Source organism: Stegostoma tigrinum, chromosome 13 (genome assembly GCF_030684315.1).
Source record: "Stegostoma tigrinum isolate sSteTig4 chromosome 13, sSteTig4.hap1, whole genome shotgun sequence".
In the NCBI taxonomy this organism is placed as follows: Eukaryota; Metazoa; Chordata; class Chondrichthyes; order Orectolobiformes; family Stegostomatidae; genus Stegostoma; species Stegostoma tigrinum.
Window position 1 is genome coordinate 77318656 of NC_081366.1, and position 288358 is coordinate 77607013.

The window sequence follows — 288358 nt, forward strand, 5'->3', positions numbered from 1 at the left end:
CTGAAAGTGATCAAGTGGAAGCCATCCCATCCTGCCTTTTAGGATCATTGTGCTTCAACCTGCTGTGTCCGGAATCTCCCAGGGAGCCCCATTTCCAAAATTTGCCTTTCAGCTGGTGTCTAGCTGGAGGATGTTTGTTGCGTTATGTGGTCCAGGATGATTATCATTCTGACTAACTGTATCTACCACCCAAACCCAAACCCATCAACTGCACATTTTTGCGATCTCCAACCATTTCAAAAATTATTGTGTAATGATTGGAGCCAGGTGAATTTTACTGACTATGAGATCATTAACCTGGGCCAATCAGGGAGCCCTGGCTGACAGGTATAAGCAGGGGGTTCAGCATCCCCTCACTTTAGGGATAGACTCTGAGCTGGCTGGTTACAGTTGTTGTATTGTGCAACGTGGAAATAAAGTCGGGGTGGACTTGATGACAGGATACCAGCCTCTGGGCAGTTATTTCAGGTTCCCAACCTCCTGCTGTTTCGGTCTGGTTTATGTCCCCACATTCAGATGTTCGTGTTCATGACAGACTGATCAAAAGGAAGGCAAGGTCAAGAACTCTCTTCAGGATGGAGCTTCTGTCCAATGATGCTTATTACATGTTATCATGTGTGTCATTTAGAGGTATACTAGACTCTAACCATATTGTTTACATTAGGGGAGACTATTCCATGAACTCGCCTACCTGAGGCTAGTCAAGTCCCTCCACATCCTTTTCTGCACATTTCTAACATTCACATGCCTGTTTCTGTCTTGGCCCTTAACTCCACCGAGATGTGCTATTATTATACCCAATGAGGAGTGAATCTGCAGCCTCATCAAAAGATTGCATCAAGATCCTAAAGCCCTTACACAATACTTACCTTCACTGTTTTATCTGAATGCCCATTCCATGAAGGAAGAAGAACTTCCCGGCATCAGAACTGAATTTATGTTTTTCTAGTTTGAAACTGCGCTCCTCTGAAATACTATCATAACTTACTTAAAATAAATATCCTGTATTTGCCCTTTATATGAGGTGATAAATATCCTATTCCTTTGTAAGACCACATCTGAAAAGTTTGACTTTTGCCCATGTTTCTTTATCACTCGCTCCCATGACACTGGCTCGGAAAAAATATGATTTTCTTTACACTGCCTTCGATGCTCTAATAACTGTTGTGTTTTTCTCAATGACCAGAACGGAACTCAGCACATAAACGGCAGTCTGTCCACACATTGGCTTTGCCTGACCTAAATGCTACCCATTTGGTTACACAGTTCAGTGGGTGTCAGTCTCCATTCTCGTAACCAGATCATCCCCTGGGGTCTGGTGCAATCTTGTCCAGTGGCCTTCACTGAGCTACTTCCCATCTGATCGGAAGCCAAGTCTGTCAATCATTTCAGTTTTCTGGCCTGAAGTCACTCTGTCTCTGTCCAAATGCTGTGCAACCAAAACGCCACAGCAGTGGGCGAACATGACAAGCAAATTCCCCACACCTTATCGATACCCTGCCTCTTCTTATCCTCCCCACCCCATCAACCCAGTCAAATGCATTCAAATCTAGTTTTCAAGCTAGTTGCTATTCATATATGCCTGTTTCTCCAGTCCAAGTATATTCACGCACAGCTGTACTTGTATCTACCACTGAAAGACACAAACTGGTGGACAAGCACAGCACCTCTGTTCAGAAGGAATTTTTTAAAGCCTTTGGAAAGGTTTTCTTTCCAAACATTTACAATGGCAAAGATTGGACTTTGAAGGGGAATCTTCTAGTCCTGTAGGTGATGAGAAAAACAAAGGGCAGGGGATTTAATTGGACAAGAGTGGGATAAGTTTTGGCAATTACATTCTCCAACCTTGAAAAGCAGCTCAGCCTTCCCAACTTCCTATGTTAAGAAGTCTGTCTGCATGCATTTGCAACTCATTAAAAAGCACATCTCACTAGAGTTACGTACTGGCTTCCAATGAAGCAACACATGCTGCAGATCAACAGGAACCAATGGATGCATTGAATTTAGATTTCCAAAAGGCATTTGATAAGGTGCCACATCAGATTGTAGAAAACAAAAGCTCATGGGTGCTGGTATTAACCTATTGGCATGGATTGAAGATTGGTCGCAAACAGGCAGTGGAAAGTAAGAATTTGTGGCAGGTGGGGGTCTTTTTCAGGTTGACAGGATGTCATGAGTGGTATGCCACAGGGGTCAGTACTGAGGCTTCGACACTTTACAACTAATAGAAATGATTTGGATGAATGGATCAAAGGCATAGGAGCTAAATTTGCTGATGACATGAAGATAGTTTGGAAAGTGAGTTGTGAGGAGGACGTGAGCATATGAAGAGATACTGATAGGTTGTGTGAGTGGGCAAACATCTGGCAAATTAAGTACAATGTGGAAAAGTGTGGAATTGTCCATTTTGGCAGAAAGAATGAGAAAAAGTACATGGTGACAGATTGCAGAGCGATATAGAGAGATGAGGCTGACCTAGTGCATGACTCACTGCAAGCTAGAATGCAGGTACAGCAAGTAATCAGGAAAGCTAAAACAATGTTATGCTTTATTGCGAGGGGAATTGAATGCAAAAGTAGGAGAGGTGATGCTTGAGTTATTCGGGGCATTGGTGATACTGTAGTTGGCGAACTGTGTACAGCACTGGTACTGTACTTAAGCACGTTAATGCGTTGGAAGCAGTTCAGAGAAGTTTGACTGGACTAATTCCTGAAATGAGCAGATTTCCCTATGAGGAATGGCTAGACAGGGTTGGCCTGTGTCAGCTGGAGTTTAGAAGAGTCAAAGGTGACTTAATTGAAACATATAAGATCCTGAGGGGATTAAACTGGGTAGATGCTGGAAAGATGTTTCCTCTTGTGGAGAAATCTCAAACGAGGGGTTGTAGTTTAAAAATAAGAGATTGCCAATTAAAACAGATGTGAGGAAGCCTCTTTTTCCTCTCAGAATTTTGTGAGTCTTTGGAATGCCCTTCTAAAGCCTGGGGATTCAGACAATTCAACATTTTTAAGGCAGAGATTCTAGATTACCAAGAGAATGAAAGATTATCGGGATGTGCGGGAATGTAGAGTTGAGGTTAAAATCAGATCAGCCACTATCTAGAGGAGGCTCAAAGGGATTAATCACTTTGTTTTGTTCCTTGTTTGTGTGCTTGTATGCCTGATGGCAAAAAAAACAGCTTGTACCTGTCAAAATTGGTTTCTTCATGACTTTGAACTAAGTTCTTACTGCTTTGCCCTTCGGGTAAGATACAGTGAGATGTCTTCAAGTGGAGTGAAATTAGCAAAGGGAAGGAGGGTGGCTGTGGCTACAGAAGGCAACTGGGCAAAGTGCTACATCAATGTTTAAGATACAAAACACACTGTCATGATATGGGGTAATACATTAGCATGGGTCAACGATTGTTTGGCTAATAGGGTGCACAGGGTGGTCATAAATTCATTTTTTATTGGGTTGGCAAATGTGACAAGTGGTCCTGAACAGGGATCATATTTGGACCTCAGTTAATTAAAATTTCTATCAAGAACATGGATGAAGGAGCTAAATGCATCACAGATAAATTTGCTGACAACACAGATATAGGTAGGACAGTGAATTGTGAAGAGATCTCAAGGAGTCTGCGTTGGCAATCAGATAGTGAGTGAGCAAACATTTGGCAAATGGAGTACAATTTGGAGAAATGTGAACTCGTGCACTTTGGCAGGGAGAATACAAAAGCAAAATACTAATTCAATAGACAGAGACTACAGAATGCATGTACAGAGGGATCTGGATGTCTTTGTAGATGAATTACAAAATGTTAGTCTGCAGGCAGAGCAAGTGATGAGGGAGGCAAATGGAATATGGCTCTTTATTGTAAGGAGAATGGAATATAAAAGTAGAGTATAAAATGTACCAAAAGATAAAAGTAGAGGTAATATTGGTGATGATACATCTGGAGTACTGTGCACATCGTTGGTCTCCTTATTTGAGAAAGCTTAGGTGCATTTGACACAGCTCAGAGAAAGTTGGTGTGACTGATCATCGGGGACGAGGCAGTGTGCTTTACGATGAAAGGTTAGACAGACTCAATCTGTATCCAATGGAGTTTGAAAGAATAAGAGCTGGTCTTGTCGAAACATCTCGATCCTCTAGGAACCTGACATGGTGAATGCTAAGCGGTTGTTTCCCCTTGTAGGAAAGACTAGAATTGGGATTGCATTTAAAAAGTAAGGGCTCTCACATTGAAGTTGGAGATGAGGAATTTTTTTTTTCAAAAAAATGATTGTGAGCTTTTAGAGCTTGCTTATAGAATCATAGCCTCATATAGAATGGAAACAGACTCTTTGGCCCAACCAGTCCATGTCGAACATGTTCCCGGACTAAACCCGTGCCACCTGCCTGCATTTGGCCCATATTCCTCCAAGCTTTTCCTATTCATAAACGTATCCAAATGTCTTTTACACATTGTAACTGTACCTGCAACCCACCACTTCCCTGTCACTTCATTCCACACAAAAACCACTCCCAGAGTACAAAAAAAATTGTCCCTCATGTCCTTCTTAAACAATCCCCTACTCACCTTAACATAATGCCCCCTTGCTTTGAATTCCCCCACCCGCGGGAAAAGACCCTCATCATTCACCTTATCTGTACCTCTCATGATTTGATAAACTCCATAAGGTCACCCCTCAACCTCCTGTGATCCAATAGAAAAAGTCCCAGCCTTTCTAGTCTATTTTTACATCTCAAACCCTCCATTCCTGGCAGCATCCTGGTGAATTACAGTGGTCAAAGAATATTTTGAAGAGAGTTGAAGGTTGATTTTGATGAACAAGGGAGTTGATGGTTATTGGGGATAGGTGAGAATGTGGAGTTAAGACCTCAATCTAACCATCAACAGCATTAGTGAGTGGTGGGGCAGCCTGTAAGGGCTTGAATAACGTACAGCTGCCCTTTTCTCAGACCTTTGTATGGTCATAACTTTGTGAGCATGAGCAAACTGTCTCCCATTCAGTGCACATGATCTGTGTGGTGCTGAGGTGCACACATGACCATGCTGACATACCGATACAGCGGCACGATGAGACTGAGAGATGCACTTGGCAGTTACAGTTTGCAGTGAGAGTGCGGAGTACTACCTATCTCTCATCCTCATCGTGCATTGGATTGGAGCTCCTTTGTGAGGCCGATAGATGGTGACCCCGCACTGTGACCTTGGTACAGGCTGCTGATGGGTGGTTCCATTCCTGAAGAAGACAAATTTCCCTTTTTTTCTGGGATTGCCTGGAGCTAAACCACCTTCCATGGTGTCTCCTGGTAAGGGGGAGTTACAATGGTGATGCTGCAACTTTGAAGGAACTGAAGGGATGCCTGGGCGCCGTGAAATATGACATTCATCCCCTTGACCCGGCCGAAACAAGAACTTCTCATCCACTGTTGCCCTGTATTCAATTCCTGCAATGGTTTGCTCACCTACATAATGAGCTGAGAAGCAATGTAAGCTCACAGGGAAACCCGAGGAGCCCCTGGTCAGGAGCGAGACCCATTAACACTACTGGTGTCAGACTCAGGAAGCACAATGCATAGTTCTGCTAATTGCTTATTTAATCTCCTTTAGTTGTTGAATCGTCACAGATGAATCTTTAAGGAATTTATCTCTGATTGAAAGGGGGATCAAGTGAAGACAGAAGCTGGTCAAAAATTCCCAATTATAGAATCTGCAATGATACATCATAAAAAACGGGGTACTTAGCTCTCTGCAGCTTTCCACCAATAACCTCATTAATCAGTTCCACAGGAATTAAGGTATTCCTTTCCTTAGATATTTAAATACATGCTGACAGTTTCAGATTTCTTTCTTTTTTAACTAGTATGCAAGTTATGGGTGTGGTTAGCTTGGTGAATGTTTATTGCCCGTCCCTAATCACCTTTGGGAAGGTGATGGTGAGTTGCTATTTTGGACTGTTGTGATCCTTGGGGCATTGACACACACACACAATACTTTTGGCAAGGGAGTTCCAGAGTTTTTATTCAGCAATAGTGAAGAAATGGGAACATAGTTCCAAGATAGGCAGCTTAGTGACCTGGTGTAAAGACATCAATCTCTCCCTCAACGCCGGCAAAACAAAGGAGCTGGTCATTGCCTTCAGGAAGCAGAGTGGAGGACACGCTCCTGTCTGTATCAATGGGCTGAGGTGGAGGTGGTCAAGAGCTTCACGTTCCTGGGAGTAAATATCACCAACGATTGCTCCTGATGTCGATGCTATAGTCAAGAAAGCACCCCAATGCCTTTGCTTCCTCAGGAAGCGAAGGAAATTCAGCACGTCCACAATGACTGAAGAAGGGTCTAGGCCCGAAACATCAGCCTTCCTGCTCCTCTGATGCTGCTTGGCCTGCTGTGTTCATCCAGCTCTAGACCTTGTTATCTCAGATTCTCCAGCATCTGCAGTTCCCACTATCTCTGCACACAATGACTCATCAATTTTTACAGATGCACCAGAGAAACATCCTATCTGGGTGAATCATAGTTTGGTATGGCAACTGCTCTGCCCAGGACGGTAAGAAATTACCGAGAGTTGTGAACACAACCCAGCCCATCACAAAAGACACCCTTCCTTCCTTCCATTGACTCTGTCTAGACTTTCTGCTGCCTCAGGAGAGCAGCCAACATGATCAAAAACCCCTCGGGTTTACAATGAGGTGATCAGTTCAGTATCAAGGATATCTGGAAGAAAATGCAAATATTTCCTTTGGCCATTGATCCTAATAATCTCGCACAGTGACCCGAATTCCCCCATAAAGTGTTTCGAAATGCCTTTGTTGCAGTGACTGGTGACCATATGATCTGGCTACTTCGGGCATCAGAACAAATGAGATAAATGCAGGCCGTCAGCTGATGCTAATGCACAGCTCTCCTGCTGTATAAAAACTCATAGACAATCCTTCCCAGCTTCACCTCTGTTTGGAGATTGGGTGATTTTGCGAAGCTCATTGGTAAACACAACTGAGGTGGCATCCCTGTTTCCTCTTTGTGAGCTAAATAAACGTTGTGGAAGCATTGTGCTTTCAGTCTGAGACAAGTAGATCATTGGTGGCATAACTATTATCAACTTGGTAGGTAGCCATCTCCCTTTTAATAAAATTACAACTCTTTTGGGACACTGAAAGCAACATTCCAACTGCCTGGCATGCTGGAAAATCAGACACAAATGAAAACGACACGTGCACCTTGCTTTCTGAGCATGGTGCGCTGTAGCTGGGTGCTTCGATACGCACAGAGTTCCACTGCCAGCTGCAAATTTTAACAACACATTGTTTAAATTTGCAGGGCTCAGCTTTTCGGTCGAAGGCTGTGTTTTGCTTTCAAAGTGAGGTGAGCATCACTGGGTGTCATTCTGATCACCATGTTAGTCTATAGGCAGTGCGAGTGGACAGCAAGTGTAACAGAGTCGTCACCATCGTCCTAGAGGACCATGGGGCTGCCCTCTCATCACAGGGAGACGATGAGTGGTGAGTTTAGTGTGAAGGCTGCCAGGCCTCAGGTGACTGGCGAGGTTCAGCTTCATGCTAACCTTTGACGGTGCAGACAGCATGTAGAGTAGGTAGGTCAGCTCGTAAAACAGAGCATAGCTCCGACTTGGCAGCTCCACGTTGCAAACACTTCAGCGAATGTTGTTTCTTAAACACTCTCAGCTGGACATATGTTCAATACCAGTAAAGTACCCCTCCCCCCACTGGCTATTCAAAGGCACGACCCACCATTATCAGGTCGGTTCTTGTTTACTTTCTAACAGCTCTTTCAGCACTTTCCAGAGCTGTTTCAAGTTGCTGGGATCTACAGGGAATGATGTGCATAGGCTGAAGGACTCTAGTGATTCTGTAATGTCCAAGAGAAGCAAAATGCATCTCCCGCCTGATCTACCAGGAGCATGGTAAGAGGCAGCTCAGACGAGGGGAAGCTGCTGCTGGAGGCAGGATCGGGGATGGTAAGAGGCTTGTCAGTAAGAGATTGAGATGCAATAGGTGATCATATCACTGGACCAGAAATCCAGAATGGCAGAACTAATGTTCTGTGAACGTGGTTTCAACTGTTGGTGGATGCAAATCAAGTCAGCAAATCTGGGGTGAAAAAAACGAGTCTCAGTAATTGCTGCGAAGGCCCAGCTGTTTTTACTTCTCTTTTGAGAAGGAGACCTGCTGCCAGTATCAGGCCTGGCCCACATGTGACTCCAGACCCGCGGCAATGTGGCTGACTGCTAACCTCACACTGACATAGCCGAGCGAGCCATTAATTTCGAAGGCAACTAAGGATGAACGACAAATGCTGGCCTGGCCAAAGATGCTCTCACCTTGTGAAAGGATGAAGATAAAGTGCATTGAGGGGTTTAAAACCACACTGCCTGGTCCATTATGAGGGAGACCCACGGTTCTCAGCAGAGCAAATGTCAGGGATCGTGCTGATCTGCTGCACATCATAAAGAAACGCGAGCCTTTGCCATAAGCAAGATGATGACAATCTGATGAGCAAGAGGAATGGAAGAGGAATCTAACACAGCTGGGGGAGTTACATTCTCACCCTCACTTGGGTATTTGAAGGGGTTGGGACACGTAAATTAACATGACTAGTCAACCATTTTCCTGGGCACCTACAGTGCAGCGCACCCCTCTCCTCTATTCTGGTGGATGAGTACAGTATCAGGAGGCCCACCCATCCCAAGGTCTAGCCAGACCCTTACGTTGCCATCCAATGGCCAGTTAAGGACCTCATTCTGCCTCCAGCTCAGTAACAGTGGGGAAGGAGGAGGGTCTATCTTTTCATAGCTTGGGCTAAAAGGCAAGAGGTAACTTGTGGGGGGAGGGGCGTCAGTAATTTGGAGGGTTTCTTGAGCCAGTTGAAAGCACCTCCAACAAGAAGACTCCTTTGTACCTCCCCACCCTGTCATTAGAATAATGCCCAGTCCACACCCTTCAATCCTGAACACAATCCCTCCCTAACTAAAATCCCCAGAACTGCAACTCAGCCTACTCTCCATCATCCTCTTGCTGGGACTCACTTGTAATACCAGCAGTGGTCACTCGTGCATGATGGTGCTGCTGGGATTAGTTTAGCTGAGCACCTGAGGGGCCAAACCCCATGTACAGCCGGTCATAACATCAGTAAGTTGCTATCAGGCAGAGGTGGGGCAAGGGAGCAGTAAAATGCACCTTATACCTTTCTGGATGGCCTGTCATTGATCAGTGAACCTGGAGGGCCGAACTTGCCTTGGGTGGCAGCAGTTGGGCATGGCTAATATACGAAGACCTGAGGAAGGCAATACTGGGAAGTCACACGCTGGCACCATGTGAGAGGGGCTCACTGCCACTTCCCTGGGGGAGATGCTGCCCCAACTAACCCCAAAAACTGTCAAAGGGCCAATCTCTGGATTGCTGTGACATCCTGCAAGCCACTTTGAGCCTTTGCATCTATAGCAATGAGGGCATTACTGGTCTGAGCTGATGTGGCAACAACCTGAGCTCGCACAGGCCCCAGAATTTGAGCACTGCCTGGTTTGTCTGTGCTGCAGAGGATGCTGGGATATTGGCCATCAGACCCGATGTTGTAGAAGGGCCCACAATCGTTCTCATGGAGCTGATCCCCTCCTCCTACCTGCTGGGAAGGGGCTGTAAGTTGTGCACCAAGCTGCAGCTGAAAGGTGTCTTAGGCTATTGTGCTTTGCACTGCACTGACAGAAACATTCCTGCTTGAATGCAAAACTATTTAGCAACAACTTATGCATAGTAGAGATCAGCGTGCCCAAACTGTTTAGCATCATTCAAAATTGTTATTCCAAAGGGTAAATTTGTAAATTGAAACCCAGTCTGCAAAAACTGTGGGTTGATAGGTGAACTCTGACCCCCATCCACAACTGGTCATTGAAGATATGATCTATTCTGGAGCGGCTGCTGGATAATTCCCACTTCCTCCAAGAATGGTCCCAGGAGTCTCATGTGTGATCCTGCTCTGTCCTGAAGTCCACAGGACAATCCAGCCCATTAGCTCAGTGGGCAAGTGGGAAAGATTTTTGGAAAAGATTCCCTGGGAAAGCTATTGGGATCTGATAGCATTGATTTATAGAAATGCAAATTGAGGGGCAGAACATAATACTTTGGCAGACAGAGAATCGATACGCACAAAGAGTCCACATGGGAAGTGTTGCAAACTTGGGAGCAACAGATGACTTTGGACATGTGGTTCCAAGGTTTTCTGGCAGAATGATTTTGTGACTGTGTCTGCATTGGCCAACTGCTGTTTCTCATCAGCACCTGATCTTCATAAGACATTCCTTTCTTCATTCGGTGAAAGCCAGTAAAATCTTGAACAGTCAGGGGGATTGAAACACAACTTAAACTGTGTAAACTGCCTAGTGGAGGCAGGGTTTTGAAGATGGAACCATTTGAGTTACCGTCTTCGTCAAGCTGTCATCATGCACAGCACCATTTTAATCACTCACAGTGGCGCAGTGGTTAACACTGAACCCTCGCAGCGCCAGAGACCAGATTCAATCCCATCCTCAGGCAACTGCCCGCGTGGAATTTGCACATTCTCTCCGTGTCTGCGTGGGTTTCCTCCCACAGCGCAAACTTATGCAGTCTTGGCCATGCTAAATTGTCCATAGTTTTTGGGGATGTGTAGATTAGGTGAGCTATGGGGGATGGGTCTGGGTGGGATGTGGACTTGTTGAACAAAGGGCCTGTCTCCACACTGTACGGATTCTAAAGTCTCTTGGAGATTGGTTTTAGGTTCTGGCAGACTGTCCACAATCATTATCTCAGGAGGTATTCAAGTCACAAGTATTGCCTGGCAATGGGCTGAGTGCAACGCGAGTGGAGTTTCGAGTATGGAGATTGGTTGCTTCTATGTTTTGCCTTCCTCATGGGGTCACCCCTTCCAGCTAATTCTAGCTGCTTGTCTCTCTTCATTTGAATGACCGAGCAGTTAGAGCCAGAGCTGAAGCACAGTAAGTAACAACAGCCTCAACAACCAGAAAGGATAACTTATCAAACACAATACCTATTTGTTAGGATCGGTCAATGACTCTGGATGTCACTTGTCAAAATGATAGAGCTCTGGACAAGCAGCAGCAGGTATGCTCCAGTGCAGGGAGCTCGACAATGCACCAGACAATGAGTCAGCAGTTTTCTGCAAGGGAAATGCTAGAATTCAACTAATGGCTGATTGATGTGCTATTAGCACAGATAGCCTCGCTGGTTCGCATTCGTAAGCCATATCATTAATAATAAATAATTATCAGAATTACATAGAATTTGCAGAAGAGTTCATTTCTCTGTTGCAAATATTACAGAATCCACAATCGAAGCCATGCATGTAGCCAGTGAGCTGATGCTGATGTTTACAATCCACTCTTCGGTTAATCCTCTCAATCCATCGTTCTGGTCCTTTCTCCTTCATGTGCTTACTCAGTCGTGTCTTAAGTTTGTCTATGATATTAATCCCAAATGCTGGTGATATTTAGCTCTTAACCACTTGCTGTTTCAGGAAAGTACTCCCTGAAATTGCTTTTGGATTTATCTGTCACTACCTACATTGATGAGCCCTGGTTTCGCCAGAAGTGCAAATGCATTCCACTTGAAAGCAAAGATAACAAAGTGTGAGGCTGGATGAACACAGCAGGCCAAGCAGCATCTCAGGAGCACAAAAGCTGACGTTTCGGGCCTAGATCCTTCATCAGAGAACCGTCTGATGAAGGGTCTAGGCCCAAAACGTCAGCTTTTGTGCTCCTAAGATACTGCTTGGCCTGCTGCGTTCATCCGGCTCCACACTTTGTTATCTCGGATTCTCCAGCATCTGCAGTCCCCATTATCTCTGATCACTACTTGAAAGCAAACTTGTGTTTCACTTCTGCAGGGAAAAGGTTTGATCTGTTGTCTCCTTGTTTGTGTTGAACAGCCCAGCAATGAAATGGTATCAAAAACACAAGTTGCTGGAAAAACTCAGCATCTGTGAAACAAAAAAATCAGTTAACATTCAGTTCTGAGGAAGGGTCACTGGACACGTAACGTTAATGATTTTTTGTCTTTGCAGATGCTGCCAGATCTGCTGAGCCTTTCCAGCAACTTCTATTTTTGTTCCCGATTTGCAGCATCTGCAGTTCTTTCAGTTTTTAATGAAATGGTATCAACAGCTTTAGACAATGTTACTGTGCAGGAACTGGGAATTTTCAAAAAATTCTTTCTCGGGATGGGGGTGTCTCAGTGTTGTTGGCTGGGCCAGTATTTGTCGCCCATTCCAGGTTCTCTATGAGGAAGTGGTGATGGAAACACCTTCCGGAAATACTACACTCCAGTGTATAAATTCACCAACAACGCCACAGGAAAAGGCTTAGAGGTTTTAGCTCAGCAACAGTGAACGAGCAGTTATATACTGTAGTTCCAAGCCAGAGTGGTGTGGAGCTTGGAGGAGAACTTACATGTGATTGAGTTCCCATGTGTCTGCTTTTCTTGTACCTTAGGTGTTAGAAATTGTAGTTTTGGAAGATACCATGGAAGGAAATTGACAAGAGATTGCATTGGAAAGACAGTACACATTTTCCCTTTTTTTTAACTGGGGTGTGATTTGATGGGAATAGGGGCAGATATTCGACCCGTTGTATAATTCAGTCTTGTGTCCATATAGCTACAGAAGAACACTATGAGAGAGCTGGAATTTTATTACTGGATGATTTCTGAACCATGTAAGCTATGTTCAACCATATATAGTCAGCGAAAACATGATATTTGGCTTGGATTCAAGGCAATTGATGATGTTTTTGGCCAAGTTATTCACAAGAGTTCTCCGATGATCAGGCTTGCCTGATGAGATTAAAAGATTACTATCAGCTCTTTGCTTAGCAGCTGGATGGAATTCTATGTGGAATCTTCGTCTCAGGGAAAGAAAACAGTATCTTGAACAGTTGCTCTTGAAATCCAAAGATTGTTGGATTAACTAAAGCAGCAAATGACAGGAGGTATGAAGAGTTGTCTGGCCCATAACCTCCTGATTTATTAAAAAAGATTTACATTCATAGAGCCTTGTTCAAAGCCCCAGGATGTCCCCATGCACTTTATGACTGGTCAGATACATTTTTTCAGTGCACTCCTTGTTATAATGCAGCAGTCAATTTGTACACAGCATGATCCCACTACGGATAATTTATTAAGAACAAGCTACTCTGTTTAAACCTCTTCTGGGGTGGGCATGGTGGCTCAGTGGTTAACATGGCCGCCTCATAGCTCCAGAGACCCAGGTTCGATTCCACCCTCAGGCGACTGTCTGTGTGGAGTTTGCACATTCTCCTTGTGTCTGTGTGGGTTTCCTCTGGGTGCTCCGGTTTCCTCCCACAGTCTAAAGATGTGCAGATTAGGTGGATTTGCCATGCTAAATTGCCTCATAGTGTGCAGATTAGGTGGGCTATCTATGGAAAATGCAGGGATGGGGTAGGAGGGGGCTATGGGTGGAATGCTCACTGAAGGGTCGGTGTAGACTCAATGAGTTGAAGGGCCTGCTGCCACACTGTAGGGATTATACTCTATGAGAGACTGCTACAGTGGCAACATGATGTCAGAAGGAAATGGTTGTGAAAATGCCGGTTTGAAACAGTTGGAACCTTGTTTTGTCAATTTTATCTCACGCTTATTGCGAGCCAGATGGGGGAAGTTGTAAAGGAAGTTTGTGCCAGAAGCAGAAAAGTAGCCCTGTTTGCAAAATCCAAGCCATTATCTTTGGGTCAGGTTCTTGACATTCCCAGCTGCTCCTGATGCAATTTCTAAAGATTGGGGTAGGATGGGGAGGTGTTGAAAATCAGACCATTTTTTGCGTCACAAGATCTGATAGACAGATTTTTTTTGTCATGCTGGACCAGTTGTACATTTTCAGTCTCAGGTGGGATTCCTGTGGATTTATTATGGCAATAGTTTAATCCCACAATTCTAAAAGATAAACACATGAAAAGGAAATTGAAAATGCAGGAAAACTCTGCTCATGGTAGACAGTGCTCCCTTAATGTGGAAAATAGATTTAGAAGCTTCATAAATCTTTATTTCATTTTGAAGCATTTTGCTTTTTGCATTTCCTTCATGGCTACTATCGAATGTTTTGGTCATCTTCTTGTTTTCATTATTAAACCTTGTTCTACACGATAGCTGCAAATATCGCTATAAGGTCTGGTTTTCTGGATTCATTTCAGACATGATAAAGACCAGCTAGACTCCCTTGAGAGATTTGTAATGCAATTTGAAAGCAATAAATATAGTCTTGCAGTCCGCATCTGACTGCAGGTGCAACGATGATTTGTTCGAGAAAGCCTAAATTTGTCTCTTACTTTGTCCTGGTTTTATGTGAGCTTAAAATTACAAATTGATTATTTAAATCACAAAGGGGAAAGCAAAGTAATTGGAAGGAATACTAGTGCAGTTCTGGTTGCTGCATTACAACAAGGATGAAGAGGTGAGGAAAAGATGTAGAGAAGATTAATAAGGATGATAGTAGAAATGCAAAGGTACGCACACCAGGAAAGAAAAGCATGCATTACTGGAGAAGCTCAGTTCATCTGAGTATCTGTGAAGAAAAAAATCAGAGTTAATGTTTTTGGTCTGGTGATCCTTCCTTCGAACTCCTCAGTTCTGAGGAAGGATCGCCAGACCTGAAACATTAACTCTGATTTCTCCTCACAGGTACTGCCAGACCTGCTGAGCTTTTCCAGCAACTTTGTTTTTGTTCCTGATTTACAGCATTCGCAGTTCTTTTTGGTTTTCAAATCAGGAGAAGATTGACTGCCTTGAACTCTTCTCTTTAGAAGAGAGAGGTGACCTAATGTAGGATTTTAAAAATTGTGAAATATTTTGATCGAGTGGTTACAAAGGGAACGTTTACTCTAGTGGGGAAGACAATACCTCCAGGGTGTCAGTTTAGGATTCTCACAAAGAATTCCAAATGGGAATTGAAATGAAACTCCTTCACTCAAAGAGAGGTAAAGATGTAGGACTTGCAACCTCAAGGAGAGTTTGGAGAAATGTAGTCAAGAGGAAGTTATATGAGGGAGAAGAGAATCGAGAACGATTAAATGAAGATGGATGGGAGATTACTGGGGGTGATGGTCAGTTGTTGGAGGAGGTGATGTAGAGGTAATGATACAGGAATAATAACACTGGGAGCCAGAATCATTCGCAACAGGGCCCAGGTTCAAATCCTACCAGGGCAGTTGATGCAATTAAAATTCAATTATCAATCTGGAAGGTAGAGTTCGACAATGTGGGCAGAATGATAACTATCATTGATAGTTATTCACAAAAAACCTATTTGGTTTACAAATGGTTAATTTAAACATAAAGTAAAGAAAGAGTGTAGAGCTGAATCTTACTTTATTTGACTAAGTCTGAATAGTGTTGGGGTTTTTTGGGTGATTTTTTTGCTATATAGTCTAACAAGTACCCATGCTACATCTTAGTTCCAAAGAGCTACTGTGTCCCTCTGGCATCCCTTACATCTGCTCCTAGCGCTATCTGAACACATGGTGTTCCCAGAACCACTGGTCCCTCCACAGATGTCCTTGAATTGACCACCATATCTAGTGTCCATGGCATCTTGAAAAGCTTGTGGTTTGGTTTGAACAGATGCACCATAGGAAACATTCTATCCAGATACATCATGGCTTGGTATGGCAACTGTTCCACCCAAGACCATAAGAAACTACAAAGAGTTGTGAACACAGCCAAGACCATCACCCAAACCAACCTTCCATCCATTGACTTCATCTATACTTCTCGTTGCTGTAGGAAGGCAGCCAATAGCATCAAAGAGCCCTCCCACCCTGGATATAATCGCTTCCAACCTCTTCTGTCAGGCAGAAGATACAAAAGCTTTAACACCTGCACCAACAGATTCAAGAACTGCCGTTGGAAGACTTCTGAATTTCTAAAATTTCAAATCTAATGTTGACTTTGCTTTTGTACACCTCCTGTGCAGCTGTAACTGTGTATTCCACACTCTCTTCAATCGCCCTATAAACTGTATTCCCTTTGATCTGCTTGAAATGCAAGCAAAGCAAAATTTTTCACTGTACTTATGCACATGTGACAACAACCGATCAAATCAGTTATTGTCACGCGTACAGTGAAAAGTATTGTTTTGTGTGCGAAATAGACAAATCATATCTTATGAAAATATATCAGGGTAATACAGCAGAATGTAGGACATGGTGCTTCAGCTACTGAGAACTTGCAGAGAAAGATCAACTCTAATATATGAGAGGGTGGTTCATAAGCCTGATAACAGTGGGGAGGAAGCTGTTCTTGAATCTGTTGGTACATGTTTACAAACTTTTGCATCTTCTGCCCGATGGAAGAGGGTGGAAGAGAGTATAACCGGGGTCGGAGGGGTCTTTGTTGTTGGTTGCTTTTCCAGAGCAGCAGGAAGTATAGATGGAGTCAATGAAAGGAAGACTGATTTGTGTGATGAACTGGGCTGTGTTCACAACTCTCTGTAATTTCATGTGGTCTTGAGCAGATCAGTTGCCATACCAAGCGGTGATGCGTCTGGACAGGATGCTTTTTTTAAATATTGGTAAGTGTTATTGTGGCCATGCTGAATTTCCTTAGCCTTCTGAGGAAGTAGAGGTGTCCCTGTGCCTCCCTTACTATCATATTGATGTTGTTGAACCAGAACACCTTGGTGCTATTTACTTCTCCAACCTTAACGTTCTTCACCACCTCCACCTCAGTTCCATTGATACTGCCCGGGGCATGCCCTTCACCCTGCTTCCTGAATTTGTTGACCAGTTCTTTCATTTTGCTGACATTGAGGGAGAGATTATTGTCTTTATGCTGTGCCGCTAGGGTGCCTATCTCCTTCCTGTACTCTGTCTTGTCATTGCTTGATGCATCAGCAGATTTTGTAAATGGTGTTAGAGGTGAATTTGACCACACCATCATGAATGTGTAAGGAGTATGGTAAAGGGCTCTTGTGGGGTACTGGTGTTGAGGATTATTGCTCTGGACGAGCATGGTCTGTCCACAGCTGCCCTGCACAGTTCCTGAGACTGGCACCAGCCAAAGCAAGCAAAGGGGCAATAGATGACCCAATCTTCAGGCAGGGTCCTGGAGATCCTGTTGGGCAATATGGTGTAGACACAGGGCTTCCTCTACTCTCAGGACCAGCAATGGAGTCAATGACGTCAGGCCGCACCAGCCTGTCCCAAGGTGATCCCCTGGGTCAATGCAGTCTCAGGTTTGTGGAGACTTGTGCAGCACTGCAGAAAGAAAGTCAATGGCCCTCTCATTCTGCCAATGAAATGCCATTATCGTCTCACTAATATGTCACACCAAGGCTATCTACCAAGGCTAATGCCTGCACCATCTTCCCCCACCAATCCCCAGGTACCTGCACTAAAATATAACAGCTGTGCCAGCCACTTAGATTCTTATAATCCCTCTTCCTCCCTTACTCCAGGAAGGAAACAGTATCCAGGAGGGCATTAGAGTCTAAAACAACCTGCTGACCTCTAAGCTGAATGGAAAAGATCCAATGAGATTATTTTGAAGAATTGTTTTGGTATCCTACCAATATTTATCCCTCAATCAAAAAGCACTAAACCAGATTATCGGCAAATTATTGCATTTATGCTTATGGAAGCTTTTTGTCCACAGATTGTCTGTCTGCCACTTTTGTCATATCGCAACAGGAACAGCAAGAACTACTTCAGTGATTGTAATGTGCTTCCAGATGTGTAGTGTTTTGGTTTGGCCTCATTTCATTGACACATTATTCCTCATCACGCGTGAAATTCAATAAAGAAACCATGGAATTGATTAGATCCAAAAGTCGTCTTGAATAAGCTGATTATTATGTACAATTGTTAGATACATGGTATCAGAGTTTGGACTGATACTTGGCTCGTCATTAAAAACAGAAGAGCATGCTGCAATAGTGTGTCATGCTTCAAGTGATATCAGCAGGATGGAGCCCAAGACCTTTAGATTGTCAGGCCACATGTTTTAATGCAATATTGAAATCATGAGCATGTGTCTTAAAGGTTCTCTACTATGCTGTGTCTCAAAGTTATACTGATTGTGAGTGATAACACAATCAGCGTCTTACAAGGAGCTAAATATGTCTTTTTTAATTGTCTCAAAATTAGTTACAACGGTTACAACAGCTTTAATAGCTCATTTTTTTTTGCTATGGGATTCCTGTTTGCTATTGATCTATCTGTTTCATCTTCTGGAGCAGAGGTGGGTATGCCGTTTCTTCAGTGCCATAGAGTCATCCAGCATGAAAACAGACCCTTCAGTCCAACATGTCCATGGCAGCCAAGTTTCCCAAACTAGTTCCACTTGCCTGTGATTGGCCCATGTCCCTCCAAACCTTTCCTATTCATCTACGTGTCCAAATGTCTTTTAAACATTGTAACTGTAGCAGAATCCATCAATTCCTCTGGGAGATCATTCTACGCATGAAACAGCCTAGTGTTAAATGGAGATGCCATCTCCCCTCTCTGATGGATATAAAGGATCTGACTAACACAACTCAACAGGTTTAAGGTTGGGTTATCGCAGAGAGTCCTAGGGACTGTTCAGGGCAATAGTGAGCCTCAATTGTCAGGTCTCACTTGGGAAAAGTGCATTGATGTTTAAGTCCAATTACTCCTGACATCAGCACAAAAAAAATAAGATTTAAAGAAAGCTCATACCATCTCAATTTACCTGATGGACTCGGGTATCACTGGGTGAAAATTTGCAACTCCCTCCCTCACAGCATTGTGGGTCTGTCTACAGCAAATGAACTTCAGTATTTCAAGAGGACAGCTCATCTCTGGGACAGCGGGGGGGTTGGACAATAAATGCTGGCCCGGTCAATGATGCCCAAGTCTTGTGAATGTATTAAAAAAATGCCAGCTGTCTGCATTCCTATGGTTCTGAGGAACGGTTGCTAGATTCAAAATGTTAACTCTGATTTCTCTCCACAGATGCTGCCAGACCTGCTGAGCTTTTCCAGCAACTTCCATCTTGGTATTCTGATGCTCGCTGCTTTGAGAAAATGCGTGCCTCCTGACCTTGTTGATTTCATTAAACTCCCATCCTTATATTAGTTACTTCCTCTCATTTATTTTTAATCTGTGCAGATTGGTGGTTCAGCCAAATCTTCCAGCTGTTACTAGCATTGAGAAAGAAGCAGGAATAAGCAGGAAGCTTTCATTGATTCTTCATCAGAGTGTTTAACCAGTTTACTCCTGACTGAAATGTTGTTAAGTTTATTTTCCTTCGAAATCAAAAGACTTACGCACCACTCCCCATACATTCCCAATTATCGTCTGTGCCAAAATACCTCTCACCCAATTCCAATAATTCCTCATACTGTCCATACTCCCTAATCATATTTCCAAACTCACTCACACAGACTACACTCAGAACAGGATCAATAAACCCGACAGTAACAGTGGCCTGTGTGGAACTGCATTTTTTAAAAAAATGACAAACAAACATTTTTTCATAAAAAGTTCTATTGATACAAATGTCAATTAACTACACCTTTAATCATCCATAACAGAAGCTAAAGGCACTTGACACAATATTCTAAATAAAAACCAAAAGAACCGCGGATGCTGTAAGTCAGAAACAGAAACAGAAGTTGCTGGAAAGGTCGTCAGGTCTGGCAGCATCTGTGAGGAGAAGTCAGAGTTAACATTTCAGGTCCAGTAACCCTTCCTCAGAACTGAGGAGTTCTGAGGAGGTGTCATCGCACCTGAAAAGTTAGCTCTGATTTTTCTGCACAGATGCTGCCAGACCTGATGAGCTTTTCTAACAATTTCCGATTTTGTTTCTGACACACTATTCTCTTGTGCAATCAAATTTTCAACCATTGACAAAAGAAGTTACAGAGAAAAAGATAGTTTATTATAGTATTACAAATGTGCCAATAAAGCTGACTCTTCTTCCCATCTATGTCATAATGTGGAGGTGCCGGTGTTGGACTGGATTGGACAAAGTCAGAAGTCACACGACGCCAAGTTATAGTCCAACAGGTTTATTTGAAATCACAGGCTTTCACAGTCTTCACCTGATGAAAGGGCAGCATTGAGAAAGCTTGTGATTTCAAATAAACTGTTGGACTATAACCTGATGTTGTATGGCTTCTGACTTTACTCCATTTAAGTCAACACAGGTCATCCTATTATGGGAGCCTGGTCTCTCAGCTAAGCCTCATTCATCCACATTGTTTTGCCTCAAGCAGCAGAAATACATTATCACACATATAATACGTTGCTGCGTAAAATCCAAGCCTCTATAAGAAGTGCAGTCTCAGCATCGCTAAGCGCCTAAGAAAGTCTGTAAAGTTTGAACTTCTGGCTTTATTTCTTTATTTTTCTACTTAATGCTAAGAAGGTCAGCAATGTTTAGCTTTTAACGTTTATCTCTTATTTTTTCTTGTAAGAAAATGACCATAATGTTTAACTTTTAACTTTGTCCTTTGTCTCTATGTGGGCTGAAGATTTTGTCTGTGTATCTCGGAGGGTGCTGTGTGTGGCGATAATGTACACTTTTCACTGTGCTCCCGTACCTTTGCACTGACAATGGAGTCCCAGCTTGATTATATTTCTTATCAGCCTCCTTCCTGTAAGAGCTCAGTTTCAGTCTTCTGATTTCAGATACATCAGTTCAGATGATGCAAACTTCCAGACCAATGCTTCCAAAATGTATTCCTTTCTCTTCAGCTGAGGAAAGGAGGTCCTGAAGAAGGATAATACCCAAAATGTTGACCGCTCCTTTCCTCTAGATGCTGCCTGGCCTTCTGTGTTCTTCCAGCCTCTTGTTTGTCTACCTGGGACTCCAGCGTCTGCAGTTTTGTTTTGTCTCTAACACCTTGTGATAGAATTGATAAGTACTTTATATGATCTACATATTGTCAAAAAAAGGTTGACTGCGCCTTTCCTCCAAATGTTGCCAGGCCTGCTGTTTTCTTCCAACCTCCTTTCATCTACTTATCACAAAGTGTGACTTCTGGAATGCAGTGTTTTTCTTCTTTCTTCTTTCTTCATTTGTGGGATGTGGGCGTTGCCGGGTGGGCCATTATTTGTTGCCTGTACCTCGTTGCCCCTTGAGAAGGTGGGGGTGAGCTGCCTTATTGAACTGCTGCAGTCCACCTGCTGTGGGTTGACCCACAATGTCATTTGGGAGAGAATTGCAGGATTTTGACCCAGCATAAGTGAAGGAATGGACGGTGAGGCGTTTGGAGGGAAAAGTGGAGGTGGTGGTGTTCCCATGTATCTTCTGCCCTTGTCCTTCTCGATGGAAGTGGTTGTGGGTTTGGAAGGTGCTGTCTGAGGATCTTTGGTGAATTTCTGCAGTGCATCTTGTAGATAGTACACACTGCTGCTACCGAGTGTCGGTGGTGGAAGGATACTTGTGGATGAAGTGCCAATCAAGCGGCTGCTTTGTCCTGGATGGTGTCAAGCTTCTTGAGTGTTGCTGGGGCTGCACTCATCCAGGCAAGTGGGGAGTATCCCATCACACTCCTGAATTGTGCCTTGTAAATGGTGGGACAGGCTTTGAGGAGTCGGGAGGTGAGTTACTCACCACAGAATTCCCAGTTTCTGGCCTGCTCTTGTAGCCACTGTGTTTATGTGGTGAGTCCAGTTGAGTTTCTCGTCAATGGTAACCCCCAGGATGTTGATAGTGGGGTATTTGGTGATGGTAACACCAGTGAATGCCAAGGGGCGGTGTTTAGATTGTCCCTTACTGGTGATGGTCATAGCCTGGCATTTGTGTGGTATGAATGTTATTTGCCACTTGTTAGCCCAAGGCTGGACACTGACCTTGTTGCATGTGAACACGGACTGCTTCAGTATCTGAGGAATCACGAATCATGCTGAACATTGTGCAATCATCGGTGAACATCCCCACTTCTGACCTTCTGATGGAGGGAAGGTCATTGCTGAAGCAGCTGAAGATGGTTGGGCCCAGGTCACTACCCTGAGGAACTCCTGCAGAGATCTCCTGGAGTTGAGATGACTGACCTCCCACAATCACAACCATCTTCCTATGTGTCAGGTATGACTGCGACCACTGGAGAGTTTGCCCCCAATACCCATTGATTCCAGCTTTGTTTGGGCTCCTTGATGCCACACCCAGTTGTCTGCATTCTTGATATCAAGGGCTGTCACTCTCACCTCACCTCTGGAATTCAGCTCATTTGTCCGTGCTTGAACCAAGGCTGTAATGAGGTCAGGAGCTGAGTGGCCCTGGCGGAACCCAAACTGGGTGTCACTGAGGAGGTTATTGCTGAGCAGGTGCTGTTTGATAGCCCTGTTACTGACACCTTCCATCAGTTTACTGATGGTCGAGAGGAGACTGATGGGGCGGTAACTGGCTGGGTTGGATTTGTCCTGCTTTTTATGTACAGGACATGCTTGGGTGATATTCCACATTGTCAGGCAGATATTAGTGTTGTAACTGTACTGGAACAGCTTGGCTTGGGGAGCAGCAAGCTCTGGAGCACAAGTCTTCAGTACCATTGCTGGAATGTTGTCAGGGCCCATAGCCTTTGCAGTATCCAGTGTTTCTTGATATCACATGAAGTGAATTGAATTGACTGATGACCGGTATCTGTGATGCTAGGGAGCACAGTAGGAGGTCGAGATGGATCATCTATTCGGCACTTCTGGCTGAAGATTGCTGCGAAAGCTTCAGCCTTATCATTTGCACTGATGTGCTGGGCTCTTCCACCATTGAGGATGGGGGTATTTGTGGAGCCTCCCCCTCCAGTGAGCTGTTTAATTGCCCGGCACCATTCACAATGGATGTGGCAGGGCTGCAGAGCTTAGATCTGATCAGAGGTAATGTGAACTGCAGATGCTGGAGAATCCAAGATAACAAAGTGTGGAGCTGGATGAACACAGCAGGCCAAGCGGCATCTCAGGAGCACAAAAACTGACGTTTCGGGCCTAGACCCTTCATCAGAGAGGGGGTGGGGTGAGGGTTCTGGAATAAATAGGGAGAGAGGGGGAGGCGGACTGAAAATGGAGAGAAAAGAAGATAGGTGGAGATTACAAGAGAGTTGCAGTGGGCCCAACCTCAGGGAATCTCTCTTCCACTGCAACTCTCTTGTAATCTCCACCTATCTTCTTTTCTCTCCATCCTCGGTCCACCTCCCCCTCTCTCCCTATTTATTTCAGAACCCTCTCGCCCTCTCCCTATTCTGATGAAGGGTCTAGGCCCGAAACGTCAGCTTTTGTGCTCCTGAGATGCTGCTTGGCCTGCTGTGTTCATTCAGCTTCACACTTTGTTATCTTAGATCTGATCCATTGGTTGTGGGATCGCTTAGCTCTGTCTATCACTTGTTGCTGATGCTGTTTGGCGTGCAAGTCGTCCTGTTTGGTGGCTTCACCAGATTGATGCCTTATCTTCAGGTTTGCCCAGTGCTGCTCCTGCCATACCCTCCTGCACTCCCCATTGAACCAGGGTTGTTGCCCTGGCTTGATGGTAGTGGTTGAGTAGGGGATATGCCAGGCCATGAGGTTACAGATTGTGCTGGAGTATAATTCTGCTGCTGTTGCTGGCCCATAGCACCTTACGGATGTCCAGCCTTGAGCTGCTAGATCTGTGTGAAATCTGTCCCATTTAGCACAGTGATAGTGACACACTACACAATGGGGGTTATTCTCAATGTGAAGGCGGAACTTTGTCTTCACAAGGACTGTGCGATGGTCACTCTTACCGATACTGTCATGGACAGATGCAACTACAGCTGGCAGATTAGTAAGGATGAGGTCAAGTATGTTTTTCCCTCTTGTTGTGCCAAGCATTACGCGAAATGAAACTAATCCTTTTGTTGGTTCCCCCACCACCTGCCGCAGACCCAGTCTAGCAGCGACATCCTTTAGGACCCGACCAGTTTGATCAGTAGTACTGCTGCCAAGCCACTCTTGGTGGTGGACAATGAAATCCCCCACCCGGAGTACACTCTGTGCCCTCGCCATCCTCAGAGTTCCTCAAAGTGTTGCTCATCATTGAGGAGTACTGATTCATCAGCTGAGGGAGGACGGTATGTGGTAATCAGCAAGAGGTTTCCTTGCCCATGTTTAACCTGAAGCCATAAGACTTCATGGGATCTGGAGTCAATGTTGAGGACTCCCAGGGCAACTCCGTCCTGATTGTATCTGCTGAATATCTGAACATCAACAAACCCTGCACTTTTGCAACAAGTTTATTCGGGAAAACATCCTGAAGTGACTTACACAGGAGACAGATTTAAAATAAGTAAGTGAATGAACATTATAAAGACTAAATGCATGCGCACTGTGTACGTCACACCTCTGATATGAAAATTTCTCTGCTGTTTACCTCAGTTCAAACTTTGACTCTGCCTCCCTGACTGACATGCAGATTAGTTACTTCGGGTTTACATCATAATTAGGACACTATATCCTCATGAGATTGTCCAAATAACTTGCAAAATGTTTTCACAAAATGTTGTTTTTCTGTTGGCTTTCTGGCTGTATAATTCAATATAAGGTCTGCAACACAATAAAAATATCAAAAGATTATATGCTACAAAAACGACATAATCACCCCATTGTTTGTGTGACAGCTCAATGCTAGATCAACCTAAAACTAGTCTCTGTCTCACAGTCTCCTCACAGCCTGGTAATTTTCTGGTCAGCTTTTGAATTCTGACTGACTAAACTCCATCTATGTGGACTGACTGACCCTTGACCATGACTATTTCTCTCACTTCATTTGTTCCTGCTGACCATAGAAAAATTTCCCACTTCTTCCCAGTTCCGCGCTGCAGCAATAGAAATGCCAATTAAGTCACAGGAAACCTATTTGAGGACTAAGCTAAAGGGTGATCCAAATAATGATGGTGGATAGCTGTTTCTAAGAAGTGCACAAAAATATAATGAATTATTATCGAGTCATACAGCACAGAAACAGACCCTTTCATCTAAACTTGTCCACACCAACCCCTTCTAAACCTTTCCTCTTCATATACTTATCCAAATGGTGAAACGGTTACCTGCATCTATCACTTCCTCTGGCAGTTCATTCCAGATACAAACCACCCTCTGTGTAGAAAAAGTTGCACCCTCAGGTCCCTTTTAAATCTTTCTCCTCTTACCTTAAAAATATATCCCCTAGTTCTTGTTGTTAGAACATAGAACATAGAACAGTATAGCACAGGAACAGGCCCTTCAGCCCACGATGTTGTGCTGAACATGACGCTAATCCTTTCTGCAGGGCCTTCATCCGTATTCCTCCATTCCTTGCATGTCCATGTGTTTATCTAAATGTCCCTTAAATGCCCTATCGTACCTTGTGTAAACGCACCTTCAATGTCTGGCTCTTTCACATATAAACTCTTCATTGATTTAGGGGCTGCAGCACATCTCCATGAGGAGAATTCTAAAGCCATTCAATTCATTTCAAATGGAAACACCGAACTGAAATACGAACTGTTATTATAGAACAATAAGCATTCCAAAATAAGGTCACTTGTGAAAGGCATGCACTGAGCTCCAGGGTGGTTCAAAATCCTTATCCTATCCAGGAATTGGACCTCAGCACTGTCAATTTTAAAGTGTTTTCGAACTTTTAATTATCTTGAGAACGGATGAGAAAGAAGATCTTGTCTGAGGTTATGTTCAGGTGATTGAGTTAGATTAGGTTGATTAAATTCTCAGATAAGCTTTTTGCAATGAGTGGTTTGTAACTTGGCCTGGGTTATATGCTTCATTTATTATAGCTGCAATGGGAGTGCTCCATCACTTCTCCTTTCGAAACTTTTGGACTTTGTTTTTAAATGAAGAAGACCCTAATGCTGGCGACCACATGGTGAGGTACAGACTCAGTATTAACTGCACTGGCAGTGCGTTAGACGGGGCTCTGGATTTGTTTTGAAAGCGCATGCAACAACGTGCGACGAAGGAGCCCTGCAGGCTATTGTAATCAAATCACCACAACTGATGACCAGGCAACATGACCTTCAGACCAGCTCTTTATAAAAGACAAGCTGTCGTTTTCACTGGTAGTTTCTTCCAGTGACAAGCTGTCTGTTCTCGATGATGAGAGATAGTAGGAACTGCAGATGCTGGAGAATCAGAGATAACAAGGTGTAGAGCTGGATGAACACAGCCGGCCGAGCAGCATCAGAGGATCAGGGAGGCTGACGTTTCGGGCCTAGACCCTTCTGTTCACCTTGAATATTCATAGTACTGATGGAGTCAGTATTGCATCAGAGAATGGCCATTCTAAAGTTTTCAACTTGTATAAGATTAGCAGGTTGGCAACCAGGCAAGTTATTAGCAATAACAAGGTGTAGAGCTGGATGAACAGAGCAGGCCAAGCAGCACCAGCGGAGCAGGAAAGCTGACATTTTAGACCCGAAACGTCAGCCTTCCTGCTCCTCTGATGCTGCTTGGCCTGCTGTGTTCATCCAGCTTCACACCTTGTTATCTCAGATTCTCCAGCATCGGCAGTTCCTACTATCCCTATATTAGTTATGAGTTCAATTATATTATATTGCTATATTAGCTATATTAGTTCAGGTCCGATAACTGAAAATGATCCAAAAATTCAGTCGTCTCAATGGAAGGCCCAAGAACAGATTCTGAAGATTTGCAATCTGCTGCTTTTATTATTAGTCAGATTTTTTTTCAAACGATGGATGTTTAAAACATTTTTTTTTAGAAAAATTGGGATGTCAGAAATTTGGGTGACTACAGATGTTGTGGTTGGTGTTTAGCTGGATGACACAATGTTGATTGTGACGCATTTATCACTGTATCTGAACACTTTTACATCCTGTGTTTTCTCATTTCCTCGAGACAGACATTAACATTCATTCCTCACCCAAATAGTTTCTTCCATGCAATCTTCACGGCCTCTGCTTTTGTCACAAATATGCTCTTTTCAATCTTGACTTTAATTTCCTACTTTTCCACTATCTTTAAACTTTTATGTAAACTGTGTACTATCACTGTGCAAAGAAAAGTATCGAATAAGTCAAGTCGTAGAGTAAACTATCTTAAATTGTAAAATTAGATGTTAGTTCCTAATCATAAATTTACACTTTAATACCTAATACAGTTTCCTGGCTGCCAACCTGCTAATCTTACACAGGGTGTAAACTTCAGAATGGTCCATTCTCTGATGCAATACTGACTCTATCAGTCTGATAAATATTCAAGGTGAACAGTCGTCAAGAACAGCCAATCACCTACAAAATACCTTCTGTTGCTCTTCAGCCTGACCTCAGCACGGACCCAGACCCCAGGCCTCAGCGTGGACCCAGACCCCAGGCCTCAGCGTGGACCCAGACTCCTGGCCTTGAGGTGAAAACTGGTGCACTCTGGTTTGGAAGGACCGTTATTTCAAACTCTTATTTCTCAGTTTTAATAATTTATTGCAGGACGTTTTATTTCTTCACTTTTCTAATTATTTTCCCTGTGAATTTGTGCTGAAGAATCTGTACCTCGGTACATTGGACCTAAGATGACGCTGTAAGTGGCGACTTGTAAAATTTTCACTGTATTCATGTCAGTACATGTGACTATAAAGCTAATTCTAATTCTAAATTAACTATATTAATTAGGGTGTGAATTTGGATTAGTTCTACTTTAGGTTAACTTGCTCTTTCAAGGTAAAGCTTTGTGGACCACATTCAAATGCAATCACCTTAATTACTTTATCCTCTATCTTCCAGATTAATCGCTTGACGTGACATGTTTGTTAAAAGCATTACGATTTAAACTGATAACTCTTCATCTCTTCTGCAAGGGCTGAATAACTAAAGGGCACTTAGGTGCGTTGCTGTATCACAAACAGAAAGACTGGCTGAGGAATGGGATCATTCATGTAAGGGCTTACTTTTTCTTCATCAGCAAGGCATCCAGTTATGTGAGCAGTGATGGTCTGTTAAGCCCCTGGAGAACATTAGCTGTGTGCTGAATTGATTCAATGTGATTTGCCTTCCTCAAGACAATTAACAGCAAGGGTCCACATTGGAGCACTTTGAGGTCTGCAATGAATACAGTGAAAATTTTACAAGTCGCCACTTACAGCGTCATCTTAGGTCCAATGGTTTTGTTCTCGTGTTGACGCTCTGTCATTTCTCTCCATTTGCTACTGTTATACCTCCTCAATGCATCTACAGAAGGTGACTGCTGATGGACAGATGGTATTTTCTGAAGAAAGGTCGCGAAATGTCAGCTTTCCTGGCCCTCTGATGCTGCCTGGCCCGCTGTGTTCCTCCAGCCCCACATTGTGTTATCCCTGACTCTAGTGTTGGCAGTTCTTACTATCTCTGGACAGTAGAGATAAACCAAAGTCAAATTAGAGGGTTAGTCTCCACTGGGAGTGTCACACTGGCATTCCATTCTGAAGAATGCCTGAGGAAGGGTCACTGGACCTGAACCATTAACTTTGATTCCTCTCCATGGATGTTTCCAGACCTGCTGAGCTTTTCCAGCAATTTCTGTTCCCGTTGCTGATGAGCACATTACGTGGCAAATGGACAGATTGTTTATGGTCTTGAAAGAGCTTTGTTTGACCATTAGCATCATGGTGGTTAAAACCATGGTCTATGACTTTGCCATAGTAGATCAGTATTGACAGCGTGAGACAGGTGGCTGGAGATCTGCGTAGATCCAGGCTTCACTACCACCAGCAAATGTGATAGAGCCTCCAACAGGTCATTTTACCTGATGTTGCAGTGCTATCTCCTCTACAGGATGCTGAAGAGTAGAAAATCCTTTATTGTCACGTGTATTCAAGATAAAACACAGTGAAAGCACATAACGGCACCCGGACATCAGTGCCGCTTTCATTAATTTAGCATAAAAAATAATAAAACAAGATAATTAAAGACAGTCCAACTTTTTGTTCTCTGCTGCCACAGCATGCCCGCTCTGGGATTCCCAGCCCCTGCCAAGCCCCTGCCTGGGCCCCAATTTACTCAGAGTGAGTGCCCTGCTCGAGGTTTCACAGGCTGCCCAGCTGATATCGTAGCCACTGAAGCTGGTCTGGAGCCCATCGAAGCCACCTCCTGCCAAAGACCTCACTTTGCCAGGTAAGTTTGAGGAGAAAGAAGGGGTAGGGGGGACAAAGAAAGAAATGAGAGGACACAGGATCCCGTACGCTGCCTCCTCTGCCGCTGCCATCAGGCCCAGCAGACAGAGAAATGGGCCTGGATAACATGGGATTTTAAGAGTGCAATAAACATTTGTTACAGCTAACAATTATACACAAGCAGAACACTCCTCAGACTGAGTGTCTGGTCTGGTATTCAGTGATGAAGTTACACAGAGCAGCAGGCTTCTAGGAGTGTGTCATGCTTCAAGTGATCTCAGTGTAAGATTAAGGATGAGATCTTTAAACCCTCAGGTTATAAACTATCAGACGGTGATATTAACAAGAGCCTGTTTCTTAATGTATAACGACATGTGGCATAACACAACACCAGCAATCTGTTACTCGATGTTGGAATGAACACATGCATTGCAAAGACAGAATGTGTTAGATCCAAGAAGCTGTTACAGATGAGAAATTTTGGAACAACAGCAATGTGACAGAGAACACCAAACCATTGCTCTACTGAGCTTGTGTTTGCTGTACATTCTTCGACAGTAGTGAGACCTGGACAACATAAGCTCAGCGGGAGAAAAAAATACTGAACAGTTTTCCTGTTCGATCTCAGACGCAAACTCAGTGTCTCTTAGCAAGGCAAGGGGACTGACCCAGAGCTCCTGGAGTTGTTAATTCAGCAGTATGTACTCATTACTAAGCCATTGAAATGGCATGGACATGTTCATTTAATTAATTTAGCAATAAACTCAAAGCCCTTTTGTATACTGAATTAGTAATTGAGTCACAACCTCCTGGCTGCCCGTGGCTCTATACCTGGGGGATAAAAGAAATTATGGACTACAACAGAGAGCACTGGGATGGAGCAGCTCATGGCTGGAATCTCTGCATGCCGCTGCTTGGAGGAGAATTGGAAAAAGCAAGGAGGAATGGACACTGTTGTCAAGAGGGCACAAAGAAGGGAGACGTCCATGAAAAAGATTTGGGTGTGAATATGGGAGGTATGGTTAGTAAGTCTGCAGGCAACACCAAAATTGGTGATGTAGCTTACAGCGAAGGAGGTTATCTCAGAGCCTTCCTGCTCCTCTGATGCTGCTTGACCTGCTGTGTTCATCCAGCTCTACACCTTGTTACCTCAGAGCACAATGAGACCTCGATCAGATGGACTGAGGAGTGGGAGGTGGAGTTTAATTCAGATAAATGTGAGGTGCTGCATTTTGGAAAGGCACATCAGGGCAGGACGTAATGCACTTAACAGTAAGGTCCTTGGAGAGTTGCCGAACAAAGAGGCCTTAGAGTGTAAGTTCATAGTTTCTTGAAAGTGGAGTCCCAGTTAGACAGCGTAGTGAAGAAAGCATTTTGCACATCTGCCTTTATTGTTAAGCACATTGAGTGTAGGAGTTGGAAGGTCATGTTGCAGCTGTACAGGACATTGGTTAGGCCCCTATTGGAGTATTTCATTCAATTCTGGTCTCCCTGCTGTAGGAAGGATGTTGTGAAACTTGAAAGGGTTCAGAAAAGATTTACAAGGAAGTGTTGGGTTTGAGCTCGAGGGAGAGACTGAATAGGCTGGGGCTATTTTCCCTGGACCATCAGAGGCTGACGGGGGATCTTAAAGATAATAAAATCATAAAGGGCATGGATAAGGTGAATAGTCAAGATCTTTTCCATAGGGCGGGGGAGTCCAAAACTAGAGGGGCATAGGTCTAAGGTAAGAGGGGAAAGATTTAAAAGGGACCTAAGGGGCAGCTTTTTCACACACAGGGTGGTGCATGTATGGAATGAGCTGCCGGAGGAAGTGGTGGAGGCTGGTACAGTTACAACATTTAAAAGGCATCTGGATGGGTACATGAATAGGAAGGGTTTAGAGGGATGTGGGCCAAATGCTGGCAAATGAGACTAGATTAATTTAGGATACCTAGTTGGCGTGGATAAGTTAGACCAAAGGGTTGGTTTCTGTACTGTGCAACTGTCACTCTATGAAATAGTTGACTTTCTCAGTTTATCGCCTTCACAAGCAACACATTTGTTGCAGGAGTAGTCACATCAATAGGGGGCTCCAGAGCTACTTGAAGTGATGTTTAACACAGAGTTAGCAACTAACGAGCGAACCATTGTCCCTGCCACGGCATTCACTGTAAAAATTCACATTTTATTGACTCACCATTTTAGGAAATTCGTGACTTCCAATTGAACAAAGTAGATCTGTAGGAAAGTTGCAACATTATGCAATTTTGGCCCAAGTGTTTCTGCGTTTATTCTGTATTCTCAGTTTTACCATTGACTGCTTTTAGCAAAGAACGACATCAAAAATAATGAGCTGGGGGCTGTAAACTGATGTTCACGTTGGAGGAATTATGGGGTTTTTACTTGGTGGTCCATTCTAATATGATGGGCTTATGGGACATTAGGTAATCTAGCTTCTGAGGATCAGGCACACATACAGTTTGGGGATGAGACAAAGAGGAGAAGTGAGGCGGAGGGACTTTCTAAGTGAGATTACAGAAGGGAGAAGTGGGGACTGCGCTCGGGCAGAGGAAATAGAGAGTAGAACCAGCACTTGCAGGGCAAAGTATTTCAGAGTGGTGTTTGTGGTGTGTACTGTTCAGCTGTGATATGGATGAGGAAATTGATCAGAAGTAACTGGGAGGAAGAAGCTGAGCCATTAGTGTAGTAAAGGAAGGAAAGTGAATTCTAATATGAAACGAATACAAAGAGAGTGAGAGTGCCAGAGTCAGGAAGGGAGCAAGGGAAACAAGAGGAGGGCAGCAGGGAGTGGAGGATGATTATTGACCTGAATTTTCCTTCCTTGGAGGTGGGGAAAAGGGAAAATGATGGGAATGTTTTCCAGAGTCTCACTTTTATTGTTATTTCAGCGATTAATTATCAGGCTCGAAGGTCCATTGGGAAACTTTCTTGAGACCATTGATGAAGGCCCTGCCTTCCAGGGGAACACGTACAATTTCCTCACTCAGGGGGCACTGAGCCCTGAAACCACATCCCTGGCCTCTCCTCTGATCTTCCTGGGAGCCATGACTTTAGGACCCAGAGGATAGCTATTCTCTGACTGCCAGATTCTGGCGAACCGCGGAATCGTAGAATCCCTACAGTGTGGAAGCAGGTCATTATGGTCCATCGAATCCACACTGATCCTCAAAAAAGCACCTAACACACTCACTCCCACACCCAGACACTTCTGTCAAGTGGCATTGAGAAGAGGGTTCCAGCTGATTGGGGGCAGGAATACTGGATTGAGGCATGAAAGGAAAGGTCAAGAATCAGTCATGGAATCATAGAATCCCTATGCTGAGTCTGTACTGACCCAGACACACCCTCGTATCCTCACACTGCATTTCCCATGGAAAATCCACCTAATTTACACATCCCGGACACAATGGCCAGTTTAGCATGGCCAATCCACCCTAGCCTGCACATCTTTGGACTGTGGGAGGAAACTGGGGCAAACCCACACAGACACAGGGAGAATGTGCAAACTCCGCACAGACAGTTGCTTGAAGATGGCATTGAGCCCAGGTCCCTGGCACTATGAGGCATCTGTGCTAACCACTGAGCCACCGTGCCACCCAATCAACTTGGAGGAGAGGAGAAGCTTTATCAAATTAATGTTTTATCATGGTTTTTAAAAAAAAATACAAGATTGAGAATCAAAGTATAGGGACAGAGGTGAAGCAATATGTAAAATAGACTCTATCGGTGCTGCAGTAAGTGAGGAAATATCAGAAGAATTGGGAACCTTAAAAGAAAAACTTGGGTTTGAAATCAAGATTAGCACAAACAATAAACATTTTCAATAATAAGAGATAACACAGTGTGGACCTGGATGAACACAGCAGGCCAAGCAGCATCAGAGGAGCAGGAAAGCTGACGTTTTGTGTCGGGACCTTTCTTCAGAAATGGGGGAGGGGGAAGGGAGTTCTGAAATAAATAGGGAGAGGAGGGGTGTGACTGGGGAAGGTAGATGGGATGATGACAAGTGAGTGGAGTTAGGGAGTGGTAGGGATTGGTCAGTGAGGTGGGAGGAGCGGATAGGTAGGAGAGAAGATGAACAGGTTGTGTCAGGTCAAGGAGGCGCGGGTGAGAGGGAGGGTTGGGCATGGGATGAGGCCGGGGGTGAGCAGATTTTAAAGTTGGTGAAATTCACGTTTAGGCCATTGGGTTGTAGGCTACCGAGGAAGAATATGATGTGCTGCTCCTCCAGTTTGCGGGTGGTGTCATTTCGATGCTGGAGGAGGCCCAAGATGGACACTTCACCCAGGGAGTGGGAGGGGGATTTTCAATGATTACTTTCTCAAAATCCATGACATAGGATGAATGCACTAGGTTCATTAGGTTCACCAATGTCCTTTAGGGAAGGAAACTGCCATCCTTACCTGGTCTGGCCTACATGTGACCCCAGACGCACAGCAATGTGGTTGATCCTGAGCTGCCCTCTGGGCAATTAGGGATGGGACAATAAATGCTGTCCTGACCAGCGATGTTCTCATCCCATTAACAAATTTAAGGGAAGGATTCAAGTAACTTGTGTCAGCTGAATTCTTTTTAAAATTCGTTAACAAGAGGAGGGTGCCTCTGGTTAGAGCAGCATTTATCGCCCAGAGGGTAGGTATGAGTCAACCGCATCGCTGTGGGTCTGGAGTCACACAGAGGCCAGGCCAGGTAAGGATGGCAGTTTCCTTCCCTGAAGAGCATGAGTGAACCAGATGGATTTTTCTGACAATGGATTTATAGCCATCACTAAATTCTTAATTCTGGATATTTTTTATTGCATTCAAATTCCACTGTCTGCTGTGGCAGGACTCAAACCCAGTCTCCCCAGAACATTATCTCGGTCCCTAGAGTAGCAGTCCCACAATAACACCACTAGGCCATCACCTCTACAGTTTGGAATGCATTAGTCTAAAGGGGCACTTGTAGTCCAGTGGTAGTGTCACTACCTCCGAGCCAAGAGGCCCCCTGGTCAAGTGTTTACTCCAGAGATGTGCAATAGCACCTCTGAGCAGGTCAACGACGGGGGCGGGGGGTTTGGGGAAGTGACCTAAAAGGTGCCTGGTTCAATCCTGGGTTTGGGCAGAATAGCTGGGGGTGATTCTGCACTTGTTTAGGGGCTCTGCTGGTGCAGTGACTGTGTTCCTACTTCTGAACCAGAAGGACCAGGTTCAATTCTCATCTATTTCACAAGTGTATGGGAACATGGTTGAGCAGGTCAATTTAAAAATATCTGTAAGCACCTTACTCACATCAAGATGTAACTTAAATACATTCAGTGACATTGAGATACCAGTTTGAAACAAATAAACTAGCAGGGATACAAGGAGAGAGCCCTGTCCTTCAGGGAGAAAACACTGAGGCATTCATAACCTTTGTCAGTAAATCATTGGGCATTAGATAGGACTAGTAGTCTAGAATGTGAATCAAGGATCCAGCAAGAATGAGCAATCATTATTAATAAAGAAATAGTACTTGAAAAATTGATAGGATGAAAAATTAGCAATTCCTCTGAGGGATTCAAGGGCTTTTAAAAGAGGTGGTTAAAGAGATGGTTTTGACCATTTTGAATTCCATAGGTGTCCTGATGATCTTGAAAATAACATAACCTTTATGTTCAAAAAGTAAAGCAGAAAGCAAGCACTAACTTGACATCAGGTGTAACATCTACTTGTGGGATGTCATACCAGGGCACCTAAACAATTCTCCCATGGTCAGGCAGAGTCAACATGGTTTTGTGAGAGGGAAACTTTACAAATCTGTTGGTGTTTTTAAGGTTTTCACCCGCAGGGCAGTTCAGAGTTGCGGAACAAGTGGATCTGGTGTGTCTGGATTTTCAATAGGCAGTTGATCAGATTCCATGAACAAAATCACAGCTCATGAGGTTGGGAGTACACAGTAAACTCTCTACTCTGAAAGTTTGGAATCTGGAAACATCAGTTAACTTTTCGACAGGCTTCACAATACAGACTTGCTGCTTGTGGGACAGTGGTTACCTTGCTGAATTGTCTAGCTGGATGCCAGTGTCAAATACTGGGGAGTTCATGGCCTGGCGGAGTAGGTGATAGATGATTAATCCAGAGGCTCAAGTGCTGTTCTCTGGACCAGGGTTCAAATTCTGCTATGGTGGAATTTGAATCCAATAAAAATCTGGAAAAAAAAGCTTCTAATAATGCTGATGAAAATATCGTTTGTGGGGGAAACCCATCTGGTTCACTTTAGGGAAGGAAATCTGCTATCGTTACCTAGTCTGGCCTACATGTGACTCTCAAGTGTCTTGTGGACAGTTAGGAATGGGCGATAAGTATTGGCCTGACCAGTGACATCCACTTCCTGGAAATAATAAAAGTAGCTGTGGGGCATTTCTGTAGGACGTATCCTTAAAGTGAGGGAAAGGAGTCTTAGTGCCCAGCAGAGTCTTTAACTGAACATTCAAAGCCCATCTATAGACCACAGGGCTGCTCTCTCATTAGACAGAGATGACGAGAGGTGAGTTTAACCTGAGGGTCACCAGGCCTCAGCTGGTGTTGGTGGGAATTGAGCCCACACCATTGGTGCCACTGTGCACCACAAAGCAACGATTCAGTCTGAGTCTTCAGACTGACTGAGTTTAATTTGTACAAAGTAGCAATTACGAACAAAATAAGAAACTACCAACAATCTGCGACACGGCACATTTTTGCTGAAATAGAACTACCTCCATGAGGTGAGGGGTTTTTTTAATGCATTGAGTAGCTGTAATGTGCGATACACTGCCAGAACGGATAGTGGAATCATATTCTGCCTCGGCAAAAAGTTGACATTTTTCACTGAGTCCAGTGATTCGTTCTTGACTTGTACAATTCATTGGAGCAGCGAAGACTAGTGTCCATTTTTCCTGGCATCACAAACAGTAAACCTGGCTAACCTAGCACAGATCATATTCTGTTGCTTAGAATAACTGAAGTGGCAAGAAATTAATGTAATGGTGACCTTGGGTGTTGGAATCAAACCCATCTCCTGTCATAAGCAGGCAGCAGCTCTTCAGATATCAGTTGGCAAACTTCCTAAACAACATTTGGACAGCTTTTTAAGATGGTGAAGGTTATGCAAATTTCATGATCCTGTAGACGCAGGGATGTGGATATTTGTAGGTAGGGTATCTTCTGTGATAGAACCTCCAATCAATATTCCTTTGTAGCTTTATCCCCTTCCTTTGGTTGAGGCATATACCACTTGGTATTTAGTGAGATGCAAGACTTTGTAAACATGAAAGACACCAGTATGTGGAAAAAGAAATTTTTTCCATGAGTTTTCTCAAGTGTTGCCATTCTTTTATGCCTCTTTTGTATGTTGTAATCTCATGTTACGATAGTCTCAGATTGAAAGAGTTGGCATAACAAATAATGAACTGATCTGAATGATCAGAGATAATGTGAACAGCAAATGCTGGAGAATCCAAGATAACAAAGTGTGAGGCTGGATGAACACAGCAGGCAAAGCAGCATCTCAGGAGCACAAAAGCTGATGTTTCGGGCCTAGACCCTTCATCAGAGAGGGGGATGGGGAGAGGGTTCTGAAATAAATAGGGAGAGAGGGGGAGGCGGACCGAAGATGGAGAGAAAAGAAGATAGGTGGAGAGGAGAGTATAGTTGGGGAGGTAGGGAGGGGATAGGTCAGTCCAAGGAGGACGGACAGGTCAAGGAGACAGGATGAGGTTGGTACGTGGGAAATGGAGGTGCGGCTAGAGGTGGGAGGAGGGGATAGGTGAGAGGAAGAACTGATGTCCACTTCAAGCCCACCAACTCCCACAGGTACCTGGAATACATATCCTCCCACCCACCCCCCTGCAAAAATTCCATCCCCTATTCCCAATTCCTTCACCTCTGCCGCATCTGCTCCCAGGATGAGGCATTCCACTACACTCCCACCCATCCCAGATGTCTGCGTTCTTCAAGGACCGCAACATCCCCCCCTCAGGGGTCGAGAACGTCCTTGGCCGTGTCTCCCGCATTTCCCGCAACACATCCCTCACACCCCGCCCCCGCAATAACCGCCCAAAGAGAATCCCCCTCATCCTCACATACCACCCCACCAACCTTCGGATACAATGCATCATCCTCCGACACTTCCGCCATCTACAATCCGACCCCACCGCCCAAGACATTTTTCCATCCCCACCCTTGTCTGCCTTCCGGAGAGACCACTCTCTCCGTGACTCCCTTGTCCGCTCCACACTCCCCTCCAACCCCACCACACCCGGCACTTTCCCCTGCAACCGCAGGAAATGCTACACTTGCCCCCACACCTCCTCCCTCACCTCCATCCCAGGCCCCCAGATGACTTTCCATATTAAGCAGATGTTCACCTGCACATACTGTATCCACTGTACCCGGTGTGGCTTCCTCTACATTGGGGAAACCAAATAGAGACTTGGGGACCGCTTTGCAGAACACCTCCGCTCGGTTCGCAATAAACAACTGCACCTCCCAGTCGCGAACCATTTTAACTCCCCCTCCCATTCCTCAGATGACATGTCCATCATGGGGCTCCTGCAGTGCCACAATGATGCCAGCTGAAGGGTGCAGGAACAGCAACTCATATTCCGCTTGGGAACCCTGCAGCCCAATGGTATCAATGTGGATTTCACCAGCTTCAAAATCTCCCCTTCCCCCACGGCATCCCAAAACCAGCCCAGCCTGTCCCCGCCTCCCTAACCTGTTCTTCCTCTCACCTATCCCCTCCTCCCACCTCGAGCTGCACCTCCATTTCCCACCTACCAACCTCATCCCGCCTCCTTGACCTGTCCGTCCTCCCCGGACTGACCTATCCCCTCCCTACCTCCCCCACCGATACTCTTCTCTCCACCTATCTTCTCCTCTATCCATCTTCGGTCCGCCTCCCCATCTCTCCCTATTTATTCCAGTTCCCTCTCCCCATCCCCCTCTCTGATGAAGGGTCTAGGCCCGAAACGTCAGCTTTTGTGCTCCTGAGATGCTGCTTGATCTGAACAATCTTCATTTTTACTGGGAAGCGTTGTGGCAACAAAGATTTTCAATCAGTACTGGAAGATGGAGTGTTGCGATGTGAGTATGTATCCAAGTACTGTGTGCATGGAAGAATGGTTTTGCTTTAGTTTGCTGGGAGGATGGAGGAATGGAACGTTAAGTGAGCCTTTTCAGTTCGGAGATGCTCTGGCAATGCAATGGAAAATTGCACACCACGCACTCCTCATGATCGTAGACTTGATATAGACATGTATTTTCAGAAAGGCTGAGAGTATGTGAGGACAGCACTGCAGCAGACACCCTCGCCTCATGGGAACTGAAGAGCTAGAAATGTCAGTTGGAGTTGGGACTTCCCCCATGGCTATAAAATGTTTTCCCAATCAGTCATATGATCTGTAAGATGGCCGAGGCTGCGAAACAAGTAGGAACCTTGCCTGTACTTGTGAATTACACAGCTTGATTTTAATGTGTTCATGTCCTGCAATAATGCAGCGCACTTCTACAGCCTCACCTCACGCTTTGGCTGTTGTTCACGTGAGTCTGTGCCCTTTTGGCCTGAATACATGTCTGCGCCACAATAAAGAGGAACTCTTCGGACCAGAGCTTCTCAGTAGAATTCGGTGGGGACTCCGGTTTGCATTCGGTGGGGACTCCGGTTTGCATTCGACGGGAACTCCGGTTTGCATTCGGTGGGGACTCCGGTTTGCATTCGCCGGGGACTCCGGTTTGCATTCAGTGGGGGCTCCGGTTTGCATTCGACGGGGACTCCGGTTTGCATTTGGTGGGGACTCCGGTTTCATTTGACGGGAACTCCGGTTTGCATTCGGTGGGGACTCCGGTTTGCATTTGGTGGGGACTCCGGTTTCATTTGACGGGAACTCCGGTTTGCATTCGGTGGGGACTCCGGTTTGCATTCAGTGGGGACTGCGGTTTGCATTCAGTGGGGACGCGGGTTTGCATTCGGTGGGGACTCCGGTTTGCATTCGGTGGGGATTCCAGTTTGCATTTGACGGGAACTCCGGTTTGCATTCTACGGGAACTCCGGTTTGCATTCGATGGGGACTCCGGTTTGCATTCAGTGGGGACTGCAGTTTGCATTCAGTGGGGACTCCGGTTTGCATTCGGTGGGGACTCTGGTTTGTGTTTGGTGGGGACTCCGGTTTGCGTTTGGTGGGGACTCGGTTTGCATTCGGTAGGGACTCCGGTTTGCATTCGGTGCGGACTTCGGTTTGCATTCAGTGGGGACTCGGGTTGCGTTCGGTGGGGACTCGGTTTGCGTTTGGTGGGGACTCCGGTTTGCATTCGGTGGGGACTTCGGTTTGCATTCAGTGGGGACTCAGTTTGCGTTCGGTGGGGACTCCGGTTTGCGTTCGGCGGGGACTCCGGTTTGCATTCAGTGGGGACTCCTGTTTGCATTCAGTGGGGACTCGGTTTGCATTCGGTGGGGACTCCGGTTTGCATTCGGTGGGGACTCCAGTTTGCATTCGGTGGGGACTTCGGTTTGCATTCGGTGGGAACTCCAATTTGCATTTTTCCACCACAGTTGTCGGACACCATCCTAACAAAACCAAAATGCCCATGAGTTTTTCCAAGACTCCTTGTCATATACAAGTGGACACAAGGAGTTCCACTCTCCAAGGTTGCACGCATGACTGTAAACACAAAATGACACTCAGGACAGATGTACCACTCTCCTGAAAACTGCGTGGACCTGCTATTGGTCCCCTGCACCATTGCTTCATCTTCTTCGGAAACCAATAGAGACTAACCAAGCAAATTAACTCAAGAAAAAGCTGCACTGAAAAAGGTGTTTACATGTAATTATCCAACAATTGTCCTCCACCTATACACACTTTCAGTTCATTGTACAATTGAAATTCTTCTGGAATGACATATCAGGACATTCTTTTGTGTGTATTCTCATCACATATGAACATTTGTCACAGTTCATTCAGTGTACGCCAAATTCTGAGCGTTTGACTTCAACTAAATATTGGGAAAACCAAAGCTGCCAAATCCATTCCTTAGTAACTGTTTCTATCTCACTTCCTGGCAGATGTCTGAGGCTGAACTAGACTGTTAGTAACTTGGTTGTTTTAATATTTTTGACTAGCTAGACTTCTGACCACCTATCTGGGCCATTGCTACCACCATGCTTTCCACATTGTAACGACATCTGAATCTGTCTCTGCTTCAGCTCATCTGCTCAGTCGCGGCTTTCACACCTTCAGACTTTACATCCAGCACTCATCCATCCAACTTTCCAGGTCCAATTCTCCATAAACTTGAGGTTATCCAAAATAAATCCCTTGCTGAAACTTGGTGGGTCTGGCAATATATGTTGAGGGAGAAATAGAATTAATGTTTCGAGCTTTGTATGATTTCTTTACAGGTTAACAAGGGTAACCCAATCACCATCATACTGTTTTTGCTGGAAATGTTGGGATCTTTCTCTCTAATGGATTTTTCAACAATATTAAAACATTTTTATAAAGCATATCCAAGTTGACTTAAGCTATATACACTTTCCTGAAGGTTTGGAAATTATGAAAGACCTTTGAGAGCACGAGATTATTCTGTTTACCAGGGGACACAGCGCTTCACCTGGAACCTATCTCACACCATATCCTGTTGACCCATTATGCCTGTGCTTGTTGGCCCGGATTGGCAGTGTCTGAATTGTAAGATTCTAGTCCTTGTTCCCAAAATCCCTGCACAGCCTCACACTATCCTACCTAAGTAACCCACCGCACTGCTCTGAGCTCTCCACTCTCCTGCAATTATTGTTGCTTGCACATTGGCTGGTTCTATTAATCCTACTAATTGCTTGGTCTTGGATGCTTTCTAACTGACCTGCTCAGGAATGTTATCGCAAACCCGTGGAACAGGTAGGGCTTGAACACAGATCTCCTGGGTTCCAGGTGTGGACACTACCTCAAGAACCCCCTGGTACTGTAGCTAGTATTCCCAGACGATCTCCCATCCAAGGCTTGGGTCTAGAGGAATGTTGGAAGGCTTTAGCAGGTCAGGTCACATTTCCAGAGAGGAAAAAGTTTCGGGTATTTGATTTTTCTTCTCAGATTTTCAGCATTTGCAATATTCTGTTTCTAGCCCATTCTGTGCCTGGCTGTCAAATTTTGGTCTGTTCAGGCTCCTGCGAAATCCCTTGGGTTATTTTAAGATGTTAAAGGCGCTATACAAATGCAAGCTGTTGATGCACCTGCCAACCGCATCAAGGTGCAGTTCTTCTCTCAACACAACCTTTTCTAAGCTGCACACCCCGACCGACGATGCTGATGCTGCAAACTGGAACGGAACACGCGAAGCGCTCGCTCTGCTTGTGGCGCTGCAGTGCGGTCCTCCGGACAGGCGGCGGCACTGTGACTGCCCGTGGTGACGCAGAGCCGGTTCTCCCCGCTGTGACTGCCAGTGGCGAGGGAGCGGCGGTCCTCCGGACAGGCGGCGGCGCTGTGACTGCCCGTGGAGCTGCAGTGCCGATCCTCCGGACAGGCGGCGGCGCTGCTCCGGCGGGGGGCATCAGTGGGTTCGGCTGCAGTGGCGGTGCAGAAAGTGTAATGGCGGAGTCGTTGTGATCCTCTCTCGAAGACTGACCGTTTGCCTGTGAGAAAAAGGAACGAAGCCCGTCTTCCCTCTCCCTAGCCTCTTTCTTCTCTCTCTCCCCACCCGCTCCCTCCTCCATGGCGGCGGCGGGCACCGAGCTGATCGGGAAGCGGTTGCTGTGCCTGTTCGGGGACTCGGCGAGTGGGGCCGCTCGGCCCGGCCAGGCAGCGTCCGCCTCTCTCCGGGAGCGGGACTGGCACGCTGGCCTGATCCGGGCCGTCATCCTGGGCCCCTCACTGACGGTGAGTACGCGGGGCAGGCTTCACGGCCTTGGGGGTTGTGTGGGGGGGGGGGGGGGGGGCGCGGGCGGGGAAGGGTCGGATTGCAGGCCCCGGGGGGGGGGGGGGGGGGAGGGGGAGGGTCAGCCTCAATGGAAGCAGAAGGAAAGAGTTCAGGGAAGTGAAGGGAGATGGCGAGCCCGCCGCCATTCACGTTTACTTAAAGCTCCCCCCCCGCCACCGACCCCATTGTTGGAGATAACCAGGGGGTTAGTGAGTGTCTGCACTTGGTGCTGCATACTCTACATTCAACACAAACAACCCTGTAGTGACCTGCTGTTACTCCTGTAGCAGCTTTCCTTCAGCCTCGGGCTGTGTTTGAAGCAGTTTTCCATCACCTTGGGGTCTGTTGTTTGTGGAAGGACGCATTAACACACACTGGCGTTGCCCCCCCCCCCCCCCCCCGTGTGCGTGCGTGTGTGTGTGTGTGTGTGTACACACACAATCTCTCTCACACTCCGTTTCAAACAAACAACAAAGAAGCTGCTGCTGCAAACGCGCCCGCAGCCGTCCAGGCTAAGGGGGACATCAGCTCAATGCAGTGTGTTTTTGTCTGTCTATGTGCATGCTTGCTCTCTGAGGTTGCACCATTCGAAGATCAATTTCTAAATTACACCAGTAATTTGGTGGAGTTTACTTAGATGGCTGGAGATAAAGACTAGATTACAAAGTGTCTGGTTACAATGGCTGGTTGAAGGCCAGAGGGCTTTTCTGGACTCCTGCGGTGAGGTTTCTTTTTGCATAACATCAAGTATATGACATCGCATGAAACACACAAAAGTAGGAATTCAGAATAATTTTACTGGGTGTTGCAGTGAAGTTCCTGTAGATTTGCCTAAATTGGGATTGCATTATTCCATTTAATTTGCTGTGCAGTCCTTCAAACTTGTGTTCAGAAGGTGGTGTAGGCAAATCAAAACTTGTTCTATTTTAAATGCTTTGTTGTGATTAGTTAAAAATGAGAATGAGTCAGGAATCTGTGTTTAGAGAGATACTTCCAAACGATTCGTTGCTATCAGTGCATGTCTGTTTTAGGAACTAATGATCATTATGTGTTATCAACACGCCTGTCTAGTCATGCTTGACTGAATGATCAGAAATGTTGATGGACAATATTTCATTAGATAATTCAAGTCTTCAAGCTTGTTTGAATATTTTGTGGAGTCCTGTATTTTATTTGGTGAAGCCCTGTCCAATTCATATCTAAACTGTATCCACTCATCGTCTTCACAATAATTTTCAAGTGCTCAGTACTGCTGGAGATCTGAAACAAGCACTGAAAACACAAGAAGTCCATGAAGACCTGGTTCAAATGAGATTTGAGATCTGTCCCCATCACTGTCTGATCAAACATCTTGTTCCTGACATTTCCATTTGTTGATGTTTTGGTTACCTGAGAGTTGCCCTATTTGTTTATTGGTTTGCTTAAATTGTGAATACTGTAAAGATTATTCAGTAGTTTTATCTCTAGACTGTTGGAATATATCCCTGTTAAAGGAGGAGCTAGACAGTTTTAATTGGTAATAAGTTGAAGGGCTGTTGAAAACTGGCAGGAAAGTGGAGTTGAGGCTGAAATGAGGTCAACCATGATTTTATTAAATGGTGGAGCAGGAGCCCTGGGGCTGAATGGCCTACTCCTGCTCCTAGTTCTTATGTCCTAAGAGCTTGTGATTGGGTTGAAAGGAAGCACTATCTGGATGAATCACCTATTATGGGCAAGATGTCTGTGGAGAGCGCATAGCTGAATTCCCACAGTGATCCACATAATTAGGACAGTATGGCAAAATGGCACTTCGCACCGAAAGTGTAAAGATGTGATCAGAATTTGTCAGTATAGCTGAAATCTCTCTTGCATTTTATCTAAAAAGTTATTTCAGAGAGAGGACCTTGTAACAACCATAAAGTGTACCAAAGAAGTCACTGACACATAATGATCATGTTATTTTTGTATCTTAAGAATCAAGTTGAAGAATGTCATGAAATATAATTGATTCTTTCCCTGCCAAACTTGTTTCTCTGTCTTCTGTTTAGTATGTCGTTAGCATTGTGATTAATGTAACTAGTAACACTAGGACACTCAGAAAAGAAGTACTTATTCAGAATTGCCCAGGGAATTCAATATTGTCTGGCTTTAGAGTTGAAAGGATGTAGTGTCTTGTATATTAGCCAATGAAGAGGCCATAGGTGAACATTTGCTGACATAAGCCTTTCGAATTTTTGCATTTTGAAGCTTATATTGGGCTTGGGAGTGCTAATGGAATGCTATCCTTTATTACAAGGAAATTGAACATAAAAGTTAAGGTATTATGCTTCAGTTATGCAGGGCATTGGTGAGACCACATTCAAATGCTGTGTGCAGTTTAGTCGCCTTATTTTAGGAAGGAGGAAAGTATGCCAGAAGCAATTTAGAGGAGGTTCATTAGATTGAGACCTGGAATTAGTCTCCTGAGGAAAGGTTGGATAGACTGAGCTTGTTTCCTCTGGAATTTAGAGAGTGAGGAGTGACTTCACCAAAGTACAGAAGATTCTGAATGGATGTGGAAATGATATTTTCTGTTGTGGGTGAGTCCAGAACAGGAGTCGGGGAACATTGGTTTAAAATCAGGTGTTGCTTTTTTTTAAGAAACATGAGATTTTTTTTTCTAAGGGTTGTGCACCTTTGTAATTCTTTGCCCTAGGACGCAGAGTCATTGAATTTTTAAGCCAGAGGTGCATAGTTTCTTGTTACAATCAAAATACTGGAGTAGATGGGAATGTGGAATTTGGAGCACAAACCAATCAGCTGTGATCTTATTGAATAGTGTTACAGGGTACAGGGGCTGATTGGCCTACTTCTGGAATTTATATGTTTGGTAGTTATTCTGGCTATTTGACGAAAAGGATTCTGTTTAGTGACTTCAAGTCAGTTCTAGTTTTAAGTGCACACGTGCGGGTATCAAATTTACTTGCTGATTCAGTTGTATATACTATTCGTTTTGACTCCCATAACCATTTATGTCTCCTTTACTGTTTTACTCAGCCGACTTCCAAAGGGCAGAAAGAAAACAGGAAACAAAGATTTCTGAATAAGGAGCGACAATCTCAAATCCGTGCTGCTGTTTTAAGTTTATGCTGGGCTAGAGGATCTGAGGGTATATGTGTGTAACTTGTTTAAGGTGGCTGTTCTGGTTGAGAGACTGGAACAAGAAGCAGATGGGATCCTGAGTTTAACAAAGACAAAGTACATAAGAAAGGAATTTACAACCAACCTTCATAAAACACTGGGCTGGCCACGGTCAGAATATTGCTTCCAGTTCTGGGCACCACACTTCAGTGAGAATAGAAAGGCTTCAGAGAGGATGTAGATTGGATTTTTAAGAATGATTCCAGCAATGAGGACTTCATTTAAGTGGATTAAAAGGGGCTGTTTCTCTCAGAGAAGGGAAAGTTGATGGAGGTAATGGGAACCACAGATGCTGGAGAATCCGAGATAACACAGTGTGGAGCTGGATAAGCACAGCAGGCCAAGCAGCATCTTAGGAGCACAAATGCTGACATGTTCTGTTATCAACCAGAGAGCACAGTATCTAATGAATCATCAGATTTCTCCACACCTTGTTGTCTCTGATAAGGTGTCACATAGAGGTTATTGGGAAAATAAAAATAAAACCTTTGTGTGTAAAGGCTTACTTACGAGCATGGATGTAAGATTGGCTGGCTGACTGGAAGGAGAGAGTAGAAATAAATAAGCCTTTTTAAGCTGCAAGAATGACATGAGTGATATGCCACAACTTTACCATTTATTTCTATGATTTTGATAACGGATCAAAGGCATAGGAGCTAAATTTGCTGATGACGTGAAGATAGATTGGAAAGTGAGTTGTGAGGAGGACATGAGCATATAAAGAGATACTGATAGGTTATGTGAGTGGGCAAAGATCTGGCAAATTAAGTACAATGTGGAAAAGAAGGGTCTAGGCCCGAAACGTCAGCTTTCCTGCTCCTCAGATGCTGCTTGGCCTGCTGTGTTCATCCAGCTCTACACTTTGTTATCTCGGATTCTCCAGCATCTGCAGTTCACATTATCTCTGTCGCACCTTATCAAATACTTTCTGGGAATTTAAATACATCTATTGGTTCCCCTTTATCTTCAACACAAGTTATTTTTTTCAAAGTAGTATTCCAATAAATTAGTTAAATACAATATCCATTTGACAAGACTACGCTGGCTCTAATTATCAAGTTCTTACCCGACTGCCCTATTATAACGTCTTAATAACAGCCTCCAACATTTTCCTTATGACAGATGTTAATCTAAGTAGCCTGTAGTTTCTGGCCTCAAACTCTTTTTGAATAAAGTGGCTACGTTAGCTATTTTTCAGCCTTCCCTGAATCGAACAAATTTTGATCAGTTAAAATCAAAACATAAACTGCTTCACTGGCAACTTCTTCTGAGACCCTTGGCTGAAACCCATTAGGACCTGGAGCCTTGTCAACTCTCAGTTCCAATATTTAGTTCACGATTACTTTCCTGCCATTCATAATTTTCTGGAATTCTTCCTTCCCTTTCAATTCCCAAATTACATCTGTTTCTGAGATGCTACTTGGATCCTCCCTAGTGAAGACTGATGCAAAATATCTGTTCAGTTTGTTTGCTGTCTTCGTCCTCTATTAGCAATTCCTCAGACTCATTTTCTAAAGGGCCAACACTTACACTGTTCATATTTTCTTTTTTAAATATCTGAAGAAAAGTTTTCTATTTTTGGCTAACTTTCTCTCATACCTTAGTCTTTCCTTCTTTCTTAATCTTTTAATTTTTTTATATATTCTGTCCAATCTTCTGACCTGCTACCTATCTTTGCAGTATTATATGCCTTTTTGTTATTGAAATACATCTAGCCTGCACTTTCTGGAATATCCCCTTAAATGGCTGCTACGACATCTCTGATGACCTATTCGTTAACCTAAATTGTCAGTCCGCTTTTGCTAGCTCTACTTTCATACCTTCATAATTATCCTTGTTTAAAATCAAAATAGCATACTTGAACTCATTTCTCTCCCTTAAAGTATAAATAAAATTCAGTAATGTTATGATCACTGCTACCTTGGGACACTTTCATTATGCAGTCAGTAATTAATTTGACCTCACTGATCAAAACCTTGTTATCTCTGATAAGGTGCCACGTAGAGGTTATTTGGAAAATAAGAACAAAACCTTTGTGTGTAAAGGCTTACTTACGAGCATGGATGGAAGATTGGCTGGCTGACTGGAAGGAGAAATAAATAAGCCTTTTTAAGCTGCAAGAATGACGAGTGATATGCCACAACTTTACCATTTATTTCTATGATTTTGACGAATGGATCAAAGGCATAGGAGCTAAATTTGCTGATGACATGAAGATCGATTGGAAAATGAGTTGTGAGGCGGATGTGAGCATATAAAGAGATACTGATAGGTTATGTGAGTGGGCAAAGATCTGGCAAATTAAGTACAATGTGGAATTGTCCATTTTGGCAGAAAGAATAAGAAAAAGTATATGGTGACAGATTGCAGAGCGATATAGAGAGATGAGGCTGGCCTAGTGCATGACTCACTGCAAGCTAGAATGCAGGTACAGCAAGTAATCAGGAAAGCTAAAACAATGTTATGCTTTATTACGAGGGGAATTGAATGCAAAAGTAGGAGAGGTGATGCTTGAGTTATTCGGGGCATTGGTGATCCTGTAGTTGGCGAACTGTACAGCACTGGTACTGTACTTAAGGACGTTAATGTGTTGGAAGCAATTCAGAGAAGTGTGACTGGTCTAATTCCTGAAATGCCCAATGAGGAATGGCTGTACAGGCTTGGCTTGTGTCATCTGGAGTTTAGAAGAGTCAAAGGTGACTTAATGAAACATATAAGATCCTGAGGGGATTTAACTGGGTAGATGTTGCAAAGATGTTTCCCGTTGTGGAAGAATCTCAAACTAGGGGTTGTAGTTTAAAAATAAGAGATGACCCATTTAAAACAGACAACAAAGCTTATTTTCCTCTGAGAGCTGAGTGTCTTTGGAAATGCCTTCCTTCAATGGCAGAATCTTTGAATATTTTTTGCGGTAGAGAGACATTGATTCTTGTTTCCCAAGGAATGAAAGACTATTGGGGAAATGCAGGAATGTAGTGTTGCGGTCAAAATCTGATCTACCATGATTTTATTGACTCTGGAGTAGGCACAAAGTGCCAAGCGGCCAACATTGTTCCTCAGTCATATGTTTGGAGTTTTGAATTGCTGAATTGCTATTGTAAACAGCATTAGCATGTCTGACCATCTGCTGTTCTGTATCCATTCATAGTTGTTTAATTTTACAAATAGCCAACCATGTACTACAAATCTGTGTGCTGCTCCAGTTTTATGGCAGTGAGTCTTGATATAAGCAGCCCAATGGCTGTGTAGGGTATTTGGGGCATCAGTTGCTGAGACCAGAATAATCGTTGAGTTTCTGTTGGGTTCAGAGATTTATATTATTTCTTCTGAGTTCCTGTGGTAATTCCTGCTCCCTTTGAGGTAATTGTCAGGCACCTTCTGCAAAACCTGTCCCACAGAGTCTAATTGTGGTCATGCAAATAACTAACTTGTGGATATCATATTCTGAAATAAAATATAAAGGAAGATTTAAACTTTTAATTCAACAATATTGCCCTTCATGTTATTTGTTTTATATGATGTGGAGTTGCCTGTTTTGGACTAGGGTGGACAAAGTTAGAAGTCACACAGTACCAAGTTATAGTTCAACCGGTTTATCTGAAATGACAAGCTTTCGGATTGCTGCTCCAAGGGCTTGTGATTTCAGATAAAGCTGTTGGACTATAACGTGGTGTTGTGTGACTTCTTTCTTTATTTGCTGTAGTGGGAACGGACTTTCTCAGCACTATCTGTTTTGACTTTTTTTTAAACTAGATGATATTATCACAAATTGGTCAATTAATAATCCTGGCCATTAGTTGCCATCCAAAGATTACAGTGTATTTTTTTCGTTTTGTGGAGTGACATTTTTCAGGAGTTCTGACAAATTGCTGCAGGATAGGTGTGGAAATAAGTTAATTTTTTTATGCACACAAGAATAAACCTGACTCGTACGCTAAGTGGTAAATGAAACCAAGAAACTATACATTTTTTAAAAATCTGTCAGCTGACTAGTTAATTTGAAACAGCTCAGATCCATTATGGAAAATCCTATGGTTTTCACCTGTCTAATAAGGGTATTCAGAAATGGAACCAAGACAGTCTGGATTTTTGAAACAGGAAAGCTGGGAGTTCAGTTAAATTTGTTCAAGGCACAAGAGGGAAAATGATTACGAATCCTGAATAATAGTTGGAAGACAACTTGTTTAATTGGTAAGATTACCCAATTCTGTGGCGGAAATTGTGAATTTACCTTTGTTTGGTATAGAACATTACAGCACAATACAGGCCCTTTGGCCCTCGATGTTGTGCCGACCTGTCATGCCGGTCTCAAGCCCATCTAACCTACACTATTCCATGTACGTCCATATGCTTGTCCAATGACTACTTAAATGTACCTGATTTCTTCAAAACCACATGTATGATTTGCATTGATATTGTGGTCATCACTCTGCCTAATTTTCCAGGAAGATGAGCAGCTTGCTGTTTTGAATCAGGCCTTGCTTGCCTCACCAACTTTTTGCTTAGCAATTCTTTTTGAAGGGATTGAAGAAACAAAAGACACCAATCTATCTCATTACAAAGGGTTGCTATTGTTTGGCCCTGACCGATACTACTATGTGAGTGGAGAATAGTGCATTGTGAAGAAACTACTGTGAAGATAAGAAGCTGTTTTCACTTTGAGGAATACAAATTGATAGTTCATTATGATTTTTGGAATGGAAAAGTACAAGCTCAGGAAGCGCTTACAACATTGGAAGTTATTAACAGCTTGTGCATAGAGTTTTCACTTGGCACTGTATATCGATTTCCTGGATGTTTTTTCATGCAGACTTGTTTTGCATTGCACACTTAACCCTGACCAGTGCACATATTTTTTGAGCCTATTTAGAAGCATACACAAACACTCCTCAAACCTGCTATTTCATTGGCTAGGTGGATTGGCCATGCTAAATTGCCCATAGTGTTTATGGGGATGGGCCTGGGTGGGATGCTCCAAGGACCTGTTGGGCCGAAAGGCCTGGTTCCACACTTTACTTTCTCACCAATCAACAACACCTTTAACTTTCTCAGCCATATTTCGGAGCATGAGCATTCCTGTACAGGAGATGTCAATGTCAAATAGTAAATGAGTTCCATGTCATAATACTCTAGCATGGCCTAACTTTACTGCAGTTGCTAGGCGTGGTCATATGACAAGCTTCGGTGAGTGTGCTTAATTTGGAGTTACCAGTACCAGCCAGAACTTTTGCTTGCCATGGGTATCATTGTTGGATTTGCTATTCTGTTAACAGGAACGCCTGACACCTTTGTCACAACTGGAATTTCAGCTTATCCAAATATGACTTGGTGCAATTTCACTATCTACAGACAGGAAACTGAGATAAGGCTTTTTTAAATTTTCATCATTGCTTTAGCTGATTCACTTTTATTGTGAGTTAAGTTAGGTATCTTAAGCTGCAGGCTCAAAAGACTCTAAACTAAGTATTCTTGCTGCCCATCAGAGTATCAAGCAGCTAATATACTTTATCGCTTCCTCTGAAGTTCCCCACCTGAGCAGCAAGCTGTAATTATGCCTACTTACAACATGAAGTCACAACTGAAACCCCATACTGTGTAGAAGCCAGTATTCATACTGTAAATGCTTGGTGCATTTAAAATATATGGAAATATTTTGATCATTACAAACTGCCAGCATATGACCTTGTTAGTAAATTGAGATTTTTGATTTGTTTTTAAATTAAAATATGTCATATTGATGGCAAGACTTTTGCACATGGCTTTGGCATTAAGATTGCTGAAGTCTGTTTTTAAATAGTGAAATAAGGAGTAAATATTTTCTTGCTTTGAGTTGACAGTGCTTTAATTGCAACTTCAAATTCTTCCTTCCTGGAGCATATTTCTATAGCACACTTAGCATAAAGCAATGTCTAAAGGGGTTTTAGAGACAACCAAATAAAAGCATTTGTCAAGACAAGAAAGAAGGTAGCTGGAGAGCTATCAAATTTTTCAAATGTTCTCATTTTCAAAAGAGAATTGAATGTAAAATTGAAGAAGAAAAGAAGTTGGAGGACAATGACCTAAGAGCAAAAGAGTGGTTCTGATTAGATAGCTCATTCAGAGAGACAACACTAGCAGCATAGGCTGAATGACTCCCTATGTTACATGAATTAAAAAATATTCGTCAAGGGGAGGAAGGTTAAAAAGGTCGTGTTTGGGAACGGCATGCAAGACTGTGGGAACTATTGAGATAAAAGCTTGACTCCCAATGTTGGCGCGTGGGTGAGATAAAGGGAGCAAGTACGTTACTGACCAGAGTAATAGGAATCAAAAAAGCCAAAAAAAAACTCCAGATGCTGGAGATCGGAAATTGCTGGCAGGTTTGGCCGCATCTGTAGATAGAAAGCAATGTGAATGTTTTGGGTCCAGTGACCCTTCCACAGAACTGCCGTGATCCTATCAGTGATAGAAATGTTGGGTTTTCGAGGATAGTGTGGCAGAATGAAATTACAGAATAGAGTATGTGAACCTGAAGGGGGATTTTTTAAAAAATGAAAAACTAGGAGCTAATGTCAATTAATGAGAACAGGTTCCATGTAGAATGGTGGGCTGTTTGTGTGGCTTCTAGCTTGTACCAACTATCCTTTTTCTTTAAATTAACTGTCAGTCTGTGAGAAAACATTTTGACCAGTTTTCAAGCATGGGGGCATGCAGTTATCAGAATCAAGAGATTTTCAGCACTGTTAGTCAGGAATCAACTTGCCTGAGTTTGAATGAATAGTATGCCGAGTCACACTGATGTTTCAACTTTTGTTGACACTTGTTTCTATTTCTAGACCATGAGATTACGATAGAATGTTTTGAACTGTAGGCCTCAACAGTCAGTCATCAATTCACTGTGACTTCTATTAAGAAAGTAGTTTTACATTGAATGAATTGTTGAAAGGAGACTTTAAGATACAAGCACTTGTTTCGGATAGATAGCCATTATTTTGTTCATCTATTTGTGCAGCTGTGCTTCAGAAAATCCGGTTTCACCTAACGTTATGTGAGAACAGAAATGTCCTCTGCTAAGCAGAGGAACCTTGGCAAAGTGGCTGACCTTAATGAAATCTAGTTACTAAATGTCTTTGAACAAGTATAGATGCAGTAATGCTTGTGCAAAATATTCAGTGCAGGCAAGGCTAGTAAAGTTAATGTATTGTGAAATGAAAGACTGACTAGAAATTTGGTTGCTGTTTTTACCTGTAGAATAAAAGCCTTATTTCTAAACAAAGCCTAGGTTTGTTTTGGTGATATAGACGCTGCGTATTACATCTACCTTTAAATACAAATGCACACGATATACAAATGGAGATAAATAATCTCAGCTACAACTAGAACACTTGAGTTATACCTTTGCACAAAAAGAAACAAGGTCATGAAAGTTCATGTTGACTGTGAAGAAATGCAGTTATAGAAAATAGACAAAAGCAATCTCTGCTTTCTTTTACTTGTTTGAATAGAATGTTTCAAACATTTTGAAACAATGTCAAGTGTCAAACTTGCCCAGAAAGGTGAGTGAAGTTTTAAAGCAGATGCTGGCTGAGCGATATGGAGAAGAAATGTGGCAATCTACTAATCCTTTGACAAGGTTGCTCCTCAACATCAGGTGCTTTAACAAAGTGTAGAATGATAACGTAGTTGAGAGGACAGTTTTCACCATTGATTATAACACGAGCTGAGCACACGCCAATCAAATTCTTCAAATTCCTTCTGCATAAGAAAACCAGTGTAAACATGGCAGTGAAAATTGAGCGAGAGGTCAACCAACAGGTACTCTCCACAACAATGGATATAGCTTTAATGATTGGAGCCCAAGACAGATTCAGATACTGATCTTTTTTCTCTATCTGAAAAATGCAAGATTGTATTGATTGAATATTGCCAATGTATTTGTTTATTTGAGCTTAGGAGCAGCTTGTCACTCGATCAAGGTTTTAGTGCTGTCTAGAATTCACTACACGTGGAAATTTAACCGCACAGTTTGCTTCGTCCTGAAACCCAGAACAAAATTGCCTTGGAAAAATTTTATGGCATTATATAAATGTTAAATTTGTAGTTGGATAATATGCAGTGCAATTTTTTTTCTAAGCACACATTACATTTGAAACATTTATGGAATAAAGCCTGCTGTGGGTTCTTAGTGTTTCATAACAGCATCTTCAGATTGATTATAATAGTCCTGGTTATTGATCTGACAAATGCTCTTGGTTTTATCTTGTAAGTCATTTTTTGGCTGTACACTGTATTGCTTATGTTGCAAAAGGTTGAAGTGTCAAAGTTTTGACAAAATACTTCAATCATATACCTTCCAAAGTTAACGTGAGGTACCAGACTATATACTTAGTGTTCCATGTATTTATACTTCTAAATGTATTTAGTTACTTCTTGTGCAAGCTTAGAATTGTGCAGAGATGAACAATTGTAGAGCCTAGTCAAACCTGATGGATATAAAATCATCATCATAGAATCCCTACAGTGTGGAAACAGGCCCTTCGGCCCAACAAGTCCACACTGACCCTTGGAGCATCCCACCCAAACTACATATCCTTGAACGCTGCAGGCAATTTAGCACGGCCAATCCATCTAGCCTGCGCATCTTTGGACCGTGGGAGGAAACTGGAGCACCCGGAGGAAACCCATGCAGACACTGGGAGAATATGCAAACTCCACACAGACGGTCGCCTGTGAGTGGAATCATACCCGGGGCCCTGGCGCTGTGAGGCTGCAGTGCTAACCACTCTGCCGCCGTGCCGCCCAAAAATGAAAATGTACGTCAATGTATGACTTTGTTCATCGGTGCACTGTTTTTTCTCTCTATCCATGAACTAGTTTGAGGTGAATAGGGGCCATTGTTGCCTGAAATGATCAAATAAGTAGAAAAAATTTCTCAACAAATTACAGCATGAGAGGCAGAGTAATTGAAGGAATGTAACAAAAGCATGTGGGAGCACTTCAGTGACAGATTGGGTTGAGGTAGAGGCAGATCTTGAGCTAGGCAATGTTACTGGAGTGCAAGTGAACAATTTTTGTTGTATGGAGAGTATGCACTTGAATATGGCTGTAAAATGACACATTTTGATGAAGTTTTTTTGTCTTGTACTTATTGGGGCAATTTTCAAGAGTTCCAATTCAAAGGGAAACAAGTATATGTGTTGCATGAGAGGTAAATGCCCGTTGGTTTCCAAGTGGACTCTGACTGGTAGAGGCTTTGCCAAAAAAATTGCCAGTAAATGACAGTCGACAGTTTTAAGTTTTCAACCAGACAGTTTGAATGTATTGGTTGAGCCATCGCTTGTAAGAGCTAGAGAATTGCTGTCATCTATTTTGTTACAAAGTCGAGTTGAATTAGGTGCAACGTTTGTATGTATTCTTTCTGCCTACACAACAGGGGTCCTTTGCATTAATATATGTTGCTTCCAGTATATCAATGTGCACCAGTCTGTAATCCCAACTGACTATCCTACATGCATTCACATGGTAATTCTCTCACATTTAGGATTATCCAGCAATCGTAGAAGCATCCAATATTGGACAAAGGTTGAGAGTTTTGTGAGGATGTGCTTGTTGGGTGCACTCATACACTCATCAGCAGAAGATAGGGTGGGGGGAGGAGGTAAGGAGTAAACAATAGGTGGGGATAGAACCCAAAGAGAGAGAAGAACAGTTGGATAGACAAAAGGGGTCGATAGTGATCTGGCTCAAAGGGTGAATGGCTGTTAATGGGGTCTGTTAATGACTAACCATTGGTAGTTTGTAATGACAGACTGTGAGATAACAAGGTCTGGTGTGTGGGGTAGGGAGCTAGGACATGGGACAGTTCAGGCCCTAAAATTATTGGACTCGAGATCGAGTCTGGAGGGCTGCAGGGTAAATGAGATGTTGTTCTTGTAGCTTACATTGAGCTTCGCTGGAGTACCACAGCAACCTGAGACACACATTGGCTAGGGAGCAGGGTGGTATTTTAAAGTGGAAGGCAAATGAAGGTCAGCATCCCATGTCCTAGCTCCTGATCCCACACGCCTGGCCTTGTTATCACCTAGTCTGCCATTACACGGTCCCTAAGTTAGTCACTGACAGTCCCCATTAATGGCCATTCACCTCCTAGCCAGATCGTCACCAACTCCTTTGTCTATTCAACTGATCTCTCTTGGGCTTTCTCTCTAACTGTTATTTACTCCTTACCTCCTCCCCCCACCCTATCTTCTATTTATAAACCAGCATTTTCCAAACTACAGTCAGTGCTGAGGGTCACCGGATCTGAAGCAGTAACTCTAATTTTTCTTCATAGATGTTGCCAGACTTGCTGAGCTTTTCCAGCAACTTCTGTTTTTGTTCCTGATTCACAGCATCTGCAACCCTTTCAGGGTTTACAGTCAGTACCTGTTTTGTTGGGAACCCCTCCAAAGGGATGTGTTGTTCACTAGTTTTCAGGACACGTGGCCAAAATACCTGGCATCAGACTGTCACTGAAATTCACATCACATGACTCACCTTTCTCCTGTCATACAATATCAGTGTTGGCTTTTCCCTTGAATTGGTACTCTTACAAATTGACCTGAGTGCAAGATGAAAAATGTCAACAAAGTGTGTAACTTTTCAGCAATACTCAAAATCTGTGTTACTATCCATGACTATTGGTTCAGAGAGAATGCAGTTGAAAATGCAACTCATCGTTTCATGTTGTGTATCCAGATATATATTGAGTAAAATCTTAGTAGAAATTAGCACTTTTTTTTGCAAAAAATATGAGAGTTTTTAGAAACAACAGATTTTATGCCAAACCCTCCATGGGAGATTAATTTGAATGATTGTATCATACAGTTCTAGTTTGATCATTTGGTAGAAATTTTGGCTAGTACAACACAACTAAATTACTATGACCAACCGTGATTTACCTACCGTTTTTCTGACTTGTCTACGCAGTCTTGTTGAAATTTCAGCTATTGCTTCTAGAAACTGCATAGGCATGTTTAACAAAATACCCATTACATTTATACGATGAGCAAAATTGACCATAATGCATGATTTCTAAGTGATTTTGAAATAGATGGCTGGAATAGGGCAATCAAGTGTCAAATGACGGGTTGCTGCAATGGGAAAGTATAATTTTTTAAACTGTTTGCGAAGTTGCAGAATATCTATTCGTTGTGGTTTCATCAGAATAATTACAGCTGAAATTTATGATAAATTGAGAATCTCTTGTAACGTGTGTTATATGTAAAGACACTGTCTTTTGAGACATTCAGCTGTGGACTGAAATGAGTTTTGGAATCAGGATTGCAAATATTGCCACATGGTTTGAAAGCAAGTAGCTTGAGACTCATTGTGAGCATTGTCTGTACAGTCGTGGATTGTAACATAGGTTGCAGATGAACTGACGCTGAATGGTTGTGTACAAGTGGAGTTTTGGTTGGCAGCAAATAGTGGATTGATTTTTGGACTGGTGACCAATTACCCATAACAAAAGTCTTCTGCCTGCCCACAATTACGTGATTGGTTCTCGTAACTGAAGAGGTGGGGGTGGTGAACAAGATACATAGAAGCATTTGGCCACCAGTATTTTAGGCATGTACTCTTTGTTTTCTGCATTCAGCCACTTTAAGCCTGAAGAAAACAAGTTTATCTGCTGCAAGCTGTGACTTCTAGTTGATATGGCAGACTTTTGCAAGTGAATGAGCCACCTTGTGCCTCTTGCAAACCAATAGAAGGTTTCAGAGAAGGCCAGCTGCAAAGTAGCGCTCTGATCGGTCTACAAATCATGTCAGTAAGCCCTGAGAACAGGAACCACTGAAATGCTTTCCCAGTTTTTCAATCAATCCATAATCCATATTTCTTTCCCTGTCTGTGTCTGAGAGAGTTGATAATGGATTAGATCTATAATTAGTAGGGTTAAATGTCCAAGGTTCACCAGTGTTTACCTGTTGCTAGAGTCGATTTACTTGAACAACAAATACTTTTTGTTAAGGGGGTTTATTTCATACTCCAATGTGCCATGACAGAGAGGGATTCATGCTGGATTTGATCTGAAACATAGTTATACAGCACGGAAACAGACCCTTCAGTCTATCAGTCCATGCCAATCGTAATCCCAAACTAACATAGTTCCCCCTACCTGCGCTTGCCCCATATCTCCCCTAACATTTGTTATTGATGTATTGATCTAAATGTCTTTTAAATGTTGTAACTATACCCGCATCCACCACTTTGCCTGGAAGTTCATTTCACACATGGACCACTCTCTGTGTAAAGAAAATTGCCCCCATCTCTTTTTAAATCTTTTTTTTCTCTCACCTTATAAGTATGCCTCCAGACTTGAAATCCTCCAGCTTAGGGGAAACACACTTACCATTCACCTTATCTATAGCCTTCATGATTTTATAAACATAAGCAATGAGGATCTGGGTATGGTATTAGCAAATAAAACAGGCAAAGGGAAGCACCAATTTCTGCACTGCATTTAAGATTTGGCACTGGAAATAGCAAAAGATTTCTGAGTTGTACCTAGTAGTTTTCAGTTAAATGTCAAAGCCTACATTGAGCGACTTGCAAGGCAAACTGTAGATAACGATACCTAACAGAAGGCAGAGGGCAGAAATAATTACGATACTAGCCTGCATTTGGGTTCAGAGGAAATGTGGAAAAGGCCAGTACTCCAGGAGTGAAATATCACTCATGGATGATATTTAGTTACAGCTGGAGCTGCTTGAGCATAAAGTGTGAATGAAAAACTAGAGTTGGAAATCAGAAAAATAGAATTAGAAGTATATGAGTGAACTAAAGCAAGGGAACATGAATGAATGCAAAAAATGATGCAGTTGAAACAGGAGATTTCAGATCGTGATGCAGACCTGGTGAGGAAAATCAATGTTATAATTTGAGGTCCAGAAAGGAGATATTTAAGTTTGATCATTCACTACTAAAATATGAGTAAATGGATGTTGAGGCATCTTCATGTGAGTTGATAAAATGGCTAAACAAATGAATTAGGTCCAAAAGGACTGGGTATTGCTGATGCAGTGTAAGTTGATTGGTAAAGTGCAGGAAATTTATGCTTTTCTGTCAGATGTGCTTTCTTAGTTTTCTTTACAGTGTTATAATCCTATATTGGCTGCGTACAGGTTAGTGCCTGAGGCATTTAGCAAACGTTCTGGAATTTAAGGAAATAACCTGGGTAAACCTATATTGAAATTGACAGGGTTAAACATAGTAATTTTGATAGATGGAAATAAGCATTATAAGTTGAAACCACATATGAAGCTCTTAGAGGTTATTTTCCTGGAGAAATTTTAAAATTTCTTTTTAAAAATGCTTACATAATGAGGCTCATATTAAAAAGATTGCAGCTGCTAGATAGGCTGCAATAATTGCTGATGATTGAGTTATTCCATAAAACTGAACCAATTTTCTGTCATCCCCGTAAGTTTTAAAGGATAGAAATTTGGAGTGTGAAAGAAAGGCAAATAATGAAGGTGTGGAATGGATAGTTGAGAATGTCTCTGAGATTGTCATCTCAAATTAGCAGGGTACATACTGAGGATAAAGGTGATAATTGGACTGAGAAATAACATTCTGACCATTACAAGAATCATAAGAATCATTGAACAGGAACCACTGCAATCTTTTCTCAGTTTTTCTATTGATAACCCTTTTCTCCCTCCAGTTGTATGTGTATTTTATGCTTGTGGGAGGACGATTTTAAAAGGGGATTTGTGTTTTAATTAATAGAGCTATGTGCTGAGCTTTGATAAGAGTTAACTGTAGCTAGAATATATTTTACATCAAGCAATTTTTGTTAAGCACAGAAACTGGTTTGTGCTTTCTGTCATCCTAGATCCAGAAGACATGTAAATTAGGTACTGTTGTGTACTCCTTAAAAATCTTTTAACTTTTGTGACAACTCTTGAAACACCAGAACATGATTTTCAGCTCACTGTCTCATTGTGTCATGGCGTATGTTAAAATAAGACAAGTACCTGGAATTCTGTATTTCATTGATCCAGAATTATCTCAGCTTTGCTCCGTAGTGGCACTCATCTAACTGATATAAGAAGTACAGGCTGCAATAGGATATAGACACGTATTAGTATATTTGTGTGTGGAATGTGAGGGCAACCTAATGTGTAATTCAAATCACTTAAACTTAGGGCTGGGTGTCCGAGTGAGGAATTTACATGGTTGTTTTCGGTTGCTGTGACAGAGTTGGGTATTTTCTTCAGCATTTTCTGTTCTTAACTCATGAGTTTGTTGTAAGTATTTTGGTTTTGGAATGAAGCATGGCATTGGGGAATGTCCAAGATATGAAAAAAAAACAAACCTTTGCTTATGATACTGGAGAAGCTAACCTATCTATATGGTTGCTTTGAACGTTTGACATTGTAGCCAGTGTCTAAAGCCATGACCTATGTGCATTACAGTCTGCACAGAAGTGCCACTGGCATGAGTGACAGTAATGATAAATAGGTGCTTATGGCCATTTCCACTTGCAGCTTAATCCACTGTTTTGCCTATACTCCCAATCTTTGTGCAGATTTTCTCCTGATAATGCCAAATGTGTAAAATTTTCACTTTGTGTTAGCTTTGCATGAGAAAATTTTTCAAAGTCAAAATCTTGGTATAATCAGGGTAAATTCAATAGTAATTGAGCCCTCTAGATGACACATTTGAGTCAAAAATATCTTCTTACTGCATTCTTAGAATTAAATCCAATAATAATTAAAAAAAGAATTGACACAGTTGAATGGCTGTGATACAGTTTCTTATTTCTGCAGATGAGATTGGAGATAATATCAAATTCCCTCACTCTTTGTACTTGCCAGAAATATATTGTGCAGTGCAGTGCAGTTCTTTTGGATCATATCCAATTAGAGAAGCCTTGAAAGCTTGCTGGTTTCAGTGATGTGCGTGTCATTTGTAAGAATCTGCAGACTGTTGCAAGCGGTGTCAGTAACAAGCTGAAGGTCCCGTGAGAATTTTCAACCTCCATTTTGATCAGTATTTCTGTTTCTTTTTCCTGTAAGTGGACTGCAATTGAGACTGGATCTATTAAGGGCTTGGTCAGCCATGTTGATCTAATTTTATGAAGACAAAGCAGTTCTTTGATTTAATAGTGACAGAGGAGATAAAACTGATCAATTAGTGTGTAGTGTTGTAAAGTTGCTATTTTAATAAAGGAAGCGAAACATTCGAACCACCATTCAAAAACCACATTTTTCAGGTAAATAATGAAAATTGTCCTGCCTTATTGTTTTGCTGTTGTGGTCACTTCTGAAGTGATTATTTATTTACAATCCCAGTGGTATTTTTGCCATTTGTGATGCTGGAGTTGTTTAAATGGTCTATCTGGATTTTAATTATATGTTGGTGTGGTTTGAGACTGGATTTAATAATTATTAAGACAGGTGCAAGCTCTTAAACTAGCCTTTCTGTATAAACTGATGAGAAACATTGAATCAAGGGAGGGGCTGGGTGAATTTAGAAAATATTTTGCTGAACTATTTTCACTGGCCGCACCTGCCTTACTAAGAGGAAACGATTGAAACACTGAAGTGAAGGTGGGGTTGTAGAATGGAGGCTTGGCGTGTGAAATGAGTTAATGGAAATTTCATTTTAAAAATGGAAACTTTTAAAATGGGCACAGCAACTTGAATAATGACACTGATTATTTGCTTTCACTTATAATAGTTAAGTAATAACTAATCTGGATCACAGTTTTGCAATATAAAAATAATCGAACTGGACAGCACGCAAGAATTTAAAATCAAAATTCATTGATCAAAAAAAAATCAGGTTATGCAATTGCTTTGATATAGTAGATTTGTAGTTGGGTTTGTTTGCCTTTAGAAAAGCAGTTCAGTTTTGCTATGATCTCATTTGTTTCCATTCCCAGAGACCAGTATAGATACTTAGTCTTTTGCTCACAAATCCTTTAAAGTTTGTAAAGACAAATGTTGTGTTAGCTTAAGGGATAGGGCTGCCTCAGGAAAAAGACTCTTTAATTTAGCCTTGCTATTCTGTCCACTTTTTATTTTGCACTGTACTTTTCATCCCAATTGAATTTTTTGTACTGAATGACCCCTCCCTGCCATTTCAATGGATTCTTCCTGCTTGGTTTCTCTGTTACTTTGTAAACTGCCCAAATTAAAAACACCTGGAACAACTGCTGTAGCCATATGTGGTCCAGTCTTTTAACCTTCTGTTAACTGTCTGTACCTGTATACTATAGTTTGAAACAGCTGAACAAATTTCCATCAAAATAGGCAGAATAGGAAAACTTGTAAAATCCAGCCTTGACACCAGACACTCAGAAATAGCTTCATAAAAGAGAAAAACGAATGGAAAATGGATATCTGCACTGGGTATTCTCAGTATTGTTGCTAGTAGCATCCTACAATCCATGTATGATGAACATGCAGCAAATCAAACCCATGCTGCTAATAATTCATGTTTGCTGATGGCCAAAAAGGCCAATCTATAACAAGCGTCTTCTTCCATGTCCCTCCTGTGGAATGATTATTAGGTGTCATTGTGGGCTGTTCTTGGTACAGGAACTTGGTGCCAATCATAGCTGCTTGTTGTCGTGCTCTCACAGGTAACAGCCCTTTATTGCTCTTGTCCCCAGGTATGAAAATTGATTTTTGGGGCCACCATATGTAAAGCCTGGAAGTATCCCTTGAAGCTGAGCCTTGGACGTTCTATTGACCATTAGGCTCTAGCACCTCACTGTACAGAGAATTAAGTACATGACCATCTTCCATCCTGCAACCATGCCACTGTTATCAGCGGGACAGGATTCTTCAAGCTTTGGATGGCAATTGACAGCTGTCAGAAGCTCCTCAGTCTCACTAGGAACTTTCATTCTTGTGATGACAAGATTTTTATATCATTAAAATTCTTTTGAAATGCTGTTATTTCACAGTTGCTGACTTGAGATTGGTGAATAATTATGCCAAACTTTCTTTAAAACTGGAACTCACTGAAGAGAATTTCAATGCTGGGAGTCTAGTAATTTATGTTAAGCTTTGGAGACTATGAAGTTGAATTATTTTGGTTTTGAAAATGACATTTGTATTGTCTTTGTACTTCAACATTTAATTTATTGTAGATATTGATTTGGGCCTAAATTAACTTTTTAATTGGAAATTGAGGTATTACATCTAACACTGAACTCAGCTAGTTTTTAATGAAAGCTTTAAAAGTAAGGAAGGAAAGAATTTTGATTTTAACACTGACAAAGGATGGACTGGTGGAATCAATGTCTAATTTTTGTCTTGTCCAGTTTGCCATCTTGAATTCTATAAGACCTCTTTTCAAAAGCCGTAATTACAGTTGCAATCTTAAGATGAGGAGTTAACCATTTTAGATTACTGGGAAATTCTTCTCTTGGATCTTTCGAATTATCTGCCTTGGAGGGCTATGGATTCCAGGTTATTGAGTGTTTTCAAAGGTGTTGTTGATTTGGACCCTTAAGAGACTCAAAGAACATGAGAATCAAGCAAAAAACTGCAAATGAGGTTGTAGATCAGCCAGTATCTTAGTTAATGATGGAGCAGCCCTGAAGGTCCTTACAGTAGCTGTGGCTTGGTTGCCTGTCCCTTGGTGGTGAATAGCTCTAGACTTTGTGTGTAGAAATTGTCCTCTGTTGAATTATATAGGAAAGCACCCCATTCCATCTAATGCAGGTTCTCAGATTCTTTTGCAGAAATTTGTAAATTTCAAAGTTTACAATGCTGCAAAGCTGAGTGGCAATCCAGAAAATTGGAAAAAAATGTTATAAACCAGCAAGGGGCGTCGAAAGAAATTAAAAGTCAGAGAAATTAGAATATGTGAGAAAACTAGCAAGAGATCTAAAACCAGACATAACAACTTCTATAAGTATATTAAAGAGGAAAAGCGAAGCAAAAGTGAGTGCTGGCCCCTTAGAGGGTGAGACTGGGGTATGAGCCCTTTAATCCAGAATGCTTGGAATCAAGGCATTTCTGAATTTTGGGATATTGGAATATCTAATTATAAACGTGAACCAGATTGAGATACTTAACTAAGACATAAAACAATGACAACATTTTAGGATTATGTAACAGTGATAAAAAGTTTTATTTATCCAAAACCATTGTAAATCTACAATAACTTAACAGGCAGTTGATGGGGTTGGGGGTGGCATATAGTGATAGATGTGTGGGAATGCTGCACAAACATAATTACAGAACCAGCAGTCTCTTATCCTATCTCGTTAGCCTCCATCATCCACCTTTCATCGGGTTGTTCTCGACAGCCGTTCCCAAACTGTTGATTATGATATCACACCCCCTCCCTACTGCATTTGCTTTTGGGATTATGGACTTTTGTTCTTGTAATTTCTAGATTTGAGATTTTGGAAACGTTCCAGTAATTTGGATAACCACAAATAAAGCACCTCTATTCAAGAAAGGAGGGGAGAAACTAGAAACAACACAGTGTGGAGTTGCCGAAAGGGTCCCAACCCAAAATGTCAGCTTTCCTGCTCCTCTGATGCTGCCTGGCCCCCTGTGCCCTTCTAGCTCCACACCCTGTTGTCTGTGACTCCAGCATCTGTAGCCCTTGCTCTCTCTAAGAACCGGGAAGCTATAGGTTAATTAGTCTAATGTTATTAAAGAGGCTACAGAAGGATATTTAAGTCATAGCGCACTCGGGTAGAATCAACATGATTTTATGAGAAAAGAGACTTGTCAAGTAACAATTAATGTAACAATCAACAACAAAGCATAGTGTATGCATTTTCAAAAGTCATTCAGTAAAGTGCCACAGTGGGTCTGTGGTTAGCATTGCTGCCTCACAGTGCTAGGGACCTTGACTTGATTCCACCCTCAAGTGACTATCTGTGAGGAGTTTGGACGTTCTCTCCATGTCCCTTAGTCCAAAGATGTACAGGTTAGGCAGATTAGCCATGGGACATCCAGGGTTATAGGGATAGGGTAGATGGTTGGGTCTAGGTAGGATGCTGTTTGGAGGATTAGTATGGACTCAGTGCTGAATGTCTTGCAGCCACATGCTAGGGGTTCTGTGATAAAAAGGTCACCACAAAATGAAGTGTTGGAAGTGATTATTAACATGAATAGACTATTGGCTAACCAACAAGAAGCAGCCAGGATCAATGAATCATTTTCTGGTTGATTAACAATTGGATTGCCCCAGGGATCTCTGCATGATGCTCACTTAAAATTGTAACTGTGTTTATGAAAATTGTGGCATCAAGTAAAATAACTTCAAATGAATCATGGGTTCCCTTAAGAATCAATGTTTAAGTCAGAGTCAGGTTGCTTGGGATCATTTCTCATTTGGGAAAAAGGTAATTTACAGGTTCAAGTGCTGTGACATATGTGTGCAGCAATGCCGTGGATTCTCGGGTAATGTAACTAGTAGCACTGATGAACCTCTACCACAAGGTGGAGCTGAGATTGAGTTATGAGGGGGATAGACGCTTTCAAGGGATATAAATGGGATAAGCGAATGGGGAAAATTTGGCAGCTGTGTGGGGGGAAAAAATGTGAGGTTGTCCACTTTTACAAGAACAATAGAAAATATTATTCAGGAGGAGTGAGGTTGCAGAATGCTGCTGTACAGGTGGGCCTGGGTTTTCCATGTGCACAAATCACTTGTTAGGTTGCAAACTCAATGGTGTACTTTATCGCAAGGGGAAGGGGTTTTATAGTCTTGTTACAACTATACGGGTCATGGTGATCTCTCCCTATTTAAGTGGGGATATAGAATCATAGAGATATATGGGCATGGAAACAGACCCTTTGGTCTAACTTAACAAAATGTGAGGCTGGATGAACACAGCAGGCCAAGCAGCATCTCAGGAGCACAAAAGCTGACGTTTCGGGCCTAGACCCTTCATCAGAGAGGGGGATGGGGTGAGGGTTCTGGAATAAATAGGGAGAGAGGGGGAGGTGGACCGAAGATGGAGAGAAAAGAAGATAGGTGGAGAGAGTATAGGTGGGGAGGTAGGGAGGGGATAGGTCAGTCCAGGGAAGACGGACAGGTCAAGGAGGTGGGATGAGGTTAGTAGGTAGGAGATGGAGGTGCGGCTTGGGGTGGGAGGAAGGGATGGGTGAGAGGAAGAACAGGTTAGGGAGGCAGAGACAGGTTGGACTTGTTTTGGGATGCAGTGGGTGGAGGGGAAGAGCTGGGCTGGTTGTGTGGTGCAGTGCGAGGAGGGGACGAACTGGGCTGGTTTAGGGATGCGGTGGGGGACAGGGAGATTTTGATGCTGGTGAAGTCCACATTGATACCATTGGGCTGCAGGGTTCCCAGGCAGAATATGAGTCGCTGTTCTTGCAACCTTCGGGTGGCATCATTGTGGCACTGCAGGAGGCCCATGATGGACATGTCATCTAAAGAATTCAGTGGGTGGAGGGGAAGAGCTGGGCTGGTTGTGTGGTGCAGTGCGGGGGAGGGGACAAACTGGGCTGGTTTTGGGATGCGGTGGGGAAAGGAGAGATTTTGAAGCTGGTGAAGCTCCTCCTACACCTCCTCCCACCCACCCTCCTGCAAAAATTCCATCCCCTATTCCCAATTCCTCCGCCTCCGCCGCTTCTGCTCCCACGACAAGACATTCCACTCCCGCACATCCCAGATGTCCAAGATCTTCAAGGACCGCAACTTTCCCCCCACAGTGATCGAGAACGCCCTCGACCGCGTCTCCCGTATTTCCCGCAACACATCCCTCACACCCCGCCACAACCGTCCAAAGAGGATTCCCCTCGTTCCCACACACCACCCCACCAACCTCCGGGCTCCCACTTCCTACAGACTAGGGGGGTGGCCATGGGCACCCGCATGGGCCCCAGCCATGCCTGCCTCTTTGTAGGTTACGTGGAACAGTCCCTCTTCCGCACCTACACAGGCCCCAAACCCCACCTCTTCCTCCGGTACATTGATGACTGTATCGGCGCCGCCTCTTGGCCTGCTGTGTTCATCCAGCCTCACGTTTTGTTGTCTTGGATTCTCCAGCATCTGCAGTTCCTATTATCTTTGGTCCAACTTGTCTGCACTGACCAGATATCCTAAATTAATCTAGTCCTATTTGCAAGCATTTGGCTCATGTCCCTCCAATCCTTACCTGTTCATATACTCATCCAGAGGCCTTTTAAGTGTTGTATTTGTACCAGCCTGCTCCGTTTCCTCTGGTGGTTTGTTCCATACACACACCACCCTCTTTGCAAAAAAGTTGCCCGTTAGGTTCCCTTTTAATTCTTGCCCCTCTCACCTTAAACTTATGCCCTCAAGCTTTGGACTCGCCTTTGCTGACTTGCATTGGTACAGTTCAACAAGGGTTTTCTAGACTCAATTCTGGCTTGAAGGGGTTGTAATAGTAAGAAAAGTTTGAGCAAGTTTGGACTTAAGTTATAGCTTAAGTTTGGGCTTATAATCGTTGGAGTATAAAAGGGAGCATGAAGAATGAAACGTAAAAAAATTCTGAGGGGCTTGACAGTGCTGATGTCTGACAGAATTCGCCCTCATGGGGGAATCTCAATCTCTGACCTTTGTTGGTTGGTGATGCACAGTTAAAATTATAAGATTTCCTATTTAAGATGGAGATAAGGATAAATTTTTGGTCTGAAGGTTGTGAACATTTTCATTGCACTTCGCCAGAGAACATTGGAGAGACTTGGTAATTGAAGACGTTCAAATATGAGTGACAGATCTTTGATTGAGGGAATTATGGGGGTAGTCAGAAATCAGAAGGCCACAGTCAGATCAACCATGGCCATACTGAGAAGCTGGCTGAATGGCTGATATCGACAACTGCTGTTCCTCTTTTTTCGATCTTAGGGTGAGCTTCCTGATTGCGTCATAATTAAGATTATATTTTGATTTAGACACTAAGGGCAGGTGATGCAAAGGCACGCAATGCAAAGCTTGACTTCAGTCTGACAGTGATTCCTCTTTTCATTGATCTTAATTTCCAGGAACTAGATTAAATCCAACCAGTACCATTATCCACATAAATGAATACCAACTCTTTGTTGCCTCTTGTTGCATGCTTCAGGCTCTGACAGTTATTGTGTGTCCAGCTGCTAGTTATTTACCCAATTTCTGAATTGGGGTCACCACTGTGGCAGCAAATCTGTGTCTGAATTGACACATGGGCTGGGATGAGCAGTGCATGTTTCTGGTCCAGCTTGATCAGGATGAGAGTTCTCCTGAGAGGTGAATTAGACATGGAGCAGGACAAGCTGCCATGTACATTGCTTTTTAATGGGCCATGGCCTGCCTCTCATTGTTGCAAAGAAAGTGTTAATGGAATGGGACATTGCTCCTGGTCAGCATTTGGGCGATTTTAGGTGGTGGGCCATGACAACTGGAATCTTATTTTTGGTTGACTCCTTGGAACCTTATTGCCATCCTCCCTTTGTGAATGCCAGTTTAACATTCTAGATATGCTATTGTTGCAGTTATTCGTTCATCCATGAAGTAAGGGCAAACATCTCTTGATATCTTTGTATGTCGTCTTGTCATGTTTTTCATATTAAGACAACTGAAAATTAATTTCAATTCAGATTAGTGTGACTAATGAGTTAGAAGATCAAATCATTCAAACCATTGGCAAAATAAAAGGGAAGACTGCGATTGAGGAACTTCAAAAGATTCCACTTTTTTGTCGATCTTACTTAAAATGCTTATCTATGCTTTACAAAAGAAAGATACTGCATATCTGAAATAAAAATAATGTCGAATATTCAGCAGATCAGGCTTCATCTGTGGAGACATAAACTGTAATGTTTTAGGTCCATGACCTAACACCCTAACTTTTATTCTATCCATTCTGATAAAGTATCATATCAAAATGTTAACTTGTCTTTGCTGGCCAATATGTATTTCTTCCATTTTTGTTTTCGACAATCTTCAGTTTTCGATACTTAGTTGACTCCACACCCCCATGTTTTTAAACTGTAATTAACTGTTTGACATGTATCCTTTGAAAGGGAACATATTTTTCCATTCTGTGTTCACTTAATTGCTGTTCTTCTCTTGACAAATCTAAATATAAAGTGGTTGAAATTATATTTGAATTGTGACATCTTTCTGAATTGCTTTGTTTTGCAGGTGTACATTGAATTTGATGATTCACGGTGGAAGAAGCAAGCTTGGGTGAAGGTTTACGCTGAAGATGTCCTTGTTTTCCTGGTGGAACATACTCTGGTGTGGGCCCCCAGGAAAGATTCAATTCTGTTACAGGGAGGAAGGGTTAATGCTAGCCAATGGCCCGCATTGGTAAGAAAAATCTCGTCTCTTCTGCAATTCAGAGTAATGTGACCATATTAGGTATTCGCTGTACTTTTTAAACAACTTGATCTGTTGCAGTGAGTGCTGAGTTATCCAAATCATTGGAACATAAGTGGGATTATGTCTTCCATTGGGCAGGGTTGAATTGAATCAGTTCACTTAAAGCAAGACCTGATTTGTTTGCATTAAGTAACCTTTCATTCAGCCTATTTGTATGTGATGTGATATACCTCCTCGGCAATCACATCATGAGATGGAACTTCGTGTCAGCAATTTGCAAATTTTTGCCTTGAAATTATAATTCAGTTTCAGTCGGCTTCAGAAATTTGCAAGTGTGTTTCACAATTTTAATATGTATGAAACAAATGGATAATGTAAAACCCCGTTTCCTGCTGTAGTTTGCATGGATTATAAATAATATTCTATAAAACCACAAGATGTAGGAGCAAAAGTAGGTCATTTAAAATGCTCTACCATTTAATTACATTGTGGCTGATCTGATAACCCTCAAATGTACCTTCATACCTTTTCCCTATAACCCTTGTTTCTCTTACTGATTAAAAACTGTCTATCTCAGTCTTGCATGTACTTAGTGACCCAACCTCGACAGCCATCTGTGGTAAAGACTTCGACAGAATCACTACTCTTTGTAGATATGCCTCTTCATGTTTGTCTTAAGTGTGCGATTCCTTTTTCTGAGATTGTGCCTTCTGATCCTAGAATCACCCTCAAGGGAAAGCAACCTCTCTACATCTAATCTGTCAAGCTTCTTAAGAATCCTGTATATTTCAATCGATCACCCCTCATTGTTCTAAATTCCAATAAGTATAGATCCAACATACTCAACCTCTCCTTATACGATACTGACTCCATAACCATAATTAGCCTCGTGAAACTTCTGATTGTCTCCAATGTCAGTATATCTTGACTCATAATGAGCCCAAAACTCTTTATAGTGTTCCAGCTCTAGGCTGACTAATGCATTGTGTAGTTTTAGCTAAACGTCCCAGCTTTTATATTTCATTCCTTTTGAGATATAGGCCAACATCCCATTTGGCATTCCTGCTAACTGCTGAACTGTAGTTCATGCACAGGGGCTCCCTGATGCTTCTGTTCAAAAGCTTTGTGCTGCCTTTCTCCATTTAAATAATATTCATCTCCTCTATTCTTGTCAAAGTGCATAACCTCACATTTCCCCATATTATGTACCATCTGCCACGTTTTTGCCCTGTCACTTAACCTGACTACATCCTTCTGCAGACCCTTTGTGTCATCTTCACCACTTGCTTTCTCACCCGTTTTTGTCATCTGTAATCTTGGCTGTTTCATATCCAAGTCATTAATCTATTTTGTAAATAATTGTGCACCCAGCAGCTGGTCCGTGTGGCCCACCACGAGTTATAGGTTCCCAACTTGTAAATGGCCCTTTATCAACAACTGCCTTTGATTAGACAGCTCTTTATCCATGATACTACACTACCTTTAACACCATGGGCTCGTGTTTTAGTAAGGAGCCTAATGTGTTTGACTTTATCAAATGCCTTTTTAAAATCCAAATATATCACACCTACTGCTTCCCCTTTACCTGTCTTGCTTGATGACTACTAAAAGAATTCTAGTAAATTTGTCAAGCGTGAATTCCCCTTCATGAAGCCGTGTTAACCTCTGCTTGATGACATTAATTATGCATTTCTAAATGCTCTGCCATTACATCCTTTAATATACACTTTAACATTTTCCCAATAACAGGCAGTGAGCTAACTTACCCATTGTTATTTTTTGTCTCCGCCCACTTTTAAATAAAGGTGTTACATTGGCCATTTTCCAAGCCTCTGGAACTTTTTCAGAATCTAAGAATTGTTGGAAAATTACTATTGATGTATCCACTCTCTCTGTAGCTATTTCCATTTACATCTGAGGATGAATCCTATTAAGTCCAGGGGACTTGACAGTCTTTAGCCTCATTACTTTCTCTAGCGTTTTTTCTCTTGTTACATTGGATTTAAACCTCCTTTATCCTCTTGAATGAGTCGTAATTTTGGAATGCTATTAGTGCCTCCTCATGTGAAGACTAATTTAAAGCATTTGTTCAACCCCTTTGCCATTTTCTGGTTTACCATTATGATTTCCCCAGCCTCTGTTCAAGGGGCCCATGTTCAAATTAGTTTTGCTCCTCCTTTTTACATACTTAAAGAAGCTCTTGCTACTCATCTTAATATTACTTGAAAGGTTACCCTTTTGTCATTTTTTTTGGCTTTTAAAACTTCCCCAATCCTTTGGCATACGACTAATCTTTGCCAAATTGTAAGCTTTTTCTTTCAATTTTATGCTATTCTCGACTTCCCTGGTTATTCGTTATTTGCTTATCCCCTTCATCATGGAATAAATCTTTCTTGTAAGTCATGAACTATTTTGTTAAGCATTGCTATTGTTCCTCAACCCTCTTTGCCCCTGAACTCCTTTCCCAGTCCACTGCAGCCAGCTCTGCTCCCTTTCCTTTGCAATTGCCACTGCCATATTTAACCTGAGTATAGTTGTTTCTGAGATAATGGGAACTGCAGATGCTGGAGAATTCCAAGATAATAAAATGTGAGGCTGGATGAACACAGCTGGCCAAGCAGCATCTCAGGAGCACAAAAGCTGTGCTCCTGAGATGCTGCTTGGCCTGCTGTGTTCATCCAGCCTCACATTTTATTATCTATAGTTGTTTCTGACCCAGGTTCCTCCCTCTCAAACAGAGCTAAATTTTACCATGTCATGTTCACTGTTTCCTTGGGGTTCTTTTACCCTGAATCATATATTAAACCTGCCTCACTACGCATCGCAAGATTCAGTATAGCCTGATTCCTGCTTGGATCCATGTCATCAGAAATTGTTGGAACAACTCAGCAGGTCTGGCAGCATTTGTGGAGAGAAAACAGAGTTACCATTTTCAGGTCCAGTGACCCTTCAAAACTGTCTTCACTGCTGCCAGACCTGCTGAGTTGTTCCAACAATTTGTGTTTTTGTTTCTGATTTCTAGCATCCACAGCCCTTTGGCTTTCTTTTGGATCCACAGCATATTGCTTTTGGAAGCTGTCCCGAATACAGCATATGAATTATTCCTCATGGTTAATTCTGCCAATCTAACTATCCCAATCTATGTGAAGATTAAAGCCCCCTATGATTCATGTGCTTCCTTTCTAACAGGCCCTCCTGTATCTAGCTTCAACAGAACGATAATTGGTAGCATTATTGTGTTTCTCTAAGCAAATTTTACTACCTTCTCTGGTTTTGCTTTTATACATGCATCATTCTGTTCAGCACAATTTTTTCTTTATTGATGGAAAGACAGACATGTGGCCAAAGCTTTTCATCTTGCACTCATTAGGACAAGCTCAAGTTTGCCAAGTTTCAGACAAACAATTTATGATACACAGTTGAGGGTCCTGATTGGTTGGCAAGTCAACTCTGTCCAAAATGTTGCCATTTAGAGAACAAAGGGGAGCTGTTGGGGTAATTCAAAAAAAGAGCACAAGGCTTAAACTATTTTTGTTAAACAGAGAATGAACCCCAGCTGATGTATATTTGTCTGTTTAGCATGATTCTTATTGTCACCTTAGTTCCAAGGATGTGAAACAGATTAATTGTGCCTGCAAATTTTATGTATGTTTCCAGTAGCCAACAAGTCAAGAAGCTTGATAAACAAGTATTATGTGTATTGGGAATACGTGTTTTCATTACTCTGTCTTGATTTTAATTGCAATGGCCAATGGTATTACTGTGATTACCATTTTAAAAAGTGACAAGTCAGTTTGTTCCCTCCTGAGTGACTAATATGTACGTTTATTTCTGCAAGACCACACTCATTACGTGTCTGTTCATCTTTTGGCTCACTCTATACTGTCTTTCATGCCCTTTTTGAGATGTGATATTAATTGATTTTTATTTTCAATTTTCAGACCTACAAAGCACTGGTAGATAAAATTGGTTTGGGCTCCATCGTTCCAGTTGAGTTCTTTGGTGACAGGGTAACGAATTTTACTGCTGATGGTGCTGCACTTCGACTATTTAAAGTAATTTCCTTTTGTTTCTTTTAGTATTTTTGCGTGTAGATATTTTTAACAAGAAGTAGCTGGGTTCACTTTTGATTCAGTCTGGTTCTATAGTGTCATTGTAACATTAAATTAATGCTTAGCCTGTGATTCACAAAAAGTTTAAGAATTTAAGTTTCACTAATTTTGTAAGAAGACCCATAGCTCTGAATAGTTTTCTTGTCAAATTAATTCTCTGTCAACTATCCAGTGCCTGAGATCGGTAGATCATGGTTTTTGAATTTAAGCTTATTCCCTATATTTACCGAAAATGAATTTAGTAGGCATTGGCTTTAACACTGAGCAAAAACCATCAATCAATATCAGTTTTGTTGGTTCCTTTTTAACCTGTGCTCATGACGATCGTGCTATAGATCTGAATGTGTGTCAATTTTGAGCTCCTGTTTGCTTGTGTAAGCAGCATGGGAAATACAAGAGTTGGCATGTTAAAACACTAATCTGAAAATTTAGTTCAACGTGGTTTACCAAAAGGATGTGGATGCTTTGGAGAGGGTGCAGAGGAGGTTCACCAGGATGTTGCCTGGTATGGAGGGTGCTAGCTATGAAGAAAGGTTGGGGAGATTAGGATTATTTTCATTAGAAAGACGGAGATTGAGGGGGGACCTGATTGAGGTCTACAAAATCAGAAGGGGTATAGACAAGGTGGATAGCAAGAAGCTTTTTCCCCAGAGTGGGGGACTCAATTACTAGAGGTCATGAGTTCAAAGTGAGAGGAGGTAAGTTTATGGGAGATATGTGTGGAAAGTTCTATACGCAGAGGGTGGTGGGTGCCTGGAGCACGTTGCCAGCGGAGCTGGTAGATGCAGACACGATAGTGTCTTTTAAGGTGTATCTGGACAGGTACATGGATGAGCAGAGAGCAAAGGGATACAGACCCTTAGTAAAAAGATGACAGGTTTAGACAGGGTATCTGGATCGGCACAGGCTTGGAGGGCCAAAGGGCCTGTTCTTGTGCTGTAATTTTCTTTGTTCTTTGTTCCTTGTGATTGACACAAGTATTTATTCCTTATTTTGAAAGTTTTCAGTCACTAATTAAAATTGCATTATCATAAGACTAACTTTTATCTTTACACGTTCAATACACTGCAGTCCGGAGAATTTTTTTATTTCAGTTTACTAAATAGAGGAAGGGAGAGATGCTTGACTTTCACATTTGCACATTGCACATTATGATCTTGCTAATCAGATAAAAGTGTCTGAATTCTTGGGATTGGAGGAGTACAAGGCTTTCCCTTTGTTTGAACCATCAATGAAGGTTGTGTCGAATGTTTTTTCCTTACGTTTGCTGGAAATCCACAAGGACTGCCAAAATTACTCAATGTAACTATGAAGTCAAACATGGTTCCACTTTGTTTTAGCTGTAAGAGTGCATTTGTGCTCACTTTTCAGCATTACTTGTAAGCACAAATCTTAGCATTGGAAACAATGTCAGGCAGTGAATATGTTTCAAACCATCCTTCTACAAATGCCGTTCAATTACTCATGAAGGATGGAATAACTGAAACACAGCAAGTCAGTCAGTGTTTGTGGAGAGTAAAGTGGCATTCATTGTTTTATGCTTGCCCTTTAGAACAGAATATGAAAACTAAAAACTTTTTCATGATTTTGGAGTGGGGGAGGGAAAGGAGAGAACAGATTTCCTGGGGCCAGTGTGAATTTATTGGTCACGAGCTGGCGTAGCAGGTCATCTGTCAGCGAAAGAAAGGAGTCTCGAAGAAATAAAAATCTTTGAAGATGAAAGTATATCTGAAAAGAATCATAGAATGCCACAGGGCAGAAAGGGGCTGTTCAGCCCACTGAGTCTGCGCTGACTCTCCAAAAAACATATTCCATAGCATGCACTCATCTTATCCCTGTCAACCTGCATTTACCATGACCAGCCCATCTAGCCTGTACGTCCCTGGACATGGTAATTTGCCAAGGGCAATCTATGTAACCAGCACGTCTTTGGACTGTGGGAGGAAACCGGAGCACCTGAAGGAAATCCGTGCAGACATGGGGAGAATGTGCAAAGTCTGCACAGTCACCCAAGTGAACAGTGCTAACCACTGAGCCATTGTGCCTCCAAAAGCTAAAGGCATAAGAGCCAAACTTAAAAGGTAAAAGCAAGTAAGAAGGTACATTGTAAACACAACTTGCAAACTAGGCATAACAGCAGAACAGAAAGTTTTGGAAGCACAGAATTTAGCTGTTGGTTCCAAACCGGCAACAACTGCGCGGATAACTCCACGACAGTCGACACAATGGGTGTTTACCCATGACCTCCCCTCCTTTCCACTGCTGTCAGAAATCACCAACGCCAGCTGCCTTGAAGAGAATAGAAGGTATAGCCCAAATTTGAAATCAGTGTTTAGGCCATAAGATTTCAGAATGCTGAAGAGGAATCACTCTGCAGTTGTGTTGAGCTTGGAATGGAAGAGACTAACAGTCAAGAAGTGGTCAGAGTGGAAAAAGAATCTATTAGTAACAGCTTGATTTTCAATGATTCCAGTCATGAGACTAGGAAGAGCCTTTGGAGATTTGAACTTGGCTTTGACCACATGGAGACCTGCAGATTTTAACTGTGCCTTTCAATAAGCAGATTTAGTGATGTAGAGTTTATAACTAATGTAGAGTTGTGTTTGAATCTCACTTATTTACTCTCCTTTTCCATTCGTGTTGTGGTAATACTTGATAAAGGGCATAATTTTTAAGGAAATGTAGACACAGACTTGGATCCAAAGCCAAAACTTTGAGTACAGCAGGGCAAGTTGAGAAGGATGTTTAGAAGGCACATAGAGCTTTGACTTCTAACATAAGATGTAGAATTCAAAAGGAAGGATGTTCTTCTAATTCTTTACAAAACAATGGTTGGACCCCATCTGGAATATTGTGGCCAATTCTGAACACCACACATTAAAGATTTTGATTCCTTGGAGAGAGCGCAGAGTAATTGTTTTGAATGGAACCAGAGATAGAGAAGCAGGAATTGTTCTTCTGGAGCAAAGAAGATTAATGGGAGATTTGATGCATGTGTCGGAAGTTATGAATGGATCTCATCGCGAGATCAGTTTCTAGTGGCAGAATTCTCAGTAACTGGTGAATACAGATTAAAGGTAATTGCAAAAAGGGCCAGATATGATGTGTGGGGAAATATTTTACAAGTGGATTATTATATGGAGTGTCACTGCCTAGAAGGTTGGTGGAAGTACGTTTGCCAATAACTTTTGAAAGACGATTGAATAAATGGTCGAAAGAAAATAAATTCATAGAACCACAGGAGAAGAGTCCAGTACTAATTAGACAGCTATTTCCAAGAACAAGCACAGACACAATGGGATGAATGATCTCTTGTACTTTTTATGTCATCGTAACTACTTGCATAATGTTTTTGTCAGTTCACATTTTTCAGTTCAGTCCTCAGGAGTTTGCTTTTTATTCCTGCTTGACCTCTTATGTCCGACTTCTAGCCACTTAAGTTGTGCTGCTGGCCTGTCTGTCTGCAGCTCTTTCTGACCTAATCAGAGGTTTGGTAGCTTAGCACCTTTATTGGGCATGGTGACTGCAACGATGCAGTGGTTTGATGATAGGCAGATACTGATGAACTTGCAGCTGGAAAACTAAGTAAGTGGAATTTGTGGTTATGAGGACTGGGCAGGAAAACAAAAGTAAAAAGTTTTTGCTGAGGGCAGGAAGCATTGATGCATCTACATGTCCCTTTCTGGGCCCAAACAGTGCCCAGAGTTCCATCCAGAATGTTATAACTCACTGGGAGACCAATAAGATGTACCTGCCAGTTTTTCAGCTAGACGGAAGTTAGTGGTCAGGGCTGAAAACAGTTGGCGGTAAGATGAGACCCCTAGTTAGCCAATTAAGTGGCTCAACCTGTCATCTGCCATCTTTCCCATAGCTGGCAAAGTAGTAGGGTGACAGGAAAATGTGGAGAAGACACCTTCCTGCAGCATTTTCTCAAACTTTCATTCCGTCCAAAAGCCCCATAAAATTCAGTCCAATCAAACAAATCATGTGTGACCACTGATTGAAGGTATTGTTTTAGTCACGGTCGTATTCTACATGCGTAAATGAACAGAAACACTGCTCTGAAGTGCACCAATAGCAGAAATTGCTGGAAAAACTCAGCAGGTCTTGCATCATCTGTGGAGAGAAAGCAGAATTAATGTTTCAGGCCCTGTGACCGTCCTCCTGAAGTGTATGGTTTTTTTTAAAAACTTCAGTTACAGTCTAATCCTGTCCACGTGCCATTGTGAACCAATAGTGAATTTCTCGCTGGTAATTGTTGATAAGCACTGTTTAGTCTTCTGCCATTCATTTTTCCTCACTTGTCGTCTTTCTATGTCTCTCAAGGAGGATTCTGACAGCCAGAATCCCATTGTCCTGGATAATGAAAAACTTCAAGAATCATTGAAATCTTGGATCAGAGAAAAGAAAATTCAAGAGATACTCAGAGGTATTGTAGACAAAAACAATATTGTTAGATATTAAATTCATGAATCAGGCGATCATTTTAGTATCGGTCATTCTGGCTCTGCGAAGAAGCAGTTTTACTTAGTGTCACTTCCCACCAACACCTATAAACACTGCATATTCTTCCTTTTCAGATAATAATCCAATTCCGTCTTGAATGCCTCAATAGATCCTACCCCCATCACTCTTTGGGGCCATGCTTTCAAGATCCCAATCACTCAAATGAAATTGTTCCTACTTAGGTCAGCATTGCTCCTTTTGCCAGTTGCCCTAATTCTGTGTTCTGTCTACTTTATCCAGGTTCCCCATTTTGATTTTGAATTCCCCTATTAAATCTCATCTTATACTCCCATTCTCACAGGAGCGCAGTCCCACTTTCTCCAATCTGTTTATGGAATTGAAGTTCCTCGTCACATTCTTGTGAACCTTTCCTGCACTCTCTAATACCTTTCACATCTTTTGGAAGATGTGGTGCTTGAAACAGGATGTAATATTTCATTTGGGATTGTTGTATTAGTTATGAAATTAAAATTGAGATCAATAAATTTCTGATTAATTCTTTGCAACTCAGCATGGGCTGCTAAGTTTTATAAACCGTTGCAGATTGTGGAGTAACCTGAATTTTTTTTTTTCCCGATTTCCATAACTTGTCAACTGTGATTCAAATGTAATTTTATTTTGTTTTAAATTGAGGGAGAGAAATTTGGCATCAAACGTCTTATTAAAAAACTATCATCAAATAAAAACAATTTATCCCCAACTCAGATTAATAAAAGACAGTTGTGTTGCCCAAAAGTTATTAGGCTCCATATTCTGCCTCTTCATTCCATATCCCAGGGACTTCTGGATTTGCTTTAAATCAACAAAGCCAACAATCTCTAAGGATTTTGTAACACAAGTAATAATTTAAGATCTGTATGTTTATGAGTTCAGATTTCTCATTGATTTCCAAATGAGAAGTTCACTTTGAATAGAAGAACAGAGAATTGCTCACAGCACATCTGGATTTCCATGTTTAGTTGCAAATTTGCAAACACCAGAAGTTGCTGTCAATTTCTCAGACTGACAATTTCAATATTATTCCAATGAAAAAAGTCTAAATATCTTTAAACATTTAAAAAGGAAGCAAGAAGCCAAAGTGAGCATGTGTCCCTTAGAAAACGCAGCTGGCCAATAATATTGAGGAATGAGGAAATAGCAGAGGAGTTGAATCCTTTACATAAATTTGCAGCAGAAGCCACTGACAGTCTCTGAAATTTCTGGATATTTTTGGGGCAAAAGGACAGGAAATAAACATTGTAACTATCATAGAGAAAAGTCGTAGGGAAATTAATGGGGCTAAAGACTGATAAGTCCTCTGAACCTGATTAGACCCATCCTAGGATATTAAAGGAATGAGTTAGAGATCACAGATGCCCTGGTAGCAATCTTCCATGAATTTCTAGCTTCTGGAAAAGTCCCAGAGGATTGGAAGGCTGCCAGTACAGCACCTTTATTGGAAGGGAAATGAGACCATGTATAGATAACTATAGGCCAGCTATCTTAATGTCTGTGATTGGGAAAATGTTAGGCTGTTGTAAAGGATGAAATTTGGAAATGCTTAATTAATATCATCAAGCAGAGTCAACATCATGAACGAGAAATCATGCCAGACAAATTATAGGAAAGCTTTTAGAAGTTAACAAGCAAAACAGTTGAAGGGGAAGTAGTACATGTCATCATAGAATTCCTACTGTGTGGAAAGAGACCATTTGGCCTATTATGTCTGAACTGACCCTCCAAAGAGCTTCCCATCCAGACCCAGCCCCCACCCTATCCCTGTAACCCCACATTTACCATAGCTAACTCACATAGCTTACATATCCCTTAGGACACAATTTTTTTACAATGTATTTAAATGACTTGAATAAGGAAAGTGAATTTACAACAGCCAAGATTGTGGATGACACAAAAGTAAGTGGGAAGGCAAGTGGTGAGGATGACACAAAGGGTCTGCAGAGAGATATGGACAGATTAGGCGAGTGGGCAGATGGAATATAACGTGGGTAAATGTGAGGTTTTGCACTTTGGCAGGAAGAATAGAGGAGCTGAATGTTATTTAAATAGAGAAAGACTAGAAAGCTGTTATGAGCAGGAGGATTTGGGTTTCCTTGTGTATGAATCACAGAAAGCTAGCATCCAAAATCAGTGGGTGACAAGGAACACAAATGAAATGTTGACTTTGATTTCCAAGGGAATGGAATGTAGAGATAGGGAGTTTTTGCGAACATAGCAATTCAATGTTGTGTGTACCAGCGGAGAAGAAAATTAATCTCATAACTTAAAAAAATCTTTTTCAAATGATTTAACCCCACACAAAGTATTCAAGCCCTAGAATTGTTTTGAGTTTGGTGACCAAAAGCTTCCGAACTAATTCCCTCAACTGAAGATCATTCTAGTTAATGTTTTCATATCCTTAGAAAAGATTGGCAATCCCTTCCCTTGCAGGGTTAATACCTTCTTGCTGGGTTGAGAGGTCTTGCTAAAACTGTACAGAGCATTAGTCAGACCACATTTGGAATACTGTGATTAGTTTTGGGCCCCTTATTGAAGGGAAGATATGCTGGCATTGTAGACATGCATAGAAGGTTCACCTGGCTGATAGCATATGTAGAGGGACTGTCTTATGAGGAGAAGTTGAGTACATTGGGCCTGTGTGTTGGAATTTAGAAGACTGAGACACAACCTTATTGAAAGTTGTAAACGTCTTGACGGCCTTGACAGGATAGATCCAGAAAGGTTGTTTTCCCTTGTGGGAGGGACTAGGACCAGAGGGCATAATCTCAAAATATTTAAAACACCGATGACGAATCTCTTCCCTCAGGGTTAGAAATCTGTGACTTGGTCAATCACTATATTCAAGGCTGAGATAAACAATTTTAATCAATAAGGAAATCCAGGCTTTTGAGGAGTCGGCAGAAAAGTGGAGTTCAAGAAGAGCAGATCAGCCATGATCTCATTGAATGGCAGTGCAGACTCATTAGGCTGACTGCCCTATTTCCACTCCTACATCTTAGGGTCTTCTGCTTCAGTTAGCTGCTGTGAAGTAATGGAACTTTGAAAGCTATTTCTGTACACACGTTAGACCTTTCAGCATTTCCTGCCTCTGTATTGCATTGTCATTTGGTATTTATTCCACTGCATTACAGTGATAAAAGTAAAATCTGGGAAAGTGTGACTTAATGACGACTGGTATTTGCCTACTGAATCTGATCTGACATAGTTGACAAATTTAAATACAGTCACTATTGTTTTGATTTCCGAATTGTGTGTCTGTCTCCATTTTTCCAAACCACAAATGTAGCTTCCTTGCAATTGTTGCTTTGGGCTGCTACCAAATTCGATATCTTGATTTCAAATAATTACAATTGAGGTTGGCAACAGTTTTCCTAAAGCTGGAGTTAATTGGATGTTTTGACCTTAAAAGAAGATTAATTTTGCAATTACTTGTACTGTTTGCATTGATTGCTTGTGTTCGACATGCTTTTTTGTGCATAAGTAAAACAGATCAAGTAACAGCAAAGGGAGTCAGCAGAGCGTGGGGAAACTTTCAAATGCCTGCTAGCACTAGATGACGGCCAGTTGAGGTTAGGAAAACAAATTAACACAGATATTAAGATATAAAAATAAACTTGCAGAGGGAAACTTGACTGTATAAAATACGTTAGTTTGAAACCAGATGGATTATAAAAATAAATCACAGATGGTACTTGCTGGTTACCCCTGAAGCATTGAGCACTGTGTAGGTCATCTGAATTCTTTTTCCTCTCTGGAAACCAGTGGTTTTTAACCTTGCATTCATTATTCATGGTTGAATGTTAAATGCCAAACTTCCATTCCCCTCTCACACCCCAGTATTTTTAATGAATGTCTTGTTAATGAGTGAAGTCTGTTGCATGCAACAACTTGTATTAAACAGCACTTTGAACATAGAAAGCAGTTCAAGTTACTTTGAACAGAAGGATAAAAAACTCAATAAAATGATTTTTATTTTAAAGTCACTTCTGAGACTTGGAGTTTGAGTTATAGCTAGAAGAGTTCATCAGATACTTCTGCACTTCTGCAGTATCTTACAACTTGATTCTGTGGGAAAGGAGAATGGATGTGTGTTTCCCAGTCACCAGAGGCACCCATTCTGCCTTAGCATTCATACAGGAAAATCCTCATCATTTGATGGTAGAGTCCATTTCCTTGAAGAATTGCACTGCCAAAGTGAGATTCGCTACCATGTTTTAAGTGTTCTTAGTAAGCTCCACAGGTGTGGCAATACAAAATGCTAAAAGGAATTTCTTATTGAGAACTCTTACCATGAGCAGCAGTTGAATTTTAAGGGGAGCATTGATTGCTTTTCAGTGGACCATGAATTGAAATGCTGACTAAATGATTGTATTTTGTTAAAATTGATCACTTTTGTTTTGCTGTTGCATTACGTCTTTTAGGCCCATACAGTTTGCAGGGGCACAGAGTGAAGATCTATCAACCAGACTGTCCTGAAGAATGGATTCTTGCCGTTGTTGCACATCATGACCCTGCTTCACGCACCATGGTAGTTACCACAGAACAGGTACAATATGGCACTGTTTTAAATACATGTAATAATGTGCCTTCCTGTTTTCACTTGTTCCACTCAGAAGGTACAAATTTGCATTTCAGGGTTGTCTAGGGCTTGATTAATTTTCCTTTGGCTGGATAAATTCAGCCTTTGTCCTTGGTTGGATCTTGTGGATATTTCATGTTTACACTGTAAGGGTGAGTAATATTCTTCATGTTGACACTAGGAAGTCAGTCCTTCTCCACATTCATCTTACTTAGCATTTCATGTTGAGGTTGGATTTTGATGGCAAAAACATGGTAAGGAGAGGCCTGCTGCAAAATATGAATCACTGGTAAAATTTAACCACGGAGTACACTGCATCCTTAGAAGTAAGAGAACCTTGCTGCAATAATACTGGCATGAGGCTTTTAACAAGGCGAGTTAAATCCTAACCAGCTTCTCAGCTCAATTGTATGACACAGCTGAGGAATGGAAAGAGCTACTGGTACTAAGGAGGATCACATTTTGAGGGAGGGTGTTTTGGCTAATCCATCCAGAAAGGCGATTGATCTTATCATTGCAAGTGTTGCAGAAACTACTGGATAGTGGCCGATGAGAAAATGGTTGGTGTTTGACCTTCCTATATCTTTTGCGTAGATCCTTATTGTATTTGGTATTTACCAAGAAAAGTTGAAATGTATAGAGAAGCACAAAAGAAAATAGACACTTTGTCCCAGATCCAGTACTTGCAACTGCGATTCACGTGTTATGTGGGACACCTGGTTTGGAGGTCTGACTGCAAATTTTTGTTGGTCCTGGTTTAAGAAATAACTTAGCATATTTAAGGGCATATTCTTATGCTTTTGTTGCTGATTTGCCTTTCCCAATAGGACCACCAGACAAAAACTGTTGACCCCGTGCGGATTTATATCACCCTTCTGGATGAGGTGCTGCAGTTACTGAAAGGAGAAGTTGGAATTTTGTCTCAGAGCGTGGAAGCAAATGAGAGTAATGCAGCAATGGTGAGTGTTATAAATTCATACTGCAATTTTTGAAAGATTATCCAATCACTATTATGTACTATTTTCTTCACCATATGTCAGCTGGTGGCCTTTGCAATACTTCTGCTACTTCTTTGATCTGTAATGATGTAATATTAAAACTTCCTTCCACTGATGCTGGGCCTTTATTGGGTCATAGATCACAGAACCTCCTACAGTGTGGAACCAGGTCCTTTGGCCCAACAAGCTCTCACTGACCCTCAGAGCACCGCACCCAGACCCATCCCTCTATAACCCACCTCATCTGTTCATCCCTGAACACTCTGGTAATTTAGCATCACCAGTCCACCTAACCTGCAGATGTTTGGAGTGTGGGAGGAAACCGGAGCACCCAGAGGAACCGACGCAGTCGTGAGGAGAATGTGCAAACCCTCCACTCAGTCACCCAAGGGTGGAATCAAACCCGGGTTCCTGGTGCTGTGAGGCATCAGTGCTAACGACTGAGCCACTGTGTAACCACCGGCACAAATGGCAGCGGTGGGACCTTTGCTCAATGTAATGCTTTAAGATTTGCTCAAGTAGGATGGGAGTTAAACTGTACTGTCTTCTTGCTGTGTGTTGATGCATACTTTTAAGCCATTAAGTGTTTTTCTCTATAGTAATAGCTCTGATTCTCTGATGTTTATTGATGTCATAAACTGGAAATAAGTTTGTCACAATTGATTATTCAAAGTAGAAGGCCAGTTCCAGTAAAAACATTGGGTTTTAGTTTTGTCCTCGTTAAAAACCAAATTCTACATTTAGCTGTGTTAGATGTGTTCTGTGTTGGAGTACAGGATCATTTTGTACTGACAGAATGCTTCATTCGCTTTGAGTTGGGAGGCAATAGGGCGATTTGCAGAAAGGCAACTTATTTTGTGAAACTTAGCTTTTCATAACTGTGGAGTATCATTGTGATTGGGTCAAAGACAGTGACATAATCTTATGGTTAGCCTTTTCGATTCTACAGGTTACTCAAAAACAAGTATCTCAAAACTCCAGAAGTAGACGTAAGAAGGGAATTGAGACCAGTCCACCTTACAGTCCAACTAAAGAAACTGAAGACAAGGGTAAGATCAACTTTTATTGGAAATAATGAGTATGGTGTAGTTGTGGGCCAGTGAAACTATTTATCGTGTTAAAATGGGGAAATTTATTCCAGGCTTGTATTGCCAACTAATGAGTAATCCTTGGGCTATAGTTGTCAAACTTAGCTGTGTGGGGGCCCTCAAAGGAGTATTGGCTGGTTCCCATTTTAAATTTTGGAAGATACTGGCCAACTTCCCAAAGGCAAATTAATTTTATTACTATGTAGCACTTACATGTTCCAAGAAGTCAATAAGAAAAAAACTGACAAACTCGTGGGTACCTCGGGTTTCTCTTTAGGATTCAGGAATCGTGGTTTAAAAGCCTACAGCCTTAACATTTCAATCAGAACCTAAAAGTTTCTCCTTTAAGTCATGATCATTATATGTAGTCACTGTAGTAATCGGGAATAATTGCTTCTGAGCCCCCTCAAAGTTTCCCTGGGACCTCCCTCCAGGGGAAATTCATACAAGACCAGAAGCAGCATTTGAGGAGAAACAGACTGGACAGAAGATGGATATTATGCTTTCTATGACCAGTCAGCATTAATCCAGACCCAGACTTGTTGTGACCTGAGAGGTGTTTTGGAGTTCACTTTGGGGTGATGGAGAGGTTGGAGCCATCGTATGTGCCTGTCTGTGCGTACACTTGCGCACACTTGCGCACAGGATGTGCAGTCATCAAATTCCCCAGTAACTCAGCCTTTAACTCTGGTACCCAGCAACGTCCTGCCTTCCCATCCTTCCGATTGAATTTTCATATATCATTTTAATGTGATACTTTCTTCCGCTGAGAAATACCTAGTGGAGTAGTCCTGCTGAATTCTGTTGTTCCTATTAGTTGGAGGCTGTTCTTTCTGAGAACCAATCAAAAACTTTACATTTTCCACAATGTTTGCAATCTTTGATTTGTCATTTTACGTAATTAGGGAGCTTGTCTGGAGTGGCAGCATAGCCTTGTAGATTCCCATGGATAATGCTCTTTACTTAAAAAGATGTCCAGTTTATCCTAAAATGGCATCTATCTAACTTGCATGAACCGTCCCTGTCCTTTGCTCTTCGTGGGGCTTTGCCTGTATTCCTAGGGCTAGCTCCTGTTTCTCCCAACCTGCACAGAGCCATCACCCTTGAGCGTGACACCACTTTGGGGCATGTCAAGCCACTCCGATATACACGAATTACTGCAGAAAGTCACTAGAGGTCCTCAGACAGCCTCTTCTAAACCCATAACCACTTCCACGTGGAAGGAGAAGGGAAGCAGGTACATGGGACCACCAGTTCCTTCAGGTTCCCCTCTAAGCCACACACCATCCTGACTTGCAAATATAATCACCTTTCCTTCGCTGTTACTGGATCAAAATCCTGGAGTTCCCTCCCGAAGAGAATTGTGGGTCACCTAACGGCACATGGTCTGTAAGGGTTCAAGAAGACAGCTCACCACCACCTTCTCGAGGCATCTAGAGATGGGGCAATAAATACTGGCCAGCCACGAGTGTCCACATCTCACGAGTGAATAAAGATTTTTAAAATCTACCAGTAGATCTTACTTCTTTGTCAGCTTTCTGAGCTAATAGTAACTTAATTCTGGAATGTGCCCTATCCATGATTGTTTATTCTCAAAAGTTCATGGAATCAAAGAAGATCCTTTCACTGCACTGCTCCAATCATAACAGTCTTTATCTGTGAATCAAGCTTTGAAGTCAGTCTGTGATGCATCCCTTAAATCTTGACATCCAATCTAGCTTAGAGCCCCTGACCTAGAGCACTCCGTGGCCTCTGAGAATATCACCTCATCCCATGTGTTTTAAAGAGTAGAGATAAAGTATGAGAGAAGAATAGTTGTATAGTAAAATAGGATCAGAGAGTAGCTGGATAGGGCAGATGGAAAGAAATTCTGGGAATAAACCAACAATCGAGGCTTCAAAAGGTAACAAGGAAAGAAGCAAAGGCTATGACTTAAATGGCATTACGGATACATGGCTGCAGGATGATAGGATTAGATCCTGAATATTGAGGTACACATGACATGAAAAATAGGAAATTAGGTAAGGGACGGCACGGTGGCTCAGTGATTAGCACTGCTGCCTCACAGCGCCAGGGACCCGGGTTGGATTCCACTCTCTAGCGACTGTCTGTGTGGAGTTTGCACGTTCTCCCCGTGTCCGTGTGGGTTTCCTCCCACAGCCCAAAGATGTGCATACTAGGTGGATTGGCCACGCTAAATTGCTCATAGTGTTTAGGGATGCGTAGATTAGGTGGATTTTAGTGGGGTGGTTCTGGATGGGATGCTTTGAGGTTTGGTGTGGACTGGTCGGGCTGAAGGGCCTGTTTCCACACTTAGGGATTCTATGAAAAAGGGTAAGAGGTAGCACTGTTAAACAAATTTGGCATTTGTGCACTAGATGTGAGCAAGATTTAGAATCAGTTTGGGTGGAGATGAGGATTTGTAGAGGAAAGAAGTCACTATTGGGAGTGGGTTGACAGCTGCCCAGAAAATAACCACTGTGGGGCAAAGTACACAAGGACATGTATTGGGTACTTGTGATAAAGGCATGGCAGTAATCATGTGCAACTTTAATCTACATACAGAAAAGCAAAATCAATTTGGCAGAAGTTGCTTGGTTAACAAGTTCATAGAATGCTTTCAGGATAGTTTCTGAGTGCAGCATATTTTGGAACTGACCAGACAGCAGTTTATATTAGTCTTGGTATTCTGTAGTGTGATGGGTATGATCAATGACCTCACCCTAGGCAGCGGCAAACAAAAAATGATTAAATGTTAAAGTCCAAGATAAAATGGTGTGGAGCTGGATGAACACAGCAGGCCAAGCAGCATCAGCGGAGCAGAAAAGCTGATGCTTCAGGTGGAGACCTTTCCTAAGAATTTTTTTTTTCTGAAGGGTCTCAACCCGAAACGTCAGCTTTCCTGCTCCTCTGGTGCTGCTTGGCCTGCTGTGTTCATCCAGCTTCACACTGTTTTATGTCAGATTCTCCAGCATCAGCAGTTCCTACTCTCTTTGTAGAAGTGTTAAAATCCACTTTGACAAGGAGAAGTTTGAGTCTAAGCCTAAATAAGGGCAATCATGTGGGCCTGAAAGCTGAGCTTACTGAAGTGAATTGGCACAGCAGGCTAGGGGTACATCAGGAAAGACACACTGGGAGACTTTTAAGGAGACATTTCAGAATACTCAATAATTATGTGACTACATTAAAGATAAGTTCTAAATAGAGGATCCATCACCTGTGATTAACGAAAAAGGTTTGGGAAAGCATCAAACTTAAGGGAAAAACAATTGTGCAGAGTTGAGTGTCAGGTCGGATAATTAGTCAGAAAAATGGCAGAGATTGATCAAAAGGAAGAAATTAGCATGTGAGAGGAAGTGAGCTGTAAAAGGTGATAGTAAGTGTTTCTGCTGGTCTTTAAAAAGGAAAGGAGGAAGTAAAGTGAATGTCAGTCCTCCAGAGAGTGAGAATGTAGATAGTTGATGATAAGGTGAATGACGTAAACAAATATTTTGCTTTGTCACCAGTACAGAGGATGCATAAAACATTCTAGTATTAGCTATAAACGAGGTGGCAGAAGCAAGAGAGGAACTTAGCAAAATTACAATTACAAAGAAAAGACTACCAAGTCTCTGGGTCCAGGTGGTCTTAATTCTTTGGCCTTTAAAGAAGTTACTGATGAGGTGGTGGATGCATTGGTGTTAATTTCCAAAATTCGTTATTCAGTAGATCAGGCTGGAGGTTGGCTTATATAACCTCTCTTTTCAAGAAGGTAGGGAGGCAGGAAAAGTAGACCGTTCAGCTTATATCTGTCATGAGGAGCGTGTTATCATTGATCAGTGAAGAGATTAAAACTTGTGCACTTAAAAAGGCTTTAGATAATTAGGGAAAGTCAGCATGGATTTGTCAAAAGGAAACTCTGTTTAACCAATTAATTGGTTTTCCTTGAAGGCACAGCTTGCCCTGTGGATAAAAGGCAGCCTGTGCACAACTGTTCTTGGATTTGATAAAGCCCTGCATCAAAGCTTAGTGTAGAAAATAAAAGCTCATATTGTAAAGGATCATATACTAGCATGGATAGAAGTTTAGCTGGCTGGCAGAAAACAGGCAGTTTTATAAATGGGCCTTTGCAGGATGTGATGGGTGAAGTGTTGGCAAGATGTGATGGGTGAAGTGCCTCGGGTCTGTGCCGGGGGCTCAATTTTTACAATGTATATCAATAACTCAGATGAAGAGAGCAAAGGCAAAGGAATAAAAGAATGACGAAAGTAAGATAAGGAATAAAAGAATGACGAAAGTAAGATTAGGCCCAGTCAAGGATAGTAATGGTAAGTTGTGTGTGGAGTCAGATGAGATAGTGGAAGCGCTAAATGAATATTTTTCAACAGTATTCACTCTAGAAAACGACAATGTTGTTGAGGAGAATACTGAGATACAGGCAACTAGACTAGGTGGGATTGAGGTTCACAAGGAAGAGGCATTAGAAATCCATCAGAAGATGAAGATAGATAAGTCCCCTGGGCCGGATGGGATTTACCCTCTGATCCTTTGGGAAGCCAGGGAGGAGATTGCCGAGCCTTTGGCATTGATCTTTAACTCGTCATTGTCTACAGGAATAGTGCCAGACGACTGGAGGATAGCAAATGTGGTTCCCCTGTTCAAGAAGGGGAGTAGAGACAGCCCTGGTAATTATAGACCAGTGAGCCTTACCTCAGTTGTTGGTAAAGTGTTGGAAAAGGTTATAAGGGATAGGATATATAATCATCTAGAAAAGAATAAATTGATTAGGGATAGTCAGCACGGTTTTGTGAAGGGAAGGTCGTGCCTCACAAACCTTATTGAGTTCTTTGAGAAGGTGACCAAACAGGTAGATGAGAGTAAACTGGTTGATGTGGTGTATATGGATTTCAGCAAGGCATTCGATAAGGTTCCCCACAGTAGGCTATTGTACAAAATGCGGAGGAATGGAATTGTGGGAGATATAGCAGTTTGGATCGGAAATTGGCTTGCTGAAAGAAGACAGAGGGTGGCAGTTGATGGGCAGTGTTCATCCTGGAGACCAGTTACTAGTGGTGTACCGCAAGGGTCGGTGTTGGGTCCACTGCAGTTTGTCATTTTTATAAATGACCTGGATGAGGGCGTAGAAGGATGGGTTAGTAAATTTGCAGACGACACTAAGGTCGGTGGAGTTGTGGATAGTGACGAAGGATGCTGTAGGTTGCAGAGAGACATAGATAAGCTGCAGAGCTGGGCTGAGAGGTGGCAAATGGAGTTTAATGCAGACAAGTGTGAGGTGATGCACTTTGGTAGGAGTAACTGTAAGGCAAAGTACTGGGCTAATGGTAAGATTCTTAGTAGTGTAGATGAGCAGAGAGATCTCGGTGTCCATGTACACAGATCTTTGAAAGTTGCCACCCAGGTTGACAGGGCTGTTAAGAAGGCATACAGTGTTTTAGGTTTTATTAATAGAGGGATCGCGTTCCGGAACCAAGAGGTTATGCTGCAGCTGTACAAAACTCTGGTGCGGCTGCACTTTGGAGTATTGTGTACAGTACTGGTCACCGCATTATAAGGAGGATGTGGAAGCTTTGGAAAGGGTGCAGAGGAGATTTACTAGGATGTGCTTGGTATGGAGGGAAGGTCTTACGAGGAAAGGCTGAGGGACTTGAGGCTGTTTTCATTAGAGAGAAGGTGGTTGAGAGGTGACTTAATTGAAACATATAAAATAATCAGAGGGTTAGATAGGGTGGATAGGGAGAGCCTTTTTCCCAGGATGGTGACGGCGAGCACGAGGGGGCATAGCTTTAAATTGAGGTGTGAAAGATATGGGACAGATGTCAGAGGTAGTTTCTTTACTCAGAGTAGTAAGGGAATGGAACGCTTTGCCTGCAACGGTAGTAGATTTGCCAACTTTAGGTACATTTAAGTCGTCATTGGACAAGGATATGGACATACATGGAATAGTGTAGGTTAGATGGGCTTGAGATCGGTATGACAGGTCGGCACAACATCGAGGGCCAAAGGGCCTGTACTGTGCTGTAATGTTCTATGTTCTGTGTTCTATAGTTGCTGAATGCACAATTGACATCCAGATAGGTAGGAAAATGTCTTGAGATGAACATGTGAGTTGTAAATGGATATGAATAAATTAAGTAGGAAAAGCTCTAGCAGGTAGAACATTATATGAAGTTGTTCATTTGGCACAGAGAATGTAAAACTAGATCATTACTTAAACGGAGAACAACTGCAGAATTTCGAGTTAGAGAGATTTATGTTCCTTGTGCATGTATCACAAAATGTTAGCATGCAGGTACAATACATAATCAAGAAAGCGAATAGGATGCCATCCCTTCATATGAGAGGAATTGAATCTAAAAGTGACGTTGTGCTTCAGATATACAAGGAATTGGTGGGATTACATCTTGAATACAGTGGGGAGTTTTGGCCTCCTTATTTAAGAAAGTATGTAAATGTGCGGTGGTGACTTAGAAGAGGTTTACCACACCAGCCAGAATAAGTCAGTTGTTTTGAGGATAGGTTTGACAGGCTGGACTTGTTTCCATTGAGGCTTAAGAGGAGTGAGGGTTGACTTAATTGAAGTATTGAATGTTCCTGATAAGGTTGAAGCGGAAAGAATGTTTTCTCTTGTGGGTGAGTCTTGGACAAGGGACAAGGGGCATTGTTTGAAAATTATTTTTACTGGCTAGAGATAAGAATCCATTTTTGAGGGTTGTAGAAAATAGAACATAGAAAAGTACAGCACAGTACAGGCCCTGCGGCCCACAATGTTGTGCCGTAGAATAATCCTAATCCAAAACTAAAATAACGTAACCTACATTCCCCTCAATTCACTGCTGTCCATGTGCATGTCCAGCAGTCGCTTAAATGTCACTAATGACTCTGCTTCCACGACTACCACTGGTAAAGTATTCCATGCGCTCACAACTCTCTGGGTGAAGAACCTCCCTCTGACGTCCCCTCTATACCTTCCTCGTAACACCTTAAAACTATGACCCCTCGTGGCTGTCAATCCTGCCCTGGGGAAAAGTCTCTGGCTATCGATTCTATCCATGCCTCTCATTACCTTGTACACCTCGATCAGGTCACCTGTCTTCCTCCTTCTCTCCAGAGAGAAAAGTCCAAGCTCAGTCAACCTCTCCTCGTAAGACAAGCCCACCAGTCCAGGCAGCATCTGGTAAACCTCCTTTGCACCCTCTCCGAAGCCTCCACATCTTTCCTATAATAGGGCGACCAGAACTGGACACAATATTCCAAGTGTGGTCTCACCAGGGTTTTGTAGAGCTGCAGCATAACTTCGCGGCTCTTAAACTCGATCCCCCGTTAATGAAAGCCAAAACACCATATGCTTTCTTAAGGTGCCGGGTGTGGTGGGGTTGGAGGGGAGTGTGGAGCGGACAAGGGAGTTGTGGAGAGAGAGGTCTCTCCGGAAGGCAGACAAGGGTGGGGATGGAAAAATGGCTTGGGTGGTGGGGTCGGATTGTAGATGGCGGAAGTGTCGGAGGATGATACGTTGTATCCGGAGGTTAGTGGGGTGGTATGTGAGGACGAGGGGGATCCTCTCGGGGTGGTTGTGGCGGGGGCGGGGTGTGAGCGATGTGTTGCGGGAAATGCGGGAGACACGGTCAAGGCCACTGCGGGGGGAATGTTGCGGTCCTGGAAGAACGTGGACATCTGGGTTGTGCGGGAGTGGAATGCCTCATCCTGGGAGCAGATGCGGTGGAGGAGGAGGAATTGGGAATAGGGGATGGAATTTTTGCAGGAGGCTGGGTGGGAGGAGGTGTATTCTAGGTCGGTGTGGGCGTCAGTGAGCTTGAAATGGACATCAGTTACAAGCTGGTTGCCTGAGATGGAGACTGAGAGGTCCAGGAAGGTGAGGGATGTGTTGGAGATGGCCCAGGTGAACTTGAGGTTGGGGTGGAAGGTGTTGGTGAAGTGGATGAACTGTTCGAGCTCCTCTGGGGAGCAAGAGGCGGCGCCGATACAGTCATCAATGTACCGGAGGAAGAGATGGGGTTTGGGGCCTGTGTAGGTGTGGAAGAGGGACTGTTCCACGTAACCTACGAAGAGGCAGGCATAGCTTGGGCCCATGCAGGTACCCATGGCCATCCCCTTTGTCCATTTTTCCGTCCCCACACTTGTCTGCCTTCCGGAGAGACCACTCTCTCCGCGACTCCCTTGTCCGCTCTACACTCCCCTCCAACCCCACCACACCTGGCACCTTCCCCTGCAACCACAGGAAGTGCTACACTTGCCCCCACACCACCTCCCTCACCCCCATCCCAGGCCCCAGGATGACTTTCCATATCAAACAGATGTTCACCTGCACATCTGCCAATGTGATATATTGTATCCATTGCACCTGGTGTGGCTTCCTATACATTGGGGAAACCAAGCGGAGGCTTGAGGACCGCTTTGCAGAACACCTCTGCTCGGTTTGCAACAAACAACTGCACCTCCCAGTCGCGAACCATTTCAACTCCCCCTGACATTCCTCAGACGACATGTCCATCATGGGCCTCCTGCAGTGCCACAATGATGCCACCTGAAGGTTGCAGGAACAGCAACTCCTATTCTGCTTGGGAACCGTGCAGCCCAATGGTATTAACGTGGACTTCACAAGCTTCAAAATCTCCCGTCCCCCAAAGCATCCCAAAACCAGCCCAGCTCGTCCCCTCCCCCCATTGCATCCCAAAACCAGCCCAGCCTGCCTCTGCTTCCCTAATTTGTTCTTCCTCTCAACCATCCATTCCTCCCACCTCAAGCTGCACCTCCATTTCCTACCTACCATCTCATCCCGCCGCCGTGACCTGTCCATCTTCCCTGGGCTGACCTATCCCCTCCCTACCTCCTCACCTATACTCTCCTCTCTACCTATCTTGTTTTCTCTCCATCTTCGGTCCGCCTCCCCCTCTTTCCCTATTTATTCCAGTTCCCTCTCCCCATCCCCCTCTCTGATGAAGGGTCTAGGCCCGAAATGTCAGCTTTTGTGCTCCTGAGATGCTGCTTGGCCTGCTGTGTTCATCCAGCTCCACACTTTGTTATCTTGGATTCTCCAGCATCTGCAGTTCCCATTATCATGGGTAGGTTCTTGTTGGACAGGGGAATCAAGGATTATTGGAGCTAGTTGGGAATTGGTAATTCAAAATGCAAACTGATCAGCCATGATACTATTGAATGGCAGAGATACAGTTAGAAGCTGAGTGTTCTGCTTCTGCTCCTATTTGTTGTGTTTGCAAATTTCCTTTTTGTGTACTACTGAAAATACATTATGCAAAGCTATGGAGTAGGAGTAGAAGAATTTACTTTTGTAAACCATAACCGTGAGAAACTTGTGACAAAGAAATTTGAGTCAGATATAAGATTTTAGTTGTAGGTTAAATATCCTCCATACTAATAAATCGGACTCATTAGTGAGTGATTGCAAATGACGATTAACTCTGGTTTATTATGAGCATATTAGAAATGTTTGCATTTGTGAGTTGATTGAAGTAGATACATTATTTGGTTGTATGCATATATGCTTTAAATTTATTTATTTTATGTAGAGAAAAGTAAAGATAGTCGGAGAAGAAAGAACACCTCTGATGGAGACAATGAACCTGTGCAAAAAAAGGTGAAGGAGGCAGAGGAAATGGATCCTGACAGCAGCAATGCATGCTTGCTGGCTGCTGGAGGCAATGGTCACAGTCTGCCAAAGAGTGAGAATCTTGATTTGGAGCAAGGAAGCTATGATTCCAAGAGAATTGCTGATTTAGCCTGGGGGAGTGCTGACAGTGCTTCAGATCGATCCCGCTTTGTACCTCAGCCCCAAGCAGGCTTACGCTATGCCACCTATACCAAAGAGAATGGCAGGACCTTAGTTGTCCAGGATGAACCAATACACGGGAAACCTTTTGTACCAATTGGTGCTGCTACTCCCCGGCCAAGTGGAATGTCATTTTCCAGCACAGAATCTCTGAATCCTCAGAACAAGAAGAGTTTACCAACTTCTGATTCGAGCAGAACCTCTGAAATACCTGTTTTGGAGCCTTCAAATCTTATCCAAGATTCTGGAAATGTAAATGTTCAAGCATACTTAGAGACTGCATTGCCAGACCAGGGGATAAAAGAAAACTTTGCAGTTAATTCGGGAACTAAACAGAAAGTTCAGAGTCCGTTATGTGAGCCTCAAGTTGAAAGTATGCAATCTGCTTTGGCGAGCACAACTGCCTTTCAAACCCCACAGGATCACATGCATGCCACTTTGCGAGTTTTCGACTCTCACCAGACTTTCCCAAACCGCGGTGAGGCACATATCTTCGATGTAAGTAGTAATTTTATTCTTTTTTTAAGCGCTAGTTCATTGAATCTTCTACAAAATTAACAGGTTAAGAGCAATCTTTTTCCAAGTTTTCAACGAAACTCTGGGTTACTTACATATATTCTTGCAAACAAGTGCCTTTGTTTTGTCTGTATCAGTCACAGAATGTAAAAATAGCAACTGAAAGAGACCAAACAGACCCCCCGTCCTACCTTTAGTATTTAGGGAATTGTTACAGCAGAATAAAGGCCAATCAGCCCTTTAAATTGTTGGCCGTTTGTGAGTATTTCAGCTTGTCCTGTTTCCCAGTAGTCCTGAAATTTTTTAAAATCTTCAGGCATTTTTCTCATTCCCATTTGAAAACTGCACTTTAATCTCGCTCTTCCACACTCCCAGACAGTATTTTCAAGATTCAGTCACTCGTTGCATAAAAAAAGTTTTTTTTAAATGTCACCTTTGACTTGCTATTAAATTTAAGTCTCTGGTTCTTGGCCCCTTGTCAAAGGAGGAACTTTCTCACTGATCTACTCCATCTGGATAAGTCATGATTTTGAACACTTCTGTCGAATCTCCAGTCTCCTTTCGCCCTTCTCTGAAGAGCACAATACAGTTTCTTCAATCTGTTCAGATAAAAGCATGTTGGGGCCAGTGACCATAATTCTATTAGTTTTGAAATACTGATGGAAAAGGATAGACTGAATCTAAAAGTTAAAAGTTCTAAGCTGGAAGAAGACCAACTTTGAAGGTAGTCGGCAAGAACTTTCAAAAGTTGATGGGGTGGGGGGGCGGTGGAAGTTGGTTGAGGGGGGGTGGGGTGGGTATGTTTGCAGGTAAAGGGACGGCTGGAAAATGGGAAGCTTTCAAAAATGAGGTGAGAGTCTAGAGACAGTGAGTTCCGGTTAGGCTGAAGGGCAAGGCTGATAAATGTAAGGGATGCTGGATGACTAGAGAAATTGAGGTTTTGGTCAAGGACAAGAAGGAAGCAAATGTCAGGTATGGTCAGCAGAAATTGAGTGATTCCCTAGAAGCGTGTAGCGGCAGTAGGAGTATACTTACGAGGGAGATCAGGACGAGCAAAAAGCGGACGTGAGATAGCTTTGGCAAATAGGATGAATGAGAATCCAAAGGGGTTTTCCAAATACATTTAATGATAAAAGGGTAAGTAGGGAGACTAGGTCCCCTTAAAGATCACTAAAGACACCTGTCTGTGGACCCACAGGAGATGGGGCAAGATAGATGATTAGTTTGCATTAGTGTTTGCTTTGGAGAACGAAATGGAAGAGAAAGTGGGAAAAAAACAGCAACATCTTGAAAAATGTCCATATTACAGAGGAGGAGGTGCTGGACGGCTTAAAATGCATAAAGGTGATAAATCCCTGGGACTTGATCAGGTATACGCTGGAACTCTGGGAAGCTGGGGAAGTGATTGCTGGGCCCCTTGCTGAGATATTTGTTTCATGGATAGCCACAAGTGAGGTGTGGGAAGAGTGGAGGTTGGCTAATGTGGTGCCACTATTTAAGAAAGGTGGGAAGGAAGAGCCAGGGAACTCTCGACTGGTGAGCCTGACATCAGTGGCGGGTAAGTTGTTGGAGGGAATTCTGAGCGATAGATTTACATGTATTTGGAAAGGCAAGGGCTGATTTGGGATAGTCAACATAGCTTTGTGCATGGGAAATTTTATCTCAATAACTTGATAGACTTTTTTGAAGAAGTAACAAAGAGGAGTAATGAGAGCAGAAAGGTGCACGTGATCCATGTGGCATTAAGGTGTTTGGCATAGACTGGTTAGCAAGGTTAGATCACATGGAATAAAGGGAGAACTAGCTATTTGGATACAGAACTCGCTCAAAGGTAGAAGACAGAGGATGGTGGGTAGAGGGTTGCTTTTCACATCGGAAGCCTGTGACCAGCGGTGTGCTGCAAGGATCGGTGCTGAGTCCACTGCTTTTTGTCATTTTATGTCAATAATTTGGGTGTGAAAATAGGAGGTATGGTTATTAAGTTTACAGATGACACTAAAATTGGAGGTGTAGTGGAAGAAAGTACCTCAGAGTACAAAGGGACCTTGATCAGATGGGCCAATGGGCTGAGGAATGGCAGATGGCGTTTCGAATATAGAACTTAGAACAGTACAGCACAGTACAGACCCTTCGGCCCACAATGTTGTCCGAACTTTTACCCTAAACCTAAGATCTATCTTACCTTCACCCCTACCTTATACTATCATCCATATGCCTATCTAATAGCCACTTAAATTCCCCTGATGAGGCTGACTCCACTAGCCTCTCTGGCAATGCATTCCACGCCCCATCGCACTCTTGAGTAAAGAACCTACCCCTGACGTCTCCCCGATATCTACCTCCTTTCACTTTAAAACTATGTCTCCTCATAAAAGCTACCTCCATCCTAGGAAAAAGTCTCTGGCTGTCTACTTTATCTATACCTGTGATCATTTTGTACACCTCTTTCAAGAGAAAGTGGGGACATAAACAGCAACATCTCTCATCCTTTGTCGTTCTAAAGAGAAGAGCCCTCGCTGTCTCAACCTTTCCTCGTAAGACCTTCCCTCCATTCCAGTCAACATCCTGGTAAATCTCCTCTGCACCTTTTCTAACGCTTCCACATCCTTCCTGTAACGAGGTGACCAGAACTGGACACAATACTCCAGATGTGGCTAAACCAGGCTTTTGTATAGCTGATACATTAATTTAGGTAAATGTGAGGTGCTCCATTTTGGAAAGGCAAATCAGACTTACCCACTTAATGATAAGGTCCTAGGGAGTGTTGCTGAACAGAGAGACCTTGGAGTGCAGATTCATAGTTCCTTGAAAGTGGATTCGCCGGTAGATAGGATAGTGAAGAACGCATTTGTGTTTTTTGGTCATTACATTGACTGTAGGAGTAGCAAGGTTGTGTTGTGTTTGTACAGGACATTGGTTTGGCCACTATTGGAATACTGCATGCAGTTCTGGTCTCCCTGCTCTACGGGGGATGTTGTGAAAGTTGAAAGAGTTCAGAAAAGATTGACAAGGACGTTGCCAGCGTTGGAGGATTTGAGCAAAAGGGAGAGGCTGAATAGGCTGGGGCTGTTTTCCCTGGAACATCAGATGCTGAAGTGTGACCTTTAGGACTTTCTAAAATCATGAAGGGGATGTACACGGTAAAAAGAACAAGTTTTTTTGGGTGGTCCAAAATTGAAGGGGATAGGTTTAAGGTGAGAGGGGAAGGATTTGAAAGGGACAACTTTTAGGGGCAACTTTTTCACGCTGAGGGTGATGCGTATATGGAATGAGCTGCCAGAGGAAGTGGTGGAGGCTGGTACAGTTACAACATTTAAAAGACATCTGGACGGGAATATGAAGAGGGTAGAGGGATATGAGCCAAATGCTGGCAGATTGGACGAGATTAAGTTTAGCTATCTGGTTGGCATAGACAAGTTGGACAGACAGTCTGTTTCTGTGCTGTATATCTCTATGACATTATAATGGAAGTGCCAAATCCCTGGAATCGATCTCATTTGGATTGCTAAACTTTTAGGGACCGGCAACGGTTGACTCAAATTTGATAGAAAGAGGTAAAGATACAGAATTAAGCTAACTAGGAATATAAAATAGAATATAAAACCTTTTACACCTATGAGCAGAGAAAAATAACTAACCCAAACATTTGTCCCTTGGAGAGAAAGGTAGAGATTCAGCATGTAGAATGAGAAGTGACAGGGATGGTGAACAAGTCTTTTTGTTTTTATTGTAAAAGTCACATTTAAACATTTCTAAAAGGAGCCTGGAAGTAGAAGTTGAATCCTTTTGTCCATTTATATGTTTTATACAACATGAGAGAGGGTGTTAATTGATTGGGCCATCATTGGCCTGGAAATGCACCAAGAACTGTTAACCATCCATCGTAGTTCACGGATCAGGCTGGTGGATTCTGGCCACTCAGGGCATTGTCATGGAGGAATGCAAGCATTTGGATGCCTTCATCACCCTTTTTTTAAAATGCTGCAGTAATGTTCCTTTACTGACAGTGTCCTGTGTGTTGTTACGCCTCACTGGGGTAGCATGATGGAAATCAAGCCGTACTCTTCCTAGAATCATTGCAAACGTTAAAGACATTTAAAAATTACGTTGCAAATCCTAGTTTACCTGAATTCAGACGGGTTGACAAACAGCGTAGATCAGATTTCTGTACTTCACAGGAATTATTATTTATTACATGTAAATTGACTCCAGCTGCAGATAAATAATTATGAAATAATTCCAAGAGTTAAAGCTCCAGTCCAATTGAAAACATGCATACACGCACCTGTGTGAAAGCATACGTGGGTGTTAAGGGCAGAGGTAAAACTGGGAAGGGAGTTCAAAGTTCTCTATTCACACAGTCTGCTGAAATGGTTCATGTGCTGATCAGAATGCTGCTTCTCTGTATTCCTTCTTTTGATGTTTTCACAGTTTTGCCAGAAGTGAAGGTGGCTGGATCACTCTTATAAAAGACTTAATAATTAAAAGCCACAGCTTATAGCAAATGCTGAAGGAAAGATAAGCTTGGTTTTTTCAGGATTTGTGTGGCTTTTACTGCAGAGAACAGAGAAAGCTCCCAAGCTGGTTGAGGCCTGATTACTTCCAACTGCTTTGTACACAGTCCAAAGCTGTTCAGCTATCTGAGAATCAATCACATAGTTGTTGGCAGGCAGCGGACCTTGGTCACCTATAATTGTTTACTGATTTACAGACCAATCAGCTACATTTTGCCAGCTGAATCTTCATTTATATCCCTTGGCTCCAGTTCGTCTGCAAACTGCACTTCAGCTATGCTTGAAAGAGCAGCTGTGTATACAGTGCTTAGTATGTATGTGCTCTTTAAAAATGCAATATATCTGTGGCAATCTTTGGTTTCTAAAACTACCTTTTCCCATTTCATTCCACAATTAAGTCTACAGAAAAATAAAATGCATGATTTTTACTGTATTCCATGTATGTAATTTCGGTCATGTGCAAATGCATCACACTGTGAACAGGAGCAATGATTTTGAATGTGTTTCTGGGGTAAGTCTTAATGCATGATTTCCAATACCAGAGTCATATCTAAAGGTAGATATATTTTTCTGAGGATTGTAAGCTCAGGCTAGTTGAGCATGAGTGGCATGCTGCCATTTGTGAATGACCAAAAGCACAGAAGTGTAACGGCATACAGGAGGCTCATTGTGCCTCTTCCAAACGATCGGATGTGGTGTTGTGTACAGTTCATGGAATGTCGACCTTCACACCTTTCATCTCAACAACACTCATACGTCATATTACTCATTTGTGTGATAGGCAAAATATCTTTTTTGTTAGATGACTGACTGCAGCCTGTTAGTACAGAAAACCATTCATGAATTTACTGTGTGGTAGCAGAATAAGACAGCTGGCTTCACCTAATCAAAATTTTGACACACTTCTTTTCAGCGTAATCTGATGTAGACTGGGCACTGTTGAGGGCCAAGAGTAGTGAACTTATGCCTTTTCATGTGTGTTTGTGGTATGCCGTGAGCATGGTATTTGTTAGCACGCCAGATAATGTTGATATGCCTTATCTCAACATTGTGCTATTTCCAAGGTTGCTAATACTATTGATCTTGTAGCACGTAGGCCTGTAGGTATCCCAATATGCACATTGACTAGTGATTGAGAGTCTTTGGTAGATTGTGCTTATGAACCCATTTTGAAACTTCTTGACTGAGATATTGAGGAAAGGGACCTCTACAAATTTTCAGTTATGGTTTGATGCTCATGAAACTTTTTTCTTTAGTTCAGCAAGTCCTTCAATGACCTCTTATTTGTTAGCTGTCTAAGAAATTTGAAAATTCTGTTGGCTTTCATTGAAAACTGTTGGTAAGGTTTGAAATTATTAACATTTGTTTCTCAAAAGGTCTTTTGTGTGCGTTATTTTTCAAACTATTATTTCCTCCATTTCAGGGAAGTAAGAATCTGCAGACAACTGGTTCATCTGTTCCCGGATCAGAAAAGCCCTTGGGAAATTCTTCTTCACTGGACCCCTCAAAGGACCCATCATTAGCATCAGTACAGCAGACATGTGGTACTGCTAAAGGGTAAGGAGAATTTGGTAGTCTGTCATTAGAATCAGCTTGTTTAAAAGAATTCTAATAAATTTGTCAGGCTTGACGTTTGCCTAATGCTTGTTGGCACCCAGTCTTTCCTCAAAATCTTGAGATTAGTAATAATGCTGTTTTGTTTGTAAGTGAGAAAGCATTGAATTGTATAACCACAAAAAACAAATATTCAGTGTGAAGCTATGATTTGAGAGCACCTTGTTTAGAATCCACAATGTTCTTGCTGGAGATACTTTGAGACAGTACAGCAAATCCAGTAACAGGAAAGTATTTAATAATACATGACTGTTTGTCTTGGTTTCCCTCAGACTCCTTTTTCAGTTGCTGCGTCTGTCGTTTGCAGCATATACAGTGGCTAAGTCTTTAGATTTGAATTTTATCTGATGGTGGAATCACCTAACTAAATAGTGCTTGTGCCTCAACTCCCCAGGAGGAGCGGAGACAAAGATGTTGTTAGCAACAAGTATTCCTGGCTATGGTGGCAAAAGTTTAGAACCTTTTTTAATTAACCTTCCCAAGATGTGACATTTTTTGTGGGTTGATCAAGAGCTCAAAATGTTTTAAAACAATCTTGCTCATGAGCACAGTCTGCTAGTAATTGGGCAGTTATTTTTAAGAAAAGGATGACCTATTTTTATGCTGTTTGTAGTCTCAACATTTGTGTCCTAGATATGTCTAGCTAAATTTAGATGGAGTAACCTAAAAGTGAAGAGTATGGAAGCAAGCAACTGATACAGCAGCACTATCAATTCTTTGGTGCACCTTCGCTATTTAAAAATAATACCAACATATGAGTTAGGAGCAGAAGTAGGTACATTGGCCCGTAAGCCTGCTCCAATGTTCAAGACCATAGCTGATTGTTTTTGTTTCAAATTGAACATTTCTATTTCTGATAGCAGTCGATTCTTGTAATCTGCCTCCGTCTTAAACGTATTAAATTACCTCCCCACGGCCTTCTGAGACAGAGTTCCAAAGTGTCTGAAACCTCAGGCAAGACAAATTCTTTGTCTGTTGTAAAAAAGGATCCCCTAATTGTAGAGCAATACTCCCTTAGTATGGACTAATCAGTAAAAAGAAATGCCCTTTATACACTCAATCAAGTTAACTTTCATTCTTCTTAGCTCCAGTGAAACAAAGCCCCATCATTCCAACTTATAAGACAACCCACAGTTTCTTGGCGACCCCTTTCCTGCTGCTTACCCATAAACTCATGTTTTCTAACCATGTTTCTATCATTCTTAGCTTGCTATTTAAATCAACAAGAAATGGTTGTTTGTGAACTATCACCAGTGATGTGAATCAAAAATTACAGCTTGTAGAGAAACTGGAAAGTTTCCTGGGTGTTCCAGCCTGACATATTGCCATGTAGTTGTTCGCATTGTCGTATGCTTTCGAGGAAGTACTTGTGCTGTAGTATACTTTGAGCACTACTGAGCCATATTATGCTTTTGTTGTATGTTTTTGTAAAGTATAAATGTATTAAGCTGCTGATGTCTGTAGTTTTCAGGTTGAAAATAAACCTACCACTCTAACTGTGCATGAAAATCAGTCTGAACAGTGGAATATAATGACCTTGTAAGAAAACAGTCCAGGTTTAACCATACGTAAGAAATAAGATGCAGTTTTGGATTTTTATTAGTGTTTCAAAACCACATATAAAAACAAAAAGTGCTGGAAATGTTCAGGCGACATCTGTGGAGAGAAACGAGCATTCCTATTTCAGGTCAGGATGACTTTTCAATACTGTCTGACCTTGAGTATTTCTAGCATTTTCTGTTTTTATTTAAAATTTCCAGCATCATCAGTATTTTGCTTTTGTCTAAAATCTACATACCTTATATAAATACATTTTAGTGTAGTAATAGTTTTAAAACTTTGAAAGGTCTTTGACTTCCATAATTTTCTTCAGTGTTTCTGTGTTGCACTGTTGAGGTTAGTCTATAGTTTACTAATTCCATTTCCTAAATTACTGCGTATTTTCTTTGCATCTTCAGGGAACCGTTAAAAAAGTGGTGTGCAGATCCTTGCCAAACACTAAATGAGGGAGCTTTAACCGAAGACAGTGCACTTCAAATATCAATTAAAAATCAAGCCCTTCTGGAAGAGCCAAAGAGAAATGGTAGTGAGGGAACGAATGGATCGTTTGACCAAGAGAACAAGTCCTTCGGATTTGGATTTGGCAGGAATGTGTCTGATGAATCTGACAATAAAGCTGGCACCAAAATCTCCATGGACTCGGGCAGCCTGTCAAATAACTTGTTTTTCCAGTGTATGCCTCAGAATGTTCCACAGAGCAACTACTTCACTGAAATCTCTGAAAGTTTATCCAATGATCCTCTCAGTTTCAATTCTTTTAAAATGGCTTCTGGTACCACAAGCCAGAAAAGTGGTATGGCGCAGGCAGTTGGAATTCCTGTTGGGTTGCATGCAGGAAGTAAACATGGACAAGATACTGAGAAGAAGAACCCTCCTGGGGCTGCTGAGTCCATGCCAACACTAACTCCAGCTTTTCCACGGAGTGCTTCTAGTCTTCAGTTTCTTCAGTCTGTTCAACCACCAGACCTTCTCAAGGAGGAAACGCCTATCGTTCCAGGAGGCAATCCATTCCTTGGGTTTACAGATCTAAAGGGAAATGTGGATAATTTGCCCACAAGCAGATCACAATCAAGTCTGTTCAGAAGTGATTTAATACGGCCTGCAGCTTCCACGCCTGCGTCGGTTATTGTGAAACCCCCAATGTTGATTAACTGGAAGAAGCCTGAGAAAATGACATCGGATGTAGGTGGCAACAAAACTGAGCTTCCAAAGACCTTTTCACCTCCATTTTCCTCTCCACAAAAGACATCAATTTTAGGTACTACCAGACCAGAGTCTCCTGAAACCCCATTTGCTGCAACCAATATTGAGATGCCAACCTTGTCCACAAGTCCAACTGGAGATCATAGTGCAGGAAACCTTGCAATCCCAATTTCTGGTTCTGTAATTGCAGACAATCCACATCTGCAAACTGTCTCAGACACTCCCAATTCTGGCAAGCAGCAGCAGCAGCCTCTGTTTGCCATTAATGTATCTGATAATGGCCTTGATGGTTCACCCAGTCAGCAGTCCCAGTTCGATCAGAGAAGGTTTGCTTTAGATGAAAGAAGCTTGGGAATAAAGCAGGACTCGGATTCAGCTACCGACAGTGATTTATCAGATCTCAGTGATTCTGAGGTGCAAATGCGATTGCAGTCAAAGACTGGTTTAAAAGGATATCTGTCTTACTTGCATGAAACAAGACAGCCAAATGGTGAAGGGAACAAGGAACATATAGGAAAGGGGAGAGGGCGTGGGAGAGGACGGCCTCGTGGAAGACCTCCAAAAAGTGAGTTCACAGCACTATAAATAAATGAGGTTGAATTTGCAATAACTCCAGTGAAGTGGATAAACTTAGATTTCGTTTACATTTTATCTATCCAAGTGGTGGGCTGATGAGTTGCACATTCTGGCACCAGCAGTTGGCATCCCCTTCGGATGTTGTTTTTACCTACTCACATAGCAAATGATTGTTCAGTTCTTTGTTAGGCTGGAGACCAAATTTCCAGAAGCAGTGTTGTTTTTTGTGTATTGGAACCATAGATGTCATTTTAATGGTAAAGCGTACATTTTAGGAAGACAACTTCTTGCTTTTTATTTGTTGGATTTTGAAATCTTTGGATGTCTGATATCTTTCCATCAATATCTTTCTGTAAAACCAATTGCAGGAGTACACAGGGTATTTAAAACTAGCCATTTGTCCTTTGCAAAACATTGATTGCATTAACTGGAGAGGAGAGTATTATTTGCTCTAAATTTTCGATTGAAACATTGTGCGCAAGTACAAATGTGCATTTTCTGGTTGGCTACTCCTGTGACTCTAGAGAAATCCAATGGCATTGAAGTTACGGACTTATCCACCTTTCTAATGTTAGACAGGGAACCCCAGTTTACGAACTTCTGACTTACAAATGCTTGTATTTAGAAATTTGATCCTGTGTGTTGGTATGAGTTTCACGATCTGACAACAAACCCTTCCTCTATTTATGAACGGCCACTTTATATTGATCTTCATTGCGTACTGACTTGCGTACAAATTAACTTGCAAGCAGACTCAAGACCAGAGCACTTTTGCAGTTCAGGCACTGCTTGAAAAGTGTTATGTGCCTGGTGCTGACAGCTTCTAAACAGAACAAAGGCCCCTTAATTGGTATTCAAGTGTTTTTCCCTGATTACTGCTTTTATAACAGAAAAAATACACCAAGCTGTCCATAACAGAATAGATGATGATTCTGTTGATGAATCCTGGAGCTATTATTGCCCTGATGAGTTCTTTCTTAGAGGGAAAAGATATAGATTTGTTTTGGAACTTCTGGTTTACAAAGACTTTATTTAACCACTAAAGGTGCTGGCAGACTCATTGATTTCATGAGCATCACTGCATCGGAGTTGAGTGATGTGGCGTGATGTTTGGAAAGGGTTGCAAATCCGCATTCAGCAATATATGTTAATTCAATATGCTTGGGTGGCCAGACTGTTAATCGTTTGCATCTAGCTGCTTAGGAATCATTCTGCTTTATACAACGAGGCTCTCTATCTCTAAATTTAATCTCTTTCCCTCTGGACGTGACTTTGCTTCTGGGTCATGAGTGTTGACTGTAAATATTATTCAGGATTGTGCAGCACCACAGAATTATGTGACACCTGCAGCAAGCTAAACTAGATTCAGCAGCAAGTCTGTGTACTATTCATGACACCAAGTGTTTGAAATGCTAATTTGAAGTGGAATAATGCTGCTCCTGTTTTGAGAAGGATAGCTGCAGTTTCAATTCTATCCAGGCAAAGAAGTGATTACACAGCTTGTGCCTAGCTGGAACTGTAATTGCTCTATTTCAGAGGGCTCTGTATTTGCATATATTTCTCAATAACTAGGAATTTAAGTTTTATTTTGCAGTTGAGGACCTTCTCTTAAGACATTGCAATTATTTTGGTTTCTAAAACTGGGTTCATGCTGGCAGCTGCAAATAAAAATATAGCAAAACAGGTGTATTGAATCCCACTCTTCTAATTGCATCGTTTAGAAAATGATAGTTATATGCTAATGAGGAATTACCTTTATTTTAAGTTTGTCCAAATTGACCCGTTCACTTACTATCTTCTGGGTAATCCAGGATGGAGGACAGGATAAATTGTGGCTGTGAGACCTGCTCCCTTTTTAAATATTTTTCAGTGTTAAAGTTAATTTCCTTGATTTCTTGGAGTAGTAATTACTGTTGTACAAGCTATTGCATAGCTTTGGAACTTTGGAAAAGAAAGATCAAAACAAGGATACTTGAAAATGGGAGGAAAGAGGAAGAGCAGTTAATCAACTGCCAGAGGAAGTGGAGCCTGGTACAATTACATCATTTAAATGGCACCTGGATAGGTATATTCATTGGGATGGTGTAGACAAATGTGGGCTAAATGCTGACAGATGAGACTAGATTAATTTAGGATATCAGGTTGGCATGGACAAGTTGGACCAAGGGTCTGTTTCCCTGTCTATGATTGTAATTCATATTGAAATCAGTTTCTAAATAACAAGAAGGATATTTCAACTTCCATGGGAGAATTTTTGAAATGTGGCAGAAGTTTGGTTGAGATTTGCATGACACGATGAATCTACAGAGGGATGTAGACAGGATGAGTTAGCAAAGTCTTGACAAGTAGAATACAATGTGAAAATGTGATGTTACGCACATTGTTAGGAGGAATAGAGCAGCTGAATATTACCTACATGAAGAAAGCTGCAGCATTCTGGGATTTGGTGCCCTTGTACACGAGCTGCAAAAGGCTAGCCCCAAGTTCAGTGGGTAATGGGAAAGGAAGGTGGACTGCAGGCCTTTACTTTGGAGTATAAAATTATACAGTTCCTACAAAAACGATCAAAGGCACTAGTCAGATCCTGAAATACTGTTGTACGTTTTAGTTTATTTAATATATACTGGCAAAGGAGGCAGTCCAGAGAAAGTTCACCAGGTTCAAACAAAAGCAGAAATTTCTAGAAAAAATCGGGTCTGCCAGCATCTGTGAAGAAAAAAAGTTAGCATTTTCAGTCCAGTGACCTTTCTACTGAACTGAATCTGGGTATGGAGAGATTTTCTTAGGAGGAAAGATTGAGTAGGTTTGCTTGTAGCCGTTGGAGAATGAGATGAAACAAGACCTTGTTGAGACATATACGATTACACGGGGCTTGACCAGGTTGATGCAGAAAGGCTGTTCCCCCATGTAGGAAAGTCTAAGATGAGAGCACATAGTCTTGGAGTAATCAGTCTCCCAATGAAGACAGATGAGGATTTTTTTCTCACTATTGACAGTGAATCTGGAATTCTTACCGCAGAGGGTTGTGGAGGCAGGTGGAGACAGAATTTTAATCAGTGAAGGAAATCAATTGTTACTTGAAAAAGGCAGGAAAGTGGAGTTGAGAATTATCAGATGAGCTGTAATCTCATTGAATAATGGAACAGACTTGGTGGGACAAGTGGCTTACGTCTTATGGCATTATGGAGATGTAAAGAGGAAGTAGGTTAAATTTGGAAGGTGAGTTTTCAAACAGTGTTTCTTTTAAAATTGTTACAGCAAGCAACAAATGGGGAAGACACTTGAGCTCAAGCAGCTTCTAACTGTACTTGGCAAAAGCCATTTTCGCTATACAGCTAAGTGGAGGTACAGTATTGTAGGCTTTCCATGGTCAACTGCAGTCCATATTAAATAACTGCTGAATCAATGGCATGGGAACTGTTCTATATAGGTGTGAAAGGGTTAAGATTTGATTGAGTTCTGTAAACACCATGCACTGTGATATTACAAGGGCTTGAACAAAGTAAGGAAATAATGTGCATGAGACAGACCAGGGACTTGTGTAGTCTTAACTGTTGTCCTTTTAATTTATGACTTGTAATCTGTAAATAATTGCAGTCAAAATATAATAAACTTTATATTATTTACACAACATCTATTCCAGTTAGATCAGCAAGATTTTTCCAGTTAGATCAAAAAGGTGAATATCCTTAACCACACTAAGCCACTTTGGGCTTTAAGAAATCCACACACAACAGAACTTAACTGCCATTTTTAGAAGAGCGTAAACACGATGAAGTCAATGTCTTAAAATATCATTTAAATGTAATTTGAAACCTGGTAACTCGTATGCTTCTGAGGAACAGGTGATTTATAGTCTAAAGTCACCAATTTCTCCTGACCATGCTACATTTGCCAGATGTCAAGTTGCACACAGATAATATTTCCAGACTTTGAACTGTGATTTTCAAAGCTGTTCACCACTGATGGTTTTCCTTGCCTTGTATCTGGACATGTTGTGGGTTAACTGATTGGGATGATTGCTAGACTTTGTCACCACCAATGCTATTATATCATGTGATTCATACCAGGAAGGAAGAATTTGAACTAGGTAGACTTTAGCTTTTTTTAAGTCTCTTATGGGAAATAGAATTTTTTTTTAAAGTGTGTCCAGTTCACTTTTTAGCCTTGTGATACTTTTATTCCCATTATTGCACCTTTTCATCACTTTGCAGAACTCAGCATGAGAGCTGACTGATCTGAAATATAATGGGGCAGAGAAATATGCTGATGGCATTCTTTACTGAAAGAAGGGATATGGTGTGATTCGACATTGAGAATCATCACTCTGTAGAAACTTTAATTGAACTGTAAAGAGGGAGCACTGGAAAAACTTGGCTTGTCTGACAGCATCTGTAGAGAGAGAAGAGGAGTTGCTGCTTGAGCCTTCAAGTCTTCAGATGAAGTCATTGAATTTGAAGTGTTAACACTCTTTTTCTACCTCTACAGATGCTACCAGACTTGCTGAATTTGTTCCGCACTGTTTTTATTTCAGATCTCCAGGATCCAGTATTTCGCTTCTATTTAGTTTAACTGGATCAGATCCATAAATATTGTGGCTGCAAGAGCAGATCAGCTGTGAATTTTGTGGCAAATGATTCACCAACTAATCCTGCAAAGTCTGTCCGCAGTCTGCAAGCCACAAGTCAGGAGTGTGAAGGGATACTCCCATCTGTCTGGATGAGTGCAGCTGCAACAACGCACAATCAAAATCTTTACCCCCCTCCTGAGAAGACTGTGGCTGTATTTGTATTAATGGACTACATGGCTTCTGGAAAGTGGTTCACGATTGCCACCTCCAGGCTATTGAAGGAAACATGTAATTACTGGCCCCCAATCCATATTTTTTTGTAACAAGCCCTCCAGTATAGTAGGTGACTAAAAGTACAGACTTGATTGGTATTTTTATTGATGAATTTTCTCCCATGTATAAGTAATGAGTTTTTTATTTAGTTTCTTTTCTGTCCATCAGTTTCTGTTGATCAGTCGGTTTTGAAAGATATGTGTAAAGTGAGAAAGCTGAAGCAGTCTGGAGAATCCTTCTTGCAAGATGGTTCATGTATCAATGTTGCGCCGCACCTACACAAGTGCAGAGAATGTCGTTTAGTGCGTTATCGAAAGTTTAAAGATCATGATGAATCAACAGTCTCCTGCCGTTTCTTCCACTTCAGAAAGTAAGTAAACAGATCTATCAGACAGTAGATGTCAAAATGGGCCTGGTAGCCTCCAGGTGAAAGGGGCATTAAGAAGGCTGGAGGGGATGAAAGGGGCAGAAAGGGTGGGGGAAGGAATTTGGCTACACCAAGGGTGTAGAGGGAAAGAAGGAGGCTCCTAGGTGAACAAGGGTAGTAAGAGGGAGCTCTAAAGGATAGTGTGGATGAAAGACTAAGGGGCTGTAAAGGAGGGAACGCACTTTCAATTAACTGCGTCACAAAGGAAGACTTTATGGGCCAAAAAACTTGAATTCTTTAAGGGAATGAATTCCTTGCAAATGAATGTGGAATCTCTCACTTAAGACTACAGACCATCTGGTGTTGCTTAATTGGAGATTGAGATCTGAGATGCTGAAAAAATGATACTAGCTGTCAGGTTAATATCACCCAGTCTCTGCATTGAAATCAAGCAAGCTGTGACCTCGCCATTTCTGAGGACAGTGAAAGTGAAAATGCTTTGCATTGTTTACGTACAAAAAGTTTGTGTTATTTTGAGGAATAGAAAAACTTGTGTTTGTTTGCCATTGTTAGCACTGGTGTCTAAACCATTTATGCTAAAGATGAAAATGGAAATAAGTCCAAATTTAGAACTGCATGGGGAAAGAGAGAAGATAGATCCCCTTGAAAAGTTTAAAACTCAAAATGTAAGGCTGCTTATGTGACGCCTATTGATTCAGCCATTCAGTATGAATGTTATTCACATTGCTGGTAAAGATAATGAAATTGTGGATGGGTTGTCATGGATGCAAAATGCTGAACTAATTTAAGGATATAAAAGATGAGAAACAGTTCCATATGACAAGTATAAAGAGAGTGACTGAAGCTCTTGAATTTTGTTGTCTATGTGCTGCATATCTTGATTTGTGTTTGAAATGGCAATTCATCATTCTTAAAGGTGGAGTCATATAAAGACCACTTTTTTAATTTGAACTCAGGAGACTGTGCAAAGAGATTACTAGTTTTAAAGTCATTTTTAGTGGAGCACTGATTACAACTCAATGTTGTGCTGAATAATGACGGTAAAAGCAAAGACTTCAAAGCCATTTGGTTCTTAACTTAAGCAAAAGTGCCTGACACTTTGGCTTCTTACCAGATGACCATGGCTTGTGTAGGATAGGTGTAGCAACAAACCATCAGCTTGCAATCTGCAAGCACCTTAAAATTTCTGTCTTGTGTAGAGATACCTGAAAGTCTCCAGTAATAGTTAGCTATCTTGCAGTCACCTTTCTCTGCAAGTGCCCTGTTGAAGGAGGAATAAAACTCCTTCACAGACAATGAGAGGATGAAATCTCGAACAGTGAGTGAAGAACATCAATGCACAAACAGTTGTGTCTCAAAAGCAAAGAACCAAAAAGAATTGGAAGGAAGGACAAGAAAAGAATTCATTGAATACTGTGGTCTCGACCAGTGTTCCCTCTTAGGCTGTGCAACTCTTCTGAGGGCCCATAAAGGTAAATCAGTGTGTGGATAAATTAACTTCTGGTTGGAAATGTTACTGCTGTGCATGGACCTTGGAGGTCTGTGTAGCAAGGGATCTCAGGGCCAGGCTGGTGCTGTCGAACTCTGTTTCCCTAATTCCCTTTTCCCATTTCCCACCGTAATTGACTTATTTGCCAGTGTGTGTCTGCCTGTATGTTGAAAGTGGAAAATTAAGAAGGGGTAGAGCTTTTAAGCTATAAACTTGTAACATAGCAATTGCCATGTCCTTTTGGCCATTTATTAGACAGTTTGTTCATAATTTATTTATTTTGCAAAGTATAGAGATCTGGCGAGTGCCTTCTTTTAAAGTGAGTTTGTCATTCAAGTAAACTGGGTCTGTGGATGATTTGTTGCGAGTCTTTTCACATTTACCATAACTGAGAATAACGGGGCTTGTTTTCCAGTGCACTATCATGGTGAGTTGTGACATTGCAAACTTCTGGATTTAAAGTTGAACCAAGCCCTGTCTACATTTACAAATGGCTGTGAAGGATTTGGGTCAACAAGATGCAGAGCTGGATGCACATAGCAGGCCGAGCAGGAAAGCTGATGTTTCGGGTCTAGACCCTTCTTCAGAAATGGGGGAGGAGAAGGGGATTCTGAAATAAATAGAGAGAGAGGGGGAGGCAGATAGAAGATGGATAAAGGAGAAGATAGGTGGACAGGAGACAGACACATCAAGGAGGCAAGGTTGGAGCCAGTAAAGGTGAGTGTAGGTGGGGAGTCAGCGAGGGGATAGGTCGGTCCAGGGAGGACAGACAGGTCACGGAGATGGGCTGAGGCTTGGGGTGGTAGGACAGGTTATGGAGGCAGGTACGAGAGAGACCCAGGAAGGAGAGTTATCGGAGTTGGTCCAGGTGAACCATCTCCGGTGGTGGAAGGTGTTGGTGAGTGGATGAACTGTCCGAGCTCTTCGTGGGAGCACGAGGCGGCGCTGATACAGTTATCTATGTAATGGAGGAAGAGGTTGCGTTATATAGATGACTGTATTGGCGCCGCGTCCTGCTCCTGAGAGGAGCTCGAACAGTTCATCCACTTCACCAACACCTTCCACCCAAACCTTAAGTTCACCTGGACTATCTCTAACACCTCTCTCTCCTTCCTGGACCCCTTTGTCTCCACCTCAGGCAACCACCTAGAAACCAATATCCATTTCAAGCCCACCGATTCCCACAACTACCGTGAGTACACCTCCTCTGATCCACCTTCCTGCAAAAAGGCCTTCCCCTATTCCCAATTCCTTCGTCTCCTCTCCCGAGATGAGGCATTCCACTCCCGTACATCTCCGATGTCCTTGTTTTTCAAGAACCGCAACTTCTCCTCCACAGTGGTCGAAAATACCCTCGACCGTGTGTCTCGCATTTCCCATAACTTATCCCTCACATCCCCTCCCCGCAGTAACAGCCAAAACAGAATCCCCCTTGTCCTCATGTACCACCCCACCAACCTCCGGACCCAACACATCATCCTCGGACACTTCCACCATCTGCAATCCGACCCCACTACCAAAGACATTTTTCCCTCCCCACCCTTATCAGCTTTCTGGAGGGACCACTCTCTCCGTGACTCCCTTGACTGCTCCACACTTCCCACCAGTCCTACACCTGCCCCTTCACAACCCCCCCCACCCCACCCCAATCCCAGGCTGTAAGAAGACCTTCCACATAAAACAGATGTTCACCTGCATTTCAGCTAATTTGGTATACTGTATCAGCTGTTCCTGTTGTGACCTCGTCTACATTGGGGAAATCAAGCGGAGGCTTGGGGACTGCTTTGTGGAACATCTTTGCTCGGTTTGCACCAAACAACTGCACCTCCCAGTCGCGAACCATTTCAACTTCTCCCACTTCTTAGATGACATGTCCATCCTGGGCCTCTTGCAGTGCCACAACGATGTCACCCGAAGGTTGCAGGAACAGCATCTCATATTTCGCTTGGGAACCCTGCAGCCTAATGGTATCAATGTGGACTTCACAGGCTTCAAAATCTCCCCTCCCCCAGCCGCATCCCAAAACCAGCCCAGCTCGTATCAGCCTCCCTAACCTGTCCACCCACCAATCCACTCCTCCCACCTCAAGCCCCATCCCCATATCCTACCTACTAGCCTCATTCCACCTCCTTGACCTATCCGCCCTCCCTGGACCGATCTATCCCCTCCCTAACTCCCCACCTCCACTCAGCTTTATTGGCTCCAACCCCGTCTCCTTGACCTGCCTGTCTCCTGTCCACCTATCTTCTCCTTTATCCATCTTCTATCTGCCACCCCTTCCTACCTATTTATTTCAGAACCCCCTTCCCCTCCCCCATTTCTGAAGATGGGCCTGGCCTCAAAACGTCAGCTTTCCTGCTCCTCTGATGCTGCTTGGTCTGCTGTGTTCATCGAGCTCTACACCTTGTTGCCTCAGATCCTCCAGCATCGGCAGTTCCTACCATCTCTGTAACAATAAAGGACTTGCGTGCCATTTGAATACTACTTCTGGTATCCTGACGACCACCGTATATCCTTCAATCATCACCGAGAAAACAGTTTAACTTACTGATGTTTGTGGAGCTTCATTGTGTAATTTTTTCATTTTCCAAAGGGTGATTGCAGTTGAGAAATATTCATTCGATATGAGGATTTGAGACTTCCAGAGGGATGTGAAACAATAACCGTGGCTTTTCCGACTCCATTTCAATTTTCTGAATAATTTATAGAAAATTTATCAACTTAGAGCAGTGAATATGCAAATCACTTTCTCATTATGGCCTTGATTTGATAATGCATTTGTGGTAGCTCTGTAGCTATCTGGATTGGTTTTAACTTCTGTTTTTTTTTGACATCAAAAATGCAGAGGGCCGTGGCCATTTTGTACCCAGTGCTTAACACTGAGCATAACCAGCTTTCTTGGACCTTGACCAATGAGTGAATACTTCTATTTACAGCACATTAGCAATTGCCAGAATTGATGCTGGTTCACAAACTCAAGAGTATGCAAAATTTTTTGACATTGTTGGTACATATTTTTATAAATGTTATTATTTGAATTAATCCTTTCTGCATGTGTTCAGATTAGTTGTTGGAAATGCAATGCATAATATTGTATACTTTTCTTTCCAGACTAGCATTTACTAGGACTGGTGTCCTACGTGTTGGGGGTTTCCTAAATCCCAGACAATGTGATGCTGAAGCCCTGAGTCTTTGGATCCCATCACGTACACCTGCTGAAGGCCTGGATTTGGAAACATCCAAATATATTTTGGCAAATGTTGGTGACCAATTTTGTCAACTGGTAATGTCTGAGAAGGAGGCTATGCTTCTGGTAGAACCCCACCGTAAGTTAAACTTTCTTGTCAGCAATATGGTAGCTAATATGCTAGGATTATTCATCCACTCAAAACCTAATGGATTTTGCAGTATGTTAGTTCTGACTGATGAACTGATCTCTATAACATGTTCCTATGCAAATTAAATATGGTGAATGAATTACAGTGGACCATAGACAGTCAGCAATGGAATTTTGTCTCCATATTCCTGTTTTCCAATGCTCGATATCAACCAGCTTATTGAGTTCCTGTACAGATTTATGATATTAGGTTAGCATTACGAGTTCAAATCCCACTGTGTCATTTTGTGAAATTCAATTCCTTTAATTTGGCAATATGAAAACAAAAAGTGATTGCAGTGGCATATTCTCTTAGGATTTAACATTCATCAAAGGAATTACATTGCAAAATTTCAGTGTTTTCTTCACTGCACTCCAGGAGACTGAATGGGCTAATGTGCAAGTAATTTGTCTCCATCTTTAACGTTTCCACATTTCCTGTCTACTTCAGGATCTACATTGCTGGTAGCTGAAGCTAATTGTAGAATTGGACTTAAAAGTGGCAATTTTAGGCCCTTTTTTTGTCTTTGAAAAGAAAATTATTTGAATTTTGCCAGTCTCTGGGAAGTGTTGGTGCTAAACTTTGATTCAGGCCTTTGCCCTTTTGGAACTAAATGTGATGTCTGCTATTTGAAGGACATATGTGAAATGTAATGGTTATATGGATAATTAAAACTCTCGTGACATTGCTTTCACAAGAGGAAATATGTTTTATAGATGTGTACCCTCAAATTGAGCTTTAGAAAGTATGATAACAGGAATTACGTTTGATATTTATAGCAAGTCTGTGGCCGATGGAGTAATGAGTGTCACAAGTGGTGGAGATTTGAGAGAGAATAGTCACTTCTGACAATGGAGTAAGTGGTTCCCTCTCAACTCATCCACACCGCATCATGGGCTTTTTTTGGCTCATTGCATCTTCTCTCAACTGGGGATAAGTGATTACACCCATCTCCTTTCCCCAAGCTGTTTGTCTACCCCGAAGCAACTTACTGCCTCCTCTCTCTTCACTTAATTGAGCTGTATTCTCCCAGTGCTCCAGCCTCAGCTTTTTCCCTTTGTCTCTCCATTTGCCTTCCCCTGCCCCCACAACTGATGAAAATATTTATTGTTCAGCTGCTTTCTCCCCCCAGGCCATAATTCCACTGGACATTCTCCAACTGAGCAAATTGTATACCAATTTCCACTGGATCACATCATGCTACGCATCTCTTACAGAGCAGTTGGTTTCATTTCCCATTCTCACTGGCAGTTAGTTTCTTCCCAACGAACCTGCAGAGACAACATTCCCCACTTGGACTGCTCCTACTGTACTGAATTTCCCTGATGCAGCAGCATGCAGCCATCCCTTACCCTCTTGGTTCCATGCACTTCACTGCAATTGTATTGACTCACTGCAGCCTTCACTGTCGTGTATTGTTTTTCCCTGATATCCAGCTGCTAATTCCATGCTTCCCTCCCCACTTTCAACCTTTGACTTCTGAATTGCACTTCCCTTTATTCCTCTATTCTCCAGGCATCGCAGTAAACCCTCGCTTAAAGTTGTGGCTGCATTCCTGAAAATTCCAACTTCAAGCAAGTTACACACTCCGATTAAAACTGATATAAAGCTGTATTTAGGTTCTGATAGATGTTCCTTATCAGAAACAAAAGCCCTGTGTGTTTATAATTTCCTTGTTGCTGAAGTCAAAAACCTTTAAAAATAAAAATAAATTTAAAAGTGTATATGAAATAAATAGTAACTTCCTGCTTGTGTCTTGCTTGCTGCTTGTTAACCTCCTGATCACCCCACACATCCCGCTGTTTTAACATTCAGGTTGCTTTCCTCAGAAACTTCAGTTTGCAGCCTCTGCTGGCCCCATATTCCCCCTCTCAATCATCCTTCACTCTGGACCTCCTGCTGCCTGACTCTGCCATTCACTGCTTCCCCAGAACACATTGATTGAACAATGTTAAGATGAAAATATAAAATGGGGCAGTGTTCAATAGAAATTGACTGCATCTGTGATCTTCCCCTCAGTTTTTTCATTATTTGCCTGCCTTCGATTTAACTTGAATACTTAAATTGACATTGGATGTGTTTTTAAATGAGGCTATAGGTAACAGCCGTATTAAAACATTTCATGTATCAGGTGATAAAGTGGCAGTGCTGTGGTAATGTGTAGAAATACAAATTAGTCATGAAATAGCTTACAACAGTGTAACCACAACAGTGTACTTTTATTAGCTCACCTTATCCAGTACCTGCAAACTCTTCGTAGTGAGTACTGAGATTGTAAGGCAATTTGAGGCTTCCACTTAATCAAGGCAGTAGAGTTGAAGAAAAGTAGCAGCTGTCTTTGGTATGGACAGGCTGACAGATCAATGCAGCAGTGGAGTTCCACCCTTCTGAAAGTAATGTTGTTAGACATTGGAAGAGTTGATTGGGTCTGCATGTGATTTTTAAAAAAGAAATACAGCAACAAAGAGCTTGTGAGTGACAAAATGTATTTGATCATAAAGGTTAAATGCTTAGGCATAGCCTGCACCACTTACTGGGTGCATATATGTCGTCCACTGTATGCAGTGGCTAGTACAACTGCTGAAGTGAACCCAGAATTAAACCTAGATTTATCTCCTGATATCAAAGTTTAATTTAACATGACTAGAAAAAAAATTAATTGAAGAGATGTATTCACGTAATATCTTCCTGCAGTTTGATCATTTTGCAAGCGCTGTTTTTTGTTTTCTGTCTTTTGTTTTGAAACTGAACCAGAAGGTGTTGTGAAATTAAAAACAATGCTGGAGAAACTCTGGCAGCGTCTGTGGAGAGAGAAACAGAGCTAACATTTCGTGTCCCATATGACCCGCCTTCAGAACTGAAAAAGGCTGGAAAAACATTATTTCTTTGTATGAAAAAATGGAGGGAGGAGGATCGAGTGAAATAAATAGGATTGGCACCCAAACTGAAAGGCAAAGGGAGTGTTTATAATGACAGGGGAGAGACAAGCAGAAATAAATCACTGTTGTACCTTGCATGTATGTTTTGGGCCTTGGACAGTGAGGAGGGAGAAGGTCAAAGGACATGTGATACACTTGCGAGTGCATGGATGGTGCTGGGGTCTGGTGTGTAGGAGATGTTAAGAATGACAGGGCAGTGGGCGGGGAATAGCCCCTCTGTAATGCTAATCGCAAAAGGGAGGGAAGGATATGTTTGGTGGTGGCACCCTGATGGAGATGATGGAACTGGCATAGGATTTTCTTTCAGTCTAGCCTGTCATATTTGCTGCTCACAGTATGGTTTTCTCCTCATTGGTAAGACCAAATGTTTACTGGGTGACTGCTTTTACAGAGCACCTCCACAAGAATGACACTAACTTTCCAGTTCCATACTGTTCAAAGCACCAAACTGTCCTCATGCCCACATTTCAGTCTTAGTGTTCTGCTCTAGTGTTCCAGTGAAGCTCAGTGCTAGCTGGTAGATTAGCACAACATTTTCCACCTAGACACTCTGCATCCTTCAGGACTCCAAATTGAATTCAGTAACTTCATACCATGACCTTGTACAGGATGCCGGTGAGGCCCCTTTTGGAGTACTGTGCACACTTTGGTCGGCCTGCTATAGGAAGAGTACTCCACTTTGTTATCCTCCACTTTGTTTCCAAAGTCAGATCGAACACTGCTTTTGTTCCTTATTAGGCTGGAAGCATTTTTATCATAAAAGTTAGCCTGCATGTTTCAGAATTCCATCCCTGCTCTTAGCACTTCTTCGTCCATAGGTGTTAAGAGGAATTCAAGATACCTTTCATTTTACCTACCGTTTGAAATGTGCCAACATATTTTAATCATTCAGCTGTTTATCACATTTCAGAGCTCAATTCGAAGAATTGCAAATGAGAAATCAGCTATTTCTTAACGCAAGCCAAATCGATTCAATCCTAGAACCATCTTGAACTGCCCAGTTATACCCTAAAAATGCACACTGGCATGTCCCAGAAGTCCCGATGCACTGACTATGCAGTAATTGCTTGGGGTGTTTCAACTGCTGGTAGAAGTAAATGGTGGCTGACACATCGACCAAAACAAGAACCCTGCATTTGAATCAGAAGAAGGTAGAAAGCTTCCTCATTATAAAACTGGTGTCACTCCCCGTCCCCCATCCCCAACCACCCAACTCCCCATATGAAAGTTCTATCATCACGATGAATGTCAATCCCATCGAACACAGACATCTGTACAAATCATAGAGGCAATGCAGCACGGAAACACACCCTTCGGACTAGCTCACCATGGCAAACACGTTTCTCAAACTAAAGTAGTCCCACTTGCCTATATTTGGCCCATATCCCTCTAAACCTTTCTTCTTCATGTACCTATCCAAATATCTTTTAAATATTGTAACTGTACCCACATCTAATACTTGTTGCAGTTCACCTTATCTATACCCCTCATGATCTTATAAACCTCTACAAGGTGATCCCTCAATCTCCTCTGCTCCAGTGGAAGAGAGTCCCGGCCTATCGTTATATTTGAAACCGTGTAGTCCCAGCAATATCCTGGTAAATCTTCTCTGAACCCTCTCCAATTTAATAGTATTTTTCCTATAACAGGCTGACCAGAACTGCGCACAGTGCTGCAAAAGGGGCCTCACTGACATCCTGTACAAACTTAACATGATATCCAAATCCTATACTGTGGGTCTGAGCAATGAGGCAAGTGAGGTAAACACCTTCTTAACCACTCTGTCTTAATGTGATGCAACTTTCAAAGGACTGTGTACCTACACTGGAGGTCTCGCTGTTCAACAACACTTCCCAGGGCCTTGCCATTAACGGTATAAGTCCTGCCCGTGTTCACTTACCAATTTTGGTGTCACCTGCAACTTAGTAACCATGCCTCCTAAATTCTCATCCAAATTGTTTACGTAAGGCACAAACAAAAATGGACCCAGCATTTATCCCTTCCGGAACACCACTGGTTGCAAGCCTATAGTCCTCCACCACTACCCTCTATCTCCTACTGTTAAGCCAATTTTCTATCCAATTGGCAAGCTCTCCCTGAATCCCATGTGAGCTAACTTTGCTGACTAGTCTACCATGTGGAACCTTGTCAAAGGCTTTAAAGTCCAGAAAGACGACAACTATCGCTGTGCCTTCATCAGTTTTGTTTTGTTACATCCTCAAAGAACGCGAGTTTGAGAGGTATGATTTCACGCACACTTGGCTATGCTAACTATCCTGAATAAGCCCTTGCCCCTCCAATTCATGTAAATTCTATCTCTCAGAATCCCCTCCAACACCTCAATCAACACTGATATCAAACTCACCAGTCACTTGTTAATAGGCTGCTTCTTGCAGCCTTTCCTAAATAAAGGCACATTAGCCACCCTCCAATCCTCTGGTATCTCACCTGTGGCTGTAGATGATACAAATATCTCTGCAAGGGGGCCCCACAATTTCTTTCCTAACTACCCACAATATTCTGGGATGCACTTGACCAGATCTCGGAGATTTATCCACCTCTTTTTTTTTAAGACCTTGAGCACTTCCTCTTCTCACCCACCTATCTGTCACTCTTCCCCTTACCCACTTTGCCCCACACTCACCTGCCATCCTGCCGCCTCTGCCAGTCTGCTACTTTACCTATTTCTCTCAGTAGCTGCCAAAGAAGCTTTGAGATCTTTTCTGAAGAAGGGTCCAGAACCAGAACGTCTGCTTTCCTGATGGTCTGACGATGCCTGCCTGCTGTGTCCATCCAGCTCTACACCCTGTTATCTCAGACTCCAGCATCAGCAATTCCTACTGTCTCTTTGAGATCTTCAAACTTTTTCTTTCTTGGAATCCACCAGTTATTGCCATAAAAGAGGGTGGAAGGGATGCACTGTTGGCCTCCAGTGCACTTTCTTCGCAGTACATACAAGATGTTTTCGTACTATGGAGGCCTGAAGACCAAAGAAATGACTGACAGGAAAGTAGGCAATAGCTCTCTGATGAAGGGTCTAGGCCCGAAACGTCAGCTTTTGAGCTCCTAAGATGCTGCTTGGCCTGCTGTGTTCATCCAGCTTCACGCTTTGTTATCTCGGATTCTCCAGCATCTGCAGTTCCCATTATCACTGGCCTCAGTGATAGTTGTTTTGCAAATGTAATTGTGAAGTGACAGTTTCTGTTGCTTCGATTATACATGCACTCTGTATTTGTTTAATACTGACATGCGGTATTCCCTCAATAGTCTTAACTCTTGTATGGAGACGTTATTATTCATTCATGGGATGTGAGCATCGCTGGCTAGACCAGCATTATTGCCCATCCCCAGCTACCCTCACAAAGGTGCGGGTAAGCTGCCTTTTTGAATCTCTGCAGTTCACGTTGTGTGAGTAGATAATACCATTAGGGAGGGAATTCCAGGAGTTTAGTCCCATTTGCATTGAATGAATGACAAGATATTGCATGCCAGGACAGTGTGGGGCTTGGTGGGGAACTTGCAGGTTGTGGTGTTCCCATGTACCTGCTGCCCTTGTTCTTCTAGATTGCAGTGGTCATGAATGTTTGTGGATGTGGTGCGAATCTCACAGGCTGCTTTGTCTTGGATGATTTAAAGCTTCTTGAGTGTTGTTGGAGCTGTATTCATCCAGGCAAGCAGAAACTATCCCATCAGACTCCTGACTTGTGCCTTGTAGATGATGGACAGGCTTTGGAGAGTCAGCACGTGAGTTAGTCACTCTGGTATTCCTAGTCACTGACCTGCTCTTTTAGTCACTATGGCAAATCCAGTAGAGTTTCTGGTCCTTAGTAATCCCCAGGGTGTCGATATAGGGGAATTCAGTGATGGTTGTGCCATTGAATGTCAAAGGGTGATGATTAGATTCTGTCTTATCAGTGATGATCATTGTGTGGCACGAGTGTTACTTGCCACTTGTCAGCCCAAAACTGGATGTTGCCCAGGTCTTGCTGTGTTTGGACATGGACTTCTTCAGTGTCAGCAGAGTCGTGATTAGTCCTGAATATTGTGCAATTATCAATGAACATCCCCAGTTCTGATCTTATAGTGGTGGGAAGGCCATAGATGAAGCAGCTGAAGAAGGTTGACTCTAGAACATTGTCCTGAGGATCTCCTATAGTGATGCCCTGGAAGTGAGATGACTGCCCTGCAACATCCACAACCATCTTCCTGTGTGCCAGGTATGAATCCAGATCACAGAGAGCTTTCCCCCGATTCCCAGTGACTCCAATTTTGCTAAGGTTTCTTGATGCCACAGTATTGAAAATAATCTGGTTTTTAGGAAGAAACATACTACATGATATGAACATTCGAGAGACGAACAAAGGTCGGCAAGTCCATTCATCTTCTCTCGTACAGTCATAATGCCTTACTGTCATGATTTTTTTAATCCATTCACGGGATGAGGGCATCGCTGGCTAGGCAGCATTTATTACCCGCCCCTAATTGCCCAGGAGCAGTCAAGAGTCAACCACAATGCTGGGGGTTTGGAGTCATGTGTAGACCAGACCAGGTAAGGAAGGCAGTTTCCTTCCCTAAAGGGCATCAGTGAACCAGATGAGTTTTTCCAACGATCGGCAATGGGTTCACAGTCATCATTAGATTCTTAATTCCAGATATTTATCGAATTCGGATTCCACCGTCGTCCGTGGTGGGATTTGATCCCGGATTCTCAGAAGGTTATCTAAGATTACAAAGGGATCTTGATCAATTGGACTGATGGGCTGAGGAGTGACAGATGGAGTTTAATTTATGACCACTATCACTTGCCAGTAGCCGTGTGACCTCTTGAGAGGCAGTAAAAACAGGCAGAAATTTCCAAGGTTATTCACAAGTGGTAAATATATGTATGTAACCTTTTGGCTGTTTGTTGCTCGTGCAAACCCAAGAAAGTATATTGACCACATTTTGTCTTTTTGGCTATGTTTTATACATTACGACCAGTGCCCCAGCCAGCAACAGATAGGTCTGTCTCTGTCTCACAGATTCACATCAAATTCATACAGGCTGCAGAAATAAGCATCTTGTTCTTTGTGTCTACGTTGCTATGGGAACAGAGAAACATCCCAACATCTAATCTAGTTGTGCCATTATGCAAATTTAGCATACAGCCTTAGACTTTCCTGACTGTTCTATTTCAAATAATCTGTCTTTACAACCATAGTTTGTATGGTTGTGGTATGTTTGTACATAACTATGAAACTCATCCAAAATTGAAGATAATCTGTATCTATTTGATGCAATGCATTGCAGTGAGCTCATCTGTATTTGTGAATGATTGGAATGTTTGAAATACAAATTTTGAAATATTGTTCATGTTAATTGTGCCAGTGTTGAAATTCTCCTTGTTTAAATTGATAAAGAGTTTTGTGAGCCTCGTAAATGCCTTATTTAATATCCTCATATGTGATTGACCTTAGTTTATTCTTACTGTTTCTAGAACAACTGGCATGGAAACGAGCTGTACGGGGTATTCGTGAGATGTGTGATGCATGTGAAACAACTCTCTTTAACATCCATTGGGTCTGTCGTAAATGCGGTTTTGGTGTGTGTCTCGACTGCTACAGGATGAGGAAGGGGCGACCACCACAAGGTACGGAAACAGTGTGAATTCAAGAACTTGTTAAACTGGAGGGATTGCACCCAATAGTGTGATAAAACAGCACCTATTTTGTAGCCTCAGTTATATTTTTTGTAAAAATGTGTGATTAACTTAAGTAGCATGAAGTAGTTCAGCAATATTACTAATAATGAATTGGCACATATCGTAGCCGTTGTGTATCTTGACCTTGGTAAAAAGCTTGTTTTCAGAATTAAGTAAAATGTAAATAGAGTGTACTAAAGTCGTGTCAGCAAGAGGCTTTTGACCTGTAAGAGGACAGTTGAGAATGACACTGAAGTGATGCGTTTTTCTACAAAGTTAATCCAGATTGCCTGAACAGAAGTTTGACATTGACAACGTGATTAAACAGGCAAGTAAGAAATTGTTCCAGTTAAGTTTGTTCAAAACCACCTAGAACTGAGGGTATAGTAACAAGACCTAATGATGTCCATGAACTGGTATCACCACATTCTGAAGAGGAATCTATATCCCTGGTGTGTTTCAGTTGAAGAATTGGGTTTGGTATAATTTTAATTGCATCACCATTGATAACCATGTATCCAGTTGCCTGGGCCCTAAACGCTGGAACTGTGCCCAAAGCTTCTTTATCTCTTGATCTCTCCTTTAAGCTGCTCCTCTGATCTATATTAAGGACTAAACTCTCCTAACATTGCTTTTTGTGGTGCTGTATGAGATTTTGTTTGGCACTCCTTGCCACAGTACTTGTCTTCAAATTCATACAGTACTGCTAAAGAGATGCAAAGAGAAGGGGAAGCTGTAACATCTGGCATCTTTCATCTGAATCAAACTAATGCCAGTATCCTGGTATAACTTGTAAAGCCCAGGGCAGATTTCAACTGGTGACGTAACAGTGACCTTGATGTAATATTCCTAGAAATTGTGGAAATCAGGATAGAAGCCAGGTGGGATGTAGATGGTAGTTTGAGTCCAGGTACTAAAGTATGTTTGCATACTGTATGACAGTGAGTATAACAAAGAACAGCAGACAGTATAAAGGCTGATAATGAAATGTGTTATCTTTGTATGCACGGGTGATGAGGCAATGAAGAACAGTAGTTTGGGTGTGATAATAGATTTGTTTATAGAAATATATTCTTTGAGATTAACCATCCAGCCGTAGTGGGACTGCCAGAGGTGCTGAAAAATGTAAATGCAGAATCTTGATTGTAAATGCAATCTATAGTAATAGATGAACAATTGCATACTTCTATGATCCTTTGTTCTTTTAATACATGATGTCCGGTTTGTTTTATTTTTCTCCTCTCAGTGGATGATGACAGTCTTGAAGATGAGGTTTTCTCCTGGTTGAAATGTGCTAAGGGACAGACCCATGAACCAGAGAATTTAATGCCAACACAAATTATTCCTAGCACTGGTTAGTACATGTTTTGTAAATTATAAAACTACCTTTCGTTCAGGCGTTAAAAAGAAAATTAGTCATTCACAGGGTGTTTGTATTTTTCTGATGCTCCTAACATTTTGCATCACACTATAAATCACTTGCAAGCCCCTTTCTTTGCTATGTGATGCAACCTGTCGTTTCATTTTCATTTGATCAAGTATTTGTTAACTTGAGGTTAGAAATTGGCTATGTGTGACACAATAGACAAGAGCCTGTAGTGCTAAAACTGACTGAATGGAGCATTTGCACACAAATATCTTGGCTGTTCTGTTGAAACTTTTTTTGTGAATAACAGCCTCCGGGTTCCTAGCCAACTCTGTCATACTTCCACTGATAATTACCAATTGAACACCTTTTACTCCACGGTGCCTCTGTCTTAAGTTAGGAACAGTGGGCAGAAAATAAAACTATGCATCCACCTGAAGGCATTTATTTTTTTTTTCCTTTCTGCCAGAGCTACTTTTAACTGAAGGTTTCTTTGACTGTATATTCAGGATTTGAGATGGTAAAGAATATTTGCATAAAAGCTGGATAAATATATACTTGCATTAATGTAAATAAATATTTTCATTAGTGGAAGCATTAACATTTGTGAATTTAAATACAAAGTGGCCTGCAGATGCTATTCAGTAGCAAACTCTTCTATTACTTAGTTTCATTGTCCTGAAACACACATCTTTGCTTTTATGGGGAAAGTTATATTGAATTGTTAATGAACAACAGTAATGTGCTGCTGTTTATATTAAATAAGTATTATATTATTTACTGCACACCAATCAGACTGTCCGTCTCAAGAATGTTAACTGACAACTTTGACTCCCTGCTGCCCTGTTATATCCCACCTTAAATCACTTGTTTATGTAGAAGCATTGTGCATTATTGTAGACAAATTGCTGTCAAACTTGCATTCAATTGAAATGTTTGTTATTCGGAAGCAGGAAATCATTGCTGTGGAATATGGCTAAGTATTAGCATCAGCAGTATGGGGGTGTCTGGTTATTTCCAAGTTAACCGTCAAGATTATTTCATTCACAGGTGCGGGCATTGCTCATTTGGCTAGTATTTATTGCCCATCATAATTACCTAAGGGCAGTTAAGAGTCAAGCACATGGATCTGGAGTTGCTTTAGTCCAGACCAGATAAGAGCAGTTTCCTTCCATGAAGAATGTTAATAAACCAGATGAACCTTTTCCCTACAATCAGCAGTGACGTTGCTGTCATCATTAGCCTTTCAATTCCACAGTTTTATTGAGATTGAGTTCCAGTTCCACCATAGCCATGGCAGATTTTGAACATGGTTGCCTGGAACATTGCCTGAATTTCTGGGTTAATAGTCTGGCTTTAGTGGACAATCAGTAGGCTATCACCTCCACTGTTTGCACTGAATGCAGGCTTCTTATACACTACAAATTTTCCCTTGTTCTTTGAGCTGTATATTTATAGGCATCAGAGCTATCTCACTGTTGGAGAAATGCCCTACAATTGCAGACCTTTGAAAGAACAGCTTTAGGTCATCTCACTCCACTTAGCTTAATAGTTGTATCATTGCTCCTGTGTCACTATTGGCTGTAGAACAAGTTTACTGTTTATTTCATGTGTGGAATTTTCAGAGATGTATTTTAGAAAAATTACCAATACTTGAAATTGTTCTTTCCTGAGTAAATGTATTATGTGAACCTACTCCCTTGATGTAATGTTGAACTATATCAGCTTGCCAGAGTACACTCATCTGCGTTTTCTGATCGTTTATGTATTGCAATGATCTAACTTCATTTACGGAAAAAGACCCTGCATCTGCAGTCTTGTCTGTACTGAACTGTTGCAAAGGCAATCCACCCTGTTGTAATATTACGACCAAATGCCAAATCTAATCCTAAAACCCTTTCTGTTTTAGATATTAGTACCATTAAATTGTTCGGCTTTGTATATAATTCCTGTGCATCAAAATTTCTGCATTCTGCCTTTATTATCTTCTGCGTGTGCTCAAAGCAAAGTTAAAAGGATATTATTAATTGAGATTTATTAAAGAATTGGCTGACCTCCATCAGCTTGACCTCATCATTTCTGAAAATATTCATCTCTCAATCAACAGCTCTTTATGATATTGGAGATATGGTACATGCGACAAGGGGAAAGTGGGGAATCAAAGCCAACTGCCCTTGTATTACCAAACAGCTCAAACCTCTGCCCAAGCCAGCAGCACCAAATGGAGTGTCACAGGTATGTTTTATTATTGGCATTTGGAACTTAGCATTCAAGAGTAGCTAATTTAAAATCTGCTAATCTCTCTTCAGGGTTTTAAAGAGCACAGACAGAAGAAACAATCTGATTAAAATCAAGATGTGGCAAAATTTGAAAATGGGAGTTGAGATTTTAACAACTGTAGAAGGGAATTGTAGAAGTGAGAAATGCATTCTCAGTGGAGGAGTCAGTGTCTGTTTCATTCAGAAAGTTTGAGACAGCTAAATATATACCTGGAGAAAACTTGTAGAAGGGATCTTATTGTGATTAGGCACTTTCACCACTGAGCTAGTCCTGTGCTTGTGTTCCTAGAAAATTAGATTTTCACAATAGGAGTATCTCTGTATTTTGCATTGAGAACCCTTGGGCACAAATTCTAAAATATGAGGAACCGATATGCCACAAGCTGAGGAATATACTCGTTCTGAATGAAAGTCATATTGAACTCAAAACATTAACTGTTCTCTGTCTTCACCGTTTCTGCCAGACCTGCTTAGTTTCTCTTGCTCTTAATTTTTATGATTTTAGTTGCATTGTCGTTTGCACAAGGGAAGTTCTCGTAAAGTGTATGAGGGAGGATGAGTGTAAGGAGTTAATTATAGCATTAAAAGGAACTAAAGCTATCCCTATGGTCCAAAAGCAGAGCAATAAGAAGTGTTTTTTGTGATAGTTATATTTTATGATCAGATGAATGGTCCATTTATTGCATTTTGGTTGAAGCAAACAGCAGTAATTTTACCCAGAAAGCAAATCATGATTGGAAAGCAAGGGGACATGTGGGAGTGTTGGGACAGGACCTTGAAAGAATATAAAAGCCAAGAGTTTATTGAAGAGCTGAGACGATGTTAATAAACCTCAGTAGTGTGTATGGCTAAGAGAAGGTTTTAGTGATGCTGACTGGTACAGAGAAACATAAATATGAAGCAAAACGTCAGATTTTTTAATATAAACAATACACAAAACTCATCAATAAAATAGAAATGTTTAAAATTCTGAAAGGATGGGGGATCTATTAAAGCATACTGTATCCAATTGTTGAGAGCTCAAGAATGAAGGTTAATGACAAAAGATTTAAAGCAATGGATATGAGGAACTTTAAAAGAGTTTTGAGATTATGAAATTCATCTACGAGGTTGGTTGTTGAGGCAGAAACTGTCACTGATGATCGAATAGGTGGATGAAGGGATACGGAAATAATATAGATTAATGTAAAGATATAAGAACTGTTTGTTTGTGGAATGTATAAGCAATACAGATTTCATTAGGTCGAATGGCTTGTTCTGGCATACAAATCTCTATGTATTTAATCCAGCCTTGGCATTTTTAAATTAATGTATTAATGTTCTAATGTTATTTGAAATTCTGGACTTTTTTTTAGCTTCCAAGTATTCTTCCAAATCCTACCAGTGCACTTGCTGTGAATGAGGTGTCACCATGCAGTGGAGGCTCTGTTATTTTACCTCAGCCTGATGGTGGTCCAGTGGAAGTGAAACCAGACCCAGCCAACAGCAGCAGTGAGGCGAGTCAAAACAATACCATGAGCCAGGGTGAGAGCAGTTGCAATAATTTAAGCTTTGTAGGCGACAGTGAAGGGGTGTCCACCACAGCTGGCTTAAAGGATGGCACATTGAGTTCAGCAGACACTACATCAGCATTACACTGGTTGGCTGACTTAGCTACACAGAAAGCAAAGGAGGAAAAGAAAGGTAAATTTCCTTTATCTTGTTAATTGATCAGTCGATTTCATGATTATGCTATTCTGTTCCTTAATGATTAGCATGTTAGAGTTTGTTTAGTGGAATGGGATGATGGACTGTTGACTCTATCAGTTAGGGAGAGGGTTTTGCAAACAATTTTAACTATGCAGAAATAATCTTTTGGTTTTGTATTTAGTGGTAATTGTGAAACAGCCATTTTGACTGATATTTGCAATGAAATGTTAAGTAATAGTCATGGTAATGCATTGAGGGTTGTGTTAAAGGTATCAATCTGTCACATTTGATCCAATTTGGACAAATCCAGATCATGTTCACAGTGTCAGTGGACTCTAAATTGCACAGGTGTAGTATCCATTAGTTGTCACCAGTTGGCAAATGATGTCACCATCAGCAAGTTTGTAAAACTGACAAAAGTTTGGAGAGATTGGGAGTTTTTGTTTTGAAGAGATTAAAAAGTAAGATGAATCAACAAAATTATTCGAGTAGAAAATTTTACCATTAAGGCTTAGAGAAAATCAACATAAGAATTAATACTTAATCTCTAACATGGATATATTTTCTGGAATCAACATCTTCACTTCAAGATCACAATCATCACATTTTTAATCCAGTTGTCCTTCAATTTTGCAATACAGATTTAAGAACTGTTTTAAAAACCAAAGATGTTAAAGGATCACTGCCCTTTTAGAAAGCAAGTAATCTGGCATTCATTTAAAGTACTCTGTTCATAGCTACTTGGTCAAGCCATATTGGAAGCCGAGTTTGCAGACCAGCTGAAACCAAGGGCTGTGTATGAATGGAACATTAGCTGGCAGCAAGTAGTTGATTGGCCCGTAGACTAGTGACTAGCACTTGGTAATACAGAACTTCTGCCTTCCAGCAACTCTCTGACTCCCAGGGTTGCTGAACAGCTGGCATGTGAATGTTTTAGAAGAAACAGTCAGGCCCCTGGAAGAGAAGGAGCTGTTTTTGCTCTGCAATGAAAAGCACCTCAAGCCTTCAGCTAGCCAGTTTAATTCCCCTTTCCAGTGCTGTAAACTTCACTTAATTGATAAGTCAAAGGCCTTTACAAGTATGAGCAAGTTACCCTGTGCCTTCTGTAAATGGTGAAGGCAACTAGAGAAAGGAGACCGAGAAACAGCATCTGATCCACAAGAGAATCATCTCAGTAATCCCTGCAGACAGGAACCAGTTCTTCCCTCCATCCATAATGTCAGTGTCTACCTGTGTGTGTGCAGAGGGAAGTTTATACTGTTTTAGCTAAGGAATTGTTTGCTGCTGATTGAAAATTGTTCCCCTGCAGTTGGAATTTTTTTGTAAGTAGTCATTTTTGCTAAGTACAGAAACGTGGCCCATGCTTTCTGTCAACTTAACTCTAAAGTCAACTAAGTTGGGAATTCTGTGTACTTTTTAAAACCTTTAACTTTTGTGATGACTCTGAGAATACCAGGCATGATTTACAGCATACCGACCCAGTGAGAGGCAATAAAATGCAGCAGGTAATTTGCACTTAGCAAAGTCCACAAGTAACGACACAGTTGAATGTTTTTGGTTATACTGATTGAGTTATGTTGGTTATCTTTGTATTACTGGCTCCACCAATCTACTTTTTCAATTTCTGATTCTGTTCACAGTAGTTTCTTTGTGTCTACTGTGCCAAATTCTTCAGTCATTTTAAAACACTGATTATGTAACTTCTACCTAAAATCTTCTGTACTCTTGAGCTTGGATACTAACTGAGTTTATGTAGTCACTTGTCCTCTATCTTTTAAAAAATGGTGCCATGTTGATCACTGCTAACCTGGTCCTTCCTTTTAATTTATCAACATTTTTCATTAACATGCTTGGATGTCATAACCCACTTCTGGAGCAGGTGGAATTTGAACCTGGGCCTCCTGATCTAGAGTTCGGGACAATATCTGAGCAACACAAGGGCCCCTCAGTGTAGCTTAACAATTAGTCACTTTTGTGAAGATGATTAATAGTAACACCTGTTCCTAAATGCAGGGACTGTGTTTCTAGTCCAGTGACATTGTCATGAAGTCAGTGCCTCCTCCCTTTTCTGTTAGAGATAGTTGGGTTTTTGCAGCAATCAGCGGTGACCCTCTAACGTATATACTGGGCATAATCATACAGCATAATGACCTGTAGATCGTTTTCACCGTGTGTTGTAAAAACTGGTAACCTGATTTCTATTTAGCTACCTCAGAATTTGCATGCTGTTATTGACAAATTTGAGCTTTAAAAATGCAGTACAACAAGGTTCCAGCAGTAGTCAGTATTTGTTGTAATATGTTCTGTCTCCTTCAGGAGAAAGAATGGATACATCCTCATAGAGGAAGCAACTTGATAAGTGTACCATGATTTTATCAATATTGAAAATACTCTCAAGGGAACATGGCATTAGATCTCGCCGGGGAGACTGACATCCACAAATGAAGGCATACCTTTGCACTGCTAAATAGTGTGGTGAAACATAGCATCCAGAGATTTGATTGGAGGATTGTTTAGGATAATAGTATGTAGTGTCTTGCAGGATCTTGTTACAGCAGTGGTAATACCTCTCTTTCTGTTGTGAGGTATCTTGGGCCAAATTTGTGATGATGCATATCTGGAGTGCAGAACCAAATAGCCAAAATTTTAAACCTCAACTAGTAACTTTGACTCAGGCCACTGCAAATGTCTTTCTTTTGTACTAATAACAATCTTGGCTAACATGAATAACAAGCAGAGAGCATACTTGTTGCCTTCTTGAATCCATATCAATAAATTCAGAATTTTATTTTTCCTTCCTTTCCAGAAAGCGCCAATTCTTTGCGATCTGTATTGAATCAAAGCCAAGATTCCAGGCCACCCTTAGCACTGGACTCATTTAACGCTTTATCTAAGCCTCCCTCCATATTAGAGCCATTTAGCAGCCTTTTGTCTGGAGGACCTTCAACTACGAAGACCGAAGGGTCAAGCCTTAGGGATCTTCTAAATTCTGCCCCAGGAAAATTACAGCGGGGAACTGCTGAGGCAAGCCTTCCATTTCCATCTGTCTTCACGTCTGTTTCAACGGTAGGTGTGTCTAATATTTGAAACTGTGGACATTGAAAAGAGGTGATAGTTTTTCACCTTGATTACAAACCTACTGAGAGCTCACTCTGCCTTCTCTCTAGAGTATTTAGAATTTCCTATTGAAGAAGAAAATTCATTAATATGTATTTTGATTATTGTCCATCCAAAGTATAAGATACAGGAGCAAGAATAGGCCACTTGGGCCATCAAATCAACTCTGAGTTTCAATGATTTGATAATATTCAACTGTATTTTCCAAACTCTACAGCCTTCGCTATTTTTTAAAAACAGTCCACTAATTCATTACCAACTGAGAAAAGAAGTTCTTTCCTATCTCCATTCCAAATGGCAACCCTTTACTCTGAGATTATGCCTGTGGCCCTAGACTCTCCAAGGGGGAACAAAATCTCAGCTCTGATGAAGAGCCATTTCAACTCAAAACATTAGCTTGCTTTCTGTCCATGGATGCTGTCTGACTTGCTGTGATCTCCAGCATTTTTTTTAATCTTCTCAGCATCTACCCTCCCATGCCCTTTAAGAATCTTGTATGTTTCAATAAGGTTGGCTCTTCCTCCTCTTAATTCCAATGAGTACAGGCCCAACCTCCTCCTCCTGCAGTCATAAGAAACTCCCTCGCTTAGCTGGGATCTAAGGGCATCGTGCAACGGCTTGAGAAAGCATCTCACCACCACCTTCTCCCAGACATCTAGGGACAGGCAATAAATGCAGGCCAGCCAGCAATGCCCACGTCCCATGAGTGAATTCAAAATGTTCTAAATTCTTTGCTTTTGAATTCTTAATAATAAAGTCAAATTCTTTCCTCTTGCCTACTGTTAACTGTTTCTGCCTCCCTTCCCTTTTGAATAAGGGTGTTACATTGGCAGCTTTCAAATCCTCTAGAACTTTTCCAGAATCTAAGGATCCTTGGCATAGCACTATCTGTGCATACATCATCTTTCTAGTTACTATATTGAATATTCAATATAGTATCTCCTCATATTCAAAGGACTTAGCAGCTTTTAGCCTCATTAATTTGTCTCGTACTATCTTGTGTTTATTATTTAAGTTTTTTCCGAATGGTCCTCTTGCCCTAGATTATTTAATAGTTTTGGAATGCTTTTGTGTCTTCTACTGTTAAGACTAAAAGAAATTATTTATTTAACACCTCTGCCATTTCCTGGTTTCTCACTATTGTTTTCCCAACCTCCTTGTCTGAAGGCCAGTATTCATTTTGGCCTGTTTCCACTAGAAAATGTTTTAGAGAAGCCCATGCTGTCCTATTTGATATTGCTTGTAAATCTGCCCTCAAAGTTTATTTTCTCCCTTTTTTATTTTTTCCTGATTTTTACTTTTTTTTTCAATCTTCTGCCTTTGGCGTAATTTCTTCCACATTGTATGTTTTTCTTCTTTTCAATTTGATTGATGCTATTTTTAACTTAGAAGTATATCTTTGTGGTGAGCCATGAATTATTTTATTAAAAGTCTGCAATTATCCTTCAACTGTCTTTGCTACTTAAACCCCTTTCCCAGTCCACCCTCCAGCCAGTGCTGCCCTCATTCTTTTCTAATCACCCTTATTTAAGATTAGGACAGTTGTTTTCGACCCACGTTTCTCACGGTCAGACAGAATGCTGAATTATAGCAACTATCGCTGTTTTGGGGGGACTTTTTACTCTGAGATCATTTATTAAATCTGACTCATTTCACATTACTAGGTACAAAATAATCTAATTCCTGGTTGGATGAACAATATATCGTTTCAGGAAACTGTTCCAAATAAAGCTACAAATTTTTCATTATGTTCATCTCTGCCAATTATACTTTCCCAATCTGGTTGAAGATTAAAGTCATCTATGACTAATGTACTGTCTTTCCTGCATGTCCCATTATTTTGATTTATTCTATGTCCTGCCATATAGCTCCTGTTAGGGGGCCTTCAGACTACTTGTACCAGTGTTATTTTCCCTAGTATTTCTTTGCTCTGGCGATATGGATTCTACACCTTCTGATCCAAGATCATTTCTTGAAATTGCTCTTATTCCATCCCATACCAACAACATTACCTCACCACTTTTCCTTCTTTCCTGTCCTTTCAAAATGCCACGTATTTCTGAATATTTCATTCCCAACTCGGATCTCCTTGAGCCGTGTCTCCGTAATGGCTGTACGATCACATATATGACCATGACCCTAAATTAATATTGTTGTTTAATTTATTTTGCTCTGAGCATTACATGTATTCAAGTAAAGAATAATTAATTTTGCCTATATGCCATTTTTATTCCGACCCCTTGACCCTGTTTGCTGCTTTTACTTGTTTACGCCCAGTCCTTTCCTGTCACATTCTGGGTGTAGTTACCCACAAAGCTGCTCTGCAATACCCTTGCGATTGTAAACTCATATTTCCCCTCTCCCAATCGCCTACATCTTTATCTCTCTCACCCTTTGCAATTCCCCCCACCCCCAACCAAAAAAAAATTAGGTTAAAGCCCTATTTATCTCCTTAATTACTGACTTTTCCAGGACACTGGTCCATCATGATTCACATGAAGTCTGGCCTACTGGAACAGTTTACTTCCACCCCGGTACTCGTGCCAATGTCCAATGAACTATAATCATTTCACCCATGTTACTCTTTGAGCTATGCATTTAACTCTTTGATTTCATTTACCCAATGCCACTGTTCCCGTTGATCAGAAAATAATCCAGAGATTGTTAATCTGGAGATTATGCTTTATAATTTAGATTGAAACTGTTCAAAATCTTAGAACAAATTCTCCATTCTACTCCTATCAATGTCATTAATTCCAAGATGTAGATGACCACACATGGATCCCCCAACGACCCCCTCCAATCCCTCTGCAGTTCCAAGGAGACCCTGGCATGTGGCACAATGTCTGCGGCAGTGTTGTCTTTTGCCGAGTACATCAGGAAAGATGCAAGCATTAAGTGGATGATTATTCCCCAAAGTGCAGGCAGTCAGGTTAAAGCTTCCCTTGTATTCGTACAACATCACTGTTTTCTGTTTGAATCTGCTGTGCTAAACAATTCACCTCCCACCTCTCCACGTTTGTCCACAAGAGACAAGCTAGGAGAACCCCTTCCACACGCCCGGATGAGTGAAGCTTCAACAATACTCAAAGGGTTCAACATCATGCAGCCAAAGCAGTCCACTTGATTGGCACCCCATCCATCACCTTTACTATGGACTCCCTCCACTGCCTGTGTAGTGGCAACAATGTGATTGTTGATACAGAAGTTGATCTGTGCACCTCAAGTCTGAAGCAGCTTTAATACTATTCATAAATGGTCACTATTCATAAAGTTGGCTCCATGGTTCGAAAAAAGAAGGGCAAGAATGGTAAAAGTAAAGAGAAAGTCAACAGGAATGCTGTTGAGTTTTTAATCCAGTAAATCAGTTTTGTCCGAATGTACACACTAAGTCAGTACGATCTAGCTATTTCATTGGGCAGCAAATCACTGATGTGAACAGTGGAGAAACTATTTTCAGCTCAACAGAGAACTACATTTATAAGATTAGAAATTAATGCTAATTAAATGATTGCAAAATCATCAGAAATATTTTGGAGATGGACGCATTTCTTATTACAAATGAGGTGGATATATGGACTTGGTCTCATTTGAAGGGAAGTAAAAGCGATCGTCAGGTTAGAGGCATTTCAACAGCTTTGTCATTCCTCTGCTATAAATTCTACGTTAGTAGTCCAAAATATTACATCCTAGGTGCCTCCCTCAAAGGAAACCTTTTATGTTATTTTATTTTATGTAACTGATTAATGGCTATTAGTTAAAGTTCTTTTTGTGTTTTTAATACAGGCTGACAAGGGGAAGGGGGGCCTACCAAACTTTCTGGATCACATAATTGCATCAGTGGTAGAGAACAAAATGTCTACAGATACGTCAAAGCGAAGTGGGAATCCTACAGAGGCACTGAAGGAGAATAAAAAACAAGGTGTAATGGAAATGAGTGTTCTGGACCCAAACACGCAACATTGCTGGCTCTGTGATGGTCGTCTGCTCTGCCTCCAAGACCCCAGCAACAAAAATAACTGGAAAATCTTTAGGGAATGCTGGAAGCAGGGACAGGTAACCATTCCATTCATTAAGAATGATCCTATTTAATTGAATGCATGAATGTAAGTCTGTGAATCAGTTTCTGGTTGGCTAGCTAATTGTACAAGTGTGAAGATTAAGTCACTTTTAGTGTGGTATGGGTAGAAGATTCTGCATGGACATACACACTTTGTTTGGGAATACACTGTAAAATGATTTGTTTATTAGCATTCAGTGGATTTTTCCAGTCATATACTCAACCTAGACATTCAATGACCCTTTAAAAAACCATGGCATTATTAGTTACTTTGCCCTCCTTTTAAGTTATATTTTGATCTGGAAGCATCATCAGGAAGCTTGGTATGTCATCAAACCCCTTCTATTCATGCCACTCCTTGGTATGCAGCAATTTTAAAAATTTCCAGTTAAGCACTTCAAACCTGTAAAGCAGCTCTGGATCCTTTCACACGGTTTATTGAAAATGGTCTTCATGTGATAGTTCAGAGTGACAACAATTCAAACTGGCCTTGAATTTTAGTCCGTTGTCACATATTGCAATAAGTTCATGCCGGTTTTTTACGTACAGATCAATTGCAGAGGTAAAATAGTTGATTTCCTTTCTATCTTGGTCATACATTTCAAGAGTGTGATCCCACATCTGCATGTTAAAAATGCAGCCTGTGCTTTATCTTTTTAAAAACTTAGCACAACTGATTAGTTCACACCAGCAATCTGTGAAATAGCCTCGAAAAGTTGGAATTGTTTAAAATAAATGCTATATTGCTTCTTACAAACAGTAACCGAATTTGGATTCTCCTGTTGTGACATTGTGACTTTTCATCTGTGGGCTCACTCCATTGTGTAGCCTGATATTTATTTTACTGCTGACCGTGTTTATCAATAATTATTTCACTTGGATGCATTGTGTGGTCAATCACTTTTTAAAAAAAGACCACAACTCAATTCAATAGTGCTTTGAAACTTAAGACATTTTCGACATGAATCTTGTGTTTCTCTTACTAGCCAGTGTTGGTGTCCGGTGTCCATAAGAAATTAAATTCAGCCCTCTGGAAACCTGAAGCTTTCAGCCGGGAGTTTGGGGACCAGGAAGTTGATCTCGTCAACTGTAGGAACTGTGCCATCATCTCTGATGTGAAAGTCCGAGATTTTTGGGATGGCTTTGAGATCATTTCCAGTAAGTAGAAAGATTATTTGTTAAGCGTGTTAAGTCTGAATTTTCAAATCCTGAAACCAGAAGTGGAGCATTCTACTATTCAGGTCTGACAATCAAACCCACCTGATTTCTCTTTTCATGGGGAATGAATAGAATCAATGCATTTCACCTCCAACATGTCAGCTAAGATCCTAGGGTTTAGAATCAACTGGTTTGATTTGTGAGCTAAACCAGTGACTTTAGCAATTACATTGAAACGTTGAAGTGAGGAGGCATTCAGACCTCCAATCCCATTAGTGCTTTCCAAATATTCCGTTCTTAGATCTTCTAAAGTAGGCTCCAGCATTTTTCCCCACGATTGATGTTTGGTTAACTTTAATTCTCTGTGGCTCACTCCCTTTCTGAATAGTGGGGAGTTAGATTTGCCACACTCCAATCTGTAGGGACTGTTCCAGGCTCAAGAGAATTTTGGAAGATGACAACCAATACCTTCAGTTGTTCCACGGTCACTTCCTGTAGTCTATTTCTTAGAGTACTATCAGGCCCTGGTGATTTGTCAACCTTTAACCACCTTAATTTCCCATTTACCATTTTCTAACTGTTTCTCCACCTTTCACCAGACCCTTTGTTCCCTAACATTTCTGGAAGGTTATTTGTGACCCTCTTTGTACAGGCAGTACCAAAGTATGTGTTCAATTTTTCTGCCATTTCTTTATTCCCTACTATAATTAGTCTGGCTTCAGGCTGTAAGGGACAGGTATCATATGACTCTTCAGGTTTCATGAAAAATCACTCTTAGATGGCAGATCAATGTTTGTAATTTGGAATTCTTCATCAAGCTTCAGGAAAGTATTTTGGAATGTTTTTAAATAACATATTTCAGACTCTATTGTTCATTGTCCATTGAGCAGTGACGATTCAGCTAGTTGTCCCAAAGTACGAGCTCAAAGCCTGAAAAGTCAACCTATAGTATACAGTTGGTGTTAGGATGTACCTAATTCTAATGGAAATTGATTTTCTGCTCCTCAAGTGTAAGTAAATGTTTGGCTTTCCTTCCAGGAAAGTCCTCTGCTGATTTTTGGACTCATCTTGAGATGGCAGGATACCTTCCATACATTTCTAAATAGTTCTGCCTCAGGCACCACGCTATAATTAGTATCTCTTGGAGATCTTCACCTCCATATTGTTCACCAATGACTGCTGACCCACTGTCCGAGAACCACAGCGATGAGCGAAGCAACTTCAACAGTAGACACTGAGAAGAAAGTTTGAATCCCAGTCCCTGATCGCTAATCGATAATGGTTTAATGATCATCATTTCCTCTTAGTTTCAGATTATTATTGAATTCAAATTCCACCATCTGCCCTGGCAGGACTCAAACCTGCATCTCTGGTAGCCTAGTAGTAATACCGCTAGGCTGTTGTCTGACCGTTATCTGTTTTCATTATTCATTATCGAAACCATGCTATTCGGAAACCTTGAATCAGTTTTTAGATGATGCTTTAATTTTGCAATGCCATAGTCAACGGGATTAAAGTAACCCAATTCAGTCTGTGACCATAGTGTACCAAGATATATACTTTGTTCTGATATTTTGTAGTTTTGTATTGCTTCTAACTCTGGGTCTTGAAAATGATTTGGAGTTGCCTCTAATTTTGTGCATGTCTATGAAATAACTCCTCAACTATTACTAAAGCTGTTGACTCCTGGTCATCATGGCGTATATTCTCATGAATTTGCCCACTCTGGGTATCGAAGTTAGAAATCTGCATTGATATTAAAGCTAAGCATCACCTTTTCTTGTTTTATTAATGAAATTCAACTTTCCATTTCATTGGTTGTCTCATCTTTGTACATGTACAATATTTATATATTCTTAGTGTCAATACTGTAGATGGATCATGCCCCATGCCCCAACCATTGCTTTATAATCAACAAATCAATTTTTTAAAAAATTGAGATGACCTCATGAGTGAGGAAGATTAAACAGTAGTTCATTCAAACTATTTCATGCGTATAAGTAGATAAAAGGTTTGGAGCCTGTATTCGAATTCCTGGAGTCCAATTTGAATTATGCTTTTGTGCCACAGAACGTTTGAAATCTGAAGGAGGGCAGCCAATGGTATTGAAGCTCAAAGACTGGCCTCCCGGTGAAGACTTTAGGGACATGATGCCAACCAGGTAATATAATTTGCGCACATGCTGATATCTTCAGGCTTAAAGAGTGCAGATGCAATAAGTTATCCTGTTGTTTCTTGTCATGCAGATTTGAAGATTTGATGAATAACCTCCCTCTACCTGAATACACAAAGAGAGATGGAAGGTTAAATCTGGCTTCACGGCTCCCAAATTATTTTGTACGCCCTGACCTCGGACCAAAGATGTACAATGCTTATGGTGAGTATCATAAATTCTATTAAAAGATTCCCTCTGTTTTAGACAAATATGTCAACAGATTAGCTCCTGGCCTTCCACAAACTTAGTTTAAATTTTTGTGTACACAGATCCTGATCCAAGCCTGGAATTTCAGTAAAGCAACAGAACTCTTCTATCCCTGTGATATAAAGTTTCTGATCCTTGCCAAACCTTTGATTGCATGCACATTAAACCTTGGCAGAAACTTACTCTGTATATTACCAAATAGATATCCTTAATATGTAAGATTCATCTCCTATGGATTGTATTGTGAGTCTAGTGTCATACTTTCTACATATTTTAATTCATTTACAAACCTTGGAAGATTAATTTCTTCAGTTCCTAGGAATTATGACAAGCATTAATTCATTCAGGCAAATATAATGGCGAGGCAAGATGTAAAGGTAAGCTAATAATAAAATTTGGTGTGCTGGAACTTGTATTCCCATTGCCTCTGGCAAGGTTAGCCACGACTGAGAGTTCTTTCATGTGAAACTTCATGGAGGATTTCAAGTGTAACTGGAAATTCAACATTGCGTGATACAACTAAAATCATGACAGCCAAACAAAATGCACTCTTGATGTTCTTATCAGTGAAAGGAAGCTGCCCCATTACTTTGCTTGATCAACTTGTTTCTTTTCTGTCTAAGTCATATGCAAAATTACAAAGATATGTTAGCAAAACAAAGTGATTAGGAAATGTTACCCTGAATTTATTAAGTAGAGACTTCTACCTGAATCCACAGTTTAAAAGACATAAGTACAAATTTGCTTTATAGTTCTGATCTGGTTTATCTTCTATGACCATCTTGTCTCTTCTGCTCTAACTGACGTTCTTTGTCAGTCTAGCAGAAGGTGATCAGACCTGGGATTCATTAAGACGTTTTTCTGCATTTCAAAACTTCTGTCATGGTTCTCTTCTCTCACAGCTTCCACGTTTCTAATATGTTAATTTGGCAAGCAATTAACTTGGTTATAAAGAGTTATAAAAGCAGATTGATCTTTCAGAGCACGTTTTACTCTTTACAAAGAACATTTACTGTCCACCTGATCTTCAGGCTAATGACGATAATTGTATGCGCCACTATAATGGAGTTAAAAATAAATGAAGTGCATTGCTGCTCTTTATTAGGGTTAATAACAACAGAAGATCGGAAAGTTGGAACAACAAACCTCCATTTGGATGTGTCAGATGCGGTTAATGTGATGGTTTATGTTGGTATACCATTAGGAGAGAACAATCATGAAGAAGGTAAGTGCAGTCAGCAGTTTAGTTTTCAGTGATTGATAACTTATTCTGGTAATGTGGTGATGACAGATTGCACAATCAGATTACTTCTTTGCGTATAATCAAGTGCTGTTAACCTGTAACCTTAGCAGTCCTTTAATTAACCTCTTTGAATTGGAGTTTGTAAGGGGTGGATAGTGGTGTTGACTGTGAGCTATCAATGTAGAGTAAATTAGATTGACTGTGTCCTCAAGAGGAGATAGTGATGAGTCACCCACTTGTTACCTCTGGCTAAAGATGATTGCAAATACTGCAACCTTGTCTTTTACAGTGAGGTACAGGGCTATGCCACCATTGAGGGTGGAGATATTTGTGGTGCCCTCTCTTTTTTAATTGCTTTCCATTATTCATGGCAGTTGCATGACTTCATTGCTTTGATTTGATCATTAATTGTGGGATGACTTATTTCCGTCAGCTGTATGCTGATGATATGATTAGCATGATTTGGTAAGCAATATAACTTCACTATGTTACATGGTTAAATTGTAATCTATGCTAATATTTATTTGTTGTCAGTAATTTTTTATTTTAATCTTCTATTGTAGCATCTATCTTTGCCCTATGTATATGTCCCAGTCTTTAATTTGCTATGTTTGAAAAATATAATTAAAAGTAGTTTTGATTTGGTGCTTTTAGTTTCCTTTTGGAGGGTCTGTGAAAATCCATTAATATGCGTAACTTTTTTGACAGCCTATTGACTTAATTCCAGCTCCATGCTGTGAATCTTTGGTAGAGAACAGTGCAATCAGTTGGATTATGGTGAGAAAACTGAAATTCTCATCAAAGAAAATCTTAATGGGTGTGTGCCTGCATTTGGGAAGATCTAAGCCATTGTCTTCCATGTTCTTCATCAGTTCTGTGCTTGGTCATTGACGCCATCACTTTCCGTTGCAGCTGACTTGAGGCTGAATCTGTTTGAATCTTTGGTGTCATGCTTGCTTCCGGGACAAGTTAGGACACACACACACACCAAGTCTTCTTCATCCATCATGCCAGTATTTGCTGATTGCCTTTGGTTTTTAGTTTACTTCAGTCAACAATCTTCAGATCCCTCCCTTGTTGCATCACTTCATAACTCTGTATTCTGCAACCCTCCTAGTTCTTAGTACTTCTCTAATTCTGACCTTATACACATCCTGATTTTTTTTTATCAACCATGCTTTCAGTTTTCTATGTCCAAAACATGAGTATTCTCTCTCTAAATCTCCCTTTCCTTCCTTCCTGTCTGTCTTTCACTCAAACATACCTTTTAACCGTTTGTCTTCCTATCACCTTGCATAGTTTGATATCAGTTTTGCTCCTGTGAAGTAATTCAGGCTGTCATATAAAGTTTGTTCACACAACGTGCGCATGCTCTGTCTCTCATTTACACACACACACACGGATGTGTGTGTGCTTATTTGTGTAGATGTAAATACATGTGTATACATAGTGTGCAAAACGAAAGATAAGAAAGTTTGCATAGGCCATTGTTGGATCAAAAGTCATTATTATAGCTGTTTAAATATTCAGGATTATTTAATACTGACATTTCGGCCCTAGAAAATTTTCTGAAGAAGGGTCCAGGCCCGAACCGTAAGCGTTCCTGCTCCTCTGATGCCGCTTGGCCTGCTGTGTTCATTCAGTTCTACACCTTGTTATCTCAGATTCTCCAGCGTCTGCAGTTCTTACTATCTCAAAGAGAGATTAGCATTTGTTTTCAACCATGAAAATTGAATTAATTAATTCGCAGTAAACAAACTGCTTGGAATCCCAAACCTGTGATCACAGTCTCTGATCAGATTTCCTAACATCAAAGCATTGCTTCTGTTCCAGAATACAAATATTAGGCATTTTTAGTCAGTCATAGAAGTTATGGCGTTGGTGTCAATCGTCAAGGCATTTGAGACATTTGCATTTTAAGATCCTGGTATAAAAATTGAGCTACCACTGGCAATTGTGTCCTTGTTCCTCTTGTATCAAAGGTTATAAAGTATATTTCACATTTTTGGAATTGCAGAGACCAAGTTGTGCCACCGCCCCTCATCAGAAGCATGTTCTCCAGTGCCACCTCACTGCAACCTCAGGATTGTCTTCACTAAAAATTGCACCCTATAACTACACTAATCCAGAACTGAATACTTCTGTTGAAATTGTTTTTTGTTAATCATATCGGTTGGAGGATATTGTACCAATTTTGTTGTGCAGTGATGTGGTACTTTTGAAGAAGCCCTGTCTTCTCATCATTTTCATTGTCACTTTCATGACCACTGACTAGCTCTTTTTTCCAGGAAAAAAGTTGCTTAAATTGTCACATTCTGTCCTCAAATCTTAAAAAATCTACATTCCCAATTAGTAAAACAGAATTTAAATTGTACTGTAAATCAGTGGCCCTGACATGCATGGTTGTAGATTTTTGTGTTTTAATCTATCATTATTGTGAGCTGCCTACTGAGTCAGGAGAGGGATAAATTATGTGGGATTCTTCTTTAGGTTGCTACTAGATTTCAACTGAGGGAGAACTGGATTATTTAAGTTTCAGGTTTCGTATTGGGAAATTGTTAGCTTTTGATAAATCATAAGCTTAGTTAAGACAGGATAGATATTGTTGGCTGTGCGTGCAGCTAGCTGCCACTTGCTGTCAAGGCAAATGTAGGAATAGTGACCTCTTCCCGGCATACCAATTTGTAACAATGGAACTAAGCCATTGCGTTCCATAAAAACCGAAGAATGTAGCCATAGAAATGGGCCAGTTAGCCCATTTGATCAGATAATAGTTCATCTGACAATTATCAATTTTACTTCCCTGTCTTTTCACCATGTCCCTTCATTATTGACTCAAAATCTTCCTCAGCTGTGAATTTGCACTACAAATCAGCCTGTGTCAGCCCTCTTCGGTAAGGGATTCTATAGACTCTCAACCTTCTGAGAGAAAAAAAAAATTCTTCCCATCTCTGTCTTAAATGGTCGACCCCTAATTTTGAGATTACGCCCTGACGTATTAGGTTCTCCAACAATGAGAAGCAACTTCTCCACATCTACTCTGTCATGTTCCCCAAGAATTTTGTATACTTCAACAAGGTCATTTCTCATTGTTTTAGATGAGTACAGGCTCAACCTCTTCTCCGTATCTTGGATCAGCCTAGTTAACCTTCTCTGGAATGCCTCTATTGCCAGTCTATCTTCCCTTAGATAAATGTTCACAGTATTCCTTGTATAGTTCTAACAAGATCTTCCAGCCTACCAAGAAAGCAGCACCTCTAGAAGGGGATGGATTGGCAGTCTTTTCCGAGGACTGTAAACCACTGAATAAAATGATCTTGAGTCAAAGGAATTAGTTGAGCAGCTCTTGATAACCAAACTTAAATCAAGTATAGAGCTTGAATTTTTTTTTGTGGGGTTGGGTCACTGTAGATAATTGTTTTTTTTTTAGTTACACGATTAATTTTCTTCTTCACAGGTACAGACAACAGTGGAGTGGCAGGTCTGTGTATTTTCATTCTGTTTTTGAGGCATGTGATACATTGCAATAGTTTGTCACTTATTGTTTCCATTACTCATAAGATCAGGTGGTGGTGGCACATTTCTGAAGTAGACTGCAAATACCTTGATTACTGTAGTTGGCATTGAAAATAATGCAACAACCTCTGCATCCACTAATCCATTGACTTTATGGATTTGTTGAAATATTCTTCAGCTCAGGAAGTGCAGCAAGTCATTTGCTGTATGTACTTAGTTCATTGTTGCCTTTGTAATTCTCTTTGGCCTTTAGTTGTGAAGACATTCCAAAAGGCTTAAATTTGTTTTCTTGGTAAAATCTCCACAACTTTATATTGACACAAATAGTTCCCTGTCACGTCTTTAACTTTGACATAGCATTAAGCAATTTAAGCTTTTTAAGCACTTAATATTTCTCTGTTGATCATGGTTAATCTCATTGACTGACATTTCTCAAAACTTAAGACCTACATTTTTCCATTCATCAATTTGATTTCCAAAAACTGTCACTGACTGAATTGTAAATTTGAGTCTTGTACAACAGGTACCTTGTACTTTCTTTGTTAGAGACCTGGCAACATGGCAAAGGGTAGTGTTCTTTCCACACTGTTTGCTGGGTCTGTTAAAATTATTTGAAAATCTGCATTACTTTTATAATGTATGTCACTAACCAACTACGGCAATAAAAGTTTTTAGTAGCTGAGGGTAATCAGAAACTGTTTCTGATACACTAATTAATGTTTTTTTATTTTACATAATTTGCCAGTTGTGTGGAGTTTTATAGAACAGTAATGGTGATTCTAAATTAATTAAAATAAATACAGGGAATCAGACCATAAACCAGTTCTTGTACATTGGATTTTGCATCTCTCCCAAGACCAAAAGAAATAGGAACAATATAGCCAATTGTCTCCTTAAGACTGCCCCACCATTTAAGCGGTCATAGCTGATCTGACATTCCTTGCATCTGCTTTCTTGAGTTTTTCCCATAACCCGATTGATTCCCCGACTGATCAAGAATCTATCTATCTCAGTTTTAAATATACAATTGGACTGAGCCATCATGGCTTTCTGTGGCAAGGGTTTCCAAAACCACTCAACCCTCTGAGAGAAGAAATTCCTCCTCTTCTCAGTCTTAAATTGGCATCCCTTTACATTGAGACTGTGCAGGAAGATTCCTCTCGACGTTTACCTTGTCAAACTCTAAAGAAGATGATCTCTCATTCTTCTCAACTCCGGTGAATAGAGTTCCAACCCGTTTAGCCTTTGGCCAGAAGACAATCCCTCCAAACCACTGATCATCCTCGTGAACCGTCTCTGAACTGTCACCAATGAAATGACCTCTTCCCTTAAATGCTGGGACCAAAACTGTTCACGTACTCTAGGTGTGGTCTTGCCAGCACCTTGTGCAGTTTGCAGTAAGATTTCCCCACTCTTATACTCTGACCCCCTTGAAATAAGGGCCCACATTCCATTAGCCTTCCTGACTACCTGCTCCACCTGTGTGCTAGCTCTGTGTTTTGCGCCCAAGTAACATCAAATCCCACTGTTGCAGCTTTCTGCAGTTTCTGTCCATATAAATAATATTCTGTTCTTCTGTTCTCCCTTCCAAAATGAATTATTTCACATTTTCCCACCTTACAATATCGTCCATTTGTCAACTTGTTGATCAATTATTCAACCTATCAATATCTTTCTGTAAACTTTCAACCTGTTTTTCCGCCTATTTTTGTGTTGTCTATGAATTTGGTTAGTTACATTCCTTCCTTCCTCCACATTTATTAATATGTATTGTAGTGGCCCCAGCACTGATCCCTGAGAAACCCCACTGATCATAGATCACTGACCTGAAAAAGAATCCCTTATCCTTACTGGCTGTTTCCTGCTCATGAGCCAATTCTCTATCCACACAATTGCTGAATAATTGTAATATGTGGTCTGTAATGTGTTCCTGAACAGATTTTAGCTTGTTTCATTTTTTACAGTTGACAGTTAGAATTAGGTTTCATTTCACATGCACTCAAGTACAGGGCTTTATGAGTACAGTGAAAAGTGTACAAAATTTCCATTTCTGGCACCATCTTAGGTGCAGAGATATCTAGGACAAAATCTTAGATATAAGTTTCAAAAAATCTTGAAATGTTAAGAGTTCAGCATTACAGTCCTGCTAAAACAGAGAAAGATAGAAAGAAAATAAAAACAGATGGAGCAAACGAGTCTGCAGTGGGCTTCTATGATCTAGTTACAATTTCTGTCCAATATAGCTAAATACCAAAAGTTACAGGTTCATTGTGTCAAGTTTGCAAGATATAGTACAAATGATCAGGGTCTGTTTGTTTGCTAGATATCCCACAAGCTTTCATGTTAAAAATTGTCTTACTAGTCTGTCTAGAATGTTCACTTTTAAGCAAGGTCCTTGTGATTCATAATCTGTGTATGATTACATTAATATCTCGACTTTGACAAAAGCTTTGCTCACAGATGGTGATGTCTTCCCTTTATTGAAATCTCATACCTAATAATTTTCACCTGCTGTTACTCTTTCAAATGCTGTCGTGATAGGGCTGCTAAAGTAATTTTCTTTAATCTCACTCTCACCATAAAAATATTTCTTCCCTCCTTTCCACCGTCTGTGTATCCACCATGGTTTTAATGCCCATCTCAGCTCTCTTTGTCTTTATGCTGAGTTTATTTCCTGCAAGTTCTCCCAAACCTGCCTTGGCAGAAATGTTCCTACTGCTACTGAAAGGCCACGTCCTTGAAGCCATCTCTTGTAGATCTTTAATTTCCCAAGTTCTGTAAACAAGGCCCTTTTGGCCCATTTTGAATTCTATCACTCTTCACTTCTTTCAGCATCAGTACATGATAATAAAATTCTTCCATCGAGTCACTTAAAACTGGATTCACAAACTTCCAGGCTATCTCATCTTTGATTCTTCATTTGCTCTATGTCTTCAGCTATCGGTTGAACTAGTGTCTCTTCTGCTCATCAGTTCCCTTGGTCCAAATCCTTTCGTATAACCCATGCTGGTTCCCAGAATTTAATCAAGTCCACACACTCAAGTCTAGATTTATGTATCTGGCACAGGAGTTGACCTGTAGGATCCAGTGAGCACTGTTGGGACATTTCTCAGGCTAAACACCCAAGATCCAAAATACATGAGGGAATAAAGATTAATCAATCTTCTCTTCTCTAATACTACTGGATTTCTTAAACTCCTCTCTCATGTCTCTTCACCCTTGTCTTTTAACAAAGTGCAAGTAACTTGTGATCCTAGTTACAAAATATAATCTACCTGTTCAGCTACATCTGCTGTTTCTCCTTCCCCACACTAATCGAGACCTCTTTCCCCAGTTTCCTTGATGCTCTTGATCAAATCTTACAACCTTCTCAGATTTCTCATCTCTTCCCTGAGCCCCTTCCTCGTTCATTTTGCCTCTGCTCTTCACCCAATCCTAACAAATTGCAAAGGACCTGATATATTTTTACTGGCTCCCATGTTAGCTGCTATTATAAATAATCCTGCTCTCCATCTGCACTTTCCATTCCTTTCAAAGTTTCTGCTCATTACCATCACCTCAAATTGCCATTCTCTACCCCATTGTTCTTGCAACATACCACCTTGTGACAAACCGTTTCCTGTCTGAAGTCCTTGGCAGTATGTCTCCTAAATCAATGGTCATCTTCCACCTGCGTAGAAAGGATCTATTTTCACATGCATGATGACTAAACCAAGCTACACTTCTCCACTTCCTGTGTTAGCCTCTCCCTTTCCAGACATTTGAGCCATGTTAAACATTGAACTGGTTGTGGTAGGATCATGTTTAGCTCACAGTAAACACTCCATTTCCTGCCAGTTTCATCAGTTTTCCTGGTCTCTAGCTTGGCCTGATATTGAATTTTTGCTTCATTGTCATTATATGAACAAGAAGCCATGCTCCAACCATATAACATCTCTCTGTCTCAAGAATTGCTTGCTATAATCTCTGAAACATTGCCTCACTACATCTTGTGGAATACTTTTCCATGCCAGACTTTCACTATCCCTATGTTCTCATCACCAATCTCCCATCTTCTATTCTCGAAATTTGAGCTTGTCCAAGTTTCAGCTGCTTGTATCCTATTCTGCAGTATGTCCTTCTTACCCTGAATTAGCTGCAAGAGCCCTGTATGTGTTTTTTGCCTGTAGGTACAGCTGAATCCATTGAGCTAAGGCCTGATTGCTGGCAGTAAAAAAAAAATGAAGTCCTGAAGTTTGAGACATTCAGTCTGCTCTACCATGTTTTATCCTACCACCTGGCCAGTCCAGTTTTCATGTTGGGGTCTTGCCAAATCTGAAATAATAAAATGGGTCATCCAGAAAGAGCTTTGGGTCACTTTGCTGTAAGTTGTGCAGCTGGCCACCATTCTGAGTCTCTCTGCGCAGGCCGGAAATTGCCCATAAAATTGATCTTGCTGACATACTGGCTGCCTGCTCCTTAAGGCTTCCAGTTAAAATTGTTATCACTGCATTTAAACCATTTCATGATGACATCACCTCCATTCTACAATTTCTACTAGTCACACAATTGATGTAAGACTGTTGGTGGCTGTGTTTTCTACTGTGTTGGTTCCACTTTGTAAACTTTGGGACCAACATTATTTGCTTCTTTCTCCTTCATGACTCTCATTAACACTCCCCCTTTTCAATATCTCTGGATATCTTATTCATACGCTAAGCGTTAATTCACTTCTAATTATTCTCTCTGTAAAGTGCCTTGCAATGTTATTCTCTGTTAAAAGCCCTGTAGAAATCAAAATTGTTTACTGTGTATTATGCATTACTATATGATCAGAGGTAATGAAAACGATCGAGGAGGGTGACGTGGATGAGGTGACAAAGAAAAGAATCCACAAAAGCAAAGAGAAGGCCGGTGCACTTTGGCATATCTATGCAGCTAAAGATGCTGAGAAGATCAGAGAGCTGCTCAGAAAGGTGAGCTTCACAGTTGACTTCAATGTGAATGCCTTTTACCAAAGGTGTCAGGTTAAGATGTGTTTTAATGATTTATTCATTGGATTCGGATGTCATTGGCAAGGCCAGCATGTAGAATTCTTGTGAAGATGCTGGTGAACTGTCACCGTTAACTGCCACTGTCTCTGGGCTGTAGAGTTTCCAAAGGAACACTGTTCAATTACAGCATTGCACCTTACCAATGGGTACACGCTGGTGCTAGAGAGTAAATGTTTAAGGTGCTGGATGGGATGCCAAACGATAAGATTGCTTTGTCTTGGACGGCACTTCATGGAAGTCGGAGCTGTATTCATTCTGCAGCACTGTAGGTGCTCCAGTTCAAAACTAAAGTTTTGAATTCTCTTAATAATCACCTACTGTTTCCAAAATATACTTTAATGTTACGCGTAAGTGCAATTGTGTTACAATTCTGATATTTTACAAAATTATTATTTTCTCTGATTTTAATGAAATTGTACATTCATACCTTCCCAACCCAAATTTGTTGACTGTCTCAAGTATTATGGCTTTAGTCATTACTGTGTAAATTTCTTTCCTGATCTCTTTCAACATGCTAAAATGCTTGCCTACTGGCCCAGGATAGCTTTTGTTTTCACTTCCTTTAGATGAATCTCTTTCTGCCTTGCATAAATTGCTCAGTATGTTCAATTTACTACAGTAATGGATCCCAACTTTAATGTTAATCTTTTTAGTGAATATTTCTTGGGTGGTACTGTATTTTGATTTTTTTTGTTCTTCAACTTTACAGCTACTTTTATCTTTTAGGATTCTAACTTGTGTAACAGCAAATGAATAGCTCTATTACTATTGAAAATACATCTTATTACACTTGTCTTTTGCTATCTTGAGCCCTTCTTACACAAGCAAAATGTCTTAGCTGTTCTCATAAATACTTAGTATAGTTTTATTCTATGATTTCAATACTCATCTTTAGGGAATAACATTGTTATGCTTCTATCTATTCCTAATAGACACACACACATCTTCCATTTCTAGCATTATAATTTATAAGTGCCTATTTTTCCCCAGCAGATATTTCAGCAAAGCATTATTATGATTCACCTTTCATTTCTTTGGTTCCTTCAAATGATGTTTTTGTCTTGGTACTTCGCAATATTCTCACCCTTCTATAACCTGTGGATTCTGTTATCCAATATTTCCCCAAGTTGTATATTATGAATGCCATGCTAATTACTTGCAAGAACCAGATGTAGGTTATAATAATTGGGCCTTTGACAAGTTTTGTCAAAAGTGACTTGCACTATATTGAAGTGGAACTCATCATAATCCTGAGGATAACAGGTGGCTGCTCTCTTTGGAGAGAGGTGATTGGTGAGTTTAACCCAAGGGTCAGCATACCACAGTCAAGCATAGAGGGTGAGAAAGCAGTGCTTTCATAGTGACATCAACTAGTATAGGAATTGTGCTACTTGTGCGTTGTAAATCAGCCAACTGAGCTAACTGACACTCATTAACAAGTTAAATTGACATTTACCTTTTTAGTTGGCAATTCCCAGTTTATTTTGGATTGATTGTCTCACCTGTTTAAATTATTGCATTCTCATCCCTGTCTGTTCTTCACTCCAAAGCCCAGAACTGGAAGAGGTATTTTCAAATAATTTTTTATTTCATGATGCCAATCCAAAGAATTGTCTGAAATGTGTAACAATGAACAATCAAGTTACAGAATATATATTTCAAAATTCTTTAAAGGGAAAAGATCACACATGCTTTTCATAATGATGTGACTTTCTGTTTATCAGGTTGATGAGCACCCAGTAGTTATACATTTGTGCACCTTTGTACCATAGTTTTATGCTCTTCATAGTCAAAGTAGTGATGATATGACTATCATATACAGATGTAGAAGACTGCTCTATGTTTTCTGAGGCTTTACTAGATTGCGTTCCTTATCTGTATCCCTGGGAGAACTCAGTGATTGTGTTTATATTTTCGATCAACCTGCCCCACAGACGATTCTGGTCAGCCAGATAAATTTACTTAGTTTTAGTCCTTTAAGATAGCAATGCTTTTTCTAAAATTCACGTTTATTAAGTAACAATTCTTCCAGTTACGATCCATTTCCTATTTCCAGTAGTATTCAACATAGTTGTTCCTTTGCCTGTGGAGAATCTTGAACTGTGTGGTGCTTTGTCTAAACGTAAAGAGATTAATTCTCGAAAGACGTTTTTATTCTTAGTTTTGGTTTACCATTCTCACTTTCAGGTTACAATTTCACGATTGTATGTTGAGATGTATTTGCATCAATTGAACATTGTTGTGACCATAAGACATTGGAGCAAAAGTAGGTTGTTCAGTCTATCCATTCTACTCCATCATTAGCAAGATCTTGGCTGATCTGAAAGCCCTAACTCCACTTTCCTGCCTTTTCCCCCATGATTCTTGATTCCTGTACTGATTAAAAATTGATCTCGACCTTAAATATATTTAATAACACGGTCTCTACAGCCTCCTGTGGTAAGCAATCCAGAGAATTCACTAGCCTCTGAGGGAAGAAACTCCTCCTCATCTCATTGCTTCTTGCTCAGGTGTCTGAAGAGCAAGGTCAAGATAACCCACCAGATCATGATCCGATCCATGACCAGAGCTGGTACCTGGACCAAATGCTGAGGAAACGACTGTATGAAGAGTATGGTGTGCAGGGCTGGGCCATTGTACAATTCCTGGGGGATGCTGTCTTCATCCCAGCAGGAGCACCTCACCAGGTAAGGATCTTTGGTTCCCATATTTTAAGGGGCAAAAACAAGCCCCATTTGTTGCTCAAGGTGTGAACAATACTAAAGATTAATTTAAAAAATAAACTCGCATTTATATAATGCATTTCACAACTGAGTTGCAAAAAGAAGCTTTAATTAGTTGGAAGAAAACTAAACAAAACATGAAATGTTACATACTTATTATATGAGTGCTATTCTTCCAGTTATAATTTTACCTGGAATATCTTGCTGGAAAATAATTTAGGTAAAGGTATTTTCGCTATAGAATTACTTTTCTGTTTCTATATCAGGATGGGTTGATACACAATGGTAATCTCACTGTAGAATTACAATTAAAATGCACTTTTGGTCACTTTTAAGGTCAGCTTATTCGTTATCCTGCCTCCTTCTGTTCCTGTCAATGATGTATGAAATAAGTGGAGTCAGAATCTGATGTAATAGCTGGACTTCTTTGCTTCAGGTTCACAATCTGTACAGCTGTATCAAAGTAGCCGAAGACTTTGTCTCTCCAGAACATGTCAAACACTGCTTCCGTCTTACTCAGGAATTCAGGCACCTCTCAAACACTCACACCAACCATGAAGATAAATTGCAGGTATGGCATTAAGAGGAACTTCCAGTGACTAAAAAACATTATTTGATCTCAAGAATATTCCCACTTGCAAAAAAAAATACATCTTAAAAGTCCCAGCAGTAACGAAATAACTGGCTCTCAACAAATTTGGTCTTTGCCTTGGTGAGTGACAGCAATGTGATCCAGTGAAGTTGAATAGTACACTCCAATTCCTGTAGGCTTTTCTAGAATTGTCACAAAATGTGTTATTTGGTGATACCCACAGTCATTTACAGAATTAGTTTGAACAGCAACCAAGACCTGATGTGATTGAATGCTGAATGGCAAAATGGACCATCGCTGACCAAAGTGCTCACATAGGATAAACCCATGGGGAAGAAAATGTAAAATTACTCTGTAATCTGACCATATAAATAGTAAGAGTTGCCTTTGTTTGCTTTCTCTTCCACAGCTGTTCTATTGCATTTGTTTATGTTGACTTCCTCATTGCGTGAATTGTGGATTAACCTGATGTTACGTGCCCTTAGGTGAAGAACATTATCTACCATGCTGTCAAAGATGCAGTTGGAACACTGAAAGCAGAAGAACCTAGACTGGCCAAGTCATAGAAGCACCTGTAATGGAAATCCAGACTCAGAAGAACTGTTCTGTAACATACGCTCATTAAGAAGTACATGCAATTAAAAATGGAAAGGCTGTTTTGGTTGGAGATAAGATGTTCTTTAAAAGCCCAGTAACACAATGGAATATAGTGTCAGTTTTGCTGTGTTCTGCAGCAAGCTGTAGGAACAGCAGATTTTGGAGAGTTTCACGTTGTAGTTAGTTTCGCACTGAGTTAGTGATTATATTTAAAATAAAATTCAATCCCTTTCCCCCTAATTTTTCCATATTCATGCGAAGTGTTGGGGTAATGAAAAAGGATCTTGTAGGTGTAGCAAAGCCCACAGTTATAACATACTGGTGTTCCCAGAAGGCGGAACAGGTTTGGAAGGACAGCAGAGTCTTTTTGTTGGCTCACATTCACTATGATCCACTGATTCCTAATTTTATATATGTGTGATTTTTATTAAAGGCCTTTACAACATTCCAGACACTCAGAGGTTCTGAACTGTTTCTGTATGGTGCCCAGATACCCATAGAGTGGCAACCAGACCTCACTGGAATCATAAACCAGCTGCTGAATCAGGTCAAAAAATATGGGTTAACATGTTACAGTTTATAGTTTAGAATGATCGCTGGATCATTCTTCTTCCATCCCCTCCAAGCCCCAGTCACAAATCAAGGTGGCAGAGGGAATTGGATGTCTGGTTAGGTCTGTGGATATTAAGGTTTCAGAAATATGGGACTCTTTAAAAATAATCTTGTTTCTGTTTTATTTTCCAAGTTGGACTTTTGTGTCTCGACTTCGTATATTTAAAAAGAATAGAAGTTATTTTACTAAACAAAAGAGTAATCCCTTCCAAACAAAATCTCTGACCTGCCTGCTGCAGTTTGCTGCCTTCAGCTGGAAATCATAAATAATGCTCCTTCTGACAAGGATGAAATGGAAGTATCAAAATTTTCTCTCAATTTTCTCTCCTATTGCTTTTGGCTGCAGGAATGCTGCATCAAGCAGCCTAGAGAATCCAACCCTGTTACAGAGAATTGATGCCATGTGCATTCCTTGCTTGGTTATTGACATTTAACTTAGGGTAGACCACAGAAGTACCAGTTTAACAGTTGGATACAATGCATTGTAAACCAGGCAGTAAGAAATGGATTGGGTTTCATTTGTGCCAAGCCTTGCTTTACTGAGTCTTTCAGTGAAAAAGCAAAATATCATTGCCCATGCTGCAGTCAGCAGGGCAGTACAAGTATTTTCTTTGAACTGAATTTAAGCTGTTGTGGGCAAGTTTTGAGCACATTCTAACAGGCTGAAAATATTTTTCAACCTACCTGTGCCCCCTCAATATTTCATTGCAGTCCTTGAGTCTTTCATTGTTTGACAACAGAACTATGTAGTAAATAGAATAACAGGGGTGTATTGATGCATTTTGAATCTTACAGAGCAAAACTTAGCATTAAATTTTTTAACTTTACCTCTGACTTTCACAGCTGTCTCATGCTGAACCATGAGGACTTAAGGGCTTAATGCTCAAATATTGGGTGACTTATTTTAATCATACTGGCTAATCTTTATCAGGACTCTTCTTTATCCATGCCTTCCGGTGAAATGGTGAAAGGTTGATTATGGATGTAGAGCCCGTGAAATGCTTCCAAGTCATGTGCTGATCTGATGATTCCTGTAACACTGGTAGTCATCAAATGTTCAGTTTTGTTCTAAGTAGCCTTAAAATATTCTCCAAACAGTTATTTTTTTCCCCAAGGAGATATTGAAGAGCATGATGCATGTGTTGGCATTTTTTTTAGGACTCTTGTGTTGGAATTTTCCAGGACTCGTGTTGGAAATCACCTGTGTGGCGTTACAATGCTGAAAATTTTTTTATGAGGCATAAAGATCTATTATTTTTTGTGAATGAACGGTTAGATCACAGGAATACAAGTTCTTAAATGACTGTGATGCTTGCTGTGATTCAAGAGTGTCTAAATGGTTTCATACCAGCAAGTTAATGGTTTTGTTTTAATGTTGATAGTTTCCATGTTGTATTATCAGTGAAGAAACTGTTCCAAGAACATTCTGTTGGATAGAATGGTGGAAGCTGCTTTGGCCTGGTTGGAGCAATGTAGTAGAGCCAGAGTACGGGAAGGTGGTTGACCCTCATGAGGAAGGTGGGTGCTCTTGAGTATGTAAATCAAATCACCCGAACAGCCCAACAGATTGGGATTATTCACAGATCTTTGTAATTTTGTCATGTAACGTTTAAAACTGTTTACAGGTATGCATCATTCCTGTTAGGAGAATTGCCTTCTGTTTGATCTCAGATTTGTGAATGTTGGGGGTTGGGCTGCACTAATTATTTTGAGTCCAGTTTGCAACTGTACGGTTTTGCCCTCCTGCCCTTGTTTTCAATCATTGGCTTATTGTATTGCTGTGTGCAATGGGACACCAATCAGAACTGTATCCACATGATGATTATCCTTCACACCCACTTGGGAGTCTTGAATCTGATTGTAGGGCAAGTTGTTAGGGGCATAACTTTTTTATTCAACCACCTGCAAATTCCACCAGAAATGTTAGTTTCCATAAACTGTTGGAAGTGGTGCCTTTGCCCTTATGCTCTACACTTAGTGGATAAATAATCCAATGGGCAGGGAGACTCAGCAGTATCGCAAGGTTTGCATTACTTACAAGAGTGCTTGAGAAGTAACTATGAATTTGTAAATCTTTGTTTAAAATAATAAACACACTGGTATAGGTTTTACTAACCTGTTGCATTTTCCGGTGTATTTCATGCAGATTGTTTTAGACATTTATATATACACTTTGGATAATGATTTGTTTAAAGGCACTCTTTGCCATAACACTGCAGTTCTTAAAAAAAAACTTTGGATTTTAAAGCAAACATGAAGGCAAAATGTGGACATTATCCTTGATATAAGCTTTAAGCGAATGACAGACTTCCAGCATTTGGCATTCTGGCAGATTAGGCAGTAACCCCTAATTTTATTTTCCAAACAGACTGCTTCCAAGATTCAGTATTTAAAACCAAAACTATCTCTAGGAGTGTGTTTTTTTTTGTTTGGGCAGGTACCAAGGTACCGTTCGTAAATCCAATGTTTTGTTGATATGTATGCTGTTGTGACTTTTTAATAAAAGGATAAAATGAAGAAAAAAATACTGTCACATAATGTAGAATACTTTGTCTTCATTTACTGCAAGCATTTTGTGAAGGGCTGATTTAGGTTTCAATATTCTTATTAAAATTCAAAGAAATAACTTTGTGTATAGAGTCATTTATTTAAAACTCACTGATTGAGGACTGTGTCCAGCAGTGTATTTGGGGGCTCAAAGACAAAGTTTCTGGAAAAGCTCAGCAGATCTGGCAGCATCTATGGAGGAGAAAACAGAGTTAATGTTTCGGGTCCGATGACCCTTCCTCCGATGACTGGAACAGTCTATACTCAGTGTATACCCAAATAGCCAGTGTATTTGGGCTCCCTAGCAATTGATCCAGGTCCATTCCAATGTGAACCCAACATCAGGAAGTATATATAATCTTACCCGTAACATCTCCATGTATCCACAAGTACGTTTTAACAGCCTGAGTGTGCAGATTGAAGGCAAGATGTCATGATCAAACAGTCATATACATAACTAGCACACAGAGGCAGTACAGCGTGTTCCTTTCTTGTGATGATCTGATTTATCTGTTCAGTCTCATTGTCCCATCCATTAAAATTTGTTCTGTTTTCTTGTAGAACATATTATGGGTTCTGCCTTCATCAGTGTTTCTTACGCAGTGTCTTAATTTCCTAAAAAGCCCTTCTGTAATATAAAAGAATCTCCTAATGACTGCTTCTGTTACTTTCATGGTGATCTTATCTAGAGGATAGGAACTTACTTGCACGGAGATAAATTTTCTCAATTTGTCCTTTCAGCCTTCTATTTCAGAATTCTTCACGAACACACTTTTTGAGACCCTTGACAGATCTGACCCGCCTTCTGTTGGAATGAATGTAACTTCATCCCCTGATCTCCTGTGGGTGTGTCTGTTCTGTACCACACATGGACTTGAAATCCTTTCTAAAACTGGACACAATATTTGAACCGTTGTTTAGGGAATATACTGCGCACCTCTCTTGATAACATCCCCACACACATGCCTTTTTTAAAAGTATTGGTAATATTCTTTGCATCTGAATTCCACCAGATTTGTAAGTTTCTCAGAGAAAGCAGGAACTTTCAATCTGTTTGTCGCAGTGTTTGTAGTTAGCTGCAATCCCGGGAAAAAAGTGCATCAGGGTGATATCTAAAAACACATGGGCTAATTTGCTGATGACCCAAAATCTAGCAGCATTGTAAACACTGTGGGTGATAGCATAAAACTACAAAGGAAATTTATAGACTAGGTGAATGGGCTGAACTGTGGTAGATGGAGTTCAGTGTAAGTCAGTGTGAGATTATCCACGTTGGACAGGGAAAGGATAGGTCAGGGTACTTTCTAGATGGCATGAAGGTAAATACAGTGTATGTTCCAACCTCTGCATTGTTCTTTAAGATTTCACAAACAGGTGCAGAAAATAATCAAGAAAGCTAATGGAGCACTGCCCTTTGTATCTAGAGGATGGGAGTACTGAGAGAGCCAGCCTATTGGCCTCGGAGGGACGACAGTGTAGATTTTCAAAACGGAATTAGGTTATGAGGAGCAATCACACAAATTAGGCCTGTCTTCTGTAGTTTTTAGAAGGTTAAGGGATGATCTGATCTAGGTTTTCAAAGCATTAAAAGGTAAAAGACAGTGAAAGAAAAACAAATTCCACAGGTTGGGGATTTTAGAACGTGGGGGCGTAGACTGAGAATTAGGGCCAGACCATTCAGGAGAGATGTCAGTAGGTGCCTCTACATACACAGGATGATAGATGTTTAGAACTTTCTTCCACAAATGGCAGTAGATTGTTGATTTTAAACCTGGATATATTTTTGTTAAAGGTATTAAGGGATATGGGCCCAAGAGCAAGTATATGGACTTAGACCACAGCAATGATGTCATTGAATGGAGGAACAGGCTTGAGGGGCTGAATGGCCTTCTGTTCTTCCTAAATGCCTTGTGTGGACTCTTAAGAACTGGAGCACAAGTTCAATTAGGAGCAAGAGGAAAATATTAATTTTAAAACCCAAACTGGAATCTCAAGTCTAAAATATAGCAATTTATCTCAACCAAATAATAGATGACAGCATTTATGTATTAAAACAATGGTTGTGTATGGAGTTTAAGAATGAATTTGAAACAAGATCGAAAATGATGTGATATAATTCAGTGTGGGATTCCTGGGGTAAAGGAGATAGTTTTGAAGCTTGGGTTCTCTTTTAACAAAAGAAATTTCTGTGACTTAGAACAGCTAAGTATGAATGAAAGGCTGATCATAAAGTTGCAGCTTCTTTAATGTTCTGCTTATCGATAAGAAGAGAAAATACTTGCCTATTTGATGTCTCAAAACAATCCGTAGAGTGCTTTTATTGCAATGTATTCATTGTCATGATATCAGAAGCATGAGAGTGGATTTGTGCAGAGTAAACTCCCACACATACAATGTAATAAATGACTAGATAATTTGTGATTGAGATAAATGCTGACCGGGACATTCCTTTCCCCTTCAAAATAGCCCCCTGGAATCTTTTGCATCCATCTGAGAGGGTAAACAGAATCTGTGTTTAAAGTCTTACCTAGAAGGTGGTTCCCGTGATGGTACAGTGCTCCATACCGAAAGGTGCCAAACAAGTATCCTACCCAAGTGCTGGCCTTAGTTTTGGTGCTTAAACCCTGAAGTGCAGATCTTGAACCTGGAACCTTGTCGGTTAGGAGTAAGAATGATCGAGTAAGAGGAGTAGCAACAGAGGCTGAAATCATATACCAGTGTACAGCAAAATATTTGCCTAATCTACGTTTGCTTTCCCCTCCTTGAACTAATATAAGTTGTACTTATACCTGCAGGAAAGAGACATACACTACAGCTCGGAAGTAGTGCTTGAAACTTAGGATGCGATGTGATTTCTTCGGCTGGAGTGAAAGGAGCACATTGATATGGCAGTCGGTAGGATATATCAGGCAGGGATTGGGAAGAACAAAGCAGTACATGGGTGACATTGTACCTGCAATGCATGTCTTTGGAGAGCCTATTGTTGGTCAGGTTGAGAAAGGGAATGGAGATGTCTGCAATAACAAGGTGTAGAGCTGGATGAACACAGCAGGCCGAGCAGGAAAGCTTACACAGCAGGCCAAGCAGTATCATCGGATCTCTGATGGACTTTGTGAAAGTCGGACGATTTAATGAAATTCTCAAGATCATAATGATCAAGAGGAAGCGGATACAGCCATCAAAATAATCAGAGGCCCTCTGAGCATTACTGATATGAAGGTGGGCCAGGCTTTGTAAGGAGCATTCCACAACTCTCAAAGATACGTTTAAATGGGATCCAGAGGCTCCTGATGATGACACTATTTGGAAGCAATGATCGAGTTATTCAAAGAGAAAACAAGCTCAGGCAGAGGAATCTGTTGGTTAAAAACTGGTTGGGCCACGTTCCAACAATGGTGAGCCATGGAGGTGTAATAGGACTGCACCCAAAGTAGAAAGGTGTTTATTGGACCAATGTAACAATAGTTGGAGTTGTTGTTGAACCAGATGAATTGATGTTGGATAAAGAGGGAGAAAAATCCTTTTTTTAAAAATGCTCTTGTTTTTGTCTGTTTGCTCTTGTTCCACTGAATCATAAGTTTGACAGATGAGTCCTCTTCTATTATTGAGCAGAAATGGAAAGGGCTGTGTGCAGTTGGAGGCAATGAGCAGAAAACTCCACTTCTTGTAGCACTGCTGACCTCTGGTAACTCTTAGATAATTATCTATCCATTATTGTTCCTTTAATGCATGTTGTTATTTTATCAACAAGCTACCTGGACAGTATCTAATTGCTTAGAAATTCCATGCACCCTATGGGTGAGACATAGCTTATGTGATACATGAACATCAGCATAGACGAGTTGTGTCAAAAAATACTCTTGTATTTACCTGATGAAGGAGCAGCACTCCAAACGATTGTGATTTCAAGTAAACCTTTTGGACTTCTGACTTTCTCCACCCCGGTCCACCTTAACATCATGTGGACTATAACTTGTCAGTTCCAAGCCTGTCTTGGTGGATAGGGGTTGTTGTCCCTACACAGGCTGTGAAATCTGTAGTTATTACTGTCAAAAGAACAAACTGCTCTTGTTACAGCAATGAAAGGAGTCCTCATGGCCCATCAGAACATTGGCCAGTGTAGGACTTCTCCCATTGCTAACAAAAAGAAAAATGAGAAAAACCAACAAACCATCTGAGTAAGACATTCCCTTTGCAGCACTAACTATTCTTGTCGAGGGCATTGGACATACTCTTTTGCAATAAATTCCAATTGTCTTGTTAATGTTACTCCTGCCTCACTATCTCAGGAATGTGATCATAATTAATTGTTTACAAACATCAGACAGCTTTAAACTCCAGTTGATTCTGGTATTTATGCATATTTTATAATTTAGTTGTCATATTTTTCTCAAGATTTCATTTCTGACTGATTTCCCCTCCTCAAAAGCTGTTCATCACTTCTAGATAGACTCCTTGAACGTGGACAGTTATTGAGCTTGAAGCTCAGCAGGTACTGATTTATCATAGCTGTCTCAGCTCTTTGGAAGGGCCATCCAATTAGTTCTGCTTTCCTGCTGTTTCTCAAATACCCTGAATTTTTCTTTTCTCTGTCTATTTATCTAATTTGCTTTTGAAAATTACTATTGAATGTGCTCCAACCACTTTTTCAGAGGCTGCATTCTAGACCTCAACACTGTACAAAAATATTTCCTCATGTCTCATCCTTTTGCCAGTCTCAAGTGTCTGGTTTCTGGCACATTTGCCACTGGAAGCTTTAAAGTTTCATGTTATTTATTTTCTCAACACCGTTCATAATTTTGAACATCTGTATTAAATTCCCTCTGAACCTATCTCCTCCATTATTAGTAGAATAATTCCAGCATCTCTAGTGTCTCCCCACAAACAATTGATGTTCTTCAGTGAGGCACCATTCTAGTAAGTCTGCATCTCACTGCTGAAAACAGAAAGAACTGCGGATGCTGTAAATCAGGAACAAAAACAGAAGTTTCTAGAATAACTCAGCAGGTCAGGCAGCATCTGTGAAGGAGAAAACAGTTAACGTTTTGGGTCTGGTTTTGAGGAAGAGCCACTGCACCTGAAACGTTAACACTCACTTTGTTGATCCTTGTATCTTTCCTAAATTTTGACGCTCTGAATTGAAGATTCTGATCCAGCTGGGGCTTAACCAGAGTTGCAAAGGTTTAGTATAATATCTTTGCATTTGCACCTTTATCAATAAAATGTTTGCGTGCATATATATATATATGCAGACCTCTGACTGTTCTCAAACCCCTTTCAAGATAACTTCTCTGCACAATTCTATGCATTAAATTTCGTGGACATTTAAACTTGCGGTTTGTTACCATTCTCCTCGTTATTCCTGTTTGAGTTCTGCAATCTTTAAAATTATGCCCTGATGTCATTTTTGGTAATTTGGCGTTGCTCCCAGTTTCTATATCACTTCTTCAGAGGATGTAAGTAAAATTGTCTGACCAAGTTGATTCGCTAGCAATGGTAGGATCGTGATTTGTTTCCAGAAATTTAGCAAATTTAAGGAAAACAAAAGACTTCATTTTTGATGAATGGGTCTTGATTTAAAACAAAATGCTTCCGCCTCATAGATCATATTCAATTTATAAGCTAATTTATTTTTCACTTAGGGTGATTAATCGAGTAACAATGCAGAAGAATGTCGTGTTTTTAAAGCATTTCACGTCATCATATTCTCTGAAGTTGAACTTCAGTGAGATGAAAAGTCTATTGGACTGCCTGTTTTCTCTTATGCTAATTCTTACATGACAGTCCCTCAGTGCAGAAGTAACAGAATGTGCTGTTGAAAGTAAGATTGGCAGAGGTCCAAATTCACATAAATGATTGAAACAAGAAATGGGATTTTCATGTGGACTGATGAATCATTGTAGCAAAACTTGGGATTTCCATGTGGACTAAATTTTATTTACTTTTCATTTCAGATTCTTTTGTTTTCCTGAATGTATTTCCCAGAGTATCAGATAAACAAGGATGTGAACATCCTTGTGCCCCAGTCACAAGATCAATTGTTATTTGCTTAGTTTTGCTTCCAGGTGTGGGGCGTGCTGTGAATCTGGTGGTCTTGTGCAAGCAGTAGATCTGAAAACGATTTATCATGGATCTAAAAGTCAAGCCCCCAAGAACAAGGAGAGATTTAATTCAGCAAGTCTTCCCAACTACAAATGGAATATAAACCAGAAAAAAAATGCGCAGTATATGAATAGATATTGTGGAAATTTAGCCTTTGGAAATTTGGAACTGTCAAAGCAGGAGTTTTGATTGCTTTTAAAGTCATTACAGGTGCAGTATTCACACTCACAGGGAGCTTCTGATGACTCAGAATTCCTGGAAATTGGGATATTTCTCTTTACAACCAAACCCAGAGGTCCATTCGAAGTACCCAACTTCAATGAAGAATTTTCTGATGTCAGACCTGTATTTGCCTTTCATATAAAATAGGAAATCACTCAGCCTGCTATGCAATTTAATAAGATCACAACTGATTTGCTTGTTTTTCAAACTCCACCTTCCCATCTACCCTTGATAACCTGTGATTCTTGTCAGGCGAGGGAATTGGTTTAACTGTGCCTTGAAAATATTTACTGATCCCACCTCTATCATGTTGCAAAGCCAAATGCTCCAAAGTCATATGGCTGTCCAAGAGAAAAAATTCTCATCTCTGTCCCAAAAAAGCACTCCCTGTGCTACCTCGCCCTGGACTGACCAAGTGAAGATACCTTTTCCACATTCAATTTGTTTGTTCATTCATTCATGGTATTCATTCATTCATTCTGTTATTGTCAAACACGTATCTTTTACCTTGAGCTAAAAGAGCTCCACCTCCTAATTCTGATATTTTCTCTACACTGTAACCATATGTTGTATTATGTATTCAAAACTGGCAAGTTTCCCCCTCCCCCAACCTATCTAAGTAAGATCTGCAGAGAACAACTGTGCAATTAGTACAAATGATATAAGTGAATGACACAATGCTTATAGGGTGGAGCAGGCCATATCAGACATCAGTTTGTGTATAAACTGTCTGAAGGAGTGAGACTGAAACTGGCCTAATGCGAAAAGAGTGTTAGATCCAGCCTCAGCACCAGGGACCTGGGTTTGATCCCAGCCTCGGGCGACTGTGTGTGCAGAGTTTGCACAATTTCCGCGTGTCTGCGTGCGTTTCCTCTGGGTGCTCCAGCTTCCTCCCACAGTCCAAAGATGTGCAGGTTAGGTGGATTGGCCATGCTAAATTGTCCGTAGTGTTCAGGGGTGTGTGGGTTATAGGGGAATGGGTCTGGCTGGGATGTTTCAAGGGGCGGTGTGGACTTGTTGGGCCGAAGGGCCAAATAAAGAATAAAGACAAATAAAGAATCCTTATAAGCGGTATCAATGAAGAATTGAACATATACTTTGGTTCTGTCTCCACAAAGAGGGCATAAGTAACCACTCAGATCTGTTTAGGAACCAAGAATGTAGTGAGAAGGCAGATTTGAAGGAAATCAGTGTTGATAAGAAAATGATGCTGGGAAATTAATGGCATTTAAGGCTGGCTAATCCCCTGGGCCAGATCGTCTACATCCCAGAGAGCTAAAGGAAGTGGCTAAAGAGGGGGAAAGAAACAAGCTACAAACCAGTTAGCCTAACACATCATCGTGGGGAAAATGCTAGAGTCTATTAAAACACATTGCAATGGGGCTTTTGGAAAACATTAACACAATTGGATAAAGCCAGCAGAGTTTTCTGAAAGACAAATTATTCTCAACAAATCTGTTGGAGTTTTTATTTTGAGGATGTAACTAGTATAGGTAAGGGAGAACTAATGGATGTGTTTGGATTTTCAGAACGCCCTTGATAAGTTCCCTCACACCAGGTTGATGAGAAAAGTTCCAGCACGTGGGATAGGGGCTTTGGAAGAGGAGTCATTACCAGATTGAAAACTAAAATTTTCACTCTGGTTCTCTGTCCATAGATGCTGCCAAACCTGCTGAGTTTCTCCAGCACATTCTGTTTTTGTTTCAGGTTTCCAGTGTCTGCAGTATTTTGCCAGAAATTCCAACAGGGCTAGGTAGATGTAGGGAGGAAGTTTTCCCTAGGTGGAGAGTTTAGAGCCAGGGGACACAGTCTCAGGATACAGGGTAGACCATTTCGGACCAAAATTAGGAAATATTTCTGCAGTCAGAGTAGTGAACCTGTAGACTTTTCTATCACAGAAGACTGTAAAGGCCAGGTCACTGAATATGTCCAAGAAAGAGATAGATAACTTTCTTGATTTTAAAGGCATCAAGGGTATGGGGAGTAAACAGGAATATAACATTGAGAGATATGGTCAGCCATGATCCTATTGAATGGCAGAGCCAGGCTCGAAGGGCTGAATGGCCTGCTGATGTTTCTAGTTTTTATTCCAGTCACAAATTTTTGGGTAACTCATTTCGAAACTGACAGCATTATATTGTTTCTGTGGGAGCAACATCAACAACTTGCATTTATGTAGCAACCTGAAGTAAAATCTCAAGGAGGGTAACCAAGAAAAAGATATCAAGTTAACGAGGAAAACACTACACAAAAGTATTTTTGAAGAGATTTGAGAGGAAACAGATGACAAGCCAGAGCAGAGGAGAGATGGAATTGTAAAACTTCAGGCCAGGGTAGATCCTTCAAGGGCAGGACAGAGAGAGGTTGGAGTGCTTAAGGGGTCAACATTGGATAAATGCAGGGATGGCTGGTTGCTGGAGATTACGGAGACAGGGAGAGGTAAAGTTAATGAAGTATCTGAATGTAAGGGTAAGAGTTTTCCATTTGTGAGATGGCCATATCAGAAACTAATGTGAGTTGAAAAGCAATGGGAAGAGGATGACGGTGCAGTTTAGGCTCAAAGCAGCAGCGATGGAGTGTAAACGTGAGGTGACTGGCTAATAGAGCATTTGAAATGTCTCTAGCCAGGCGATAACCAAATTACCATTGAGTATTTCCGTCACGAATGAGCTAAGGCAGGGGTCCAGAAAGGTATAGTTCCAGTGGGATGGTATGGGGTCAGAAGCTGAATTCAGGTTCAAGTGGGCTGCAGGTTCTCTGAATCAGCAGGGAGGAAATGAAATTAGTAAAGGAGGGTAATAACAGTCTTTCTGGTGGCAAATTAGAGGTTATTGCGGCTAGTAACAAAAAAATTTTGGGAGAATCATTGCGATGTACAGCATAAAAACCAAGCCTTCAGTCAATGTCAACCAGATATCCTGAACTGATCTAACCTCATTTGGCCCATATCCCTCTAAACCCTTCCTATTCATGTACCATCCAGATGCCTTTTAAATGTTGTAACTGTACCAGACTCCACCACTTCCTCCGGCAGCTCATTCCATACACACACCACTCTCTGCATGAAAACGTTTCCCCCGAGGTCCCTTTGAAATATTTCCCCTCTCAGCTTAAAACCTACGCCCTCAAGTCTTCGACTCCCCCACCCTGGGGAAAAGACCTTGTCTGTTCACCCTATCCATGTCCTTCATGATTTTCTCGGTCTCTGATACTCTAGGGAAAATAGTCCCAGCCTGGTCAGCTTCTCCCTGTAGCTCAAACCCTCCAAATTCTGGCAACATCCTTTCTGCAGCCATTCAAATTTAACAATATCTGTCCTGTTAGCAGAGAGACCAGATCGAATACATCATTCTAAAAGTGGCATAACCAGTGTGCTATACAGCCATAACTTGACATCCCAACTCCTATACTCAGTGCTGTGACTAATGAAGGCAAGTGTGCCAAATGCCTTCCTCACTATCCTGTCTACCTGTGACACCACTTTCATGGAGCGATGCATCTGCACCCCTAGGTCCCTTGTGTCCACAACACTCCCCAGGGCCCTACCATTGAGTGTATAAATCACGCCCTGATTTGCCTTTCCAAAATGCAGCACCTCACCTTCAACTAAATTAAACTCCGTCAGCCACTCCTCGGCCCATCTGATCAAGATCCTGCTGTAGGAGCAAATTACTGCAGATGCTGGAGATCACAGGAGGTCAGGCAGCATCCATGGAGAGACAGCGTAGGATAACGTTTTGAGTCTAGATGATACTTCATCAGTTCTGTCTTACTCTGTCCAATACAGGGGTTCCCATGTTTTCACTGTGTCTGTGTGAGTTTCCTCCGGGTGCCCTGGTTTCCTGCCTCAGTCCAAAAATATCCAGGTTAAGTGGATTAGCCATGGGAAATGCAGGGTTACATGGATAAGGTAGGATGCTCTTCGGAGGGTCAGTACAGACTCAATGGGCTGAACGACCACCTCCTTCAGTGTAGGGGCATTCCCTAACACCATATGGAGCATCGCTCAGTATTGCTCCTGAAGCTCATGCCCCATGTGATACCCCTGCAAAAAAAAACTGCTGCAGAGCTGGGTGTGTGCACAGGCTACTCTGCGATGGTGCATCCCACATTTAACTCCTCAGATTGACGAGGAAGGATCCCATGAGAGTGTCCCTGGCATTTACTGGCCAGAATCAACCACATTGCTGTGGGTCTGGAGTCACATGTAGACCAGATTGGGTAAGGATGGCAGTTTCACTCCTTAAAGGACATCAGTGAACATGGGTTCCTTTCCCCCCTCCCCCAACCATCAGCAACAGAATTTTATGGTGATCATTAGATTGTTAATTCCAGATATTCATTCAGTTCAAATTTCACCATCTGCCGCGGCAGCACTCGAATCTGAGTTCCCCAAAATGTTATCTGGTTCTCTGGATGAACAGCCCAGCGATAATACCGCTAAGCCATCGCCCTGCTCCCTTTCGGGGAAACTGGACGGGTAAATGATTTTGGGCTGTACGACTTCCACCACAACGGCTCCTCCTCTTTCTGCAGCTCAGTTTCAAGACGTCAGGAAGCACCGCGTTATAATCCAGCTCAGAGGCAGCAGCTCAGGTAGGGAGAGAGAGAGAGAGTCATCTCAATGCCGCTCAGCATGGGGATCAGCTGCATCAAACACACTCCCAGAGGTAAGAGCTGATCTCTGCTTTCCATGGCACTAGAATGCAGGCTGAATGCGGCAGGTGGTGAAAGCAATTTCTTTATTGAAAAGGAAAATCTTAGCTGTTTCAGCACATCGAAGTGGATTTGTGCTTGTCATTTTCAGAGGCATCGAAACGGGATGTTTAGTTTCGATATGAAATCACATTTTTGGCTTGTCGTTTGTAAATTATTCCATTTTCACCTCAAAGGCTGCAATTGCTAGACTCCATTTTCAAATAAGGTTCAGTAGATTAATAGTGAAGAATTAAACAAATGTAATGTTTAATTGTGATCAGATATGTTGGAGTGAGCTGATGGCTTCTCAAATTGCGCAAAGCTTATTAAATGTGTGTTTTTTTTAAATTATCTGTAGTAATCCCTAGATTTTAAACTGCAGAGTTCCTAACAAGCCAATGTTGGGGTACAGGAAGCAGGACTGAACGGGTGGAATAATATTACGGTGACATTTCAAACAGGGGATTCCAGCAAAATTTAAACTGACTCTATTCAATGGCCTTTCTCTGACCCGGTCATTCTTTTACTCTCTGAGGAAATGATAATAAACTGCTTTGTTCTGGAAAGTGCTAAAGTTATTGAGTATTGTTGCAGCTGTATCCTAGGCAAATGGAGAATATTGCAAAGACTTAGGGGAACTGAGGAGCTGAGATACTCTGATAATAGCCAGCCCCTGACGTGCTCTGGAAGCCAAAGCATTATTAGCCATTCCTTTTCAGGTCAGTGGCGATCCTCAGGACATTGCCCGGACAGAACACAAGCTGAAAAATCCCTTCTAGATCTGTTGTGGCTGTTAATACAGCAGACATGGGAATAAAAACTTCCCTGGCAAATAACACGTGACAGTGTGGCACGCTTAGGACTGATGTGCCAGTTTAAATGAGCGTATGCTGGAGCCAGACTTGAACTGACAACCATCCGGTCACTGTTCAGAGATTGATACCTTTATGTTGTACAAATACTAACAACAGTATTTGGAGGAATTGCTATGTCAAACAGCAGGATGGGTCCTACAGTCTCACTTAGGCAATACAATCCAAATATGACAGATCCCACAATATTCACACTTCAAATCTAGTTTTAGTTTGAAGAAACATGCAAGTCTTTGACATGGATTGTGTTGACCTGCTCCCAAAAGTCCAGTCTAACTTTGTTTGAGACTCTGAGCAATGACCTGATGCATTGATCCAGGCACCATTTGTTTGGTTGCCACAGTCTTAGTGCAAACAGAAACTACTTGACAACAATGCAGCATTGTGTGAATGTTTCTTTGATAATTTATACAAACCTGTTTGCTCCTGATGTTATCAGAGCTTGCTTTTAATACAGTAGAAACCAGATAGAGACAGATGGACATATTTGAGGAAGCGAATTTGACAGTCTGTCTTTATAACAAGACTTCCTCTTTCAAGTGAGACTCTGTGTTTAAAACCAAGGCCATGATCATGGGCCCTTTTAAAGATTATAGTTTGGCTTATTAGCAAAAGCTTCGACAAAAATACTCTCACAGATGGTAGGAACTGCCGATGCTGGAGAATCTGAGGTAACAAGGTGTAGAGCTGGATGAACACAGCAGGCCAAGCAGCATCAGAGGAGCAGGAAGACTGACATTTTGGGTCTGGATCCTTCTTCAGAAATACTCTCAATCTTTTAGAGTGGTGACATTGCCCTTTTGTAAGAAGGCCCTGGTGGTGATACCATTTCTGCTTAAACCACATCCTGACAGAAACATCTTTAACATGAGTTCTAACAGTTATGTTCCCTTTTCTGATGGAATTCCTGTTTCATCTGCAATATTTAATGGACTTTCTTTCAACAGGCAGGTGTTATTATAAGAGGATTTCCAAAACATATTAAAAATATAGCTGCCAGAACTCATTTTACCGTAACTGAATGAGATCATATTAGTAAATGTGAGCCAGAGGTGAAAACTACACAATCTGATATAAAAGATAGTATGAACTGCCAATGCTGGAGTATCTGTGATAACAAGGTGTAGAGCTGGATGAACACAGCAGGCCAAGCAGCATCAGAGGAGCAGGAAAGCTAGCTCCTCTGATGCTGCTTTGCCTGCTGTGTTCATCCGGCTCTACACCTTGTTATCTCACAATCTGATATAACTCAGTTTTTGCAACAATAGAAAACTCAAATGAAACAAATGCATTTTATTTAGAATCTGTTATTCTCAGAATGTTTCTGTTGCTAATATTTCTCATAAAACTGGCTTGCAGAGGTCATCTGCATTAAAAACCAGAATATATAGTAAAATTATTTTCTTTTAAAAATGGTTTTGATTCCTGGGTATTAATATTAAAGATCATGACCTCACATTCATTTTCTTCAGGTCAGTTGATGAAATTGTTCATTTTAACCAGTTCAACAGTGAGGTTGAATTGGATAAAATTGGATGCAGTTAATCACTGACTAGAATGGAAACAGGGAATGGGCAAAAAAAATTGAGTCCATTTCACATACCAACCAATCCTCTGTACTAAAGTCTGTATCATTGTTGTGATTGGAATGATGCACATTATGTGCAAGAGAAATAAATAGATAATTAGAGATGCAAATATGCAGATAATTGGTGTGGTTGGGGTGGGTGTTCTCTGCTCAAGTGACTAAAACGTTTCAGTCGAGACTTAAAGTGTTAACATATGGATTGATTTTAAAACTCAGTAAGTGCCTATTTGTGGAAGTTTGGCAAATGCTATCTCAATCTTCAATGATAGACTGTTTCAGTTTATTTATTGCATATCCTGTTGTTTGATAGCAAGTTTCAAAACACAGTGACATGGTAAATCACTATCTCTTGTGCACTTTTATTATTGCCTATCAGGAAATACTTTATTTCCAGGAAACTGTTAAGTGTTGATAGCCTTGGCCATGGTAGCTATGACTCGCTGGGTAGCAACAAACTGAAACGTGACCACTTATCACCTGCTAGCATTAAACATTAACAGCCGGTCTCTCAGGGCTGCACCTGTATTTGTCTCTTGTTTATTTGTACAGTACAGGGCCAGCATACACTGACACCCCACTCCCCTTACTTTCTGCTTCCAATGAGACACTTAGAACACTTTTTTCTTTATTTTCAAACAACATCAATGCATAAGAGCTTAAATATCTTCTGAATTATCATTTTTTTTTAAAAATCAGGGTTTTTTTTGCATGGTCTTTGGGCTTATCATAGAGCATGAATTAAATATGTCTTAGGACAGATATACCATGGTTAGACAGGGATCCCTCTGTCCTACTTTCACAATGTAGCCTGATTCCTACCTGAGACTAGAACACTGCGCTGCTTCATAGTGATCTTTTTTCCATTTTCCACACTAACCTCTGAGTGAAATTGTCTTCAAGTGGGGTGAGTTTGTGTTACAGGGCAATTATACAAAGACTGAGAGGGCATAACTCAGTCCACAGGTGACCCTTCCAGTCAACAAGCAGAAAACCCTTTCATCCCATGAAAGCTTAAAGAACATTCCACCGACTGTACGGTAGTTAATTCTGAGTTTTATTCCAAAGTATTTCTAATGAATTTTTTCAAGAGCGCATAAACTGATTTTTCTAAACTAGACTTTCTGCTGATTTCAAATAAGTTCCTGAAAATGTTGCATATAGTCTCGTCAAATACATTTTTACAACACTGTGCAAAATGTTACTTTATTTAAATTATTTAAGAAATGTTAAACTGAACATCCCAGGATTCATTTTATGTTGACCTCAAAAAGCCACATTGGCAATGTTCATTGATTTCTTTTCCATTATTGATGTGTTTCCACCAGTTGCCTGAGGACTCTTGTGATGCAGTGGCAGTGTCCCTACCTCTGAGTCAGAAGACCCAGGTTCAAATCCCATCTGTTCTAGAAGTGTGTCATAGAATCTCTCAGCTATTTTTCAACAGTGTGCAGGATCCTTTACAACCATTTGAGAGAAAAGTCAAGGCCTAAGTTTGCTGGTATACCTGAGTGACACTGTATCTATCAGTGGAACTCTATAACATTGCATTGGAGAGTTACTGGTATTCACATCCAAATCTTTCGAGTGAGGCTTCAATTGTACTCTTCTGAGAGTGCTACTGAAAGGGCTGATATCTCTTAATGAAAAACCAGAAGGATCACATTTTAGCACAAAATATCCATAATATCCTACACTCTAGACATATCAGAGACTCCATTTACAGTATCAATCGTAAAATCAACTCTAATATCACCAGGTGAAAATGAGGGAACAGAGAAGTATTTACTTGTGTACATTTTTGACATGCGATAGCTATAGGGTACGTGGAGGGCAGTTTAAAGGATATTTTGTTTGAGAGGAGGTTGTCTTGGTTTGAACCAGGCAAAGACAGGGACATCTCTGCTCAATCTGGTTCGAAAATGTGATTACTAATAATGTCACCTGCTTTTTGATACAACCGTGAGTATTTCCACATAAATGGAAGGGTGAGGTGAGAGTGGAAATTTTAGTTTCATATTTAAAGCAACACTGAGTTTTAATTTCATTTTCAGAATATTTAGTGATTTGCTTTCGTTTTCTCCTTTTATCCGGTATTAGCTGAATAACTTATTGACTCTGTGGTGTCAGAATTTCCCCAGCGTGGACTTTGGTTATGGTTACACAGAACACACAGAAAAATTAAGGATGTCGCTATATTGGAATGTAACTGTTGAGCAGATGGAAAGTTAATGCAACAAGTGTCAAAAAGTGCCTCTCTGCAAAGTCCTGCTTCAAAACTAAATGACATTTGCAGTATGGGAGAGCCAGCATAAATTACTCAGTGAGGCTTTCATAGTAACTACCTGTGCTGTCAGAAATCTTGCTGCCACATCGCCCACTGTTTCTTTTCTCCCTCACCAAGGAATGGCACGAAGCATCTGAGCGGTAATAAATCTTCCCGACAGTTGTATGTGAACTTTTCACTTTAGCTACACAGCTGTCTGGTGCTACAATCCCACTTTCACTTTTCTTCGTTGTCAGTGCGTTGCTGAACTTACTCACGTAAGTACGTCATCACGCAGAATCAGTTGTGGGGCCCTGAGTCACCTGCTGCTTGTGAACTCAGCTAGTCAGGTACACATGGTCAGTGTGTGTCAAAAGGTGAGAATGTAGCAGTTCAACCCCATCAGAATGCACCAAAACCAGTAAAAAGAAGCACCTGTACAGGCTGATGCACTTCCTGTATGTAAGCGAAGGTGATGTAAAGGTTTTTATTTTGGATGTGACATAATAAAATGTTCAACTTGTGTAAAAATGTGACTGGGATAACGTGATGACGGGGACCAGTGGTGGGACAGGAGGATTGTCCTTGAGCGCAGTATGAGGTTGTGCTCCAGGCAATGGGATAGTTCCTCAGGCGCAAGATAGTTCTGATGTTTTGAGGCACAGGTTTGTGTTGACCTTAAATGAGGTCTTTCCTGGGAACGGGCACTGGTTTCACAACCGAAAGAAAATTGTATGAGTGACGTGTCGATCTCCTGGCCTGCTGAAAAGATGAATTGGGAATTGTTCTCACGTCCGTTTTGTACAAGAGCAGGGTTATTTGAAGTGTACTTCGCTGGATATGCATCAAACATTTAAAGGTGAGCGTGTAGCAACGTGGTGTTGAAGTTTGGTGTTTTTGAGAGCGTCCCTAGCAACCTTCAGTGCACCTCCAGAACCAGCTACATCAACAAGGAGTTTCGATGCACCCCACTCCCTGAATGAAAGTGCAAAAACAAGCTGTTGGGTGTGAACAATCAGCGACAGTTTGATTTTTATTCACTTGTGTTTCTATTAATAGCTGTAAGTGCCAGAGGATATAATGTGGTTAGAATATAACGTCAGAGGGGTCCGTCCAGAACATTCCATCCTCCTACATACTCATCCCAACCCTGACTTATAACTTAAGGGCTGGGCGTCCAAATCTTCAGATAACCTGAACTGTCACACTGCCTCATACAATTTTCTTTCGGTTGTGAAACCAGTGCCCTTCCAGCCAAACAACTTGAGTTGTTTTGGAGTTTCCCCTGGAGCGTGGGAGGCTGAGCGAGGAGCCTTATAGAGGTTTAGAACATCAGCAGGGGCCCAGATAAGATAAACAGACTTTTCCCCCCAGGGTACTGGGGGAGTCCAAAACTAGAGGTGCATAGGTTTAAGGTGGCAGGGAAAAGATTTAAAAGGGACCCGAGGGGTGACATTTTTAACAGAGAAGGTGCATTAATCTGCCAGAGGAAATCATAGATGAAATACAGCTACCGCATGTAAAAGACATTTGGATCGGTACACTAACAGGAAAAGTTTTGAGGGACATTGTCCAAATGCTGGCAAATGGGATTTGTTGAATTTGGGAAATTTGGTCAGCATGAATGAGCTGGGCTGAAGGGTCTGTTTTCGTGCTGTTTGACTCTACGACTCTGATAGCCTGAGGTGTGGTGTGTACTGAATTAACACACACAATTCCTGATCCAAATTTCAGGCTGATAAACAAACTCAGGACAGGTCCCGACAGTTACAGTAGTGACATACTCTTTCCAGGAGCACAGAAAACAAAAACACAGTAACTACTAAAACAGCCCCAAGGAATGTGTTCCTGACACCAGGGGGAAAGGTGAAACAAGTCTGAGGAGTATGTCATCATGTGGAATGCATTGCCGGAGAGGGTAGTGGAGTCGGCCTCATTAGGGGCATTTATGCGGCTATTAGATAGACATATGGATGATAGTATAAGGTAGGGGTGAAGGTAAGATAGACCTTAGGTTTAGAGTAAAAGTTTGATACAACATCGTGGGCCGAAGGGCCTGTACTTTGCTGTACTGTTCTATGTTCTATGTTCTATGATCCCACTTCAACATTTAATCCCAACTATGATGGTATGAGGTTTATGATTACTGACCGTCCAGACCTGACCTGGAATCTTCTGGAATTAATCTCTTCAACTCTAGAAAGAGGTTGTTTGAACAGACATGGAGATCGGGGGCATGTTTTCATGAATGGTCATTCTCAGGACATGGTTTTTACTGGTTAGACCAGCGTTTGTTGCCTATCCAATAGAATCCTTGAAAAGATGGTGCTTAAAACCCCTAACACGACATTCACCAAGAATAAACAACCCAGTTGTTCCTTTCAATGACCTTGTTGATCAACTGTGTGAATTAGTTTAATCATCCTGACCAAATTGAGTTCAATCATTGTGGCTGAGAGATTGAGTCTGGGATCTGCTTGGAACGTAAGGCCTAGTGTGACATACTTTGATGGGCTTCCTTCCTGAGATCGCCCTGAATGAGTAGGATTGACATGTTATCAAATTCTCAGAAATTACAATAGACAAACACCTTGATGTACAATTATCTAAGAATTTCACAAAACCCTAGCACCAGTTTTATTTGCAATGAGTGCTCTTACACTTAAGAAGCAATGATTGTCAACCACCTGGCAGGAAGATCCGGAATATTCTACCGGAATATGCGACTGCCTATGATTAGGCTTTTTCTGAAATATTTAGTGTTTTGCCGTTAGTTGCTGGTATTAATGATAGCATAGCATTGTAGAGGGTGGCCATGGAATGATATGAATGTGGATTTTCTCCATCATTTCCCAGTGCCATGTTGTAGAGTCATAGACTCACACAGCACGAAAACAGACCCTTCGGTCCAACCAGTCCATGCCGAACATAATCGCAAACTAAACCAGTCCCACGTGCCTGCTGCTGGCCCATACCCTGCCAATCCTTTCCTATCCATGCACTTTTACAGCGTTTAAAAAACACTTGGATTTGTACCCACATCCACTACTTCCCCAGGAAGTTCATTCCACCCTCTGTGTAAAAAATCTGTCCCTCAAGTCTTTTTTAAATCTCTCTCCTCTCACTTTAAAATGTGCCCCCTGGTCTTGAAATCCCCCATCCTGGGGAAAGACAACTATTATCAACCCTATCTATACCTCGCATTATTTTATAAACTTCTAACTGGTCACCTCTCAACCTCCTACGATCCAGTGAAAAATGTCCCAGCCTATCCAGCCTCGCCTTATAACTCAAACCCTCCATATCCAGGCCACATCCGCTGAACCCTCTCCAGCTTTAATAATGTCCTTCCTATAACTGGGCGACCTGAACTGGACGCAAGAGGCTTTACCAATGTCCTGTACAACGTCAACATTACGTCCCAACTCCTACACTCAAAGGACTGAGCAATGAAGGCGATCTAAACACACTCCATAGTATTAACTGAGGGTGACAAAATCTGTAATTGTGAAAGTTGAAAGGGTTCAGCAGAGGTTTGCAAAGATGTTGCCAGGGTTGGAGGGTTTGAGCTACAGGGAGAAGTTGACTAGACTGGGGCTGTTTTCCCTGGAGCGTTGGAAGCTGAGGGCTGACCTTATAGAGATTTATAAAATCATGAGGTGCATGGATAGGGTGAATAGTCAAAGTCTTTTCCCCAGAGTGGGAGAGTCCAAAACTAGAGGGGCATATGTTTAAGGTGGTTCACTAATTTCCTTTAGGGAAGGAAACTGCCATCCTTACCTGGTCTGGCCTACTAGTGACTCCAGGCCCACGGCAATGTGGTTGACTCTTAACTGACCTCTGGGCAATTAGGGATGGGCAATAAATGCTGCCCTGGCCAGCAATGCCCTCAACCCTGTGAATGAATAAGAGAGATTTAAGGTGAGAGCAGAAAGATTTAAAAGGGACCTAAGGGGCAACATTTTTACACAGAGGGTGGTGCGTGTATGGAATGAGCTGCCAGAGGAAGTGATGGAGGCTGGTACAGTTACACCATTCAAAAGGCATCTGGATGGGTACATGGATAGGAAGGGTTTAGAGGGATATGGGCCAAATGCTGGCAAATGGGATTAGATTACTTTAAGATATCTGATCGGCATGGATGAGTTGGACGAAGGGTATGTTTCTGTGCTGCACAGCTCTATGACTCTATTTGCAACAATTCCCTCGCCCAGAAAGATATGCAGCCTATGCAGAAGGAGCAAGAGTGATTGACTAATCCAGTAGTTGCTTCAAAGATCCAATATAGGCAGGATGGGCTGAGTGGCCTCCTCCTGTGCCATATGATTTAATGAGTCATTATAGCTGACTTTGACTAACTTGTTTTGGTAGGACTCTTCCCATTGTTATTTGAGCAATCTGTTGCAATTAGTCAGGGATGATTTTGTTTTCCTCCTGGGATCTGAGCCAACAGCAAATAGTTACCCTGTGAGGATCACTGCAAAACAAGGCTGTTTATATCAAAGAACAAAGAACAAAGAAAATTACAGCACAGGAACAGGCCGTTCGGCCCTCCAAGCCTGCGCCAATCCAGATTCTCTGTCTAAACCTGTCATCTATTTTCTAAGGGTCTGTATCCCTTTGCTCCCCGCCCATCCATGTACCTGTCCAGATACATCTTAAAAGACACTGTCGAGTCTGTGCCTACCACCTCCACTGGCAACGTGTTCCAGGCACCCACCACCCTCTGTGTAAAGAACTTTCCTCGCATATCTCCCTTAAACTTACCTCCTCTCACTTTGAACTCATGACCCCTAGTAATTGAGTCCCCCACTCTGGGGGAAAAGCTTCTTGCTATCCACCCTGTCTATACCTCTCATGATTTTGTAGACCTCAATCAGGTCCCCCCTCAATCTCCGTCTTTCTAATGGAAATAATCCTAATCTACTCAACCTCTCTTCATAGCTAGCACCCTCCATACCAGGCAACATCCTGGTGAACCTCCTCTGCACCCTCTCCAAAGCATCGACATCCTTTTGGTAATGTGGCAACCAGAACTGTACACAGTACTCCAAATGTGGCCGAACCAATTGCCCTTTGCCCCCTGTCATTCCTGAAAAGGGTGACTCTGCTGCAAGTGTATATCAGCTGACCAATGGCACATTCAGTCTCTAAATAGCCTGGTTATTCAAAGTGCAAGCACGCACAAACACGGATGATAAGAGCCTGTGCTCCACCTGCTTCTCAAACAGTTCCACATAGATATCATTGTCGGTGAATTCACATGGGCCCAGAAAGCTAAGTAAATAGTTTGCATGGCCAAGCGCTCCAGCTGCAAGACCAGCCCTGCTCCCTCCTACAGCTTGACAAAGTAGTGCTAACATTTGAAAAGTTGGAATGTGGAAGATTTTTGCCGCTGATCAGTTGCGCTGTTATAAAGCTAATCAATAATAAAGACTGTAATTTTTTTTGATAATACAAATAATTTTTTGGAGGGGTCAGCACGGTGGCTCAGTGGTTAGGGACCCGGGTTCAATTCCAACCTTGCGTCACTGTGCAAACTCTACGCAGACATTCTCCCGGTGTCGATACGGGTTTACTCTGGGTGCTTCAGTTTCTTCCCACAGTCCAAAGGTGTGCAGGTTAGGGCGGATTGGCCATGGGACGTTGCCCTGTAGTGTGCAGGGCTGTGCAGGCTGGGTGGGTGCGCCATAGGGCATACAGGGTTACAGGGATAGGGTAGGTGGGTAGACCTGGGTGGGAGAGCCAGTGAGACGTGTTGAGCCAAATGGCTTCTATCTGCACTGTAAGGATTTTACAATTCTATGATTTCCATCACCTTGATGAGGGTAACCGACCACAGTTTCAGAACTTCAAAGAATAAAGTTTTACACACTCACGCTCTCACACACACTCACGCTCTCACACACGCTCTCACACACACTCACTCACTCTCACACACACTCACTCTCTCACACACACTCACACTCACACACACTCACGCTCTCACACGCACTCACTCTCTTACACAAACTCACACTCACACACACTCACGCTCTCACACGCACTCACTCTCTTACACACACTGACTCTCTCACACACTCACTCTCTCACACACTGACTCTCTCACACACACTGACTCTCTCAGACACGCTCTCACACACACTCACTCACACACACTCACGCTCTCACACACACTCTCTCTTACACACACTGACTCTCTCACACACACTCACTCTCTCACACACACACTCTCTCACACACACGCACGCTGAAACACACACTCATGTTCTCACGCACACTCACTCTCACGCACACTCACGCTCTCACACACACTGACTCTCACACACACTCATGCTCTCACACACACTCATGCCCTCACACACACTCATGCTCTCAGGCACACTGACTCTCACACACACTGACTCTCTCACGCATACTCACGCTCTCATGCACACTCACGCTCTCACGCACACTCACGCTCACACACACTCATGCTCTCACACACACACGCTCTCACACACACTGACTCTCACACACACTGACTCTCACACACACTGACTCTCACACACACTGACACTCACACACACAGTCATGCTCTCACACACACTCACTCTCTCACACACACTGACTCTCACACACACTGACTCTCTCACACACACTGACTCTCTCACACACGCTCACGCTGTCACACACACTCACGCTTTCATGCATACTCATGCTCTCACGCACACTCACTCTCACGCACACTCATGCTCTCACACACACTCATGCTCTCACGCACACTCACTCTCATGCACACACGCTCTCACACACACTGACTCTCACACACACTCATGCTCTCACACACACTCACGCCCTCACACACACTCATGCTCTCAGGCACACTGACTCTCACACACACTGACTCTCTCACGCATACTCACGCTCTCATGCACACTCACTCTCATGCACACTCACGCTCTCACACACACTCACGCCCTCACACACACTCACGCCCTCACACACACTCATGCTCTCAGGCACACTGACTCTCACACACACTGACTCTCACACACACTGACTCTCACACACACTGACTCTCTTCACACACAGTCATGCTCTCACGCATACTCACGCTCTCACGCACACTCACTCTCTCACACACACTGACTCTCTCACACACACTCACGCAGTCACGCATACTCACGCTCTCACGCACACTCACGCTCCCACGCACACTCGCCCTCACGCACACTCGCTCTCACGCACACTGACTCTCACACACACTGACTCTCTCACACACACTGACTCTCACACACACTCACGCTCTCATGCACACTCACTCGCTCTCACGCACACTCTCTCTCTCACACACACTGACTCTCACACACACTCATGCTCTCACACACACTCACACTCTCAGGCACACTCATACTCTCACACACATGCTCACACTTGTGAAATTTTAAATCCACTTATCCACTAAGTAAAACATGGAACTGACAGCTAACCTTCGTAATGGTGTCCAGGCCATGAAGCTGTTACTGACTGTTCTAAGACCCTCAGGTGGAAGCAAGCTGGCTGTCCTTATCCTTGCCCAGTCTGGCCTGTATGTCACTGCACACCCACTGCACACACCTGAAATGGCTGAGCAAACCACTCTGTTCAAGAGTATTAGGGACAGGCCACAAATGCTGGCCTTGCCAGTGATCTCCATATCCTGTGAAAGATAAAAGAAATGAGGAGGGCAGATTATATCAATGAGGCTTACATTTTTATGACCGTCGAGACTATGTGATTAACTCATCGAGGTACTGAAAACAATTAATAGCTTTGACAGGGTAGAATATAAGAACTCACCAAGGCCGAGGAATGAAGGGATATAACCTAGCATTAGAGCTAGACCACATCACTAAATTCAGGAACATCATCTTTACACAATGACTTTCTCTTCCTCTGAACAACTGGAAATTATTGAGACTAAAACTCGGTCGATTTTGTATGGTAAAGGTATGAAGGAATACGGAACCGCGATGGGTCAGTGGGGTCGGAATGCCGGTCATCCGTTTTGTAACGAGAGAGGGAACAGGTTGATGGGTTGAATGGCCCGTGTACGTTAAAATGTTCCAGATTTGCTTCTTCCAGCCCCACCATGTGCAGCAGGCCCAGAGTTTGTCTGTGAGTCGTGGTGTTTGTAGTTCAAACAGAAGTGGAACGTGGTAACCTATCTGGTTCTGCACAATGCTTCAAATGCAAATATTTAGGAAAGACAAGGAAGCGATATTCTCAGGTTGGTGTCTCTGATAATGGTTGTAACAGGTGGTTTACACTGCTTCTCAGTTGGAGTTGTGTTATATTTAACATGGATGATGCAAAGTATAAGTAATTATCTGGTGTGGGATAGTTCCTCAACCATACAGTGGGTATTAAAACAGAGTAATGCTCAGATATTTGTACCAAGCTCTTTGCAACCTTGTCCTGAACATACCAGTGTAACATGAAGCCCCTTTTTATTTCATTTATTTGCAGAACATGAACAAAGAAATAACCAGCGGTCTGCCTGCAGAAAGACAAAGCATCTTCAATACCCAGCTCCCTCACTCGGCCCACTTTTCTTTCATCCATACACCAAGGGCTCACAAATAAAGATGGATTCCTCTCATCACTGTGCATGGAGGAAGTCTGGGTTCTGTAATGGGATCACTTTTACCAACCGCCCAGTCCTCATCCAGGAGAAAGTGAGATTGAAGATCACAAAGACAGAGGAGTCGTGGAAAGGAGGAATGCGACTGGGATGCACAATTTTTGACCCCTCCCTGATGCATCCCGATGCCCTTCCGAAGTTTGTGTGCCCAGACCTGGAGGATGCCCACGGCTTCTGGGTCAGTGCGTTACCCCAACAGTGTATACAAGAGGGAAGTGTCATCTCCTTCTGGGTGAACAGCCAAGGACACTTCCTTTATTCTGTAAACGAAGGAAGGGAATGTCTCCTCATGAAAGGATTGATGGTGTGTTGGCCCCTGTGGGTTATCATCGATGTGTATGGAACAACTCGAGAAGTCCAGCTTCTAGGTAAAGATTCGTTTGAAATATGTAATAGAACTTTGAATAACTTTATACTCTGTCATTTGCTGTACAGTTTGGCTTCGATTAATCCACCTCCTGTACTGATGGCCTTGTGGGGAACCACACCATGTGATATGCTGTTAAGTCACAGAGGATAAAACAACACAAGTTTGATCAGTGACACGTTAGTTTATCCCAGTCAGTGCAGTGTGAAGCACTACATTTGACCTTAGTGCTCCAATTGAGAATGGAAAGTTTATCTCGGATTCCGACAAGTCAGCGATTTGTGCTACACACACATGTAGATGTTGTGTAAGGGCAGATTTAATTTCAGTTGGGAAGCCCACTGCAGGTGAATAGCCCCCACCACTCTGGATGTACGATTCTCACGGTTGCATCCTCTAGACTTGATTGAGCTTCTTAGGAGCCATGGGAACACAGTCCACTGAGAGTCAGAGCCTTTTGAGACTGTGGATGAAATTGGCAAAATTTAATATCTGTGAGGTCGAAACTCTGTTAAAAGTTAAATACTAAAATGGAGAAGATTCCATTTGCACTAATTTCCACCCAAAGTGGCAGCATAGATAGACACCCCGTTCCTCCTCCAAATCACATTTATTCAGTTATTAAATGTGAGGGTTTTAATTCAGATTCATCCAAATGTAATTCTCATGTTTCAAGAAGTTGTGACTAAAAACTGCAGCTCACCATACTTTTCAATCATCTTCAGCAGGAGCATTGATTACACTCAGAAAGCCTAAAGCATTTGAGTGGCATTTGCATAGATGATGTGGTGGTAATGGTGATAAAACTGTCAGTGTTTGCTTGTCATTATGCCATCGAAACTGACAGCATTATCTGGGATTCCACAACTGGAAAGAAGTCTCGAAGCTGCGGCCAGTGATTCTGCATTGCACCAGAGGATATACTCTCAAGGTCACCCAGGGCAGAAGTCCCAAAGTAATCAATGAATTGACAAAAACATTCATTCTCAAACAGCTCGCCTTACTGCCAACAAGATGGTTTAAAAGGCTACACCTTTTTGATTGGCTCGTAATTATGATTTCCCAGCGTACAAAGTTTATAATTATTGATAAATAGCTTCAATCTTTCTGATTTAAACTGCTCCCTGATTTGTGGAGTGTCAAATTTCTCCGTTGTGATAAAATCCCTAACATTATTATAATAATGTTGGTCAAATTTCATTTACATTTCAGCTTTAATCTTAATCCAATCATAACCATTGATTTAACTATCTATAAATTTCAAATGATAGGTTGAGATGCTTTAAACTTCACAGCTTTCTGTCTGTGAGATACCTTGAATATGATTGGCTGTTTATCCTGGTCACTGATGTCACTCCGAGTGATTCCATTGACAGGTCACAGATTTATCCCACCATTGGGAAAGGGAAGGTCTTTTCCACTGGTAGGTCTTTGTGGACAGCCTTCTTCAAGACCATCAGTGAGCAGTCTTGCCACACACCTGTTATGCCTTAAAGTGTTATTATTTTGTAAACTGAGTTAATATAATCCAAACTAGGATCAGCAATAATGGCAGTACACTGGTCCCTGTCTCTGAGCCGGTTTTACAGAGTTAGGTGTAATTGCTTGGATCTCTTAGGGAACTCCTGAAACTGACAATTACCTCTTTAAGGAGATTTCTGCTCCTTGTCAGTTCCTTCTTTAATCCATCAGTTTATAGTTTAAACGTGTTGAGTTAGATGGATCATGTGAGACATCCCTAGTAACTTTAATTTCTCCCTCAGTGTCACCTCAAATGCAATCAGTGATGAGGCCGGAAGTCTACTGCAAGTAGCTGTTAAAACCATAAAACAGGGTTTCCATGTGACCTTTGATTGCTTCATGATATGCTTCATGTATACAATATGATATTGCACACATAGTTAATCAATCTAGGTATGGAAAGATTGTTATTAATGAATAATATGAAACTAGGAGTTACAAAGTTTGATCATTTCAGATTAAAAGGTACCTCATTCCCAATGTGTATTGCTATGCTCAGTATGCTAAACTAAATGCTTGTGTTTTTACCCGTTTAGATCCCTCTGTGTTTTGTGTAGCCCAGAACAAATCAGCATTGCAGCCGTCCCTCCCTGCCAGACAGAACAAACCCCAAACATCCAGTTCTTGTACGTCTACATCTTGTACAACACCATCCAAAGGTGAGAGCAATTAACAACAGCCAGCCACTAAAACAGCAGGTCTGGCTGCATCTGTGAAGGAAGAAACAGAGTTAACCTGTTGGTTTTTATTTAACAACGCCCAGGCATCTTGTTGTTTAGTTCCTAGGAACAATTGTGTTTTGCAAGGTTGAGGAATGTGAAAAGGAGAAATGACTCGAAACTGGCTCAGCCTTTTATCTTTTCTAAACCAGGTGATCTGAAACTAAATGATTTACAAAATCTTATATCCAGCTAACAAAACGCCAGTTAAAAAACCGTGCCTGAATCTCGACTCGGCTTTTGCATGCTGGTGTCTGGGAAGAGGCGGGTATCATTGTGAAATGAATTTCCCTAATTGATTTCAGTGAGAGCACTGGGGGTGCCTGACACAGACTGCCCTATCACAATGCACCTCAACATTGTCAATTGAATCACTGTCGCTCTTACCATCCACTATCAATTATTGTTCTGAACACTATTTCTGCAACATTGCATAACATGATAAAACCTAAACGTGTCAGTTGCAAAATCAAGCCCTCGGAGTGCTTAACTAATGCTACAAGTATGTTCTAACCTATTATCGAATCAAGCTCATTGCAAAACTCGTTTTCCTTCCTATGGCATCTGGACTGGTATCTGTTTTCAGTGCCAGCACAGCCAGAGTAGAGAATGAATAGCTGTAACTGTTTATTTTTAATTGCACTGAAACTAAGATGCTCATGCTAAAGGGTAGTATCCATACTGCATGCTCTAAGCCACTCAGGAAAAGAAGTGGACCAATGCCTAATTCACCACACCATAACATTGAGCAACATGGGAGCTCAGTGGTTCACATTGCTGCCTGACCACGCTCAGTTCAATTCCAACCTCCAAGTGACTGTCTGTGTGGAGTTTGCATGCTCTCTTTGTTCCTGCCACAGTCCAAAGATATGTAGGCTAGGTGGATTAGCCATGGCAAATATAGGGTTACAGGGACAGAGTAGGGGTGTGGGTCTGAGTGGGGTGTTCTTCAGAGGGTCGGTGTGGACTTGATAGGCCGAATGGCCTGATTCCACACTGTAGGGATTCTGTGATAAGATACAATGGCAGAGCTGCCAAAACGTGACCCTGCCCAAGGACCATCTGCTTTCTGTTATCGAATCAGTTCAGCTGCACAGTTTCAATTTAATTTGGGAGCCCACAATGTCTTTTAAAACCTTCTGAAACTCAAGAGCTTAATTCTCTAGTTCAGTTGCCACCTTGTGAAATTTCAGTGAATTAGGCGGAAATTAACCTATATTTCTGCACCCCAAGATGACTTGTATTCAAAATATTTTTGAATAAAACTTTTAATTTTTGTAATTTACTAACAGTAAGTAATTGGCTCCTTATTTTGAAAATTTAAATATTTCATATATCGGCTAGTCTTCCATTACAGCCAAAAGGCAAATGAAAATATTAGCCAGTCCTTGGTGATTTAGTATAGATTTGTCACTGTCAAAGAGAAAAATGGCGAGATTGTATAGTAACCGTCTAAGCCTTTTATTTTCAGATACATCTGGTTCCAGTCCTTCTGTTCCCAAAGTATCATCAATTACTCCACCCCAGGACTCTGCATCTGTGCATGGAGAGTGTATTGTCTGCTGTTCTTGCCTGGTTGACTCAGTATTGTACAGATGTGGACACATGTGCGTATGCTACAGCTGTGGTCAGAAGCTTCTCAGCAAGAATTCCAAATGCCCAATCTGCAGACAACCAATCAAAGAGATCATCAAGACATACCACAGCTAATACTTGCAGATTAACATGCGAACTAACTTTGTCTGACCCCCACTTTGAGTGACATTTCTTTGAGTGCCAGCAGCTTGGCCCACTGTCTCAGTTCTGCAGCACTTGGCAACATGTCCCAGTAAAAGATAACACAAGTGTGACCATTCATTCAGTAGTTAACCTCAATGTGAAACGCAGGGAGAACATTGAAATGCAGGGCAGGACAGAGAAGGATGGGATGGGGTAAGTGTATGAAGAAATGGACACATGGTTTGTGTAGGAAAAATGAGAGACTATTAAAGACATTAAAGAAAGAGGGACAAATTAGGAAGGGAAGCAGCAGAACTGTTCAGCAGCATGACTCAACCAGAAAAAGGAAGTGGTCCCAGTTATTGAAATCATATGGAAAATTGGGCAAACAACTAAAAACGAGAATGAGATCCCAAGCAAGCAAAGGTAATTGGAGATTTGTTTTAGTGGGAGAGATTAAGCCAAGTTTAAGGAAATGTGTATGCACACTATAGCAATCCACGACCCTGCTGGGTTCAAAAATTATGTAAACCTTTGGATATTACCTATTCATTGTCCACAGACCCCCAGTATTTCACAAAAGGTATGTCAGTTTCCATTCCAGTGATTAAGCTGGTGATATGGGATAAATTTAACATGACAAACAACCACCTCACTCTATTTATATGTACATACTAATTTCCTCATCAGCGCGAGCAGTAACTTCTGTTCCTTCATCCTGAAAGCTCAGGGTGGATGTGGTAGGCTTCCGGGATTCATACCATCATCCTGTGAGAGGTGAATATGAATGATAGGTGGGCGTTACTCTGACACTCACTTTAACATTTTGATTCTGTGTTGCAGCTTTATATCGTAGCCTTGCCATTGCTAGTCTGAAATGAAATGTTAATGTTTGAACAGAGCCTAACAATTGCAATGAAGGCCTGCCACTTATGTAGACATTATAATTTTCCAACCCTTTAATGTGCTGGGACCTCTGAGCTCCTGCAGCTTTTTCCATTTTATTTTAATTTTAATTGCTGTACAATTGACAAATATTGTTTGTTACCATGGCCCTAACTTGTCTAAGTCATCCCCTTAAACCTGTCTCATTTAAAGAGTTCCTTGACTTTATCCCCTTGACCAATCTCTCTTTCCTCTGTTCCATTCGCTTCTTAAATGGCTCAATGTCCCAATAATAATCCTGTGAAATGATTTGTCTAATTTGCCTATGTTAAGGGATGTTTCTAAGTCCAAGTTTTTGTTAGCATGTTACAGTTTGTACATTTTTTTATTGACTGAACTCATGGTTTCGTAATGTACATAAAGGATTTTTTTAACAAAATTGCGAATGTCTTGTTTTTATTAAACTCTTAGTTTCAGGAGTTGAACGTAAGCACTCACTGTGTTGTTATCAGAGATAATATTGTTGGATCCTTCCCACTGTATTGTTCAATATATCTTCACCGAGTTGAGAGAAGGACCAAATGGGGTTGTTAACTTTCAGTGGCTGTTTGTGATTCATTTTCACTGTTGAAACTGAAGCCAAACTCCCTGGTTGTGCGATGGCTCAAGACAGATGGGACAATAATCGTCTGAAGGTTCTAACTCTGAACCATGAACTCAGTCAGGCCATTGGCAAACTGAGAGCTGCACTAATTTTCTGAAGAAGGGTCTAGACCTGAAACGTCAGCTTTCCTGCTCCTCTGATGCTGCTTGGCCTGGTGTGTTCATCCTTGTTATCTCAGATTCTCCAGCATCTGCAGTTCCTACTCTCTTTCAAATTTCAGAAAGCCTGCCAAGGACCCCAGACCTTGCTGTGATTTAGTAGCGTCTGCTGGATAATACCTACATGAAAACATTTGGTGGGAAGAGCATTGGGTTTACATCTGCATAATTGGCCAAAATCTGACCTGAGGCCCTTCAAAAAAAAATTATCAGCATTCGAAAACATTGTAAAAGGTACAGAAATTTGTTCTTCTGATTGTGTAATTTGTCCAGCCAGTAGCTTAAAAATGCAGTTTAGAAAGATTCTAGTGTTAATATTTGGTTAATTCTGAGTTAATTAGTCTCTGTTATAAGCAATAGTTTTGGGTATAGTTCCTGAAATTGGGACCAACCTCAAAACAACTGACCTAACAGCATGTACAACCTCATTGTGGATTTCAACAGCTGTAGCTATGTTGAATGCTCACTGCACTGGTTCCATTCCTGAAGATAATCTCGGAGTTATCCATCCGGCTGCCTTTATTTATGATGAGTAGCTCTCTGTTTTGGAACCTACTGTACGGTAAACATTTACTCCATTGCAACTTTTCTCAACTGGTTGTCAACTCTTGAAGCAGGGAAAAACTCTCAAAGAGAAGGTGCCATGCATGTGCGCTGGATGTTATTTCTGCTTAATTTCTTCCTTTTAGTTTTCATCCCTGTTCTAATATTGCACCTTCTTCCTCCCCTGACATCACTGAGAAATCTGGCAGCTTATGTTTAAGAACGGGAGTTAATAATATCAACTTGCTCACAACAAACAGTTTGGATGCCAGGTGGCCACACCCTTGGAGATGACTTTATTGTGACATCTAGCATGTTCCAATCAACTAGAAATTCCAGAAAGGTGACCTATATTTGACTGGCTCGATACTTGATTCTTTCCTGCCCTTTTGTCGCTTGTTCATTTTAACAGAAGCTCTGGGAGAAACGGACATGGATTCAAACTTAGAAGAGACCTTTACATTAATGTGAGTATGTGGAATAGTCCAACAAAGACAGTAGGAACCGATGATATTGTAACATTTAAGAGTGTGTTGGGTTAATTTTGACAGGGATATTAATTGGGTTCATTGACTGAATCAAAAGAAATGTTTTGTTCTGTTACCTCATCTTTTGTGTTAACTTATTTGTTACTTGTTGCCAAATGTCACATTTCTACAGAGACACTAACATTTAAAGTGCTTAATTTTCAGTTTAACAAAATGCACCAAAATAATTTAAAACTTGATTTTTGGGGGCATCACGATGCATTTCAGTCCCTTGGGTGCCTTTTGGTCTTGGATGATTTGATGTAGGGAAGGTGATGGCCTAGTGGTATTATCGCTAGGCTATTAATCCAGAAACCCAGCTGATGTTCTGGGGACCTGGGTTCGAATCCCACCACGGCAGAGGGTGGAATTGGAATTCAGGAGGAAAAATCTGGAATCAAGAATCCACCGATCACCATGAACCTACTGCAGATTGTTGGAAAAACCCATCTGGTTCACTAGCGTCCTTGAGGGAAGGAAATCTGCCATCCTTACCTGGTCTGGCCTACGTGTGACCCCAAACTAACAGCAATGCGGTTGACTTTTAACTGCCCTCTGAAATGGCCTAGCAAGCCGTCCAGTTGTACCAATCGCTACAAAAACTCACCCACAGCAGGTGGAACTGCAGCGGCTGAAGAAGGCAGCTCACCACCACCTTCTCAAGGGGCAACTAGGGATGGGCAAGAAATGCTGGGCCCAGCCAGCGATGCCTACATCCCACAAAATGAATAGAAAAAAAAGTGACTCCACTCCAGGGTCACTGGTTGGTACTATTAGCATTGAAGAGAGGCTGCCTGATTGAATCAATTGACTCTCTTGCTGAGATGTGGCCCGGGCCAGTTAATGCAGCCTAGAGCCAGGAGGGGAGGCAGCCTTGTCCAGCTGATGTCTGTCATGTCCACAGGGACTACAGGCTATACCCTCTGGGGATCTAATAGTCTGTTCTCCTGTTAATAATTGCTAACACAGAGGCCGCTGACAATCCCAGTTCCCCACCCGGAGAGCACCCTGCGGTTGTGCTTTAAGTGGTTTCTGATATCAATTCCCCAGTTTCGAGTTGGTCACTTTGCAAATTTCTATGCAAATGAAATCTGACAAGGAGTCTTCAGTTTTGAAGACATTGAGAGAACGGGAAGGATATTATCAAACTGGAGAGGGTTCAGCAGAGATTTACCGGGATTTTCCCGGGTATGGAAGGTTTAAGTTATAAGGAAGGGCTGGGACTTTTTTCACTGGGGTCGTAGGAAGTTGAGGGCTGACCTTTTCGAGGTTTATAAAACGATGATTGTTAGAGCTAGGCTAATGGTAGCTGTCCTTTCCTTTGGATGGGGGATTTCAAGAATAGGAGGCACATTTTTAAGGTGAGAGGAGAGACATGAGGTCCAATTTTTCTTATATAGAGAGGGTGGTTTGTGTGTGGAATGAACTTCCTGAGGAAACGGTAGATGTGGGTACAATATGTAAAAGACATTCAGGTAGGTAGGCACCTGAATAGGAAAGGGTTGGAGGGATATGGGCCAGGAGCAGGCAGGTGGGGCTAGTTTAGATTGGGATTATGTTCAGCACAGACTGGTTGGACTGAAAGGTCTGTTTCCGGGCTGCATGATCTTGGCAGAAGCTGCAGAAATTAAATTTTGACGAGCAACTTTCCAAAATAATGGTGCGGTAATTTGTAAAGAGTTCACATCTTATAAAGCAATTGAACTACAGTCAAAATGGACAAAAGACCTAACATGACAATTCTAATAAAGCCCGACTACAGGAGCTGCCCTGATTATTTCCATTTCCATTGCATTATAAAGGTTTAGCTCCATTCTAATGATTCATTCAGATTTTATTTATTTGTACAGACTGTATCTTTTTATTTATTTTAGATTACTGGCAACATTAAGGCATTATACAAAGACCAGGCTGACTGAGTTGGTGGGTAAGCTGGAAGGAGCATTGCCTGACCAAGCAAAGAAGGCTGAAACAATTGGGAAACTAGTACAGGCTTGGGACTGGAGGAAAAACAAGTGGTAATAAATACTCTGGGTAGTGAAGTATCAGAATTAGATATTCAGTTACGGTTAAAGCAGCTTAAACATAACGGATGAAACAAAAAGATGGAATTCCAAAGGTGAAAGTAAAATAAGGAAATGGAAGAATAGAAATGAGAAAATGAGCATCAGGACTGCAACAATAAAAAACTCAAAGGAATATGAATACCATAAAATAATGCAGTTGGAACTGAAAAAGTCTCTAGTGGGTTGCATCTGAGACGAAAGGAAACATTTTCACAGGATTTACCAACATTTTGAAGAAAAGGATAGAAGTATTCTTTACATCATTTGGAAAAATGGCTGGACAAATGAATTGTGAGAGAAAGGATTGAACTTAGCTCATGCAGGGTCAATTGATGCGTAAAGCACAGGGAAATTCCAGCTCTCAGTCAGCGCTGTAAAGGAAATTACACTGGCTGTGCGTACATTAATACCTGAGATATGTAAGCAAAGGCTAGAGAATTTAAACAAACAGCTGGGGCAAACGCACACTGATTTCAAAAGTGTTAAGCAAAGTAATTTTGAGAGATGAAGACAAGCATTAGAAGTTGAAACCACGTATGAACCTCTCGGAGAGATAATTCTCCGAGAAGAATTTAAAACTCTCTACCTCCTGTGTTAAAAACTCCTGTTCAGCACCACAGAGTTGCAGTTACTAGATAGATGACGATAATGTTTGACGATACTGAGCCAATACATAAAACTACCACCCTCCTAATTTGAAAGAGATAAAAAGAAGGCAAAGCTAGGGTAAAGGAAGGATAGCTGGGAATGCTACAAGGTCCCTTCTTAGATCAGAAATGAGTGTGGAGGCTAAAGGTGAAAATCAGAAGCAGGGGGGCTCCAACTGTAACACGGTGGGGCACATTAATTCAGAATGCAGGAAGCTGCAAGTAAAACCCATGTGGGAATTGTAAGAATCAATCTGAAAAGGAAACACAGAAGGAAAAATTGGCACACGCCAGACTGTAGCTTTAACTACAACTAAGAGATCAGTGCAAAGAGTAGATTAGAGACAGGAAGGTTTCTTTGTCTAATAATGCCCCTTTTTATCCCAAAGGAAACATCTAAACTGATAACTGTAACTGAGCTACTTAAACTCTCTTGTTGTAGAAGGATTTAGATTTTCCTTTCCAGAAATTTTATTGAAAGGCAAAGTGTTTGTAAATAGGACAGGTGGAGGTTATAGCCCTGTTCTGTCTTACAAGGTCCAACTGGAATGTGAATTGTTATCGGGACTAACGGTGGTCAGGATAGTTAAGAAATGAATGGAGTTGATTACCCCTGGGGAATGATTTGGCAAGAGTGAAGGTCAATGATCTGATGATACCATACGCTACTAAAGAGATGCAATAGTTGCAGGATTAGATTCCGGCTATATTTTCACCAGAACAAAATAAAACCCATCACCCAAGCTCACAGCCCTACAGTAAGCAGGTGTTAGGGCTGCTGAAACTTGGTCTAAGTGTGGGGATATTTCAAAGGAAGTGTTTGTCATTGTTCTTGTTAATTGAGGATCAGGAACTGAATCCAGCGTGAAGTCAGTAAGCACACTGGAACTGAAACAGGAGTAGTCCCGGAGTGTGTAATTATATTCAAACTGGAGATTGGGTGAGGAAGTCGTGACATCCACACAGATCTGCAGATGAAGAATGGATTCATCAAACAGTCATACCCCCAGAAGTCATGAGAAGTCATAGATGTTGCGAGAAGGACAGGAAGGACATGTGGTAGGGCATAAGGAGCAGATTGATTAAACTGGTATTTCACATGGACAGGACTTCATAAAGATGTCATAGATTGTAGGAAACTCTCAGTACCTAATTAAACCAGCAACTTTGATACCCATACCAGTTTGTGAAGAAGCATTTAGCTGAGTGTTCAGATTGTGTAGGACCATTACTCCTTAAAGTTGTCTTATGAGGGTCTTTTACATCACACTGACCTGAAGGAAAACCAGTTCAAACAATGTTGCTCACAGGGTTCTGGAAGAGGCATTTAATCCATACTCTGTGAGGGACAACCCAAACTACTACTAAGCCAAGGGTAGTAACAAGAAAGGGGCTTGGAAGTTATACGTTGTGGAACTTTCAAGGGTTCAGAAAAGATTTACACGAATGTCGCCACGGTCGGAGAGTTTGAGCTACAGTGGGAGGCTGAATAGGCTGTGGCTATTTTCCCCTGGGGCGTCAGAGGATGAAGGGTAACCTCACAGAAGTTTATAAAATCATCAGGGGCATGGATAGGGTGAATAGTCAAGGTCTTTTCCCCAGAGTAACAGATTCTAAAACTAGAGAACATTGTTTCAGGTGAGAGGGGAAAGATTTAAAAGGGACCTGCCTGAGGGGTAACCTTTTCATTCAGAGGGTGGTGCGTGTATGGAATGAGCTGCCTGAGGGAGTGGTGGAGGCTGGTACAATTACAACTTTTAAAAGGCATCTGGATGGGTGTATGAATAGGAAGGGTTTAGAGGGATATGGCCATATGCTGGCAAATGCGACCAGATTAAATTTAGAATATCTGGTTCGAAGTGGATGAGTTGGACTGAAGGGTCTTCTGGGCTGTACATCTCTATGACTTTGTTGGCTGTATAAATGGGCTTGACAAAATTAGTTGGATTTCTGACAAGAAATTGAAAAATAAACCACGGTGGCCCCATGTGGGACTCTCAGACGATTAAAGGGCAAGGTATGGTTGGTCTAAAGTGTTTCCTAAATCTCATATTTGCTTTATCAATTTAAAAGCCTTTGTTCCTCTGATAATTATTCAATTTGACAAGATTGATAATTATCAACTGTTCTGACATTTCAATGAGATTCACGTCACTGTAATCACAATACTTCTCTTAGCAACAGTATATTTGACAAGTCCTGGGGCTAAATTGTAACTTTGCTTCAATAACAAACTTCAGCTTAGAATACCTGTGTTTACCACAATCAATAGGTATCCATTCCCAAGATTGATTTAAAAGAAAACAGAAGAACATGAGAAGGAGAAGATTAGATTCTCCAGGATAAAGCTTTATTGCTGCCGAACAAGAATGAGTTCCAGGAAAGTAATATCAAAGTGTGATGAATCCACTGAGTACATCTCTCTCCTCCTCCTCATTCAACATCCAACCCTGTGATACCTTGGTCCTCCTCTCATCTGTTTTGAACACTTTCCTTTTGCCACAATACCAGTCCATCCGCCTGCAAGATGTATCTTGTCCCTCTTGCTTCCCACCCATCCAAGGCCCCACAACACTACTTCCAAATGAACCAAACATCGATTTGTGTCTTTGTTTTTTGAAAATCACTTACGATATGTTCACTGCTCAATGTAGTCACGTCTGCATTGGGGTAACCAAATTTGGATTGTCCACTTTCCGTTCTATCTCGGTTTGTGACCCTGGGTTTCTAACCAAGCCATTTTTAATTTTCCCCCTTCCTCCCACTCTGACCTCAGTCTCCTGCAGTGTTCCATTGGGGTACCATGCAAATCCAGGAAGAATTACAACATTTGACTTCCACAGGGAGAGGCAATGACCTAGTGGTATTTTCACTGGACCGTTGGTCCAGAGACTCAGATAACGGCGTCTGGGTTTGAATCCCACCATGGCACTTGGTAGAATTTGAAGCTGATAAATATGTGGAAATAAGAATCTAATGACGACCGTGAATCCAGTGCCAATTGTTGGGGAAACATCCATCTGGTTCACTTATGTCCTTTAGGGAAGGAAACTGCCATCCTTACCTGGTCTGGCCTACATACGAGCCAAGGCAATGTGGTTGACTCTTAACTGCCCTCTGGGCAATTAGGGATGGGCAATAAATGCTGTGTAGCCAGCGATGCCCTCACCCCGTGAATGAATGAAGGAAAAACAAAATCATGCACTCCATACCATTTAGTAATTTTGGATGTGTTTTTGTCAATTTCTGTTTTCTTTCGTTCTGCCTTTCTGCCTTTCACATTTTCTCTGGGCACACCTGTTTATTTTCTTTTCCCTTCTGACACTCTTAGATTTCCATCACCAGTTGGCATTTATTCATCTCCATTTTACCTCATTGCAGACCTGCCCTTTCATATGATCAAACTCCACTATACATTTCTTCCATCCCACAGCGTGGGTGAAAAGATCATCAGATTGAAACAGCTGTTGGGCGGGGGAATGGGGAAGCGCACACGCAATGGTTAGCACAGCTGCCTCACAGCAACAGGGACCTGGGTTCAATTCCAGCCTGGGACATTCCTGCGGGTGCTCCAGTTTCCTCTCACAGTCCAAAGATGTGCAGGTTCGGGTGGATTGGCCGTGCTAAATTACCCATATAGTGTTCAGGGATGTGTAGGTTAGGAAGGTTAGCCACAGAGAATGCAAGGTTTACATACCCCTTTCCACACTGTAGGGGTTTTACATTCCTCGCTCTAACATGGCTGCTGACCTGCTGACTTTGGCTTTTATTCTAGCTTTCACGCCTCAGATAAAAAAGTCACCCGATTAACTGTTTCCTGAAAACCAGGATGTGTCATCCTTTACAGTGAACCTGAATCTTCTGAGACAGGAACTGTAATGGAGAAATCAATACAATCTCTATGCAAGAACGATCAAAGAAGCACAATGGATTGGTTTTGCATTTCTTTTAATATTGTAGGTGCAAAACAGAAAACTATTTCAATCACAAAAGCATTTCAACATCTTTATTAAACATCTGTTCTAAAATAATGCAATATAGTTATTTGTAATATAATTTAAAAGTCATGTAACAGTCTAAAATTAATCAGAGTGTTGAACTCTCCAAACTGCTGATTGGCAGGTGTTCCATGACCTTTTCTTCGCAATTTTCAGGTCTTGGAGGAGGATAGGTGATAAAGCAAGCTCAGAGTTATAAAAGCAGCTGCCAGAATGGAGCAAAGTTCCTAAATTCTCCTATATCCTCCAAACTGAAACTGTAGCAAGAAAGGATTGGCAAACTATCAGCTTTGCGACAGTACCATTTGCATTCTCCTTCCCAGAAAGAGAATGCACGGGTAGTTTATAAGCCATGGCCCCCACCTGTTGCATTGTGTATCATCAGAAAAAGCTATTGTTTACGGTGGATAAGAAAAATGCAATTTTTTTTCTAATATCATACTTTGTTTGCAGAACATCTACATTCAAACCAATGCAGACTAATTTGGGCTACACGTCCTGAAACTGTCATGATTGGCTTTGGAACCTAAAATTACAAACCTTTTAATACACTTTCAGTGCCTCTACTTTCCTCAATGATGCAAGAATACCTTGTGTTCAGGTTACACCCTTGGCTGCAGGGGAACTCTACAGCAGCTGAAACCTTCCATCAAAACGTATGCTACTTGGCTTTACAAAAAAAAACACACTAATTTTTTACATCTGCAGTTTATTTTCTCAGCAATTTCACTGTGGGAAGAGGGTGAACCAGTCAGTCAGTTTTTTTCTGCAAATGAAAGGACGTTACTTTGGATTAAGTCTGTTGGCTAAGCCATTTCTCTTCATCGTCTACGTGCCTTTGGTGGTGGGGAATATAGCACTGGGGGAAGGTGGGAGGGAAGGAATGAACCCAAATCAGCCCCCTTTACCACCCAAGAAGGCACCTTTAGAATTAGCAGCTGCTCATTCTAGTGGCCCCAAGAGTGTGCACAGCTTACAGTGTGGCTAACAAAGACCGAGTGACAGAAAATATGGTCTGTTCCATCCAGGTTTCTACAAATTGGGAGAGCTGAATTTCAGAAGAAACAATGCCTGAACTTCAGGAAATCTGCCAGATTGAACCACATTTGTTTTACAAATTCTACACAGCCACGAAATGACTTGTTGCCCAGTTGTCTGGGACTTGATATTGCTTCATTAAGTGTGCTTAGGGGGCTACTTTTAGCTGTAAGCAGTTTGTAATTAAGCAACGACAGGCTCTTTAGGAAGAACAAAATAAAAATGGTCACCACTGAGATGCCAGTTTTGTTTCAAACTTGGGTCTGTGTGTACCTCTGACCACACAACCTGTAACCAGTGGGAGGTCATGACTCCTGAGATGCTGCTTGGCCTGCTGTGTTCATCCAGCCTCACATTTTATTATCTTGGAGGTCATGACTTATGTGTTACTGCCACTAATTTGGTACTAGTGCAGGAGGCAATTACAGAGAAGCGTCACAGAAAACAAAACATCTGAAAGGCCGAATTACAGGGTTATATTAAATACAAAATGAGCATAGGATATTTTCAAAAATGATAAAGCACAAATTGCAATTATAAATAAAGAAGGTCAGTTTTTAAAATGTTGATTTCTGATGAATATTGATTGACCACTGTGACCTGACTAATTGACCTCCCTCCCATTGGCCATTCTCCCCTGGACTTGAGACAATAAGTCAGCCACTCTTCAAAACTCTGGTCTTTAATCCAGTCAATCCCATGAGAGAGTCCAAATAATTAACAGTACATGTTCTTCCTTCAATGCATGTTGGATGAATGATAGATTGGGCTGCCACAGAAGCTTGCAAGTTGACAGTTTCCATTTGATTTGCAAAGTCTGAATTGAGAATATTATTGACTGAATCTCAACTCTTCTTGATGTCTCCTGACAGCAGGGATTCTTGGCTACGGACTGCTTCATGGATATTGACTGCTCTCTGACACCATGCTCACAGTGAGCCCAGGCAAGTGAGATTTACAAGCCTAACAACTAGAGGGCACCCACATTACTGTCTGGTTTAACATGTTCTTAACTTTTTCTACAGCAATCAATGGATAACGAGTGGGCCAAACAAATTATTTCCGCCCTTTTACCCAGCTCAAGTACACAGTAGTACCATCCTGGCTAAAGCCAGAGTACTTAGTAACAACCACACCTACATTCTGGGATTTAGTGTGGAGTTCAGCAGCTCACCACGATAAAACAGGAACTAAATGTGTTCGGCGAGTGCTGCATTTTAATAGCACTCCATTCCGACATGTTAACTGCCATTATTACAAATAAATCAACTTTTAAAAATGTTTTAGTCTACGATTTTAGACCTAAAGATCAAATTATAATTTGTTGACGGAGAAGTATCATTTTTGCAGTTCATAAAGTACTAAGATACTAATGTATATGACTAGAGACCATCTGTAAATAAAATCTCACTGATACAGCTATCAAATACTTTTATGATACATAGTATTTTTATCTATTACTCTTCACCCCCCCCCACCGCCATGGTTGCCCCATTTCAGGGAAATGTGAGAAATGGACCGGCCGTAATGTCCCATTCCCCATTAGGAGCTCAATCCCTCCCTTCAGACAAATACCAACATTTGCATTTTGTTGCTTTGCATTTTGAGGAGGTTTGCAGATCTTGATATCTGAGCGGTACTGCTTTACATTGCTTCCAGAGTGAGACGGGTAGCGGAATAGAAATCGGACTGCCATTTGAGAATGGAAACAGTTAAATCTTACTCTGAAAACATACACACCATCGAACTCTGCAATGGTAAACAGTGTCCGTGCACAGAAGCTCCTGGGGTTCCCCTGGCATATTGTGGAACTACTCCTCAACTCGGGGATCATAATGTGCTGTCACATCAAATGTGTTCTGCATGTGTTAGTAACCGACTGGGTATAGAGGCTGTGCAACCGTGTGCTCACGTGTGGTGAGGGGGAAACGAGGGTGGTGTGGGGGTGATTGTTAGATAGGAGTTTGTGACTAACCCAGGTTCCATATAAGTGCAAATAAAGTAAAGGTCTTACAAGAGCTGGGGGGGGGAGGGGGGGGGGGGGGGGCTTGGGGAAGGGGAAGGAGGCAAAGGGAAGGGGGAAAGACGAGGGAAGAGGATGGAGGGGAGCTATCCAAAAAACAGCCACCAAGCCCACATTAGCACAGTCCAGGGCTGATCACAATCACAGCACTTATTTGCCTAGACTGGTCACAATTAGACAGGACTAACCCAGATACACCCTAATACAGCCCATCACCAAATAAAGGCTCGATATCCACTGGGTGCAAAGCTGGTCTTCAAAAAAAGATCCGTTTTGCATCTGCAGGAGCTTGTTCCATTGGACAATAGGGGCACTTTAACCTGCACAACGAGAAACAGGTGTAAGAAATGATACAGGAGCAGACCTCATGGCCTTTCGCACTTACATTACCATACCTTTCCTGACTGGGAGGGTTAGCGGGCAAGCTCCTTCTGAACCAAGTCCACTCTCCTAATTCTTTAGCAGGAAGGCAGCCAACTCCCCTTGTTAACTGAGTGAACCTCTGCTGCCCGAGGTTGTCTGTGTGGAGCTTGCACATTCTCCCTCTGTCTGCGTGGGTTTCCTCCAAGCGCTCTGGCTTCCTCCCACAATCCAAAAAAGGTGTGTAGGGTAGTTGGGCAGGCTGTGCCAAGGTGCCCATAGTGCCCAGGGATATGCAGGCTAGGTGGGTTAGCCATAGGAATGCAGGGATAGGATCAGGGAGTGGGTTGGTTGGGATGCCCTTTGGATGATAACAGTGGACTCGATGGGCCGAATGGCCTGGTGCTGCACTAAAAAGAACCTAAAGAATATCTAGGTACCATCACTTTGGAACAGCCATTGAGTTAGAATCAGAATATTAGACCTCTTGGATTAGACTGGATAGAGATGCCTAATCTTTTCCACTTTACACACTTCTCTCCGTCTTCAACCCCCAGGTCCATCTATAAATCATTCGCAGAGATGCCTAACTTCCACTCGGAGCAGGGAGGATAGTCCCACAACCACATTACCCAGTAACACAGTCAGTCAGTGTGTCCACATGCTACTCACTTTCCCCCATTGATCAGCTTGTTTAATGCGTCTCTGGAGATGACATGTCCACAGATCAGCTTCATGGGAGGGTTAGATTCAGTGGCTTGCTGTCGGAGGATGGGGCAGGCGAAGACAGAGTGGTACCAGCACTTCTTCCCCAGCTCGATCTCGATCTGAAAGAGAGATGGGAAACTGTCACCTTCACACTTTCATTGGCTGCTGTCTCGGGAAGTCACGGCAGGGCGTGAGAAAGTGGACGGTTCTCACATTCAGGTCCTGGGCTGCAATGTCTGGGGCATGGACAAAACTGCATTTGGTGTCGAGCACCGGGAGAAGGTCAGGGAGTAAACACAGAGGGATGCTACTCCTGATTGATAGCCAGCGGGAGTATATCCACTTTCAATTTGAAGTCCTGTCATAATTAAAATTATACAACGCTCAATGTCCACTGTCACCGATGGTCCATTAACTATGCAATGAGACTGTTGGCGGGCTCTGCAGAACTGGAACCAGTGATGAGCTGCAATCTCCATGAGAGAAGGAAAAGTTAGGACAAGGAGAGAGAAAATGGATTTTACCCGAAAAAGCTCGGTGCATTTGTCTGCATCTTTTTAAAATTGCTGCAGATTTTGTAATGTTTCAATTTGCTGTGGAACTTCCATAATTAATTGACGGAAAGAACATCAAACAGGCCACAAACAAAAACAGAAGTCGCTGGAAAAGCTCAGCAGGTCTGGCAGAATCTGTGAAGGAGAGGAAACACAGGAGTTAACGTTTCAGATCCGGTGATCCTTCCTCAGAGCTGAAGCGGCTACTTTAGGATGTGGGAGTGCTCAGAACCATTGTGAAACAATTGATTTCATTCAAAAAAACTCAAGGGTGTTTTACCAAGGCAAAATATTGAGAACAAGCAAAGACCAAACTGTAAGATTCAGTGGAGAAGGATTGGTGAAAGAGACATGATCATAAAATCAAATCTAAACAAAAATGCTGACATCAGTAATGCTGACCATGACTTATCTTAAAATCCATCTGTTTCATAGCGTCCTTTCAGGAAGGAAATCTCCATTTGGACATGCCTGATGTGTGACTCCAGAACCACTATAATGCAGTTCCCTCTTTACTGCCAGAACTGGTTTAATGAGCTACTGCACGAAAGAAATGTCCACATCTCATGATAAAAGTAAAGAGAAGCTGAAATATCTCCATCCTCCCCGAGACCCATGGTGAAACCATGCCTAAAGTGTCGCGATTAATTTAACCCTTAGGGGAATTTCAAATTTTGAGGTGGAAAGGGAGATACCAGACACAAAACACAACCCAAACAATCGGGGGAGGGAGAACACATTGGCTATACATGCCTGAGGATTATCCTGCCGTGCAAGATGGAAAGCTACAGAACAGCTTCCAAATGTACTAAGTGGCTGCAAGACTTTAGAATAAATGCAGAAAGTGCGATGCTGGTACATTCACACTCAAGCAGCATTTCAGGGTCAGGCACATTGAACATTGAGGCAATAGAGGAGTTTTACTGTACAGCACATAAACATCTACAAATATGCAAGGCTGAACCTAGTCTAGTTCAACTAAGAGGTGTCTTCGGAGGAAGGGTCACTCAAACTGAAACACTAACTGAGTTCTCTCCACGATTGTTGCCAGACCTGCTGAGCTCTTCCAGTAATTTGTTTATGTCCCTGATTTACAGCATCCCCAGTTCTTTTGGGTTTTTTTTTTAAATTTAAGAGTTACCTTTGGTTTGTTTGGACAGAGTTAAGCTCCAATGTTTGCTTATTTCCTTCATACCAGAGTGTACGGAACCGAACTGCGTTTGTGACTATGTACGTATATTTTTATAAATAGACTTTGTTTTTAAAAAAAATTGCAAAATAAAATCCTGGTTTCAGGCAGACACAACAGACTTAAGATACCAACCAGAACACTTCACCTGACGAAGGAGCAGTGCTCCGAAAACTCGTGATTTCAAATAAAACCTGTTGGATTATAACCTGGTGTGTGAGACTTCTGACACTGTCCACCCCAGTCTAACACCGGCATCTCCACATGTCGGATTTGAGGAGGTGGTTGGTGTTGGGCACATGCAAACTCATGTGACTCGATTCAATTATGACAACTGGCTATTAATAACACTGAAATGGGTAACACTTACTGGAAGCTCATCCTTCTGGCTCCATATCCCCGTGCACTGCTGCAGCTCAATCACAGCCTTAATATTCAGCAGAACAGGCAATGCCAAGCAACCAGCAGAAAAACTGTAAGTGAAAAAAAAGACAGACAGTCAATTCAACAGAAACATACTAGCTCTTGCTTCACTAAAGGACCCAGAAAAAATACAAGGGATTGCTAAGCAAAACTGCCCTGAAAATGACAACTGGGTTCCCTCCCTCCACAGATGCTGTAGGACCTGACAAATATTCTCACTTTGATACGCAGCTGAATGATCGTTCCCCAACGTCGAAAACAGAAATGAAAATATAATAGTTCCACAGTGTTTCCCATCAACAGAAGGAGCACAGCAGCCTTGGAAAACAGCTAGGAATGCTGTCAGTCTTTTTATTAGTCGAGAAGCTTTCACAATAAGAGTAAAGAATAAGATTAAAAGAAATCTCTTGAGGACAATGGAGTTTTAACTCAAGCTACGTGCTGTGGCACGTTTTCTTCACAGTGGAAGGTTGCAGACTGAAGTAGTAAGACTGGCTGATCGTTGGTTTCACCTTCCCCATGAATATTTATGATAATCGACATCCCTTCCTGCGGCTCACTATCGCCTTTTATGGGCTGACCACCTCTCCTGGTGTATCATCTTAGAATCCCTACAGTGTGGAAGCAGGCTGTTTGGCCCATCCAGTTGACACCCAACCCTTTGAAGAGCATCCTACTCAAAGTCAACGCCCGCTACCCATTTCAGCCATACCACCTGTGGTTTTTATTCTGTGTTCAGGGGGTTTAAGAGCTTTAAGAGCTTTAACTAGCAGAGATTTATGCCAACCGTTCAGAATTGTTCATTTTTGTTAGAATCTTTGTCATTAAGTATCGAAATTTGGGCTGTGCATTCTGTGAACCTAGAATCCTTACAGTGTAGAAGCAGGCCATTTGGGCCACCTGGTCCATGCTGACCCTCCAAAGAACATCCCACCCAGTCCCACCACCCTAACCTATCACCCTGCATTTCCCATGGCTTACCCATCTAGCCTGTACATCCCTGAACACTACGGGGCAAATTAGCATGGCCAATCCACCTAGTCTGCACATCTTTGGACTGTGGGAGGAAATCCACGCAGACATGGGGAGAATGTGCAAACTCCACACAGACGGTTGCCCGAGGGTGGAATCGAACCCGGGTCCCTGTGTCTGCGTGGGTTTCCTCCCACAGACCAGACAGGTGCAGGGTTAGGTGGCTTGGCCATAGGAGCAGCAGTGCCAACCACCGAGCCACTGTGCTGCCCAGGGTTGAAATTCTAGGTCGCCTGGGGAATTCTGCATATTTTAAAAATTACTACCTATTGCAACAACTCCAGGAATTGCTGGGCTTGATTCGCAGTATGCTTGTCCAGTGGGGCGTAACATTTTCCTGTCCTGAGTCTGTAGCCCTTTAGATTATACACTTCAAGTCCACTTCCACATAGCCTGATCACATTTAAAAGGTTTTAGCCTCCACTTTTGAAGCAAGGAGGTCCAGAACCCCAACTCCCTCTCCTCAATTTCCCTCTAACCCTTGGAACAACCTCTTAAAAATAAAATCTCTGCTCTTAATGACTTGACTGCTCAGGTGACCCACAACCATTCCACTTGGGTCCCTCGGAATGGTGTGCACCTCATTTAAACCTTTTTTCAGCGTTCTTTGAACTTTTTCCTAACTTATTCCTACAATCTGTAATGCTGGACCTTTTATATTTCTATTTCAAACCCATTCCCTGTCAAGAACCAGTACTGAAGAATATGTACCTGGGTACTTTAAACCTGAAATGGCACTGTAAGTGGTAACTTGTAGACTTTTCACTGGACTCATTTGACTACGTGACAGTTAAGCTAATTCAATACAGTTTACAGGTGGCATAGCGATTAGCACCGCTGCCTCACAGCGCCAGGGACCCGGGTAGAAATCCGCCCTTGGGCGACTGTCTGTGTGGAGTTTGCACGTTCTCCCTGTGTCTGCGTGGGTTTTCTCCCACAGACCGGACAGGTGCAGGGTTAGGTGGTTTGGCCATGGGAGATTGTCCCACACAGTGGGCAGGGGTGTGTAGGCTTGGTGTATTAGCTACGGGGAACGCAGGGTTACAGGGATAGGGTAGGATGCTGTTGCGGGGGCTGGTGTGGACACAACGGGTCAAATGGCCTGTTACCACACTGTGGGGATTCTAAGGATCTTCAATTCCCGTTCCCGAGAAAACAAGCCCTGGCGGATCCAGCCTTTCCTCAAATTGCCAAAGTTCTCCTTTCCCTGTTCTAGCACAAACACATCCTTCCTGTAATACTGTGTGCAATTTCCAGGTATGTCCTAACCAGCATTTCACACAGGCATAACCCTCCTGTTGCTAGGTGGTAGCTCTTGGCCAATATTTACCAAAAAACAACCCCTTGTATCTTCATAACCACATCATCTCCCTCTTCCTGGTAGCTTCAGACAGTTGAAGCATGCTTTCCAAGGTGCTTCTATTCCTCTGTGCTTTACTAATTTTTAATCTGTTTGCCTCGCTTTCCCATCTGCCAATGGAATCATACCCATTAGAACTCCCTCCTGATCCTCCTTTGGTCAAAAGGAAACATTTTCATGATTGAACGGGCTTCACAACCCCAAACCATCTCAGGTTTACACAAGTTTCCTCTCTTCTGTTACAATGAATGACTTAAAACAATAGATCCAAGAACTCAAAGTCCAAGTTAACTACACTTTGGTTTGTATTGAAATCCGACTACAAACTCCAGGTACCCACTGTCCTGGCCGAGTTTGTAAACTCTCACCAAACATCGATTCTTTTGTTAAATTCTTCGAGCAGAATCAATGATAATTTACTTTTGGAAACCATTGAACGTAGTGTGTGAACTGCACGCAACTCTAACTACAAATAAATGATGGTTTTAAACTATTACTACTTTGAAAGTAGTAAAGCTGTATTGAAATGATGTGTTGTTGGCTTCATGGTGGATTTAAGAGCAGCTTTTGAAGAAGTCACTGTTGCAGATGAAGGTTATTAACTGGATGTTAAATAAGTGCCTCCCTGGTCCAGATACCATCTAACCTTCAGATACAAATGCTCCTGTTTTGGAGTTGGGGTGGGGGGGGCGGTGGGGGTGGAGGATGGTGACTGGCTACCAGGTGCCCTTCCAGCAGATCCCAAACTGAGTTTACACAATTCTGGTCCAATTCAAACCGAGACCAGCAAAAAAAAACCTATGATTTCAAACAAAAAGTGGGAACACTAGGGTCTGGATGGTTCAACGATACAATGGATGGTTTATTCAGCCAATCAGTAATGAGTGGGCAGAAGATTGATTACCCAACCATTATACTCGGAGTGGTAAGGGAATGGAACGCTTTGCCTGCAACGGTAGTAGATTCGCCAACTTTAGGTACATTTAAGTCGTCATTGGACAAGCATATGGACATACATGGAATAGTGTAGGTTAGATGGGCTTGAGATCGGTATGACAGGTTGGCACACATCGAGGGCCGAAGGGCCTGTACTGTGCTGTAATGTTCTATGTTCTATATTAGCTGAGATTGGATTGCTGGATAGATGGAAATATCAGGCCAGAATATAGAACATAATTCTGTTAATTCAGCATGTAGGACTGCAACTTGCATGATTGGAGGGCGTTTATAAAAGAGGGGTCACAGCATTGCTCATCTGCATCGTCAACAGCAAAGAGGTAGGACTCTACTATGCAGTGCATCAGGACATGTGACAATCAATTCACAAGTCACGTCTTCATGTCTCCTGGTGTTTTAGATTCAGTCTATATTGTCTGCAGAATGACATACCTTCCTGTCATCAGTTAAGGCTGTTGCCCTGAAGTTGCTGCAGGTGACATAAAAGTGATGTTGTTCTCTCTCGCACAGAGACACCAACACATACATTTAACACTACCGTAAGCAACTAACGCTGGAGATCACAGCCATATTTATTTCAGAACCCCCTTCCCCTCCCCCATTTCTGAGGGAGGCTCTAGGCCAGAAACGTCAGCTTTCCTGCTCCTCTTATGCTGCTTGGCCTACTGTGTTCATCCAGCTCCACACCTTGTTATCTCAGATTCTCCAGCATCTGCAGTTCCCACTATCTCATGTAAACAATGGATGCTGATAGACTCAATGGGAGAATGGTACATGGAACAAATAAAGCCAATGGTAAGAAATAACTACATTAAACCTGATAAGAGTTAAAACCAATACTGTCAGTTACTCCTGGGATTCTAAATTCACTGCACTGCACTGTACAGCAGGCAGTGAAGAAAGCTAATAGCATGCTGGCCTTCATAACAAGAGGAATTGAGTATAGGAGCAAACAGGTCCTTCTGCAGCTGTACAGGGCCCTGGTGAGACCGCACCTGGAGTATTGTGTGCAGTTTTGGTCTCCAAATTTGAGGAAGGACATTCTGGCTATTGAGGAAGTGCAGCGTAGGCTCACGAGGTCAATTCCTGGAATGGCGGGACTATCGTATGTTGAAAGATTGGAGCGACTGGGCTTGTATACACTTGAGTTTAGAAGGATGAGAGGGGATCTGATTGAGGCATATAAGATTATTAAGGGATTGGACAATCTGGAGGCAGGAAGCATGTTTCCGCTGATGGGTGAGTCCAGAACCAGAGGACACAGTTTAAAAATAAGGGGTAGGCCATTTAGAACAGAGTTGAGGAAAAACTTCTTCACCCAGAGAGTGGTGGATATATGGAATGTTCTGCCCCAGAAGGCAGTGGAGGCCAACTCTCTGGATACTTTCAAGAAAGAGATGGGATAGAGCTCTTAAAGATAGTGGAATCAAGGGTTATGGGGATAAGGCAGGAACAGGATACTGATTGTGGATGATCAGCCATGATCATAATGAATGGTGGTGCTGGCTCAAAGGGCCGAATGGCCTACTCCAGCACCTATTGTTTATTGTCTGACCCAGTAACTTACCTTTCGTTCAACAAAAAAAAAAATCAGCTGAAAACACAGCAACATGAAATCTTATTCCTGTGACAAAGCTATCCACGTATCAGGGATTGTTCAGTGACACAAACATTGCTTTCAGGTTCCCATTACCAGAGATGAGACTATTTCAATGAGATTTTATCCATCATCTCAGTGGGACCTCTCTCCTCAGGATGGTTTAAAGCCAGCTGTAACTCAGGATTTTAATACAGAGCTGGCCGCATCTCCCAGGTAACTGGGTCAATCCCATGATCCTATTCCAGAAACATCAGTGCTCTGCCTCCTTGACGCGAGAAACTGTTGTTTTATTCTGCTGGAATTACGCTTCAGCAAATATTAAAAAAAAGCCCCTAGGTTCAATGACAGCATCAGCTTGTGTACCACAGGAATGAGAAGGTCTCTGTTACCATTACAAGAACTCACTGTTTAAACTATAAAACAGAAGCCAAACAGTTTTAATATTTAACAAGAGACAGCAAGAACTGCTGATGCTGGAGTCTGAGGGGGACTGGAGGGACACAGCAGGCCGGGCAACATCAGAGAAGCAGGAGAGCTGACGTTTCGGGTCGGGACCCTTCTTCACAAAATAATTAAAACTATTTAACGAGCGTCTGATTTTAAAACAAAAGGTGGCTGCGATGGCAGAAAAACAGGCAGAGCGTACAAGGGAAAGGAAAATGCTTCTAGCTCTTTCGCGCTGGGCATACCTGACACTGAGAGGCGACTCGACTGACAGGCCAAGGAGGGCACAGGCATCCCTGGTAAATAGGTCACAGATGTCTGCCCATTGATTGGAGTCCAGTAGGTGGAGGTACGGAGAGTTTGCAACCCCGTGCCGCAGGTAGACCAGGCTCCCCATCAATACCTGGATATCTGCAACAACATCTCACTCGTTACCTCTTTGGCAATGCACATTCGGAGAAAATCTAAAGGCTAAAATTCCATGCATGACAGAGAGGAAAAAAAACAGGCCCCTGCCCCAAGGCACTGGAAAGCCAGGAGGAATTAAGTGTGGGCTGGGTCACCTCTGCAATTCACAAAGAAAAGCCAACTGCAGCTGTTATAGAACAGCCAGAAGTCACATGACATCAGGTTAGAGGCCAATAGGCTCCTTCGTCAGGTCATTTCAAATAAACTTGTTGGACTATAACCTGGGGTCATGTGGCTTCCGACTTCGTCCACCCCAGTCCAACACCGGCCCCTCTACATTACAGAGGGGAGCACAGGTATTGGAATACAGGGAAGAAACTCGAGGGCCGAAGGGCCTGTACTGTGCTGTAATGTTCTATGTTCTAAACACACACTACCGGAGCAAGCTAGCTAGTGTCACCCACAGGCATTTACAGGTAGCCAGTGATAACATAAAGCAGAAACCAGCTTGTTCCAGAAAACACCTTAGAGTCAAGATGAAACCAGACTTTCCAGTGTTGCTGTGTTGTAACATTGCAAACTAAACCTGGCCCATAATTAACGTACAATAGACAGTGCATCGGTGAAGAGCAGCAGCAATTAATAAAATTGCTGTATTGTTAACAGAAACCAGAGGAGCAAGTGGGAGTGGAATTGTCTATAATCAATATTGGGCTTAAGAGGTCACGGCAATATATCACTGAGTTTCAAAAGTGAGGAAATAAAAATGTTATGGAATTACTTTTACATACCGTATTGTATATCAAAGTGAATATTCAAAGGATTCACTCGCATCGTATCAGAGGCAGTTATACATGTTAAAAACCAGATTTGTAATCTATACGCTAAAATATCAGAGTGGGGACGACAACCTAAAATTTACCTGCAAGTATTGTTCCGGCATATTTAGCATAGCTCCTGCTGTTCTACTGAGAAGATCTCTTTTTACACGGATACCCAGATCTCAATAAAAGAACCATTCAGACCAGCAGTTCTCAAACTATCCACAAAACAGAAAAAAAAAGAGGCTGCTAACTTGGGCAATGTGCCCAATCCCCAGGAGGCCATGCTCAGGAGTCAGCAATGGAGGGGGGGGGGGTGCTAGAAGGCAGTAGCGCAGCACAGCTGCTACACGAGCAGAGGAGAACAGGCAAGGTTCTCACGCAGGCTAGCAGCAATACATGGATGGGTGCTGAGACTGCAAAGGAGTTCGGCAGATCAAACCACCACTCCCAGGCTGAAGATGGCAACCACACAAGTTCAGCCTTGTTCAAGACTAACATCATTTTACAAAAGAAAAATTTGTCAAGTACCACATGCTTAATCCCAAACGGGCACAAAATACAAGTTTGGCCAGCACACATCTTCCCAGGGACCTGCAGGAGGTGGGTGACTCCATGGCTATTCTTCAAGAGAGATCCTTCAGGCAAAAGAACAAAACATTTGAGAATCACTGCCTTCAACCTTTGGTAACAGTTTGATATTGACAACACTGAACCTCACTGAACGCTTGGGGTGTTCACATACTGAATGGGGAGTTTTGCTCAATGGTTCAGTGAGTGCAACCAGTCATTAACTAAGCCATAAAGATCAGGCAGTTCTAGTCACCCAGTTATAGGAAGGATATTGTTAAATTGGAGAGGGTTTGGGAAAAATTGACTGGGATGTTGCTGGGACTGGAAGGTTCAAGATAGGCTGGGATTTTTTTCCACTGGAGGAGTGTAGGAGGTTGATCGGTGACCTTACAGAGATTTGTAAAATAACGAAGGGCATAGGTAAAGTGAATGGCGGGAGTCTTTTTTCTCGGGTGGGGGTGTTCAAAACCAGGGGGCATTTTTTTTTTAAAAAAGGGGAGAGGAGGAAGATTCTAAAAAGGTTTTTAAAAAAAATTACAACGTTTAAAAGACATGTGGGCACATACATGAATAGGAAAGGTTTGGAGGGATAGGGGTCAAACACAGGCAGGTGTGAAGTTTGGGAACATAGCTGGCATGGACTGGTTGCATTGAACGGTCTGTTTCGGTGCCGTATGACTCTGTGGCTGTATGGTTCTGTCCTTGTCCTGTGTATTGTTAGCTGTAATGACACAGGCAGATAAATATAAAAAATACAGGGAGACAAGATTGCTGTCAGTGCTTCACTTAGGGAAGGGAAAAAAACCCCACAGCATTTCCAACCCTGCAATTTAAGTAATTTATGCCTGTGTAGACAGCAGGTTGCATTGGAGGCTCCGCTATGGAAATAACCTGCCAGGGTTCATACTTTCTTCATAAAAGATACCAGAGGGATCCCCCTCACTTCTGAATCTACAGCTAATAGCAATACTTTGCATTGATACAGCATCATTAGCGCAGGCATTTTATATTATTGGAATGTCACTGCTTTGGGGATAAGAGAGACAGGAGCCAGAAGAATGAACAAAACCCATTAAATTATAATCACAGCTAGCTGACTGAACACTGCATTCCATTCTACAAATGCGGCCTCCATTATATTCCCACAGTCCAATTCATTTCTAAACCGTACAGGTTGAAACTCAAAACCTTCCCGCCCCCCACGCCTTTTTAAACATTTGACTTAGAGATAGAGGCTGACCTCTTTGATGCTGTTGCGCAAAGGGTTGGAAGTTCTTGGCATATTCCAGGGCTTCAATCTGGTTGATGACCCCTCCAGTGAGCAGGCTAATGAAATATAATCGGTGCAGCTTGAACTCCAGCGTGCTGTTCAAAGCCAGCAGCTTCTCCCGCTTGGTCATTGCCCACCTGAGAGAGGGAGAAACACACCGATAAGCTGGGGTCAAACAAGGACAGCTCCCATTCAACTCACAGCACGCACATTGACACTCAAACTCAGTACCAAAAAAGCAATGCTTCAAATAGGCATTCAACACAGGAAGGAGCTTTAGCATCATAGGCATCTCTCTCACGAGTGACAGACTGAGAGTGTAAGCAAGAGTGATGCCAGTTACAGATGGCTGATAGGTAATCGCTTCTTAAGTATGAGCCAAGGTGAGGGGACAGACCTCCATATATTGCTGAGTCACGACAGGGATTGAACTCGCACCATTGGCTTTATTCATCACAATACCCAAACTCATTGGGCAAAATCAACCACAACCCCCTAGTAAATTATTACAGCCAGCTGTAATATCAGGGGAACAGAACATAGTGTGAATTAACACAGAAGCAACAAGTAAAAATAATGAATACCTGCTTTATTTCAACTTACAGCGCGTGGTGGACACTAACAGCTCAGACTGACATACTGCCTCTAACAGCGACAAACAGCTGCAAAGGAGGGTTATCGGATAAAAATGGAATCTCGCCCAACGGGAGTATTAGGACATAAAAAGCACTAACCACAGGAAGTGAAGGTTGTGGAGAATCTTAAACATAGAAACACAGAAAATAGGAGCGGGAGGCGGCCATTCGGCCTTCGAGCCTGCTCTACCATTCTTCACCATCGTGGCTGATCGTCCAACTCAATAGCTTAATCCTGCTTTCTCCCCATAACCTTTGATCCCATTCGCCCAAGTGCTATATCTAGTCACCTCTTGAATACATTCAATGTTTTGACATCAACTACTTCCTGTGGTAATAAACTCCACAGGATCTCCACTCTTGGAGTGAAGAAACATCTCCTCCTCTCCGTCCTAAATGGTCTACCCAGAATCCTCAGACTGTAACCCCTGGTCGTGGACACACCCACCATCAGGAACATCCTCCCTGCATCTACCCTGTCCAGTCGTGTTAGAATTTTATAAGTCTCTATGAGATTCCTCCCTCATTCGCCTGAACTCCAGCAAAAACAATCCCAACTGAGTCAATCTCTCCTCATGCATCAGACCCGCCATCCGTGGAATCAGCCTGTAAACCTTCGCTGCACTCCCTCGAGAGCAAGAGCATCCTTCCTCAGAAGAAGGAGACCAAAACTATATACAATATTCCAGGTGTGGTCTCACCAAGGCCCTGTATAACTGCAGCAACACATCCCTGCTCCTGTATTCAAAACCTCTCGCAATGAAGGCCAACATCCCATTTATCTTCTTTACCACCTGCTGCACCTGTATGGTGACCTTCAGCGACTGCTGCACAAGGACACCAGGATCTTTTATTTTAAAATTGAGGGGGGAAAAAAACAATGTAGAGAGGGAACTCCAGAAAGCGCTTGGTCATAGAGGAGCCTGTGATGGTGGTGGGGTACAAAATGCCAGAGCTGGAGGAAATTATGGTTTTCAAGAGTTACAAAGGCTAAAAACAGGTCCAGAACCAGGCAAGGATGAAGACAAGAAGGGATTTTCGACAAGGAGAAAAACAGAAGAAGAGAATTATAAACTGGAGGCTGCGTTTGATTTAGGTCAGCAAGCACAGGATGTGAACCATTGGGTTAAACACAAAATCTCTGCTGAGGGGGTGAATTAAATTGCACTGGAGGTTTTGTTTTGGTTCTCTTGAAGTTTAACTGGGGACAAAAAAACTGTTGGAGCTCATTCAGGGAAGGATGGCATTGAAACAGAAGGAGTGGAGGAGTTGAGACAGGCGTTAGAGGTCATCGGAGCACGTGTGGAAGCTGGGCCAAATCACATGGTCATGGCAGTGGAGCGGGAATGTCACTGGACTAGGAACCCAGAGGCCCTGGCTAATGCTCTGGGCACACAGGTTCAAATCCTACCACGACCTGGTGGGACTTAGATTTAATTAATTAAAGCTGGTCTCTCAGCAATCATGACCAGCAAACAATTGTTGTGAGAGCGTATCTGGTTTGCTTGGGGGGAGTGGGGGGCAAGGAAAATCAGCCATCCTTGCCTGGTCTGGCCTACACATGACTCCAGACCCACAGCAATGTAGGTGACAATTTACTGCCCTCTGGGCAATTAGGGATGGGCAATAAATGCTGGCCTAGTTAGTGATGCCCTTGTGTCCCGTGGAAGAATAAAGAGATTAAAAAAAACAGGAATGGCTGAAAATAACATCGGCGATCCACTGGGCAAATGGTAGGTGCCTTTCCCCTAGGGTGGGGGATTCCAAGGCTAGGGGCATGCTTTTAAGGTGAGAGGAGAGAGATTTAAAAAAAAAGACATGGGGGCAAACTTTTTTTTTTTACACAGAGCATGGTTTGCGCATGGAACGAACTTTGAGGAAGTGGGCACAGCTACAACATCTAAAAGACATTTGGAAGGATACACGAATGAGGAAGGTTTGGAAGGATAGGGGCCAGGAGTGCGCAGGTGGGACTGGTTCAGTTTGGGATTGTGTTCAGCATGGACTGGATGGACCGAAGGGTCTGATACCGTGCTGCGCGACTATGTGAAGGAGGAAGCAGAGGGAGCCTGGAACAGATCCTTGGGAGCTCCACGGTGGCCAGATGGGAAGAGAATGGAGTCACTCAGTCGGTGACTACAGGTCCCAGTGGAAGCTGGGACGGGCAATCCCATTGAGATAGACACAGGAAGAGAAACAATTTGGCAAGGTGTCGTCAATTGCGTCACAAACAACATGTGGAGAGCTCGAGAAGGACCAAGATGGACAGTTTGTCTATACATGCAGTTCCTACTCAACTTCCTGTTGTTACAAAACATTGTCAAGCTGTTTATACCAACAGTTAGCATTGAACACCCGGCCTACATAAACACTTAGAATGGAAATTCTGCAAACCGTTGCTTCCAATAAACAGTTACTGGTGCTGGCCAGGAGGTGGTGGTGTTGAGCAGGTTTATGGCATCACACCGAGTCTATCCTAGATCATTTGAAGAAACACAGTCATCATTTGGACAAAGTACCAGGTTTAGAACCGAAAAATAAAATTCAAAATTCGTTCACTTCGGTTACTCTGATGGCAGGCCAAAAGAGTCAGGGCGTGTGCGCGAATTCACACAATGTATTTAAAGAAATATTACTGAAAGTACAGAACATCAAAGCGGGTATACCTGCCGCACAGGTTATTTAAGAGGGGTGTGAAAATTAACCTGAATTACTTTGTGGAGTCTTCAAGTCTTGTTTCTGAATGCTTCACCAAGAGTGGCTGCAGTTAGGCATTATGGTGACGACAGCTGTCCTTATTTATACTTCGATGGTCATTTTCTCACCTCTCACTGCAAACTGCTAGTCTCCCAGTACATTACAGGCTGAATAGATCATTTGTTAGAATGCTACACTGTCATTTGCTATCGAGCACTGGGCTGCCAACTCCCACATGCACCACAGTGCGAATGGAAAATACTGCTCCTGTACAAGAGAACAGATCTGTCTGAAACTGGACACCATCACACTGCTGACAACCTGGGCAAATTCAAAAGAACAAGAGCATGTACCCTGCTGGCTCTATGGTGCAGTTTTGAATCAGCACCAGGAAACGCTTGCTCCAAATCATGGCTTTCCGCAAGTCTCACATTCTAAAGGAAGGTGCGAGGAATAGATAACTCATCTCAGGCTGTTCCCCGGTGTTGAGGGAACACCACGTGCCAGCAACTTTCTCAAACAAAAAAAAACGGAGAATTGCCTCGAAAACCCTCATATTTTTCATGCGAATCCCTGGACCTGTGTATGGTTAAATGAAGCAACCTTGCCTTAGTGATAGGCCAGTAAGGGCAGATCTTTGACACAGCAGGGAGGTAGATTCCTGGAGCATTATTGCTACACGAGTCCCTCCGGGTACAGCTGTCCCAGAGTCAAAACCCAAAACTGTGCCAAATGGAAAAGCAGGCAGAATTCTATCTGACCATCGTGTGTCCCTGAAAGAAGGGGGTGGAGGTGGGGGGGGAAGCAGAACAAATGCAAGGAAAGCCAAGTGCTTCAGCAATGCCAATGCAGATCTCCCAGCACAGCTCAGGGCTTCAGCAGCCTTCCGTGTAATATTCTTACTAAAAGCGTACAAAGCTGACCAGACACCTGGCCAAAAAAAGGTGACAGAATCCGAGAGCTGTACACCGTGGAAACAGTCCCTTCGGTCCAACTCGTCCATGCCGACCAGATATCCTAAATTAATCTAGTCCCATTTAGCTCATATCCCTCTAAACCCTTCTATTCATGTACCCAACCAGATGCCTTTTAAATGTTGTCACTGTGCCAGCCTCCACCACTTCCTCTGGCAGCTCATTCCATACACGCACCACCCTCTGTATGAAAAAGGTGCCCCTTAGGTCCTTTTTAAATATTTTCCCTCTCTCCTTAAACCTCTGCTCCTCTAGTTTTGGACTCCCCTACCCTGGGGAAAAGGCCTTGACTATTCACCCTATCATGACCCTCATGATTTTAACGAACCTCTGTAAGGTCACCCCTCTGCCTCTGACTCTCCAGTGAACATAGCCCCAGACTATTCCGCCCCTCCCTATAGCTCAAACCCTCCAATCCCGGCAACATCTTTGTTAATCTTTGCTGAGCCCATTTCAAGTTTAACAACATCTTTCCTATAGAAGAAAGATCAGAGTTGAACGCACTATTCCAAAAGAGGCCCAAACAATGTCCGCACCCTCCCAACTCCTACACTCAATGCACTGACCAATGAAGGAGAGTGTACCAAATGTCCTCATCGCTATCCTGTCCAAATGCGGTGCCGTTCTTTCTAAGCCCGGCGTCAGTGAATGAAGTTTAAAGTCAAAATCTGCGCATGACTCGGACTTAGTGAGGCTGCCCCCTTCAGAAATGGAGGAGAAGTTATCCTCGGGTCTTCAAAGTGCTCAGAGAATCGGTGAGAAGCGTTGGAGCTATGCAACACTGTGGATAATGTCAGGTTCTCAGGAGACCAGGTTACCTCAAAAGGAAGGTGGGGGGTGCGGGGGTGGGTAAAAATCGGGAAAGGGAAGGAGGGAAGAGTTAAAAAAAAGGAGGAAGTGACTCACTCCAATGCTGGCCTCAAGTCACGCATTTGCAGTGCCTCCAGGATCCTGTTCAATTCCAGAAAGGGTTCCTTCTGACTGAGGTCAATACATATCCCGGATTCCTAGAGGAAAACAATTGGGATTAATCGCAATGGGTTCAGTGCTCAGAAATAACAACTAACTGCTGGAATTTATAGTAACTGTTGCAATCCAGGCGTGTAGGTGAAGGCAGTGACAGTCCCTGATCTCAGTCAGGAGAATGTGATTCAATCCCTCATTCCAGAGGCCTATACCCAGGCTGACTCTCACTACAATACTGGAGGAGTGCTGCGCCGTTGGGAGGGCCAGCTGTCCCCTCAGGTAGATACCAAAAGATTGTGTGACATTTTTGAAGGAGCTTCCCTGGTGTCGCAGCCAATCTGACATCGTTAACATCGATGATCTGCTCACTAACTCGGTGCTATTCAGTGGGACCTTAGTGTGCACAAATTGGCTCCTGCCTTTCTTACTTTGTAAAGTGACTACATTTGAAAACTACCGAACTGAATGGAAAACTCTTCCTGAAGTTGTGAAGGACGTTGCATTGATGCAAGTCTATAGATAGGCTTTGTAATTTAAAACCACACCTATCCCCTTCACCAGGGCAGCACGGTGGCTCAGAGGTTAGCACTGCAGCCTCAGTGCCAGGGACCTGGGTTCGATTCCAGCCTCGCGCAACTGTCTGTGTGGAATTTGCACATTCTCCCCGTGTCTGCGTGGGTTTCCTCCGGGTGCTCTGGTTTCCGCCCACAGTCCAAAGACGTGCAGGCTAGGTGGATCGGCCATGCTAAATTGCCCGTAGTTTTCAGGAGTGCGAGAGTTATAGGGGGATGGGTCTGGGTGGGATGCTCCAAGGGGGCAGTGTGGGCTTGTTGGGCTGAAGGGCCTGTCTCCACACTGTAGGGAATCTAATCACAGAGGAGACTGCATCACTGTGATTGAGGGTGTCAGGATTTGGCCATGTGTGATTCCTAGAAAAGGAGCTTTGGAATAAGTCCCACTTTTCATGCTCTTTCCACACAAAATTTTCCCTTTAACCCGTATGGACATGATGGGCTGAATGGCCTCATTCTCTGTTGTAACTGTTCTTCGTGATTGTGGAAGAACTGACCAATGCCCTTATGAAAAGTTACGATTAGATTTACCATCATCCTTCCAGGCAGGGCACTCCAGATTGCATGGCAAATCGAGTTACACATTCTTTCGGTCTTTCCGCTTTCATTTCCCTTTGATCAGAGTCCTGTACCTGGGTAAATGACCCATCAGCTGGTGGTAATAGGGGTAGGGGTCCATAGCACAGTTTGGTCTAGTAGTCTCATCCATGCACTGTGTGTAGAAATCAAGCCTGTACTAATGTACTGTTACCACACAAGCATCTTATACAGAGCCCTCGTCAGAAGTTCCAGACTGTTCAAAAGCGGATCTGGGGCTCAAGATGTTTCCACCAGGAATGATGGGGACAATTTAGGAAGAAAGAAGTTGCTTGACTCACAACAGCACATTTCCTCATCCCAGCCAATAGCATCTGCTGGTCTTTCAGATGGAGATCAGAATTTTCCCAGCGAAAATATTTACTCACAGTAGAGAGAAGTATCCCGGTAACTTCTTATTTTATAAAATAAAAAGAATCATTCCTGGAATGTGTCACTGAAGACATCCCTCATTGGAAAGGCAGTCATGAGACACTTTCTTCAACCGCTGCACCGTGCAAACATCCACGAAAGCCAGTTCCTGGCTTTCGACCCAGTGATAGTTTGTAATTCCAAGAACAAGATGATGCTTTACTTTTTTCTGGGGTCGGGGGGAGTCCACTTGCATTTGCTGTCCTTGTCCTCTGCATGACCAAGACAGACAGACAGACAGAGACAGACAGACACTTACCTGGCACAGTTCTTCAGCAACATTCAGCAATCCCTGTCGGTACAAATGTTCGACCACAGCCTCACTCAAGGACTGCTGCTTTTCAGGTGAATCCCAGACACCGTCCACACCTACACCACTCACATCAGTGTCGAAGTTCTACATCACACCACAAAAAAAAAAGCAGCCCAATGGTATCAATGTGGATTTCACAAGCTTCAAAATCTCCCCTCCGCATCCCAAAACCAGCCCAGCTCATCCCGCCTCCCTAACCTCTTCTTCCTCCCACCTATCCCTTCCTCCCACCTCAACCCCTATCCCCATCTCCTACCTATTAACCTCATCCCGCCCCCTTGACCTGGACTGACCTATCTCCTCCCCACCTACACTCACCTTTACTGGCTCCATCCCCGCCTCTTTGACCTCTCCACCTATCTTCTCCTCAATCCATCTTCTATCCCCCTCCCCTTCTCTCCCTATTTATTTCAGAACCCCCTTCCCCTCCCCCATTTCTGAAGAGGGGTCTAGGCCCGAAACGTCAGCCTTCCTGCTCCTCTGATGCTGCTCGGCCTGCTGTGTTCATCCAGCTCCACACCTTGTTATCTCAGATTCTCCAGCATCTGCCGCTCCAACTATCACTTTAGTCAGCAGACAAGCAATCACCACCTAGGTGGAGTTCACGCAGAAGCCCACAGGCTGTTCACAAAAAAAGAAACCCCAGTCCTGTTTGTACAACATAGTGTTGGACACAGAAATAGACAGCAATGTTTAAATGAGCAGAAGTTACACAACAGCCCAGGCAGTAAACCCTGTAGTTCATTCTGAATAACAAGCTTAACAGGCTAAACAGCTGCCATCTGTCGAGAACGCCCTTGACCGCGTCTCCCGCATTTCCCGCAACACATCCCTCACACCCCGCCCCCGCCACAACCGCCCCCAAAGAGGATCCCCCTCGTTCTCACATACCACCCCACCAACCTCCGGATACTACGCATCATCCTCCGACACTTCTGCCATCTACAATCCGACCCCACCACCCAAGACATTTTTCCATCCCCTCCCCTGTCTGCTTTCCGGAGAGACCACTCTCTCCGTGACTCCCTTGTTCGCTCCACACTGCCCTCCAACCCCACCACACCCGGCACCTTCCCCTGCAACCGCAGGAAATGCTACACTTGCCCCCACGCCTCCTCCCTCACCCCTATCCCAGGCCCCAAGATGACTTTCTACATTAAGCAGAGGTTCACCTGCACATCTGCCAATGTGGTATACTGCATCCACTGTACCCGGTGTGGCTTCCTCTACATTGGGGAAACCAAGCGGAGGCTTGGAGACCGCTTTGCAGAACACCTCCGCTCAGTTCGCAACAAACTACTGCACCTCCCAGTCGCAAACCATTTCCACTCCCCCTCCCATTCTTTAGATGACATGTTCATCATGGGCCTCCTGCAGTGCCACAATGCTGCCACCCAAAGGTTGCAGGAACAGCAACTCATATTCCGCTCGGGAGCCCTGCAGCCCAATGGTATCAATGTGGACTTCACCAGTTTCAAAATCTCCCATTCCCCAACTGCATCCCAAAACCAGCCCAGTTCGTCCCCTCCCACCACTGCACCACACAACCAGCCCAGCTCTTCCACTCCACCCACTGCATCCCAAAACCAGCCCAGCCTGTCTCTGCCTCCCTAACCTGTTCTTCCTCTCATCCATCCCTTCCTCCCACCCCAAGCCGCACCTCCATCTCCTACCTACTAACCTCATCCCACCTCCTCGACCTGTCCGTCTTCCCTGGACTGACCTATCCCCTCCCTACCTATACTCTCCTCTCCACCTATCTTCTTTTCTCTCCATCTTCGGTCCGCCTCCCCCTCTCTCCCTATTTATTCCAGAACCCTCATCCCATCCCCCTCTCTGATGAAGGGTCTAGGCCCGAAACGTCAGCTTTTGTGCTCCTGAGATGCTGCTGGGCCTGCTGTGTTCATCCAGCCTCACATTTTATTATCCTGCCATCTGATCCATTGTATTTCTTTTTGGTGGGGGATGCTTGTAATGTTCCTATTGCTCTCCTTCACAGAATTCCCAGAGTGCGGAAACTGGCCATTCAGCCCATCGAGTCCACACTGAACCCTCTGAAGGGCATCCCATCCCGACCATCCCCCTACCTCTGCATTTAGCATGGCTAAACCACCCAGCCTGCACATCCCTGGACACTATAGGACAATTTAGCACCACCAATCCACCCTAACCTGCGCATCTTTGGACTGTGGGAGGAAGCCGGAGCACCCTGAGGAAACCCACGCAGACACAGGGAGAACGTACAAACTCCATGCAGACAGTTGGCCAAGACTGGAATTGAATCCAGGTCCCTGGCACTGTGAGGCAGGAGTGCTAACCACATAACTGCTTATTACCAAATTTGCAATCAGACACTAGTTGGTCCATAAAGCAAAATTATTAATGCAAGCATCACCAACACAGTTGAGATCAGAAATGCCAGTGTTAGTATTCAGAAGCTGACACAGTAGTAATTGACATAACAGCAGAGGCCAGCATCCTGTCACCAGGCTACCCTTTACTGACACGTGCATTGAACACAATGCTGACCCAGCTAGCACAGAGCTGGATCCTAGAGAGTGAGCAGAACCCCTGACACTCAGCCAGGGATTAACCAGGTTAACAGCCCCAACCAGGAAGCTTACATTCTATGATGTCGATTTGGCTGACCTTGTTCCAGTCACTGGACTAATAATCCAGAGTCCCAAGATATTGTTTACGAGGAATAAGGGTTCAAACCCAACCAGCGGAGATGGTGGCTTCACATTCAATTAATTTTTTAAAAAATCAGAAAATAAAAACCTAGAACAGTGAGCTTGTCTCAACAATGACAACTACAAACTATTATTGATTATTGTAAGAACAGGTCACTAACTTTTCTTTTTAAGAAAGCCGCTATTCTTACCTGATCTGGCCCTTAACTGCCCTCCTGCTAAGCAAGCATTCAGTTCCAGAGCAATGGACAATCCAGTGATGTCCAACTTTATGGCAGAATAAACAACAAACAAAAACCCAAAAATCATTCACCAATTAATTCTACTTTGAGAAAGCGATGTCCCAAAAGGAATTCGGAGAGAAAAAAAAGCCTAAGACAACCATGTACCTGAAACTTCAAAAGCATTCGAGAGCTCTCCGAGAACTCCACGATGCTCAAACCAGTGGGAATTTAGGAGTAAAACAGTAGACACCCTGCTAAGAGATTGCAGTCAGTTATGAGATTCATTAGGGGGATGGCACAAGGACCCAAAGTGGATACAGCATCAGTTTATTTGTTTCTAATCCACTCATGGACTGAATGGGTGTGCCATCCCCAGTACCCTTGAGAAAGTGGGGGTGAAGTGCCACCATGTCCACGTGGTATAGGTTGACCCACAAAACTGTTAGGGAGGAGGGACTAGCTCCAGTGCCACTAAGGAAACAGTGGTACACTTCCAGGTCAGAAGGGCGAGTAGCTTACAGGGGATTTTGCAAGCGATGATGTTCCCAAGTACCTGCTGCCCTTGTCCTTACGGTTGGGAATGCTCATAGGATTGGAAGCTGCGGCCCATAGAGCTTTGGTGAGTGGATGTGTTGAATCTTGTAGATGTTGATGGAGGAGGGAGAGGATGTTAGTGGACACGGTGCCAATCAAGCAGGCTGCCTTCCATCACCTTACTGATGATCACAAGTAGACCGAAAGGGCAGGAATTGGCCAGGTTGGGTTTGTCCTGCTTTTTGTCCACAGGGCTTACCCGGGCAATTTTCCACTTTATTGGGTAGGTGCCAGGGCTGTAACTGTACTGGAACAGCTTGGCTCGGGGAGCAGCAAGTTCTGGAGCTCAAGTCTTCAGTACCATTGCCGGAATGTTGTCAGGGCCCATAGCCTTTGCGGTATCCAGTGCCTCGAGTTGTTTTTTGACAATGTGGAGAGTATTGATTTGGCTGTAGGCTGGTATCTGTGATGCCGGGGACCACTGGAGGAGGACTGTTACAAACATTTGGCACTAACGTGCTGGGCTTCCTCATTATCGTGGATGGGAGTATTTGGGTAGCCAATTCCTCCAAAGTGTTGTTTAATTGTTCACCAGCAGGATGGTCCCCTTCCCCATGTTTGACCTGATATTTTGAGTCTTTCAGGGCAGTTAATGTTGAGGACACCTCTACGCTGAAGACTGCATACTACTGTGTTGTCATTCTTCTGAGTCTTCATTTTTTCTTCATTCATTTACTGGATGAGGGCGTCACTGGCATTTATTGCCCATCCCTAATTGCCCAGAGGGCAGTTCAGAGCCAACCACATTGCTGTGAGTCTGGAGTCACATGTTGGCCAAACCAGGTAAGGATGGCAGTTTCCTTCCCTAAAGGGACATGAGTGAACCAGATGAGTTTTCCCGAACAATCCACAATGGATTCAAAGTCATCATTAGATCCTTAAATCCAGATATTTATTGAACGCAAATTCCACCATCTGCTGCAGCGGGATTTGAACCCGGGTCCCCAGGACATTAACTGAGTCTCTGGGTTAACAGTCCAGCGATAATACCACCAGGCCATCTCCTGCCCCTTGCTGATGGTGGCAGTTGGGACATTATCTGTCAGGTACCATTCCAGGCACATGGCTATGTCAGGCTGTCGCTGCCTAGGCTCCAGGCAGCTTTCTCTGTTTTGGGGTTAGTCCACAAATGTTGCGGATGAGGATTTTGCAGGATTTACAGTGCCTTGCCAGTGCCTCGGTTCATACCAGGTCATTTCTCTGCTCTCATTATGTTCCTTTCCTTTTAAAGACTGTCGACTCAATGGAGTGGCCTGCTTGGCCATTCCCCAGGTCTCTGAACTACCGGTGTTATTAATTAATAGATTAACGAATGCACCAACACCACCCCCAACACTCACAGCAATATTTCATAAACTCAAAACAGATGTTTAACAACATTTTGATAAAAGGAACTTCAATATTAACAAATTAACCCAAGACACTCTCTGGAGCGTTATCAAACAACTGGGCAGAGTTTGGGAGGAGATATTGGGACAGGGTGACAGGTTGGTCAAAGGGGTAGATTTTAAAAGGAGGTCTCAAAAGAGAACTTAGCGAAGCCAATTCAGAGTCTTGGAGCTTAGCAGATGAACACAATGCTGCCAATATTGGAGTAAGAACTGGAGGAATATAGAGAGCTGTGAGACTAGAGGAGGTCAGTGATGAATGTGGTCGCAGCCAACAGTAGAATTGGGAGGCAGAGACAGAGAAAAAGACTGGAAAGGCCTTACAAATTGGTACACACCCGGTCAATAGCTTTTCCCACTTTGGAGACACTGCCGTGAATATCTTTGTGGTCAGAGGCTAGTTTCTGGACGGTGTCCTTTATCTTCTTACAGCACTGGGACATGACCAGTGACAGTGTCGCTGACAACTGGGCATCAAGGTGACCTGCAAAACAAAAACACACAACAGAAACTTCACCCTTTAAGCCACCGAAATTCACCTGCTGAGCACAATGCATTTCTATTCAGTACTCACACACAGTAGCCCATTAGTGAACAGTGAGCTGTGCTAAAATACAATGGCTCTCAGGGAGAAACAGTCATAAATGTAGCAGCGAAGGAATTGCTTGACGACTTTGACATTTAAGGTCACCGTTCATCTGTCTAAATAGGACAACGTAGGCTATTATAAATAGTATTAACCTTGTGAGGTTAATTAAAGAGCTTTGCTAGTAAATGTTTTATTGCAGGTCAGGCAAACCACTTGACTTAATTTTGGTTTCAAAACAAAGTTGCTGTCCATCCTTAAATGTGTTGTTTTGAAGTACAACAGATGTGCTGCAGGTAATTTGAGTGACAGGCTTATTAGAAAGGCCAGAGAAAATACCGGGTCTATTACTTTACAGCTGAGGGAGACCCACGTCCCTTTGAGGCCATGCTGCCCATCCACTGCTGTGTACACGATGGAAATGTGAACGTTCAGGGGGTTTGTCCATGGCTGGAATAATGGGTGTAACAGCTTCCTCTCCATGCCTTTGTACATTTGACATTTTGGTGTGTGATGTTTGAAAGTTAAAAGGACACTTGTGATAGATGACACACTCAGGGTGACAACGCCGCCCCATCACAGCCAGAATTCTTTAGAGTTTTCCAGCATTTGTGTTGTAAAACATTGCGATGACAATCCTCATTACTCTGAGAGCAATAACAGTATAGGAACACTGGGGAAGTAACCAAAGAACATTCAACAGCCCTGGAAAGGCAAGGCCAACTATGGATCAGGAACAGGATTTCCTAAAGGCAGAGGTGGGGGGACCTGTTCCAGAGTTTTGGAATTAGCATCCTACTTCTGGATTCCACACCCCGAGGGGCCGGGTGGAAAGGGACGTTTCCACTTCTGACAGAAAGGGAACACAATGGTTCCACGGTTTAGCAGCACACGGAGAGTCAGGTGTAAGCAACTCCAGGGAAGAGAAGGGTACCCAGGAATGCTCCGGGACTCCCCCTCTCTGCCCCAGCAGATCTGAGGGGCTGTGGTGAGGTGAGCTTTTCTAAGGGGGAAAGAGGGAAAGTGGGAAAAAAGGATAACCTCACCACCTGAGCAGATATGGAGGGAGTAGGCAGCGGGATGGCATTCCCTCCACTTGCATTGAGGATCCCATGGCAGGGGGATGCTGGTGGGAGAAGCCACATTCCCAGCCACTCAGTGGTAACCGGCAGAATGCACTTTGGGTTAGCACGCCTCGTAATCCCGTTCTGTCTCCTCCCAGTGGGTACATCACAGCCCCATCACTCCAAACAGTCGACACACCATTAGTCCTGGTGTTCTGCCCTCGATAGCTGGGTCCCACAGCCACCCCTCCCCACGCATACTGTCACCTTCCTTCAGCGCACAGACTGGTACAAACATTCACACTCTCTCGCTGCTAGCTCTCCACTCCTTGGAGAAACTGCAGAGCCCAGGAGCAACCCCTTGCGTGCCCACTCAGGAACATCTCCTTTCAAAGAGACTGCAGGTATCAGCAGGGACGTAGAGTCACAGGGTCACACAGCACGGAAACAGTCCCTTCGGTCCATCTCGTCCATGCCGGCCAGACATCCCAATCTGACCAAGTCCCATTTGCCAGTATTTGGCCCATATCCCTTCCTATTCATATACCCATCCCGATGCTTTTTTAAATGTTGTAATCGAACTTACTTCTACCATTTCCTCTGGCAGCTCATCCATACACACACCGCCCCTCTGCGTGAAAAAAATTGCCCCCCGGTCCTTTTTAAATCTTTCCAGTCTCACCTTAAACCTATACTCTCGACTTTTGGATATCCCCCACCCGAGAAAAAACACTGACTATTTACCCCATCCATGCCCTACAAGTGGCCTCAAAGTCCTGTACAGCCACAACATGTCATCTCAACTGACCAATGGAAGAAAGCATGCCAAATGCCTTCTTCACTACCCTGTCTACATGTGACTCCACTTTCAAGGAACAATGCACGTACATTCCGACATCTCTTTTTTGGCAACACTCCCCAGGGCCCCACCATTGAGTGTATAAGTCCAGTCCTGATCTGCCTTTCCAAAATGCAGCACCTTGCATTTATCTAAATTAAACCCCACCTGCCAATCCAACACCCATTGATGCATCTAATTGAGGTCCCATTGTACTCTGAAATAACCTTCACAGTCCACTACGTCTCCAATTTTGGCATCATCCACAAACTTACTAACCAATCCTCCTATGCTCACATCCAAATGACAAAGCAGTGGACCCCAGCACCAATCCTTGTCAGACACCACTGGTCACAGGCCTCCAGTCCAAACAAAACCCCCTCTACCACCACCCTCTGTCTCTTACCTTCAAGGAGATTTTGTATCCAGTTCGCTAGGTCCCCCAGGATGCCACGTGATCTAACCCTGCGGAACCTTGCTGAAAGCTTTGCTGAATAGAGAAAGTTCGATTACAACATTTAAAAAAGCATCGGGATGGGCACATGAATAGGAAGGGATATGGGCCTAATGCTGGCACTCTACCTTCATCATGTTGAGAGAGACCAAGCAGCCATGCCTTGGGCTTGTCAACAGAGCTGGTTGGAGATGTTGAGATAATGGGAACTGCAGATGCTGGAGAATCCAAGATAATAAAGTGTGAAGCTGGATGAACACAGCAGGCCAAGCAGCATCTCAGGAGCACAAGAGCTGACGTTTCGGGCCTAGACCCTCCTCTCTGATGAAGGGTCTAGGCCCGAAATGTCAGCTCTTGTGCTCCTGAGATGCTGCTTGGCCTGCTGTGTTCATCCAGCTTCACACTTTATTATCTTGGTTGGAGATGCTGCTTTGCAGGATCTGAGTGACCAGACCCTCTGCCCTACAGGGCTGGGGAGTAGATTGTACTGCTGCTGGTGCTGTTACGGCACTCTGTGAAGAGAACAGAGAGCTTTCAACGGTAAACACTCTGTTGGGATAATAAGGTGTGGAGCTGGATGAACACAGCAGGCCAAGCAGCATCAGAGGAGCAGGAAAGCTGACGTTTCGGGCCTAGACCCTTCTTCAGAAATAGGGGAGGGGAAAGGGATTCTGAAATAAATATGAAGAGGGGGAGGTGGATAGACGATGGATAGAGGAGAAGATAGGTGGAGAGGAGACAGACAGGTCAAAGAGGTGTGGAGCTGGATGAACACAGCAGGCCAAGCAGCATCAGAGGAGCAGGAAAGCTGACGTTTCGGGCCTAGACCCTTCTTCAGAAATAGGGGAGGGGAAAGGGATTCTGAAATAAATATGAAGAGGGGGAGGTGGATAGACGATGGATAGAGGAGAAGATAGGTGGAGAGGAGACAGACAGGTCAAAGAGGTGTGGATGGAGCGGTAAAGGTGAGTGTAGGTGGGGGTTAGGGAGGGGTAGCTTTTCAGATGCAATGATTACAACCACCCCAGTCTATTAACTTCACTGAGCACTCACTGGGTATTCACCAGGGTGACTCAGTCAAGAAAGCACAACAGCGCCTCTTCTTCCTTAGGAGGCTAAGGAAATTCAACATGTCCATGAGGGCCCTCACCATTTTTAAAAAATGCTTTCTGTGGTGCACTTATTTGGGTGCAACATGGCAACTGCTCTGTTCAGGACCATTAGAAAGTACAGAGAGTTATGAACCCAGCCCAGACCATCTCACAAGCCAACCTTCCATCCATTGACTCCATCTCTACTTCTCACTGCCTTGGGAAGGCAGCCAACATCAAAGACCCCTCACACCCCAGTTACAACCTCTTCTAATCCCTTTCATCTGGCAGAAGACAAAAAGCTTAAACATACATATTAACAGATTCAAGAACAGCTTTTTCCCTGCTGTTATTAGACTTTAGTATGGACATCTCAAGTTTGAAATCTAATGCTGAACTCACTCTTTGTGCACCTTCTCTACAGCTGTAACTTTATATTCTTCGCTCTGTTCGATTACTCTATGATCTGTATGTTTTTGTATGGTATGATATGCCTGCACTGCATGCAGAACAAAACTATTCACTGTACTTCGGTATGTGTGACAATACTAAATCAAAATCAAAAGTTTCTGACAGTTCCAGGGGTAGCTACACGAGACTGGAAACTCTGAATCCAGGGTTAAACAAACTTGCAATTGTCTTATCAACTAAATTACAGCAAACTTTTAAAAAATTAATCCAGCACATATAGTACAAGGAGCGTGCCGGTTGATCAAACATCCCGGATAATCACGAGGCACACATGCAGTAAACCCTCACCTTCAGTGCATCGAGATCCCCCTAAGTATCGAAACAGACACACGAATGATAGACATAATACAGCGGATATAAACATCATTGTTACACGTAACAACATTAATACACAGACATCACCACATTTGATGCATATACTTTTGCCGGTTTATCAAGAGTGCCGGTTGATTAAGGTACCGGTTAAAATAAAGTTGGCGGTAACTGGTTTCCTGCGGGATCCACGGAACAGCAGGTTTCAGAACCCACCCTGGGGAGATTGGGAAGAGGACGGGATGAGCTTGGGAACCCGAACCAACATCAGTTGCAGGGGGTTTAGAGCATCAGAGACAGGCCACCACACCTCCCATTAGCTGAGAAAACGTTATGACTATGAAATTACTTTTCCTTGGTCCCTGATGTTGACACAGGGTTTTGGAGAGAGAACTGGGTATTAATCAATAGCCAAACTGCAGAAGCCAGCACAGGATAGTTTCTTCCTGACCCTTTCTAACCAGCCCTCACAACAACCCCAATAAAAATACAAATGGGAACTTCCCAGTAGAAGTCCATAGAATGCACATGTGACACTCCAAGACAGGGAACTGGGCCAAGTAACCATGGGAAAAGTAATGAGCAATTTCTGAAATTGGACCTGTTACCCACCGATGACAATACAGGAATTCAACTTTCCTCACACAGTTAACAATGGAACTTGTGATTCACTGGACCCAACCAGGCAACATCCTAAAGGCACTCCACAAGACTGCCTCCTCAGATCTTTTGTGGCACAGTGATAGTAACCCTACCTCTGGGCCACAGGTTCCGAGTTCAAGTCCCATCTGCTCCAGAAGTTTAACCTGTTCAGATGTGCTATGATAATGTAAAATATTAATACACTCCTTCGAGCAGTGCTGCATCCTATCTTGGAAAAGTGATAAAGAACGGCCTGTCTTCTGATATCATTTACCACTGTGGTTTAGCCAAAATAAACATTGGATATTTCATTCATCTAAAAATTTAAAACTTCAGCAACCCAGTTCAAAAGCCAGCTGAGATCTTCATCTGTTTCAACACATAAACAATTTGGTGTAACTTCAGCAGAAAACTATGGGACACTGTGATATAACATATGGGACATATATACATTATTAGGTAATTTCGCTACCAAATTAATTGCAATGTTCCTAAGTAAAAATATTGCTCTCACTACATGTACCACACAGAGTCAGAGACCCGTGAGACATTCTTCTTTCCCCCAAAGTAAAGTGTACCAACCAAACAAGTAGAAACAATGTCCTTAACGTGTGCACAAATAAACACGAACATCAGTTCATTGCATTAATTAAACTCACTGCTTCAGTGAAATGCTCTTGTGGGATTCACAATACCCAGAAATGAGGAGGGTAGGTCTCAGAGTGGATGAGTCCACCATCTGTAGTGCCCACAGACCCAGTTGTTAATTTTTGGGAACTGTTCCCGAAACAAATCTGTCTTTCTTTTCTTTTAGCAAGGGGGTTGGAAATAAGTTTTTAAAAAATTCAAAATCACATAGAATTGGGGAGAGGAGACAAAGAACATGAACAGACAATTGTTTATTTATGTTCAGTTGTTGGACTCAGGAATGTGGAGAGTACAGGAACCTGTCAGACTGCAGCATGCAGGTCTAGAAACATCACTTCCAACAGCAGCTAACATGTAGGAGCAAATTAGTGCAGATGCTGGAATATGTACTAAAAATAAAAAATGCTGGAAATCACAGCAGATCAGCCAGTGTCTGTGGAGAGCAAGCTAATGTTTCGAGTCTAAATGATTTTGCACCAGAGCTAATATGTGCCCACAATTCCTCCATTAGGAATATCCTCACCATTTTTTTCAGTGATTTTCCATATTTAAATTGGTATTTTTAAACATTGAGGATCTCAATCAGAGCAGGAACCAAATTAAAGGAGGGTGTGTACTCCCAAACAGTGTCTGGGAGTACAAGAGCCACATCAGGACATGATTGCACTGGGCTTTGAGGCCCTCATTAGTTGAATAGCTGAAAGGTAGTCAATATCAGACTCAACCTGAAGGTTGTTCTACTGCAGCAAGGACGTGGGTGGCAGTGACAGCTAGTCCCACACATTAACACCACAGATGTTCCATATTTCAGGACTGGGGGAAACATAATGAAGAAAATTGCATAGTATATTATTTGACATAATGCTCAATGAACAGATTTTCAATAGAACTGTGTTCCACGTGGGAACAGATTTTTAAAAAAAAATCAGGGAAGAATCAAAATACAACATTTGACATTATACAGGAACAATGCAGCAACACCAAATATTCCACCTGCTTAAAACTCCAATCAAAACAACTACTGGGATATTCTTAACACCATGCAAATTCCTTGTCTCTTCCTTTCTTTCCCCACTGATTGCTGATTCTTACAGGGACATGATTCCAGATGGTCCTGTGGTCACTCCATATGCAAACCCAAGACAGTGGCCAATTGTCAGGCTGGTGACTGTGTCACTCTTACAATTTTAGAGTAGAATTTTCTTGAATATTCAATTAACCCATTCACAATCACCTATCCACACAAGTACCATACCTGCATTGGATAACTCCTGTCGGAGGCCGCTGACATACTGTACCAGTTCCTCCAAGCTGCGGTCACAGTGCTGCCCATACATTAGAAACTTGTGCAGCACTTTCTCCAGCTCCCGTTCCACACACACACACTGGTCCATGAGGCAGAGACACCGAGGGTCAGACACACACAGACAGGGCTGGGGTAACTTCGAGTCAGCCAGCAGGACCTGCGCAAGGAAACCCAGTCTAGGTACAGAACACACTCTAAACACAAGTACAAAAGGGGGAGGGGAGGGGGCAAAGGGTTCTTGTAACTAAGTCCACTGCATCAGGGTCTGGCTGAGACAAAAAGCATCAAATCCACAATATCAGACACAGGGTGGCAGAATGAGAGAGCAGAACTTAAGACAAAAGGGGCAGACCCTGAAATAGGCATAAGTTACAGCCAGCATTAAAAGGGGCAGAGCTTGGCTTGGAAACTCAGTGTTGAAAGTTTAGCATCAGTCACAGACCCTGGCACTCCACAGAACCAGGCGCTGGTCTGGAGGAAGCCTGATAGAAAGTGAGCCAGTGAGGCGCCCCTGAGTTACACACATACAGTCAGAAAGACAGCAACACACACAGTAAACACATTGTGGCAGTGCCCGGGACAGATCCCACTCAGAACGCCAGCAGCACGCCTCAATCCTCACACAACGATAGCAGAAAGAGCACACATAGTGAAGCCGCAACAGCAAATCCTCTCCCAACAACAACAACTGTCACTGCTGCAAAAAAACTGCTACATCCACTGCGGCTCCTGCCACTCCTCCCGCAAAGCAGAGGGAGAGCCAGGGTGGCCCTTCTCCTTCCAGCTCCCTCACTCCCCTCAGCACCTCAGCCCAGGCTTCCAGCATGCTACTAAGAAAATATTACAATGACTACCTGTGTGAGCTGCAAACGCTTCAGTGCCTCATTCCTGCTGCTTGTGGCAACAGGGAAAGTCAGCTCCTCCCCTCCACTCCTGTAGAGTTAATGGAACATTCCACCAGGAAGTAACAGTGGAAAGGAGCGAATGGGATGTATCATTTATTTGGAGGGAAGATGGATCATTAAGAACTCCTCCTGCAGTCCTTTTGTTTTGAAAACAAACATGGTTTATGTTAAATATGAGAGATTTAACGCACTTTAATCTAGGCTTTCCGATTAATATCGTCTTTTTTGCTTTAGAATGCCCTAATTATGGGCAGTTGTAGCTGACTGTTCCTCCCTGTTCGTCAAAAGTGGATCAAACAGTGAGAAGGCTCCACCAGAAACCTGCTGCGGTTTCAGGGTCAAAAGTCAGGGATCAGCAGGTTAAACTTTGTGTACTGTGAACTCATTGAGATCTGAGAGACCTGACCTCTTCTTTGAGGGGGGCAGTCCTGCCCTCAGCAAGTGTCACCCTCTGATTCTGGAGTGTGGCTCAGAGATACTGGAGCTTGTACATAAGTAGTCAGCTTCCAGGAGGGGATCTGGGAATGGACTCTCTGGATTTCTCACCGAGATAACAAAAGTGTGGGGCTGGATGAACACAGCAGGCCAAGCAGCATCTCAGGAGCACAAAAGCTGACGTTTCGGGCCTATACCCTTCACCAGAGATTTCTCACCGGCTTGGTCCCCTGTTTAGTTCAGTGCAGGCTTGCCCGCTTCACGTTTCACTACCCTCTTCGAGCTTGTAACTTGTGTTGTGTGCTATGGAGCTAAGTGACTGTTTGCAGTGAGAGAGCCCAAAGAATGTTTGCCTTTTACAGACTGGGCAGGACACATCTGAGCCTCACTTGTTACAAACAAGGAACAGTTGTACGCCATTCAGCCTCTACAGTCTGCTCTGCCATTCAATAATACCACAGCTGATCTGATTGTCCGAAGTCACAACAACATCCGAATACTGTCCAACAGATTTGTTTGAAATCACAAGCTTTCAGAGTGCTGCTCCTTCATCTGGCAAAGCTAGTGATTTTAAATAAAGCTGTTGGATTCTAACCTGGTTAACATCCTTTTGGTATTGTGGAGACCAGAATGTATGCTTCAAATTAGTCACATCTTATTATAAACTCCATTGGAAACAAATCAAGCCTGTCCTTACATTTAGACACTATCCACAAATCAGTCTTTGAAGAATAACCGAAGAGGTTGATATTCCCTTCCCTATCTCTATCCTACTACACATTATAGCCAAGATGAGCTAACACAGTACAGACTGGGATTCCACCTGGGCTGTCTGACTTAGCAATGGACTCTGCACTTAGTATTTCGGTCATCACAAAGATCACCACAAAGGATGGCATTACTTTGTGTAAATAAAGGAGAGGTTTAAACAGCCCTGGTGAGTCAACATAACAAAGGATTGGAATGTTAATGGAAGGTTACAAAACAACTATGGGAACTTATCAAACTTAAAGTGCCGTCTCTGGGGTTGGCCATGGGCATCAGCGATGGTGAGAGGCCTGTACTGTGCCGGTGGACTCTGCACATCCTCTTGTCATGCATACTCGAGCATGGACGTAAAGGTCAGTTTCTAAGCTGGACGAGAGGAAAGCTGGCTATGCTTGATTGGAAATATAGATTTGAAGGTATGATGGCAAATAAGCAGAGGTCAACTTTTTAAAGAAACAATGCTAAATGTTGAACGAAAATATATTCTGTTGAAACACAAAAACTCAGCAAGAACAATCCATACAGAGAAAGAAGGGACTAAAGCCTAATAACTCCTCAGGACTATAGACTATCTCTAAGAATCTATGACTTGATGAATGATAAGTGTTCAAAAAGATGTAAGTACACTGACTATGAGTTTCCTAAATTCCCTAGTTCTGGAACAGTCCTTAGCTAATGTAACACTAATAATCAAGAAAGGACGGAGAGAGAAAACAGGGACCACTTGGTCTGAAATTAGTCATCTGTAAAGTGCTGGGAATCTAATATTAAGGAAGTCTTAACAATACACATGGAAAACCAGAACATGATTAAACAAAGAACGGCACATGAACAGGTCCTTTGGCCCTCCAATTCTGTGCCAACATATTTTGCCCTTCCATACTAGAGCTGTCTTCACTTACAGGACCCATGCCCCTCTATTCCCTTTCTATTCATGTGTTTGTGCAGGTGCTTCTTGAAAACTGCTACTGTGTCTGCTTCCACCATCTCCTCTGGCAGCGTGTTCCAGTAACTCACCACCCTTTGTGTGAAAAACCTGCCTCACCTGTCTCTTTTAAACTCACCCCCTCACACATTGAGCCTGTGTCGCCGAGTAATTGACCGCTGCACCCTGGGAAAAATCCTCGTACTTTCCACTTCATCCATGCTATTCACAATCTTTTAAACTTCTATCAGGTTGCCCCATACCAGCCCCCCCAATCTCCTATGTTCCAGTGAAAACAAGTCCAGTCAGTCCAATCTTTCTTCGTAGCTAAAATCGCCCATCCTAGGCAACATACTGGTAAACCTTTTCTGAACACCTCTCCAAGGTATCCACATCCTTTTGGTATTGTGGAGACCAGAACGTACGTAGTATTCCGAGTGTCGCCTAACTAAAGTTTTATAAAGCTGCGGCATAGCTTGCCTATCCTTATACTCAATGACCCTTCCAGTGAAGGCAACATGTCTTAGACCTTTTTTGACTACATTAACTACCTGTGCTGCTACCTTCAGTGATCTGTGGACTTGCACACCCAGGTCCCTCTGCATATCAATACGCCTAAGAGTTCTGCCATTCACTGTACAATTTCCACCTGTACTTGACCTTCCAAAATGCATCACCTCACATTTGTCTGGATTAAACTCCATCTGCCATTTTTCTGCCCATGCATCCAACTGATCTATATCAGTATTCTCTGACAATTGTCTTCACTATCTGCAGCTCCATCAATATTTGTATTGTCCACAAACTTAACAATTAGACCAGTTAGTTTTTCCTCAAATCATTTATGTAGATCACAAACAGCAGAGGTCCCAGCGCTGATCGCTGTGGAACTCCACAAGTCGCAGCCCTCCATTCCGCAAAACATCTGTCCACGGCCACCCTCTGTCTCCTGTGACTAAGTCAGTTCTGTATCCATCTTGCCAGCTCACTCTGATACCATGTAACTTCACCTTTTGTACCAGTCTGCCATGAGGGAACAGTTAAAACAGTTCAATATGATTTTATGAAAGAAAACCAGTGTTTGATAAGTACATTCAAATTTTTCGGGATGTATAGTAGGATAGATAAAGGTGGATGAGTGAATGTTATAAATTTGGATTTTCAAAAGGCACGCAAAAAGTCAAATCAACAAGATAAGGGCTCATGGATTTGATGGTGATATATTATCATGGATAGAGGGCTGGTTAACGGTCAGAGAACAGAGTAGGAATAAATACAGCATTTTCAAGTTGGTACACTGCTACTCCTGGCATGCCACAAGGATCAGAGCTGGGGCTTCAACTATTTACAACCTGTATTAATGACTTAGATGAAAATACAAAGAGCAGATTTTACCAAGAAAACAAATCTGGAGTGGATGTGAGCTGTGAGAAGAGCACAAACACGCTGCAACGAGATATCGATGGACAACAATCTAGCAGGTGCAATATAATGTGGAGAAGTGCGAGATCATTCATTTTGGATGTAAAAATAGAAAAGCAGATTATTTTCTACACAGCATCAAACATGTAAATGTTGATGTGCTGAAAGAACCGGATATTCTCAGATAAGAAACAGAAAAGGTTGGCAAGCAAGTACAGTCAACAATTAGGAAAGCAAATGACATGTTGACATTTATTACAAAGAGATTGGAGTACAAGAATAAAAAAATGTTGTTGCAATTATGTAGGGCTTTGGCGACATTACCCCCAGAATATTGTGTGCAGTTTTGGTTTCCAAAGTTGCAAAAGTCCCTGGGAGGAGAGGGCTGCCCTATGATGACAGACTGAATAACTTGGATCTTCATTTCTCTAGAGTTTGGAAAAGTGAGAGGTAATCTGAGTGAAACATTCGAGATTATGGAGATAGTAGGAACTGCCGTTGCTGGAGAATCTGAGATAACAAGGTGTAGAGGTGGATGAACACAGCAGGCCAAGCAGCATCAGAGGAGCAGGAAAGCTGATGTTTCAGGTCAAGACCCTTCTTCAGAAAATGATTATGGAAGCAGCTTGGCAGAGTTTGGACCCAGATGTTGCTTCGCCGAAAGCGGCATTTAGAAAAACCGAGGCGCAGTGCCATGATAGGGGACTGATTGTTCAGCACTGAGATGAGGAGAAATTTCTTCAGTCAAGTGTTTTGAATCTTTAGAATTCCCTCCAATGGAGAAATGTGATGTGCTGTCATTGAATATATTTAAGGCTGAAATAGACAATTTTTTTGGTCTCCTTGGGAGTGCCTGTTTAAGGCTTTTGAGATCTTTTTTATTACATTAAAGGTAGTAACTAGTGACAAGTTGTTGCTTTTGTGGATCATTGACACCCATTGTTGTTCAGATGTGTCAGAGGATTTTCAATAAAATGTGAGGAGTAAGAAAATTGACAAGACAAAGCCAAATGATGCTGACATCATCTATAAGTCTGTTTTAGTTTCGCGAATGTTATTTGTCACATATGTCAACAGTGTTTTGTATTGTTATTGTGATGAGAGCTCCGTTGTATATTATTCATTGTCAAGGGTTCATATAAAATGAACAGTTATTTACGAGGATTAGAGAATAAACATTAATAAATGGACAGATTATACACAAATGCAGTTAATCACTAAATGCCTAGCCCTGTAACCTCGTGGGATATGTCAAAGATATAATAGTTTATTTGTATCCATACACTCACAAAGGTGTACCACGGTTAGTGAAACTCAGCAGCAATGACTCAGTCAAACAGAAGGGGGTACTGCAGACAGCTTCATCGGGGACCCAGACTTTACAACCTTTCATTTCTGCCAGATAATGGCCCAATTCTTTTTTCCTTCTTCAGACATCGGTGTACATCCAAAGATGTAGGACTGCATGGGACCCCTAGCGAACAGAGCTCCATCGGAATTCCCTGACAGAACGAGCTACCAGAGGAAGTAGTGGACCTGGGTACAGCTACAACATTTAAAGGGTGTAGAGCTGGATGAACACAGCAGGCCAAGCAGCATCAGAGGAGCAGGAAGGCTGATGTTTCGGGCCCAATCCCTTCTTCAGAAAATCAGAAGGAGGGTCTAGGCCCGAAACGTCAGCCCTCCTGCTCCTCTGATGCTGCTTGGCCTGCTGTGCTCATCCAGCTTCACACCTTGTTATCTCAGATTCTCCAGCATCAGCAGTTGCTACTATCTCTGAAACATTTAAAGGGTGTCTGGATTGGTACAGGAATAGTCTGGAGCTGGAGGAACACAGCAGGTCAGCAGCATCAGAGGAGCAGGAAAATCGACGTTTCAGGTTGGGACCCTTCATCAGACATTGCTCTGCTGCTGCCTGACCTGCTGTGTTTCTTCAGCTCCACACTGTTGTCTCTGACTCCAGCATCTGCAGTTCTTGTTATTGCTGGATAGTGTGGGTTTGGAGCGATATGGGCCAAGTACTGGCAAATGGGGCTAGGGTCAGATTGGGATGTCTGGCCAGCACAGGTGAGATGGGCCAAAAGGTCTGTTTCTGTGCTGTATGATCATACAGGCAATCGCCTTGCTTTGACAATAGCCTCGCCTCTGAGTCAGAGATGGAAACATAGTTTCATGGTTTGTCATTACCCATAGAGAGTTGGCTTTTGCTCAGTTAGCTGGGCGGCTGTTCTGCAGTGCTGAAGGATGCCAACAGCGTGCGTTCAACTCCTGCATCAGCTAAGGGTATCATAAAGATCCCAATTTCTCTACCGTGTCCCCTGCCTGAGGTGTAATAACCCTCTGACTGCAGTCATCTCCCTCTAATGAGAAAGTGCTCCTCTGGGACTGTGGCAACTTTACCTTTCATTGTTACCCAGGGCATGTTCGATGGGTCAAAACCTAATCTAACTCCAGATCTGACCCCTTCAATCACTCATAAAAGCAAACCACTGTGGATGCTGCAAATTGGAAATAAGGTTAGAGAGTGTTAGAGAAATTCGGCAGGTCTAGCAGCATCTGGAGGGAGAGATAAGATTTTGAATCCACAAACACTGGCAGACATGCTGAGTTTCTCCAGTACCCTCTGTTTATAATTATCTACCATCAGTCTCATTGACTTTACCTTTCTCTTAGACTGACAGCCCGATATGCAAACCATGCCCTGACCACTCCACCTGACCGCACACATCTCTGAACCATTCCCTTCCCGATGACTCATCTAACCCGACTGCCCCAATTCATTTGCTGCTGGCTCCCTCTCGCCCACATGCCGTTCTGCCCACTCACCTCGCCCATTCACACAATAATACATGTATTCCCTAACATTCACACTGGACTGTTAAGATTACCATTGAACAGCTCAGGTCATAACCAAGGGGGTATGTCTGGGCTCGAGCCTGACAGTCCAGTGCTGTGATCAAACTTTTGGTGAGACTGCACTCTCCCCCTTCAATGGAGATAGCAAGAACTATCAAGATGCTGGAGTCAGAGATAGCACAGCGTGGAGCTGGAGGAACACAACGGGTCAGGCAGCATCAGAGGAGCAGGAGAATTGACATCTCAGGTTGGGGCCCTTCATCAGCTCCTCTGGCCTGACCTGCTGTGTTCTTCTTGCTCCACACTGTGTTGCATTCTTTCATGGAGAAGCCTAGCTCAGACAGAGAGGAATGTGGAACACAGTGCAATACAGTGCAACCTGATGATAATTGCAGCAATGTAGAAAATAGGATGCTTTAGTGCTTATCTTGCCATTCAATATGATCACGGCTGATCATCCAACTTAGTCCCCTGCCCTCACTTGCCGCTCATATCCTCTGATCCCTTTAGCGCTCAGAACTATATCTAATTCCACCGGTTTTTGTGACCGAGAATTACACAGTCTCTCCCACTCGCTGGGTGAACATATTCCTCCTCATCTCAGTTCTAAGTGGCCTCCCAGTTCATCAGGAATAACCTTGCTGCATGTACTGTGCCCAGGCCTGCTTCATTTACAATCTGGGCCAACATAGACCCATGCAGCGCAGAAACACACATTTCGGTTCAACTTGTCCGTGCCGACAAAGTTTCCCAGAACTAAACTAGTCCCTGCCTGCATTTGGCCCATATCCTTCTAAACCTTTCTTCTTCATGTACCTGTCCAAATGTCTTTTAAATGTTGTAACTGTACCTGCATCTATCGCTTCCTCTGGCAGCTCATTCCATGCATGAGCCACCCTCTGTTTGAAAAAGCTGCCCTCATGTCCCTTTTAAATCTTTCCCCTCTCACCTTAAACCTGTGCCCCTCTAGTTTTCAATTCCCCTACCCCAGGGAAAAGACATTTGCTATTCACCCTATCTATGCCCCTATGATTTTATAAACCTCTATAAGGCCATCCTAAACCTCCTAAGCTCTACTGAAAGAAGTTCCAACCTATTCACCCTGTTCTCATGACTCAAATCCTCCAGTCCCAGCAAAGTGACAATTTTATGTGGATAGCTGTAGGAAGTTGACACTACAATCTTAATCAGAGCTGCCGTTTACAGGACTGGGAAAACGTGCACATTTTCAGTACAGATTTCAAACTCCCTAACCTCCTTCATGCCGAACACATCAGATTGTATTCACAGTGCTAATCCCTAGTTAATTTTGTAACTGATCTTCGGACTGAGGTAGAGTTTGCTATAAAATTGAACAAATTGCTAAGATTTAAGTTTTATGTCTTGGATATCTCAAAGGATCTGTCTAATTAAGACAGTGTTTTCCCTCGGTGTGCCTTCGGGGAAACTGGGTGCAAAATATGTTAGAGATTGCTCTCTTTCTGGTGTGCAGTTGTGATTTTAAGTTTCTGTTCAATCTTATTTACACCATCACAAATATAAAACCTTCATCAAGAGCAAAAGACTGCAGATGCTAGAAATCTGAGATAAAAACAGTATTGGAGAAGTTCAGCAAGACTGACAGCATCTGCAGAGACAGAGGAGCAGAGTTAACATTTCAAATCCAGGATGACACTTCTCCAGCGCTGTCAAAATATTCAAGGAATCTGGAACCATGGTTCAGTCTTATTCAGTCAGCTGGAAGTGGCATCATAACAAAAAAAAACCTTCTCCCACCACTTCCACCTGTAACTAACATTATTCTTACCTGCTGAAGAAAATTACGCTGAGCCATTTAGTGTTTTATTGCCTCGTGTACTCAAGTACAGGAATACAGTGAAAAGTGTGCAAAGATACAAAAAATTCAGGTACACTAGTAAAAGAAACAAAGTTTAAAAAGTTAAGCATTACAGACCTTCACAGACAAAGTAGAACAATAAAGAAGTAAGGTAATAGTTAACGTTTAAGTCTTTCCTAGTATAAAAGATATAGGAGTAAAGTTAAAAGTTCAGCAGTGTTTGATGCATGCGTGCTGGGGCTCCAATCTCCCTCACTTTGCTCACTCTCTGGGAGAAAACAGCTGCCTGTTCTTGATGCTGCCCCAGACGCCGTGGGAACATCCCTCACTGTTCGCTCCTCCTATGTTGGGCTGTGATGACATCGCCACCCCCGATCTCCTCCTACAGTCTCCGGAACATGCCCCAACAGGACCCGCTCAAGCCTCCAGTCGCTGGGTAGCCGCTGGGCTCCGCTCCCACTGCCGGCTGCCTCGGACCGCCATGGGCCGCCATTACCCCTGGGCCTAGAGGAAGCCCGGCTGAGAGGATGCCTTACCGGGCCTGTGCTATAACCGGGAGAGGAAAGGAGGAAAGAAACACAAAGAGAGAAAGAAAGGGGGAGAAAAAATAGAGTAGGAAGCGGATGGAGCTCCATCTGAATCATCCTACTCAGCCATCATCTTGAAATTGATGTAGCTTGTGAGCTGATGTACTGGTTATTCCAGGAGCCCATTATCACCCTGAGAATGACCTGTTTATTCTTACTTTTTGTGACGTGCTGGCACCGCAGGTAGGAAGTGCTCATTTGATTCTGATCACCAGCCCTGCTGCATCCTTCTTTTCTTCATTTATTTCACATCGAAATTCATCCTACCCTCCTTTGGCCATTCGGGTGGGGGAAGGGTATTGCTGGGTGCTGCTGCAGTGGTGCGGGCGTGTGGGTCTGTTCCTCATTGTCAATGTGGCCGCCTCCTGGTGGTCTGCTTCAGTGGCATGGCGTGGCATTCCAACGGCCTGGAATTGAGCCATGAATTGAACGAAGATGGACTTTGTCTTAATTTTTTCTTATACATATATGATTTCTGTTATTAATATAGGTGCCAGAGTATGGCGACCTGAACACTTTTCGCTATTTTGTAAAAAGGCAAGTGGCAATGAATTACTACTCTATTCTATTCTGTCCTATTCTATTAAACAATTTATAATCCATATGATTTATGTTTAGAACTCCACAATCTTTAGTTCAGATTTGGCCAATTTCAGCGTAAACTCTTACTTCACATTGCTACAAGGTAGATGATGCCTGTATTATGTTCGTGTGGCACTAATTCACTAAGATAGATTGAGTACAGCATCAGTAAGAGGCATCTACCTTTTTAAAGGATATCTTAATACATACAAAAGAAAACATGAAGGAACTGCAGATGCTGTGAATCAGGAAACAAAACAGAAGTTGCTGGGAAAGCTCAGCAGGTCTGGCAGCAAGAAAAAAACAGAGTTAACGATTTGGGTCCGTTGACCCTTCCTGTTCTGAGGAAAGATCACTGGACCTGAAATGTTAATTTTTTTTTTCCTTCACAGATGCTGCCAGACCTGCAGAGCTTTTCCAGCAATATCTGTTTTGTTAACTTAATCCACATAGACTTTTCTTCCCTTTGGGTGATAATGGGCAGAATGATTTCTGGACTGAACTGCATCTTGAATGCCCCTTCAATGGTCAGCCAATCCTGCTATGGGATTTGGAATGCGAGCTTTTGGCCTAGCCCTGGACCTACCCCTTTGGCCTACCCCTCACTAACCTACCCCTGGACCACTAGACCACCTGCCGAGCTGCCTCAAAATGGACATTTGAAAGAATTAGCAGAGGATGGTATCATTTTTGAAACTTCCTGTGATGTAATATTATGCCACCACTCACATGCCATCTTTAGAAGAGAAGAGAACACAACTTGAAACAAAAATAAAATTTGGTGATACTTACAGAAAGAGGTGTGACTCCCCAGTGTAGGGATAAGGCCCACTGTTTGCACTGTACTATCTAATGATGGCACTATTTTACCCTTGGTGGGGGAAGTGAAAATTGGACAGATCTCTAAACATATTATCCAGCGGTCCCCTTACTGAGTGAATATGGTAATGAAGTAGAAACATAATCCTCCCCCATTGTGGTCGAATTTTGTGAGTGACTGTCCCTCCATATTCCCTTGGACAAAGTTGACTGTTACCATGAAAGAGCATCGCAGTAAAGAGATGGTCATTTAAAGAAAGGATGGCAGAAGAGGGCAGAAAGGAAAGCTGGTTTGCAAAAAGAGTTGATAAATAATCAGCCCCCAACCCCCACCCCCACCCCTTCCACCCCCGGACTTCCCAATCTTAATAAGTTAACTGAATGGAGTCCAGCCAATGACTGGGTTCCTGCTATGGAGTCTGAACAAATCTAGTCAACTAAGTAAATAAAATACTTCTTAAAATTCATTCACAGGATGAGGGCATTGCTAGCTAGGCCTCTACAAAAGACCAACACATTGGCTGTGGGCCTGGAGTCACATGTAAGCCAGACTATTTAAGGATGGCAATTTCTTTCCCTAAAGGACATTAGTGAACCAGATGGGCTTCCCCAGCAAAACTAAACCTAATTGGCATTTAGATTCTTAATTCCAGATTATTGAATTCAAATTCCACTATCAGCTGTAGTGGGATTTAAATCCAGGTCCCCAGGAGATAACTTGGGTCTCTGGATTAGTAGTCTGCTGATAAGGCCACTAGGCCATTGCCTCCCTAATGTTGTAGCTTTTCTGAGACCTAACTTTGTAAATGCACTTCCCACCGTGCTGTAAATGTGTGCAGTGTATCGAGTTTAGCTGATGATAAGGCCAGCTGCTGTTGCCGTAGATGAAGGGACCTAGATATTGATAAATCTCCTATCCCACATCCACCCTGATCCCAATAGTGCAACAAAGATAACTTCCTCAGAGTAGCAACAGCAACACAATCTGTGAACATTATGATAAATATAATTGAAGGGCAAAACTGTCTCTAGGCAGTACCTAGAGATGTACACCAAGGCAGGTATCAGCTGCAGCTGGTGGACCATCAGCCTGGTGAAAGATGTTGCTGGAACTGTCCAAAACACGCTAATCTTTCTATGCAAAGCATTGACTTTCTTTGAGTGTTACAGACCGGCACATTTCAAGGTCTAGTGCTGAATGCTGAACTATAATTTGAAGTCAGCCACCACAAAGACACAATGAGAATAGGTCACTACAAAATGTAGTATCAGTAGTGGACCATTCAGCCCATTGAGTCTGCTGCGCCATTCAATGAGGTCATCATTGATCTAATGATTCTCAACTCCTCTTTCCTGTCTTTTCTCCATAACCCTTGATTCCATTATTGAGTAAAAATATGTCCATCTCAGCCTTTAACATACTTAATGATACAAGGTCTATGGCCCTCTCAGGTAAAGAATTCCAAAGAATCACTGGTCTGTGCAAGAAGAAATTCCTTCTCATCTGTGCCTTAAATGAGTGACCCTTTACTGTGAGATTATGAAGTCTAGTCCTTGACTGTCCCACAAGGAGAAACAACCGCAAAGTATCTATCTGGTCACGCCCCTAAGAATCTTATATGTTTTCAATGGCATTGTCTTTGATTCTTCTAAACTCTAAAGTGTACAGGCCCAGCATAAGAAAATGCTCTTCAGAAGAAAATCCCTCCATACATGGGGTCCATTCAGTGAGTCTGTCAGAATTCCCTTAGAAATAAAGGCCCGCGCTCCATTTGCCTCCCTGACTACCTTGTATGCTAACTTTTTGTGATTCATGCATTAGGTCTCCCAACTGTCCGTGTTGTAGTTTTCCACGGCCCCTCTCTACTTAAATAATATTCATCTCCTCTATTCCTCCTGCCAAACTGCATAACCTCATATTTTGCTGCATTATATTCCACCTGCCAAGTTTCTGCCCACTCGTTTAATTCGTGTACATCCCTCTGCAGTCTCTGGTGTCATAGAATTCCTACAGTGTGGAAACAAGACCACACCAACCCTCAGGGCATCCCACCCAGACCCATCCCCCTATAACCTACCTAATCAACAAATCCCTGAACACTATGGCCAATCCATCTAGCTTGCATATCTTTGAAGTGTGAGAAGGAAACTGGAGCACCCAGAGGGACTCCATGCAACAAAGGGAGAATGTGTAAAGTCCACACAGATCTCCCAAGGGTGAAATTGAACCCAGGTGCCTGGCGCTGTGAGGCAGCAGTGTGCCACCGTGCCACCCAGTGATACCATGAATTTTTGTGTTATCCACTACCTTGACAATAGCACATTCACTTCCCTCATTCAAGTAATTAATATACGTTGTAAATATTTAAGGTTCTAGCACTGATCCCTGTGGCAGCCCACTAGTTATAAGTTGCCATCATCAAAAAGCTCCCTCTTCTCCTAACTCTCTACCTTCTGTTAATTAGCCCATCCCAGATTACCTTATTCTATTACCTCCGACATTAAGTATCGATCGTATTAAATAACCTCTCGTGTGGCAACTTATCAAATATTTTTTGACTAACCCTCAATGGTGGGGAGGTTATTAGAAAGAACTCTGATGGATAGAATAAGAAAATGCAGTTGGAGAAACAGGGATTAATAAGGGATAGTCGGTATGGGTTTGTAAAAGATAGATCATGTTTGACCTATTTAACTCAATCTTTTGGGAAGGTAACCAGGAGCATTAATGAACATAGAACATAGAACATTACAGCACAGTACAGGCCCTTCGGCCCTCTATGTTGTGCCGACCTGTCATACCGATCTCAAGCCCATCTAACCTACACTATTCCATGTACGTCCATATACTTATCCAATGACGACTTAAATGTACCTAAAGTTGGCGAATCTACTACCGTTGCAGGCAAAGCATTCCATTCCCTTACTACTCTCTGAGTAAAGAAACTACCTCTGACATCTGTCCTATATCTTTCAGCCCTCAATTTAAAGCTATGCCCCCTCATGCTCGCCGTCACCATCCTAGGAAAAAGGCTCTCCCTATCCACCGTATCTAACCCTCTGATTATTTTATATGTTTCAATTAAGTCACCTCTCAACCTTCTTCTCTCTAATGAAAACAGCCTCAAGTCCCTCAGCCTTTCCTCGTAAGACCTTCTCTCCATACCAGGCAACATCCTAGTAAATCTCCTCTGCACCCTTTCCAAAGCTTCCACATCCTTCTTATAATGTGGTGACCAGAACTGTACACAGTACTCCAAGTGCAGCCGCACCAGAGTTTTGTACAGCTTCACCATAACCTCTTGGTTCCGGAACTCGATCCCTCTATTAATAAAAGCTAAAACACTAAGCCTTCTTAACAGCACTGTCAACCTGGGTGGCAACTTTCAAGGATCTGTGTACATGGACACCGAGATCTCTCTGCTCATCTACACTGCTAAGAATCTTACCATTAGCCCAGTACTTTGCCTTCTGGTTACTCCTACCAAAGTGCATCACCTCACACTTGTCTGCATTAAACTCCATTTGCCACCTCTCAGCCCAGCTCTGCAGCTTATCTATGTCTCCCTGCAACCTACAGCATCCTTCATCACTATCCACAACTCCACCGACCTTAGAGATAATGGGAACTGCAGATGCTGGAGATTCCAAGATAATAAAATGTGAGGCTGGATGAACACAGCAGGCCAAGCAGCATCTCAGGAACACAAAAGCTGACGTTTCGGGCCTAGACCCTTCATCAGAGAGGGGGATGGGGGGAGGGAACTGGAATAAATAGGGAGAGAGGGGGAGGCGGACCGAAGATGGAGAGTAAAGAAGATAGGTGGAGAGGGTGTAGGTGGGGAGGTAGGGAGGGGATAGGTCAGTCCAGGGAAGACGGACAGGTCAAGGAGGTGGGATGAGGTTAGTAGGTAGCTGGGGGTGCGGCTTGGGGTGGGAGGAAGGGATGGGTGAGAGGAAGAACCGGTTAGGGAGGCAGAGACAGGTTGGACTGGTTTTGGGATGCAGTGGGTAGAGGGGAAGAGCTGGGCTGGTTGTGTGGTGCAGTGGGGGGAGGGGATGAACTGGGCTGGTTGAGGGATGCAGTGGGGGAAGGGGAGATTTTGAAACTGGTGAAGTCCACATTGATACCATATGGCTGCAGGGTTCCCAGGCGGAATATGAGTTGCTGTTCCTGCAACCTTCGGGTGGCATCATTGTGGCAGTGCAGGAGGCCCATGATGGACATGTCATCAAGAGAATGGGAGGGGGAGTGGAAATGGTTTGCGACTGGGAGGTGCAGTTGTTTGTTGCGAACTGAGTTCGCAACAAACAACTGCACCTCCCAGTCGCAAACCATTTCCACTCCCCCTCCCATTCTCTTGATGACATGTCCATCATGGGCCTCCTGCACTGCCACAATGATGCCACCCGAAGGTTGCAGGAACAGCAACTCATATTCCGCCTGGGAACCCTGCAGCCATATGGTATCAATGTGGACTTCACCAGTTTCAAAATCTCCCCTTCCCCCACTGCATCCCTCAACCAGCCCAGTTCATCCCCTCCCCCCACTGCACCACACAACCAGCCCAGCTCTTCCCCTCTACCCACTGCATCCCAAAACCAGTCCAACCTGTCTCTGCCTCCCTAACCGGTTCTTCCTCTCACCCATCCCTTCCTCCCACCCCAAGCCGCACCCCCAGCTACCTACTAACCTCATCCCACCTCCTTGACCTGTCCGTCTTCCCTGGACTGACCTATCCCCTCCCTACCTCCCCACCTACACCCTCTCCACCTATCTTCTTTACTCTCCATCTTCGGTCCGCCTCCCCCTCTCTCCCTATTTATTCCAGTTCCCTCCCCCCATCCCCCTCTCTGATGAAGGGTCTAGGCCCGAAACGTCAGCTTTTGTGTTCCTGAGATGCTGCTTGGCCTGCTGTGTTCATCCAGCCTCACATTTTATTATCCACCGACCTTAGTGTCGTTTGCAAATTTACTAACCCATCCTTCTACGCCCTCATCCAGGTCATTTATAAAAATGACAAACAGCAGGGGACCCAACACCGACCCTTGTGGTACACCACTAGTAACTGGTCTCCAGAATGAACATTTCCAATCAACTACCACCCTCTGTCTTCTTTCAGCAAGCCAATTTCCGATCCAAACTGCTATATCTCCCACAATTCCATTCCTCCGCATTTTGTACAATAGCCTACTGTGGGGAACCTTATCGAACGCCTTGCTGAAATCCATATACACCACATCAACCGGTTTACTCTCATCTACCTGTTTGGTCACCTCAAAGAACTCAATAAGGTTTGTGAGGCATGACCTTCCCTTCACAAAACCGTGCTGACTATCCCTAATCAATTTATTCTTTTCTAGATGATTATTAATCCTATCCCTTATAACCTTTCCCAACACTTTACCAACAACTTAATGAAGGTGGTGGTAAGCCACATTTTTGAATGACTGGAGTTCCATTTATGCAGTAGTTTAACGAAGTCTGTAAATATTAATAAATTGTAAATGCAGACCGTAACATATAGTTTGGAAGAAACTGATTAGTTTTGCATGTTGCGAGCTTTGAATGGACACGTATAGCATTTTTAGTAGTAAACTATATTTTTGGAAAAAGCTGGCTATGCATCTAAAAAATTTGTTATCCAGTGATTTCTGCTGGAAATCCATCTTGCTGAAATGTTGGGTATGAACAGATTTGGGCTCGACGGCTTAACCTGTCACCCTTGGCAACGTGGTAAGAACTGAAGCTTGGGTAAGTATTAGTCAGCACTCACACAACTTTGCAAAAAGCCACTGCATTTACTGGGGTGATGGGTGGGAGGCTGGAGGGGCTGCATGGTGGAATTTACAGTGAAATGTTGTGAGTCATTTCACACATGCCAGAATTTCAGAATCTAATTACAGCGACAGCAATATAAAAGTAGTTGATAATTCTGCAGTCCATTCTGACAATTCAAATGCTAATGCATTAAACCAGCAGAGTCCAGCCACAGAAGATTTCCCTTGTCTGAGCTTGTTGACAGGCCTGGACAAGTCTGTTCCCCTTCAGTAGAAAGGACCAAGTGATTGAATGGACGAAGTGAATAGAAACATCTCCTCATCAGGGACTGAGGCAGTTAGACTAGGCTTACTAGACTAGGATGTTCCATGTTTTCACTCCCAGTGAGCACAGGCTGTAACATGGAAAAACTTAACTAGGGTGCCCTCTCTTCCTACACATCCTTGAACCCAGTTGAAAAGTAGCTTTTGTGCTCCTAAGATGCTGCTTGGCCTGCCGTGTTCATCCAGCTCCACATTTTGTTATCTTGGATTCTCCAGCATCTGCAGTTCCCATTATCTCCAGAAAGTATCTGCTGTTTTCATGGTTAACTTGTTGACAGGATAAAGTAGGACCAGGAAAGTAGTGGGACTTTTTAAATAATAATTTCAAAAATATTCTTTAGTCATAAAAAATATCTTTGTTGATATACAGGGTCACAAATGCAGTTCAGTTCTGTACAGTATCATATCAAGGAAACAAACAAACATTGGAGTTTGATTCTATCCAAACAAACCAAAGACATCTCGTACATATACAAAAAAACTGTTTTTGCATGCCTTAAGGCACGAGGAGGGTCCAAAAACCGAATGGACACCCATTTAACTTCAGCATGCTGCTTAGGAGCAGCTTCCCCTTGCTTTAGGCATTCCCAGCACATAGTCCTGGACCTTGGAATGTGCCAGACTGCAACACTTGGTCAAAGTCAACACCTTGCTCTGGAAGACCAGCAAGTTTTTGGCAAAGCAAAGGTCATTTTTCACTAAATTGAAGGTCCTGCAGACACAGCTGCTGTTTGTTTCAGTGTGCAGTGTGATTGTGTTGTGCTAGTCTCAGTGTTATCATTGACATCGATATATCCTGGGTTAGCAAGGATGAGGGAGCCAGTTAGAGGTCCTGTTACTCATCAGTGATTACAGATTTAAAAAAAAAATATGTGTGTATATTGTTAAACTTGAAAGGATTCAGAAAAAATTTACAAGCATGTTGCTAGGGTCGGAGGGTCTGAGCGATAGGGAGAGGTTGAATAGGCTGGGACTATTTTCCCTGGAGCATCAGAGGCTGAGGGGTGACCTTATAGAGGTTTGTAAAATCATGACAGGCATGGATAGGGTGAAAGTCTTTTCAATATGGGGGGAGTCCAAAACTGGAGGGCATAGGTTTAAGGTGAGATGGGAAAAATTTAAAAGGGACAAGGGGCAACTGAGGGGCAGCTTTTTCATGCAGAGGGGGGTGTGTGAATGGAATGGGCTGACAGAAAAAGTCTTAGAGGCTGGTACAATTACAACATTTAAAATGCATCTGGATTGGTATATGAATAGGAAGGGTTTAGAGGGATATTGGTCAAATGGGACTAGATTAATTTAGGATAGCTGGTCGGCTTGAATGAGTTGGAACAAAAGGTCTGTTTCTGTGCTGTATGACCGAATGACTCTATGACTCTAGGTAAGAACAGTTTGGGGCTTTTGACAATCAGGTGGCCTGTGAATGCTCACAGTCGAGTCAGTCACATGGATAATGGCCCAAGACAAAAAGAAAAACTGCAGATGCTGGAATCCAAAGGAGACATACAGAAGGCTGGAAGAACACAGCAGGCCAGGCAGCGTCTGGAGGAAAGGAACAGTCAACGTTTCGGGTATTACCCTTCTTCAGGGCTGGATGTAGGGGTATGGGGGATAATGGCCAATGGGATGAGGCATTAGAGGTTGCCATTGGTCATAAAGCCACGTTACAACTGACCACCAACAGAAGATGGGAGAAGAACTGTTGAAAAAGATCAAAATTAGATGTTTGTCTGTGGACACTGCATTAGTTTAGAGATTGATTTTGTTTTGTTCATTCATGGGATGTGGGAGCTTTGTTACATTTATTTACCCCAGCAATTATTGCCCATCCCTAATTGCCCAGAGGGCAGCTAAGAATCAACCACATTACTGTAGGTCTGGAGTCACATGTGGGCCGGATGAGGTCAGGATGGCAGATTTCCTTTCCCCTGGGACTTTAGTGAGCCAGATGGGTTCCATCAAGAATGGATTCAGTGTCATCATTAGACTCTTAATTCCAGATTTTTATTGAATCCAATTCTCCCATATTTCCTATGTGGGATTTGAACCCAGGTGCCCTGATCCTTAGAGGGGTCTCTGGATTTAATAGTCCTGTGATAATCCTACTAAGCTGTTGCCTCCCCAGTTTGTCTGTGATGCACCACTTGGGTGAATAGCTTGTTGTTACTCATTCTGCAAGAAAGAAAAACAGTTTATCGTGTTGAATTATTGTGTCTTTGGTGCAGCTGCTTTATTAAGATGCTAATGGCTGCACATTTTATCCATTCAAAACACATGTTTATTACATTTGTGACATAGTGTCAAGGTAGGCAGGAACTACCCTGCTCACAGAAACATCTTTGGATTGCTCTACATTCGCTCAGAAGGAGCTGCCTTCTTAGTTTTCAACATCCCTGATTCCGACACACTGACACCAAAGCACCATGGTAGTGCTAGACCCAGAACAGTAGATCACTCAGAGGCAGGCCAATTGGATTCACGGCAGGAGCATCATTTGGATGTCCACCCCTGATAGATTGGCTAGAGACATTTTCATATCCAGAGGTCTAATACTGCAGGAGCAGTATTAGTCATCACCATCATTGATAACGCAGTGTGGAGCTGGAGGAACACAGCAGGCCAGGCAGCATCAGAGGAGCAGGAAAGTTGTCCCTCACCATCATTGGCTGTCTCTTGCAGATGAGGACGACTGTCTTCCATTCTCCAGGTGAGTCGAGAGGATCAATGTGGCTACTGCAGGCTCTGTTACACTTGGGGCAGAAAGTGGTCACGGGAAGGGTGTGGGTGTGACGTTGGTGTGGCAGTGCACTCCTTATGCTGTTTACTCCTGGCTTCCATTTTTATCCAATGGCAAGTCTTGAGGTGCTTGACCCCTTCCTGATGCTCCTCCTCCAGTTTGGACAGCCTTGGGCCAGTGATTCCCAGGTGTCTGTGGGAATGTCGCACTACGTCAGTGAGGCATCGAGGGTATCCCTGAAGCGCTTCCCCTGTCCTCCTGGGTCTTGCCTGCTGTTTTGGAGCTGCGAGCAGAGCACCTGCTTCAGGAGTGTCATGTAGATAACATGCCCAGCCTATTGTAGCTGATCAAGTGGAGTCAGTGTCTCAGTGCTGGGGATATTGGCCTGTTATAACGGAACCACACTGACTATTAGTTAATTGAAGAGATTGGGTACAACGTTGTTTTTAAACCCTGTTAGCTCAGGTGGCAAGCCAGCTGATTCCAAATAAGATCAACAGAACTGGTTCGATTCCTGTTCTGGTTGAGATCAACTCGGAACTCTCCTCATTGCTGCCCCAGAGGGTGGAGGGTGATGACAAACCATCGCTATTGACAAAAGCCACAAAGGAAAATGAGTCAGGACAAAGCATCAACAGGCATTGAGGCAAGAGATACTGGAGAATCTGAGATAATAAGGTGTAGAGCTGGATGAACACAGCAGGCCAAGCAGCGTCAGAGGAGCAGGAAGGCTGATGTTTTGGGCCTAGACAAGAAACTGCCTTCAGGCATGGCACACACTGAATGGCTTTGTGCTGAGTGAGCAGCTGTTAGAGGTGGGGTGAGCAATGATGGTGCTACCATTGATCTCAGTGCTTCAAGGTAAGGGTAATAGAAAAATAAGCCGAGATTGCTACAGCTGGTCACTACCTTTAAGATGTGTTGTTAACAGGGTCAGTCAACCTGCCAGCTATTGGGAGCCACAGGGGTTAAAATGTCATCGAAGCAAGGTATCAGAGGAATGGTCATGCCTGTAGAGTTGTAACCCAAAACAATTCATTTCATTAGATCACACTTCGACTGAAGTGGCCCTTAGACCTCCAAACCAAGTGCAGATTCACCCAAAATACAGGCAAAAAGGTGTGCTTCACAGGGTGTGCTGGGGTTTGCTGGGGCTTTGGTTAAACAACTAGAATCCCTACAGTGCAGAAAGAGGCCATTTGGCCCACTGCATCTGCACCAGCCCTCCAAAGAGGATCCCATCCAGATGTGCCCCACCCTATCCCCAGAGTCTCACATTTCCCATGGCTGACCCACTTAGCCTGCGCTTCTCTGGATACCATAACATGATCAATACACCTAACCTGCACATCTTTGGACTGTGGGAGGAAACCCATGCAGAATGGGGAGTCCATGCAAACTCTACACAGACAGTCTTCCAAAGCTGCAGTTGAACTTGGGATCCTGACCCTGTGAGGCAGCAGTGCTAACCACTGAGCCAGCATCAGTTGGTCACTGTGGCCACAGAAGGTGCAGATAAATCAGCTGAGGTTCTTACCCCTGGTTGCTGTCACACTGTACCCTACAGGATGCTGCAAGCATGACCATCAGGCCAGGTTCCAGCCAAGTTTCACCATGATACCCTCACAGTTAATCAGCCACTCATCCCTCAAGGGGCTGGGATCTCACTTGGCTGTGAATCCGGGAGACTGTTGATACCTGTGGAATCTACTGAAGGCAGTCCATTTCGGGAATGAGTGTTAAGGAAACTGGAGAAGTGCACTTTCTCAGCACATTCGATGAAGCTTTAAACAGCTGAGGTTGTGAGGAGACAACATTTGAGTTGGCGATCAATAGTTTGGACTGTGCTTTCAATGGGCTGTTTGTATTATGTAATGTGCCGACACCTCCGCCGCATCCTCCTCTCCAGTTTGTGCAGCACCATCCAAATATGGTTCTGTGGGACATCCTTGGAAAGATGTTTCCTTGGCCTTTCTGTCTCAGAGTACACATCCCTGTTCATGGGAACTGCGGGATTTCCCCAGCATCCACGTCTAACCTCAGGCAGGAACCTGCAACTGTGCTGATCGCAGCATCACATGAAGGACACAGTGTGTAGACATCACCTGTGGAGATAGGGGGCAGGATCATCGTTTATCAAGTTTATAGAGCACAGGTACCTGAAGACAATTCAATTATCTCAGATCCCTGCAAATCAACATTCTGTTCCAAGAATCATTCCAATTTCTTTTTGAAAGTTATAGGAGTTGGGAGGGTCATGTTGTGGGTGTCCAGGACATTGGTCAGGTCCACTTTTGGAATATTGCATGTAATTCTGGTCTCCCTTCTGTAGGAAGTATGTTGTGAAACTCAAAAGGGTTCAGAAAAGATTTACAAGGCTGTTGCCAGGGTTGGAGGGTTTGAGCTGTAGGGAGAGTTCGAACAGACTGGGGCTATTTTCCCCGGAGCGTCGGAGGCTGAGGGGTGACCTTATAGAAGTTTATAAAATCATGAGGGGCATGGATAGGATGAATGGTCAATGTCTTTTCCCCAGAGTGGGAGTTCCCAAAACTGTAAGGCATAGGTTTAAAGTGAGAGGGGAAGAAGTTACAGGGCAACATTTCATGCAGAGTGTGCATGTGTATACGGAATGAGCTGCCAGAGGAAGTGGTGGAGGCTGGTACAATTACAACACTTAAAAGGCATCTGGATGGGTATATGGATTTCAGTATTTAAAGGGATATGGACTAAATGCTGGCAAATGGAACGAGATTAATATAGGATATATTAATGGACGAGTTGGACCGAAGGGTCTGTTTCCATGCTGTACAGCTCTATGATACTAAACTTATCATTAAATCTTGCTCCGATTTTGAAGATCGCAGTTCTGTATCACTCCCAATCTGCTCACTCTTTTTCAGTCCTGACTTTTCCTGCGTGATCCAACATTCCTCCATTAAATCTCTCTCTGACCATATCGTTCCCCTTGAATCTGGTCATTTCTCTTCTTCGTTCCAACACACCCAGGGTTGAACTACAATTTTTTTTCCCGTTTAGTGCAGGATCTTAAAAAAAAACTATTTGCCTTCAGCAGTTACCTACAACACTTTATCCAATTAATCCTCTCACAGTATCCTCAATGATTCTCACCCACCGCTTCTTAAACTAAATGCCCTTCCGGACACTTTGCATGATCCAGGGTGGGGGGAGGGGTTGGGGGTGGGGAGACTGTATAAGAATGTCCCAAGCAAATAGATTCACATCGGAGCCGCCTCCAAGTGCTAGCAATGCAGCCGATCTCCATGGAGCGAGCCCTTTCCCCGGCTTTCCTCCCGGATTGCTGCGCCTTTTATCCGGCTCCGTGCGCTAGCGCCCCAGAGGCGCCTCCAGCCGGGAAGCGAGCCTTCACGGTGGAGTTCCTGCTCTCCGAGTCTCCCCCCGAGAGAGCTCCCTGCACTGAGCAGACCTTCCAGCCCTACCCCTGTGTCCCACTGCCCGCCTCCTGCCCTGTCCTCTGCCAGGCTCCAGGTTACTACCGTTCGCCCTGGCACAGCTGCTTCAACATGTACCGTGCAGGTAAGCTGTCCGATTTGGGATATGTGTGAGCGTGTCTGAGGGTGTGTGAGTGTGTGTGTGTCAGTGTGTGTGTGTGTCAGTGTGAGCGTATGTGAGCGTGTCTGAGGGTGTGTGTGTGTGTCAGTGTGTGTGAGCGTGTCTGAGGGTGTGTGAGTGTGTGTGTGTGTGAGTGTGTATGTCTGAGGGCGTGTGTGTGTGTCAGTGTGTGTGAGCGTGTCTGAGGGTGTGTGAGTGTGTGTGTGTGTCAGTGTGTATGTCTGAGGGTGTGTGTGAGCGTGTCTGAGGGTGTGTGTGTGTGTCTGAGGGTGTGTGTGTGTGTGTGTCAGTGTGAGCGTATGTGAGCGTGTCTGAGGGTGTATGTGTGTGTCAGTGTGTGTGAGCGTGTCTGAGGGTGTGTGTGTGTGTGTGTCAGTGTGTATGTCTGAGGGTGTGTGTGTGTGTCAGTGTGTGTGAGCGTGTCTGATGGTGTGTGTGTGTGTGTGTCAGTGTGTATGTCTGAGGGTGTGTGTGTGTGTGAGCGTGTCTGAGGGTGTGTGTGTGTGTGTGTCAGTGTGTATGTCTGAGGGTGTGTGTGTGTGTCAGTGTGTGTGTGAGCGTGTCTGAGGGTGTGTGAGTGTGTGTGTGTGTCAGTGTGTATGTCTGAGGGGGTGTGTGTGTGTGTGTGTGTGTGTGTGTGAGCATGTCTGAGGGTGTGTGAGTGTGTGTGTGTGTCAGTGTGTATGTCTGAGGGTGTGTGTGTGAGCATGTCTGAGGGTGTGTGAGTGTGTGTGTGTCAGTGTGTATGTCTGAGGGTGTGTGTGTCAGTGTGTATGTCTGAGGGTGTGTGTGTGTGTGAGCATGTCTGAGGGTGTGTGAGTGTGTGTGTGTCAGTGTGTATGTCTGAGGGCGTGTGAGTGTGTGTGTGTCAGTGTGTCTGTCTGAGGGTGTGTGAGTGTGTGTGTGTCAGTGTGTCTGCCTGAGGGTGTGTGTGTGTCAGAGTGTGTGTGTGTGAGCGTGTCTGAGGGTGTGTGAGTGTGTGTGTGTCAGTGTGTCTGTCTGAGGGTGTGTGAGTGTGTGTGTGTCAGTGTGTATGTCTGAGGATGTGAATGTGTCTGTCAGTGTGTGTGCGTGTCTGTCTGAGGGTGTGTGAGTGTATGTGTGTCAGTGTGTATGTCTGAGGATGTGTGAATGTGTCTGTCAGTGTGTGTGTGTGTCTGAGGGTGTGTGCATGTATGTGTGTCAGTGTATATGTCTGAAGATGTGTGAATGTGTGTGTGTGTCTCTGAGCAAGTCCGTAGGTATATCTGAGTGAGTGTAAGCCTGTGTCAGTGTGTGTCTGAGTGAGTGTGCCTGTGTATATGTGTGTCTGAGTGTGCGTGTGTGTATCAATGTGTCTGTGTGTGTGTGTGGCTGTGAGTATTGAGTGCATATCTGTGTGTGTCTCTGTGTGTCAGAGTGTGTGAATGTGGGTGCGTGGGTGTGCATGTCTGTGTGTGTCTGTGAGTATTGAGTGTGTGCCTGTGAGTATTGAGTGTGTGCCTGTATATGTGTGTGTCTGTGTGTGTGTGTCTTTGAGTGAGTCGATGTCTGTGAATATTGAGTTTGTGTCTTTAAGTGTGAGTGAGTGTGCCTGTGAGGGTAGTATGTGTCCAAGAGCGTGCCTGTGTCAGAGTGTGTGTGTCTGTGAGTGTGTGTCTGTTTGAATGAGTGTGAGTATATTGTACTAAAGTCTCTGCTGATTATTTTGATTACCCCTGAATCAAACATTTCTAGAATGTATATATTCTGTTAAAGCACTTTATGCTATTTCCCTTCTCTTGTTTGAACTTCTGTCTGTCACACTCTCTACCTCCCAATCCATTTTACCCCACATATCCCAAATCAGTAAGTCTCCCGGGAGCTCGCACTTCTCCCGGCCTTTTATGATCAAATCATCCCAATCCAAGTCCAAAGAAGTTTTCCTACTGGTTTAATGTTTGACGTTTATACTGATGTGAGGTTTCATTAGGTCCAATGATGCTAACATTTGATGGAAATGTCTAATACTATGAAAGAAACTGACAGGGTGGGTAGAAACAAAAGTTAGAAATAAAACTAGGAAGATGGGCTCTGGATAGTCCATTATTGTGAGATATTTAGGGCAGCGAGCAGAAAATTGTACAATATATTGTCCTTCATTGCTAGAGGGATGGAGTTTAAAAACAGGGAGGCTATGCTGCAGCTGTACAGGGTGCTGGTGAGGCCACACCTGGAGCACTGAGATAACAAGGTGTAGAGCTGGGTGAAAACAGCAGGCCAAGCAGCATCCTAGGAGCACAAAAGCTGACGTTTTGGGCTTAGACCCTTCATCAGAAATCGGGGAGGGGGAGAGGGTTCTGAAATAAACAACGAGAGAGGAGGAAGCGGATCGAAGATGGATAGAGGAGAAGATAGGTTCGATCTGCCTCCCCCCTCCCTATTTATTACAGAACCCTCTCCCCCTCCCCCATTTCTGATAAAGGGTCTAGGCCCAAAATGTCAGCTTTTGTGCTCCTCTGATGCTGCTTGGCCTGCGCTGTGTTCATCCAGCTCCACACTTTGTTATCTCAGATTCTCCAGCATCTGCGGTTCCCATTATCTCAGATACACCTGGAGTACTGTGTACAGTTTTGGCCTCCTTACTTGAGAAAGGATGTACTGGCACTGAAGGAGGTGCAGGGGATGTTCACTTGGTTGGTTCCGGAATTGAGAGGGTTGGTTTGTGAGGAGAGATTGAGCAGACTGGGACTATACTCATTGGAATTTAGAAGAATTGAGAGGTGATCTTATAGAAACATATAAAATTGTGAAGGGAAGAGATAAGACAGAAGCAGGGAGGTTGTTTCTGCTAGCAGGTGAAACTAGAACTGGGGGCATAGCCTCGAAATAAGGAGGAGCAGATTTCGGACTGAGCTGAGGAGGAACTTTTTCATCCAAAAGGTTGTGAATCTGTGGAATTTCCTGCCCAGTGAAGCAGTTGTGTTTTTAAGACAAAGATAGATTTTCAAGCAGTGAAGGAATGCAGGTTACGGTGAGTGGGCGGGTAAGTGGAGCTGAATCCTTCAGCCATGATCTTATTGAATGGTGGAGCAGGTTCAAGGTGCCAGATGGCCTTCTCCTGCTCCTGTTTCTTTTGTTGTTACATTTGTAGGTACTGGTTCATTTCCAAGGCCTCTGAGAATGAGTGTCCTATCCATGGTGCTGACTTCATTGTAATTTTGTGTTTTTAGATTGGACGTTCAGTCCAGCTCCCCTGGTACACGCCAGCCCTGCCAGAGGAGTCAAGTTAAAGCGCTTCAGGGCTATCTTCACCCAAGAGCAGCTCTCAGTGTTGGAGAGGGAGTTCAGGAAAAACCACTACATCATTGGTCCTCAGAGGGTGGCTCTGGCTGCTGCTCTGGGCCTTACAGTACTACAGGTGATAGTGCGGCGAGTTTGTATCGATGTCCAGAGAACCGGAATGGTGGTCAGCCACCTCCAGAGTATATTACAATTTTTAATGTTTTATCAGCTTTTCAGCTCAATTCATTTTTGTTGTATGGCCAGGGAGACGGTGACACACTGGAGAGTCATCCAGAGGTCCAGGCTAATTCTCTGACACAAATGGAACATAAATGCAATTAATTGATCTGAAGTGTAAAGCTACCGTCCTTTAGGGAAGGGAACCTGCCATGCTTACCTGGTCTGACCATCATGTGAGTCCAGATGCCTAACATGATTGCCCTAAGAATGCCTAGTGAGCCAGTTTATGCAAGGATAATTGGAGATTTCACAGAATCCTACAGTGTGGAAACAGGCCCTTCAGCCCAACAAGTCCACACTGACTCTCAGTGCATCTCACCCAGACCCATCCCCCTCTAACCCACTTAATCTACACATCCCTGAATATTACGGGGCAATTTAGCATGGCCAATCCACCTAGCCTGCATATCTTTGGACTGTGGGAGGAAACCCATGCAGACACGGGAAGAATGTGCAAACTCCACACAAACAGTCACCCGAGGATAGAATTGAACCCAGGTTCCTGGCACTGTGAGGCAGTGGTGCTAACCACAGGGCCACCGTGTCACTCTAGCTTATAACAACTTTTAGAACAGTAGTTTCTAGCAATTTTGGGCAATAAATGCTGTCCTTAGTGATGCCAACATCGCATGAACTAATAATGTACCATGAAATAAACAAGTTAAAACACTTGAAATCACTCATCTAAAATAAATAGATTCATCAAAATCTTGGCGTATGCTGCCTGAAGGGCTAGTGTCCGTAACAAATTTATCCAAGCCATAATTTCAGAATTTAAAACAGGCAGAAAAGTTGTTCTTGACCCAGTATTATTCTATTCTAGGTGAAGGTCTGGTTTCAGAACAGGCGGATCAAATGGAAGAGGGACACTGAGAAACATCAAAGCAGACGAGCAGTGTGTGAGGAAGGGGATGTGGAAGATACTGAAGGTGGACACTGAAGATGGCCATTAACCATGGAAAAGGCGGGCAATCTCCCAGAGGAGTGGGAAGTGCCTGGAACTCTGGGAACATCAGTCATTTGGGGGGTTTCCGTTTGACCAATTTCACCTTTTCTCAAATGAACTGTTATACTTCTGTATGTAAAGACAAACCAAGACTTGTTAAACAAGATTTGTTTCCTTGTGAATGTCTGGTTGGGTGCAAGGAGCTCCGTTCTATGGAGATGTGGACTGATTTAATTTATAAATCATAGTTGGTCGGGATCCCTTGTTTGTTGTGATTTGTTGCTCCAGGTTTAAGTGATTTCACCTGTTCTTGCTTGTAGAAATTTTGACTATTTTTAGAATATGTTGTTATGATGCTCCTGTGGAACCCAGCGTTCTGACTCCTTATTTGCATGTTTGCTCACCCTACAAAGTTGTAGTTACACTGACATTTTGGGATCAATTAGACTAGCAATGCAGAGCTGGACGCAACTAGTGGGTTATGAACACCTCGTGGTGGTCATTGCATATCAGTTGGGTCTTGGTGCAGTGTCACGCCAGGCGAAGTCTCCAATCAGTAAGGGTGGGGGTTTCCTCTAGGCCGATGAGTGAACTTGGACGGGCAGATCATGCTGTGGGATAATGGATGTCGGAGATGCGCTGGAACACTCTGAAGAAGGGCCTGAGGTAGAAGTCCCAAGTTAGCCTTGTTCCTCGAGCTCCTTAGGTGGAATGATATTGTAGCCCCTGGACCTTCTTGCACAACCTGTTTGGGTAATGGTCTACCTCTGTATCAATTTACTCACCTTTTCATTTATCTTGATACCTTTACTTAATCTTTCAACTTCTGTCTGGACTTTCTGTCTTTCAGAAGTACAGGTTGTACTGTATTTTTGTTCCATGACCCTTCAGTATTGCTGCTGTTTGCCTTTTCAGGGTATTTTTGTCCACGTCTATTTGGAACTGGCTAGAGAGCAGATGACCAAATCACTGATCCAGATTGCCGAGTTGAACTTCCTTTCTTCGACTGAGGACAGAAATTCTGAATCAAGTCCTTAATGAGAACAATCATGGTTTTCCCACTCACATCAGATATTGAGGGGACTAGGCTGAGGCTGTGACTCATGGTACAAATGGCAAAATATTCTCCAGATCTTCTCAAAATCATAATACTGGTGTTAAAAAAAGTAAATAACAAACTCTCTTGCAATCCAGGAGCTACAGTTATAACTGATATGCATAAACTGTGAGCCCAGTTCCTTCTTAAAGGTAATCCAAAAATTAATTTTAGTAGTCATTAATAAGGCAATCAACAAAACTTGATTTTGACCTCACAGCCAAACCTCTAGGAAATATTGCCATCACGATCATTCACATTTTAATTTAGTTATTGTTTTCATTGATTTATTGGTATCTGGGGTGTTTACTGTTTTTGCTTCTTTTTAAAAGGAGGCTGTTTTAACATTATTTTTTATCAGACTTGATGACCAAACAATAGTGAAAAACCGAACATTATCACATCAATCATCTTGCCAAGGGTACCAGCCAAGTATGCTCACTCCCCATTAATGAATACATAATATATTTGTTTAAATTACCAGCTTTATTGCAATAAATGTTATTACTTTAACACAGTTATTTCAGTATCATGTATCCACACAAGTGCTTTGTTAGGGAAACTGATATAAAGTTAGAAAGTAAATACTGCTGGTTTTTTGTGGGAGAGGAGATATTAAACTTCCTCTTGACAGCAGATTGCATCCTTTTAACCAGTGCTCGCACTGTTTATCATAAAGAAAAGCTCTTGAGCTAGTTTGCATCATTTAGCATTCCTAATTATGCTTTCCATTTCCTGAGCCTGGTTTCTGTACTTACACAAAGTTCCAATACGATTTGTGTCTCATTTGTCTGGAGCAGTGTGTCCCTTTGCTAATTGTGGGTAACATTTTAAATTTAGCCCTGAATTCCAATACCTAAATCATTCATCAACATCAAAAAATCAATGTCTGCTTGGGCGACACCACTTTCTACCATTCTCTAGGTTTACAATGCAACTATTCACCAATACTTGTTTGCTGTCCTTAAGGCATTTTTGTTCAAATTTAAGGTGACATTGCATTAGTTTGATTAACCATCCTTTAATATCACTCCCTTAAAATCCCTACAGGTACAGGATGGCCCAGTGGCTTGGTGATTAGCACTGCTGCCTCACAACACCAAGGACCCAAATTCAATTCCAGCCTTGACTGCCTGTGTGGAGTTTGCATATTCTCCTTGTGTCTGTGTGGGTTTCCTCCCACAGTGTAAACATGCGCAGGGTTGGGTGGATTGGCCATGCTAAATTGCCTGCAGTGTCCAGGGATGTGGAGGTAAAGTGGATTAGATGTGGGGAATGTAGGGTTGCAGAGATAAGGTATGGGGGTTAAGTCTGGGTAGGATGCTCTTCAGAGAGTTGGTTTGGACTTGTTGGGCCAAATGGCCTGTTTCCACCCTGTAAGGATTCTATAGAATTTTCATTGCTTCCTCTTCAACAATCTTTAGTTCCTCCATGAAGAGATTAATTAGTATGAACTCGAATTTACCCTTTACAAATTGGCTCTCCTTGAATGACTTTAACCAAATGCCTATTGAATTTTGAGCCTCATGATTGCCCCCAAAACCTTTCTTACCACTGATGCTAAAGTAACCAACATGGTAAACTTTTGAAATGTATTTGCACATAAATGAACATGTGAATAAGGGTGTCACATTTAACATTCTCCAATCCTCTGTGACTTTCCTTGTAACTCAGGAAGATTTGAAGTTTATGGAAGAGGGACCTGGTGTATGTACAAGTCATTGAATTAGAATTAGGTTTTACTGTCACATATGCTCAAGTAAAGGGGTACAGGAGTAAAAATGAAAAATTTATAATGTCACCATTCATGGCACCACCTTAGGTACGAGGTATCTAGGCACAAAATCTTAGGTAAAATGTAGAAAAAAAAGTTAGAAGTTCAACATTACAGTTTTCTCAGTATAAAGCAGTAAATAAGAAATAAAGTCAACAGTTACAAATTACTGTCCTTCATCAGTCATGGTCCTGCAGCCACATCATTTTGGGCTTTCCCCATGAGGGCTTGATGTCTCCCCGCGCTGGACTCAATATCTCCCCCGCACTGGGCTTGATCTCACCCCTGTGCTGGCCTTGATCTTAGAATAGTGGCTCATGTATTTTGTTGTTCAGCCTCACAAAACGTTTTCAGTGAATCAGGTGTTCCAGCTGCACAGGGCATCCTTGCTGTGTAATCCGGGATTGTCATTTTGCTAACTGCAAAGAAAGCAGCATCCCTTTATTAGAGGTAACACGGTGTGGAGCTGGAGGAACACAACATACCTGGCAGCTTCAGAGGAGCAAGAACGTTGCTGTTTCGAGTCGGGGCCCTTCATAAAGTCAACTTTCCTGCTCCTCTGATATGCCTGGCCTGCTGTGTTCCTCCAGCTCTACACTGTGTTAACTCTGACTCCAGCATCGGCAGTTCTTACCATCCCTTTATTACAGCCATCTGAACATGAAAAAAACCCTGAAGAGAATAGCAGGTCCTAAGTTTATTGGGAAGAACGTTCATTGCAAAGAAAAGGTGACTAGAATTTGATCATGAAACTCAAATCGAATACAGTAAATTATTCATTGTATCAGTTTGACACAAAAGATAACTAAAAGGAAAACAATTCCTGCTCTGCTGGGTCAAAAATTATATCTTTAAAAACAATGCTTAGGAAAAGAAATGGCCTTGTGTTTCCCTAGAAGCCAGCTTACCTAATGTAAAAGTTTACATTAAAAGTTACATTGAAGGTGAGAGGACAGGCTTGAAAAGGGATCAATAAGATTTACAGGTTCATGGCCTTCATAAATAGATGCTGTTAACAGTTTAGGAAAAGCTAAATTAGACTGGTTCCAGGAGTGAGGAACTTTGGGTTCAAGGATAGATTGGAAGATCTGGGGATATCCTCCTTAGAAAGGAGAATATTGGGAGGAGATTTGATAGAGGAGGCATTTTGCATTCCAAGATGTCCAGACAGTGCATAAGGGGAGAAAGTTTTCATAGCTGTAAAAGATTGAGAACCAGACAACACCAATTTAAAGTTAATGGCAAATAAGCAAAAATGAAATAAGGAGAAACATGTTTGTATGCAGTGAATGGTTGGAATCGGGAATGTGTTGCCTGAGAAGGTAGTAGAAGAATAATTTAGATAAATCCTCAGGATCCCAGAAGATTGTGGGAAGCTAGGGAAGAGATTGTGGGGCTCCTTGCCGAGAAATTTGTATCATTGACAGTGTGGAGCTGGAAGATTGGACGGTGGGTAATGTAATGCCATTGTTTAAGAAAGGCTGCAAGGAAAAGCCAGGGAGCTACAGGCCAGTGAGCCTGACATCAGTGGTGGGTAAGCTGTAGGAGGGGATTATAAAAGCCAGAATATACACGCATTTGGAAAGGTAAGGTCTGATTCGGGATAGTCAGCATTGGCTTTGTGCACGGGAAATCGTACCACAAATTTAATTGCACTTTTTGAAGAGGTTACCAAGAAGGTAGATGAAGGCAGAACAGTAGAAGTCTACATGTACTTTAGCAAGGTCTTCGACATGGTCCTACTTGGTAGACTAGTTAGTAAGGTTAGATCACATGGGATCCATGGAGAGATAACCGATTGGATACAAAATTGGTTTGATGGTAGAAAACAAAGGATGGTGGTAGAGGATAATAAAATGTGAGGCTGGATGAACACAGCAGGCCAAGCAGCATCTCAGGAGCACAAAAGCTGACGTTTCGGGCCTAGACCCTTCATCAGAGAGGGGGATGGGGGGAGGGAACTGGAATAAATAGGGAGAGAGGGGGAGGCGGACCGAAGATGGAGAGCAAAGAAGATAGGTGGAGAGGGTGTAGGTGGGGAGGTAGGGAGGGGATAGGTCAGTCCAGGGAAGACGGACAGGTCAAGGAGGTGGGATGAGGTTAGTAGGTAGCTGGGGGTGCGGCTGGGGGTGGGAGGAAGGGATGGGTGAGAGGAAGAACCGGTTAGGGAGGCAGAGACAGGTTGGACTGGTTTTGGGATGCAGTGGGTGGGGGGGAAGAGCTGGGCTGGTTGATTCCTATTTATTCCAGTTCCCTCCCCCCATCCCCCTCTCTGATGAAGGGTCTAGGCCCGAAACGTCAGCTTTTGTGCTCCTGAGATGCTACTTGGCCTGCTGTGTTCATCCAGCCTCACATTTTATTACCTTGGAATCTCCAGCATCTGCAGTTCCCATTATCTATGGTGGTAGAGGGTTGTTATTCGGACTGGAGGCCTGTGACCAGCGGTGTGCCACAGGATCGGTGCTGGTTCCACTGTTGTCCATCCTTTCTATCAACAATCTGGATGAGAATATAGAAAGTATGGTTAATAGATCTGTGGATGACAACAAAATTGGTGGTATAGTGAAGAAGGTTATCTGAGAATTCAATGAGATCTTGTTCAGATGTCCCAATGGGCTGAGAAGTGGCAGATGGTGTTCAATTTAAATACATGTGAGGTATTGCATTTTGGTAAGGCAAACCAGGGCAGGACTTATATACAGTTAATGTGGGGAGTGTTGTTGACCTGAGAGACCTAGGGGTGCTGTTCCATAGTTCCTTGAAAATGGTGTTGCAGGTAGTTGGCGTGGTGAAGAAAGCATTTGGCACACTTGCCTTTATTGGTCAGTGTAGTAGTTAGGCATTATGGTATGGCTGTACAAGATATGGGTGAAGCTACGTTTGGAGTACTGCATACAATTCTTGTCACCCTGCTTTAGGAAGGACCTAGTGAAACTAGGAAGGGTTCAGGAAAAATTTACAAGGATGTTGCAGGGACTACAGGGTTGGAGTTATAAGGGGAGACTGGGCTATTTTTCCTGTAATGTCAGGGGCTGAGGGGTGACCTTATAGAGGTTTATAAAATCATGAGGGGCACAGATAAAGTGAACAGTCAAGATCTTTTTCATGGGTGGGAGGGGTCCAAAACTACGGGGTATAGGTTTATGGTGAAAGGGGAAAAATTTAAAAGGGACTTGATGAGTAATTTTTCACACAGAGTGTGAATGGAATGATCTGCCAGAGGAAATGGTTGAAATGGGTACAATTGCAACATTTTAATATATATTTAGATAGGTACATGGATAGAAAAGGTTTAGAGGGATATGCCAAACACAGGAAAATGGGACTAGTTTAGATTGAGAGTTTTAGTTTCAGTAGACATTAATGTCATTAAATCACTTCCCTATTAAAACAACAACTCTATTGATTCTCACTAGTGGCAATATATGTTTGAATGGATAAATGTTACATGTCCATGTCATTTATGTGATGAACAAGACTGCAGTGCCACAGCAGAGCTGAGGCAGAGAAGAATCTAATGTTCAATCATTGTCAAAACAGATGGAAAGAACAAGGAGTACCATCAAGCTTCAATTACAAATAACATCAGAGCTGTTCATCATCATTACAGAACCCCTACAAATGGAAACAGGCCCTTTGGCCCAACAAGTCCACACTGACCCTCAGAGCATCCCACCCAGACCCATCCCCCTAACCTACACATCCATGTATACGACAGACAATTTAGCATGGCCAATCCACCTAATGTGTGCATCTTTGGATTGTGGAGTAACCCAGAGCTCTCAAAGGCAAACAATGCAGACACGGGGAGAATGTGCAAACTCCACACAGGCAGTGACCTGAGGGTGGAATTGAACCTGGGCCCCTGGTGTTATGAGGCAGCTGTGCTAATCACTGAGGCACTGTGCTGCCCCTTCAGCAAAGTCTTTGTGGTGCAAAATGACTGGAAAATGAAATACTGTGCGATACATGAGGAAGATCTTCAGTGTGAAACAGTAAGTTTACCGCAGTACTCTAGAATTTTGGGATAAACAAAGTCAGGGATGATATTTTTAAGGACTGGGCAATCACACAATAGCATCCTACATTTATGTAATGCTTTTAAGATTGAAAAATGTCTGAAGTGAAACATAATCTGACACCATTTGATGCAACCACATCAAGGAGATGTTTTGGGCCAAAATACTAGGCTTTAAGGAGTGCTGCTACTTTCATCAGATTGGGGGACGTGCTTGAGGATAAGCATACAATGACAATGATGGTGAATTCTGAGCTCAGAAGAGACATTTTATGTTCAGCTGAGATTTAAAGCAGCTACGATGTGAGACTGATGGATGAAATGAGTCCGAGGAAGACTGAGGGAGTTTTGGAGAAACTGTATTCTAAGGATTGGGAGGGGATTCCGTGCAGTTAGCAATATGAAGGTGAGGAAACATTGGCGATGAAAGGAGTCCCCCCAATTTCGGAACAAAGAAGTCCATTAGCTCTTCACAGATAATAAAGTGTGAAGCTGGATGAACACAGCAGGCCAAGCAGCATCTCAGGAGCACAAAAGCTGATGTTTCGGACCCTTCATCAGATACGTTAGCTCTTCACATTTGGGATAAGAGATAGGGCTGGTGAAGGTAGCAAAGGGAGGTTGGAAGAGTTGCTTTGTAATATTGCCAGGAGCTCTCCCTTTCAGCCTGGGGCAATATGGAGATATTCTTGGGAACAGAGTTAGTGAACTACTTGAGGTTGTCTTGCCAGATCTGACATTATGTAACTATATGCGGTCTAGTCCCCGCCAGCCCAGATGGTTATAATACTGTAGATAGGGTGGGACAGTGGGGAATCTGATGGGGATAATGCCATCAGAGACTGAGGCAAGGAAAGCAAATGCTGGAAATCTGAAATTACGTCAGAAACTCAACAGTCCAAGCAGCCTCTGGAGAGACAGAGAATCAGAGTTAATGTTGTTAAGATGTTCCTTCAGTGTCATTTTGTCACATTGGACTTTAAACATTAACTCTGTGTCTCCCTCCACAGGTCCTACCAAACTTACTGGGAGTCCACCGTAAGACAATCATTGAGATTGCCAACAGAAACACCCATGTTACTGGATAAGCAAAACACGTCAGAATATCTGGGAAATCTAAAATTAAAAAAAGGACAGAGCATGCTGGAGACATGCAGCATCTGTGGAGAGAGGCACAGTTAAGATTTCAGGACTGTGACCTTTTGTGAGAACTGGAATTCTGATGAAAGGCCACAGAGCCGAAACAACTTTCTCCACAGATGCTGGCTGACCTGTTAAGTGTTTCCCAGCAGCTGGTTTTACTCCAGTGCCAGTGCTTATGCTATGCCAGCAATGAAGGGTAGTGGAGTAAAAGGTGTGTCTGCTTGAATTCACACACTTCACTCTCCCAACAACCTTTTGCATTAATACTGTCTCTGTGAGGACTGGAAATGACAAATACTGGAGATTACACTGAGTCAGGCAGCACCCACTGATAGAGAGCAAGTTAATGTTTGTGTCTGGATGGCTCTTCAGAACTGACATGAAGGGCGGAGGGGGCAGGAGTTTTGTGATAGTGGTGGGAGGGGAGGGGATGGAGTGCTGGGGGAGAAAGTGTGCTGGCAGTGCCATCCCTGTTGGTGCAGCCGTGGCCCGTAATTCTCAAAGCCGTTAATTACTCCCTGATCTGCCACTCATTTCTCTGGCACTGCCCACATTCAGTGACAGCCTGGCATTGTTGTTACTGAAGCAAAAGCAGGAATTGCTGGTAAAGCTCAGCAGCTCTGGCAGCGTCTTGTGAAGAAAAATCAGAATTAACCTTTCAGCTCTAGTGCTTCTTCCTCAGAACAGATCCTGATATTCCGCCTCCCCCTCTCTCCCTATTTATTTCAGAACCCTCTCCCCATCCCCCATTTCTGATGAAGGGTCTAGGCTCGAAACGTCAGCTTCTGTGCTCCTAAGATGCTGCTTGGCCTGCTGTGTTCATCCAGCTCCACACTTTGTTATCTCGGATATTCTGCAAGATAACAAAGTGTGGGGCTGGATGAACACAGCAGGCCAAGCAGCATCTTAGGAGCATAAAAGCCGATGTTTCGGGCCCAGACCCTTCATCAGAAAAGATGCTGCTTGGCCTGCTGTGTTCATCCAGCCCCACACTTTGTTATCTTGGATTCTCCAGCATCTGCAGTTCCCATTATCTCTGATATTCTGCAGTTTGTTTGGGGGTTGGGGGCAGGGTGCAGGTGGTGCTGGTTTAGTGTTAACTCCAAATATTCCTATCCTCCCCATCCCCACCTGCCTTCAGGTGTGGGAGGCCCTGTGCTTTCCAGGAGATCCAGACAGTCAATAAACAGACAGAGAGGGGTAAGCCTCCCTGATCAGACAGCAGGGTCAAAGTCTCGGTGTGATGAGCTTTGTCTCATTAACCCTCCTTAATGAATCAATTGCAGCTAATAGTCTATGGAGATAACCATTTACACATCATTGTGCTGGATCACCTGTGGAGCGATTTCCTCGCATTTTCTCCTGCAGCATTTCAAAATCCCTTCTCTCAGTCTCCACTGAGAGGGCTTGAATATTAATCGGCACTGTTCAATAGTGAGGTCCGAAATAACAAAGGGAGGGAAAGGCAGGTCTGGACTTGATTCACCAAGGCCAAGATATTTGAAGAGAGCCTCAAAAGAATTTGCAAGATATGTCAGAAAAGAGATCATGGGAGGTGGGGGGTCCAAATTATTCCATCAAAGTTGTGGGGACAGAATTGTTTCTGTCCTTCTCTGAAAAACAGCCTCCTATTTTTAAAGGGAGAAAGGCGACCTTACTATGAGACAGTTTATTATTCTGTCTCTAAGGGAGAGTGGTTTGCATTTAAATTAAGTTTCAAATGATTAGAATGTTTTTGTCTTTCGAGTCCCTCTACCCTGTAACATTGTTGTAGTAATCTCACAAAATAATGTCAGACATTGCTGATGCATATTCCCAAGGATCAAAGGACTTATCACAGTCCCTCATACTGATATCTCAAATAAAATTCCAAGAAAAACTGGTGAATAAGCTAAAGAGTGCACGAGGAATCAATGTTTGTTTGTAGGCCTGCAGCAGTTCTTCACAGTTTGGGCAGTAATTGTTGACTGGATGTTTACCTCAGGACCCTAAAACTGACCAAGCCTGAGAACATAAACATGACAAAAATGCGGCCACCAGTGAGAATCTGAAATTCACGGACAAATCAGAAAATTCTGGAAACTCTCAACAGGTCTAGCTGCATCCGTAGATATGACATTTCCTTAGAACAAATTAAATATTAAAACTGATTAGAAGTCTGTGTGTTTAACCATTACAGCAGATGGTTGGGACAAGATGATGTTGGTGGTGTGGGGTTGAATGAACACAACAGGCCAAGCAGCATCTTGTCTGTGTGGAGTTTGCACATGCTCCCCGTGTCTGCGTGGGTTTCCTCCGGATGCCCCGGTTTCCTCCCACAGTCCAAAGATGTGCAGGTTAGGGGCGGATTGGCCATGATAAATGTAGGGTTACAGGAATAGGATTGGAGGGTGGGCCTGGGTGAGACTGTCTTCAGAAGGCCGGTGTGGATTTGATGGGCCGAATGGCTGCTCCCACACCGTAGGGTTTCTATGATCATCTGAAATACTGATTTCCATTTAAAGCAGGAAATCTGATGCCCTTTTCTGGTCTGGCTGACATGTGACTCCACACCCACAGCAATATGTTTGGCTCTTAGCTGCCCCTGAAGTCGCCACTTAGTTCAAGGATAATTCAGGGTTGGCAACACATGCTGGCCTGCATGTGTACAGTAAAGAAACTCAGAGAGCGTCCTGGGGATGCAACAGATTAATTATTGTGTTTGTAATGAGTGTCAGCACTTTTTCCATTGTTACCTGCTTGGCCTGGATCTCAGGAGAGGAATACTTGTGCACAGACCCACATATTGACTCCACACTGCTAGAAACAGCTCCATTATGCCTACAGATGATCATCAATCTGTTTTTGGTGTGACATTAAAGCTGAATCTCACCAAGACAGTACTTTCAAATCCACAACCACTTCCATCTCGAAGGACAAGAGTAGCAGATATATTGGAACACCACTCCCTGCGAGTTCCCCTCCAAGTCACTCACCATCCTGACTTGGAAATATATCGCCGCTCCTTCACGGTCACCGGGTCAACACCCTGGAATTCTCTCGCTAAGCGCATTGTGGGTCAATGAATATTAGGTGAACTGCAGCGGTTCAAGGAGGCAGCTCACCACCAAATTCCCAAGAGCCACTAGGGATGGGCAATAAATGCTGGGCCCAGTCAGAAATGCCCACATCCCACAAATGAACAGGAAAAAAATAGTACTTTTATTCCTAGAACTTTGATAATTCAGATAATGAGGTGGCTCAGTGGTTAGCAACGCTGCCTCATAGCACCAGGCACCTGGGTTTGATTCCATCTTCGAGTGACTGCCTGAGTAGGGGTTGCACATTCTCCCCGTGTCTGCATGGGTTTCCACCGGGTGCTCTGGTTTCCTCCCACAGTCCAAAGACATGCCGATTACTTGGACCGGCCATGGGAAATTGCCCATAGTATCCAGGGATGTGCAGGCTAGACGAGTTAGCCGTGGGAAATGCAGGGTTACAGGGATAGGGTAAGGTCATGTGTTTGGGTGGGATGCTTTTCAGAGGATCAGCATGGGCTTGTTGTGCTGAATGGCCTATTTCCACACAGTAGGGTTTCTATGGAAATAGGCCTTCAGATTTTTGGACAAAAATGGTCAAATTCTAAAAAAAAGTTTGTTATTTTAGACAAGATTCTGTCAATTCTCATGTAAGAACCCCTTTATACCAGGTAGAAATGTGGAATTCTCCTCCCTAAAGCCCTGCCAAGGCTATGCCAATTAAAGTTAAAAAGTTAAAAATTGATTTATAAATTGTTGTTCGGTACATTATTTGGAATCAATGTGCTTAATGAAGTGGAGATGCAGATGAACTGCGTTTCAACTGAATGGTCTACTCTAGCTTCTATCTTCTTTGTAAGAAAGAAAGATAATGGCTACAAAATAAATTGATTTGTATCAACTTGGGTGAAGAGCCCCTATCTATACAAAACACAGTGCACATTCATAATGGGTCACGGGATAATTTCAATACCTAGTGTGATATCACAGTGAGCCAAATATTTCACAAAGGACCCAGTTCTGTTTGTAACTTGTAATCAATTGAGCTCTAAAAAAGGGTCACTGGACCTGAAACACTAACTCTGCTTTCTCTCCACAATGCTACCAGACCTGCTGAGTTTCTCTGGTGAGTTCTGTTTTCGTCTCAATTGGGTGATTTTGCTAGGGATAGGAGTGATTGTGCTGTATGCTCTCAGACAAAGAAAATGAGGATACAGCCAGTGTTTCCAATAGTTCCATATATGTACCACACTCTGTATGAAAAAGTTGCCTCTTAGTTCCGCTTTAGATCTCTCACCTTTCACCATAAGCCTATGCTCTCTTGCTTTGGATGCCCCCACCCTGGGGAAAAGGCCTTGGCTATTCACTCTATCCATGCCCCTTGTGATTTTATAAACGTCACCCCTCATCCTCCTGTACTTCCAGGGAAACAAAGTCCCAGCACACTCAGCCTTTTAGCTCAAACCCTCCACCCCCAGAAACCTCCTTCTAAATCTTTTCTGTACCCTTTCCAATTTAATAATATCCTTCCGATAGCAGGGTGACCAGATGTGTGCACAGTATCCCAAGTGTGGCCTCACCAGTATCTAACACAGCCGCAACATGAGGTCCCAATTCACGTACCTGACAAGTGTGATAAATACCTTCTTCACCTCCCTGTCAAACTGTGATGCCACTTTAATGGAATTATGTTCCTGCACCCCTAGGTTTCTCCATTTGACAACACTCCCCATGGCCCTGCCATTAACTGTAAATGTCCTGCCAGGGTTTGTCTTAACAAAATGCAACTCCTTGCATTTATCTGAATTAAACTCCATCCGCCACTCCTCAGCCCACCGGCCCAGTTGACCAAGATTTTGTTGTTAACTTAGATAACCTTCTTCACTGCCCACTATATCGCCAGTCTGGTGTCATTTGCAAACTTACGACCCATGCCTCCTACATTCTTATCCTAATCAATTAGAGGGATTTGGGCCAGATGCAGGCAAGTGGGAGTAGATCAGTTTAGAAAACCTGGTCAGCACGGATGAGTTGGGCTGAAGGGCCTGTTTCAGTCCTGTATGACGCTATGAATTTATGAGTCTTGAACTTTGTGATAACTTGCTGGGTGCCAGGTTTGGAGTCAGTTGTGATTCAACGAATACTCAATTTGGCTGCCAACATTTAGTGCCCAGTTTTGCGTGTGAAATAGCAAATTTTTGGACAGCTCCTGGTGGCGATGAAACTGTCCCCATATGATGAACACAAGTGAGGCAAATTTAGAATAAAGACAAAATGCTATGTAAGCTTGAGATCTGAAGTTAGGAACCGAACATGCTGGAGACACTCAGTGGGTCTGGCAGCGTCCGTGGACAGATAAACAGAATTAATGTTTTGAGTCAAATAACTCTTCTTTGGAATATTGGAAATGAATAAGTTGGGAGTAACAAAGATTATGAGTATCTTTTGGTTAAAAGCAACTCTAAATTTGAAATTAGAACATAAATTGCTTTTATAAAGCTTGTCATGCCTTCCACAGCGAGGTAAATGGTATCTAACTGACACAACAATTCAGATATATCTTTCCTGTACTTGTGATTTTATTTCAGATTTTGAGTTTCCACAACATTTTGCATTTAATTTCAATTTCTTTTTCAAAAATATATTTTATTTATAAATTACTTACGGGTATTTTACGAAACAATTTGAGTCAGACATGACAGAAAGTTGAATTTTAAAAAAAAGTTTTCATTTGCACAATTTGTACTTTTTGATGCTTCACTTGAAATGTAAAATTGGAACATTTACTAGTGTGACAGAAGCTGTGAACACTTTAATACAGGCTATGAGGGGATCTATAAGTTAGCAGCCCCATGGCATGTTAAGGCAGAAAAATCTTAGACGGTGGTCTCACCCCACTGCATCTTGGTGGCAACTGTCCCAAGCTTCCTCCTTCCCTCAGCATGTAATTATGAACCTGGGCTAATCAGCAACACTCAGTGGAGAACAGCTCTTTGCATTGGGACGCTGACAGGTTTCAGGTAGACTGAAGAGCAGCTTTCACTGAGTCAATGGAGCTCCACACGCTATTGGTGGTTGATTTGTTCTGAGTCTCATGAAATGAGCTTGCGCAGCACAGAACCCGGAGTTACAGAGCTGTTCAGGATGACAAATGGACAAAAACAAATCACTTAAGATTGACAAGTCGCCAGGCCCGGATCAGATTTGTCCTCGGCTGCTTTGGGAAGCGAGAAATGCAATTGCTTCGCCACTTGCGAAGATCTTTGCATCCTCGCTCTCCACTGGAGTCGTACCTGAGGACTGGAGAGAGGCAAATGTAATTCCTCTCTTCAAGAAAGGAAATAGGGAAATCCCCGGCAATTATAGACCGGTAAGTCTCACGTCTGTCGTCTGCAAGGTGTTAGAAAGGATTCTGAGGGATAAGATTTATGACCATCTGGAAGAGCATGGCTTGATCAAATACAGTCAACACGGCTTTGTGAGGGGTAGGTCATGCCTTACAAACCTTATCGAGTTTTTTGAGGATGTGACTAGTAAGGTTGATGAGGGTCAAGCTGTGGATGTGGTGTATATGGACTTCAGTAAGGCATTTGATAAGGTTCCCCATGGAAGGCTCATTCAGAAGGTCAGGAGGAATGGGATACAGGGGAACTTAGCTGCTTGGATACAGAATTGGCTGGCCAACAGAAGACAGCGAGTGGTAGTAGAAGGAAAATATTCTGCCTGGAAGTCAGTGGTGAGTGGGGTTCCACAGGGCTCTGTCCTTGGGCCTCTACTGTTTGTAATTTTTATTAATGACTTGGATGAGGGAATTGAAGGATGGGTCAGCAAGTTTGCAGACGACACAAAGGTCGGAGGTGTCGTTGACAGTGTAGAGGGCTGTTGTAGGCTGCAGCGGGACATTGACAGGATGCAGAGATGGGCTGAGAGGTGGCAGATGGAGTTCAACCTGGATAAATGCGAGGTGATGCATTTTGGAAGGTCGAATTTGAAAGCTGAGTACAGGATTAAGGATAGGATTCTTGGCAGCGTGGAGGAACAGAGGGATCTTGGTGTGCAGATACATAGATCCCTTAAAATGGCCACCCAAGTGGACAGGGTTGTTAAGAAAGCATATGGTGTTTTGGCTTTCATTAACAGGGGGATTGAGTTTAAGAGTCGTGAGATCTTGTTGCAGCTCTATAAAACTTTGGTTAGACCGCACTTGGAATACTGCGTCCAGTTCTGGGCGCCCTATTATAGGAAAGATGTGGATGCTTTGGAGAGGGTTCAGAGGAGGTTTACCAGGATGCTGCCTGGACTGGAGGGCTTATCTTATGAAGAGAGGTTGACTGAGCTCGGTCTCTTTTCATTGGAGAAAAGGAGGAGGAGAGGGGACCTAATTGAGGTATACAAGATAATGAGAGGCATAGATAGAGTCGATAGCCAGAGACTATTTCCCAGGGCAGAAATGGCTAGCACGAGGGGTCATAGTTTTAAGCTGGTTGGTGGAAAGTATAGAGGGGATGTCAGAGGCAGGTTCTTTACGCAGAGAGTTGTGAGAGCATGGAATGCGTTGCCAGCAGCAGTTGTGGAAGCAAGGTCATTGGGGTCATTTAAGAGACTGCTGGACATGCATATGGTCACAGAAATTTGAGGGTGCATCCATGAGGATCAATGGTCGGCACAACATTGTGGGCTGAAGGGCCTGTTCTGTGCTGTACTGTTCTATGTTCTACTACATCTCTCTCCAGGACATTGTTTGCAAAGGCACATTCCAGAAGGAGATGTCTGACGGTCCCTTCATCATCCATGCCAAGGGCAACGTTGAATGGGGCTGAGTCCGGGCATGCATCAAAAGTGTGGTGCCCTTCTCTCTACCAACCAAGCTAAAGTGCTGATGGGGGGACATTCTGCCAAATGACTTTGATGGTCGGCTGACAGGATCCATCGTCTCCTTTCCCCTCCGGGCCTCAAAGACATTGCATGCTGACAATTGGCTGAAGGAAGAGAAGTCGAAGGAGATTTTCTGTACAGGCCATTCCACGAGGGACAGGTAATATAGTACAGTCCAAATTCTTGGAGTGCTCTTCAGCAGCATGGCCAGAACCACCCTCCTTCACAAGCCTGGGGACAGGTAGAACTGTATTGACACATGGTGTTTGTGTATCATTGGTGTGCACACAGACTGATGCAATCACTCCCAAAGGTGGCCATGAGGATGAGAGCAACTTTGGGTCGATTTTTTCCCCAGATTATCCACAGATTTGTACATTTTCACCTTGCAGACCCAACTCTGACCTCCAGGTTCTAATTTAGAATTATACATTTCTTTAATTTATTAAACTTGATCTTTATTCATTCATGGGATGAGGGTGTTGCTGTCCAGGGCAGCATTTATTGCCCATCCCTAATTGCCCAGAGGGCAGTTAAGAGTCAGTCACATTGCTATAGGGCTGGAGTCACATGTAGGCCAGACCAGGTAAGGATGGCAGTTTCCTTCCCTAAAGGACATTAATGAATCAGATGGTATCAGAGATAATGGGAACTGCAGATGCTGGAGATTCCAAGATAATAAAATGTGGGGCTGGATGAACACAGCAGGCCAAGCAGCATCTCAGGAGCACAAAAGCTGACGTTTCGGGCCTAGACCCTTCATCAGAGAGGGGGATGGGGGGAGGGAACTGGAATAAATAGGGAGAGAGGGGGAGGCGGACCGAAGATGGAGAGTAAAGAAGATAGGTGGAGAAGGTGTGGGTGGGGAGGTAGGGAGGGGATAGGTCAGTCCAGGGAAGACGGACAGGTCAAGGAGGTGGGATGAGATTAGTAGGTAGCTGGGGGTGCGGCTTGGGGTGGGAGGAAGGGATGGGTGAGAGGAAGAACCGGTTAGGGAGGCAGAGACAGGTTGGACTGGTTTTGGGATGCAGTGGGTGGGGGGGAAGAGCTGGGCTGGTTGTGTGGTGCAGTGGGGGGAGGGGATGAACTGGGCTGGTTTAGGGATGCAGTGGGGGAAGGGGAGATTTTGAAACTGGTGAAGTCCACATTGATACCATATGGCTGCAGGGTTCCCAGGCGGAATATGAGTTGCTGTTCCTGCAACCTTCGGGTGGCATCATTGTGGCAGTGCAGGAGGCCCATGATGGACATGTCATCAAGAGAATGGGAGGGGGAGTGGAAATGGTTTGCGACTGGGACCGACCAGTCGCAAACCATTTCCACTCCCCCTCCCATTCTCTTGATGACATGTCCATCATGGGCCTCCTGCACTGCCACAATGATGCCACCCGAAGGTTGCAGGAACAGCAACTCATATTCCGCCTGGGAACCCTGCAGCCATATCGTATCAATGTGGACTTCACCAGTTTCAAAATCTCCCCTTCCCCCACTGCATCCCTAAACCAGCCCAGTTCATCCCCTCCCCCCACTGCACCACACAACCAGCCCAGCTCTTCCCCCCCACCCACTGCATCCCAAAACCAGTCCAACCTGTCTCTGCCTCCCTAACCGGTTCTTCCTCTCACCCATCCCTTCCTCCCACCCCAAGCCGCACCCCCAGCTACCTACTAACCTCATCCCACCTCCTTGACCTGTCCGTCTTCCCTGGACTGACCTATCCCCTCCCTACCTCCCCACCCACATCTTCTCCACCTATCTTCTTTACTCTCCATCTTCGGTCCGCCTCCCCCTCTCTCCCTATTTATTCCAGTTCCCTCCCCCCATCCCCCTCTCTGATGAAGGGTCTAGGCCCGAAACGTCAGCTTTTGTGCTCCTGAGATGCTGCTTGGCCTGCTGTGTTCATCCAGCCCCACATTTTATTATCAATGAATCAGATGGTTTTGTTTTCCTGATTCACTGTCATCATTAGATTGTTAATTACAGATGTTTATTGAATTCAAATTGATATCCTAAGTTAAACCAATGAGACAGTTCAGGATAACCAAGTGTGAAGCTGGATGAACACAGCAGGCCAAGCAGCATCTCAGGAGCACAAAAGCTGACGTTTCGGGCCTAGACCCTTCATCAGAGAGACAGCTCAGGAGCTGTTTTTTGGTTGATGATACTGCTCCAACCCTGTCCCACCTTTTAGAGAGGCTTCTTAAATGAGGGGAGGAAGTTGAGCCTGAGTTTGCTTCCATTTCCCAGGAATTTGGTTCCATGCTTCACAATGCAGATCCTGAGGGGAAGCGTGTGGGTCTTTGGGAATCCAATATAAATAAGCAATCACATAAAAGTGACGAGGACTCCAAGAGATTTAGAACAACCAAGACATACCAGATGATAATTTTATCACAGTGCCTTTTCTGCCTCCTTCCCACTGAGCCACTCATCTTGTAATTCCAGTCTAATGTTATTTATAGTGATTTGCATTACCATGTGCTTATCCACATTAAATGCCACTTATTAGGCATCAGCCTGACTGCTGAGCCACTCCAGCGCTTTGAATTATAATCAGTCTCTTAAACACACTTTGCATCTCAAAGAAGCTTTATGTCATCAAGAAAATTAGAAATTCCACTTTGAATCTTCTTGTCTGGCTTCAGGATGTAGATTGAGATAAAAGTAATGATCCATGTACTCACCCAGGAAGCCTACTCTAATTCTTAATTTATTCACTTCTAACTCCACTGGCTTATCAATTTGCACGTCATTACTTCTCTGAAATTTCTTGAGGCTTTACATTTGGAGTAATTATTGTTAGTAATTTAATCAAGCCCTATGTCTCCTTCTTTGCCCTCTGTTATTGTTGTCAGTTCCAGTGCAAACGTTGCCATTCAATCCATCATGTTTACACTAGCTCTTTGAAGGAATGATCTAATCAGTTCCACTTCTCACATTCTTTCACCACATCTTTGAAACATCTCCCACCAAGATCCATTTACTTATTGAAAGTTACTGACCATAAGATGTAGGCCATTCAGCCATTCGATGAGATCATGACTGATCTGATAATCCTCAATTTAACTTAGCTGCCTTTTCCACATAAACCTTGTTTTCCTTCCTAATTAAAATTTGTCTGTCTCAGTCTTGAATACATTGAATGATGCAGCATTGACAACTCGCTGTGCTAAAGAATTTTGCAGGTCCGCTGAGAGAAGAAATTCCTCCTCACTCTTGTTTTAATAGTCAACTCTCTGATTGTTCCCTTTGGTCCCTCACAAGGGAACGTCCCTATTTTTGCTCCATCAAGCCCCCTAAGAATCTGATATGTTTCAATAAGGTTGCATCTACTTTTCCTAAACTCCAATGAATACGGGTCTACCATTCTGTCCTCGTAAGAAAGTCCCTCTGTATCCAGATGGAAGGTAAAGTCACTTTAGCCCCACTCTCCCACCAAAGGCCACTGTGCCTCAGGTAAGGAGAGAGGTGGAGAAGGTTGAGAAGTGTGGGAATTGAGCCCATGCTATCATTGTTACTCTGTGTTACAAACCAACTGTCCAGCCCCAACTGAGCTATCCAGACCCAATATCTGGCCTCAACCTAATGAATCTTCTGTGGATTACCTCCAATGCAGGTCTATCATTCCTTACATGAGGTGGCCAAAACCGTACATAGTATTTTAGCTGTGGTCCAATAAGTACCTTGTACAGTTTTAACAAGAACCCCCTACTTTTGTACTCCGTTTCTTACAAAATACAGCCCGACCTTCCATTGGCTTTCTCTATCATCTGTTAAACTCGTTAGCTGGCATGTTGTGATTATGTACACCGTCTCCCGAATGCCGTGCTGCGCTGCAGCCTATTTCCTGATAAAATGCATTCCAGCCGTTGCTCCCTACGCCTAGGGGTTCAGTTTCAGAGAAGCCCCTTGATTAATGACTTTGTGAGTGGGCAGCTCATTAAAAATACCCATTTAAAACAGGTTAAAAATCGCGGATGGACGGGTTTTGCCTGCAGAAGTTTGAGCCTGTTGTTACTTACTCTGGACGTGGATGAACCTCTCATTTTTCCACATTACCTTCCATCTGCCAATTTTTTTCCCATTGGCTGAACGTGTCAATGTCCCCTTAAAGTGCATCCACTTCCCTCATTCAAGTCATTAATATGTATTGTCAAAAATTGTGGCCGCAGCACCGATCCATGTGTCATGCCACGAGTGACAGTTACCATCCTGAAAACGCCCCCCTTTATTCCGATGCTCTGGGTTCTAGGAGTTAGCCAATCCTCGATCCTTGCTAATATGCCTTCTTCCGTTATTAATTGTTGTCATGCTGTGAAATTATTTATTGTCACACGCACCCAGAAAAATACGGTGAAAAGTATTTTGTCACCGCAATCCGACACCGTTTCACATTACTAAAAGAATAAAAAGAAATGACATGAATAGAGTTTTTCTTGTGTACATAGTCTCTTCATACACAGGTCCTGGGCTTCAAGGAGCCTCCATGTTTCAGGCCTACCATAGCCTGGCCACTGACTCCACCACAGCGACACACCGCCACCAAGAGTCCCCACTCTGGGCACCGCTGTCACTGTAGACAGTGACCCACTGAGCACTGCCATGGGGATGTTGGTCTCCTGGCTTGTTTAGCATTTTGTTGCCCTGGAGAAGGTGGTAGTGAGCGGGGCAGAGGCAGTGGAATGTTAGTTACATCCATAGCACTATTAGGAAGGGAGATCCAGTTTCAACCAAGGAACGGCGATATAGTTACAAGTAAGGATGGTTCGTCTCTTGGAGGAGAACTTCTGGCTGGTAGCATACTCGTGTCTCTGCTGCCCTTGTCCTTGTAGAGGAAATGGGTTTGCAAGATGCAAATGTGGAGAGGAAGCACGCAGGTGGATAATATACTGTAACAATATGCTGGGCAAAAAGGATTCTCCTTTATCCCTCCCTGTTATTTTTTAGCAACTATTAAAACTAGTGTGACCTCTGACTATCTCTCCAGAGGAACAGTTCCTTCTCCTGTCTTTTTAATGTTTATGGTGCCAATTCCAAGTCAGTGCATTATATCAACCCTTTTTACATCACATTGCCAAAGTAGCCATATTTGGTACAACAAATCAGCAGGACAACTTTTCATAGATGATGGGAACTGCCGATGCTGGAGAATCCAAGATAACACGTTGTGGAGCTGGATGAACACAGCAGGCCAAGCAGCATCAGAGGAGAAGGAAGGCTGATGCTTCTTCATAAATGCAAATCCACTTCTGAAGAAGGGTCTAGGCCCGAAATGTCAGCTTTCCTGCTCCTATCATGCTGTTGTTCTGCTGTGTTCATCCAGCTCTACGCCAGGACAGCATATTACACTGTTCCAGAGCCACTTTGGAGCGGGCATTCATTGGAGATGCTCAAACGTGGAGTTTGAACTGGGCACAGAAGTGGTTGAAGGTGAACCTCAAGCTGACTGTAGATGAGTCCTCCTGATGCGTGACTCTGCTCTAGAAATCAATCCAAAAGCCCTTTTCCTATTTTCCAATCTGTGTTTGCAGACAACTCTTCAATGGAATCGCATATTGGAGCATTAAGTTTTATTTTAGCCAGGATTCTCTCCCCAGGGCAGAGGAGTCCAAATCAAGACGGCACAAGTTTAAGGTGAGAGGGGAAAGATTTAAAAAGGACCTAAGGGGCAACTTTTTCACACAGAGGGTGGTGCGTGTTTGGAATGAACAGCTAGAGGAAGTGGTGGAGAATGACACAGTGACAACATTTCAAAGGCATCTGGGTGGGTGTATGAAATGGAAGGGTTCAGAGGGAAATGGGCCAAATGCTCAATTTAGGATATCTGATCGGCATGGATATGTTGGGCTAAAGACTCTGTTTCCATGCTGAATAATTTCATGACTATGGTTCTATAATGTGCAGGATTGGTTGGCTTGGTTGGGTGGATGGCTGGATGGCTGATGAGTAATGCTCACAGTGTGAGTTCAATTCTTGTGTTAGCTGAGGTTAGCCTGAAGGATTCTGTTTCTCAGCTGCTCCCCTTGCCTGAGATGTGGCACCCCTCAGGTTAAATCACTGTCAGTCACGTGGCTCACTAATGAGAGAAGAACCAGTGGGACTGCAGGGACCTGTTGTACCTTTGCATTTATTCACAGTGTCACCCATTTGTCATACCTTAATGTTAGCCACATTATTCGCACCGCTACCACTTGTGAGGCCGGCCCGGTGGGTCAGCGCTGCCTCACAGCGCCAGGGATCCAGGTTCGATCCCACCCTCAAGCTGTGTGGAGTTTGCACATTCTCCCTGTGTCTGCATGGGTTTCCTCTGGGTGCTCCGGTTCTTCCCACAGTCCAAAGATGTGCAGGCTAAGTGGATTGGCCATGCTAAATTACCCACAGGGTTCAGGGATGTGCAGATTAGGTGGGTTATAGGGGGATGTGTCAGGGTGGGATGCTCCAAGGGTCAGTGTGACCTGTTGGGCTGAAGGGCCTGTTTTCCACACTGTAGGGGTTCTATGATTCCATGAACACACTTAAACTGAAGAACTATAGAGAAGCTCAGTGACCCTCTGTTCACTGCCTTGTTAGCTGTGGTTGAGCGGCAATATTCTCGCCTCCGAACCCTGGGCTCAACTGTTAAAATATAATGAACGGACACTTGGAAAATCAAGTTATGGCTTAGCAACGTTGACACAAATTTATGAAAGAAAAATTGTGTCTGACAAATCTGCCAAGAGTTTTTTGAGGGTTTGAATGACAGGGTAGATAATGGGGAAACCAGCGAATGTAATGTAGATGAACTTTCAGGAGGCATTCAGTGAGAGGTTATTACACACGGGGTAGGAGATATAGTAATGCAGATTGAGGATACTAGAATGGGAGGACAATAAAGAGAAATCAGTGGTAGCGAGGGGATATAGACTAACTAAGTGATTGGCTTAAAAAAAAGCAGCACAGTGGCTCAGTCGTCAGTGCAGTTGCCTTACGGTGCCAGGGACCCAGTTTTGATCCCATCTTCGGGTGACTGTGTGCAGTTTGCACTGTGTCCCCTCTGGCTGCTCTGGTTTCCTCCCACAGTCCAAAGATGAGCAGATCACGTGGATTGGCCACGCTGAGTTGTCCCATTGTTTCCAGGGATGTGTGAGCTGGTTGTGGGTCTGGATGGTATGATTTTCAGGAAGTCAGCGTGGACGTGATGGGCTGAACGGCTTGCCCCCACACTGTAGAGATAAACTAAAAATAGCAGATGGAGTATAATACGGGAATGATGAAAGTATCCACTTTTACTGAGAAGAATGGAAAAGCAGGATGTTATGTAACAGCTGAGTGTTTGGTAAATAGAGATGGTCAGACAGATTTGCTTGGTCCTTGTATGTAGAAGCTCATACACAAGTACAGCCAGCAATTGGGAAGGCATAAGGCTTTTGTATAAGGGAATTACAACATAAAATGAATTGCTGTAAACGCGTGCGGCTTTGGTGAGGGCACACCTGGAGTATGGAAAAGGGCTTTGAACTCCTTACTTAGGAAGATATATTTGATCTAGAGCAGATATGGCTCGCAAGATTGATCCCTGAGATAATAGCACTGCCCTATGAGGAGTGATTGAGCTGAATATGTTATAGTCTCTGGAGATTAACAGAATGAGAGGAAATCTCACTGCATTGTAGGAATTGACGTGGTAGATGTTGAGTGGGTGTTCCCTTTTGCTGGAAAGTTAGAACAAACAGTCTCAGAGAAAGGAGCAGTCATTCAAGAGTGGGACAAGGGGAAATTTCTTCTCTCAGAGGGGAGTCCTGGGGATTCTGTATCACAGAGGGAGCTGGATGCTTAATCATTGGACATATTAAAAGTTGAAACTGATGGACTTTTGAGCACCATGAGAAATTAGGGATATAGAGAAAGGGGAGTTTGTGTTGGAGGTCAGCCACTATCTTACCGAAAAGCTCAGAAATCACACAACATCAGTTTATAGTCCACCAGGTTTATTTGGGCTATAAGCTGGTGTCATATGATTTCTGACCTTGTCTATCCCAATCCAACATGGGCACCTCCACATCATGACTAGCTTATTGAAAGACAGGGCAAAGCCTGAGGCAACTGACTCCTGTTTTTATTTCCTATGGCTCTTTGGAGACCGATCTTACCCAAGTGAGGCAGGAGCTCATAATGCAGGCTGACTCAATGCAATGTTGCACTGTCAGGGATGCTGTTTCAGGGGAGATGCTGAACCGCTGCTCTGCCTAGCCTCTCAGAATAAACGATTGCGTGGGAATATTCAAAGAAGCATGGGAGAATATTCTCAATCTCTTGGCCAATATTTAAATTTCATTAACTCTGAAATAATGAACTGGTTATTTATTTCATCCTTGTTTGTGGGACCTCACTGCATGTGTATTAACGGGCTGCACGTTTTGTACTCTAAAATATTGATTCCAGTTCAATAGGCAATAAATTGACAGCATTTTGAGATGTCCTGAAGTCATAGAAGATACCATATAAATGTGAGTTTTGCTTCTCTTAACTATTATTTCTCAGCGGTGACTGCAATCAGATTTCTCCTTGCGTTCGTTGAAATTCCCAACTTGACAGCATGTAGTGGATGACAGAGACCTGCAGTACCTCCTGATTCCTGCCAGCGGCACTGCTGAGCTATTTATAGTTACCCACTCAAACCCCGATCTGTCAATATTTTCACGGCAATAAAGCTCTTCTGCAAGTCCTGCATTTGACTTTTAATGCCTGCATTTAGTTTTAATTTCAGAAATGTGACAGAAACATTCCTGAGCATGTAAACAGCACAAGCACCTACATTTAACACTCGTGTCTACATTTGGTGCACCCTGCACAAAATATGGGAAGCAAACCAAATTATTGAATAAAAACAACTTGCCATGATATACCAATATTGTACATTTTCACTTCTCTGCCCCAAAGGATGGCCCTTGGCATTTGTTTTGATGAACTGCGGCAAACTGCAGCATTTTTTTTTACCATGGCTGGAGAAAAGAGGCAGACTGCACGTCAGCCTGAGCATTGAACCCTGTTCTGTGGGTATCAATCTGGGCCAATTGCACTTACTCGGCTTCATATCGTACTAATAGGTCCATAATTAGGCTATACCACTTATCTTGGTGCCTTTCAGAAAAGTTAGAGAATTAAAACCCGAAAAAAATCTGTGGATGCTGGAAATTAGAAACAAAAGCAGAAATTGCTGGAAAAGCTCAGCAGGTCTGGCAACATCTGTGGACGGAAATCAGGGTTAACATTTCAGGTCCCGTGAGCCTTCCACATACTGCTGGTGGCTAGGAAAATGTTGGTTCTTATGCTGAAGGTAAGGTGGGGGGAGTGGGTAAGGTGTAAAGGATTGGTGGAGATGGAGCCCAAAGAGAGAGAAGAACAGCTGGACAGAGAGATAGTTAGGATCATTACCGTTATTCAGTTTCATTCAGGACAGAAGTTGCAACCCATCCCTAATTGCCCTTAAACTGAGTGGTCAGCTCAGTATTTTCAGAGGACAGTGGCCACATTTACTGTGTGCCTGGAGTCACATGTTCTAGACCATGTAAGGCTGGCAGATTTCCCTCCCTAAGGGGCGGCAGTGAATTAAGTGGGTTTTTACAACCACTGTTAGTTTTATGGCCACCATCACTGATGGCGAGCATTATATTCCAGATTTATGCATTGAATTCTGACTTCACCAGCTGCAGTGCTGGGTTACTAGCCTAATGACTTTACCACAACTCTGCTTTCTCCTGAGGAAGAAAGAAATTGAAAGACGTGATGATAAGATGAAATGAGTTGAGTCTGGAGAACATTTCACAGATTCCTGACAGTGCAGAAAGAGGCTTCAGCCCATTGCGTCTGTACCAATCCCCATAACATCACGTTTCCAATGGCTAACCCACCTAGCCTGCACACCCCAGGCAACTTAGCATGGCCTATCCACCTAACCTGCGCGTCTTTGGACCGTGGGAGGAAAACAGAGCACCCGGAGGAAACCCACACAGACACGGGGAGAACGAGCAAACTCCGCACAGACAGTCGCCTGATGGAGTCCAGTGAAGCTGTAGTTTGGATTTTTAAGAGGAGAGTTAAGGGAAGGTAACTAGAAAACATGAATGCATTGGAAAATAGTTGGACAATTTAAGTTTGCGCTGTGACAGAGGTCACTAATAGTTATGACAGTACCCAGCAGATGGCAATGTAGGCCTGCAACTCAAATTCAAACTGTCTTTGGCTGTACACCTCAGAATGTTTGCTGACATTTTGGGTCTTTTTTCAGTATTTTCAGCAGCTGTTTCTTATTTTGCACCGTTTTTCCACAGGTATGGTTTGCTATTTCTTTTCGTGGCACTGAGACAGGCTGCGGGAAAGGAAACAGGAAAGAACCCAAAAGGGAAACAATTGAAATCCAGCTGCCATCACAACCTGCCCGGACTGTATCTTGCTCAAAGACCATTCTTTATAAGTGAGGATGGATGCTGAGTGTCGTCAGCTTTATCTGGCCATGAAAGGCATTACAGCCTGTCCACTGCCCTGCAGTAACACTGGGGACCAATGTGGAGGGGCTTCTGTTTGGTATTTAGCAGATCACATTTGAAATTCTATCAGACAAGTTATTTTATTGCATCATGTAATGTCACAGTGAGCTGGCACTGTAACTAAAATGAGGGCAGTATTTTGGCTGCATGGCCTCTTAAGACAATAAAATGTGAGGCTGGATGAACACAGCAGGCCAAGCAGCATCTCAGGAGCACAAAAGCTGACGTTTCGGGCCTAGACCCTTCATCAGAGAGCTTCATCTCTGATGAAGGGTCTAGGCCCGAAACGTCAGCTTTTGTGCTCCTGAGATGCTGCTTGGCCTGCTGTGTTCATCCAGCCTCACATTTTATTATCTTGGATTCTCCAGCATCTGCAGTTCCCATTATCTCTGGCCTCTTAAGACCCCGCCGTATCTTTGCAACTTTCCCCAGTTGCAACTGAGAATACTCTTGACATATTTGAGTGCGTCCAGCTCTGGCCTCTTAGGCATCACCACTTCCTTGGCTGACTAGTCATGCCTGTGTTTTCAGCTGGCTATTGGAATCATTGAATTCCTATGGTGTGGAAGCAGGCCATTCAGCCCATCGAGTCCACCTCACCTCTCTGAACAGCAGCCCACCCAAACCCATTCCGCTACCCTATCTCCCTAAACTTCTATTTCCGAAGGCCGATCCACCTAATCTGCACATCTTTGGACTGTGGGAGGAAACTGGAGCACCCGGAGGAAACCCATGCAGACACGGGGAGAATGTGCAAACTCCACACAGACAGTTACCCGAGGCTGGAATTGAACCCGGGTCCCTGGTGCTGTGAGGCTGCAGTGCTAACCACTGAGCCACCGGGCCAAGCTTTGAAATTGTCTCCCCAAATCTTCGTACGTTGCTGTCTTTACCTCCCCCTCGAGGTGCAGCTTAAAGCCCACCTCTTTGCTTAAGCCTTTCCTTACCTATTGTAACGTCTGCTTCAATGGCTTTGTGTCAATGACTGTCTGGTTACACTACGGTGAAGGTGTTTTACTCACCTAAAGGCGCTGTATAAATGCAGGTAGTTATTGACATACCTATTAAAACAGTTTGAATCAGAAATTTCTGGGTTAATTATCAAAATGTTACTGCAAGAGAGGACCTGTTTCTTTGTTAATTTTCAGTGTTCTGTTTTTCCTTTTTCTTCTTGTTTTTGAGGAGACTATCTGATCTTACAGTTCATCACATTGCATGACCAGTCTTCACCAGAGTGCTGACAGGGTAATGGGACCCTGGAAAGCATTGTGATCGAGTCAAATCTCATCTCCTGTTGGCCTCTGCATAGAACTGTTTTCCAATAGTGATCCCTGCATTGTCATTCAGGAGAGGAAAACCCCACCTCATTAAATTTCCTCCTTTCGGTTCCCCAAAAGACTCTGAGGTCAATTAAAATGACCGACCTCTGTCAAAGCTCAGACTGGGAAGTGGTCAAAGGGCCAGAAACTGTGCCTGGACTTTTTGACCATCAATTCTAATGAAGGCAAAGACAATTAGTACAATAGCTTTACACCGCACCTAGGCAGGCACAGTGGCCCAATGGTTAGCACAGACCCAGGTTCGATTCCATCCTCAGGTGTCTATTTGGAGTTTGCATATTCTCCCGGTGTCTGCATGGGTTTCCTCCTGCAGTGCCAAAGACGTGCAGGCTAGGTGGATTGGCCATGGGAGATACAAGGTTTCAAGGATAGGGTAGCAGTGGCTGAGTCTAGGTGATCTTCAGAGGGTTGGTGTGGACTTGATGGGCCAAATGGCCTGCTTCCCAACTGTAAGGCCTGTGATTCTTATAATTGTACTGAGCTTAAATGCACCATACTCTCTCCACCTATCTTCTTTTCTTGCTGCTTGGCCTGCTGTGTTCATCCAGCCTCACATTTTGTCATCTTGGATTCTCCAGCATCTGCAGTTCCCATTATCTCTAAATGCACCAATATTTGAGGCTTCCTCTTTGAGTGTTTTTAAGGCAAAGATAGATTTTTGAACAGCAAAGGAATTAAGGGTTATAGTGAACAGGCAGCTAAGGTGGAGCTCTGTCCATGAAAGCATCAACCGTGATCTTATTGAACAGTGGAGCAGGTTCGAGGGGCCGGATGACCTACTCCTGCTCCTAATTCTTATGCTGTTATGCTCTTCCTGGAGCTGTGAGGTTGAGAGTAAATGGTTCTGGGTTCAAACACTGCCCTGTGCTTAATGCTCTGATCCCAGTTCTGATGGAAATTGGAAGGTTTTACGATGGCAATTGCAGGGTTAAATATTGGGTTCGGATGAGAAGTGGATGAAGGAAGCTGTGAGGCTTGTTTCCAGTGGCTACACCTCAAGCGTTTCACCACACGAAGTGGGTGAGGCCAGGAAGGGGCTTGGCATTTGTGGGTGGACTGTCTGCTTACAGGTTCACAAAGCTTGGAATGATGTAGGTGCACAGGAGAATGACTGAGAGTGGAGGAACTGAACCCTACCCTGTGTGTGGCTGCCTTTAGGGGATATAGTCAGAACATTGGAGAAAAACAGGTCAGGTTGCAGATGTGTCATAGAACTGTGACATGGAGTGAAGGCCAGTGGTTATTGCTAAATATATGACCAAAAATCACCATGCCAAACTTAATCAGCCCTGTTACCATTTCTGGTGATGCAACCGGACCTCTCACAGTGACCAGGCAGCATCAGAGGAGCAGGAAAGCTAATGTTTTGGGTCTGGGCGATTCTTCAGAAAATTATTCATCATCCAGCTCTACACCTTGTTAGAGATAATGGGAACTGCAGGTGCTGGAGATTCCAAGATAATAAAATGTGAGGCTGGATGAACACAGCAGGCCAAGCAGCATCTCAGGAGCACAAAAGCTGACGTTTCGGGCCTAGACCCTTCATCAGAGAGGGGGATGGGGGGAGGGAACTGGAATAAATAGGGAGAGAGGGGGAGGCGGACCGAAGATGGAGAGTAAAGAAGATAGGTGGAGAGAGTGTAGGTGGGGAGGTAGGGAGGGGATAGGTCAGTCCAGGGAAGACGGACAGGTCAAGGAGGTGGGATGAGGTTAGTAGGTAGCGGGGGGTGCGGCTTGGGGTGGGAGGAAGGGATGGGTGAGAGGAAGAACCGGTTAGGGAGGCAGAGACAGGTTGGACTGGTTTTGGGATGCAGTGGGTGGGGGGGAAGAGCTGGGCTGGTTGTGTGGTGCAGTGGGGGGAGGGGACGAACTGGGCTGGTTGAGGGATGCAGTAGGGGAAGGGGAGATTTTGAAACTGGTGAAGTCCACATTGATACGATATGGCTGCAGGGTTCCCAGGCGGAATATGAGTTGCTGTTCCTGCAACCTTCGGGTGGCATCATTGTGGCAGTGCAGGAGGCCCATGATGGACATGTCATCAAGAGAATGGGAGGGGGAGTGGAAATGGTTTGCGACTGGGAGGTGCAGTTGTTTTTTGCGAACTGAGCGGAGGTGTTCTGCAAAGCGGTCCCCAAGCCTCCGCTTGGTTTCCCCAATGTAGAGGAAGCCGCACCGGGTACAGTGGATGCAGTATACCACATTGGCAGATGTGCAGGTGAACCTCTGCTTAATGTGGAATGTCATCTTGGGGCCTGGGATGGGGGTGAGGGAGGAGGTGTGGGGACAAGTGTAGCATTTCCTGCGGTTGCAGGGGAAGGTGCCGGGTGTGGTGGGGTTGGAGGGCAGTGTGGAGCGAACAAGGGAGTCACGGAGAGAGTGGTCTCTCCGGAAAGCAGACAGGGGAGGGGATGGAAAAATGTCTTGGGTGGTGGGGTCGGATTGTAAATGGCGGAAGTGTCGGAGGATGATGCGTTGTATCCGGAGGTTGGTAGGGTGGTGTGTGAGAACGAGGGGGATCCTCTTGGGGCGGTTGTGGCGGGGGCGGGGTGTGAGGGATGTGTCGCGGGAAATGCGGGAGACGCGGTCAAGGGCGTTCTCGATCACCGTGGGGGGAAAGTTGCGGTCCTTAAAGAACTTGGACATCTGGGATGTGCGGGAGTGGAATGTCTTGTCGCTGCACCACACAACCAGCCCAGCTCTTCCCCCCCACCCACTGCATCCCACGACAAGACATTCCACTCCCGCACATCCCAGATGTCCAAGTTCTTTAAGGACCGCAACTTTCCCCCCACGGTGATCGAGAACGCCCTTGACCGCGTCTCCCGCATTTCCCGCGACACATCCCTCACACCCCGCCCCCGCCACAACCGCCCCAAGAGGATCCCCCTCGTTCTCACACACCACCCTACCAACCTCCGGATACAACGCATTATCCTCCGACACTTCCGCCATTTACAATCCGACCCCACCACCCAAGACATTTTTCCATCCCCTCCCCTGTCTGCTTTCCGGAGAGACCACTCTCTCCGTGACTCCCTTGTTCGCTCCACACTGCCCTCCAACCCCACCACACCCGGCACCTTCCCCTGCAACCGCAGGAAATGCTACACTTGTCCCCACACCTCCTCCCTCACCCCCATCCCAGGCCCCAAGATGACATTCCACATCAAGCAGAGGTTCACCTGCACATCTGCCAATGTGGTATACTGCATCCACTGTACCCGGTGCGGCTTCCTCTACATTGGGGAAACCAAGCGGAGGCTTGGGGACCGCTTTGCAGAACACCTCCGCTCAGTTCGCAAAAAACAACTGCACCTCCCAGTCGCAAACCATTTCCACTCCCCCTCCCATTCTCTAGATGACATGTCCATCATGGGCCTCCTGCACTGCCACAATGATGCCACCCGAAGGTTGCAGGAACAGCAACTCATATTCCGCCTGGGAACCCTGCAGCCATATCGTATCAATGTGGACTTCACCAGTTTCAAAATCTCCCCTTCCCCTACTGCATCCCTCAACCAGCCCAGTTCATCCCCTCCCCCCACTGCACCACACAACCAGCCCAGCTCTTCCCCCCCACCCACTGCATCCCAAAACCAGTCCAACCTGTCTCTGCCTCCCTAACCGGTTCTTCCTCTCACCCATCCCTTCCTCCCACCCCAAGCCGCACCCCCCGCTACCTACTAACCTCATCCCACCTCCTTGACCTGTCCGTCTTCCCTGGACTGACCTATCCCCTCCCTACCTCCCCACCTACACTCTCTCCACCTATCTTCTTTACTCTCCATCTTCGGTCCGCCTCCCCCTCTCTCCCTATTTATTCCAGTTCCCTCCCCCCATCCCCCTCTCTGATGAAGGGTCTAGGCCCGAAACGTCAGCTTTTGTGCTCCTGAGATGCTGCTTGGCCTGCTGTGTTCGTCCAGCCTCACATTTTATTATCTACACCTTGTTATCTCGGATTCCGAGCACTGGCAGTCCCTACTATCTCACACAAAGACAATGTCTGATAAACAGTGTACCGTATCATGCTGTCTCCTCTAATTAGCACAAATAGCAACTGTGGTTATATCACCAATGAGGATAATATCACCATTATGTTAGTGGGCTCCTAATCCAGTAGGCTAATCACCCAGAATATGTGGGTTCAGACCCTACCTCAACAATTTGAGAATTTGTAGTCAGTTTCTTTAAAATCTGGTAATAAAACAAAAAGGAAGCTTTAAGTCTTTAATCCAGATCTATGTCAGATTGTTTAGTGTGCAACTGGTTTGTATATTCCTTTTGAAGGAAGGAGACCAGCTCCCCCTTACCCAGTCAAACATGCATGTGACTCCATCCCATGTTCATTGAGACGAATGTTCTTGGCATTTGGCTGTATCAACACAGACAGTCACAGAGGTATAGAGGTACACTGCACTGAAACTGACCCTGTGGTCCAACTCGTCCCATGCTGACCAGATATTCTACATAAATCTAGACCCATTTGCTAGCATTTGGCCCATATCTCTTTAATCCCTTCCTATTCATATACCCATCCAGATGCCTTTTAAATGTTGTAATTGTACCAGCCTGGACCACTTCTTCTGGCACCTCATTTCACACACGCACCCTCTGTGTGAAACAGTTGCCCCTTAGGTCCCTTTGAAATATTTCCACTCTCACCTTAAACTTATGCCCCTCTAGTTTTGGACTAACCCAGCCTTGGGAACGAGACCTTGGCTGTTCACCCTATCCTTGCCCCTCATGATTTTATAAACCTCTATAAGGTCACCCTGTCAGCCTCCGATACTGCAGGGAAAATAGCCCCAGACTATACAGCCTCTCCCTGTAGCTAGAACCCTCCAACCCTGGCAACACCCTTGTAAATGAGCCATTGCTAACCACCTCACGGTAACTAGCAGCCAGCAACTAAATTCCAACCATGTTAGCAACACC

The 288358-nt window shown here is 42.9% G+C and overlaps 4 protein-coding genes across 6 annotated transcripts; 3 read left to right on the plus strand and 1 right to left on the minus strand.

Moving 5' to 3' along the window:
- Window positions 1-41642: 41642 nt before the first annotated feature.
- On the plus strand, window positions 41643-155216 carry LOC125458176 (lysine-specific demethylase 3B-like). 2 transcript variants are annotated; one of them, XM_048543148.2, is made up of 27 exons: window positions 41643-41950; window positions 68259-68426; window positions 72380-72493; window positions 76877-76979; window positions 81475-81599; window positions 82460-82591; window positions 83580-83679; window positions 93264-94021; window positions 99977-100110; window positions 102126-103495; window positions 108518-108719; window positions 113338-113552; window positions 122019-122171; window positions 123469-123576; window positions 125696-125823; window positions 127223-127550; window positions 130363-130622; window positions 134460-134729; window positions 135720-135891; window positions 137962-138052; window positions 138138-138268; window positions 139419-139538; window positions 143014-143037; window positions 147888-148027; window positions 150616-150792; window positions 151265-151399; window positions 151906-155216. In XM_048543148.2, exons 1-27 carry the CDS (start codon window positions 41786-41788, stop codon window positions 151984-151986), a joined length of 5904 nt encoding a protein of 1967 aa, XP_048399105.1. In that variant the 5' UTR covers window positions 41643-41785; the 3' UTR covers window positions 151987-155216. The 2 variants fall into 2 exon arrangements, with proteins under 2 accessions (XP_048399105.1, XP_048399106.1); XM_048543149.2 differs by lacking the exon at window positions 143014-143037.
- A 10698-nt stretch (window positions 155217-165914) lies between these two features.
- On the plus strand, window positions 165915-185193 carry LOC125458342 (protein neuralized-like). Its single transcript, XM_048543550.2, has 4 exons — window positions 165915-166170; window positions 179412-179954; window positions 182011-182133; window positions 183665-185193. The coding sequence occupies exons 1-4, from the start codon at window positions 166125-166127 to the stop codon at window positions 183901-183903; spliced, it is 951 nt and encodes a 316-aa protein (XP_048399507.1). The 5' UTR covers window positions 165915-166124; the 3' UTR covers window positions 183904-185193.
- An 11293-nt stretch (window positions 185194-196486) lies between these two features.
- Window positions 196487-228589, minus strand: rmnd5b (required for meiotic nuclear division 5 homolog B). 2 transcript variants are annotated; one of them, XM_048543579.1, is made up of 9 exons: window positions 228491-228589; window positions 220563-220708; window positions 215272-215409; window positions 213373-213473; window positions 208131-208297; window positions 205334-205499; window positions 199643-199745; window positions 197494-197648; window positions 196487-196781 (listed from the first exon to the last, which is right to left on the minus strand). In XM_048543579.1, exons 2-9 carry the CDS (start codon window positions 220665-220667, stop codon window positions 196718-196720), a joined length of 999 nt encoding a protein of 332 aa, XP_048399536.1. In that variant the 5' UTR covers window positions 220668-220708; window positions 228491-228589; the 3' UTR covers window positions 196487-196717. The 2 variants fall into 2 exon arrangements, with proteins under 2 accessions (XP_048399536.1, XP_048399535.1); XM_048543578.2 differs by lacking the exon at window positions 228491-228589 and adding an exon at window positions 227586-228356.
- Window positions 228590-250869: 22280 nt separating this feature from the next.
- On the plus strand, window positions 250870-257243 carry LOC125458338 (homeobox protein not2-like). The gene is made up of 3 exons (XM_048543543.2): window positions 250870-251169; window positions 254397-254584; window positions 255512-257243. The coding sequence occupies exons 1-3, from the start codon at window positions 250881-250883 to the stop codon at window positions 255626-255628; spliced, it is 594 nt and encodes a 197-aa protein (XP_048399500.2). The 5' UTR covers window positions 250870-250880; the 3' UTR covers window positions 255629-257243.
- The last annotated feature ends 31115 nt before the right edge of the window (window positions 257244-288358 follow it).

Coding starts and splice junctions, on each gene's coding strand:
- LOC125458338 (XM_048543543.2), top strand. CDS start 250,881: ATGCAGCCGATCTCCATGGAGCGAGCCCTTTCCCCGGCTTTCCTCCCG. Junction 251,170..254,396: donor CTTCAACATGTACCGTGCAG/GTAAGCTGTCCG, acceptor TTGTGTTTTTAG/ATTGGACGTTCAGTCCAGCT. Junction 254,585..255,511: donor TGGGCCTTACAGTACTACAG/GTGATAGTGCGG, acceptor ATTCTATTCTAG/GTGAAGGTCTGGTTTCAGAA.
- LOC125458176 (XM_048543148.2), top strand. CDS start 41,786: ATGGCGGCGGCGGGCACCGAGCTGATCGGGAAGCGGTTGCTGTGCCTG. Junction 113,553..122,018: donor GCTTCTGGTAGAACCCCACC/GTAAGTTAAACT, acceptor TACTGTTTCTAG/AACAACTGGCATGGAAACGA. Junction 135,892..137,961: donor TGGCTTTGAGATCATTTCCA/GTAAGTAGAAAG, acceptor TTTGTGCCACAG/AACGTTTGAAATCTGAAGGA.
- rmnd5b (XM_048543578.2), bottom strand. CDS start 227,724: ATGGACCAGTGTGTGTGTGTGGAACGGGAGCTGGAGAAAGTGCTGCAC. Junction 213,474..215,271: donor TTGCTGAAGAACTGTGCCAG/GTAAGTGTCTGT, acceptor GTTTTCCTCTAG/GAATCCGGGATATGTATTGA. Junction 197,649..199,642: donor GCCAGAAGGATGAGCTTCCA/GTAAGTGTTACC, acceptor TCTCTCTTTCAG/ATCGAGATCGAGCTGGGGAA.
- LOC125458342 (XM_048543550.2), top strand. CDS start 166,125: ATGCCGCTCAGCATGGGGATCAGCTGCATCAAACACACTCCCAGAG. Junction 179,955..182,010: donor TCGAGAAGTCCAGCTTCTAG/GTAAAGATTCGT, acceptor TTACCCGTTTAG/ATCCCTCTGTGTTTTGTGTA. Junction 182,134..183,664: donor TTGTACAACACCATCCAAAG/GTGAGAGCAATT, acceptor TTTTATTTTCAG/ATACATCTGGTTCCAGTCCT.